The 208,795-nt window shown below is 37.6% G+C and overlaps 7 protein-coding genes across 15 annotated transcripts in view; 4 read left to right on the top strand and 3 right to left on the bottom strand.

Annotated features, from left to right (window-relative positions):
- Positions 1-1,294: 1,294 nt before the first annotated feature.
- LOC127416449 (DBH-like monooxygenase protein 2 homolog) lies at positions 1,295-28,708 on the bottom strand. The gene is made up of 13 exons (XM_051655821.1): positions 28,390-28,708; positions 22,933-23,079; positions 20,898-21,053; positions 19,147-19,230; positions 18,907-19,059; positions 17,131-17,233; positions 16,849-17,015; positions 16,674-16,765; positions 14,287-14,383; positions 14,053-14,112; positions 9,736-9,866; positions 9,532-9,640; positions 1,295-2,224 (listed from the first exon to the last, which is right to left on the bottom strand). The coding sequence occupies exons 1-13, from the start codon at positions 28,660-28,662 to the stop codon at positions 2,084-2,086; spliced, it is 1,713 nt and encodes a 570-aa protein (XP_051511781.1). The 5' UTR covers positions 28,663-28,708; the 3' UTR covers positions 1,295-2,083.
- Positions 28,709-31,230: 2,522 nt separating this feature from the next.
- Positions 31,231-66,280, top strand: LOC127416139 (sorting nexin-9-like). 2 transcript variants are annotated; one of them, XM_051655301.1, is made up of 19 exons: positions 31,231-31,552; positions 35,032-35,118; positions 37,988-38,062; positions 41,372-41,470; positions 42,736-42,807; positions 46,048-46,210; positions 56,207-56,345; positions 56,467-56,548; positions 56,684-56,809; positions 56,898-57,015; positions 57,136-57,266; positions 57,601-57,707; positions 59,151-59,254; positions 59,669-59,746; positions 60,352-60,428; positions 62,695-62,784; positions 62,964-63,078; positions 63,550-63,641; positions 65,012-66,280. In XM_051655301.1, exons 1-19 carry the CDS (start codon positions 31,541-31,543, stop codon positions 65,057-65,059), a joined length of 1,815 nt encoding a protein of 604 aa, XP_051511261.1. In that variant the 5' UTR covers positions 31,231-31,540; the 3' UTR covers positions 65,060-66,280. The 2 variants fall into 2 exon arrangements, with proteins under 2 accessions (XP_051511261.1, XP_051511262.1); XM_051655302.1 differs by lacking the exon at positions 42,736-42,807.
- Positions 66,281-67,064: 784 nt separating this feature from the next.
- Positions 67,065-83,920, bottom strand: si:ch211-203k16.3 (fibrinogen-like protein 1). The gene is made up of 9 exons (XM_051654483.1): positions 83,856-83,920; positions 79,106-79,261; positions 78,643-78,733; positions 75,821-76,329; positions 73,559-73,793; positions 72,812-72,949; positions 71,910-72,126; positions 69,795-69,990; positions 67,065-68,427 (listed from the first exon to the last, which is right to left on the bottom strand). Exons 4-9 carry the CDS (start codon positions 76,163-76,165, stop codon positions 68,281-68,283), a joined length of 1,278 nt encoding a protein of 425 aa, XP_051510443.1. The 5' UTR covers positions 76,166-76,329; positions 78,643-78,733; positions 79,106-79,261; positions 83,856-83,920; the 3' UTR covers positions 67,065-68,280.
- Positions 83,921-85,187: 1,267 nt separating this feature from the next.
- pomcb (proopiomelanocortin b) lies at positions 85,188-89,128 on the top strand. The gene is made up of 2 exons (XM_051654516.1): positions 85,188-86,087; positions 88,555-89,128. Exons 1-2 carry the CDS (start codon positions 85,968-85,970, stop codon positions 89,080-89,082), a joined length of 648 nt encoding a protein of 215 aa, XP_051510476.1. The 5' UTR covers positions 85,188-85,967; the 3' UTR covers positions 89,083-89,128.
- Positions 89,129-90,096: 968 nt separating this feature from the next.
- Positions 90,097-143,271, bottom strand: efr3bb (EFR3 homolog Bb (S. cerevisiae)). Of its 5 annotated transcripts, XM_051654421.1 has the most exons (26): positions 142,840-143,271; positions 142,185-142,338; positions 140,945-141,061; positions 114,388-114,464; positions 112,980-113,107; positions 112,726-112,876; positions 109,469-109,590; positions 108,981-109,130; positions 104,740-104,874; positions 104,367-104,445; positions 103,181-103,316; positions 102,510-102,668; positions 102,293-102,404; positions 101,102-101,153; positions 100,788-100,960; positions 100,278-100,353; positions 99,955-100,116; positions 97,345-97,476; positions 95,797-95,864; positions 95,570-95,697; positions 94,454-94,545; positions 93,559-93,607; positions 93,301-93,407; positions 93,020-93,069; positions 92,795-92,915; positions 90,097-92,674 (listed from the first exon to the last, which is right to left on the bottom strand). In XM_051654421.1, exons 2-25 carry the CDS (start codon positions 142,189-142,191, stop codon positions 92,810-92,812), a joined length of 2,568 nt encoding a protein of 855 aa, XP_051510381.1. In that variant the 5' UTR covers positions 142,192-142,338; positions 142,840-143,271; the 3' UTR covers positions 90,097-92,674; positions 92,795-92,809. The 5 variants fall into 5 exon arrangements, with proteins under 5 accessions (XP_051510381.1, XP_051510385.1, XP_051510386.1 ...); XM_051654425.1 differs by lacking the exon at positions 140,945-141,061 and adding an exon at positions 138,834-139,366 and having other exon boundaries at positions 90,097-92,915; positions 142,840-143,267; XM_051654426.1 differs by lacking the exon at positions 140,945-141,061 and adding an exon at positions 138,844-139,366 and having other exon boundaries at positions 90,097-92,915; positions 142,840-143,267.
- On the top strand, positions 142,335-180,364 carry LOC127415639 (adenylate cyclase type 8-like). Of its 4 annotated transcripts, XM_051654413.1 has the most exons (23): positions 142,335-142,390; positions 155,368-155,431; positions 156,425-156,550; positions 157,918-158,022; positions 159,235-159,348; positions 160,953-161,945; positions 162,423-162,572; positions 163,559-163,689; positions 164,068-164,179; positions 164,327-164,454; positions 165,792-165,950; positions 166,250-166,484; positions 166,581-166,760; positions 166,934-167,034; positions 167,159-167,363; positions 172,385-172,477; positions 174,179-174,351; positions 174,450-174,531; positions 174,648-174,806; positions 175,749-175,895; positions 176,011-176,103; positions 176,256-176,373; positions 176,857-180,364. In XM_051654413.1, the coding sequence occupies exons 6-23, from the start codon at positions 161,055-161,057 to the stop codon at positions 177,282-177,284; spliced, it is 3,585 nt and encodes a 1,194-aa protein (XP_051510373.1). In that variant the 5' UTR covers positions 142,335-142,390; positions 155,368-155,431; positions 156,425-156,550; positions 157,918-158,022; positions 159,235-159,348; positions 160,953-161,054; the 3' UTR covers positions 177,285-180,364. The 4 variants fall into 4 exon arrangements, with proteins under 4 accessions (XP_051510373.1, XP_051510374.1, XP_051510371.1 ...); XM_051654414.1 differs by lacking the exons at positions 142,335-142,390; positions 155,368-155,431 and adding an exon at positions 146,811-148,195; XM_051654411.1 differs by lacking the exon at positions 142,335-142,390 and having other exon boundaries at positions 150,519-156,239.
- A 2,688-nt stretch (positions 180,365-183,052) lies between these two features.
- LOC127415588 (poly [ADP-ribose] polymerase 1-like) overlaps positions 183,053-208,795 on the top strand; it is a 32,117-nt gene continuing 6,374 nt past the window's right edge. The window contains 19 exon segments of the mRNA XM_051654358.1: positions 183,053-183,504; positions 184,277-184,439; positions 184,560-184,675; positions 185,440-185,444; positions 185,747-185,956; positions 192,107-192,191; positions 192,486-192,602; positions 199,828-200,004; positions 200,127-200,298; positions 204,078-204,218; positions 204,489-204,731; positions 206,112-206,125; positions 206,222-206,305; positions 207,466-207,544; positions 207,547-207,587; positions 207,672-207,800; positions 207,917-208,015; positions 208,166-208,322; positions 208,666-208,789. Coding sequence (XP_051510318.1) covers positions 183,382-183,504; positions 184,277-184,439; positions 184,560-184,675; positions 185,440-185,444; positions 185,747-185,956; positions 192,107-192,191; positions 192,486-192,602; positions 199,828-200,004; positions 200,127-200,298; positions 204,078-204,218; positions 204,489-204,731; positions 206,112-206,125; positions 206,222-206,305; positions 207,466-207,544; positions 207,547-207,587; positions 207,672-207,800; positions 207,917-208,015; positions 208,166-208,322; positions 208,666-208,789 — 2,279 coding nt within the window. The 5' untranslated portion in view covers positions 183,053-183,381.

The following is a 208,795-nucleotide window of genomic DNA, read 5'->3' as shown; positions in this document are numbered from 1 at the left end:
CTCTAGGACCTTGGTTTCCAAATGAAATACAAAACTTGCTCTCATCTGAAAAGAGGACTTTGGACCACTGGGCAACAGTCCAGTTCTTCTTCTCCTTAGCCCAGGTAAGACGCCTCTGACGTTGTCTGTGGTTCAGGAGTGGCTTAACAAGAGGAATACGACAACTGTAGCCAAATTCCTTGACATGTCTGTGTGTGGTGGCTCTTGATGTCTTGACCCCAGCCTCAGTCCATTCCTTGTGAAGTTCACCCAAATTCTTGAATCGATTTTGCTTGACAATCATAAGGCTGCGGTTCTCTCGGTTGGTTGTGCATCTTTTTCTTCCACACTTTTTCCTTCCACTCAACTTTCTGTTAACATGCTTGGATACAGCACTCTGTGAACAGCCAGCTTCTTTGGCAATGAATGTTTGTGGTTTACCCTCCTTGTGAAGGGTGTCAATTATTGATCTGTCAGATCAGCAGTCTTCCCCATGATTGTGTAGCCTAGTGAACTAAACTGAGAGACCATTTTGAAGGCTCAGGAAACCTTTGCAGGTGTTTTGAGTTGATTAGCTGATTGGCATGTCACCATATTCTAATTTTTTGAGATAGTGAATTGGTGGGTTTTTGTTAAATGTGAGCCAAAATCATCACAATTAAAAGAACCAAAGACTTAAACTACTTCAGTCTGTGTGCATTGAATTTATTTAATACACAAGTATTTCCATACTATTTATTTAATACACGAGTGGAAACTTTTCCACGACATTCTAATTTATTGAGATGCACCTGTATATATTAAATACAATTTCAATAACTGTCCAGTAAGTGAAAGGATATTATTTAAGGGTAAAAAGACCCCTGTTGCAGGGGCTAAAGACCCCTGTTAAACTCATTGTTTTTTTAAGTGGGGGAATAGATTTGTTAGGAAGAATGTTCAAAGTGGGCTCACATTGACTGATCCGATAACAACGGAGATTCACTTGCTTATAAAATACTTGAGATGTTATGAAATGTCAAATGTGATTGATTCACCCTTTTCTGAAGTGGTTATTTTGAATAAGCATTATCTTAATTTGTTACTCAAAAATGCATCTTGCTCTCTCAAAAGTACTTGCATAAGTTGGCAAATTGTGCACTATAACTATTGCCCCGGTACGTACACTATATAAATATAACCCAGTTCATATTTCAATATAATACGGTTCATTAAAAAAAAGGTGGCAAGGGAGCCTGGGGTAAAAGTCCCCATAGCCACCTTTTTTAAAAACATTTATTGTATTCAAAACAACCTTCTGTTGTTATTTCTTTTAACACAAATTATGTTGCTCCATCAATATTCAATAAATATAAAATGTATTTCTTGAATTTTGAGACACTTTGTGACCAGATAAAAAGCTAATTTTTGTTTAGGTGTGCCTTTAGCCCCATTGTACCCTATAATATGTATGTGTACACGCATACGGGATACTGATAACTCACCATCGCAGTATACGCAGAATAACAACATGGCATACAGCAGTAGTCATTTGTATGAATATAGTGCTCATTTGTCTTGTAATAAACAAAGAAATGGATATCCTGTGAGATTCAGCTTATACAGATATGAAATAATGCTAAAAATATGATTTCTGGAAGCGCAAATATATTTTGCAACACTGTTACATATCTCAGGTCAATAACAACCATGTTTAGCTGTGGAAATTAAGCAATTAGATTTTGTATTTTTATTTGGCATTTTATTATTGTTACACTGTTCATTAGAGAACATTTTAGGAATAATAAAGAGGTGAGGGCACAACTTCAAAAAATAAGGTATGCATGGTGAGGTAAAGGTGTTGGAATTAAGTCCCGGGTCACTATGCAAAAATCTGCCATTGCAGTAAGACAAAATATACTTATATTATAGATACACTCTCTGAAAACAAGTCTAAATATATATTATGCCGTATTGCTTCTCATGTAACTTTATCTTGTTTCAAGGATTTTTAGAAATTTGTACTGGAAAACAAGACAAAAATATGTTAAGAATTTTTAACATATTACATTTTTTTTTAATAGTATTAAAACAATTTAACAGTATTTTGCTCATGATAGTTTTATTAGTAAGCCAATTGCAAAGCTAAACAGAGGAGCAGTGATATCCAAGCAAGACATTTGGTGGCACAACCACTCATGCAGGTTGCAGGCATGATGACTTTAAGATCAGGAATCACCCCTATGTTAATTGCTGTCTGGTTTTTCTGGAAAAACATATGGAAAAGGCAGTCAGGTACAGTTGTCAAGGATCCATTTAAAAAAATCACAGCCAATGTGGCCAGAAATAGTGATGCCACATGCTCACTTTCCCTCCATTATACTGTACAAGTACAGTTGTTTTTATAATCTTTCATCAAAATGTTTAAATTGAAACAGCTTCCTTTTGCAAACTGGTCTCATAGAATCACATTGCTGTACCTAAATTTGAATCAAAATGTGTTTTATTGTTGTATATCGCAGCAACAACAATAGGTGCCTCCCAAACCGCCCACATCTGCACTATTCTACGGCATTTTGTAGTGCAAGTAGTGCGAGTAGTATTTTTAACACTGAAAATGCAACAAAAATAAGTGTACTTAAAGTACCCTGATGATGCACTTTTTCAACCATCAAAACAGAGTGTGGAATGTTGGACACTTTATGCACTTAGCGCACATGGCTTGCCGTACATAACGGAAGGGGTGGTGTTATATGGCTGCACTGCTGGTCTGACAAAACAGTTGGAAATAATGAAGAATGTAGCAGCTAGCAAAACTTCAGTGGATACAGCTCCTTACAAATGTGAGTTGAATGCTTTACCATCAACTCACGCTGTGTGAATATGTATGTTGTTTAACATATAAGTGTTGAACTGAGTTTGGCTAACACGCTAATGCTAGCAGCAACAAATCACGTGCACATGAAACATCACTTCCACCACCTGTTAAACGGCGAATGCTAGTAAAAAACCCGTTAAGTGTTCCATTTGGGATGATGCTACTTTGAAAAGTCATACTCTACATGGCTGAGTGCATAGTATATTTTGTAAGTGCAACAATGCTATCTTACATCAAAACACTTTTACTATTGCTATGTTTACAAGCTTATTTGAACACAGTCAAGTTGCGCTGTAGTTCAGCTGATAGCATTGCACTTGCAATGCAAAGGAATGGAGTATGAGTCCGAAAGAGCACGCGAGTCGACACGTGAGTTGAAAGTGTCATAGAAGCACCAAAAGTGACGTGGTTGCTACAGTAGTTGCGTTTTTCATGGTCACATTTGCTTTTTATGACACTATCGGTTAGGTTCCGGTTTAAGGTTTAGGGTAGGGATGTAGGATTTGTTGATTTAAACTCGATAAAGCATTAACCTTAAAGGGATGTTCTGGGTTCAATACAAGTTAAGCTCAACCTACAGCATTTGTGGCATAATGTTGAGTACCACAAAAATTTATTTTAAGCAAAAATCTTGTTTACAGTCAGGCACTTACAATGGAAGTGAATGGGGCCAATTTTTTAACATTAAAATACTCACTTTTTCAAAAGTATAGCCACAAGTCATAAACAGTATGCATGTAAACATGATTTTAGTGTGATAAAATCGCTTACTAACCTTTGATGTGTAAAGTTATGGCCAATTTTAAAACTTTGTTAACATGATGATGTCAACAAACCCTAAAACGACTGTAAAAATGACTATTTAAACAACTCTACAGCTCAAATAATACACAAGTTTTAACAGAAGATTTAATAATAGTGCATTTATAAAATTATAAACTTCACATTTCCTTTTAAACCCTCCAAAAATTTGCCACATTCACTTTTATTGAAAGTGCCTCACTGTAACCTTGATTTTTGCTTTTTTTTTTTTTTAAGCAAAAGAGGGATGAGGCGAAATTCATTTTGTGGAAATCAACATCATGCCACAAATGCTGTCGATTGAGCTTAACTTGTTTTGAACGCAGAACATTCTTTTAAAAACTTCATCTCCCTTACAAAAAAATCTAAACTAGCTGCAAATTTGCAGCAAATTTGCCGCTTGTTATTTTCACATGCAAATTAACATTTGATTCGCCGCAAATGTTTGCCAGAAGTGTAGCATCTGGACCAATCAGACACACAATTATTCATTATTTAATGAATAATCCAACAGACGTCTCAAGACCGTAACAAGCAAAGGTCCAAGTAGGCTCAAGCAGACTCGGAGATGTCTGCTCTCCCACTAATCTTTATCAACTCTTACTCCCCCTTTGCTGACACTGGTCCAGCAACTAGTGGACCTCGGAGACATTCCAGGTGGGGGAAGGTAGCCACATGGTAAAGCAAAGGAATGCTGAGAAGAAACTCACTCCATTCCCCATAGGAAAGACACATAAAGCCCATAAAACAGACTTTTCTTCATTAATTTATAGACAAACTGTTCTATAAATGAACATGCATATCCTCAGGACATTGTGTGTATGATTATTACTGTCTCGTATAGTGTCTTTTGTACTGTATACCGTTTTGTGCATGCTTTATGACAGAGCCACTAGATAATGTAAAATTATTGGTATCATGCTTCCTATCAAATTAATCCTTGTGAGATGCCCTAAACATTGGAGTATAGCACCCCCTTATAGCATGCATTATATGCTTGTTATATTAATCAGAGCATTAAGGGGCACAAACTGCTAGCTTACTCCAATCATGCAAATGAGTCAGCTTCCAAACAAAGGAACTTTTCCCGCTGGAAAATTGCATCTTTCTCATTGGTTAAGCCAAACTCGAGAGGAGTGACCACCCTCAGGAGTTAAAGGGCACTGTTGGAGTGAGCTCTCTCTCTCTCTTCCCTCTTTCTTTCTCTTTCTTCCTCCCTTCTGCTCATGGTTGCTGTTCGTGTGGGACCGGAAACACCCGGTCCGACCGCGAGGTTGCAGGCCGGCAGGCCTCAAACACGTCAAGCCATGTGTAACTTCCTCGACCATAACAGAGTCATACTAACACCGCAAGTTCATAATTTCTTCATTCAACGTGGAAGAAATTCAAATCAAATCAAATCAAATCACTTTATTGTCACACAGCCATATACACAAGTGCAATGGTGTGTGAAATTCTTGGGTGCAGTTCCAATCAACACAGCAGTCGTGACAGTGAGGAGACATATACCAATTTACAATAACATCAAATTAACACAGCACAGTTTAAACATCTGATATACACATAATTACACTCAACAATATACAAATAATAACATACACTGTACAGTATACAATACGCAGTATATAGATACACATTATTCAATAAAAATAAAAAATAAAAATATATAAAAAAAGTATATATATATAGAATGTACAGTATTGTACTGTATTGACATTCAGGCTGTCGGATGATAGTCAGTTGTTAAGAGAGAATATAATATAATAATAATATAATTTATGACAGTCCGGTGTGAGATATAAGAGTAAGGGTAATAAAGTGCAGTGCTGATGTATTTGATCGTGGGAGATCAAGAGTTCAGAAGTCTGATTGCTTGGGGGAAGAAGCTGTCATGGAGACGGCTGGTGCGGGTCCTGATGCTGCGATACCGCCTACCTGATGGTAGCAGTGAGAACAGCCCATGGCTCGGGTGGCTGGAGTCTCTGATGATCCTCCGAGCTTTTTTTCACACACCGCCTTGTATATATTTCCTGGAGGGAGGGAAGCTCTCCTCCGATGATGTGTCTGGCAGTTCGCACCACCCTTTGCAGTGCTTTGCGGTTGTGGGCAGTGCTATTGCCGTACCAGGCGGAGATGCAGCCAGTCAGGATGCTCTCTACAGTGCAGGTGTAGAACCGTGTGAGGATGTGGCGATGGGTCTGTGTTCTCTGTCTTTTCTTCTGAAGTCCACCACAAGCTCCTTTGTCTTACTGACGTTGAGGGAGAGGTTGTGCTCCTGACACCAGTGTGTCAGATTGTGCACCTCCTCTCTGTAGGCTGTTTCATCATTGTCAGTGATCAGACCTACCACCGTCGTGTCGTCAGCAAACTTAATGATGGCATTGGAGCTATGTGTTGCCACACAGTCATGTGTGTACAGGGAATACAGGAGTGGGCTGAGAACACAGCCCTGTGGGGCTCCAGTGTTGAGGGTCAGTGAGGAGGAGATGTTGCTGCCTATTCTAACCACCTGGCGTCTGCTTGACAGGAAGTCCAGGATCCAGCTGCACAGCGAGCTGTTTAAGTCCAGAGCCCGGAATTTCTCATCTAGCTTGGAGGGCACTATGGTGTTGAATGCTGAGCTGTAGTCTACAAACAGCATTCTCACATAAGTGTTCTTTTTTTCCAGGTGGGAGAGAGCAGTGTGTATTGTAGATGCAATGGCATCATCAGTGGAGCGGTTGTTGCGGTAAGCAAACTGCAGCGGGTCAAGAGAGAGAGGCAATACAGAGCAGATGTAATCTCTGATTAGTCTCTCAAAGCATTTGCTGATGATGGGGGTCAGAGCAACAGGATGCCAGTCATTTAAGCAAGTTATTTTTGATTGTTTTGGAACAGGCACAATGGTGGATGTTTTAAAGCATGTGGGGACTACAGACAAAGAGAGGGAAAGGTTGAAAATATCCGTAAAAACACCAGCCAGCTGGTTCGCGCACGCTCTGATGACGCAGCCCGGAATGCCGTCTGGGCCCGCGGATTTGCGGATATTCACCCGTCGGAAGGATCGGGTTACATCCGCTACAGAGACGGAGAGTGAACTAACCTCTGTAGCTTCAGCTGCGAGACCTCTCTTCGCGAGGGCGGTGTTATTTCCCTCAAAACGAGCATAAAAAGTATTTAGCTCATCCGGGAGAGAGGCAGCGGTGTTCATGGCGGAGTTTTTATTCCCTTTAAAGTCCGTGATGATGTTAATTCCCTGCCACGTGCTTCTAGAGTTGGTGGTGTTAAACTGTCCTTCAATCTTGCTCCTGTACTGGCGTTTTGCGGTCCTGATAACTGGCTTGTTTATGCTCCTCCGCGTTCCCGGAATTAAAAGCGGAGGTCCGTACATTAAGTGCCGAGCGAACATCGCTATTAATCCAAGGTTTCTGATTCAGATAGATCCGTATTGTTCTGGTCGGAACCACGTCCTCTACGCACGTTCTGATGAAACACATTACGCTATCAGCGTAAAGCTCAATGTCGTCATCAGAGGCGGACCGGAACATCTCCCAGTCTGTGTGATCAAAACAGTCTTGTAGCGTAGAATCTGATTGGTCCGACCAGCACTGGATCGTTCTGAGGGTGGGTGCTTCCTGTTTCAATTTCTGCCTGTAAGCGGGCAGAAGCAGAATGGAAGAGTGGTCCGATTTGCCAAATGGTGGGCGGGGGAGAGATTTGTAGCCATCCCGGAAGGGAGAGTAGCAATGGTCCAAAACCCGGTCCCCTCGTGTGTTGAAACTAATGTGCTGGTGGTATTTTGGTGCGACTGATTTTAAACTGGCTTTATTAAAGTCCCCGGTCACAATGAACGCAGCCTCAGGGTGCGTGGTTTCCTGCTCACTTATACTCCCATACAGTTGCTTGAGTGCCCAGTCTGTATCAGCTTGTGGCGGGATGTACACAGCTGTGATAATGACCGCTGTGAATTCCCTCGGTAGCCAGAATGGTCGACACAGAAGCATAAGAAATTCCAGATCAGGAGAGCAGAAAGACTTGATATAATGTACGTTCCTCTGATCACACCAGGATTTGTTGATCATAAAACATACACCACCTCCTCTACTTTTACCTGAGAGGTCTTTCGCTCTGTCAGCTCGGTGCACGGAGAACCCCGCAGGTTCAATGGCTGAGTCTGGAATCTCCGCATACATCCAAGTTTCCGTAAGGCAGATAATGCAGCAGTCCCTTGTATCTCGTTGGAAAGAGATCCGGGCTTTCAGCTCGCAGAGGTTGTTATCCAGAGACTGAACATTTGCCAGTAGAATAGTGGGTAGCGGGGGACGATTTGCGTGGTGTCTTACTCTGATGAGAACGCCGGCTCTGTTTCCCCTTTTCCTTTTGCGTTTCCGCGGCCGTGCTGCCCAGACAAAGGGCTCCGCTGGCGTATTTGTAAACAGCGGGTCGGCATTGAGGAATGTGAAGTCCGGTTTACGGTGTGAAATTGCTGAACCAATGTCCAAAAGTGTTTGTCTGTCATAGACAATAAGGCAGACAACATCCAAGACAAAAAAACATAAGAATTGTGAACAAAACAAACAAAACACTACTATGTTGTGTCGGAGCTCGCAACGCAGCAGCCATACTTGGCGCCATTTTGAGTCCAAGTCCAAATTGATTGCAACTTCAACACCATCGACTCAAGGAACCATCAAGTCTTTCTCCTGAGACTGCATTTGGGCTCTCTCTCAACAGCCAAGGCATTGCAAGTATCATACAATTAACTAACTAAACAGGTTTAGTATAAGCTGTGAACCCCTTTGTTAACAAAGGTGCTTTGAAGTAAGAAACTGATGGTTCTTTCAGATGGTTAAATGACTCTTTTCATAGCTTCATTCCACTGTTCTGTTCCGGTTTCATTCACTTTCACTTTTCCATTTCCCATGTATGCGTGATTTGTGTGTATGTGTTTGTTTAGATTAGTTATGTGTTCGTGATTTAGTTAAATAAAGCTTTTGTGTACATTCTTGCGAAGTATGCAGCTCTTCGCCAGTAGTGGTGAACTTCCGGAAAACCTTTAGCAACAATGGACAATTTGCTGCAAGTTTGCCACAAAGGTTGCTGCAAATTTGCCATGAACTCTCGATTTTCGTAAGGGCTGGAAATGTAAGCGCAGAGTAGTTCTAGTAGTTCTTTTAAGTCTGCTCACAATCTATCACATTGGTGTTTCAGTGTGCTAACACGGCAACCTCTTCCACCCCACCACCACTAGTTGAGTCCCATCCTGCATGGGGGTAGGCTCCTCGCCCCTGCCTCCTATCTCCGGCAGGATATGATGGTTCCGAGTACAAATTCTTCGGACCGCCAGACGGGGCTTACGCCAAAGAGAGACATTAAATTTCTGTTTTATATTCATCAAATAAATGTCATCTTAAATTTCACTCAAGTCTGCGAGTCTTCCTGAAAGAACTGCCGCAATGCATGTTATAATTTTGCAAAAAAGTCACGCCAGTCACATAATGTGGAGTGGTGGTGGCATAGTGGACTAAAGCACTGAACTGGTAAACAAAATGTTGTTGGTTCAATCCCCACAGCCACCACCATTGTGTCCTTGAGCAAGGCACTTAACTCCAGGTTGCTCCAGGGGAATTGTCCCTGTAATAAGTCGCTTTGGAAAAAAGCATCTGCCAAATGCATAAATGTAAAATGTAATGTTCATGAGATCATGTCCTTTTTGTCTGACATCACTTAGGCTGCAGGGGTGGGCTAAAAAAAATATGTTTATAAAAAGCCCAGTATTGTTTTAGGGTATTGTTGTAGGTACAGTAATGCAGCCTTTCTAACTATCTTGCCAATAATTAACATAGTTATTTGTACAGGTCTTTTATGTTAATGTAATAAGGTTACAGCAATATTGCTGAGATGTGGATACTTACATAGGAGTCAGCAACTTTGACAAATTGGTTGATTCTTTTCAATGTTTGTTGGTACTGATTGATGGTTGTGTCATTCCAAGTCTTTGTGTACATCATAAAGACCCAGTCACTGCAAAGTTATCAAATAAAAGCCACAGTCATTGTTAAGGCAACACTCAAGACCTGTAAATGCATAAAATCATCTAGAGTTTGTAATAGGATTACTTATTATTTGTTGTCATCATCTCAGCTTTTAAGGCATCGTGATCAGGGAAGCTCTCACAAATGCTCAAACTCATAGCTGGATAGTAATAGAGGAACGCCAAGCACATCTCATCCAAAGTTGAGAGCCCCCCCTGCAGGCATAAAAAAATATCAAAGTGTCAGAGCATGCTAATGCTGTGTTTTATTCGAAGTCGGATGCGAGATAGACTTCCGACCATAAAGGCATTCCGGTGCAAGACGCTCGGAAGATGACATAAAGAAACAAATGACAATGCTAGCATTTGTTTTGCATTTGGTTGATTGTCAACAAAGAAGTCTCCCAGTGACTGAACAAGATAAACATTGCAATGCAATGATAGCATTTGTTTTGCTGTTGTTCGATTGTCCACAAAGAAGTCTCCTGGCGAATGAGGGCGATAAATGTTGCTATGCAATGCTTGCATTTGTTTTGCAGTTCTTCGATTTTCAGATTAACATTTTTTATTGATTGATTCTCAAACACAATACAGAATAAAGCAAAATATACATGCACAAAGTCAACCATTATCCCCCTTTAAACCCCATTAATTCCCTATCCCCCTCCCAGTCCCCAACCCCCCTGTTTATATGACATCTTTTCAAATGCCACCACCCTGCCCAATTAGGTTAATCATTCTTGAAATGAGGGAGCGCCAATTGACTTCCATCCTCTTAAGAATTATCTGTCTGCCAATCATTACACTAGTTTGGACCCAGCTTTTAGTATATTTTTCACCTACTTTAATAACCGTCCCATCACCCAATATACATAGTCTGGGGCAGAATGAAACTTGAATATCTAAAACTTCACAGATAAAATTCTGGACTCATAACCAGAATTCTTCAATCTTAGCACAGAACCACACAGCATGGGCTATATCTCCATCCTCCAACTGACATCGGCAGCAGGTAGGTATGTCTTTTAAATCAAGCTTAAACAATCTAGAGGTAGTCCAGTGGAAACTATGCAAAATCTTAAACTAAATAATGCGTATCCTAGCATCCCTAGACATAGTTTTAACAGTTTTTAAAATACTTTCACACTCCCCATCCTCCAATACCAAGTTCAATCACTTTCCCAAAAACCTCTTTAGAGCTGTTAATCACCAAGACTCTGAATCAATGAAGAATAATACACTGACACTTCATGACCCTTTCCAAAGTCTGTGAGCACAATACAAAGAGTATCTGCAGCTTTAGGGAGCTGTGTAGTACCACCAAAAATAGTACAAAGTAAATAAGTCAACTGTAAATACCTGAAAAATTGAGACCTAAAAATCCCAAATTGCTATTTTCAAATTATCTCAAAGCTCAGTTTTCATAAAGGTCACCAAGTGTGGCAACACCCCTCTCTATCCATTCTTTCCTGCAAAAGAGGACTTGTTAATACTTAATTTGGGGTTCAACAATATACTTGAGGAAAAACTTAGGTAAGTATCAAAATTGAACATACAGGAAACCTTTGTCCATACTGAATGTAAGTGTGAAATAATAGGATGCATTTTTACTTCTCTAGGCAATTTAATAGAAAGACTTTGCAATGGTGAAATTGGGGCAAAGACCACTTGTTTAATGTTGTACCAGGGAGGGGCTCTTTCTGGTAGAAGACACCAATGGGCCAAGTGTCTAAGATTAAAAGCATAGTAATAAAACTACATTTTAGGGAGGCCTAAACCGCCTTTGTCAGTTAGTCTATGTGGCTTACTGAAATGTAACCGAGGTTGTTTACTGTTCCAAATAAAAAACTTTTTTAAAATAAGAAAGAGGAATTTCAAGAGGGAGAGACTGCAGTAAATAATTGAATTTGGGGATACAATTCATTTTTATTACATTGACCTTCCCAGCCATAGACAAATGTAGTGAAGCCAACCTATCAAAATCAAATGAGAACTTTTTTAATAATGGGTCAAAATTAGCTCTAACTAAATCTCTCAAATTTTCTGGAAAAAAAATGCCTAAATACCTAATGCCTTGCTTGGGCCATTGAAAGGCGCCAGGTTGGAAAGCTGTGGTAGGGAGATGTGCTTTCTGATTTAGACCAGTTCACTCTGTATCCTGAAAATTTGGAGAATGAATTAATAATTCTTTGGAGGCTAGGCATAGATCTTCTAGGGTCATAATATATCATCTGCATAGAGTACAAGTTTATGCACCACACCTCCTGCTACAATACCAGGAAAATCATCCTCTTTTTTTATTGCGGCTGCTAATGTTTCCAGGGCAAGACAGAACAGCAAAGAGGAGAAAGGACAGCCTTTCCGGGTTCCCCTCCCAAGACCAAAAAAATCGTAAATTAATCCATTAGTTTGCACTGCCGCTGACGGATGTTTATAAAGTAACTTAATCCACCCAATAAAAGTGTTCCCAAACCCGTAAATTTCCAATTTCCACCCTATCAAACGCCTACTCAGCATCAAGTGAGATGGCAGCAGTTGGGGTTTGATCATTCACTACTGACCACATAATATTTGTAAAACATCTAATTTTATCAGAAGAACTATGATCACAAATAAACCCCACTTAATCTATATGTATAAGAGATGTAATTACTCCACTTAATAGCCAGAATTTTTGACAATATTTTAACATCTAACTGGATCAGGGAAATTGAACGATAACTTTTACATTCATTTGGGTGGTTATCTTTTCTAAGAATGAGACTGATCAGGGCTTGCACCATGGTTGGCGGTAGCTCACCTTTCTGTAATGACTCTGTGTAAACTTCTAACATAAGTGGAGCCAGTTCTGTGACATAAGATCTAAAATATTCTGCAGCAAAACCATCTGGCCCTGGTACCTTTCCTGTTTACAAGACTTTAATTACCTCAACAAGCTCCTCCAAAGTAATATCTTAGTCAAGAAAGTCTTTTTGATCATTCGTCAATTTAGGAAGTTCTAATGGCTCTACGAAGTTGCTAATATCCTTATCGGTAGATGAAGACATGGAATTATAAAGACTGAAATAGAATTCTTTAAAGGCCTTATTAATATCAGTAGCTAAGGTAAATATATTCCTCCAGAAGACTTCACTAAAGGGATGGTGGAAAAAAAACTCTCTGTTTTATGTATCTGGCAAGGAGTTTCCCTGCCTTGTCTTCCGACTGTCTGTCTTGCCCTGAATAAGCAAAACTCTACCTTCTGTGACAAAATAGTATTGTACCTATATTTTAGCTGAGTCAACTCTCTAAGACCATTGGATGACATTCGCCGCTTCAGCTCTGTTTCAGCACTTTTAATACTCTTTTCCAATTCCATGAATTCCTGTGCTTTGATCTTTTTAATGAATGAGGCATATTGTGATCCACCTCCTAAGAACTGCCTTAAGCGCCTCCCATGCCACTCCCACAATGGACACTGAGGACCAATTGGTTTCTACATAAACATTAACTTCTGTCTTTAACATTTGTTGAAATGCTGGGTCCTGTAGAAGGGATGTATTAAAGCGCCATCTATGTGATTTTCTTTTCTTTATATGCACCAACATCTCTAAACACACCAAAGCATGATCTGAAACTAAAATGTTCTCAGTTGAGCTATCAGTGGCAAATGGAATAAGTGACTGTGGAGATGTGATGGCCGAGCAACATCTGTGGAGAGTGAGGCCGGGAGACGAAAAACAGTAAGGATTGACACCTGTGGGAAATCACCTCTAACAGCTGTTTTGTGTTGCAGTGAGAGCTGGAGAGGTATAAAAGGGCAATCCAAACCGCCAGAGGAGAGAGATACGCACGCTGCTGAGTTGAGCTGTGTGTTTAACAAAAGACTGTTAAAGATAAACAGCTGCTATGCAATGCTAGTTTTGTAAGGGTTGCTATGCAATGCTAATATTGTTCTGCAGTTGTTCGATTGTCAAAAAAAGAAGTCTTCTAGCGACTGCAGAAGATAAACTTTGCTATGCAATGCTAGCATTTGTTTTGCAGTGTTTCGATTGTAAACAAAGAAGTTTCCTAGCAATTGCAGAAGATAAACAATGCAAGGCAATTCTAGCATTTGTTTTGCAGGTGTCATATTATCAAAAGAAAAAATAATTTATTGTTTTTTATTGCACACCTTTATCTGCAAATAGGTTTTATCATGATGTAATTGAATTTGAACTGATTTATTTGTTTTAGCTTAAAAGTGAATGTTTAGCATTAACTGTGTTAATGGTGTGCTGCTATGGTTATGTGACTTCATACACCTGCATCTCAGTGAAATTGGAGTACTAGAATACCACAAGTAAAGCAGGAAAGAAGTGGAAGGGAACACAGCCACCATGCCAAGAAATTTAATTGTAGGTTTATATGTAAATGAACTAACCCATGTTAGTGTGGATCGACTTTCAGTATTATAGGTACACTCCACCAGCAATTTGTCACCCTGTAAGAGAAAAATACATTACTTATTTTGCTTTCCTGGTTAAACAATACCACTTTTTTTTGGCTTGGCTAATATATAAATGCAGTGCAATATACATATTTGAGATTTATGCCTGAAATCCCTGTAAACTAAACAGTATGGAAAGTTGTACAACTTTTCAAACATAACACTTACCAACTTCACTGTCTTAGTTTTACCCAAGTTTACCACTTCCTGGAATTCAAAATCGTAGTGTTCATCCGCAGCTAGGAAATCAATCTGTTTTCCCTCTCTGAAGAAGTTAAGAGATTACAAAAAAGAGGCAAAAAAAAAAAAAAAAAAAAAAGAATACTTCATTACAGTAACTGGTTCTTTCAGGGTGACATCTCAATCATATAAACTGGTCTTTTCAGCAAAGATGGGTAAGTTTAACTCTTAAGTTCATTTCCATACAAGTATCTTTAATTTCACTTTAGTATGACAATTAGGTGCTTTATACAACATTGTTGATTGGTCACACACAAACATTCCCTCACACATTAAACAAAGCAGAGTTGTTCCACACAAGTTCACCATTTGTCTAATGATAAACCCTTTGGTCAGACCCTGACATTTCTCTCATTTCACCCGTAGGAGAAAATATCATGAAGCATTTATAGCACGGTCTGAAGACCCATCAATTGCTTTGTTAGTCTTTGTTAACATAAAATTCTATTTTTAAAGGAATATCCGGATTCAATAGAGGTTAAGCTCAATTGACAGCATTTGTTGCATAATGTTGATTACCACAAAACATAATTTTGACTCGTCCCTCTTTTAAAAAATAAACAAATCAAAAATCAAGGTTACAGTGAGACACTTAGAATGGAAGTGAATGGGACCAGTTTCTTAAGGGTTTAAAGGCAGAAATGTGAAACTTATAATTTTAAAGAGCACTTAAATTAATCATAGGTGTGGGAGAGAAACAGATCAATATTTAAGACCTTTTTTGCTATAAATTCTCCTCCCTGCCCAGTAGGTGGTGATATGCATGAAGAATGCAAACCAAAAGAAAAAAAGAAAAGAAGAAAGTGAAAGTGGAGATTTATATTAAAAAAATGACTTAAATATTGATCTGTTTCTCACCCAAACCTATCATATTGCTTCTGAAGGCTTACTAAAGAAGTACTTTTATGCTGCCTTTATGTACTTTTGGAGCTTTAAAATGTTGGTTTCCATTCACTTGCATTATAAGGACCTACAGAGCTGAAATATTCTTCTAAAAATCTTCAAGAAAGAAAGTCATACACATCTGGAATGGCATGAGGGTGCGTAAATGATGAGAGAATACAAAGTTTTGGGTGAACTTTCCCTTTAAGTGACATTTGCAGCTAAACTTTTTTTTCTTTTCTTTTAGCAAAATTGTTACCTGCAGAACTGACAGTCATTGCCCTGCTAAAAAAAAAAAAAACGTAAACCTAACCTGGGCCTTTTTTCCCAATAATGATAGACCTTAGCAGTTAAGAGCGTTTTCTACGAGAGATTTTACGAATGTTCGTAATTCTTTTTATGTGGATTTGCCAAAACTGTACTTAACATGAACGTGTGAGGACTTGCTTTAAGTGCTACTTAAGAGAGATGCTGTCCATAAATGGGAAGTGCTGAAATGTGGCCGTATAGTGCTGCTCGTCATTGCAACTTCATTATATTTGTGCGTAACTTTAAAAACGTTTGTAATTTAGCTCGCTGGAAATATTGAAAAATATTTTCTTAAATGTACAACTTAATTCACCACATAATTGTGTTTTGTTTTGTAATTGTTTTATGCCGAATAATACATTTATTTTACACAATTACTGCTTCGTTCATCAGATGTGCATTTTAATATTTCGTTTTCAAATTTTGCTCTGTTGGTCGAGATTAAAGCTTCCAGGATCAGTGAAGACAGCGGATGCCCTGTGTATGGTCCTGCTAATGACAACAAGCATTAATTGAATATAACGAGGTTCACCGTGTTATTGCGGAGCGCAAAATAAGGAGACGCGTGGAAGCTGCGACATTCACCAATCAAAGGGAGATCTGCTCTTTACTCCCAAACAGTAACAGCAATGCTACACAACATGTGCGGAACTACACAACACGTGGTAAATAAAAAAATTAAAACATACCTATACTGATGTTAAATGAGCATAAAGTGTAGCTATAGGTATTTAAATTGTATTAGGTGTAATTTTGCGATTGTCCTGCAGGTGTCTGCATAATTCTGTGTCCTTACGATGTTTATAGCGCTGTACGAGTACTCCAGAGCACTCGTTAATCTACGAGCATTTTCAAGTACTACTTAAATGCTTTTGGGAAATGGGACGCAAAACTATGAGGAATCGTAAGATGGATTCTACAATCTATTTAGGCTTACAATGCTTTTGGAAAACAAGGCCCTGGTTTGCTGGTTTGGCTGGTCTTCCAGCCTCATCAGCAGACAAGTGACCAAAACCCCTCTAAAACCAACAAAAGAAACGAGCCTTACCACCAACTGATATAAGCTGTTTCATACAGTGGTCAATACTGTCATTATTGCTGAGCTGTCATACTGAGATGTTTACCTGAAGTGTCCGACTCGCACCTTCCGTCCAGCTAAGTGTGTATGCAGCATTACAGAGAACACCTGAAGATCCTGTGGAGTCTCAGATAGAACCTGTAGAAGACAGAACAAGACTTGATTGTCCAATCATCTGCTAACTCTGTCTCTTGAAAGGATGTGAGAAGCTTAACATGTACCCTTGGAATATAAGCAGTGTCACACAGGCCATACGTGAGAAAAGACTTGGCGTTGGGTGGGATGGCGTACCCAGGGTACACCCCAAGTCCTGTCATGAGAACAGCTGCATCATGCTGACGGAGTTCAGATGTATAATAGAATCGTAGACCTGAGTTATCAACTCGACCTGTGTAGAGAAAAGACTAAGTAGTGTCCACTTGCATTGTAAGCCTCATACTGTTTATTTAGTGCCATGTGATGGTTTTGTATCATAAATCACACATGATTTACATTGTAAGTACCTGCAGTTTTACTTGGATTGTTGTAATGCACTTCAAGCCTATAGAGAAAATCACTAGCATTTGCTTCAATTGGAAGTCCTGCCACCTCAGGGAATTCAAAAGCCTGAGAGAAATGAATGAAAAGCTGAAATATATTCTGCACATTTTAACAGTCAATTATAGGACATGCAAAACCTCAAAGTTATATTAGTCTGCATAGTCTGGAGTTAACATCTACTATTGTGTTCCACAGAACAAAGATGGCTAAATGGTTTTGGGAGAACATGAGGGTGAGTGGCCTAAATGATCATGATTTTTCATTTATGGGTGAACTATCCCTTTAATTAGTGAAGATATCACAATAAGCCACAATTTAGGGTTCTTTAAATTCCACACTGGTGGAACCCTCTGAAGAACTTTTAATCTAATCATTTTTACCTTGCAACGTTAATAAATAGTATAAGTATATATACAGTAAATAGAGGTGGATATGGGAAGAATTGTCTATAACCAACACTGATCAGTAGCGTGACAGTAGTTTAGCTACCCTGATAGCACACGTAGGCCACATCACCTAAATGTCTATTTGATGTGTTTGTTTACATCTGGAATACATATTTTTTAGGTTGTTTGCTCATTTGCAATATGTCTATAAGACGTTTTCTCTCGGATGTCAATAAAACATTCAGCAGATGTCCTTGAGATGATCTGATGTTTTTAAGATGTTTATCAGATGTTTATTATAATGTGATGCTTTCCACATTTCCAGAACAAACAGACATCTCGGAGATGTACAGTGCATGTGCTATCTGGATATTTTCATATCAGTGTAGCTTTTCCAGTAACAAGCTACATTTTCCAAGTGGTGTAAGCATCACTAAATGCTAAATAAGCCAGAACAAGCCAACAGTAATCAATATGTGTTCAACAAACTGTTCTCACCCTCATACTTTATGTAGCATTCTAAATATTTTTGAGGATCGGTTCGTTCAGAAAGGTTCAAGTAAATGAACGGGTTAAAATTAGCGATTCACCGATTCACTGACATGTAGCACTGGAAAGTCCATTTACTTGAGTGAACTGGTTCCTTCAGATGATTCAATATAAATTAATCCGTTCAAAGAAACGGTTCACTGATTCAAATGCCAACCTGCGCAGAAAGCTCTTGTCATCTTTTTTGAAGCAAATTATTTTGTTAATTGGTAATGTTTATCACAATGTTTTCAACTATTTATATGCAATAGAGTGTTCTCTAAATGTATTAGTTGAATTTAATGTAAATGTTGTATCTATGTTCAATTTAAATGTTAATTGTTCACTGTTAAATCTTCATTGTTTTTGTGCCAGATAAAAGTTGTTGTAATAGCAGAATTAATTAATATCATCTTGTAGTTGTATTATCAAAAAGATTATCTTTCCTAAAAAGCTTCAATGTAGCTACCTTTTGTCAGTAGCTATTGTAGCTACTTTAAAAGGGTAGCTTGAATATTTCCTTTAAACCTCTTATACCCGGAGCGACCCGGGACCGGGAAAAAATATTACAGTTTTACTCAACAACCACTAGGTTGATCTGCACAAATTATGTGTTGTTTTAAAGCTTAGACTCTTATCTTTACAATGAATATAGCTGATCTGACAAATTCTAAAATACTGCTTTTAAATTTGCTGATAAATTATAACTATTCCGTTTAAAAAAAAAAAAATAGCAAATTTGCGATAACAACAGTCAATCAAAAACAACCAGTAAAAAAGATGGCAATGGCAATGCTTGAATCGCAATTCAAAACGGAGACTGACCCCTCCTCCAACTCCCCACACAGCAATGACCTCTATACACTGTTCATTCCCCGTTGTGTAACATTCGGCTTCAGATGGCTCCTTCACACTTGGGGGGCAGCGGTACAGCAGCAGGTGATGCACTAGGTCAAAGTTTTCAATAAGCGGCTCAATCTGGAAATAACGAGAGGTCAGAGAAGGAGAAGCTGAGCGATGGGTTAGTGAATAGATCATCATAATAAAGGTCATAGACTCACTCACCCGATAAATGTGCTGTTTCTGATTAAAGGTTGGGGCTTTCATGATCTTGCAGTGATAGTAGGTCTGGTTAGCTGGTACTGTGAACTGAAATGATTAAACATTTTAAGGAATAATTCACACAAACATGCAAATTCTGTCATTATTTTCTCACTCTCATGGCATTCCAAACCCGCATGAATTTCTCTCTTCTGGATATTTTGAAGAATCTTCATATAGAACTTTTCCATACAATGACAGCTCATAATGACCATTCATTAAAAGTAGTCCATACGACGTGCTTTATATTCAAGTCTTCTGAAGCCATACGATACCTTTGTGTGTGGAACCTGCTCAATACAGTGAATAATTTATTGATCTGATTCTTAAGTTTTGGTTATCCTCTGTTTAATCAGGGAAAGTTAACAACAGTTATGGATAGTGTTAACAATATAATATTCTTTATTTTAATCATAAAAAAAAAGACATTTATTTTATTAGTTTTTATTCTTATTTCATGTTCTTAATTGGGTTTTTTTTGTGTTTTTTTTTTTTTTTTATGTATCTTGTATTTTCTTTACAATTTATATGTAAAGCACTTTGAATTGCCATTGTGCATGAAATGTGTTATATATATAAACTTGCCTTGCCTTAAGTTCTCACAATAATCCGGTTGCCAGTGTTTCCTCTATATGCATTCAGCAGCAGCTGCTAAATTACAAGCGAAATTTCAGGCCTCCAAAGGTGAATGTAATGATAATCTCGAGTTACGTGCTTTATAAGCGCTGAATATGCTTCTCATCTACAACACAATATTTTCTTGGTGCGATTGAAGCCTGGTTTTCATGCAAGCACTCACAGAACCTAACTTTTGTTTATTTGTTATTAGAATCAACAACAATAATGGCACTTGATACATGCCCTTGAAAACATTCTTGAAAACCATGAACAAAACTATGCAAGACAAAAGAAAATGCCACCCAGGCTACATTAAATGCAGGTTACATTTTTTATGTGTTGGATCACGACTTGACGTCCAATGTAAAATCTGGGTCCCGAAGCACCAACCAGTTGAGAACCACTGGTGTAGTGATTCAGTAGTGTTTATAGTTTTTATATGTGTATGTTCTGTTAAATTGGTTCATATTATCTTGTATTTATGTTTAGTAAAAATAGTGCAAGTAATTTTCTGCGTTGAGACATTTCATTGTTTGATAGTTATTAATCTAGCTATCTGGGCTTCCAGAGCCCTTCAATTCTCAAAAGCTCACAGTAAATAAAGACACACATGACAAGGCAAACATGAATAACCATCTATAATGATTTGAAGCTCGATTATAAACAATTCCTCCACTGACACACAGAAATACGGGTCCGGCTTTGCTGGTTGCAGCTGTTCTCAGCAGCTCACTGGATGGGAAAAATTATCATTGAATAAGGAATTGAAATTTCAGTTTGTTCCTCACACAAAACTATTATATGGCTTCAGAAGACTTAAATATATCACACAAGTCATATGGACTACTTTTGTGTTGATTTTTTGGTGTTTTTGGTGTAATTTCTGGAACTTAAAAGACATGGTCGCTATATGATTATCAATGCATGAAAAATAGCTGAAAAATAGCTGAGTAAAGATTCTTAAAAAATGCCACAGCGTATGAGTTTGGAACAACACTGATTAAAAGAAAACTGCAGAAACAGAAAATTGTGTATGGCAATTTCACTGGTAGCATCAGGTAAAATAAATGAGAAAAAAAAACAAAAATCTATCTTACATTGACCATGGTCATGTTGAAAAACTTGCTGTTTGGAGGGGAAACCCGAGGCATGTACCTCAACAGGTTCACCTCCTTCGTGCCTCTTTGGGTGGTACCATGGTATGTGATGTCATCTGTCTGTCCGTACGCATAGATCAGCTTGATGGGAAGAGTCTTTTTATGGGATAAAACAAAAATAGTGTAAAACCCTTTTCAATCGTAGCCTTTCACTGATTCCTGATCCACTGATACCAGTTCTCTTGCCACCTACACACTGCAACAATGTGTTTGTCACTCCCAAAACTTTGCAGTGTGCACGTGGCCATTGACAACTCTTAAAGAAAGCATTCATCCAAAAATGAACATTCTATCATTTACTCACCCTCATGTCAATCCAAACCCATATGACTTATTCTGTGGAGCACAAACGGAGGAGTTCTGAAGAATCTGCTGGTCACTCTTTGCCACAGAAGAAAGTCATGTTGGAACAACACGAGTGTGAGTAAATAATGACAGAATTTTCATTTTTGGCTAAACTGTTCCTTTAAGCCTAAGCTGGGAGTGCTGCTCCAGAATTTCAGTGTTTCTATGTTCAGTCAGACAATACATCTTCTCAGGGTGGTTTTTGAAGTACAGATGAGAGCCCTTTGACAAACCAGTAGGATCAGCACTTAGTACAGAGAGAGATCGGGAGCAGTTCATAGAAACATCCTGGTCCCTAGGGCCAGTGTGTCTAACATTGCATGGATACCTTTACATTGTGGTTTTTGTCCTGCTATGCCATAGAAACACTGTCTTTGTTTACTGGATACAACTGCAGAGAAAAGCTTACTCATTATAAAGGGGGAGGGTTAAACTGATGGTGTTATGCTCTTTGTATCCTCGTCATTAGGAATATACAGTTGAACTCAGAAGTTTACAGTACATATACTTAGGTTGAAGTAATTAAACCTAATTTTTTAACCACTCCACAGATTTTATATTAGCAAACTATAGTTTTGGCAAGTCGTTTAGGACATCTACTTTGTGCATGACACAAGTAATTTTTCCAACAATTGTTTACAGACAGATTGTTTCACTTTTAATTGACTATATCACAATTCCAGTGGGTCAGAAGTTTACATACACTAAGTTAATTGTGCCTTTAAGCAGCTTGGAAAATTCCAAAAAATTATGACAAGCCATTAGGCAATTAGCCAATTAGCTTCTGATAGGCTAATTGGAGTCAATCGTAGGTGTACCTGTGGATGTATTTTAAGGCCTACCTTCAAACTCTGTGCTTCTTTGCTTGACATCATGGGAAAAACTAAGAAATCTGCCAAGACCTCAGAAAAAAAATAAAAAAAAAAAATAAAAAAAAACTGTGGACCTCCACAAGTCTGGTTCATCCTTGGGAGCAACTTCCAAACCTAGATGTACCACGTTCATCTGTACAAACAATAGTATACAAGTATAAAAACCATGGGACCACACAGCTATCATACCACTCAGGAAGGAGACTCATTCTGTCTCCTAGGGATTAACGTAGTTTAGTGCGAAAAGTGCAAATCAATCCCCGAACAACAGCAAAGGACCTTGTGAAGATGCTGGAGAAAATAGGTAGGCAAGTATCTATATCCACAGTAAAATGAGTCCTATATCGAAATAACCTGAAAGGCTGCTCAGCAAGGAAGAAGCCACTGCTCCAAAACCACCATAAAAAAAAGCAAGACTATAGTTTGCAAGTGCACATGAGGACAAAGATCTTACTACTTGGAGAAATGTCCTCCAAAGGCAATGCTACCAAATACTAACAAAGTGCATGTAAACTTCTGACCCACTGGGAATGTGATGAAAGAAATAAAAGCTGAAATAAATCATTCTCTCTACTATTATTCTGACATTTTACATTCTTAAAATAAAGTAGTGATCCTAACTGACCTAAGACAGGGAATGTTTTCTACGAATAAGTGTCAGGAATTGTGAAAAACTGAGTTTAAATGTATTTGGCTAAGGTGTATGTAAACTTCTGACTTCAACTTTAAAAACGTATTTAATTATTAAGCATGCTCACTGTGATGGGAAGATCATTTTCATCACAGGCCTCAATGGACCTCTGAAACTTCATGACTGTTGTCCCGTTGGACTCGGTTAGAGACAGGAGTTTGTAGTTCTGTTGCTGGTCCACCACAGGCATGGAGTTCCCCTCAGCATGCCCATCCTTAACGTGAAAAGCAAATGTGTTTTTATGCTAGGTTGTTGTAACCACAGTTTTCTCTTTGAATGTAAGTCTAATAAGGGTCAATGAAGTGATTTTTTTTTTCCAGAACTATTCAATTATTCAAAAATACTTTTAAAATGTAATTCACACAAAACAATTACTTTAATAAGCCTCTCTATGATACTTTTTGAGTTTAAAGTTACTTTAATGTTGGGGGGGCCTTAAAGTAAAAAAAAAAAAAATTCATATGGTGTAACCATCTGGAGACAGTAAAAGAACTCAAAGTCTCATTAAAATCTAAAATTCTTGAAAAAGAAGTATTAGCATGAGAAGTGCAGAATATTTTAAATAGGATTCATATTTAAAAAAAAATAAATAAAAAAACCTTGGCCACCAAATTAAGTAATGAACCAACATGCATGTAGCATTTCTAAATAAAACAAATAAATAAAACAGAGGACCCATTTAGACCTCCAAGACTGTTTATGAAGTTTAAAAAAAAAAATTCTTATCATTAAATATCAATTGATTTCGATAAATTATTGTCATTTTTGACTCAAATGTATGATATTTCAAAATAAATATCTATTTATCTATCTGTATATACACTGGCGGCCAAAAGTTTGGAATAATGTACAGATTTTGCTCTTATGGAAAGAAATTGGTACTTTTATTCACCAAAGTGGCATTCAACTGATCACAATGTATAGTCAGGTCATTTTTTAATGTGAAAAATTACTAGTACAATTTGAAAAAAACTACTTCAAAGAGTTCTCATCAAAAAAATCTTCCTCGTGCAGCAATGAAAGTTTTACAGATCCTTGACATTCCAGCTGTCAGTTTGTCCAGATACTCAGGTGACATCACCCCACACTTCCTGTAGCACATTCCATAGATGTGGCTGTCTTGTCGGGCACTTCTCACGCACCTTACAGTCTAGCTGATCCCACAAAAGCTCAATGGTTTTAAGATCAATAACACTCTTTTCCAATTATCTGTTGTCCAATGTCTGAGTTTCTTTGCCCACTCTAACCTTTTCTTTTTGTTTTTCGGTTTCAAAAGTGGCTTTTTTTTTTTTTGCAATTCTTCCCATAAGGCCTGCAACCCCGAGTCTTCTCTTTACTGTTGTACATGAAACTGGTGTTGAGCAGGTAGAATTCAATGAAGCTGTCAGCTGAGGACATGTGAGGTGTCTATTTCTCAAACTAGAGACTCTGATGTACTTATCCTCTTGTTTAGTTGTACATCTGGCCTTCCACATCTCTTTCTGTCCTTGTTAGAGCCAGTTGTCCTGTGTCTTTGAAGACTGTAGTGTACACCTTTGTATGAAATCTTCAGTTTTTTGGCAATTTCAAGCATTGCATAGCCTTCATTCCTCAAAACAATGATTGACTGATGAGTTTCTAGAGAAAGCTGTTTCTTTTTTGCCATTTTTGCCCTGATATTGACCTTAAGACATGCCAGTCTATTGCATACTGTGGCAACTCAAAAACAAACACAAAAGACAATGTTAAGCTTCATTTAAAGAACCAAATAGCTTTCAACTGTGTTTGATATAATGGCAAGTGATTTGAACAAGCAAGCAAACTTAACATGTGTAAATATTTGTATGAACATAAAAAGATTCAACAACTAAGACATAAACCGAACAAGTTTCACAGACATGTGACTAACAGAAATGGAATAATGTGTCCCTGAACAAAAGTAACAGTCAGTATCTGGTGTGGCCACCAGCTGCATTAAGTACTGCAGTGCATCTCCTCCTCATGGACTGCACCAGATTTGCCAGTTCTTGCTGTGAGATGTTACCCCACTCTTCCACCAAGGCACTTGCAAGTTCCCGGACATTTCTGGGGGGAATGGCCCTAGCCCTCACCCTCCGATCCAACAGGTCCCAGACGTGCTCAATGGGATTGAGATCCGGGCTCTTCACTGGCCATGGCAGAACACTGATATTCCTGTCTTGCAGGAAATCACGGACAGAACGAGCAGTATGGCTGGTGGCATTGTCATGCTGGAGGGTCATGTCAGGATGAGCCTGCAGTGACAACAAGATCAGTCTGATGATGCTGTGACACACCGCCCCAGACCATGACGGACTCTCCACCTCCAAATCGATCCTGCTCCACAGTACAGGCCTCGGTGTAACGTTCATTCCATCGACGATAATCGTGAGTCTGACCATCACCCCTGGTGAGACAAAACTGCGACTCGTCAGTGAAGAGCACTTTTTGCCAGTCATGTCTGGTCCAGCAAAGATGGGTTTGTGCCCATAGGCATTGTTGTTGCCAGTGATGTCTGGTAAGGACCTGCCTTACAACAGGCATACAAGCCTTCAGTCCAGCCTCTCTCTGCCTATTGCAGACAGTCTGATCACTGATGGAGGGATTGTGCTTTCTTGGTGTAACTCGGGCAGTTGTTGTTGCCATCCTGTACCTATCCTGCAAGTGTGATGTCCTGTGCATGTGTTGAAAACGTGGTCTGCCACTGCGAGGACGATCAGCTGTCCTTCCTGTCTCTCTGTAGCGCTGTCTTAGGCATCTCACAGTACGGACATTGCAATTTATTGCCCTGGCCACATCTGCAGTCCTCATGCGTCCATGCAGCATGCCTAAGGCACATTCACGCAAATGAGCAGGGACCCTGGGCATCTTTCTTTTGGTGTTTTTCAGAGTCAGTAGAAAGGTCTCTTTAGTGTCCTAAGTTTTTATGACTGTGACCTCAACTGCCTACCGTCTGTAAGCTGTTAGTGTCTTAACAACCGTTCCACAGGTGCATGTTCATTAATTGTTTATGGTTCTTTGAACAAGCATGGAAAACATTGTTTAAACCCTTTACAATAAAGATCTGTAAAGTTATTTGGTTATTTGGAAAAAAATAATCTTTAAAATACAGTGTCCTTTAAAAGGGACATTTCTTTTTTGTTTAGTTTTTATATATATATACACTGCCAGTCCGCTGTGAACAAAGCTGACTTCATTCCAGCCTTCACCACACAGTCCACAGTCAGCATCCTCGCACTGACAGAACATGGATACGTCCAGAGGATACAGCAACACCCACTGCTCTCTCCAACAACTTCTCTCACACCCCTCAACACACTGGTAGGAGTGGGGGAACAGGTTTGCTCATTCAAAACAACTGGACATTTTCACCACTCCTCTCTATGTAACAATACTTCTTTTGGGGGGCCTGGGTAGCTCAGTGGTAAAAGACGCTGGCTACCACCCTTGGAGTTCGCTAGTTCGAATCCCAGGGCATGCTGAGTGACTCCAGCCAGGTCTCCTAAGCAACCAAATTGGCCTGGTTGCTAGGGAGGGTAGAGTCACATGGGGTAACCTCCTAGTGGTCACTATAATGTGGTTCATTCTCAGTGGGGCGCATGGTGAGTTGAGCGCGGATGCTGGAGTGGATGGCATGAAGCCTCCACACACGCTATGTCTCCGTGGCAATGCGCTCAACAAGCCACATGATAAGATGTGCTGGTTGATGGTCTCAGACATGGAGGCAACTGGGATTCATCCTCCACCACCCGAATTGTGGCGAATCACTACGCAACCACGAGGACTTAAAAGTGCACTGGGAATTGGGCATACCAAATTGGGTGAAAAAGGGGAAAAATCTAAAAAAACAAAAACAACAATACTTCTTTTGAATTCCATGCTATTACTACAATGCAACCCACAAAGATCCATGTTGTTGTCATCTATCGCCCTCCAGGTCTGCTGGCAAACTTTCTCGAGGAGTTGGATGTCCTGCTGCCCTCTTTCCCGCAGGCCACTGAACTTCATGCTCTTCTGGCCTCGTTTGACATGGAAAAGCTAATAACTACAGCAACTCACAGATCGGGCAACCAGCTGGACCTCATTTTTACACGTAACTGTACCAACTCAAATATTCTTGTTACTCCTTTACATGTCTCTTATCACTGCTTTGTTCAGTTCAACATGAAATTCAGGGGCAAAGGTTGATTTTGGCTAATATTTACGCACCTAACATTGATGATCAGGTGGGCTTCATTACATTTATCTATGATTGGGAAAGTTAATGTTATTCAAATGAATTGTATTCCAAAAATTCAACTACCTGCTACAGTCTCTCCCTGTAGATGTCCCCCTCTCTTATTTCAAGCAATTTGATAGCATAGCAAAGTCGTTCATTTGGAATGGTAAGCGTCCCAGATTACATTTCAGTAAGTTACACAGGCCAACTGACAAAGGTGGGCTAGGCTTACCCAAGATTTTGTTTTATTATTATGCACTCAGTCTCAGACATTTGGCTCATTGGTCGCTTCCACCTGAGAGAGCCCCTCCCTGGTTCTGTATTGAACAGGAAGTTCTTGCCCCTATTTTGCCATTGCAAAGGTGGGGGGGGGGGGGTTAATGTTTGTAAATAATATAATGTGATTCCAAATATTCTGTTATTTATATATATGGAATCAATAAAATTGTTAATAACAAAACAACAACAAAAAGTGTAGCGAATTGGTTTTTATCAAAGGACAAAAGGAGTGTGTCTTAGCTTTTCCTGGGTTTCCAGAGAGTGTGTTCTCTGGACAAGTCTCTTAGTTGTATGTATATATATAATAATGTTTAATATATTTTTTTACCTTGAAAAATATGTTTGAAAACATTAAATTAAATTAATGAATAAGAGTGTATACACTCATGTATACAAGATGCAATAAAAATTATTTTAATAACATTTACTTGATAATTACACCACACAACATTTTTAAAGTCATTAAATAATTTTTTTTTTTGTTTTCAAAAATGTGTGAAACCAACATGGGGACAAAGATTACATTTCTACAAACTTGACATGTTTTAAATGTGATTTTTTTTGTTTTTTTAAACATTTCTCATTTTTTACCTTGGACAACCTTATTTGTCAATGACCCTTGGACTATTTCAACAGGACAAAACACTTATATTTCTATAAGGCTGATTTTGTCTAAATTTGCATCTGTTACAGAATATCCGGTCTGTACCAGATATGAATAAATGTAATGTCTAGTTTAATACAAATTGCATGAAGCACGTTTCTAGACTTCGACTTTTGTCATAACTAGGAATTATCCTTCATAAGAGCTTAAAGCTATTAGAAAAACCAAATTAAAGAATTTATATAAGGTATACTCTACTGAATACATTTGAAAGATGTGAGGAAAAAATAGTTAGCAAAATCAGGAATATAAATAAAATATAAACAAAATGAAAAATAATTTTTGAGGCTGGAATTAATTTCATTGAAAGTTATCAGTCTTCATCTTAAATTTGATGAGAAACACTTTCCAGACTTTGAGTTTACCGTGAAATAAGTGCCTTCTGGCCCAACTCCTCCAATGACAACATCAGCTCCAGTCATTCCTCCTTTGGGGCTGAAGCCAAAACCGATCCAGCCGCTGGTGGTGACGCTGAGCTCGAATAAGATGGTGCCCTGGATCTCATCAAATCCCCACTTCAGACGCACTTTGTGGTCAGGGTCCAGGACTTCTGAGAAAGGGAGAAGAGGGTCTTCCTGAGCCCAGGACAACTGAACTGAGAGCAAGGCCAGGGGCACGACAAGAAATATTATGCCCATGTTACCTTTTCAAATAGCTGAAAAACAATCTCTAAGTTGTTTCAGAAAGCTGTGCGATTGAGTCTGCTCTAGATTGTTCCGTAGCAGCAGTCTTTGTAAACTGTCTATAACCCCTCCCCCCTTCTCCTCCTCTTTCTTTGTGACAGTAAGGTTTTAGTTCACCTGCTCATTACATATTACTGTAAAGCCCTTGATAATAGATAATGCGAGAGGAAGTTTGTAATGATCACTCAAAAGGCAATGAAAAGTTTTCACTTTCAGACTTTCAGGTTTAATAAAAACAAAAAGCATTACTTAAGTGAACAAATATATATTAGTATATGCACTCACCAACCACTTTATTAGGTACACCTGTAGACCTTATTCATCCGATTATCTAATTAGCCAGTCATGTGGCAGCAGTGTAATGTATAAAATCATGCAGATACGGGTCAGGAGCTTCAGTTAATGTTCACATCAACCACCAGAATGGGGAAAAAATTGTGATCGCAGTGATTTTGACCATGGCATGATTGTTGGTGCCAGATGGGCAGGTTTGAGTATTTCTGTAACTGCTGATCTCCTGGATTTTCACACACAACAGTATCTAGAATTTACTCCGAATGGTGCCAGAAACAAAAAACATCCGGTGTGCAGCAGTTCTGCATATGGAAATGCCTTGTTGATAAGAGAGGTCAACAAAGAATGGCCAGACAGGCCAGAATGCTATTCTGAGACGCAGGTTGGAGCTGTTTTGGCGGCACAAGGGGGACCTACACAATATTAGGCAGGTGGTTTTAATGTCGTGGCTGATCTGTGTGTGTGTGTGCATTATATATATATATATATATACACACACATACATACATGCATACATACACTGTATACACACACACACATAACGTGAAAAAATACTATTACAATTTCCAAAAAATAAACTGCTTCAAAGAGTTAAAAAATCCTCCATGTGCAGCAATGACAGCTTTGCAGATCCTTGGCATTCTAGCTGTCAGTTTGTCCAGATACTCAAGTGACATTTCACCCCACACTTCCTGTAGCACTTGCCATAGATGTGGCTGTCTTGTCGGGCACTTCTCACGCACTTTACAGTCTAGCTGATCCCACAAATGCTCAATGGGGTTAAGATCCATAACACTCTTTTCCAATTATCTGTTTCCAATGTCTGTGTTTCTTTGCCCACTGTAACCTTTTCTTTTGGGATTTCTGTTTCAAAAGTGGCTTTTTCTTTGCAGTTCTTCCCATAAGGCCTGCATCCCTGAGTCTTCTCTTTACTGTTGTACATGAAACTGGTGTTGAGCGGGTAGAATTCAATGAAGCTGTCAGCTGAGGACATGTGAGGCGTCTATTTCTCAAACTAGAGACTCTGATGTACTTATCCTCTTGTTTAGTTGTATCTGGGCCTTCCACATCTCTTTCTGTCCTTGTTAGAGCCAGTTGTCCTTTGCCTTTGAAGACCATAGTGTACACCTTTGTATGAAATCTTCAGTTTTATGGCAATTTCAAGCATTGCATAGCCTTCATTTCTCAAATCAATGACTGACTGATGAGTTTCTAGAGAAAGCTATTTCTTTTTTGCCATTTTTGACCTAATATTGACCTTAAGACATGCCAGTCTATTGCATACTGTGGCAACTCAAAAACAAACACAAAGACAATGTTAAGCTTCATTTAACGAACCAAATTGCTTTCAGCTGTGTTTGATATAATGGCAAGTGATTTTCTAATACCAAATTAGCAATTTAGCATGATTACTCAAGGATAAGGTGTTGGAGTGATGGCTGCTAGAAATGAGGCCTGTCTAGATTTGATCAAAAAAATGACTTTTTTGGAGAAAAAAAATAAATAAAAAAATGTATCATGCAAACATCATTAAAAAAAACATGAATGGAAATTTAAATATACAGTAAAGATTTAAAACAAGAACATTATTATTATTTTGATTACTACCCGAGTACCTTTACTAGAACCACCGCTCTTTGAACACGTCTGTCATTTGATTACGAAGAACTTCTTATTATTTCCACTAGAGGCCGCTCTATGTACACCCATCTGTCATTTCAGCACTCCCCTTTCAGTTTAAATTTGACAAATGTTCAAAAATCTGACACAACTACAACGCTATATAAAACTAGCTACTAGCTATATAAAAAGTTTTATTTTGTATTTTGTGTTTATGTATTTTTTTAAAAGATTCCTTTCTTTTCTTTAAATAATAGCATGTGTATTTAATTATTTTGTGCGTATTACGTTTATAAAAAAAAATTAAAAATAAAATTTGAAATATATGTGTCTTTTAACACCCTGTTCTAGATAGTCACATTATAAAAATAATGTTTTTATAAATTGTGTACATATATAGTAAACATTAAACATTACATAATGAACTGTATAAAAATTAAAGTCGTATTAGTAATGATAACACTAATCCATTAATATTTATCTATTATATGTATTGCAGTGAGTATGTATTATTAACAATAATAATACATGTGTTGCCCCTACACACATACACCAGCTGTGTTCAGTATTATTTTTTTATTTTATTTTTTTCAGGTCACATCCAGAGCGAGTTTGTTTCCGGTTGTGTCTCATATGTGAAACACTCAGCTGCACTAAAGTTGATTAGCTCATAACTGGCGAAAACAACGAGTTTGGGTGTTTACACATTTCTGAGGCGCTTCTTTTGGGTCCGTTGGGTTCAAAGCCAGATGATAAACAGTTTCTAGTCTTAAAATGAACTAGTTTAAGAAGGATCGTTTTCGCACCAGAGAAATGTCTGGATGAAGGAGAGACACACACACACACACAGAGGGAGAAAGAGAGAGTTTCTCGCCTTAAAGCTACAGGTTTTTTGTAATGACTGGTTAATGCGCGCATAATGGAATCGAAGGTAAGGATTCATGTGCCATATGATGGGTTAAAGTTTGTGATTGATATGTTTTAATCTCTTTGCACTGAGATCAGACAGTTTGGGCTGGCTAAATATTTCCAAACACACGCCGATATATTTGCTCTTTGTGTGTTATTAAGCTTCATTAGTTTCTTAGCTGACCTGTTGAACTCTCTCAAATCCATCTTAAATTTTAGCAAATTGAGCTTTTTCATTTTTAAACGCTGTTTAGGGGCTTTTCAGTAAACAGGAAAATGTGGCTCATTTCAAGTCTTGTGACATTTTTAGTGCGCCGCGTGACGTCATCTCGCAAAGCCTGTTGGGATATGTAGTGTTAATCATTGCCCAAGATTAGTTAATCATGGAGCCAACAAACTAACTAATTACCCATATCACTGGCACTCACTGCTTTCTGAATGCAGATCCTTTCTGAAATAATGTGTAAAGTCTCAAGAGACCCAGTGATGACTGTCTATTAAATGACTTTATATTGCATTGCATTATTTTATATTGTACAATTTTTGTGTTCAATTTACATTCACCACTGTGGTTTTTGGACATGTACCATTGTATTCTTCAAATTACTTTTGTGTACCATATAAACACCAAATGGTACAATATGTTAATAATTGTACTACTGTAATAATTTTGTTCCATTCATCCATCGGATTCGATAGATCGATAGCTGTGACATTTGGACATTATTCAAATTTTCTGAACACTTCAACTTTCACTTTGAATTTAATTTTAATTTAGTTTTTACTTGTAATTTAGTAAGCCTGCTTTATTGCTTAATTTTGTCTGCTCTCTTCACTTTCTAAAGTGAATATGTTTCTAATGATGGAGAACAAACTCTGTGATGAGCTCATCCTGGCTGTTCGTCAGTCTGCTTTAATGAATTCCTCCGTCGTCTCTGTTTCTGTTGTTATATCCTGATTTTGGATCAATCCATCTGAAGTGGTCCAATAATTGTAAAGTTGGTTGCTTGACCATTTTTAATTTTCCTAATTTCTTTGGAGTGATTACCTCTATGTATTGGTATTGCAAAACCACCAGTTTTTTTATTTTTATTTTACTTGGTTTAACCACTACGGCCAACTTTGTGTCATGGCACACGACATATTTTGGTTATACAGATGTTTACAGAAACCTCACTATCTCAGCTCAGGATGGTCCTAGCTCCTTGGACAAAAATTGATCTCTAGAGCACATTACAAGGTACATGTACATTTACAAACATTTAGCACATTCTTGTTCTTTAGACTTAGAACTTAAGTCCTAATGTAATAATCAAGATTGCTGAAAGTTCCACTTTTAGGGTAAACTTATAATGGGAAGGTTCGAGTCTCTGTCCTAAATTCTTTTTAGGGGGTACCTAGGTAAGTATATTGTGCATGCAGAACATTTCAGGTTTGAGACTTCTCTTTTTTTTTTTTTTATGGGGGCGAGATAAAATTCCCCTCACTTTCGGGTTGATTATCTCTGGTGGGGGACCAGATAGAAACCTGACGTTTTTACAGGAATAAGTCCTCTATAGTAGCATTCTGCTGTAAATTTTGAGTTTGAGATTCCACTGGTTACAGAGCTAGGGCTAGTAGAAATCTGGGGAAAAACCTACTTAATTTATGCATTTTGAGAAATTAACAGATGTAATATAAGTATAACAAAAATGAACATTATTTTATGTGTTTTCATGTTTTATTAGAAGCTGTTAGATTTCCTCACTCAGTCTCTCTGAAATGTTGTGGGAGTGTCCAGTGGCAGTAGTCAATTTGGCAGGTGTCAGTTTTCTGAGAACATTGTTCATGGGAACCAGCACTTTGACCTCAGCAGACATTTTTAATGATGTTTTTGGTCCAGGTGGGTGGAGGAATTTTACAAAAACGTAACAGTTTTCCACGCTGATGTCCTCAACCAATGGTGTGTCTTTAGTTTCTCAGTCAGAGAAACAGAGAATTCATTCCTAGGGAGAACGACAGTGATCATATCTGCTCTGTCAGTCATAACCCACTGCTTAAAGGTGATCTTTTATCCCCTAGATTCCATAACTTATGGGTGAAGAATTCTCATTACTGAGAAGCAAAAAAAATCTCATTCACATTACTTCTATACAGTGATACATTTTCCTGTCCGTGGACACAATGATTAAATTTTTTATTAAAATCAGCTTCTACTAAAAATCAACTAATCGGGGATTAATATGTTATCGGCAATGTCCTGTCCGGTGCATTTTCGATAAGCATTTTTCACCCAAACAAGTGTCATTCAGACTTCCCTCGGACCTACTTCATTCATTTAAGCTTCACTGCTTTGAGAACGCGCGAGACGGAGGCTCCTGATTTTCGGCATCAGGTCTTCATTCAAGTAAGACAGGTTTATTTTAATTCATCAAGAGAAATAAAATGGTTTGATATATAAGGGTTTGAACCATTGCCACTGTTGCTGACAGGTTAAAAATCACTAGCTTCAATTCTAGCGTTACTGACGTGATATTTGCAGTGAAATCGTGAATCTTTCATATATGAAGTGTTCATTGCAGTATATTGAACCGTTTTTATGTATAATCATAAAGCCCTGCATGTGTAGTCCAGACATTTGAAAATGTTCAGTGTAGACTAATTTGTCCGCCATTTAGATCGGGAAATGAACTTGGGTTACGGATGTAATGAGTTTTTGGGAGGCCGCTCTCTGTAAAACTGTTCATTTAAATGCAATCCGCAAATAATACTAGCAACACAACGAAGAAGTCGGCACTCCTGAGAACATGTGATATTAAATATTTATTCATTGTCATTTTCACATTAATGTGGAAAAATCAGCATGACAATTGTAAAATCAGCACTTGCAGTAAGTACATGTTGAGGGAAAACACTTTCAAATCTGTAAACTTTGACCTCTGAGACATTGGTATGATATCTGTTAATGGACCATTATGGATTTAATTAAGATTGAATCGCGATATGGCCTTGCATGATTAGTAATCAAAGATTACTAAACAGTGTTTAAAACAGTCCCCATTGTCTGCTTCAGTCAGCAATGCACGAGCTAGAAGTAGAAGTAGTTTTAATTGTTAGTTCATGTAAATAACTTATTACAATGTTGATAACTGATGATGACAATGTTGATAACTGCTCGGTACATTTTCCTGCTTTTTTGTGCTTAGCCGATCACATGCCTCATCTTGTTCTAAAGTCAGTTGTGGGGGCATTTCTTGACAGATTTTGTGAGATTCACCCTTATAATTTGCAGAGGTGACATTTGTTCATGTAAAATGGCCTCAACTTATTTATTATACAAAAAAATAAAATATCCATATACCGTGCGAGTTAACTGTTAAACACATTAATGTTGAGGACATGTGATTTCAAGGGTTCCATTGGAAAAAATCCTTCCGAACAAGTTGGGCTAGTTTTACTCCATAAACAAATTAACCATTCCTGACACGTCTCAACACATTTGTTGTCTGTATATCCATACAGGCACAGGTTTTGTATGACTTCACGGCAGAGCCTGGTAATAATGAGCTGTCGGTTCAAGAGGGTGAGACCATCACAATTACAAATCAGGTGAGTCTTACATTTGCAAAAAGGCCCCGGCATACTCATACGAAATTGAAGAACGAACGGGTGTGATGTCATTTCGAATCAAATCTGGCCAAATTGAAGGTGTTTTTGAGTTTGTTTCTGTGGTTTGGAACAGCTCGCCAATACAAACTTTCAGGAAAAACTTTGTACCAGCTACCTAAACACCTTTTATTGATTGGTCCACGTCATCGGTGACCTGGAGCTACACCTACTTTGAGGTCATTGACTTATTCCCATTCAGTCAGATCAGATCACTCAGCAGGAACATACCAGCATGCAGAGTTACAGTTGAAGTCAGAAGTTTACATACACTTAGGTTGAAGTCATTAAAACAAATTTTTTTGTAATTAAAATTGTTATTGATTCAAAAGTACACAACAGAGAAAAACACAACACATACACATCAAATCAGCATTTATCCCCCACTAATATCCCTCCCCAATACACCAACCCCACCCTAAACCCCATCGAACACCCCTGTGGTCACATATAATACACACACACACAAAAAAAATAATATAATAAACATACATAATTAAACTAAACTTCTCTCTCCCCATCCCCTCATCGAGAGTCCCCCAAAAACGCTAAATAATTACCCCATTTCCTGACAAACATGCCCCCAAACCCCAGCCTTCTATTTGCCATCTCCTCGAACGCTGCCACCCTCCCCATCTCCGCACACCACTCCGGAAATGATGCTGCTCCATCTGACTTCATACCCCTTAAAATAATTTGTCTGCCTATCATGATACTGGTCAGAACCCAATTTTGTATATGTTTATCCCCCAAATTTATGACCGCTCCATCGCCCAAAATACAAAGTCTGAGGCAAAGTCAAATTTGAGTGCCCAAAACGTCACACAAACAACTCTGAACCTTTAACCAAAATTCTTGGATCTTAACACACCCCCAAAAAACTTTGTGTCTCCAACTTCTGATTGGCATTGCCAGCAGGTGGGTGTGTCTTTAAGACCAAGCCTATACAATCTAGAGGGGTTCCAATAGAATCTATGTAAAATCTTGAATTGCATAAGGCGCATCCTTGCATCTCTAGATGCAGACTTTTTTAGAATCCTAGCCCACACTCCCTCCAGTACCAAATTTAAATCTTTCTCCCATAATCTCTTGAGAAAAGTTGAAGCTCCGTCCCCCGGACTCTGAATTAGCAGGGAGTAACACACTGACGCTTTCTGTCTCCTGGAGATGAACGTAGTTTGGTATGAAAAGTGCAAATCAATCCCAGAACAACAGCATAGGACCAGATGCTGGAGGAAACAGGTAGACAAGTATCTATATCCATAGTAAAACAAGTCCTATATCGACATATCTCAAAACCACCATAAAAAAGCCAGACTACAGTTTGCAAGTGCACATGGGGACAAAGATCTTACTTTTTGGAGAAATGTCCTCTGGTCTTATGAAACAAATTGAACTGTTTGGCCATAATAACCATCATTATGTTTGGAGGAAAAAGGGTGAGGCTTGCAAGCCGAAGAACACCATCCCAACCGTGAAGCATGGGGGTGGCAGCATCATGTTGTGGGGGTGCTTTGCTGCAGGAGAGACTGGTGCACTTCACAAAATAGATGGCATCATGAGGAAGGAAAATTATATGGATATATTGAAGCAACATCTCAAGATATCAGCCAGGAAGTTCAAGTTCGGTCGAAAATGGGTCTTCCAAATTAACAATGACCCCAAGCATACCTCCAAAGTTGTGGCAAAATGGCTTAAGGACAACAAAGTCAAGGTATTGGAGAAGCCCTGACCTCAGTCCGATAGAAAATTTGTGGGCAGAACTGAAAAAGCGTGTGCGAGCAAGGAGGCTTACAAACCTGACTCAGTTACACCAGTTCTGTCTGGAGGAATGGGCCAAAATTCCAGCAACTTATTGTGAGAAGCTTGTGGAAGACTACCCAAAACGTTTGACCCAAGTTAAACAATTTAAAGGCAATGCAACCAAATACTAACAAAGTGTATGTAAACTTCTGACCCACTGGGAATGTGATGAAAGAAATAAAAGCTGAAATAAATCGTTCTCTCTACTACTATTCTGACATTTCACATTCTTAAAATAAAGTAGTGATCCTAACTGACCTAAGACAGAGAATGTTTTCTACGATTAAATGTCAGAAATTGTGAAAAACTGAGTTTAAATGTATTTGGCTAAGATGTATGTAAACTTCTGACTTCAACTCTGTTAGCGAGCAAGCTGGTGCAAACTTACCTACATCTCTACGATCGTTTGCGTAAAGACATTTTCCAAGACCATGCCACGTGGGGGGGGGTTGTTTAATTAGTCTGCAGAAGGAATCACATCTACTCAAAACTGCCTATTGACTCTGTTGTTTGACATGCTGCTTATATCATGTGCCATCTGCAGCCGAAAGCTATTCACACTTCTACCCAAAGTGAGAGGTGCCTATTTTTATCATTCTTTTGTCTACATTCTGCTGAAGTACTGCTAATTCTAAGAGTACTAAGAGTGGGTAAAACAGCTTCTTTTTCTGATCTTGTGTGAATCATGCTTTGTAAGACATGAAGGCATTGATAATGCATTTTAATTTCACAGTAATTAGGGATTTACATGTTGTCTTGTGCGTCCTCATTTTTAAATGTTCCTCTAAACGCCTCCCCCAGTGGCGTGGCCGGTGTCTGAATGTTCGCAAACATTATGTCGTAGCTCAGCAGTAACTTTTTGGCTCTGAGTGAAAGAACTAAGAAGCACTTCGCCGTGAGTATGCCAGGTACTTAATGTTGCATAACACCTGATTCTGCATGTATGCTCTGAGAGATAACATGTTTATGAGTTTGTGTGGATGATTGATTCTTTCCCTTCTGTTCCCAGAACATTGGTGGAGGATGGATCGAGGCACGGAACTCCAGAGGAGAGGTCGGATTGGTACCAGAGGACTATGTAGAGGTAAGTAGCCATCCAATATGGATTTTTTCCATTGAAATAAAATATCTGGAGAGAAGGGTGGCCAAATGCCGAAATATCTGTATACTGTACATCAAATATTATTAGTGGCCTACCGATATGGGTTTTTTTAAATGCTGTTACATTTATTTAATTGCTGATATACCATATATGTACAAACTAAGTTTAATCTTTACTTTATCACTTTATAAAGACAGGGCAAGTCCTGAGAAATTAATGCACATGGAGGGCTGGTAAACCATTTACTCTCTGTATAAATAGTCAGGAGAGGTTCAGGCTGTAGCTGGCCATGCACACACATCTCTCTCTCCCCTCTTGACCTCTTAGAACTCACAGCTGCACAATCATACCAACACACACACACTTCCTTCATTTTATTCCGTAGAGAACCAAACAAATGAGCACAAACACTTCTCAAAACCTACATTATGTGGAAACATTATATTGGCACTATATTCATGCTGTTTAGCCAGGGGGGAACTGGCCCCCACAGTGAGCTTGGTTTCTCCCAAGGTTATTTTGCTCCATTAAACAACATCTTATGGAGTTTTGTGTTCCTTGTCACATCGCCTTCGGCTTGTTCACTGGGGTTCTAAATACAATTATTATTATTTAGCTATTTAATTATTAATTTTTATACACAATTTGTATGTATGTATGTATATACTGCATGTATTTATGTACACTGGTGGCCAAAAGTTTGGAATAATGTACAGATTTTGCTCTAATGGAAAGATTTTATTCACCAAAGTGGCATTCAACTGATCACAATGTATAGTCAGGGCATTAATAACGTGAGAAATTACTATTACAATTAAAAAAAAAAAAAAAAATCAGAACTACTTAAACTACTTCAAAGAGTTCTCATCAAAAAATCCTCCATGTGCAGCAATGACAACTTTGCGGATCCTTGGCATTCTAGCTGTCAGTTTGTCCAGATACTCAGGTGACATTTCACCCCACACTTCCTGTAGCACTTGCCATAGATGTGGCTGTCTTGTCGGGCACTTCTCACGCACCTTACAGTCTAGCTGATCCCACAAAAGCTCAATGGGGTTAAGATCCATAACACTCTTTTCCAATTATCTGTTGTCCAATGTCTGTTTCTTTTCCCACTCTAACCTTTTCTTTTTGTTCAAAAAACTGAAAAACTGAGTTTAAATGTATTTGGTCTATGTAAACTTATGACTTCAACTGTATACAGGGATGCAATTTAATGATAGCATATGAGACATACCCAAAACTGCTGAATTAAAAGACTGTTTATGGTACACAATAATTACTCCCAAATTACATTCCAATTACCCTCAAAAAGTCTTTCACTGTATATGATATATACAGTAATCAAATTTTAGGTTGGCATATGAGACATACCCAAAACATTTTTAAATTCAAATAACGTTTACACAATTTTTGCTCAAAACAGTCAATGCCAATAATATCAAATTGGCAAAATATCAGTCAATTTGTCTGGCCGTTAAATCACTTTGAATAATATATAAAAGGTTTATTATTAATTAAATGTTCACTCAAAATATTTGAAAATGCACACTTTGAAGTTTAGACTGATGTTAAATGGACAAACGGGTGCTGAAAATAATCTGAAAATGGCTAATTATTAGCCAATTAATCAGCTTTACCGATATAAAAGTCTGTTACTTGGGGTAATGCCGGCTAAATACTTTACAGGCATGCAGAGACTCTCACTCTCTCTGTTTATCTTTTCTCTAGTTCTATTTGTCTCTCATGCTTTAACACACATTCGTAGAAACACGTGCACACACAGGGTTTTCAGTGGTTGATTTATATCTAAAGGAGCTGGAAACTCGCTGCTGGAATGTGTCCTGTTTGATCAACAGGAAGTGTTTTCTTTTCCTGTGGCACGCTAAAGTTGGAAGTGTGTGGCTGTGTGTTTGGGGCATATATAAGCTAATATTTACATTTGTTAGTGTGTGTGCCAGAACTTTGGAAATGTTAGATACTATATTGTCATGTCTTCTGTAAAGGAGACGCAAAATGAAAAACAGAATCTTTTGTTCTTTTGAAATAAGAGCACTCGCTATGTTAACATTCTCCAATGCTCACAAATCAAAGCTCCTCCCTAGTGCACCCAAACCATTTATGAAAAGTAAGGTGCAAAATTGGGTCGTTTCAAAAAGCTTGTGACTTCACAACTAGGAGCACATTAACTGCCCACATATCAACGTAGATTTGTGTATTAAACACAGCCTGTTTAATTCAGAGAGAAGTTAAAAAGGTGTAATTTAAAACCGAATTGCTGCTGTTTGTGGTTCAAGAGACCTTGACTAACATTTTAAGTGCACTTTAGGTAAATCAGTGCTTTAAACGTGTAGAGTATGGCCTCTTTAATGAGGACATTAAGCTTTCAGATGTTCAGATGTTGAGAAAGCTACAGCTGTAACTTTGTGTTCAGTCCAATACTCTGTGTTTAATCTTTACTTTATCACTTTATAAAGACAGGGCAAGTCCTGAGAAATTAACACACATGGAGGACTGGTAAACCATTTACTCTCTGTATAAATTGTCAGGAGAGGTTCAGGCCGTAGCTGGCCATGCACACACATCTCTCTCTCCCTCTTGACCTCTTAGAACTCACAGCTGCACAATCATACCAACACACACACACTTCCTTCATTTTATTCCATAGAGAACCAAACAAATGAGCACAAACACTTCTCAAAACCTACATTATGTGGAAACATTATATTGGCATTATATTCATGCTGTTTAGCCGGGGGGAACTGGCCCCCACAGTGAGCTTGGTTTCTCCCAAGGTTATTTTGCTCCATTAACCAACATCTTATGGAGTTTTGTGTTCCTTGTCACATCGCCTTCGGCTTGTTCACTGGGGTTCAAAATACAATTATTATTATTTAGCTATTTAATTATTTATTTTTATACACAATTTACAATTACACAATGATGACTCTAAGACTTTATCGATATTACAGTTTAATTTTCTGTTAATGCATGATTTTCTGTAAAGCTGCTTTGAAACGATGTGTGTTGTAAAAAGTGCTATACAAATAAAAATGACCTCCTCAAATTTCCTAAACTTGAAATTCTGTCATTGAAGGAGTAGTTAACCCAAACCAGAAAATTCTGTCATCATTTGCTCACCTTCATGTTGTTTTAAAACCATATGAGTTTATTTCTTCTATGGAGTGCATTACGGAAGTAAAGTGGATTATGAGCAGCATTTCATGTTGAATAATAATTATATGAGTTGTATTTTCCCCAATGTGAATGTGTCTCTCCCTGTTCTCATAGATCAACCAGGCTCAGCCTTTTACCTCTGGAGGAAATGCAGCCCCCCTCGACTTCTCAATCTTCGACAGTCACATGCCAACTTCAGCCAGCACCCCACAGGTAAGACACTGTGAGATTTCATGCGTGAAATGATTGTCCTTTGATTAATGCTAGACCACAACAGGTTATTTTTTACAATGTTTAGAGAGTCAACTTTATTTATAATTTCCAAAATGTGTTCGATCTGTTCATTCTCCGTGTAACACTCCTTCTCTGTTCATTTCTCCAACTGTTCAACTTCCTGAGAGGAAGTGAGTAGGAAGGAAGATTCCAGTTCTGAAGCATAAAACCACTTACTCAGAATGTAGAAATGCGTATGCAAGCAAACTTGCATAAGACTGGTGACTGGAGTCACTCAGCACGCCCTGGATTTGAACTTGCGACTCCAGGTGTGGTAGTCAGCGTCTTGCTGAGCTACCCAGAGTTGTTATTTCTTGTTGTGCTGCTCAAACAGATTGCAGTTCGGTTTGGTGTCATAGAAATTACACTCGTTAGCTTCAAATTTAAAAAACTTGTCTTTTTGGGGCGGTTGGTAATGATTATGATACATCGGAATGGATCACATACAACTGGGCTATCAACTGAAGATTAGACATGATGGTGTTATCACAAAGCCTGAACCTGATTGAACAGTTAAGGATAGACTTCAACCTAATGGCTTCCTATCCTAACCGAATTCATGTTCTTTTCTGAAAACTGATAAAAGATATGACAGCAGCAGCAATGTAAGATATTTATGGATCATTGTATATATGCGGTACAGTTAACCACAAAAGTCAGGTCCTACATTATTAGTTATTAACCAAGTGACATTTATTTGTAGGTGGGTCATCTTTAGCAATGCTTTGTCAAAGTGTTTTCAAAAGTCTGAGACCATTAGTGAAAATGCTTGTATTTTGCATTACAAATTAGATGGCATGGACTCCACAAGTTTGTGCAAAAACTCATTGTATGTAAACTTCTGACCCACTGGGAATGTGATGAAAGAAATAAAAGCTGAAATAAATCCTTCTCTCTACTATTATTCTGACATTTCACATTCTTAAAATAAAGTAGTGATCCTAACTGACCTAAGACAGGGAACATTTTCTATGATTAAATGTCAGGAATTGTGAGAAATAGTGTTTAAATGTATTTGGCCAAGGTGTATGTAAACTTCTGACTTCAATTGTAGGTGTTGTTTGCAAAAACAGCAATGTCTCTGCTATTGAGAAAACAGTGGTTTGAGTGGTTACTGTGTAAGGTCTTTTGTTTAGGGCTCTGTTGTCAGGGTAACCCTTCCCTTTCAGACGCTTTATGATGATGTCACACCTCTTTCCCCCAAGGTGGATGTAACTCAGCCGGAAACCCCAGTAACCCCAGTTACCCCGGTCTTCTCCTCCACCTCCCCTGATGAGGTACCCAAAATGCCAGACAGCATGATGGACTCATCCTGGAGCCCTCCCTTACTTTCACTAACATGAGCATAACTTAAACTCACTGTTCTTGGGGTCTGACTGTGTTCGGCTGAATTGGTCCCCGTTGTTCACACTAAACAACTACTGTATAAATCACACCAAATGATCAGTCACACATTGATCAATCTGATTAGCACTTTTCAAAATCGTGGTCACATCACAGTTTATCTGCTGATTATCTGACCGTATAAAACTTGCAAAAATGCAATGATTCAATCACTGTGAAACTGAATAAATCAGTTTCAATAGCTGCTCCTGATTTGCTTGACAGTTTATGTGGCAGTATGCAAATTTAGATTTTAAATTCAGAGGCTTTTTTTCATGTTTATTTTATTTATTTATTTATTTCATATTTTTATGTTTGTTGTTGTTGGATGGAAAGTATCAGTATTAGACTGTTATTAATTAAATGGTTAAGAGTGAGCTCTAGGTTTTTGGGCAGTTATTTATCAATTCAACACTATCAGTAATCAGTCACAAGCAGGTCATATGCATGAAAAGGCCTGTATTAAATTATTATTTAATATTATTTAATTATAATTTAGCATTATTCACCTACTGTTTATTTTGATTTATTGTTAATTTAATTATTATTAATTATTTAATTAAATATTAACATTATATTTATTAATTAATTTGAATTATTTTTATATGAATTAATACAAGTGATATAATTATTGATGTTGCTATTATCAGAAATCTATTATAAGCATGTAAAGGCCCATATTAAAAATGCATAGTTTATAAATGCATCATTATTATTTAATTATAATTTTCTATTATTCAACTCTTGTTTATTTTAATAATAATTTAGTTTATTTATTTGTTAACGTTATTTAATAATTTGTTAATTATTTGAATATAGATTAATATTAATTTTCTAATTATTAAAATGTTAATATCAGCTTTTTAGTAACTTAATATAATTAGTAAATACCTACCAAAATGTAATCTGGAAAATGTAAAGCTTGTTGGATGCATTGCACACGTGTGAAATGCTTGCGTTTTGTATTTACGGTGGCTTTAAAAAAAGATTCAGCTTTCAACAATTAGATTAAGGTTGCCAATTTAACATGTTAATTTAGTACAATTATAAAAAATAAAAAAAATAAAAAAAAAAATATGCAATTAGAAAATGAAGGCATTTAATCATACTTCCTGTCTGAATTATCTTCATTTGGGGTTTTTTCACAGCAAATATTAATATGGGATTTGTTTTTGTGATTAATGTTATGAATCAGCATATCAGGTCGTTAATTGTAGTTTTTTAAATTGACAGCCCTAGATCTGTCGCATTCTATTGCACTTACTTTCTGTAGTTGTTTTGAACCCAAGAACGTGTCTTGCACAGACAGTGAACAAACTCGTGACAAATAAAAATACAGATATATAATATGAATGAAAGAAACAGACTGAGCTGTGAGAAAACAGAAAGCTTTTTTTTTTTTTATTCCCCTTTTTAAAATAAGGGTGACCTATTTATTTTATTTATGTATTTATTTGACCTATTATTATTATTATAAATTTTTTTTTTTAATGCTTCATCTGTATAAGCCAAAAATTTCCAGACACACTAGCACAAAAACACACCTAAATCTCTTCCATCATGCAAACTCTTTCGCCGCATGGTGCTCCTGTCTCAATGCATGATATGCAGTTTTTGCATGAGTACACAAGTAGAATCCAAACAGACAGTAACTTGCCTGACTCACTTTTTGACTTTGACTGATGCATGTCTATCGTTAACTACGGAAAATAAACGGAATGATATTTGCAGAGCACGAGGTCAGAGGTCATCATGCTATTGAATGCGACTGGATGGTGACTTGAATGACGCGTGTATGTGGGTGGCCAGATGGTGACTGGGAAACAACACTTACAGTCTCTGTCACCGTGGCTTTGTGCGTCTGTCATCAAGGCCAAAGGACCATTGATCTTACACAAACATAGACAAATGAAAGCTTCCATTAGCCTCTGTCTATTCAACATTTCCATCTTTGTACGTATATTCTACTGGTTTTCTTAAGTCCTCGAGTCAATCAGCATCCTAAATTAGTCTTTCATGACAATATAATAATAACTAAAAGTTATTATGGTGCTTGTCATTGGATGTGAGTGGGTTGTTGTGTCTTTTGAAAGTTTTTCAGGAATTACCATTTTGCTGATGGGGAGAGAAGGCTTGTATGTCACAAGCCAAAATGACTTGTGTTATAGAAATTGTGGGCATATGTACTCCCAATACATGCACACAATAGAAAGATTGTGGCTGACCTCCATCAGTCAAACATGAATTGAATGTTTAGAACAGAAATACTTTTGAAAGATGATTTTTCTTATATTCAAGAAAGACAGACATGTGCTATGGTGTGAAAAGGAATTTATTAAGAACACACAGCATATACATTTTCAACAGCAGTACTGGTATATAAACCCAATGGATGGCAGGGTCAGAAATTAACTCGGGCTAAGGGCAGAAATGGCATCAAATGTCAAAGACGCCCCAGAAACTTAACATTTGGGAGTCAAAAATTTGCTCAGTTTGTTTGTTTTTGCTTTCTTTTTTTTCCTCCCCTTTTCTCCCCAGTTTGGAATGCCCAATTCCCAATGCGCTCTAAGTCCTCATGGTGGCGTAGTGACTCGCCTCAATCCGGGTGGTGGAGGACGAATCTCAGTTGCCTCCGCGTCTGAGACCGTCAATCCGCGCATCATATCACGTGGCTTGTTGAGCGCGTTACCGCGGAGACATGGCACATGTGGAGGCCCACGCTATTCTCTGCGGCATCAACGCACAACTCACCACGTGACCCACGGAGAGCGAGAACCACACATTATAGCGACCATGAGGAGGTTACCCCATGTGACTCTACCCTCCCTAGCAACCGGGCCAATTTGGTTGCTTAGGAGACCTGGCTGGAGTCACTCAGCACGCCCTGGATTCGAACTCGTTACTCCAGGGGTGGAAGTCAGCGTCAATACTCGCTGAGCTGCCCAGACCCCATTGTATTTTTTTTTTTAACATGTTATATTTTTAATAAAAGTTTATTCTTGGCCTTGGGTGAAATATTCTTTTAATTTTAAAGTTAATTTCTGACACTGCAGGGCGACCATTGTACCACAGGGTTGTATTCTGCATGATATTGTTACACAATCTCATTCTCTCTCCTGTTTTCTTCTTTTCAGACAAGTAACGGTAATGACCCGTGGGCAGCTTTTGATAATAATCCCTCTGGCGGGTTTTCGAGTAACTGGGCAGCTCAGCCCGAGGGCACAGAGACAGGCAAAAGCACCAACAATGCATGGCAATCTGGGGGACACGGGCACCCACAGGCCTACCAGGGTCCAGGTAAATTCACCATTAAATGTGAAATATGTCATTTCTGCACCACTAGCGTTCATCAAATAAAATTTGCTAAAGTCATTACTGTTGTCAAACAGGTTTCCCAAACACTCTCCCCAATCTTATATTGATCAGTCAAATAGATAATTTGGTGTTCTGGGATAAAGTATTTAGCACGGTGTGCACTGTTGCATACTGTATACTACAGAATAGAAAAAGTATGGTATTTTGCTATTCTGAACATACTGTAGCCTAAAAATATGGAGGCAGTTTCCTGTTCATAGTGCTAAAGACAAAACTGAAATACTAAGACTAACCTAGACCAGAAAAGTCCAGGAAAAATACTAGTAAATTTGCAGTGTTGCTTACAAAAATGAAAAGTTGGTGAGTCAAGTGTTCAGGTGTAATTTAAACCATATAACCATACAACCACATTTAAAAAATGCAGATAGTGCTAAAGAAGAAGCTGTCATCAGTTATTCGATTTGGAATGGTAAAGGGAGAATATTGTTAAACCTTATTTTATGACGTGTTGTGAAAAATGTGGGCATAAGCATTCTTCTCTGTGACTGTGAATCATATGATAGGATAAAGTTCGCCAACAAAGATGATGTCATCCCTGGAAGGTGCGCAGTTTTTGTTTCTGGGTTTCGTAGAGGCTGGAATTCACCATGTGTTGTGAAAAAGCAGCTTCATTTGACCCTCTTCTAGTTTGCCAGTTTGTGGCCTTCAAAAACTAGAAAGAAGTACGGTGAAACTTTATCACCAACTGACTCGTTCACATTGTAATAATAGCAGAGGATTTAAATATGGCTTTCATTTTTTTTATTATTATTATTGTGGCATTTCCATCATGTACAATCATATTACGCAACCATTTCAGTTTGCATACAATTATTACAATACAATCACATCTTTTTGAAACAAAAAATCGAAGCTAATTATCAGATGTGCTTAGTATATTAATTGTACCCCATATTTGGATGCCACTTTTTCCAGAAGAACTATATACATCCAGGGAAGTAACATGTAACCTATTTAAAATCCATATAAAATAGATTCACTGACAAACTTTCCTTAAAATCGAAATTCTTTGAGAACAAAAGCAATCTCCTTCTGTATACTTATAGCAGCAAAGTCAGACCTTATTTGTGTTTCGTAGTTTACCCATTTTTCCATCTTTCCAGGAATACATCTTTTTGTAAGTTGACAGAGAAAGTGATCTTTTCCATCATGTAAATTTTTATGGTTACATCTATCCAATTGTCTAATGTTGGTCTCCTTTTTTTAACCATTTACACGTTAATGCTTTCTTACTGGCTGCCAAGAGTATACCCATCAAATACGTATCTACTGATATTAAGTCAGGACATATACAACCAAGATAGAGTAACTTGCTTTGCAAAGGAATTTCTGTTCTAAAAATATGTTCAAGGGCCTCCTGTATTTCTTTCTAGTATTCTTGAATATATGGACATTCCCAGAAAATATGATAATGATTTGCTTCTCTACATCCACAATTCCGCCAACAATTTGGAGGATTATTACTGTACTTTGCTGTTTATATTTTTCCAACTATATTCCTTCCAATGAAGTGATCTAGTAGATTTCCATTGGAATTTCCATATAGCTGACCATTCATCATCCATAATGGTCATTGCACATTTTTTTGCCAATTGATCCCTAAACTATATTGTAGAGTGTGTTTTCATATTCATTAGACTATTGTATTTTTGAGAGACAATCTTATATTTAACTCCAGAAGTATATGCCTTTATGAATAATTCCAACAATGTATTTAAATGGTCCTTAAGTGCTCCTTTTACTTCTTGATCGTAAGTCCATTTTTTGCCCACATTTTAAATCGATTATCAAGTAGATTCTGAAAGAATTTCAAAATCTTAATGCATTTAAATAAGGAAACTTTTTTATCATTGCTGTCCAACACTTAAAGTAAGTTTGGTCCATGGATTATCTAAATCGTCTGTATATTGTTGTAATTTATTGTCTCCCAGTACTGCTTGTATAGGGATATTCTTTAAAATATGGCTTTCCATAGGGCTTAATAATGTTGGTTGCACCAGTATACCACAGCTCTAATTTGTGCTGCCATGTAATAATCTTTCAATGAAGGAAGGGGCCAAACTCCTTTATATTTTGGAAGCTGTAATGTTTAAAAATGCACTCTAGATTTTTTCCCCTGCCATATGAACCGTGAAAGCATCTTGTCCCATTTTGTGAATACTGGGTTATGTCTGCTGGGAGGGATTGAAATAAATAAATCTCAGTAACACATTCATGTTAAATTCTTAAACTCCTACTAAGCAAAGGAACTAAATTCCATCTATTTAAATCTTCTTTGTTCCTTACAGATAGAGGCTCAAAATTCTTCCTTTGAATTCTGTTACATCCTTTGTCAAATGAATTCCTAAGTATTTAAATGATTGTGTTTGCCATTTTAATGAATAACTATTTTTAAATTAAAATTATATGCTAATTATATGCTAAATGTTCTGTTTTATCAATATTCAATCTATATCCAGAGAGAGGGCCAGAGTTGGGTCACTTAAATCAATATGTCATCTGCATAACAGGCTATTTTGTGCTCAACCCCTTTTATGATAATACCTTTTAATTGTTTTATCCTCTCTGATGCTTTGTGCTAAAGGTTCCAAATAAAGAGCAAAGAGCAGGGGGGACCAGGGGCATCCCTGCCTAGTACCTCTCTCCAAAATAAATGGTTTTGATAGATAACCATTAATCTTTATTCTTGCAGTTGGTGTATCATAGAGTGCCTGGATGCTACTAATTGTGGTCTTGTGGAAGCCGAATTTGTGTAAAACCTTATAAGACCAAGTAACTGAACTCTTTCTCAGTGTCCAATTTTTAAACTATTTCTCTGAATGTAATTCATAATGTGCAGTGTGTGTCTGATATTATCCTGTGTCTAACGATGATGAATAAAACCTGTTTGATCATGGAGTATTAAATTAGGAAGAAACCCTTCCATCCTTCAGGCCATTATTGACCTATATATCCTATAGTCTACATTAAGTATTGATAAAGGTCTATATGATCCACATTCTAATTTTTGCCGCCTTTTGGTATAATTGATATTACAGCCTCCTTCCAAGATGGAGGAAGAGTTGCATTCTTTTTTTTTTTTTTTTTTTTTTTTTTTTTTTCCACCCAATTTGGAATGCCCAATTCCCAATGAGCTTTTAAGTCCTCGTGGTCACATAGTGACTTGCCTCAATCCGGGTGGCAGAGGACGAGTCCCAGTTGCCTCCACGTCTGAGACCGCCAACCCACCCATCTTATTGTCTTCCGGCAATTTAGAATATAATATATGATAAAACCTTTCAAAAACATCTTGTATATTGTCTTTAGTTTGTATTGTATTAGTTCTAGGGTCCCTGATTTTATAAACTGTATAATCTGCCAGTTGTTTTCTTAGTTTCCAAGCCAATATCTTCATAAATTTAGATCCACTTTCATAATATCTTTGCCTGGTAAACATGACCTTTTTCTCTGTTTCTTGAGTGTAGAGCACATTTATTTTGTTTCTCATTTTCTTAATTTGCTGTAATGCTTCTGGGTTCTGACAATCTTTATGTTCTCTGTCCAACAATTTTAACTAATGCTGTAAATTAAGTTACTTCTGTTGTCTAATTTTCTTTTTAAGCAAAGTCATTGCCATAATTTGACTTCTTAAGACTGCTTAAGCATCCCACAATATTACAGGCGAGACATCTTCATTAGCATTATTTTCTAAGTAAGAATGAATTTAGTTTCTCATATGTTTTGAATGAAGGATCATTAAATAAATTACATTTCCATAAAATATCCTTAGGTTTATTATCTAGTTTTAATGTAAGGTAAATTGGGGAGTGGTCACTAATATCAATTGTTCCAATGTCACAACTATTAACCCTGATTCTGTCTCTATTGAACATGAGGAATAGGGCTGAAGCGATTAGTCGACGTTATCGACAGCATCGACAACAATAAAAAAAATTGTAGACCGAATTTTTTGTTGTCGAATAGTCGTTTGATCTCATTTAACGTAACATGAGATCATATGAAACTCTATTGATGGCTCGCGAAAGCAGCACTGAGGAGAGGAAGAATTACACAGCTCACAGTCCAGATGCACTCTAAACTTTCCAAACAGCTTCAGGTGATGTAGAATGCAAAGTATGAGGGAATTATAATGCAAAAATGCAAAATAAGTAAATACAGAAGCACTCTCGTTGTGGAATAAGCGGAGCCGGAGCTCTTTAAAGGAAACACTCCAGCATTACATCTTAAATGCAGTTATATTTAATGCATTATAGCTTTATTAGAGTTAAAATAATACAGAAGCAGATCATGTAAATAACTACAAACTCCAAAACTGGCATATCTCTGTGCGGTCAGAGTCTTCTATGAGTTGCATGAATGTCCCGATCTAAGGGGGAGAGATTGAAACTGCATCCGGCTGAGGCACACTCTGTCACGGGGACGCTCATCCCTCGAGCGTGCACACTTGCTGCAGCTAGATTATAACGTGATGGCTCGAGACTTATTGAATCATAATATATGTGTCACTGTGCATTTCTTATCGTAAAGAAAATTGGCAATACACAGCTTTTTTAATAAGAGAGAGGTTTTTTTTTTTTTTTAGTGAGTTAAAGATGGATTGAAATGAACTGAAAGGTAAGGTAGTCTTCGCCCCATTATACAATGCAACAAAATACGTTTTTGATTTGTTTTAATTTTGGTTTGTTTTCCAATATAAATATCTAGAACTCCTTTAAAACAACATACATTTTCTTTAGCAGCTATACTGCAGAAGAAAAATGTGTTATCTGAGAATGTTGAATATAATATTAAAAATACAAATATTTAAAAATATCTAAAAATCCTTTAAAAAAAAAAAAAGATGCATTCACCTGAGAAGCAGCATATAAGATATTTAGACTTGTTTTTAGAGAATAGATCTTGATATAAGAATATTCTGTCTTTACTGCACTCACAGAAGTATAACCATGTGAAAAAATACACTTATATACAAAATACACTTATATTTAAGATACATTCTCTTAAAGCAAATCTAAATATCTTATATGTTACTTCAAGTAAATGTATCTTGTTTTAAGGATTTTTAGACAATTTTAATGGAAAACAAGACAAAAACACTTGATAACAAGAGGATTTTTTGCAGTGAATTTCTGTACTGAATTAAACTTAATAATAAAAAATTCCCCTGTAATTCAGTGAATGTCATTTAGAGGTATTTTTAAAAGATGATTTTGTCTTCTTTATTGTTAATGAGCATGTTTAATACAACCTTTTATGTTGGGGCACAAGCTTAATAATCGGTTAAGAGCTAATGATTAATCGTCGCAATAATCTCTGAATAGTCGAATACATTAATCGATTATCAAAATAATCAGTAGTTGCAGCCTTAATGAGGAAATAGTCAATCCTTGTGTAAACAGAATGCGGGGGAGAAAATGTGTATAATCTTTATTATTGATTTTACTTTTAGTTTAGGAGCTCAAAATGTCTAGAGAAGAGGAATTGGTTGTGGATAAAGAAGTGTAAAAAACAAAAACTATTTATAATGACATTATCTTTTCCCTTTTTTTATTTTTCCAAAGACATTTACCCTTACCCATGTCTTATTGATCTCTCAGGTAAACCACAAATTCAATGCAAGGACTTTTTGATGTGGATTTACAGTAATAACAAATTGCATGAGCCAGAAACTAACAAGAATGTGTGTTAGTGTGTTTGTTTGGGATTTCTTTGCTTTGAATTTAAATTTCATTTAAAGCTGAAGTGTGTAGTTTTTCTGCCACTAGCGTCACCAAACAGAATTCCAAAATTATTGTTTTTAAACAGTTCTCTTGAACACACTGCCCATCTTCCATTGGTTAGATAAACAGATAATCCCGCCCCAAACTCACCAGAGTGTTTACACTTTTCAGGGAAATTAAAGGTGCTGTAAGTGTTTTTTTTCATGGAAAAGTATGCAAAACATTTTCCTACTCCCATAAAGATATTAATTAAATGTCCTGAGATATCTTACCGATCTCTGTGACAGCTGTAGACTTTGTAAACAGCAAACAAAAATGTGTCTGTGGACCGCGGACATTGACGCTTTTCACCTGCCAATCATTTTGCTCGTTCTCATAGTGTTGTTGTATTTGAAGCCAATCGCTGAGGCTATGATTCATAATGTTTGTCAGTTGAGGGCACTATTGTGCCACTGTTGAATTTATCAGCCACAGGAACAAACAGTGCTGTTCTTTTGCTCGGTTTTGGTCTCAACATTATATTTGGAGGGTGGAGTTTTCGAATGATGGGAGCTTAAGAACGTTAAAATCGCTTACAGCACCTTTGACTTAATTTATAGTAGGGATGTACCAATTTTATGTAAAAACTACAGGCCAATACCAATGTTTTGTCGCTTTATTTTGTCAGCAGATCACTGTTTTTTTTTTTTAGGAATTATGCTTTAACAAATGTACAGTGGTACAAAAGCTTTTTTATTGATCTAACAAAAAATAATTTCCATTAAACATGGATAGGATCTAGGGCTATGCAATATATAGAATGTTCACAATATGTTCACAGTGATTTTGCTGACAATATAAAATTCAGCAATTTTGTGAATATTGCGATTTGATTTTAATGTGCTATTTATTTGGCCATTAAGTTTCATAAAGAGCGCATCAGTAGACTAACTTCACGATCCTTCATGGCTGCACAGTTAATCAAAATAACGTTAAAATGGATACATTATTAAACTATAAAGGGCTACGATTAAAGACACTTCTCTGCGCTTAAGAATAAACTGGTGATGTGCTAATCTGTATGCACGTGCAGGGCTAATGATGTTTTCAGCACTTTCAGAGTAATACATGAGCAGTTCCAAACATTAGTAACTGCTACAAGTTATTATACAAATTTACAAACGTGGTACAGAATAACAGAAAAGGAGATGACAGAGTTTCTTCAGATGTAGAACATTGCAAATGGTCAAAAACACACTGACACTTTCAATTTCAAAATAAAAGCTCCAGGTAAAGTAAATAGGACAGAAATACTGTATAATACTATAGTTTAAAACAAATCTAGCGTAATCCTCAAAATAATATTGATAATTTAGTATTAAATTGTAACAACAAACTTGACTGGGTCCCACAGTAATAATATTGTAATATTCAACTGGGTTCCAAAAATAAATGAGTGAATTAGTTTTTGCACACCTTGTTAATTAAATTTATGAAGGTAAATATTTGCTTTTTATTAAGCTACTATGTATCATTGTATATGGAATATGAATATAAAAGTGCATATCAATGAAAATTATTAAATCACATTCTCCCTTGTTTATCTTGTGAAAAACTGAGTAGCATGCCTTCATTATTTTTAAATAGATTTTTATTTAATGCATTTCAAATATTGAGTCAACTTTGCTACAACGGCTGTTTAGAGGAAATGATGGTTCACTTTTAAGCCATTACAGAGCAAATACATAATTATCGAGATATATATTAATATTGTCAATAGGCTGAAAAATATTGAGATATAATTTTTGTAGCCATATCGCCCCAGTCTAATAGGATCTGCTGAACACATTTTTAACCTAAAATGCTAAAAAAAAAAAAAAAAAAATGATAGACATAGGAAGCTACATTTGTGCCAAGTTCCACACAAACAGGTTTTCTCTCTGAGAAGTTTCGCCTCTATGTTTAGTCCTTTAATGCACTGCTGCTACAGCCATTAAAGTGCTGCATGTTTACTGTTGGACAGATATAATGTCAATATGTCCCTATGAAACATGTCTGTTTGCCGGGTCTTATTACACATGGGTTCCTTAACACCAACTAGTCGACTAAAAGCTCAGACTACGCACCAGTTAGTCGATTATGAAAAATGGTGGTTTTACACCAGAGTGAAACAAATGTCATGTCAGACACAACTGTTCTTTAATAAACGTCTCTTTCTAAGAAAAAAGGGGTTAACAAAGCTACTGTTGAAGGCAGAAGTTTACATACACTTAGGTTGAACTCATTAAAACTCATTTTTTAACCACTCCACAGATTTAATATTAGTAATATTTAGGACATCTACTCTGTGCATGATGCAAGTAATTTTTCCAACAATTGTTTACAGACAGATTGTTTCACTTTTAATTGATTATATCACAATTTCAGGGGGTCAGAAGTTTACATACACTAAGTTAACTGTGCCTTTAAGCAGCTTGGAAAATTCCAGAAAATTATGTCAGGCCTTTAGACAATTAGCCAATTAGCTTCTGATAGGATGTATACCTGTGGGTGTATTTTAAGGCCTACCTTAAATCTTGGTGCCTCTTTGCTTGACATCATGGGAAAATCAAAAGAAAAAATACTATGGACCTCCACAAGTCTAGTTCATCCTTGGGAGCAATTTCCAAACACCTGAAGGTACCACGTTCGTCTGTACAAACAATAATACACAATTATAAACACCATGGGACCACGCAGCCATCATACCACTCAGGAAGGAGATGCATTCTGTCTCCTAGAGATGAACATAGTTTGATGCGAAAAGGGCAAATCAATCCCAGAACAACAGCAAAGGACCTTGTGAAGATGCTGGAGGAAACAGATAGAGAAGTATCTATATCCACAGTAAAACGAGTCCTGTATCGATATAACCTGAAAGGCTGCTCCACAAGGAAGAAGCCACTGCTCCAAAACCGACTATAAAAAAGCCAGACTACAGTTTGCAAGTGCACATGGGGACAAAGATCTTACTTTTTGGAGAAATGTCTTCTGGTCTGATGAAACAAATATTGAACTGTTTGGCCATAATGACCATTGCTATGTTTGGAGGAAAAAGGGTAAGGCTTGCAAGCCAAAGAACACCATCCCAACCATGAAGCATGGGGGTGGCAGCATCATGTTGTGGGGGTGCTTTGCTGCAGGAGGGACTGGTGCACTTCACAAAATAGATGGCATCATGAGTAAGGAAAATTATGTGGATATATTGAAGCAACATCTCAAGACATCAGCCAGGAAGTTAAAGCTCGGTCACAAATGGGTCTTCCAAATGGACAATGACCCCAAGCATACCTCCAAAGTTGTGGAAAAATGGCTTAAGGACAACAAAGTCAAAGTAGTGGAGAGGCCATCACAAAGCCCTGACCTCAATCCGATAGAACATTTGCGGGCAGAACTGAAAAAGCGTGTGTGAGTAAGGAGGCCAACAAAACTTACACCAGTTCTGTCTGGAGGAATGGGCCAAAATTCCAGCAACTTATTGTGAGAAGCTTGTGGAAGGCTACCCAAAACATTTGACCCAAGTTAAACAATTTAAAGGCAATGCTACCGAATACTAACAAATTATATGTAAACTTCTGACCCACTGGGAATGTGATGAAAGAAATAAAAGCTGAAATAAATCATTCTCTTTACTATTATTCTGACATTTCACATTCTTAAAATAAAGTAGTGATCCTAACTGACCTAAGACAGGGAAAGTTTTCTGTGATTAAGTGTCAGGAATTGTGAAAAACTGAGTTTAAATGTATTTGGCTAAGGTGTATGTAAACTTCTGACTACAACTGTAAATACAATATGTCAGATCATAAAAATAATAAAAAAAAGTCACAACACATATCGAATCGTCATCTAAATATTGTTGTTAGATTGAATCAGGAGGTCTGTGGCAATTCCCACACCTAGAGCATCCCAACCTTATAATCATTTCTGCATATTAAGCTGGGAAAGCAGAAAGTGTTTTAACATAGAAAAAAATGACACACTTCAGTTGTATAATACAAGTTCTATAGTGACATTAATTAGTAAGACATCAACAAGATCAGAATCTCATTGAAATTTTACATCCAAACCATATCAGATTTGTGCAGAGTGTGTTTGGCAAACTAACACATGGCTCTAGCTTTCATATCGCTGTGTTTTGTATGAAGGGAAGTAATGAGTGCATGACAACTGTTTGTAGGTGCAGAAGATGACGAGTGGGACGAGGAATGGGATGACGTGAAGTCATCGGGAGGCTACGCTGAATCTGAGGCTGGAGAGGGTGGGGCTATCAACAGAGGCGGAGCTCATGGCTCATCTATGAAAATTGCCCTCAATAAGTAAGACGTGGCTCAAACTGTTTCCCCAGTGCACACAGACACCGATTGGACACCTCTTGTATCAGTCACAGCTTTAATAATGGTTTGATTGTGTACCTTGTGCGTTGTGTACTCTATGTAGATTCCCTGGCTTTTCGAAATCAGGTCCTGAGTTGTACCTCCTGTCCAAACAGACCACCAAAGGAACCAAGTTGCCTGTTTATGTAAGCCACTCACTCACTTTATTGTATTAAGAATTGCCATATACAGGAATGGGATCCGTGACTCCCTCAAAGGTTGTAATTCTTCTATTTGGAATTTAATTGTATTTTTTAATATGATTATGTGCTGTATTTCAGAGAGGAGAAGTTGGGCCAGTGTGGGCGTATCCAGAAGTTCAGCTGGACTGTGTTGTCGCTGACCCTAAAAAGGGCTCAAAAATGTACGGCCTCAAGAGTTACATTGAATACCAAGTCACCCCCACCGTAAGTACAGGCACAGTCAGGTCCAAATACCAAAGAGCTTGTTATTAGTCAATTCCAGCTGCTTTTATGGTGTAAAATGCTTTCGCAGACCACAAACAAGCCCGTCAATCACAGATACAAGCACTTCGATTGGTTGTATGAAAGGCTTTTGGATAAATTTGGCTCGGCGATCCCAATTCCTTCCTTACCTGACAAGCAGGTGACTGGTAAGCACTTTTTTATTAATTGATTTGCTGTGATGCACTGACACGTGTAGTTGCTATTGAGACATTTAAAACTAAAATAGGTTGTAGTTAATTAAACCCTTCCTTCTTTTTGCCTTTTAGGGCGATTTGAGGAGGAGTTTATTAAAATGCGTATGGAGAGACTTCAGGGCTGGATGACACGAATGTGTCGGCATCCGGTTGTCTCCTGCAGTGAGGTCTTCCAGCTCTTTCTCACCTATAGAGATGAGAAGGTAAAGATGACTGAAATGTCAATGCTGAACCACTTATTATTTTATTTCACTTTATTTATTTTTTTTTTCAAATGAACCTTTATATTTGTTTGATTATCAACCATTTGAGAGCTTTCTCATGTGCAAAAAAGTAATACCATGTTTTTTTGAAAGTGTACAATGGGAATACTATGGTATTCTTTCAAGTACCTTGGAATGCCATGTAAATACCATGGTATGTGGATATGGGAATCATTCAGGTAAATGTGAAAGTACCTTAGTTTAGTGTACTGTAGTGGACTGCACATCTGTTTTGTTTTTTTAAATTAAATTAATTGCTGATTTATCATTTCAGGATTGGAAAATGGGTAAGAGAAAAGCAGAAAAAGATGAGAATGTTGGTGTTATGATCTTCTCTTCGATAGAGTCTGAGGGATTACCAGACCTGGACCTGATTGAAGTGTGAGTCCTACAGCCCATTTTCAGATCTCTTTGGCCCTGTTTCCACCTGGTATTAAGATGCGTTTTTGGATATCCGATCAAATGTGGTTTGCCGAGACACATTCCTGTTTCCATGTGGTATTACCATGTGTCTCAATGCATCTCCAGTGAAGGGGTCTATGAAAAACGACGACATACATCAGTCATGTCAGTGTGAAAAAAGTAATAAAAGACAAAGAAAGTGCGAAAAAATGGTGCGCTTCTCTCAGATGCATATGAAATTTAATCTAAGCACAAACGCAACATTTCGAGCAGAATTATCAGTTATTTTAATGTGGTATCTGTATCAAAGGAGCTTCAGATGTGTGAGCTTGTCATAAGTGTCCGTGCATGTTGATATCAGACACACTGAAAAAGATCTGTTAAGTTCTCGTACTTGTGTATGTATTCACTTTTTCAAATGTTATTTCTTTTTAAAGCCGCTGGTAACCGGCTAGTTTAAACTCTTGTTTTAGCGCAGTGGTTCATTGGTAGATCAAGGGTGGCGCTTTGCTGCTCTCCGGGTTGCATTCAGGACGGATTAGCGTTCACACCTCAAATGTGATGTGGACACATGCGTTTTTGACTACCTTCGTATGTGGTTTTTGTGATCTGATCACAAAAAGTTTTTGACCTCTTTTCCACCTGTATTTAAAGGAATAGTTCATCCAAAAATGAAAATTCTCTCATCATTTACTCATCCTCATGCCATCCCAGATGTGTATGATTTTCTTTCTTATCACAAACAAAGATTTTTAGAAGAATATCTCAGCTCTGTAGGTCCATACAATGTAAGTGAAGGGGTGCCAACATTTGAAAGCTCCGAAAGCACATAAAGGCAGCATAACTAGTAATCCATAAGACTCCAGTGGTTAAATCCATGTCTTCTGAAGCTATATAATAGGTGTGGGTTTGTTTTTTTTACTTAAATCTCCACTTTCACTTTCACTTCTACATTCTTCTTTGGTTTTTGGCAATTCACATTCTGTGTGCATATCGCCACCTACTGGGCAGGGAGGACAATTTATAGTAAAGAAGGACTTAATTTTGATCTGTTTCTCACCTACACACATCATATCGCTTCTACCACTGGAGTTTTATGGATTACTTTTATCGTTTACTTATGTTTACTTTGGAGCTTCAAAATTTTGGTACCCATTCACTTGCATTGTGAGGACCTGAACAGAGCTGAAATATTCTTCTACAAATCTTCATTTGCATTCAGTAGAAGAAAGTCATACACATCTGGGATGGCATGATGGTGCGTAAATGATTTGAGAATTTTCATTTTTGGGTAAACTATCCCTTCAACGCTGACCACTTGTGATCGGATCATTTGAAACGAATCTTAATACCAGGTGGAAGCAGAGCCTTTGACTTCGATTTTGGAAGGTCACCCAGTGATGTGTTTTCTCTTATCTTCAGAGAGCAGAAGTGTGAGATGTTCAGCCGTTTCACCAAGGCGATGGATGACGGTGTCAAAGACTTACTGACAATAGGAAACGAACACTGGAAACGCTGTACAGGCCGTGAGTATCACTCGTTACGGCCCTTGATAACAAGTCTGTAGGGCTGTGCACTACAATAATGATTAGTTTGTTATTTTTCATGTAGTAAGCCATTTAATGCAAAATAAGTTACAGTACCCTTATGACTGGGACAGTCCCCTGGTTATAACAGTTCTCCATTTAGAATGGTTTGCAAAAGTGTTAAAAATAATTGCAGATCCCAGTTAACAAAAGCATTCATTGTACCAAAAAAAGAAGTGAGCTGTTCATAGTTTTACCACAAAGTAAATAAAATTCAGACTTATAATTTAATATTAAAGTCTGAGTGTATTGTGATTTTCTGTGGTTTATGAAACATGTCTGCAAATTAAATTTCATAGTTTCAAGTTTCTCCGAGTGGTTAGTACTTTTTTCCATTACTTCTGTGTTTCTCAGCCCTGCCAAAGGAATATCAGCGGATAGGCAAAGCATTTCAGAACCTTTCTTCAGTGTTCATCAGCAGTGGATATGAAGGTATCAGAAACTATGTGCTTCCTCTTACTAAAGAAATCAATGAAGATAAATATTCATAGTTTCTTCTCTTTTTAGCATCTGCTCTAGTACTTGTTCTTTGTTAATGTTATACAGCATATTCTTTTTATTCAAAGGGACTTTTAGCGTATTATTTGCCGATACTGACACCCTGAATGATTCTGGGCTTAAAGCTGAAGTGTGTAATTTCTGTGCATAGGCGTCACCGATTGGAATAGCAAAACCATTACTATTTCCAAACAGGTTCCCTGAACACTCCCCCCCGGATAGCCAGAAAACAGACAGCCCTGCCCTAAATTCAGGGCCATTGGTTGAAGCAATGTTGCTATGTCTGGCTGGTTGGGATGCTTAAACAACAATACCAATGTTTTGAAAGCACCACAGAGCCAGTGTTTAAATTTTTTCAGGGGAATCAACCTACAATAACTGCCTTATAGTTGTCTCTGCATGTGAAGCTGGGATAGGTGAAACTATGGTGTTAAAGCAGGATTGTGACCTTACAACTTACTCAAGAGACTTTGTCCTTAATAGTCGACCACTTGTCTTCCACAGTTATTCTGAATGCGTGGTTCTGTTTTGGCCCACAGGGGAGGCTACACTCACCGATGCGTTGACAGCAGCAGGAAAGACCTATGAGGAGATCGCTCAGATGGTAGCAGAACAGGTACAGAAAGCCTTGGATAAAATACTTTAAACATACATTTCTCTTTAATGTCAGGAGGTTGTTTTTTATCACCCCTAATGTAATAAGAGAAATGCAACTGTTTAATAGGCATTAAAACCTCCAGAACAACTATGATTGATATTAGAATCTTATATATTATGTAAGGGATAATGTCTTCTCTCCTGGTCATAATTGCAAAATAAATGTAGGTCTTGCGTCACCCTTTACACCCAATGCACTCAATAATGACCGGCTTACTGTACATTATCCTGCTCATTATTACTATATTATACTGCTACTTTTAAGTAAATAAATGGCCATGGAGTGTTGATTAGAGGTTAAATTATTTTATTATGTGAGAAGGAAGATAGACAAGGAAATAGATTAGCTTTGAAAGCCATCATTTGTACAGTTTAGTGTTCATTATGCAAAGTTATCTGACTGCAGAATGCTGCAATTGACCTATTCCAATCATGAATTCCAGAAAGATGTGTAATCAACAGCAAAAACTTTGCAGCGTTTAGCAGCTCATCTCTTTAGCTATATTTGTAGTTCATCTTTGCTTGGGTTTTATTTCACACATGGCAGGATTCCCAACTCAGTGCCCCAGTTATAATTATAATTTCATTTATTTATCACACATAAATAATACATTTGCACATATACAGTGAAATTCTTTTTTTTCACATATCCCAGCTAAGCTTGGGTCAGAGCGCAGGGTCAGCCATGATACGGCGCCCCTGGAGCAGATGGGGTAAAGGGCCTTGCTCAAGGGCCCAACGGTGGCATCGTGACGGTGTTGGGGCTTGAACCCCTGACCATCTAGTCAGTAACCCGGAGCCTTAACCACCAAGCCACCACTGCCCCTATAATCCATTCGCATTCTATGTGCATATTGCCACCTACTGGGCAGGGAAGACAATTTATAGTAAAAAAGGACTTAATTTTGATCTGTTTCTCACCTACAGATGAGTTTATGTCTGTCCCTGATTCTTAATTGGGTATATCTGTCCCGTGGTGACTCTACCCTGTATATCTGCACTCATACTGCATCTGTAACTGCTGAACACTTAGACTTTGTACTGGACTTTTTGTACTGTAATGAGAAGGAAGTCATAAGTCTTTGGAAAATCAACAACTTTCTGATCTTTCGGTCGTTTTGTTTATTTCCCTGAATTTCAGATCATGAGAAATAAAAATGTATTTGTTATTGAATTAACTTTACTACACCTCGATGAAAGTACACCTTTTAGTTGTGACTTCTATCATAGTGACCTTTTTTGTTTTTCTGATTTCGTTTTTCTTTTTTTGCTAGATGTTCATTTATTTTCGCATTTCGTATTGCGTCGCCCTTAAGTTAAAGTGCACTCCTTTAAGTTAACTACTCTGGAAAAAAGATTGTGTTGGAATACTTAAATAGATTTAGCATTGTGCATCATGCTTTTTAAGTAAATTCAATTTACAGTCATGTCAGCATAACTGGAAAACCTTGTTAGATATACACAAATGTATCAGTTCATTCAACTATATTTACATAAAAAGATATGTATCACGAATAAGATTTAACAACTAATAGCACGTTGTTTCAAATGAACATTTATATTATTGTCTCTACTTAATTGAATTGGCTCAGAAGAAAAAACTTAAATGTTAAACTTAATTCCCAAAAGATACGTTCCTTTTTGACCAAACAAACATACTTAAAGGAATATTCCAGGTTCAATCAACAGCATTTGTGACGATGTTGATTACCACAAAATTTTATTTATTTTTTAAATAAAAGCAAAAATCTGGGATGTATTGAGACTTTATTTAAGGGTATTTCCCACAACATCATTTATGTACTTGATCTTTTGGGTTAGTAGTACTTCAAATCTTAATTTTGTGGATTTTTAAGCCAAATTAAATTATTATTTTTTAATTTGTTAACCATATAATTAATACACATTTTTGCAAATTAAGTAAAGCTAAAAATATGTATAAAAATTTATTTTTCAGAGTAAAAGCTATTTAGTTTCATATGTTATGGTTGAGCCAACTAGTTTTTTTTTTTTAGTTTTTTTTTTCAGTGTGTTTTTTCCTACAGTTAATGGTTGTTTCTGTCTAATTTCATTCTAATTCTTGTCTGTATGCTTGCGCATGTGTAAGAGTTTATGAACATATGAGAGTAACAAACTTTTTGTGTGTGTTTGAATGAAGTTACCCTGGGTGAGTTTGTGCCCTGCCTGGTCTAATCACTCTCTTTTGTCTTTCTTTCTTTCTCTAGCCAAAGAAAGACCTTCACTTCCTCATGGAAACCAACAACGAGTACAAAGGTCTACTCGGATGCTTTCCTGACACCATTGGAGTTCACAAGGTAAACACGAGAGGGAAAACCACTATTCACTGTATTCAAACTGACTAGTCTGCCAACAGACTAGCTTAATAGAGTCCTTATAAAAAGAGACCAAGGAAATGATATACAGGATGGGAGCACAGAAAAAATAATGGCCAATATGGATTACTGACTTTTGAACATTCTGTTCATCTTTACAGGCTGCCATAGAGAAAGTAAAAGAAGGAGATAAACTAGTGGCCACCAGTAAAATCACCACTTCAGATAAAGTCACCATGGCTAAACGCGCCAGCACGATGTCATACGCATTGCAAGGTATTATAACATGAAAAAGGATTTGGATGCTTAAGTCACATAAAAATCTCTGAATGTCATTGCATTAGATAATAATAATTAGTCTGCAAACAAAAGATGCCTTTTTTTTTTTTTTTTTTGTCAGAACTAACTTTTCCAGTTACTTTAAAATGGCTAGTTCCAAGCATTTTTAGTGAATGTATGAAGTCAGTTCTCATCAAGTTCACACAGGTGTCCTAGCAGAGTAACCACATGTGTAGTTCATCTCTGTTAATTATGGACATGTTCCACTGATGTCTGACAATTAAATAGAGTGGCTTAAGGGTCCAAATACTTTTTGGGCTCACTGTAAAAGTGATCAACATTTGTATTGTCAAAATAGCATCATTGTCTGTGAACTTTTGTGCCACAAAAGAGAACGTTTTATCAACTTTATACACTGAGCTGGAAACTTTAATGGGATCAATTTGACATATTTGTACTCTTCTGCAGCGGAGATGAACCACTTCCATAGCAACCGCATCTATGACTACAACAGGGTGATGCAGCAGTACTTGGAGCAACAAGTGAAATTCTATGAGATGGTAAATTGTATTAAACAATTGTAAAAACCTCCTAGTTTTAAGATAGTTCATCCTAAAATAAAAATTCTGTCGTTCTAAACCCTATGGTTTTCTTTCTTCCATGGAGCTCAAGAGGAGATATTTTGCACAATGTCCTGGCTACTCTTTTCCACACAATGAAAGTAGCTCTCAAGCTCCTAAAAAGACAAAGAAACATTCTAAAACTAGGCAATTGATTTTTGCATATCTTGTCCAGTTGGGACGTGCCAGGTTTGAATGTGCACAAAAGTGAATGAAGAGAGCTATATGGCGGAGGGGAAGCTTTTCAATGGGTAATGACTTATATTTCAGAAAAATATTAAATGGCATCAGAATACTTGGACAAGTTTTATGGACTACTTTTATGGTGCTTTTTGGAGCTTGACAGCTACTGGTCACTGTCTATTTTCATGTGGAAAAGAGTAGCATGGACATTCTCCTAAATATCTGATCGTTTAAAGAAACTTAAATAAAAGCATTCAGGGTTTTCACGGTCATAAAAATCCTGCAAATGTCAGTGAATTTTTGAATTTGTGATTTCCAGGCATAGGAATTTCATGCAAATTAACACAATTTTAATAAATAAAATGTTATACATTTCTTTTGTGAATATATATATATATATAATATACATTTTCTAGTTCTGCTCAGTTCAAAAATATTTAATAGGCTAGAAATTGCATCTTGCCAGGGCAATCTTAATACAATGTGTTTAAAATCTTTGAATGACTAGAAAAGTCATGGAAATTCATAGATCAAATGGTGTGGGAACCCTGTAAAGGGGTCATGACATGAGGAATAAAATTTTTCTTAACATTTCGACATATAAGATGTCATTGTACTATAAAAACACACTGTAAGTTTCAGAACTCAAAACTTCCTCCTCACTGCAAAAAGAGCATTTACTTAAACCAAGCTGCCAAAACGACTCTGTCTACTTCCTCCACATTATGATGTCACACTGTAGTAGACATTTGCATCTGACCACCTCCACAACAACACATCAACGCCTAATATACCTTTATAACTTCCGTAGCCCCGCCCAGTAGTGGTGAGCAGTGAGATGGCAATGAGAGAGCCAATCAGAACAGTGGGCGTTTACTGTCAAGTCTTAAAGGAGAAGCAGCACCAAAACCAAGCGTTTCTGACAGAGGGTCAGAATGAGGGTGGAAAACGATCATGTTTTATAAATATATGATTTTTTTTTTTTTTTGTGCAAAAAATCTTTACTAATAAGTGAACGTCAAAGAACATTTTAAAATAATTAGAAAATTGCATGTCATGACCCCTTTAACATTCAAGGTGATTTTGGTAAAAAGTCATTAAAACGTCTGTTTGTTTGTTTTTCACAGATCGCAGAGAAACTACGACACGCTCACAGTCGGTTCACTACAATGTAAATGAGGAGTGACTGTGCCCACAAACTGCCTCACACTCTCTTCAATTCTCTATTCCTCTTACATTATTTCTGTCGCTCTTTTTCTATTCCTGTTATCTGTGTCATAATGTCACATGTGCCATATAAAGATCCTGTCAATGTCAGGCCAAAGAGATCGTCTTAGAGAAAGCTCGAAAAACGTCTTCTGCGAGACCCGGCCAGCAAAAGCTCAGTGTTTTTTACAAAAGCAGTTACAAATTCTCTTTAAAGAATAAGATAATGTCAGGGGCTTTAATTATAATAATTATATGGGGTTGATTTACAAATTAATTTTCTTGAATGGATGTTCCACAGTCTCTTCCATTAGTCAATTATGTGTCTGTCTGTTGTTGCGGTGTAAGATAAATATGAGCGATTAATTATCATGAGTTGTAACAGTACAAAAGATTAATTGCCTTTTTTTGTTCAAGCCTTTGCTCTGCAATTTTATTTTTCTTGTATTCCATTTAAAAACATTTAAGCATCCTTTAAACAAGATACATTTACTTGAGAAACAAAATTGCATAAGACTTTATTTTACATCATTTTCAAATAGTTTTCTTCCTGTTTTAAGCATAAACCCTTATTTTGTTTTATTTATTTGCCAATAGGATAGAAAAAGAAACTTTTTTTCAAGAAATATTCTCTGAAAACAAATTTTAATATCTTTAAATATTAAATATTCTGCTTCTCAAGTAAATTGTCTTGTTTCAAGAATGTTTAGATATTTTTACTGGAAAACAAGACAAAAATTCTGGTTAAGAAAATTATATTTTGCAGCACGAACTATGAGGCTAAGCCTAGTTTCACTGTGCCTTAATTTGTATGTTTGCAAGGACCTGCAACAAAAACATTTTACTCACTGCACTTTACTATAGCCTTTCAAATGCATTATCCTGTTTGTAGTTTGTTAGTGACAGAACAACACATTGGAGATGACACAGGAGGGCTGGTCCTTTTTCCACATTGCAGGTGTAATGTACATTACACAGTCTTCCCAAAGTCAAATTACAAACAGATCTTGCTTTGCATTGTCACAAAACCTGATGCTTACACCTCAGTGCCATTATCACATTTATGTTCATGTAAGAATGAAATTATACTCTAATGCATGTTCTCCAATGTCTGTATATTTTTATGTATAGCAGTGTTTGCAAAAATTTTTCGAAATTGTGATTTAATAAATTCTGATTTGTACTCTTTATGACTCTTTTATGTATGAATTTTAGAATAAGCATGTGGCGTGGGTGTATTCTGCACAGCAGTATTAAGAAAGTACATGGGGTTCATTTTGATATCATGCTGACTTCAGGGATAGTTCACCCAAAAAATGAAAATTCTCATTATTTACTCACCCTCATACCATCCCAGATGTGTGTTCAAAGTCAGAGATTTTTTCTCTGTTGGTCCAGTCAATGGAAGTGAATAGTGACCAAAAATGTGAAGCTCCAAAAAGCACATAAAGGCAGCATTAAAGTAATCCATATGACTCCAGTAATTAAATTCATATCTTCAGAAGTGATATGATAGGTGTGGTTGAGAAACACAGAGATCAATATTTAAGTCCTTTTATACTGTAAAATGCCAAAAACAAAAGAAGAAAGTGAAAGTGGAGATTTTTAGTAAAAAAGGACTTAAATATTGATCTGTATCTCACCCACCCTCATTATTGTCATTATGTGCTTTTTGGACCTTTACATTTATTTTCATCATTCACTTGTATTGAATGGACTAACAGAGCTGATATATTCTTCTAAAAATTGGCAGAAGTCGACAAGAAAGTCATACACATCTAGGATGGCATAAGGGTGAGTAAATGATGAGAGAATTTTCGTTTTTGGGTGAACTATCCCTTTAATGTAAACAGCAGATGTCAATGCACCAGGTTTTAAAACACAGACCCTGTCATGTGTGAGTTTATTGACAATATGAATGTGGCTGCCTCAAAGATGTTGTTTTATGTATAAATGGTTTATTATTTTTGGTTTCTTTTTTTAATCTCATGTTGAAACAGATCATTTCACAAAGTAAAATATACAGAAATGAAACGTATAGGAAATAAATCGGTAACACTTCACAATAAGTTTCCATTTGTTAACATTAGTTAACATGAACTAACACTGAACAATGCTCTTACAGCATTTATTAATCTTAGTTAAAGTTAATTATACTAATACATTTTTAAAATCAAAAGTTGTATTCGTTAACATTTGTTAATGCGCTATGAACTAACAATGAACAATTGTATTTTTATTACTTGCTGTAAAAAATATATAAGTTTTGAAACACTTATTCTTTATTATATTTTTTTTTTCTTCACATTTTAGAATAATAGTAAAGTCATCACAACTATGGGAATTATGTTCAATCCAAAATAAATAAAAACTGTGTTATATTTTAGCATCTTCAAAGTAGTCACCCTTTACCTAGAATTTTCAGACATGTACTCTTGACATTTTCTCAACCAACTTCTTGAGGTATCACCCTGGGATGCTTTTCAAACAGTACTGAAGGAGTTCCCATCTATGTTGGGCACTTATTGGCTGATTTTCTTGATTATTTGGTCCAAGTCATCAATTTCAAAAACTTTTTTTTTTTTTATTATTACATTTTAGTTTTATAATGAAATAAATTAATATGGTGGCACAATTATATTTTTGTCTACAAAATTAATTTCAAACATTTAAACATACGCCTTCAGATCAAAAGATTTTTAAGATCATGAGAAACATTTCAGTCAAGTGTTTCAAAACTTTTGACCGGTAGTGTATATATATTAATAATTTGCATTAAGTAATGTTAACAAATGGAACATTATTGTAAAGGGTTACCAGTAAATCTAATTTTATTGTTTAATACACATTTATAGAATAAGTCAACAACATTTTTCTTTTAAAGCTTAATTAATCATAGGTATAGAAAATATAGGCATGTAACTTATACAAATTAGGCTTAATGAATGGCAAAGACTGGCTTTCAAGGATTGAAGTGATTAGATTTACAGGAGTCATTTTCTGTTCTTTGGTGTAAACATAAAAAAAAAAAAAAAATCACTCAAAGGTGCCTTGTTTCATTGAATAATACATTCAGGACTGAGTCCATACACACTATTCCCTCTATTCTACAATGGAGGAATCCATCCAATCATCCTGCATCACTGTAGCTCTGAGAACTCTGATTGGCTAGTCATTCATTCACTCTGATTCAGGGTGACAGATGTGGTCGAAAGGTTCTGGGTCGGATCATCATGCTCACCTTCCTCAGAGAATAGTAATCAGAATCTTTCCAGGTGTACCACACAATACCATCTGGGCCAAGTGGGTTCTTCCCCTTCAGAGAGTAGCGGCCCCCCTATCAACCAAGATAGCAGAATATCATTTTGAGATAATTGTCTTTAAGCTTTAAATTTGAGGGACAGGTCACTGATTTCAATTAATCCCCCCCCCCCCCACCTAATTTCTTAAATACCATGGTACTAGAGGTAATACATGGAACTGATAGTTGAAATATGTGATATAATCAGCAGGCAGAAAGCCATTTTGCTGTCATGTGACAATAAAACCGAAAAAAGAATGTCAAATACATTTTGCCTTGAAATAATTTTTTGTATTTATTTTTCGAAAATCATGTATGTTCAAGGTGCTGGAAAATGTGTTATCTTGATATTTTAGGCTAATTCAATGTAAACTTTTGTTGAACATACTATTCGTTTATCAAAAATGTTTGAAACCAACATGGAAAAAAATGACATTTCATTTTTGACACCGCTAAACTGAATATTCACAATGGACAAGAATATCATTTAAGTGGCGAGTTTCTTTTTAAAGGAATAGTTCACCCAAAATATGAAAATTCTCTCATCATTTACTCACCCTCATGCCATCCCAGATTGATACCCATTCACTTGCATTGTGAGGACCTACAGAGCTGAAATATTCTTCTAAAAATCTTTGTTTGTGTTCAGCAGGAGAAAGAAACTCATACATCTGGGATGGCATGAGGGTGAGAAAATTATGAGAGAATTTTCAGTTTTGGGTGAACTATCCCTTAAACTTTACTCTGACAGAGATTGAAGGGCAGCATTAAAATGAGGCTGCTTGGGGGCCTGGGTAGCTCAGCGAGTATCGATACTGACTACCACCCCTGGAGTCGCTAGTTCAAATCCCAGGGCGTGCTGAGTGACTCCAGCCAGGACTCCTAAGCAACCAAATTGGCCCGGTTGCTAGGGAGGGTAGAGTCACATGGGGTAACCTCCTCGTGGTCACTATAATGTGGTTCACTCTCGGTGGGGCGCGTGGTGAGTTGTGCGTGGATGCTGCGGAGAACAGCGTGAAGCCTCCACATGCTCTATGTCTCCACGGTAACGCACTCAACAAGCCATGTGATAAGATGCACGGATTGACGGTCTCAGACGCGGAGGAAACTGAGATTCGTCCTCCGCCACCCAGATTGAGGCGAGTAACATTGTGCATTGGGAATTGGGCATTCCAAATTGGGAAGAAGAAAAAAAAAAAAAAAAAAAAAAGAGGCTGCTTGGCAATTAGTTTTTTGCTGGTTTTGCTCAACACCCACCCACACCTTCTTTGCATGTGGAATTTCGCCATGCAAAGGTAAATATGACCGCACCTCATGAATCAACCCTTCTGAGGCTTCAACTTATAAACTTTACGTAACCTTACTGACCCAATGCGTAACCTTTAAGCCCCACTACATCATACCTTGTAGTAGATGCCATTGAGATTTGCGTAGAAACACTGGTTATACCACCAGCCTGCATGGGAGATCTCAGCACAGATGTTGCCAGTATCAGGTGTACTGAATCCCTTCTTGTCATGGTACCAGCTGAAGGAGTCCTCCACTGTCCCACTAAACCCAGACACATGCAGTCGGTATTGAGTGGCCTCATCTTCCACGCTGCAATCGCACAGAGAAATAAGGGAAAGTGTACTGTACAGTAGTTAAATAGGGGCCAACATGAGGTTAAGTGCTTGAAGGTTTAGAACCTACAAACATTTTGGTTACAAAGCCAGAAATTTTTAATTGATTATTTAAATTTGACAATTTTATCAATACTTTTCAGTTCTGAAAAAAAGAAAAAAATATTTATCAACTCTTTCTTAGTTCACCATTTTGGGTGGTTGTGTCTAGAGGGGAACCCTCAATCTTGGAAACGTTGCATGCAACTTTCATACACTGTTTATATGGATGCCCATAGAAAACCCTCCAACCACAACCCTAACCTTACCCCTGCATCCTATCTCTGCAACCCAACCCGGGTCCGACGGGACCAGAGAAACCAAGTCAGTCAATTCAGTTTTTTTCAGGTCAGTTTTTCAAGTATGACGGGTTTGTAATTAAAGCTACACTATGTAACTGTTGGCCCTCTAGCGGTTAAAAAATAAAACTGCAAGCATCTTGCGGAAGAACATTGTTTTGGTTGTGGTTCGGCTCTGCTCCTCTGCACAGATCAATGTGGTTTGAGGCACCGGTGTACACATGAATACAGGACATCTTATCAGAATGAATGGACAAATAAACAATGAAAGAAAGGAAAAGACGGATATCCGAAAACATGTCATCTGAGCCGATAAGTGCCATATCTTATGCTGCTGTTTTGACTTATTGGAAACACTGATGTTATGAAATAAATGACAGTTAGGCAACGTTCGTTAACATTAGACATTATGATTGCAAGTCTGATAAGGCCAAATGTTGTAAAGTTTTTGTTGTGACAACAAAGTTCAGCTTTAGTTACTCCCACATGTGCGCTACAGTAGCCTGATCTTATTTTCTCTGTGTATGGCGGGCGAATGACGTACATGTGCAATTTCCCGCGAAATCCGTCCCCAACAGCTCTAAAATATTCATAATATCATTATTATAGGTTTATCAAAGTGTATCTGGGTAAAGTTAATACATGATTTGTAATATGGATTTTTGTTGCACTCTCTCATTAATAACATTGTTATTTTTTAACAAAAAAAAAAAAAAAAAAAAAAAAAAAAACAGTCGTACCTAACTTGTTTTGCGCACGCGCTCACAGACACGCAAATGGATGAGTAAAGAGCCGTTCACACCAAATATGTGTCTGCTCTGTTTTTTCATTGTTTTCCTGTGTAAACACATGCTGGATTGGCGTCTTTGTTGCACCGTGCGACGCTGTTTCTTCAGCGTCTTCTGCAGGACAGGCAAATTTTTTAGACACCGCGTCAAGTTTAAAGGAACTTTAAGTTTCAAAAACGCATGTCAAGACACCCGTTTCATTCGTTGCGCTGCGTCAAGCTTGTTTTTAGCGCAGGTGTCACAAAGATTCAGCGTTCTGAACAAGTTCAGTCTGCATAGAGGACTTTATGTGAATATTACACTGTTTCACAATATTCCAAATTGTTCCGCACCAAGCAAAGTTTCAGCGTAGTATAAACAGTAAGCCAATAGTTTTTTCCTTCTGCTCTGGTGTGCTGAGGGGCAGCCATACTTTATATGCTTCCTGTTACAAATATTGTCTACGACACTTGCATAAAATACAGCCTATTGTAACAATACTGGCTAGGAGAATGCAGGGCCCATGCAGACCTCTACCCTAACCTTAGTAGCAGCAAATGCGACTCTCTCGAGACTTTCCCAGATCAAGGGTTCTCTTTAGACATGACTATCTAGGATGGATTTTTTTCACTGGGCTTGCAATGCAAATAGGATTGCCTTCTCCATGAAGATACATGTGATGCTGCCTTAGATTCTGGCCAAAAGAAGGTGTCTCAGAAGGCAGCGTAATTAATATCTTTCATATATTATTTTGGAGTAACCTTTTTCAGTCAGTGATTGATGTGCTTCACCTAAAAGTCTGATAAACAGCATGCTTGTGTTTGCCACTCCAGTCCTCCATGTCGATACGGAGCGTGTAGTCTCCCTGACTGCTCAGGTCATGGATGTGTTCATTTCCCAGCCAGTATTCCGTGTGTAGGTCCCCAAATCCCTCTTTATACTCCTTCCAGCTCCGGTCAAAGTTTACAGAGCCATCTTGCCTGCGTTGGATCACAGTCCAACCGCCACCTGCAAAAAAGTGAAGCAGACATTAAGCATGTGCTCTGAGGTCCATTAGTGTGTTTTTTTTTTATTATTATTTATTTATTAGAGAAAATGTTGTAGCATTCAACAATCAAATCTCTTTTTATTAGTTTAATGGACATGCTAACTCAACAGGTTTTCATATTACGACTGTCACAATTATACTTCTGGTCAGAACGAGTTTTGCAGGTGATCAAAAACATTTGTGCATCCTATTTTCAGCCTCAAAAAGTTCCTCATATGTCCCACTGGTGCAATTTCAGTAAAAACTGAAATCTCATAAGAAATATAATAGAAGTCATTTGGAAGTTCATTATAAGAGGTTTTGATTTTTTGCTAGGTTACTCAATAAATTCCCATAAACAGTGCAAAAATAAAACATGATTCATTCACAATAGGTTTCTGCAGTTTTCTGGGTCTAGTTAACCCTAGAATGAAAATTCTGTCATTATTTACTCACCCTCATGTTATTCCAAACCTCTTTGACTTACTTTCGTCCATGGAACATAACAGGAGAAATTCTGAAAAACGCTGTTCCACAGAAGATAAAAAGTCAAGTGGGTTTGTAAACAACATGAGGGTGAGAAAATGATGAATATGTCCAATTTTGGGTGAACTATCACTTTAAATATAATGGGCTCCAATTGCTTGGCATTCTGTGGTTCCTTACCATCTGTATCCATATCACAGTAGACTTCCACTGGCATGGCTCCCAGTGAGGGCACCACGGTATAGATCCCAGACCGACGCACTCCGTTGTAGTAGATAGATGCACAGTCGATAGGACAGTTTCTGACACGCTGCACCTCTGGAGTGGCAAACATGTTTTAATAATATACAAAAAGTATTGCCTAAGGTGTGAGCAATTTCAGATATCATTAAAAACCTATGAGCTGTGTCAAACTTCTGGATGTCTGATGAACAGTGCAATGATTTGTCACCCTCTGTTGGTTAATGCCAGTAACTGACTAAGGATCTACATTGGCTAAAAACATGGAGACTTAAAGATGACGTGTGTAATTTCTGCGGCACTAGCGTCACCAAATTCACAAAATGATTTCTTAATCATCGCCTAATATGCAGATTCAACTTTTAGTAAGTCTTTTTTAGGTTGATTTCACCTAAAAGTGTAACACTGTGGCACTATCAAAACATTCCTGTTTGTTTGAGCGGCCCATCCACCCTGACACAGCAACATGAACTCGACCAATAGAGTGAGTTTGGGGCGGAACTATCTGTTTGTCAATGGTAGACAGGGCATTTTCTTGAATCTGTTTGAAAACAGTGATTATATTTGAAATTCCGTTTTCTGACGCTAGGTGCAGAAGCCACACACTTCAGCTTTAAAACAGGGACACCAGCTATAGTATGAAACTGTTGCATATTAAAGTTTTCCAAATTCCCAGAAGTAGCCTACCAGGATGCAGGGCTTCCTGTGAACTGAGCAGGGGGCTGGTGCGAACTATGTTGATCATGCAGCCAGGGTTACGTCTGACTTTTTCCACCAACAGGGAGAGGTTATGGATCTGAGCCTGGAGATCGTAGATTAAGGAGCCCTGAATATGCAGCAGGGCTGTGGCCTCAGCGTAATGCTCTTCCAACTCGTGCAAACGCTGCTCCAGAGACGAATTATTGCGGTTTTTCTCTTCACTCTGTGAAAAGCCATATAGACAAACATCACGACTCCCATACATTACATGCAGTAAGACAATAACAATCCAGGTTAGCTTTACAGAAAGAGACATTTTCAAGAGGCTGAGACAAGAGCTTTAGTGTATTGTGTGTGTGTGTGTTTTTTTTTTTTTGTTTGTTTTTTTCTTTTTGTTAAATGAGAGGAAATGAGAAACAGAGCAGATCTAGACGTGTGGGTGTGAGCTGTGAATTATCCCATCGTTTAACACTGCTTAAGGGTGTATACTAATGAAGGCACGTGGAGAGAGGTAAGGACTCCTGTGATAATCTAATTAGCTCTCGAGGTCAAGGAGATTTCAGACAGAAAACTGTCAAGCCGTGTTGGATGAAGCCACAAGAAATGATCGCAAGCACTCAGCACTTGCAAAGAAGTAGTGTGGCGTACCATGGTATAGTATTGGTATTAGATGGTACTTTGATATATAACGTGGTACTGAATGATTATAATATATATATGTATCACAGTATTTCTAAGGTACTCTATGTTACTTTAAATAATACTATGGTTCTACTGTGGTACATGTCTAAGAAACAGGATAAAAACATGGTACTACCTTGATAAAGGTCCAAAAACCATGGTATTTCCATGGGAAATGTCTAAACACCATGGTTCTACCATGTCAAAAAACATGGTAATACCATGGTAAATTGCCATGGTACTGTGTCCAAAAATCATGATATTACAATGGTAGATGTCCAAAAACATGGTACTAGTATCATGGAACCATATCTAAAAAAACCATGGTATTATCTTGGTAAATGTTCAAAAACCATGGTACTACCATATTACATGTATACATGTCTAAACATCATGGTACTACCCTGACAAAGAAAAAAAAAGAAACATGGTATTACCATAGTAAATGTCCAAAAACATGGTACTACCATAGTACCATGTCTAAAAACCATGGTATTACCATGGTAAATGCACAAAATTATTGTGCTACTGTAACCGGTCCTGCTTGACACGCTCCGAGCGGGTTTCGAACCGGTGTCAGCCAGCATGGGAGGTGGGCGCACTAATGAGGAGGCTAAAGGCTACAGCCCCTAGCATCGGTCGCTAGTGCACTTCTTGATGCCAGGGGACTGAGGTTTACACATACCATACAGCTATCACGTGCCAGCTGGCTCCCGTGACACTACCATGGTACCATGTTTAAAATGAATGGTTTTACCTTGGTGCATGTCTAAACACCGTAGTACTAGCATGTCAAAAACATGATACTATCATTGTACCATGTCTACATACAGTAGAAGCTATTGTATTACCTGATTAAATATGCCACCTTATCTCAAGCATTTGGACACATTTGTCCTGACCTATTCTTGTGCATCCAGACTGCCCACTGAGACAAGAAGCTCTATTTTAGTATGAAGTTTGGGGACAGGTAAATCTAAATATCAACAACACCACTATTACACACCAGTTTGCAACAAAGTTGTAGATCATTCAAATAAAGGCGCAGCAGTCTCCACAAACGGTTGTACAAAAATTGTTGGTTGACTTTGTTGTCAGAATTTATATCCATTTAAGTTGCCTCTGCGGATATTCTCAGCTGTGCTCAAAGACATATCATTGTTAGGTACAAATCACTTCACAAGCTTTTAATAAAGATTCAATGCCACAAACCGTGCAAGCTTTGCCTAATTCAGCAACTAATTCTTCCTCAGAAGTCTCATTGTAGTACCGTTGCATTGTGGACTGATAAAAACATGTACACTTCCAGAAAATGTCTAGAGGCAGCCAATCAGTTTGGAACTTGTGATTTTAGAAAACTCTTTTTGCAAAATGATTTTCTCTCAATATGGATCATACAGTCCATGAACAGTCCCATGGCATACAAATTAAGGCTGGGACTATGCAAGGACAAATACAGTATGACATCTATCACTTTGCTAATGTTAAAATAGTGAGCAAAGTTGAGCCAACTATCATAAAAACAAGGCAATTAAAATCCACTAAATCCTCCCACATTCTTTGACTCACCTGTAGTTCCAACAATTTGACTCGATGGCGGTGGTTGCGAAGCTCCTCCTGAAGTTCAGACACCGTCTCCTTCAAGGCCAGAATCTGTTGTTTGCGTTCTTCATTCTCATGAAGCCAGTAGGAAACCTCATCCGTACAGCGGAACATATCCGGGCAGCGCTGGTCATCCAGTTGAGGCAATGTGGCCATTAGTCGACACATCCCATCCTCCAAGACCTGATTGCTGTACTCCCCACATTGAGAGGTACTGACCCGGTGTGTGTGCAGTGAGTTGTCATCATCACTCGCACCTGTTACCAAAAACAGTACGGCCAGCGAGAAGGGCAAGAGAGGCCTGCCCTCCATGTGTTCCAATCGGCTGACCCCCCTTCCCACCTTGTTGGAAGGACCCTGGGGGAGTAGGCCAGGGTACGAGCTCTCTGACCTCCAGTCTCAAGGTTTGGGGACTCACTTGTCACAGAAGAACACTCTTTAGGACTTAGTTGTCACTACTCCCATTGGAAATTCACCTAAAACAACAACAACAACAACCACCAGTGTGCCCTGTAACTCTGAAAATGTCTCAGGGTTGAATGTTACAGGGTTAAAGATCAGTGCAAAAATGGCTACTACCTAAAACAACAACAACAACCACTCCACCCTGTTACTTTCCAAATGTATAAGGGTTAAATGTTACGGGGTTGAAGATCAGTGCAAAAATGGACCTAAAAACTAAGACCTAAAACAACAAAAACCAGTGAACCCAGTCACATCAGCAATGTATACAGATGAATGTAACTGGGTTAAAGTTCAGTGTAAAAAGGCTAATACCTAAAAAAAAACAAAAATGTAAGTGCACCCTGTGACATTCACAATGTTTCATGTTGAATGTTACAAGGAGGAAGATCAGTGCAAAAATGACTAATTCCTAAAACAATAACCAGTGCACCCTGTTACATTTACAATGTTTCGGGTTGACTATTACAGGGGTTGGAGGTCAGTGCAAAAATGGCTACTACCTAAAACAACAACAACCAGTTCACCCTGCTACTTTCAAAATGTTTTGTGGTTGAATGTTACAGTGTTGAAGATTAGTGTAAAAATGGCTAATACTTATCAAAAATAAATAAAAAAAATAAAAAAACAGTGCACCTTGTTACATTCACAATGCTTCAGGTTGAATGTTACAGGGTTTGAAGATCAGTGCAAAAATTGCTAATACCTACAACAACCAGTCCACCCTGCTACTTTCAAAACGTTTTGTGGTTGAATGTTACAAGGCTGAAAATCTGTGTAAAATGGCTAATACTTAAAACAGCAACAACCAGTGCACCTTGTTAAAGGAATATTCTGGGTTCAATACAAGATAAGCTCAGTCGACAGCATCTGTGGCAAAGTGTTGATTACCACAAATATAAATTTTGACTTGCCCCTTCTTTTCTTTAAAAAAAAGCTAAAATCTGGATTATAGTGAGGCACTTAAAATGTAAGTGAATTGGGGCCAATTTTTTGAACGTTAAAATATGAACTTTTTCAGTATAAAAAGTAGCCACAAGACAAACAATATGTGTCAACATGATTTTAGTGTGATAAACTCGCTTACTAACCTTTTCTGTGTAAAGCCAATTTTACAACTTTGTTGCCATGACGATGTAATGTCAACAAACCCTAAAACCCATAAATGACTGTAAAAATTAAGCTATAAGCTTCAAATTTCTGCCTTTAAACACTTCAAAAATTTGCCCCATACACTTGTATTATAAGTGCCTCACTATCTCAGAAGGATAGTGGGGGGGGGGGGGTGGTGATGCAGAATCAAAGCATGATATTTAAATATCAGTTAAAGCAAAATGTAGCTATAATTTATTTTGTTTTTTTAATTATATAATCCATCAAAATGTAAGGTGATGGACATGCAAAATGTTGATATTCCAATGACAAACGAGAAATAGAATTATAGCTATAAGCCCATATTTTTAACCACAGATCAACACCACCTACACACAGTTATGACATCACTGAAAGAAGTTGTAAAACAAAGTCTGGACTGATGGTGCATGGTCTATGATGACATCAGTTGGTCATTTATTTAAAGTATTCTAAGGTGTGACATTTCAATTCACACTACATGTCAGAGAGCTATAGGTCAGCTGTCAAAAATTACACTGTATTGAAGACCGTCTTTTGGGTTTAAGCTTAATGGAAAAAATGACACGATCTGTCATAAAAATCTCTTTTTATCTCAATGTGATATTTCAAATAAATCCCACACAAATGTCTTAATCCACGTCCCTGCTCTTATCAGAGGTCAGTCTAGTTGTCCCGATTAAGGAACAGGTTAAAGTGCTTTGGTGACCTGTGCACTTTTCTGTGCTTACGTGGAGAGAACACAGTCTTTGTGAAAGTATTTAACCTCAAAGAGGATGGGTGATGGCCTAAGGCTGGCCTAAGAATAGGTGAAGTAGTGTTTGGAGATAACAGTCTTGGCACTGTGCACATTTACTCACGTGTGTTAAAGGAATGCATTGATATCTCAATGAAATGGTTGAGCTTGACCATATACAGTGGCCCCAAATAGTATTTGGACATTTAACATGTCGCTATCCTTGCCAATTAAAGTTCGAAAAGTGGTCTGCAATAGGGGTAGTGCTGGTGGGCCCTCAAAAGACATGATCTCAGGGGCCTTACAGCATCAGACCCTGTACCTGCCGCTGCCGCTGCCTTCCTCCTACTTTGCCAACATCTGGAGCGGACTTGTTAATACTTAAGTTTCACACCATCACTTTAACAAAAAAATAAAAATAAAATAAATAAATATTAAAAAAAAACCTTGTGGTTCTTACCTAAGGCAAATGCACTAGATCTAGCAGGGGAGATGCTGAATCAGTCAAGCCACATTAGAGAGCACTGCCCGAGTCTCTCTATATTCATATCCTGCAGTATGAACAAAAGAATAATACTGAGAATTAAACATAATGATAAAGCACTAACATCCTATGCCTTAAAGTGACATTTTGATTAGACAAGGACGAACATGTCTACAACCTGATTGTTTGGAGGCCGTTTCATTTACCCATAACACTACACTTGCATCATTTAATCTCACCCGAGTGACCTCTCAAACTGTTTTGAAGCTGCTGACGCACAGATGAAACACAGCGTTACGATCAACCAACACGCCACAGTGGTAACAGTCAACATTTTCCACCAAGAGAGGTCAGCAGAGATTTGATGAAAGACTTGCAATTATACTCTATATGGAAACAGTTCATGCTATTACAGATCTATAAAAAGCTTTATCTTTACCTGTTTCAATGTTGTAAAACCTCCTCTTTGTCTTCCGACGACAGCAAGGAAATATTGATGTGTGTTGCCATTCTACCTCTCTTTCTACACCCTATGTGTCGCAGGGTGGCTGATACAGTGGGCATCTTATCCTTGTAATCCTGTGTAATTGGATTCCTGACAAGGAGATAGAAAGGAGAGACGATCCAGCCACTGTATTACAGCCGCCAGACTAACCTCCTCTAAACACAGAATTCTGGTCAATCAAATCAAATGGACAAACAATCAATACATATGTAGATTTAGAGTTTTGCTGTTTGTAATCAGTAACCAGTAATCAGTAATCAGGGGGAAAATAGTGTCTGTAGAGTTGTTGATTGCTTATACTATGCATATTAATGATATAAAATGCTTAAAACTACACTTTTGTATTACATCAAGTGCATAATTAAATTAGGATAATGCAGTAGGATCATTTAATATTGTAAGAAGCATTACACATTTTACAGCTAATGTAGATTATCCTAATAATAATAAATGATTATAATGTAATAATGTATAGTAACTCTTAAAACAATATGCTTTGTACAGCTGCATATTGAATGCTAAAAGTACTATAAAAACACAGATATGCAAAACAGACTGTATACACTCTACAGGGTACAATGGGGCTAAAGGCACACCTTAAAGGAATGTTCCAGGTTCAGTACAAGTTGATCTCAATGACAGCATTTGTGGCATAATGTTGATTACCACAAATAAAATAAAAAAAAGAAAAGAAAAAGAAAAAATCTAGTGAATGGGGACCAATTTTGAACATTAAAATACTCACTGTTTCAAAAGTTTAGCCACAAGACATAAAGGATATGTAAGCATGATTTTAGTGTGATAAAATCACTAACAAACCTTTTCTGTGTAAAGTTATTACCAATTTTACAACTTCTTTACCATGACGATGTAATCTCAACAAACCCTAAAAAAATAAAATAAAACGACTGAAAAAATTTCCATTTAAACAACTTTACAGCTCAAATAATACACAAGTTTAAACAGAAGAATTAAACATTTCTGTTTAAACCCTCCAAAAACTGTCCACATTCTCTTCCATTGTAAATGCCTCACTGTAACCTCGATTTTTGCTTTATTTAAAGAAAAGGAAGAATGAGTTGAAATACATTTTTGTGGTAATCAACATTATGCCACAAATGCTGTCAATTGAGCTTAACTTGAACTGAACCCAGACATTCCTTCAAAGAAAATTCGATTTTTTTTTTCTGGTCACATGGTGTATCAAGAAAAAAACATTTCTTTATATTGAATATTGATTAGGCAACATAATTTGTGTGTGAATTTATGTTGTATGAAGTGTTAATTGAAATATAATGGAAGGTTGTTTTGAATGGAATTTAATGTGGTGTGGGAGCCTTTTAACCCACACTTGGGGTAATACTTCTATAGTGTAGTTATAAGGGTAATTTGATTTCTCAATTAAGGGTAACAAGATGCTTTTTTTTTCTTTTCTTTTTTTTTTTTAAGATAATGCAATCCTTTCACTTACTGCACAGTTGTTGAAAACATTCGATTTAATCACCTTGAACAAAAACTGAAAATGACAAGTATTTTGACTAAAAATACATTATTTTCAGGGATTCTCATTAGCTACATACATATGCTATATTTGAACATTTCTATCAGATCACCTCAGAATCAAACTTTAGACATTGTGCACGATGCCCTTATGGATCAGGAACATTTTGCAGTGTATAGTGACAAACAGTGGTTAAGGGAGGTTTTGTTGCTATTTAGTGTTTTGGGATAAAATCAAATCAAAATGCCTTAAAAACAGGCGGGCCTTTAGCCCCGTTGTACTCTATTACATACACAGTGGATATAAAAAGACTACACAACCCTGTTAAAACAGCAGGTTTTTGTGATGTAAAAAATGAAACAAAGATAAATCATATTAGACTTTTTGCACCTTTAATGTAAAAATTGCAACCTATGCAATGCCACTGAAAATCAAAGTGACAAATACCATTTTTTAATTGGGTATATGGCTGTGTTCAGAATCAACCAATCATCAAGCTCATGTGAAATAATACACACCTGTCTTCACCTGAAGTGACTCTGATTAACTCCAAATAAATCTCAGCTGTTCTTGTAGGATTTTTCTGACATCTTCTTGGTTGCATGCTACTACAAGAGCCATGGGCCACAAAGAGCTTACAAAGCATCAACGGGATCTCATTGTTGAAGGGTATCGCTCAGGTGAGGGCTACAAAAAAATGTCCAAGGCATTAGATATACCATGGAACACAGTGAAGACAGTCATCAACAAGTGGAGAAAGTATGGCACAACAGTGACATTATCAAGAACAGGACGTCCCTCCAAAATTAATGAGAAGACAAAGAGAAAACAGGTCAGGGAGGCCTACAGCAACATTAAAGGAGCTGCAGCTCTTTCTGGCAAGTACTGGTTGCTCCCTACATGTGACAACTATCTCCCATATTCTTCATCTGTTTGGGATATGGGGCAGGGTGGCAAGACACAAACCTTTTATGATGAAAAAAAAAATTATCCAAGCCCAGAAAATCCTATATCCTGTCTCCCAAAACCATGTGGAAAAATGTGTTATGGTCTGATGAGACCAAGATAGACATTTTTGCCCAAAATTATAAAGGGTATGTTTGGCACAAAAACACAGCACATCAGCCAAAGAACACCATACCCACGGTGAAGCATGGTGGTGGCAGCATCATGCTTTGGGGCTGCTTTTCTTCAGCTGGAACTGGGGCTTTAGTGAAGGTGGAGGGAATCATGAATAGCCCCAAGTACCAGTCAATTTTGGCACAAAACCTTCTGCCGTCTGCTAGAAAGCTGAAAATGACTTTTCATCATGACAATGATCCAAAACACACATCCAAATCAACAAAAGAATGGCTTCAGCAAAAAAAGATTAATGTTTTGGAATGGCCCAGCCAGAGCCCAGACCTGAATCCTATAGAAAATCTGTGGGGGGACATGAAGAGGGCCGTACACAGGAGATGCCCTCGCAATTTGACAGAGCTGGAACGTTTTTGCAAAGAAGAGTGGGAAAATATTCCCAAGTCAAGATGTGCCAAGCTAATAGACTCTTATCCAAACAGACTGAGTGCTGTAATAAAATCAAAGGGTGCTTCAACTAAGTATTAGTTCAGGGATGTGCACACTTATGCAGTTAGGTTATTTTAAGATTTTATTTTTTTCTCTGAAATGTCACTGAAAAAAAAATAAGTGGCATTGCATAGGTTGTAATTTTTACATTTAAAGGTGCAAAAATTCTGATATGATTTATCTTTGTTAAATTTTTTACACCACAAAAACCTGCTGTTTTAACAGTGGTGTATAGACTTTTTATATCCACTGTATATATAGTATATGCTACTAAAGATTCACAACTATTGAGTAAAACTGATCTAGAAATGTTTTGTGAGCACACAAGGGTAAAAACTTTTAGGGTGATTGTACAGCCCTCTATAGCCTATGCTTTCCAAAGAGAGAGGAGTCTTTAAATCCTGTTAACTAATTATTCTGATCTTGTAATGGCCTGAGGTAATCAACTAATCTCTACAAGAACTTGAACATTATAGCTGCAATGTCAGCACATTTGATTGAACATTCTTTTTAAAGCCACAGTTCACCCAAACTTGACAATTCTTGTTCCAAACCCATATGATTCACAAACATGATATTTCAAACTTGACAGCCCCCGTCCTCATTCACTGTCAATGTATGACATGAGCGTGAGTTAATGAAGAATTTTCATTTTTGTGTGAACTATTTCCTTAAACTTTCATAAATGAGTATAAAATAGTATCATAGGCAAAGAACATTCTCTATATGCAAACCATTGTCTTTACTACTTTGGACCCTGTAGCTACATTTGTATAGAAATGCCCTTTATACTGTACAGGTAAGCGCATCATCAAACCTGGAAAAAAATATTTTTTAATTACTCTAAAGTTCTGTTTTATTTTTCTGAATGACCCTGAGTAAGAAAAGTCACTATCTCTTCTTCTGATTTCTCTTCTTTCAGTGTGATGAGTGCATGAGCGCTGGTTACCACGACAACACAAGTCTTCCTCCAGTAGTAATTACATTTGCTGTTGATGAACATAAATGGGCTTTGGTGTATTAAAAGAAACATACAAATAAAGAGGGGAAATGTCTTTAAAAGTTTAAAATTATATTTGTTCGACTTGAGCTTTATGGCAAACATCCAAAGAGTCCTTGTTACAGGGTGTAAAAAGCACATCTGGTCAGCCTAATTGTTTTCCATGCTGCTTATATTCTGTTGCGTAAAACAAGGATACTGTGATGTGTAATCATGATGTGCAAAATTCCTCTTCAATTTCCTGTCAAATCCAAGAGTTAGATTTCACCCAAAACAGCTTACAGGTGTCTCAGATTGCAGATATCAAGAGATCCCCAGCATGTGATTGATAAAACACTTGTCACTACTGTGGGCATCTTCATATGTCAAAAAACGAAGAGGATCAATTATTTTATTAGTTATTTCCCTGGTGTATCCCCCCTCTCAACCTCAGCAGACCAAAACAAACACAAAAAATAAATACATATTTTTATTTATAAAATATTTATTAATAACTTATACATTTTGACATGTCAAAGAAAAGAGAGAAATGGTGAGGACTAATAAGTATGAATGTTTAAGTAATTTCCTTTGTGGATAATACCCCCCCGTCTAACCCCACCTCAGCAGAGACCCACCTGATCATCTTCTTTCAGCCATGAGAGGTTGCCAGGCACCTTTGAGTATATAAGAGACCAGACCTTATTGAGAAAAAATAAGAGAGAGATCAATTCACAGACGTCAGAATAGTGATCAGAGATAGAGAGAAAAAAAGAGAACTGTGGAGTTGAGCTTGACTTAGACAAGGGCTTGAGATCCAAAGATTGAAGACAGACTTAGAATTCCAACTCATCTGCAAATTAAGAAAGGTAAGAAAATGGAATTTGTTTTTTTATTTTTAAAAACTTTTGTGTATTTGCTATGCATGCATTGCTTGATGGTAATAACTGCATCTGCTTATAAGGCTTATGAATAGTGTCACAAAATATAAGTTATCTGTTTTATTTCTAATGTTCAATAAAATAAAAAATAAAAACATTTTTTTGTAAAAAAAACAACCATAATCTATATTAAGAATGAATATATATATATATATATATATATTATAAAGGTAATGCACATTAAATTTGATTCATACAGTATGCATTAGGGGGTTTAAGTAAGATGAAAAACTACTGATCATTTTTGAAAACAACTTTTATCTTTTATATTATATATCATGGCTCTCTTTAGACTTTCCTTATTAAATCTCAATAATAAAATCAATAATTCTCTTCTTTGAAGAGAAAATCAAATAGCAGCAATAGAAAAAATAATAAGAGACTTACCTATGGTTATCTATAAAATGACGAAATTACAAATGTGGGGACAAAAAATGCTATCATAATAAATTTTGTTTTTGTATCTGTACATTTTAATATAGTTCTTAATGTTCTACTATAGTCCTAGTTATACATATTATGGCATAAAATAAGAGTTGATGTTGATTGCATTTTTAGGGTAAAAGGTAATTAATTCTCAATCTTGAGAAATTATATTAATGAATTTATTAAACTGAGGTCAATGGATGAGACAGTTTGTTTAAATTGGTTAGAAAAAAATATGCGATCATTAAGGAAAAAATGCCCCTGAAAATCAAATCCAGGGACAAATATTGCCTCTTAATAAAAAAAGTTAATTTCTGACACTGGAGAGCACTGTCTAAGACATATTAAGACAATTAGTAAATACTGCTTGCATTTATTACACAGTACTTTTATGGATACATTTTTATATTTTACTTACTGGCATTCAAAACTTTTTAAATACATTTAACATTTTGTTCAGAATTGAAACTAATATATATATATATATATATATATATATATATTTTTTTTTTTTTTTTCATGATTCTTCCAATAGTAAGTATTAAAAAGGCACAACTTGTATTATTAGGGGGAAATTAGCATAAACGTTTTGAATATCTGTGAATCTGGTGTAAATCCCTAAATGAGTGACGTGCGAAGCCAGGATGAATCATCAAACTATGTCTAATTATGGTAATTACAAAAACAGGGAATTCTTTTTAAATTCAATTACTAAATCAACTTTGTCTGGTTTATGGAGAACATTCTTAGATCTTGCTTTGTCACTGTGAAATGCTGTAATACATCAAAGGATCAAGAGAGAAAACGGCTCATTTGGCTCAACTAAATCAGAAGTGTTTATTTCAAAGCTTTATTTCCATCCCTGACTCAACAGTGCAGTTGACGTCTGGGAAAGATATAAATGGATCACTGCAACACTTAAGCTCACAAATAAGTGTGGCATGACGTCACCATAAAAACTTGTAGGTTAGCCATTAAGGCCAGGTACAAATAAATCAATAGGTGTTGGTGAAAATCTATAAGTTCAGTTTCCTTCATTCTTTTAAGCAACATAAATAGTCAACTTCAATGTCACCAATTACAGCACATTTTGCTTCAAATATAAAGTAGAGGACTGAAAGCATGTTGAAAAGACATCTGCTTCTCATAAGCATCTACGACCTGCCCACATGGTGCAGAAATTAATGAAACCAAAAGTGATTCAAGATATCTGAATAATGAAATAAATTGTCCTTGACTGCTCAGTAAATAAATTTCAGTATCATCCCTTTTCTTTACAGCATTCCACTCTGCGTCACTTAAATGTTACCGGAGGAATGGAAGCAACTGACAATATAGATCTTTTCTTGTCTTGTTTCTTCAGTTCTCAGTCACTTAGTAGAGATGCAGTGTCCTGCCTGGCTTTTGGCCACAGTCGTCTTGTGTTTTCACAGCCCATATGTAGATGGACACTGCTCGGATTTGTCCAATTGCATGGGCTTTACATCTTATGAGCAAATATTGGTAAGATGCATTTAATGACATTAATAACATGATTGAACAGATAGAATATAAATTACTAGTGGCATTATTACAAATTATCAAAATGAGAAATCAAATAGACCATAAGCATAGTTATAAGAAACTGTCAACACTAAGGGGTAGTTCACCCAAAAATGAAAATCCTCTCATGATTTACTCACCCCCTGGCATCCATGTGTATGATTTACTTTCTTCTGCAGAACAGAAATTAAGATTTTTAGTTGGTCCTCACAATGCAAGTGAATGGGTGCCAACATTTTTAAGCTCCAAAATCCACATAAAGGGATCATAAAAGTAATCCATAGGACTCCAGTGGTTAAATCCATGTGTTCAGACACAATATGATAGGTGTGGGTGAGAAACAGATCATTTCTTATTTATTACAAGAATTTATCACAGATTTTTCCTCCCTACAATACAGAAGAAGGAGAATAGGAAAGTGAGTGGAGATTGACTAAGCATGGAGGAGAATTTATAGTAAAAAAGGACTTAAATATTGATCTGTTTCCCACCCACACTTATCATATAGCTTCTGAAGATATATATTTAACCACAACAGTTGTCTGGAGTACCTTTATGTTGCCCTTATGTGGATTTTGGAGCTTCAAAATGTTGGCACCCATTCACTTGCATTGTCAGTGCAGAACTGAGAAAGTCCTCTAAAAATCTTCATTTGTGTTCTGCTGAAGAAAGAAAGTCATACACATTCGGGATGGCATGAGGGTGAGTAAATGATGAAATAATTGTTATTTTTGGGTGAACTATCCCAAGTAATAACTGGGTGAATCTCATGAAAAGATGCCCTGGTCATATTTCACCCTAAAATCAAGGGAGCAAGTAAGTAATTATACTGAGCATAAAGAAAATTAACCTTATGATTATTTGCAGTGACACAAATCACATTTCCCCTAAATTCCCATTACAGCAATGCACCCGGATGTATTACTTTTGAGTTTTTCATAATTCCCATTATTCTCAAATGTGATTCTCATTACTGTAATATAGTATTTTTCACTGTATTACAGTAAAATTACAGTAATAGTTTTTATTAATATCAGCATAAAACAACACATTTCCATTATACTCAATAGCAATTCTCAATACTGTAATATAGTATCTTTCACCGTATTACAATTAGTGTAGCAGTCTTTATTTATATCAGCATGAAGTGCAACAAATTCCCTCAAAATGTGTGATTCATATTAGATTCTCATTGCTGTAATATATTTGTCACTTTTACAGTAGAATTACTGTAATAGTTTTTATTTATACAAGCATAAAAACAGCAAAATTCCCAATATTCTCAATTGTGATTCACATTAGATTCTCATTACTGTAATGTTTTTCACTTTATTACAGTAAAATTAACAGTTAAGTATCAGCTTAAATTACAAATTCTACCATAATTTACAGTATAAATACTCTAAATAGATATTTTTAGATATACATATATACGTTGCATTACAATAATGAAATTTGTGCATGTTCTTCATGCAAAATATAATTTCTAAATAATTTCTTATGATTTTGAGGTGAAATATGACCCAGATATGTTCTAGACAGGTTTTGTATCAAGAATATTTCTTAAAAGATTATGTATCTACAAACATGAATACATATAAAAATTAAAATGAAAAAAAATTCTCAGTGCACAATAACTAATGATCTATTAGTGTTCTGTAATGTGATAATGTTTGATAATGACTTAATTATTAAAAACTGTGGGGGCCTGGGTAGCTCAGCGAGTATTGATGCTGACTACCACCACTGGAGTTGCGAGTTCGAATCCAGGATGTGCTGAGTGACTCCAGCCAGGTCTCCTAAGCAATCAAATTGGCCCGGTTGCTAGGGAGGGTAGAGTCACATGGGGTAACCTCCTTGTGGTCGCGATTAGTGGTTCTCGCTCTCAGTGGGGGTTGTGGTATGTTGCTCGTGGATTGCGGAGTGTAGCATGAGCCTCCACATGCTGGGAGTCTCCGCGGTGTCATGCACAGCGAGCTACGTGATAAGATGCGCGGACTGACGGTCTCAGAAGCGGAGGCAACTGAGACTTGTCCTCCACTACCCGGATTGAGGTGAGTAACCACACCACCATGAGGACCTACTAAGTAGTGGGAATTGGGCATTCCAAATTGGGGAGAAAAAGGGATAATACAAAAAAAAAAAATATATATATATATATATTGTATTTTTTTTTTTTTAAACTGTTATAAAGTATTTGTGTGGAACACAGAATAAGGTATTTAGCAGAACGCCCATTCACTTTTACTGTGAGCAGCTTGGATGTTATGCTAGAAAACTCTTAAGCATACTTGAAACATTTATGTTCTATACATGAAAGAAAGTCATATGGATATTAAGGAGTAAATAATGACAAATTCTCATTTTTTGGGTAGATTAACCCTTTAACATTATTTATGTCATCTTGTTGTTTGTCCTGACTTTGCAGCAGTGTATTAGGCAATGCGGATCTAAGCAGGACGTTTCCAACTATGGAACAGTTGCTTCCTCTGAACAGCAAAACAATGAGGAAGAGGTTGAAGAACAGAGCCTGAGTTTGGGTTTGCTCTTATCTGCTCTGGCTCCTGGTTCAACCGAGGCCCAAATCTTCACTGGAGAACCTTCCCACAGCGAGGAGAGGAGATCTTACTCAATGGAGCACTTCCGCTGGGGGAAACCCATTGGCCGCAAACGCAGACCCATCAAATTGTTCAACAACAACGCCATTGAAGAGGAGCCAGAGGAGTCCACGGAAACCTTCCGCGTGGAGCGAGGGCAGGGTGCCGTCCTGGACATTCAACAGAGGAACAATGTGAAGACCAATGGAAAATATCGCATGACACATTTCCGATGGAATGCTCCTCCTGACAAACGCTACAGTGGGTTCATGAGGCCCTATACAGAGCAATCCCACACGCCTCTGCTCTCGCTGATACGAAATGTCATCGTTAAAGACGGACAGCAGTTCAAAAATTAAGAGAGGACAGAGAATGGACAGAATATTAGTGGGGGGGGGCAGTCAAATGTTATTATTAACATTTAATCTTCATGTAAAAACCACAATTTCAGGACACTGAAATTAATCTTCTGAAAAACTAAAACAAAAACAAAAAAAAGGGGGGAAATGTCAGGGTATTTCACATTATGCAAAACAGGCATCATTCAGACAATGAATGCTCATTGCTCGACATTCACGATTCATTTACACGCACCTGCACTGTACTTGAACACATCTCTGGGATTTTCAGAAATGATGGGTATTAGTCTAGTTTAGTTAGTTCTGTTGTAATATACTGTACATGAAATACATTAAAACGAATTTGCAATGTTGCAAGCTGTGGATTTATGAGTATTTGCATGATCAGTTTATCCTGGAGTATACACAAAGAATGCAGAACTGCACACTATATTGGTGAGAATATCGGTATCAGGCAATACTGGTGTTTGATGATCAGGATCAACACAAACTGCAAACTTTTTTCTATACCAGGTTACAAAAGTTATCCATCTCTGGTACTGTATATCTTGAAGCCTCATATAAAATGTAAATTCTAAAATATTTATTTATAGTATGAATTTATGATTGTTTAAATTTATATTAAATAAAATGTTAAATAATATATTGCATTTTTTTTAATACTACATTTTGTTTATTGTTACTATGGTTTATTGTTTTATATATATACACACAAATTCACAATAAATAATTTTACAATATACATATTCTTATAATTATAAATGCAAATTTAATATAATATTATATTGTATTATGGTACTATATTATCTTGTTATAGTATAATATTACATAATTGTGTTATATTAAATTATATAAAACATTTTGAATTCTTAAATATTTAAATTGTATTATAATTAAAATGTATATACATATATACAGTATATACTGTATGTATACACACACACACACACACACACACACAGAGAAATTCTAAAACAACACAGTCTTATATATAGAACTGTGCACACCACACTGTACTGAAAATGTTTTATTGTCTATTTGCAGTTTTTAACACAAAAAAACATCATTGCCATGTTTTATTGATGGGGAGAATGCTCATCCAGATTCCAGACAGACCATTACTTGAAAAAAAGAAATAGACACTGTGACATAATTTAGTAAACTTCAATACCATTCCATAACTTCATTAACGCTAGATTATACCACTTAAATTGCAGAGTCGTTATAATAAATGACCAACCCTGACATGTCGCAGCCCAGAAATTACTCTTCACACAAAACTGAACTACACTGCTGAAGTAATGTGACAGGTACTCACACTACTGAACTAATGAGCACTTACAGGACTTCTGTATTTATTGATATAATCAGGGCAAGTGCTTTAAATCAGATTAAAAAGGGAATAATCATATAGCAAATGCATTTAGCAATACTTCATCTACTTCTGTTGGGGTAAAGGTACTACTGACAGCTACATGCATCATATCATTTACTTTTTAGGTATCTCTGGTTATTTTTGTTGGATATTTAAAATATCTATTGCTCTGCTTATGTAATCTAAATGAATAATGAATTCATGGCAAAAATTTAAAAATTAAAAAAATAATCTGTTTATATATATATATTAAAAATTCCAAATTAAATGCTGAAACTGCTTTTTACACTAGACCTCGTTTTATGCTTTAAAAAAAACTTTATTATTTTTTCCTCAAAAGTCACACTTAAAACATTTACATCAACTAGCCGATGACAAAAATAATAGCAAATTGACAAAACCTTCAACAAAAAGCTCAGCAGTTCAGACTATGGCACTGTATAAATCCACATGCATACAAAAATAGCCCTCCCACATACTGTAACAGGACCTAAACATACAGTACACAACCACTAAACAAATTTCTGCTAGAGGACCATAAAAGCCTCATATAATAAGTCTGACAAGGGGCCTGATGTATGGTGATGCTGCCTCTCCTGATGGATTGCAAGACTTGTGTCTAGCTAAATATGGTAAAACTGCTGGGTGTTTTTCTTTATTTGTGTCTGACCCCTCAAGATAGCAAAAAACACAACTGCCACAGGTCAACTTAAAATGAAGGTATAATTATGTGGAAATACACACACAAAATGCTCATTCAGACAATTACCTAACCAATAAACAAGCCTAAATCAGAATTGGTATTTACATAAATTCATAAAGTTCTTTTATGTAACTTTATATACACATTGAGAATGCTTGCATAAAAAAAAAAATACTGTTCGGAAGCACATAAAAACAAGCACAGCATCACAGGTTACAGATGCTAAGCAAATGAGTACAATTTGATAATAGTAAAAAGTGCTAATTAAATACTTCCTTCAGCATGGGAGCTCCTTTACTCCAGTCAGTTACAACAGTGTTTAGCATGTAAACAAGAGCACAGAGCAGACATCGCCTACAGCTATCTGGAGCTAGAGATGAATATTCTCAATACAATGAACTACAGATATCTACACAGATTGCACTGGGTGACAAAAAAAAAAAAAAAAAGCAATCAATGATTAAAAAAAACAATAAAAAGTACATTTACCAAAAACTCAACCTAATAGAAACCAAAATTAGCCCCAAAAAGTACAAATTATTTATGGAGAGAAGGGTTTGTGCAATTCACTGGACAATCTGTCCACTTATACTAATGTATTTAAATTTGTAAAAATTATATGCTTTGATTGATTTGTCCAAATTTATCATAGGACGCAAAGGTATTTTTTTTTTTCATGTGGTACTATAAAACTTTAAAAAGTATGAGGATGATTCTTATGTAAACATGTCCAGGCCACATTTCACTTTAAAATCAAAGAAAAACAAAGAATTGCTTTAGCGTTATTTTAGGACCATTTATTTTAAAATTATGACATTATTTTCATGACATTTAAGAGAAATGACCCCCCAAATTCTCATTATCACAGTGTGTCTGGACATTTTACTTTTGAGTAAACTCTTTCAGTGGTGATTCTCATTCCTGTAATACGGTCATTTTTTAATTTTTTTACTGTATTACATTATAAATTGACTGTAATAACATGCTTGTTTTAATTGAAACCAGCATAAATTAACAGCATTACTACAGATACTACCGTGAATGTAGAAACTTTGCATTACAGTAATGAGAATGAGATTTTTTCTCCATTACAGTAATGAGAATTTGGAGTGGAAATTTGAAAATATGATGAAACATTTATGAAAATCATGGCACAATGGAAAGTATTTTAATGGTCCATAAACAAGGGTTCATTTTCTAATTTTTCAAAGTATAATTTCTTTATTCTTTCTGTTGGTATTGAAGTGAAATATGACAAGTGTATGTTCATGAAAGGTTTGGTGTTGAGCTAGGATTTTTCTGCAATACTTGCTCAAATACATGTCTTTGAGGTGGTATTATTATGGAGGACCAGAATATCATAAAGAATATCCTGATTAAATCTGTAAATAGGGAAAACACACTGTAAAGGAATTAGAAATGAACCCAACTGAATTAACCCAAATTAGGTATTAAAAGTTATACAAATTTCTCACGTTAGATGAGGTGTCTACAGCAGTCACAGTGTAGACATACTGTAGGAAAACAAGGAAATGACTGCAGTGATGCACACGCCATAGAAGAGGGGTGAGATCTGTCAGTTTTCTTGCATTAAAAACATTAAAACATGGTTCTACTGCTTCTCTGTTTGTTACCTGAGTTGAGCTGCACTAGTAAACACACAAGTCTGGGAACTTCATCTCATAAACAGGCACAGAGCGACTCTGGGTTTGGCCGTAACTTGATGTGATAGTCCCAGATGGACTGGGAGGAGGCCTGGGAGCAAGAAAGACAGAAAAGATAAGGTTTATCAGCGCAAGTAGATCTTTACGAGAGATGGATAATAGTGCCATGCTGATTTAAAAAGAGCTACAACCTACCTGATTGTGATTTCAAAGATTTGATTAAGTTTGCTCTGCAGCATTGTCGCCTGGGAGGAAACATAAAGAACCAGTATTAGCCATCAATTGCACCACTGAGCTGATCAGTGTGGGGAAAAGACATGAGGCTTTCATTTTCTCAGATACAAACAGTGAGGTCAAACTGTGCAAATGCTTCTATTTTGCATTCCTATTTTTCCGGAAAAAATCCTAAATGTGCATTTAGACTTTTGAACCCCTCTGTATAAAATAAAAGAGAATATTGCTGTGATTTAACTCACTCTGGCACCGCAGTGAGCAGCTATCTCCTCAAAGGGGGCCTTCTGGAACTTCTCAACTACCTGTCTCCTGCGCTCCTTCTCCTGTTCCTCCACACCTACACTGTCCACTGGACAATAAACACACACACACACACACACAGATCAGCTTAGAGTAGTAGAGTTAAGCAAGCAATAATGATCAGCACCATTACATGAATGTTTTTCAAATATCTGCAGGGGAAATTTAGTGAAAGTTTAACTCTCAATAAATCAACCCACCGATGGCGTTTTTTAGTGTTTCAAATGTGATTTCTTCAGCTGGTGTTCTCTGTGGGGAAAGACAATGACATCAGAACAAAATAACATAATGAGCAAGGATAAATAAAGAAAATGTGTGTACTTAGCACTTAACTATACTTTGGGGACTAATTATCCCCAGTAGTATCTGACAAAATATCCTTTTGAAGCCATCCTCAAAGAAAAGCAGGAGATGACAGCATTTCACCAGAGGCGGAATATTGTAAAACTACACACTGCACTTTCAGTGTCAAAATAAATGCTTCAGGTGAAGGTAAAGTAAATAGGACAGAAATATATTACTTGTATATAAAACAAATCTAATCCTCAAAGTAATGATGAAAATACAGTATTATATTATAGTAATAAACCTGACTGGGTCCCACAGTAATAAATTAGCATTAGTAATATTCAACTGATTTCCAAAAAATAAGTGGAGTAGTTTTTGCATGCCTTGTTCATTCACAAAAATGTTTTTGGGTAAAAATATGTGCTACAGTTGTTAGTACAGCATGTATTCAGCCGTTTTGCTTCACTGGTGCAGGTCATGCATCCATTTGTGGTTGTTATAATAGAGAGCATCCAGCCACCGAACAACATGGTCCATATTTTTATAGTGACATTTTATGACAATCATGTTCACGTTAGTAATGTTAATCACGTTAAAGTTATTACGAACAAAGCGCCTCCCGCTGTTTTTTGAATGAGTATGACAACTAGCAGGAAATATTCAAGGAACAAAAATGGCCTATAAAAACAATGGAAGTCTATGGTATGTACACATTTAGAGGCAAATGTGTGTGGAGAACAACAGAAGAACAATAGAAGTCTGCATAAGTATATGTTTACAAATCTGCGTGTGAGTGCTTAAATTTACCTCCTCTTTCTCTGGACTGTTTCTGGACTCTACTTCCACTTGAAGAGATATTGTTTCTCCAATACTCTTTCTCTTTGACAGCCGGTCCTCGTCTAAGAAGAGAGAGGGTGGAATAACTGAACAGTTCATATAATCAATCTCTTTCAGTCGGCTAATAAGCAAAAACAACTTTAGAAAGACTAAAGCTAATCAGTTAATCTGCAATGCAAATGCTCTGATTTCTTTGCTACAGCCCAAGGAGCTGCTTATTCACAATGAGAAATAGATTGTTGAAGACAACATGAAAGGCATACGCAGCACATATAACTTCTGTAATGCAGGGCAGGACTTGATTTTAATGAATCAGGATTTGATTAGATCATGACAAGTGAAACATGTTAGGCTATTATATTTTTGGTTAATATTAATTTTCCCTGCCCACGTGACCTTGATTTCCATGTCAGTGGAAAAGTTGTTTCAGAGGTGGAAAAGGTTATTACATTTCTTAATCAAAGACTACGAAAGCAAACTTTTTTCCTCTATAGAATAACATGCAGTGATGAGTTAAAAAATGGTTCTCGCTCTCGGTGGGGCGCATGGTGAGTTGTGCGTGGATGCCGTGGAGAATAGTGTAAAGCCTCCACATGCGCTATGTCTCCGCAGTAGCGTGCTCAACAAGCCACGTGATAAGATGCGCGGATTGACTGTCTCAGATGCGGAGGCAACTGAGATTCGTCCACCGCCACCCGGATTGAGTCACTATGCCACCACGAGGACTTAGACCGCATTGGGAATTGGGCATTCCAAATTGGGGAGGAAAAAAAAAAAAAAGAATGAAAATGTATATTTCATGTTGATTAAAAGTCTCCTCAAACGTACATTTGAAACGCTTCAATGATGTTACATGGTGTATGTGTAACGGGAGCCATCTGGTATGTGATAGCAGAACAGTATGAGTAAATCTCACTCCCCTGGCCTCAAGAGGCAAACTAGCGACTGACGTTAGGGTCTGTAGCCTTTAGCCTCCTCATTAGCGTGCCCGCCTCCCATGCTGGCTGACGCCGGTTCGAATCCCACTCGGAGTGGGTCTAGGAGGACCGGTTACATATGATGTGGTAAAAAAGTTTCTATATGTACCAGTGAACTGTGGGACATAAGGTGTGGCCAGTCGTTCAGTGTTGTAGCCACTTCCTCCCAGAACCTCTGTGATCTTAACCTGCTGGAACAAAACATCCCCCTCCAGCTTCTCCAGTGTCTTAGGAATCCTTGGAAATCAATAGAGAGCATGCAAATCGTCAGTCCAGACATTCCTTACTAACACAAAAATATGACAAAAAGGCAACTCAGTTGACTTATAGTCTTACTTTGGGTTTTCAATGAAGACATCCTCTGGCAACAAGTAATGAATGTCTTTTTGTCTCATTTCAATCACCTGCATAAAAGTTGAAACAATTTTATTCATCCATTTCAACGCAATACAATTTGTAAAAACAAACATGTAGGGATGTCAAAAAATATTGACATATTTATTATTGATCGAAACGTTACTTATAGATATATTTTTGAGGCATCGATATTAAAATTAGACGACATTTAAATTAGAAGCCCAATTTGCATGCTTTACAATTCACTCAGTTGGCCTTCTGTTTAAAATACTGGTGTAATAGCATTGAGAGTCCAAAAGAGGGTGATATAATATTTACTAAAGCCGGTCGCAGGTAGGAAAGTCACAGGTATCGCGTGCACGAGCTGATGTGGCACAGCAGATGGCAGTCCAAAGTTACGAAGGTTTTTGTACTTCAAGAATGAACAAAGTGACGTTGATGAGTTTGCAGATCAGTGTATGAAACTGGTGTAACTGTACAAACTGTATGATTTGAAATGGCAGTGTTTATTATGCAATTTCTCTGTATGTAGTCTTGAATGAGTCTTTCATTCAAGCTGTCAAACCACAAAACGACATACCTGTAACTGAATATACATTGTGTAGGCTATATGAAAGATACATGTACACAATATATCATCCAGTGATGGATAGAGTAAATAATCTTTGTCCTTTAACACTGATTTGGATTGAATTTTATGGAAAATTATACGAGTTGCATTCCGTGGCACAGCAGAACTTCAAGCAACGGCGCCGGTGTCCATACCTTCGTAGAAAATAATTGCTTCTAATTTTAGAAGGCGCCATGTCATCCACCAGACGTGTCCGGTGTGTGACCCCCTTTAATTTACCCAGCCGCTCACACTTTACCAAAGTTGTGTTGAGAAATTCACTCACTGAGCACTTTATTAGGAACACTATGGTCCTAATAAAGTGCCCGACGTGGTCTTCTACTGTTGTAGCCTATCTGCCTCAAGGTTTGATGAGGTTTGATTCTGTTCACCACAATTATACAGGAGGTATTATCCAAGTTACCGTTGCCTTTGTCAGCTCAAACCAGTCTGGCCATTTTTAGTTGACCTCTCTCATCAACAAGGCGTTTCTGTCCGCAGAACTGCCGCTCACTGGATGTTTTTTGTTTTTTTCCCCACACTATTCAGAGTAAACTCTAGAGACTGTTGTGTGTGAAAATCCCAGGAGATCAGCAGTTACAGAAATACTCAAACCAGCCCATCTGGCACCAACAATCATGCCACAGTCGAAATCACTGAGATCACATTTTTTCCCAGTTCTGATGGTTGATGTGAATATTAACTGAAGCTCCTGACCAGATACAGGTGATTTTATGCATTGCACTGCTGCCACACAGCTGGCTGATTAGATAAATCGCATGAATATGTAGGTATACAGGTGTCCCTAATAAAGTGCTCAGTGAGTATATGTTTGAAAAGATAATGACTATTGTGCAGCGAGCAGCCCTATTTATATTCGATCCCAAGCCTATTGACAAGGTGTGTGTGGTACTGACCTCATGGACATGCTGGCAGAAAGCTGGTACAGTGGTGAGTTGGCTGATGAGATTGAGGTAAGCAGCGGACAAGGCATGGACAGCACAGCGGTTATACACAGGCAACGTCTCCTCACTGCTCAGGGCCAAGTCCTGGACACAGATTGACATGGTATAAAAAGTTTAAAAAGCATCTGAGGATGCACCTCATGAAGTTGGTTGAGGTAATGCCCAGCCCAGTGTGTGCAGAGCTGTATTCAGGTAAAATATATCTAAAATATACAATAAGCTAAAATATAAGATAGTTTTGGTTTGTTTAACATGATTTGGCCACTACATATTTTCTATACTTCGATTTGAGTTATTTTGCAGTTTTGATGATTTTACTGTTATTCTAAAATGTGGAAAATTGTAGTAATAAAGAATAAGTAGGTGTTTCCAGACTGGTAGCATTTTTCCACAAAGTACTTGTAAAGGCCTTTTCATTCCATGTACGATGCAACCAAAAAACATAAAAGTATAAACTATTCTAAAACAAAATTGCACACCTAAATTAATCTGATGCCAAATTCCTGTCATTTGTTGGGGAAAAAAATAATTATACCTAAATGAACAGTTCATCATCTGAACAATTAAAAACAAATTAACATAGCCTTCTAATTGGAAAGAAAAGTACATTATATTAGGGGTTAAACAGTTTGAGATAAAAAAAAAAAATACACTGTATTATGCTATTGCATTCCATCCTGCAATTTAATTGTATGCAATACTATCAAATATAATTTTGGAATTAATACTTTAAAATAAAATAAAAATCTAATTTAGCAAAATCAAAAAACTAATACTTTGTAATGATTACTGCCCAGGTTAACAGTTAAGTTACTGATTTGATTTAGTAATTGATTGCTTTTGTAATTTAGTTCGATTCTAAACAATACCTCCCGAAAAATAAATTATTATTCAAAATAACTTAATCACATCAAGTTTATATGATGCAGTGTAAATGTAGCCAATTCTGTCTGTCTTTGTAGCCGATTCTGGATTTTAGAAAAGTTCAGAAAAAAACGGACTTTACATTCATACAATACCGTGAATGAGATGTCAACGGTATGGAAACCATTTGTTTTAAAACCGAGGTATCCCGCGAAACCGTTACATCTCTACAATAAATTCAGACTCGGTTATTTTGCACGTTTTCCATGCCAGAAACTCAGACTTGTTGCAAATAGGCCTTAAAGGTTTAGTTCACCCAAAAATGGAAATTCTCTTATAAATTACCCTCATGCCATCCCTGGTGTGTATGACTTTCTTTCTTCAGCAGAACACATTTGAAGAAAAATTGAAATATATCTTAGCTCAGTAGGTCCTTATAATGCAAGTGGATGGTGATCAGACTTTTGAAGCTCAAACAAGAACAGACAGTTTGCATAAACGTCATCCATACGACTCCAGTGGTTTAATTAATGTCTTCTAAAGTAAAAAACACTTTTGGTGTGAAAAAGATCTATAGTCAAGTACTTTTTAACTATAAACCATCGCTTCTGGTCAGCAGCAGTATGCGCGTGTGACGTAATCGTGTTGGCATGTTTCAAATCAAAATCAAATCACTTTCAAATCAAATCACTTTTATTGTCACACAACCATATGCACAAGTGCAACAGTGGGTGAAAGTCTTGGGTGCAGTTCCGAGCAAAATAGCAGCCATGACAGTGATGAGACATATACCAATTTACAATAAACATCAGATTTACACAACACAATTTACATATCTAATATACACATAATTACATTCAGGCTGTCGGTTGATAGTCAGTTGCCAATGTGTTGTTAAGAGAGAATATAATTTATGACAGTCCAGTGTGAGATATAAAATTAATAAAGTGCAGTGCTGATGTATGTTGATTGTGAGAGATCAAGAGTTCAAAAGTCTGATTGCTTGGGGGAAGAAGCTGTCATGCAGTCGGCTGGTGCGGGTCCTGATGCTGTGATACCGCCTGCCTGATGTTAGCATTGTTCACCTGAGAACTGAGGCATGTGCGACACACGGAAGAGCAGCGCTGTTTACAACTGAGGAGGAATGCTGTACAGAACCTTAGTTGGTTTTGGTTTAGATCTGTATTTGTATCCGTTTGTTTACTCACAATGGTGCATTTGTGTGCTTATCCTGGATGCCTCAACCGAGAGAAAAATGTGAGATTACGTCCGTAACATGCCAACGCGAATACGTCATACGAGAGACCGCGTGAACTCAGCGCTCTCATGACGTGAACGCCAATACAGCTGCTGACTGGAGGCGATGGTTTATAGTTAAAAATTACTTACATATTGATCTTTTTCACAGCAAAAGCAATTGTATCGCTTTAGAAGACATTCATTTAACCGCTGGAGTTGTAAGGATGACGTTTATGCTGACTGTCTCTTCTTCTTGGAGCTTCAAAAGTCGTATCACCATCCACTTGCATTTGAAGGACCCACTGAGCTGACATATTTTTCTATTTTTCTTCAAATGTGTTCTGCTGAAGACAGAAAGTCATACACACCTGGGATGACATGAGAGTGAGTAAATGATGAGAAAATGTTCATTTTTGTGTGAACTAACCCTTTAAGAGAGCAAACACAATAAGGGCTCACCTGCAGAGCAAGAGCTACACGGATCATGTCCACCACCACCTCTTCATTGGCCAGCTCCATACTAATGAGAGCCAGGAGTGAGTAGAGCTTCTCAAAGTGAGGCTGCACACTGCTCTGCTCCTTACAGCACAGGTAGATGTGTCTGTACAGGTGCTGAGCATGCTGAAACCGTGAGAGATAAAAGTCAAAACACTTAAAAACTCATCCCAGAGTGAGCCCTACCAACAAGTACAAGCATTCTCTCAAGGAGATCCAACAGAGCCACTGACTCTAGTGATGGATAGAATGATAGCGGAATGAGTGTGTCAGAGAGGGATGAGTACCTTCTTCATGAAGAGGTTGTCTTGACGTGAGCACTTGTCCACTTTGAGTTTAAGCACAGAGATATCAGAGATTATACTGCATGGGGAAAGCAACACATGACACAACATTAAAACTCTTTGTTTGTCATGTAAGGTTGAATTGTAGTTCTTTAGCAGTAGTGTTTCATTTCACACAATAACTAATGAAACGAATAAAGACTTCAGACACATTTATGAGTGAATCAGAATTTTCAGTGGGAAACTTGACTTATTCATAAGGATTTGATTGGATGATGGAAAATCTGTTATGACATATAAAAAACAGTTTCAGAGAAAATTACTACATATTGATGAAACATGAAAACAAACACTTTCTTTTTTTCTTTGAAGAAATCGTACACAATAATACCAGGGACATGTATTAAATAAATAAGATGAATTTTGATTTCATGTTCTCTTAGTGTTTAGGATTTTCTTTCTCTCGTCACTTACATTTCATTTTTAAATCCAACTGTACTTATGCACACTAACCTGATGGTGGAGAACTTGGGGAGGTTGTCATGACGATCGATGAGGCTGACCAGAATTTCCAGCACCAGCAGGCGAATTTCAGCATCCTCCAGCAGAGCAAACGACAGCAGTGGGTCCAGGAAGGAATTGGGCAGAGCCGTCAGCATGTTAGTGGTCTGGAAACCACATGTGACCTGGCCAGTGAAGAAAGAAAAGACAGACAGATTATCATTAGAGCATCAAATCTGACCTTTGGGATTTATTCTGTCTTTGCCTTGCTGTAAGACTCTTTCATGAGGCAGAGAGAGGAATCAATCCGGTACTGTACACTTTACCTGTCTCAAGGACTTTAGCAGCATGACTTGGATCATGCGATTTCCCTCAGTCCTGCAAACACAGACAGAGGTTAAATGTACACAATTTACTGCCCTTTACCTCAGAATTTTCAGTTGAAGGCATTTTAGAAGCTTTAAAGGGATAGTTCACCCAAAATTGATAATTCTCTTACCATTTACTCACCCTCATGCCATCCCAGATGTGTATGACTTTCTTTCTTCAGCAGAACATAAACAAAGATATTTGGAAGAAAATGTCAGCCCTGTTGGTCCATACAATGCAAGTGAATTGTGATCAGACCTTTGTAGCTCCAAATGTCACATAAAAGTAACATAAAAGTAATCCATAAGACTCCAGTGTTTAAATCCATACCTTCAGAAGCCAAATGATAGATGTGGTGAGAAACAGATCAATACTTAAATCCTTTTTTTACTCTAAATCTCCACTTTCACTTTTACATCTGAAAGTCACATGTGGTGCCTAATTAGTTTCACTTTCACATCTAAAAATGAAAGTTAAAGTTGAGATTTAAAAAAGTTGAGTAAAAAACATCTTAAATATTGATCTGTTTCTCACCCACACCAATTATATTGCTTCTGAAGATATGGATTTAAACGCTGAATCATAGGGATCACGTTCATGTTTAGGTTTGATCACCATTCACTTGCATTGTATGGACCTACAGAGCTGAAATATTCTTCTCAAAATCTTAATTTGTGTTCTGCTGAAGAAAGTCAGTCATACACATCTGTGATGGTATGAGGGTGAGTAAATGATGAGAGAATTTTCATTTTTGGGTGAACTATTCCTTTAAGATAAAACAGTGATGTTCTTTCTAGCCTAACAAACCAAAGCATTTGCAAATCACTGGACTGTATGGACTGGATTTGCTGTATCTGAGGCTGAAACAATATAATGTATTAGGTTAAATAAAGGTACAGGTAGATGTGCCAAAACTTTTAACTGGTAGTGTAAATTAACATACAACTAAAACAACCTAGTTAATTGCTAATAATGTTCAATATGAGTATTTAAATATATATTTAATTACAAAAGCAAACAAATTAAATTGTGCATGGGACTTCTGAACATACTACACACTAATGAACAAATTTGCTAAAATGAATCTTTCCAGCCCTATGATAAATGGTATAAACATTTAGGAACACAGTAATGGCTGCAGTACTCACCCTGAGCCTGTAGAAGGCAGTGTGGGATGCAGGCCTGGAATAGGGATCTTCCCCATGATGAAAAGCATCACCTCAGAGCACTGGTATGTGGGTAAGGTATTCGCAAATGAGCCTGATTTTATTAGAGTAAAAAAAGACAGACCAACATGTCAGTGATCAACAAAAATGTAAGAACAAGTACGTGTAACGGAAACTCACACACACACACAAAACACACCGATAGTCCTGATGACGGCCTCCTGCAGCTGCCTCTCCTCATGCTCCTTGATGATCTTATTACCGATGTTGTTGCAGTCGTAGGATCCCGTCAGCTCATAGTCCACACTGAGTCTCAGATGCCTCAGCAGTGTGTTGAACACCTCCAGCACTGTGGGGCCTAAAATAAGCAAAAAACATTAATAAAACATGCAGCCACTATATTAATATCAGCTGCCTGCAGCTGAGCTGATGAAATCAGCACACTTGAACTTTATGGGAATACTGGGTGCTTGCAGTACAGATGGCTAATTCTTTAGAGATCTGTAAAGCAGCAGTATTGCAAGTCCAGGTGTGAGGGGGCTTTCACACAGGACAACAGGTGTGATAGCTGACTTGACGTCAGAGAGAAGAGTCGGCCTGTGAAATGTGTATTTTTGGCTGAAATCTAGATTGGGTCAGATGCAATGTCACAGCTCTGTACTCCCATGGGAGAGGATCAATATCTGGGGGAGAGTGACCCAGATACCGAGCACGGGAGTGAAATAAGCCTGTATGTTACAGCATGAGCATACAGATATATAAGACACTAGTCTATTTATGTGCAATGAGCCGTACAGTATATTGGCTACATTGCTTAATGTTTTGTATTATTAACAGAGATTCATATAGGGGTTGTAAATCCACACTCACCAACAGAGCCACTGGCAGCAATGGCAGCCGCCTCCAGAAGGACCTCCACTATTCCAGCACGCACTGTGGCTGAGCTCTTACTGTTGGCATCTAAATGGCCCAAGAGCTGCTGGATGACCAGATGAGAATGCTGGGACTAGAGAAAGGAAAAGACAGAGAGAATAATTAAGGTATATGCAGGAATAAAAAAATAAGTAGTGTTGTCAATTGATTTTTTTAAATTATTTTTTTTTATTAATTACATGATGTGACAGATAATCGCAAATAATCGCATATATCAATATTTGCAGAGAAAGGCCCCAAAATAAAGAATTTAATTTGTTATAATTTAAATAATTATAAATAATATATAATAAATCGAATATTCAGATTATTAAAATATATTACATTATTGTGGCTGACAATTAAAATATTGATCAGAATATACATAATGTGGTTTTAGAATATATTACTTGCTTTATTTCCATATCTTTGACATCTTTTACATTTATTTAGGCATATTTCCATAAGGCTATTTTTGGCCTACTCTACTGTACAGTACTCCATTTTATTTAAGTTTGTCAATCTCTCACAGGATGCGCTCTATCAGCGCAATTTAAAATGTTTGTCTGCAGGTATGTATATGTGCGTCAGCTAGACGCACTTGGAGTGCCTCGCTTTGGTTGCGTAGCATTTCAGCATCTCACACCATAATAAACATGCATGTGTTGAGTTAAAAGTAGACTGAAACTCAAGGTCCTTACATTCTATTGTGCACTGCCCACCTGTCAAAAGCACATCATCTGTGAAAGGCTCCATATTCTTTGCCTGCTGGTTTGACGCAAAAACATCAAGGCTAACTACAGAAAATAAGTATTTGTAAACAGCCTTTCATTATTGTTCGAAAAATATTCAGATACCTGATTTGTTTCATTTTAAAATGTTTTGGGTCTTAAAACTAGAAAGTTAGAACAAGGCGAAAATAGGCCTTAAATGAAGTGTTTTCCTGCACTACTAGTGTCCACAAACAGAATTGCAAAAATAATAATGACTGTTTTCAAACAGGTTTCCTGAACACTCCCCATCTGCCATTGGTGGTATTTTATGTAAACTGATATGTAACACAACACTTTCTCTTTCATTTCTTATTTTTGTTAGTTGAGATGAGGCAGTCTAGACTGTTTTCTAAACTAGGACGTGAACTCACCTGAATGGAGTACATGATAATCTTAAAGCAACGCACTGCAAATGTTTTGCCTTCCCACAGTGAGTGATTATCAAGATGCCTGCGGTGGAAGAAGATAGAGAGCTTGAGTTTGAGAAATGAAACCAAAAGTGACAGACAAATGAGAGTCACTCCAACCACAGTGAGATTAATTATTTTATTAACTTTCCTGGACTGGAGATGATTGCTGAATATTCTGAGATACACTTAATAAGTATAGCAATATAAAGTGCATGGAATTACACTGGAAAGAAAAATAGGAATACAGAGTTGTGCCTTGACTTAACTGCAACCAAAAAACTGATGCTAATGCTTAACTTAATCTGGCAGGTGTTATATGCACTGGGTCTCTTACATAAGCACAGGGGTGACAGCGTTCTTGATGTTGCCATAGGCAGCTCGTCCCAGCAGTTCCCGAAAGCAGCGTTCAGTCAGCTCGGCAGGGCTTTCCTTCTCCTTCTCACTGGCCTGCAGCGGGGAAGGAGAGCGACTGCAGCAGAGAAAGAAAGAGGCTTTTAGCTTTCAGCTCTTCTGGACTGAGGAGAGAAATTTACAACTTGGGTTTTCTTAAAGCTGAAGAAATACTGACATTTCAACTAATCAAATAAGTATTTAAATGTAAAATCACTACCCTTAAAACAAAACAAGACACAGCAGGTCGAAAGAGTAAAGAAGCCAATTTCCACACTTTAATATTTTATATTTAAAATGTCATAATTTTGCTTTACAGCACCATTTTTTGTCCTCTCTCTGATTCTCAGAATTGAACCGGTGATTTTGCTACTATACCTTAAAGAATTCTGTATATAAACGTATAACTTTTGTATATTGGTGTGGTTCACACTGTCATTTACCAAAGCTGGCCAAGTTGCTGAATAATTAAAAGGCGTCGGTATGTAAACATTGGCAATCACATGTTAATGTGCTAATGGTTGGAACAAATAAAGGCTTTTCGAATGTCCCATTTTTGCAGCTTATTTTCAATAAATGGTCTGGGTGGACTTCAAATGGACTCTAGGTGCGATGTCAACATCAGAGTATGTCTACATTCAAGACTGAATCCCCCTTTTTTTCAGAAGAGAACATACAGTTTTGCATTTACTTGACCATGATATGGCCTCTTTAAAGTCTAAATGAAACTGTGTTTGCAACTCATTTTACATCCATGTCACATATATCAGATAATCTTTTGATTAAAGACTACGAAGACAAACAACTGTTTTTCTTTAGAATAACATAAGAAGACCAGAAATGTGTATTAAGATAGAAGAGGAAGATGATGTCTATGCTGACTTCAAAGCAGAGATGGACTGGCCATCAGGAGAAATGTGACTTTTCTCAGAGGGCTGGTCGAGTAGTGGGCTGACTGCGACCATTTGTTTCCCCACCTGTGCAACTACAAAATTGTCCCACTATTATTTATTAAGCACTGCCATTTACTGCTGCACATGGAAAACACAAAATACTCCAAAAGTGTGGCGGAACGGTTCTTCCCGATGAAACCGTGCAGCACATCCGCTGGCCGCAGCGTGAGAGTAGAGTGGGACTGGCCCACCCACGCAGCGCTTATTCATAACTGTAATTACAGGCTTTTCAATCCACACATCACCATTACACTGTAGTTAGTAACACTATCTGTAGAAGCTAGTGTTTTGGCATAAGTATTGTACTTATAACAAATATAACTATTATTCTTATTATATTACATATTGTATAGTAGGGGAATATAAGCCACTTTTATGGCATAGTTTCTACATGGATATTGTTTTTCCATTACAAATAGAGCAATGGAAATAAATAAGGTGTTAATTAACAGATTTTATTTTCATTAAAATTGTTAACTGCATTTGCAATTCAGTAACAATAATAATGGTCCTCCTCCCATCAGACAGCAAGACGATCATGGGGGAACGCGTGGGTGGGCTGGGCTGAACATTTCCAGGGCTGATTTTTTTTTTTTTTTGTCCCAGTCCAGCCCTGCTTTAAAGGCATAAAAAAATCTGTCCTCTCAGGCACTGGAGAAGTCCACCTATACTTTCCCTGAGGAAAGTGAAGCAAACCTTTGTATTACTGGTGTTTAGCCACTCAAATCAAAAAGACTAAAGCAGAAGTGTGCTCATGAATAATACATGTACTCATGTAAAACTTCCTGTTTATACTTCACAGTGTATGTGTGTGTCTGTGTGTGTGTGTTTGTCAGAAACAGAACCGAGGGTCTCATGTGGTTCTGTCTCATCATTAATTAAACACAGTGTTCCTCTGCCCTCGCACACTCTGCTGTCAGTCAGCTTGCTGCTCCTCTCACGGTTCCTCTGTTATATAACAGCATAACAGCATAAATACAGTCCAAATCTGCAGAAACTCTCCTCACATCAGCTAAAAGCCTCTTGGACTGTGTAGTTTACTGGAAACAAAAGCGCATCATGTTTTAGCCCACTGCTGTGGCAGCTTTAAAACAGCCTTGCTGTTCTGCCCATCTGAAATGTGCACAACTGACAGGAAGAGTTAATTATCAGCTGCCCTTTACATCAAACAGCAATTAGCAAATACTAAACAGCAGAAAGGGGTAATTAATGTCTTTTCCTGTGGAGCAATTATGGTCGTGTAAGGGGCGCATCAGCAGGGAGCCACAGCAAGAGAGGAGAGCCATTCTGGGCCACATTAGTGTACACAAAAATATTGATGTTAAAGTATCGTGATATTTTTCCTCAGGCTATTGTATACGCCAAATATCGATATTATTATTTACATTTTTCCACATTAATATTGTACTGATTTTTTTTGTCTTTGCCAAATCGATCTAGGAATTCAACAACAGTCCCTTGCTTTACACATAATCACCCTCCCTTACTAAAATTTATTACGATTTTACTGTAGTAACATTAAATAACAAAGGTATTTTGACAAAAATGTTAGCATCATATAAAATATGATAACCTTTTAACCTTTTAATAATTATTCTATTTTAACTTTGCAATTCAATTGATATCAAAGTTTCTCAGTGTCATTACTCAGGTGTAAATTACTGTGCAGACCGCTGTTGAAACTGCACATAGACGACACTGTCATGTGGTACCTATTATTTTTCTCTGTGCTAGTAAGGATGAACCAATAACAGTAACTTTATTAGAGTTTATTAAATTGCATTTCAATTTGTATGTCACCAGCCCTTGAAATGTATAGACTTTTTTTTTTCTAATTTGGAATGCTCAATTCCCAATGTGCTTTTAAGTCCTTGTGGTCACGTAGTGAATCGCCTCAATCCGGGTGGCGGAGGACGAATCCCAGTTGCCTCCGCGTCTGAGACCGCCAACCCGCGCATCTTATCACGTGGCTTGTTGAGCGCGTTGCCACGGAGACATAGCGCGTGTGGAGGCTTCACGCCATCCACCGCGGCATCCACGCTCAACTCACCACGCGCCCCACCGAGAACGAACCACATTATAGCGACCACGAGGAGGTTACCCCATGTGACTCTACCCTCCCTAGCAACCGGGCCAATTTGGTTGCTTAGGAAGCCTGGCTGGAGAAATGTATAGACTTTAACAATTATACATTTTAGTGTTCAACAGTGTTAGGGAAATTACTCCAAGAAATTATCCACTACAAATTACTTAGATTAACATAAATAATTATTAACATAAATAATATTTATCATAGAAATATTGAATGTACTTAAAAAAGTCAGTAGCTGTAATCTGATTACAATGATTTATGTCAAGCTACTTTTTGACTAAAAAGTAGGGCAATTTTTTTTATCAAATTAATTACATGACATGCCATTTAATAAATCGAATAAATTGCAATTAATTGCATACATCATTATTTGCTGAGAAAGGCCCCCAAATAAAGAAAATTCATATAAATAATGCATAATAATTCAAATATTTATAAATATAATACATAAGGCAACGTTGCTTGTGAAGCGTGTTGCCACCTATTGACACGGCTCGTAAAAACAGGAAAATACGTACTTTTATTAAGGAATTTACGTACTAGTCTGAAGGGCGTGATTAACTGCATTTTTTTAACGCATTATTTTTTTAATAAATAATCACGACAGCACTACTAAAAAGTAATTTGATAAAGTAACTAATTACTCTGTAATCAGCTTACACTCAACACTGGTGTTCAAATTTCCCCACTAAAACCAAAACATCCTCAGATTTGAATGCGGCTCAATGGAGGATTTGACTTTCTGATCATCCACCATGCAGCCCCTGAAGGAAAACCTTCTTTTGTCTCACAGACAATGTTATTAGTTAGAAACATTTGTCACTTAAAGGAATAGTTCACCCAAAAATGAAAATTTGGAGTATAATTAAACGAATAATTAATCATCTGCGTTCAGAAGAACTTTATTTGTGGACTGGAGTCATGTGGATTATTTTGATGCACCCTAAATATGCATTTTGGACCGTCAAAAAATGGAGGACATTCACTTGCATTGTTTAGAGGAGGAGGCCTGAAATGAAATCCTAAAAGTCTTAAATTCTGTTTTGATGAAGAAACTCAGATACATCTTGGATGGCCTGAGGGTGAGTAAATTATCAGCAAATGTTCATTTTGGGTGAACTATTCCTTTAATGTACTCACCTTTCTGTGCCTTCTCCAGACTGCAGATTGAAGAGCAGGGAGGGAACAATCTTGTCCATGTGCTGAGGTTCCCAGATGTTTGCTTGCAACTCATCATTCACGGTCTTCCTCACTACTCCCTGAAGACCTTTGATGCCAGCCATTCGGATTCTGAAATGAAGTATTTGATTAGATGAGAGGTTTACAGAGGCCTTAAAATGAAACCCGAACCGAACCTGACCCATACCGGAGACCGTGTGGCCCAAACATTACTCGGCCCGAAAGGTTCTTTCATATATTAAGCCCGAACCCGACATCACTCACTCTCTTTATACATTTTTTTATAAAGCAAGTTTTGGTGGGTTCTCGGGTCCCGTTGGGCCTGGGTCGGGTTGCAGACCTCTAGTGTGTTGACAGCATATAGTGAATATTCTTGTTGCAATGGATGTGATCTGTCTATCTATCTATTTATCCATCACACTGTCAGGTGTATGAAGGGGTTAGCTCACTTGGTGCGGATGTCAGGGTCTTCATAGCTGGAATGGCACATCTCACTAAAGCGTGACACAAAGAAATCGTAACTGCGATGATATGAGGGGGTGTCCTCCTCGATGTTGGCAAACTTCACAAACTGGAAAACAAGAGCATTTATACAGGCATGAATAAATGACATAAGACAAACCAAATCAGTTTAAAACAGGTCAATTCAAGTTAAAAACCTATTTCCTTGAAATGATGGCACGCTCATCTTCCCCGGAGTATGTAGTTATTATGGGTTGTTATGAGAAGGTATTATCTATTATGGTATTACATTTTAATGTGATGTCTTTTTGTTTCGCATTAACCTCAATGAGCAGCACAGGCCCCATCAGATTCATTACTACAAAGCTTTTCTGACACCTACAAACAAGAATAATGAATGTCCATCTAGAGGAAAAAAACAAGTTTCGAGCTGTCACCTGAATGCAAGTATTTACAAGCAAGTTAAAGATTTGCATATTAAAATAAAACAAACTCAATTTTATTTTCTTCAAAGTGGAAGTACCGGTATATGTAAGCATGTCATATTTTTGGGTATTTGGGTTTCATACTGTAGAATTTTCTCCAATAACATTATTAATAACATGAACATTATTTATAATTAATTATAACCATTAACAAATGGCTCACTTAAACTAGTCTCTGAATATTAGACTGGGATAAGAGAAGGTATTTTAATATAACTCCAATAGTGTGACAGCACTAATATTTTCATTTGCATTTGAATGTACATGAACTACTGATCTGTTAAGCATTATACTGTATAATGGTGGGTAATGGCATACTAAATTTATTACAAAGTCTTACCAGTATTTGTTTCAGACTAAAAAAGGACTCTAATCTCTAGCAGTATTTTATCATTTGACAGGCTTTAGGTTATTTATAGAATTTAGCTATTTTTAAGTCAAGATCAGGCCATGAATAAATCAAACGTCTTGATATAGAAATGCTACAAAACTGATGGATGAGACCCTGTCATCTAGATGATTTAATGACTCATTTTAAGCTTGTGCCTGTAAATCAAATTTGTAATTTCTAAATAATTACATAAACTCTGGACCTACATTTCCTTCCCATTATCTGATGTAGTTTTTTCACCCGATGAACCTTTAGAGGACAGATGTGGGTGCACCAGTCCAAAAATGTTCAGACTAAAGCAAAATCTATGTCTTAAAGCATTTGCAGGTAAACAGGGTCATTGCAAAATGCCACAGAGAAATAAATCAGTTTAAAAGGTTTTTATTTTATAGCTGGCTTTTATCTGTAGTATAATAGCAGGCAGTAACTAAGGTGGTTCAGGCCAATACAGAATAAAAGGTCAGTCACTATGAGTTGATGCACTGCATGTTATATGCTATATATGTGGGTGCATGCGTGATGTCCGAGATTACTGATTTTGACCTATAATTGAATCTGATTTTATTTCCATGTCCTGATTGCATTTAGATGGAGGCACTGCCGTGTGTTTGTGTGTGTGCCTGGTTGTTTCTGGCTCATCTGCAAACATATTTCATATAGCTGTTCAAATTTATTAATGTAAAACTGAACAAACCCTCACTGTTTGTGGGGTCCTAAATACAGAACAAGCTATAAAAATAATTCTACTTTTATAGTAACTCATTTAATGGGCCAAATTCTTCATACAGCATTTTAGGAGGGAGTTTTGCTTTGTTTGTTGTGAATGTTAAAGTCAGATGTTGAGTTAACAGGACATTTTCTGTAATTTTCCAAAAGAATGCAGTTTTGAACATGTTTCTGAATGCCTTTTTTAACCCTGTAAAGCCTGACATATGAAAGAATGGTCAGAAATTATTATTTATTTTTTTTTTTTTTGACATGACACTGTTTTTAGTACAACTAGACAAACTATAAAAAATAATAATAATAAAAATAAATAAATAAATAAATAAATTATATATATACACATTTAATTTTTTATTTTTTTGTATCATATTTGATACATTAGGCTTCAAAGGTCATTATCCTCCTGAGGCCCAGCAATTCATTTTTGTGTAGGATATTTGTTTTGTCCTAATGTCTTAAGTTTTTCTTAGCCCATACATGCTACAGTGGTAAATCTTGGGGTATTATCAGAGGACTCCCTGGGCTTTTCAGAGACACCAAATGTTCGAGAGTTTGGCCATGAGAACTTCCTCTCCTTGGTCTATAATTATGGATTGAAATGTATCACCGTTCAATTTAGCACATCAAATAAAATATGAATTTTTCAAAAAATAATTTTTTTATCATATGTATTTTATGCACCAAACACTACTGACATTTAAAAAAGGGAAATTGTACAACATTTTTTAGCTGGGTCTCAGGAACTTAAGGTAAAATGACATCATCATAGCTTGTACTGTAAAATAATGGGATCTTTATAGTGACAGAGCAGGCTGCATATATGAAAATACACAGAAATATTAGTTCATACTTTAAATATATCTTATAAAAGGTATACGTCAGAATTTTCAAAGCTCTTTGAATTTTTTTATAGATTTTTTTATAGTGGGCATGAATGGAATGTAATGGTGATTAAGAGATACCTCAAAAGCCTGTTGTGTCATATTTGATACATTTAATTTCAGCTGGCTTTTTCAATAAAATAATATACAAATTTTTAACCAAGCACAAGTTGCTTATATTCAGCAAGTACTCATTTTTAAATATCAGTAACAATATAATAATTTCTGTTACTTCTACTTTATTAAAATAAGCTGTCATTTATCCCAACATAAGAGTCACTTCTCGTGCAAGTCTGCCACCATTTTAAATGGATCGATATAAACATTGAAAACATGTTTTTTCTCACAAATAACCAATAGATGGTGTCATAAACATGTGAAACTTACATACCATACATTCTTTGGCTTGACAGCTTGAACAGAGAGTGAAAGTGGAGCCGTCAAACATTGTGTATAATATTTGATACACACAGCATTATAGGGATAAACATACATTTTTAATGTACTGGCTCAATAATGGTATTTTGTTCATTTCTAATGAAATATTAAACAAGAAATCCTCCATAGTGTTAGTGTACCTTTTGAAATACCAAGTGTGCCAATGTGGATTTAAATAGACCATGACAGAGTTACAGATAATAATTATTTGCAATGCTACCACCAGTTAGAGTGTCTAAATAGCACATTGAATTATTTTATTTCAAAAGATATTCAGTGCATTACTCTGCCAGTGAATGATCCAGATAACAGTGTATACGTACCGAGTTGGTTCCCAGGATTTGCAAATTGGGTTTATCAGCCTCCAGGAGTTTTCGCACCATCTTGAGGAAACTCTCCACGAACAGGTTGATGCTCTGACAGTGGCACGCCATTAACAGCTGGTCGAGGGCTTCCATCGCAATACACACATACCTGAAGAGATAAACACACACTCTGAATACAGGCAGAAGGAAAATAGATATGTTACAGAACACAGGAAGAGACATCTCAGATCAGGCTTGTTGTGAATCTCTACCCATATCTGTGTCTAGCCACATCACGTGACAGTCTCTCAGACAGGTACGCCCCGATCCGATCCAACTTTTCTGGAGCCGACAGGGCGTAGAATGTCAGCTTCTCCATGTTAGCCTTCACCAATCCATCCTACGCACACACATACAAAGAGCATCAATATCATTACCATCAAACAATGGTCCAATAAAGCAAAGAGCTGACTTAGGCAAGCCAGACAAAGCACTGCAGGTCTTCTCACCTCTTCTGCACTGAATTTGTCCTAGTCCGAATAGATCTCTAGTAGTTTCACTCTCTCGCTAACCTACTTTGAGTCCAGAGAGGGTTCAGGTGGACAAAGGTAAATAGGACAAACTGACCATGTCTAGCATTAAAGGTAAGCTATTTATATCAGAAGTTGAGGTGGGCTACGTTCAGTGTCTAAATTGTAATAATAATTTTGTAAGTGGAAATTGTGTGGCGTACCCATTTCTAAGGATAAAGAGTTTTCTGAAGGTATAGTTAAATGTTATCATAAAATTAGTTGTCCAGTAGCTGGGGGGATTATTAAAGATATGTTTAGTAGAAATGAGTCAGGATGGTCATCCAACAATGAGCTAAACGATTTGTGAGGTTGAATAGTTTGTTCGGATTTTTTGTCCGTAGTTCTCCATTTTTTTGTGAGGACTGTGATAGTTTTGTGTAAAAAAAGGTTATAGATATTTAGCCGATTTATTTATCTATTTGAATTGACTATCTGTGAATTACAGTATGATATTTAAGGGAGTGTTCATTTATTGCCAAGAAACACGTCTTGTACTGTTGTCTGGTACACATGATCCTAAACCAGCCAGTTTAGTAAGTTAAGCTCAATCAATAACATATGTGGGATTATATTGATTACCACAAAAATTAATTTTGACTTGCCTCTCCTTTTCTTTAAAAAAGCAAAAATCTAGATCACAGCGAGGCACTTACAATGGAAGCGTGGTAATCAGCGTGTAAAATTTGATTGAGCTTAACTTGTATTGAACCCGGAATATTCCTTTAAATCCCACCTATTAGTCGATTTCAAAAATGTATGTAGTTTTGCGGTACCGCTGCACAGGGACTCAGGTAGACAGTTTCTAGGTATAATGGACAGTTTCCAAATAACATAAAATGGTGTTGATCCCTGGCTGAGCAAAGACAGTGAGCCGTTCCATTTCTGGCTTGTATCCTCGGCCACCTGCTTGGGAAAATGCCACTTACACACTAAATGCACTTTCGTTTAAGTGGATTCAGAAAGCAAGCAACCACCAAGAATATAAATGCAACTGTAAATAAGCAGTTTGAATGGGGAATGAAAGCTGTTTGACTAGAAAAAGACTATGAAATGGTCCTGGGTGTGAGCTCTGAAGGATGTAGGAAGCAGGGAGAGGGAATGTTCTCACCTCTGGGTCTTCTGGAAAGATATTGTCCACAAGCCTCTTGTAGCGTGGCCTCAACGCTCCACAACAACCACACACCCCTGAAAAGAAAGAGATGGAGAGAAACAGAGAGGTAATGTGGTTACGAAAACATTTCTGTAAGCGAAGTGCCATCAATTTCCATGTGGTTTAGGAAAACAACATCTGATTTCCACCCACAAATGGCATCATAAAATGGTTTTAGGGCTGTAATCAACACCACAGAAAGTGATCTAAAAAAATAATAATATTAAAAGAGAGAAACTGAAAAAGTTGTATATTCCTCAATAGCACAGACATTTTTTTTTAAGTTGAAATGATAAACTGGTAGAAATCTGTCAACCTGTATAAACCTGTATACACTTTAATAGCATTTCTATCTCGTAGTACAACACGTCTCAAGCTTTTCTTCTATTGCTTCTTCCACTGGTAAAAATGGCAATCACTGATCAGATTGGGCTAATAATCTCAGGAATTACTGAATAAAATTTGGATTAACTGTGTATTTATATTTGAAAAATTTGTCACAAAAAGATCGACAATATTCCAAGGAAGGTTACATTTAAGCTTTTTGTGTTTAACTGAAATTAGCGACGCCACATTTTGTGTTTGAATAAAAATAAAAATGAAAAGAGTAGATGGAATTGCATTTAATTATGTCAAATAAAATTACATTTCCTCAAATGTGTCTAAAGCCTACCATTACAGTGGGCATTGGTGTAAGTCAAAAGGACCTTTCTTTATATTTTTCCAGTATTTTATAATTACTTCACCATAAAAATCTGCAAAAATATTGTGATATATTTGGTTTTCAACCAAGATTTTTGAGAATATTGTGATACAAGTTTTTGCTTTCCAGAAATACAGGATCATTAGCCTTAAGTGACATGTATTACAAGTACAAAAGAAGTATGTAGTTTTAAATAAATAATGTGATTTTACCCCAACAACACAGAAAATCAAGAGAACGTCTATCTATTTGTAGAACAGGGATGCAAACTTCAATTACATGGCATGGCCGTGTGGGTTTGTCCTTCATTAAAAACGTAAGAAATGGTACCTGAGCAAAGCTGCATCTCTGTCATACACAGACTACCTTGTTTCACATGATTAACTGTCTGAAACTGACTGCCGATATGCAGTAAGAAATCTGCAATCTGATTGGCCCACGCATCTCAGCACTGATGGGTCACACGTGTCCCACTGAACAGCTTGATGGCAAAACAATGAACTTCTGAAGGTATGCAGAATTTCTTCTACAGAAAGAAATCTCTTTAAATGAAAGCCATGGCCATAGAAAATCTCTTAAAAATAACAAAACACACATATTTCATGGAGATCTGGTTCATGTTGAAAAAATAAAGACCTTAATCTCTGAATGACGTCACTGGGGGGCGGTGGGGGTATGGGTCTTCAGATGTGGGGAATGGATGCTGTTTTTCTGGTCTGTGACGCTTAGATGAATGTTTGAGGAAAAAGAGCAAAGCCACATCTATATTTAGCTTCTGTTCCATTTTAACTTCAAAGACAAGATTTCCCCTCATCGTGCAACCCGTCTATTCCTCTCAGTATCCCCATATATTTTATATCCATTTACATACAGGACTGCTCAAACCCCTGTTCAAACCTGAGCTTCACAAACTATCTTTTCCTCTCTCTCAGTTATATCCCTTGCTCAAGAAATAGTTCACCTAAACATAAAAATTCTGCCATCTTCTACTCACCCTCGTATCATGCATGAAACTCGCATGACATCTGTGTGGAACACAAAAGGAAATCGAAAGCAGAATGTCCAGGCTGATCCTTTCCATAAAATGAAAATGAATGGGTATTGAGCCTGTCATGCTTAAAAAAAAGGACATAAAAGTACCATGAAAGCCTACATATGACCCATTCTCAACATTCAGAGTTTCCTGAACCTATATGATATATATGGATCTGTTTCATACAAAAAGCTAAGTCGTTATTCAATGAAAATCTACCCCTATGCCATTACTCTCATCTCACATTTATGATTCAGCATATAAAAATCTGTCACGACACAATCATTTATATCAACATTATTTTTGCCACCCTGCTTTCTAGATATCAGTTTTGACATAAGCCGTTAAAAAAACATATTGGTTGACCACTACTTTAGATGACTTGGAATATAGCACACAAGTCATACGGACTATTTTAAGAGTACTTTATGGTGCATTTTTGTCATTTTTTGAGCTTGACAACATCCCATTCGCATTCATTGTATGGAAAAGAGCACTTTGAAGAATCTGGTAAACTTCTACTTTTGTATTCCAAAGAAGAAAGTCATATGAGTTTGGAACGGCATGAGGGTGAGTAAATACAGCCTGGTCTCATGAAATTTATGTGAACATTGCAACATTTTTGCAAAACTGAAATTACGTGCTTCATTACACTTTTGGCTGCAGTTTTGAAGTGAAATGTCCAGTGGGGGGCGCCAAAACCGAGTGAAATGAGGTGTATTCATACAAGGTTTTTAAGGGGAATTTTAGATGGAGGTTTCAAGTAAAATGTACCTCTGAAACCTAAAACTGTACACTAAACCTAACCAAGTGTCCGAAAAGATAAATGAGAGCTGAACAAAACAGACATCCTTACCCTAACCAACACCTAACTCTAACCGAGTGTTTTAAAATGCAAAAAAAAAAAAAAAAAAACACATTCACTGAAGCAACCCAGTCTTTTTATGTTACTTCTATGCCACTTTCACTTTCGTGCATCTTTGGCTGGACTTGATCCACGGTCAGCGAGCCCAAAGTCCAACACTCTATCAGGTGAGCTACCAAGCAAGCTAATAACATAGGAATAAGTGTTTATATGTAGGTGGGTCTGTAATACAAGTGTTAAAATGTATTATTTTTCAAATCATGCGTTAAAGTAAAAGTGTTTTGATATCATAATATAGCGGTGGGTGAGTAGAGCGAAAAATAAGTTTTTATCAAATCAAATTCAGCAATTCTAATTGTGATTTATGTGACAATGATTAAACCACACAGTTGTTGTAGCTCTTTTAGTGTTCATTTCACCAGGAATCTGCAGTCAGTTTGCAAAAAAATTTATTTAGAGTAACATTCATTCTATGAGACCAGGTTGAGTAAATGATGACAGTTTTATTTTTTGGGTGAACTATTCCTTTAAAGGGGTTTGTGGGGTTTATAATAATAGGTTTGGGGGGTGGATAGCTGCTGATGCGTGACAGAAGGTGAGCTGCTGCACTGTGCCATGACTCTATACCCACATGAACAGACAGAGATGGCACCATTCTGACAGCCAGGGCTGCCACCCCCTCATTAACAAACAGCTGGGTTTCTATCCTACTCATTAAACGTTCCATCTAGTAGAAAAAGACAGAGAGATATTACGTTTTTTTTTTTTTCTTTTAGATTATAACAATATTAGTGGAACAGGGACACACCTTTAACCTTTATCCTGAAAGCAAGCTCTGGCCCCATGCTTGGCTAGTCAAGAAGGCTGCTCTGCTTTCATTGAAACTAGGTCACATACTGATCAGCTATGAGTCCCAGCTCAAAACAACACTGCCACATTCTCCATATGAGAAATGGAGCATTTTGAAGTACACATGAAAACACAACTGGCTCTACTCTTGGTACAATATATCACTAGCCACATACTGTAAATCCTATAGACCATTTCAAGGACTATTCGTCGGTTTAAAGGGTTAATTCACCCAAAAATAAATTTTTTCTCATCATGTACTCACCCTCATGCCATCCCAGATGTGTATGACTTACTTTCTTCAGCAGAACACAAACAAAGATTTTTAGAAGAATATTTCAGCACTGTAGGTCCATACAGTGCAAGTGAATGGGTGCCAAAAGTTTGAAGCTCCAAAATCCACATAAGGGCAACATAAAAGTACTCCAGATGACTCGGGTGGTTAAAACCATATCTTCTGAAGCAATATGATAGGTGTGGGTGAGAAACAGATAAATATTTAAGTCCTTTTTCCTTCATTTTCTCCTTCTGTTTTTGGTGATTCACATTCTAAGTGCATAAAGCCCCCTAATGGACAGGGAGGAGAATTTATGACATAAAAATGACTTAAATATTGATCTGTTTCTCACCCACACCCATCATATCATGTCTGAACAAATGAATTTAACCACTGGAGTCATATGGATTACTTTTACGCTCCCTTTGTGTGGATTTTGTAGCTTCAAAATGTTGGCACCCATTCACTTGCATTGTATGGATTTACAGAGCTGAAATATTCTTCTAAAAATCTGCATTTGTGTTTTGCAGAAGAAAGAAAGTCATACACATCTGGGATGCCAGGAGGGTGAGTAAATCATGAGAATTTTCATTTTTGGGTGAACTATCCCTTTAAAGAAGTGACGTGTTTGTCCCTTGAACATTTCTGCTAGTTGTCATATTCAGAACAACAGCGGGAGGTGCTTTATTCATAGTGACTTCAACATGATTAACATTACTAACATTAACACGATTGTCATTAAATGTCATTATTAAAAAGTGTACCATGTTATGCGGTGGCTGGATGATCTCTGGATGCCTACACTGTAAAAATGCTACAGTAAAAAAACTGTAATTAGGTAAACGGGCAGTTACCTTAAAATATACGGTAAAAAAAATTATAATATATTTAAAAAGACAACACATGTAATTTTACAGTACAAAGTTGTAAAAATTAAATTTTTATATGTAAAATGTATGATTTTACCATATAATTAACAGTAAAATTGTATATTATGTTTAAAAAGAGAGTACATGTACTTTTTACGGTAAATTACGGTTAAAATAAACAATAATCGGGCAAACTACATTCATCTCTAGAAGACAGAATGCATCTCCTTCCTGAGCGGTATGATGGCTGTGTGGTCCCATGGTGTTTATACTAGCGTACAATTGTTTGTACATGTGAACATGGTACCTTCAGGCATTTGGAAATTGCTCCCAAGGATGAACCAGACTTGTGGAGGTCCACAATTTTTTTCTGAGGTCTTGGCTGATTTCTTTTGATTTTCCCATGATGTCAAGAAAAGAGGCACTGAATTTGAAGGTAGGCTTTAAAATATATCCACAGGTAAACCTCCAATTCAGTACACCTCCTATCAGAAGCTAACTGGCTAATTGTCTAAAGGCTTGACATCATTTTCTGGAATTTTCCAAGCTGCTTAAAGGCACAGTTAACTTAGTGTATGTAAACTTCTGACCCACTGGAATTGTGATCTAGTCAATTAAAAGTGAAACAATTTGTCTATAAACAATTGTTGGAAAAATTACTCATGTCATGCTCAAAGTAGATGTCCCAAAAAACTTAAATCTGTGGAGTGGCTAAAAAATTTAGTTTTATGTAAACTTCTGACTTCAACCGTACATCCAGGAAACCTCCGACACCGTGTCCTAACCAGACGCGACGCCGTGATAAAAGGTATATTTTCCATGTTAATCAGAGTCTGTCTTAACCAGCCGGGACACACGATGAGCGTCAGGGCTTTCTAGTTTTGAAATGGTTTCTATTTCTGCGAAATCGTGCTGGCTAGAACAATAAACAAATGCAGTGGCGGTTCTAGCTTGTATGGCACCCTGTGCGAAACCCGCTTCAACACGCCTCCAAAGTTGTTGTTGGGGGGGGGCTGTGTGGGTGCCTCATGCTGCCCCCCTGCAAGATGCCGCCCTGGGCGACTGCACGTCGCCCACGCCTAAATCCGCTACTGACCAAATGGGTCTAAAATTATTCTTATTGCAGTACATTAAAGTCAGCATCTCACTAGCCAGTTCACAACAACTTGATTTTGGCCGAGGGTGTCACACACCTACCGAATGTTGTGCTTGAGGTCTCATTCTCTTCAGCCAGAGCTCTGTCACTGTGACAACTGGCTCTGCGTGACATCATCACAGCCGCACTATACAGAGCGAGCCAGCTATCTAGACTGTCTATATTTACCCATACATCACGTTTTCATATACTGTTTATGTTCTCTTTTACCCGGTCTATTTACTGCTCATTCATGTCAGTTTGGTCCAAGTTCCCCTCAAAAAATTCTGTTATATCAAGGTACTCTCATTTCACTGGACATAGTTGTTGTTTGTGTATGCTCATTAATAGGTGCACATACATCCCATTCATTCATGCAATAGTTCACAATTCCCCATTAATTACACAGAGACATGTCTGTTTACATATACTTTAACATTTATTCATTTAACTCAACATTAAACCACCATTTATTCAGTTGCAATGTGTTTCTCTCACCTTTTCCTGCTTCCAGTGACTCCTCCTAGGAGGGGGCGTTTCCTAGGGAACCCCTTTTTCTAGGCTAAGAGGGAGTCCATTTTACCAGTGTGGGGATGCATTGCTTCTGTTGTTTGCTTTTGAGTTTTGAGATGTATTTTAAATGTATGTGTATTTGCTTGGGTATTGCTTTTTGATTTCCTCTCATTGTGATAATGTTTATTAATTTTATTAATTTGTCCCTGTTATGTATGCTTTGCATATTTAAGGGTTTCGTTTACCTTCTCTCCACATTGAATGGTTTAGACCCTCATTTGAGGCGGGAAAATGTGCCTATTTAAGCCAGTCTATATTAGACTATGGGGAAGAGAGGAGCGGAAAACACTGCAAGTGTCTTATGTGAGGTTTTGCTGATCTGAGCATTTTTCTTTGTTGTAGGGAGTCAACAAAGTAAAACACTGAATCTTAGTGTTTGTATATAGCAATTTTTGTATATACTTTTTAAAAAAATTATTTTCACTTTATGTATATATGAGCACCCTTTACCACTGATCACAATAAACACACATTTTTGGATTATTCCTGCATATCCTGTGCCTTCCTATAAACTCCACTTGACCCTGTCTGGGACACACTACAACAGTCTCACACACACACACACATATATACACACATATACACACACCAGTTCAGAATTTCAGTGGGGAGACATACCGGCTCATTCTGACTTTCTCTCTGCTTCCCTGTCACGTGGAGATTGGCAAAATTACAACAGGAGTACCACGTGAACATAAAACAATCATAACACACTGAATAAGGATGCGATTCATAAAGTATCTTTGCCCTGTGTATGTGTGTGATTGTGTATGTATCCCCTCGGGGCTTGCCGTAGAAAGCGTTACGGCGCATATGTGAGAAAATAAGTTGTGTTCAATAAAAATACTGTTCCGTCTGTGATTGCATTTTTCTACATTTTCTTGTAAATTATCCTCATTTTAGTGTATAAATATTGTGGTGTCGAGTCGCGCCTGGTGTGGACAGACAGATCGCTTGTCGCTGGAATCTTATCGCATCACGTCTAGTTAGGACAAGTTGTTATGAGTCGGTTCTTCTAAATCTACATTGCAAAATATACAGCTCTACCTCCTGAACCAATGACTCTTATGAGTCATTCTTTTTAATCTACACTGCAAACCATAAAACCATTATTTTAATAAATACGTCCATGTAAACACACCTTTTGCAAGAATGTATTCTGTTAAAATATGAAATAATCATCTCATCATGGGGCCTGGGTAGCTCGGCGAGTAAAGATGCTGACTACCACCCCTGGAGTCGTGAGTTCGAATCCAGGTCATGCTGAGTGACTCCAGCCAGGTCTCCTAAGCAACCAAATTGGCCCGGTTGCTAGGGAGGGTAGAGTCACATGGGGTAACCTCCTCGTGGTCCCTATAATGTGGTTCGCTCTTGGTGGGGCGTGTGGGGAGTTGTGCGTGGATGCCGCGGAGAATAGCGTGAAGCCTCCACACGCGCTATGTCTCCGTGGTAACACGCTCAACAAGCCATGTGATAAGATGCGAGGGTTGACCGTCTCAGACGCGGAGGCAACTGAGATTCGTCCTCCACCACCCGGATTGAGGCGAGTCACTACGCCACCACGAGGACCTAGAGCACATTGGGAATTGGGCATTCCAAATTGGGGAGAAAAAGGGAGAAAATCCAAAAAAAATAACAAAAATAAAAAATAATCATCTCTTCATTTGGTAACAGGCTGCTGAAGACAGTAAATCCAATAAGAATGTTTTTTCCAAATATTTCTTCCTCAATAGTACTAAAAGAATCATTAATGGAATGCTGGCAGGTCCACAAGGGGGCGCTATATCACGAAAAAAGATTACACTTAAAAACTCTGTTTACATAGGTCAGGCATATGAGGTATCTTTTGAAAGCATAGAATCTGAACTTTTCAGGAAATACCATCACTTTTGCATTTACATTACACAAAATAACAAAATAAGGCCTGACAACATTTGCGTTGCAAATTAGTGCCCCCCTAGAGGTAATGAGGTAGAAATAATAATATGAATACAAAAGTCTTTCACATGGCACTTAAATGGACAAGTCATATATCAAATGAAAGTGTGAAGTAGTACTGTTTATTTTGTTGCCCTAATACCAGTTTGAAATATTTTCAAAAGAATCACAAAATCAAATATGATTTCTGTTTCTTTTATGCACCGATCATTGCTGCTGTAAGCCCCAAATAGCTAAAAACTTTATATCTGCTTTTAACCTTAGGCAGCCATCTAAAATTTTTTTACTTCTTGGCTGAATAATCCAATGTTATATCTTAGATGTCCAGAACAAAATATGCCATCCAGCAGGAAAAGCATGTTAAACAAATCATCATAAAAATGTTTTCAACTATTGATAAAATGTTATATATCGTCGCAAAGGTCTAATCTTTCTAATGGCACCTAGATTGAGCTCCTCGTCTACTCAGAGGCCAAGATATTCAATGAAACAATGAGGGTGGTGTATAAACTGAAAGTTAGACAGAATGTATATGGACGAGCACATCTGTGAGGGCTAAAAAGCGTTTAAAATAGCGCTACCTACATTTCAGATCTGTATATTGTGATGGAATGTGATAGAGAAAAGAAAAGTGCTTGGTGCCATCTACTGGAATGAAATAAGACTTTTCAAAGTGAGATAGAGTGAACAGAACCAGAATTACATGCTTACAAATTTGAGACAAAAAAAAAAAAAAAAAAAAAAGATTTCTGTTTATCATAAGACAATCAATATATATATAATTATATAATTATAAACACATACAATACTATTTATAAAAGGAGATAAGGAACCAGAATCATTAAGATGAATCAGAATTGTTAAATTCTTCACAATTCCCATCCCTTTTCTTAATAGCCAAAACAATGCAGTTGAGGGTTTAAAAATCCCAGGTAAGATCTTACTGTAAATTTACCCAAAATAAATCATGAGGACTCGCTACTGTGATCACGGCACATGCAAGGGCACAAAAACACCATTTGGCACTCTCCATCTCTCCAAGGAGATCCATCCTTATACAATAAATACTAGGAAGACAAAAGTGAGTCCACAGACTAATAATAATGAAATTAGGAAGTTATGAGGACAAATGCAGCTTTGGTCACTGCAAGGAGCTCGGCAGATACGTAACGGCTATGTTTCAAAACCTAATGAGCTGCCTTATGAGAGCACAAACATTCTGTCTAGGTAGGCAGTTTAACAGATATTGAGACAGCCATAAAGTTAAAAAAAGACTTAGCTGTAAAGACAAAGATTTGCTTATCACTTCATTTAGCAGCTTAGGTTCCCTTGGTTTCCCCACTTCTGTCTGGCAAGTCTTTTTCACACTGACAAATGATGCATATCACACATACTCTCAGACGGAAGAACAGCTCTTGTTTAGTTATTTATCAAGTGGTTATTCCTTTGTAGCATACAAGAACACAAAGACCTAGATATCACAGGAGTTTAGTCACAGATGGGAAGGGTGAATTCTCTGCATCTTCTTCTAGTCCCAGAATTGGCAATGATGTTGACAGAATTGTCACCATCGATTAATCTGTCAAGTCAACAGGCCAACCAAACTGTATCATAAGGGCAAAGCTCTTTGGGGAAATCAATATATTCGAACATATACTCTATAGACTGATACTGAGAGAGGAAAATGGCCAGTAAAAACAGACAGAAGGAAAGAGATTAGAGAGGGGAGGGAAGGAAGGAGAAACAGTGCTAATGACGGTCACTTAAACAGCAGGGAGCATCTCCAACTCTTTCCTCCTGAAACAAATCTGCTTTTCTCTCTAATACCGCATGCCTTTGGGTGAGAGTATGTATAAATGCACCATCATTTAAATAGACAGGCTTTTAGCATAAAACAATGATGTAGATCTAGCACCTTTAAAAGCATCGCATTTTCCTTCTATGATTTATTTTGTTGGCTAAACCCAATGGATTTTAACTGTGAAAGTGGAATTGGGTCCTGCTGGTATGTCCAGGCTTCACGCTTCACTTAAATCATCACACTGTCAGTAACACTGACACAATTTTCTACATTTATCATCATGTCATGTGTATGTAAGTCTATTTTTACTCCATCATTCAAAAAAATTTAATGTTTTGCCACACCTGCCAATGGTGACCAGTGGTATACAATGGTGACATACAGGTTGTTGTTTTGTTTTTTTGCTGGAAAAAATGGTTTAATAAATAATCATATGGTAATGCCAAGTCTCAAATTTAATTTACTTAATCTTATTTGATTATTTTCTTTTTTAGAATCTTAAAGTACGCAAACCAGTCTGGTATCAGTGCAAAAATACCTTTTTTCTAAAGGCCGAAGATTCATAACAAGAAGCCTGTTTTCGTTTTTTGGTCTCCAGTGTTTTAACTCACATCGTAATCCACACTAGAATAGGTAATGTGATGTTTAGTGTACTAAATGTGTAAAAAGTGTGGCTCCATAATGGCGTTAGTTTATGGAATTGTGATGACTGCCTTTAGGTTAGTTACGCTGATATACATAAACTACTACAAGTTATTGTGACAGCCAACAACAGCGCAAGTGGAGCCTGAACTCATTTTTACTCCAGCTGACATTAGTTGTTAATTATAACTAAAAATAGTTGTCATTCCTTGTTTGGATTGCTCGTTTTGGTAGTTTTTTTTAAATTGCATATAATGGAGACTGGAACCAGAAAACAGTCCAGCAGCAATCAGTATCATCATGGCGCCACCCAGTAGTTGGTCAGGGAAACTATGGATAAAATGGATAGTTCCATCTATACATTCTGACTGGATTAGCCCAGACTAATATGTTTTTATTTGAAACTTTTGCTAAGTTTACACCTTTAATCCATACTAGAAGAGTTTTCCATCACCAAAAACAGAGCACTTCAATAATGCTTTCCATAACCGCATACTTTAGAAAACGATGACGTTAGGAAACTGAAAACAGAGTTTTTAAACGAAAACGGATTAGTGAGTATGTGGTCTTAGCCAAGTTTGAAGGCGCTGTAAAATAGTCCATTATAGCACATCAGTTGAATTAAATAATGTGACAAGTTGCAACGCTGCTTTGGAAACATAAGCAATGCTATAACGCAGTAGCGGTTCTAGCTTGTATGGCGCCCTTGGCAAAACCCCCCCACAAGATGCCGCCCTGGCCATGTCATCCATGCCTAAATCCACCACTGCTATAACGCTCTATGTTTTTATTGTGCCAAACAGCACCTTTTAATAACAAGTTCCTCGTCATTTAGAAAAAAACCCAGGTCTCACAAAAAAACATGCTACACGAAGTGATTTTGTTTATTCATTTTCGTTTAGGAATGCCAGGAATGTATATTACATATTTCTCTCCCTCATTATGGTCCCTTTCCATTCTTTCCTATCAACAGTCAGTTCATGACAGATAAGGTTAAGTCAGGACAAAGGATATTCAGGACACAGTGAAAGACATGATAACGCAAAGCAACTGAAAGCCATTGAGATCATAGACACTGATGGCACATGAGGATTAAATGGATTCATACAAGCACACTTTGTCAGTTATCTCAAATCAGTGCTGCTCACGAGGCGTTTGAAAAGATCATTACAGCTGAGCCCAAAAACTGTCTCCTGTCTCTCCCAGGTGCCTGTTTAGATTCACAATCAGCATAGCATTCTCACCAAGAATAGAGCCTTGGTTATGTAGAAAATGTTCTTTGATTACAGTGGAAGAATATTTTTATTAAGAAAATTTCAGTCTATCTCTATTTTTCTATTTTATGGAATTCACCAGATAAGCAGATAAAATCTGTTGTTGTGAGAGTCATTCAAATCCTAATACAAATCAGATTTCCATAGAAAATAAAAGTTTCATAAAAGTTAAACACAACTACTGATAGCATGTCTGGTTTTTGGAATAATCAGATAATGCTTTCAGCAATCACTTAGAGTGAAGCACTCTCAGCTCAGTTTTTCTACATTATATGCAGTGTCTCAAGGATCCTTTTGGGTACTATTTCAAAGTTTGTGAAACATTAAACTGTCATTACACTTGTTCTTTTGACAACGTGCACTTAAAAGATATACATTTGCAACAAAAAAAATTATATAAAAACAAATAAAATTGTAAACAATTAAAATGTTACCAAAATTAAAATGTAACTAGTGCTTTTAGTCAATTCAAATTTAATCACGTTTAATCACATGATTTTTCATAGTTAATCGCAGATTTTGAAATTGCTGAAATTTTACTCTATATACATTTTTCTTGTCAAAATGCATTTATTTCCTTCTTATGAAAGAAAACAAAACAATATGTAACAATAATGCTTTATTAACATTTTTCAAACCAGGTTCTCAGCAGTATAAAGATAGAAATTCACTAAAATAGCACAAATTCAAGTAACAACGTTTCCTAAAGTCTAAGTGAGAGGATGACTAATTAAAATAACTAGTCCCCATAGGTTGAGTATTCATTACAATGGGCATTAAATGTCTTAAACTCACATCCTTCAAAATATTAAACAGCCGGCAGACTGTGGCTATCCGTAGGGATGTGCCACGCTGGTCGACAAATCGACTAGTAGTCCAAAAACTGGCCAGTCGATTAGTGGGGTCTGCTACTTACATTAATATTTTTAGTGGTGGTGGTTCTAATGGAAGATGTAATTCTCAAATTAATTGAGATTTGCAACTTCTTGGGGAGCGTTTTTGCGTGATTAAAGCTTGTTGTCTCAAAAGTGAATAATAGTCAGCACAGTAAAACCTTCTGCAAGAACTTTTGTCTCTTTAATGCTTCAAGTTTAGTCCATTTGTGCACCGCTGCTGTTTCAGCCATCAAAGCGCTGCATCAACAATACATTACACGATGATCACTGTCAGATGTTAAATCCTCTGCTGTGAGTAATGTTCCAGTATTTGTGAGGTGTTTTGGAGAGATTAAAATCCTTTGCCGATACTATCTGTCACTGCTTAAATAAAAAGTTGCTGTAAAAAAGGTTTAAACTGCTTGATGTCATGAATTAGGTGTGTAACCATATCATTATCATTTTTGAGTTAGCAGCTAGGATCACCCTGAGACTCTGGTTACATTGAAGCACGTTATTCTGTGCTCAGGATGTGCACAAGTGGTTTTGTGCCACTCTGTATTGAAGCCTTCCTTATTTCTTACTTCTCTTACCCTGATAGTTTTGTGCAATAAGATGTTATAGTTATTTAGCCTATATTTTAGTTACCATGTTGAAGTACTGCACATAGCAGCCGTATATCCCTCTAAATAGTGTCTGATCGGGGTCACGTGACCAACTGAGCCTACAGTAATTATACATCATCCTTAACAAGACTAGTCGATTAGTCATTCAGACAACCACCCAACCTGTTTTGCACATCTTAATTTGCTACACCAATCGTGAAGCCGCATTCACGATTTGCGTAAGGGCGTCAAGCGCAGCTTTGAACTCCACGTGAAAAGTGCTTCGCAGACATCTCTTTCTGCATAAGGAAGGAAGGACGTCACCCGAGGAACTGTTAAATTCATGTAGCGCATCACTGCTGTCATTCAGAGCATGCGCAAAATCCAGAAGCCAACTGATGTCTGAATAACATGCATACATGATGGACACATTTTTGAGTGGCTGTCAATTAAGAAACAAGCTTTCTGCATGCATAATAGTGTAGTTATGGCATATACCAGCAGGGGCTAACTGCCAAGCTAACCAATCAAACCTTGACCCCCTGGAGCACACACACACAATCAGCAGTCTGAACACAACTGCTCAGTGGGTCAGCATTAGGAGATGCTGTGTTGCCCTTCAGTCATGTTACATAATAAACAGCGACAGCCCACATTCTTCTATTTTTACACGTGAGAGGATATGGGCTGTTTCAGCAGATATTTGCAGCACATAGTTACTTATGATATGCTAACCATCAGCTACCCATAATGGACAATAGCATGATTTCAATTTCTAAACAGCATGGCTATTATCTCAGTCCGACAACACAATAGAGTGATGATGTCCAAATTTTATACACTGATTATCATGATGATGTACTATTATACGAGTGTTTACTGTATTCTACACTTTTGTACCTTTTCATATTTTTCTTAAAGTCCACTAATGATAGTCAAGGTTTGTTGCATCATTATATTGTTTTTAGGTTTTTATCCAGTTTCCCATGATACATCCCATTTGAAAGGCTGAAGGCCAAATGCATATGCAGTTAAAAGTGATTATAGGTGTTGAGGAACAGAGAGAGAAACTATAACAAAAAAAAAAAAAAAAAAAAACACAGCAGAGAAGATAAATACAAAGAGAGGTTGTGTAGAAATGTCAAGTTCTATGTTTACAGCATTAGTTCTTCAAAACCCTGAGAAGACATGCAAAGAAAACAAAGCAACTTCACTTCTTCTTTTGTTCAAATCCCTCTGTAAAATAGTACTGGTGATTTTTGCTTTAGCAAACACCAATAATTAAACTAGAAATACACAGTCATATCGGTCAAACATCGGTATCGGCCGATAAAAGCAATCATCTGGACATCGGCAGGTTTAAAAACAGCAGATAATCAGGGCAGATTATTTTCTGTTAAAGGTGGTGGAAAAACGCAACACATAGCTTACAACTCTAGTTAGTTAAGCTCAATCGACAGCATTTGTGGCATAATGTTGATGACCACAAAAATTAATTTGCTTTTTTTTTTTTTTTTTAAGAAAAGGAGGGATGAGTCAAATTTATTTTTAAATTATCAACATTATACCACAAATGCTATCGACTGAGCTTGTATTGAACCCGGAAAATGTCTTTGATGTGTGTTAATTATGCAATTTGTGCTTTATATCCGAGACCAGATACTTTGAAACATGGAAGACAAGTAGAGATAGAGAATTAAGATTATTTAACTTTCTTTTAGTGTAATTAATTATCAGTGATTTGAAATAAGGTTGCATTAAAAAAGCAAAGCCACCAAACTATCAGTATCTGTTTCAGTAGATGTTGTTTTACATAATCAGATATCGTATCAACACACAAATTTTGTATCGGAGCATCCCTAAATAAACTAGCATCTTCTAAACTACGTAAATGCAACCTCTATAGTAAAATAAAATCTTAATAAAGTAGACTTAACAGAATATAGAATAAATCAGTTAAATTCTATAATTTAAATAAAGCAGAGTGAATTGAAAATTACAGTTTAAAGAACTGCCTGACAGCAATAGTGTTATCTATGATTGCATTAGTCAGTTCTACTGTGACATGATTAGCTAGCATGCCAAGTCCATTTGTCAGCAGGAGGTGAATTGTGTCCTGACACCAAGACTATACACTGGCTCAAATCAATAAATAAACAATAAATATCCACTCATAATGTGATCCATGTTAACACCACAACTGACAAATTGCAGCATTCACCACACTGTAGAGTCATCAAATGTACACAATGTGCCTGAAGTGTCAGTGACATATCAACTAAAATCTCAAAGAATTAAGCATATCCAGAAAACTAGTCCACGAACTGGCAGGGTCAATGTTAATGTGTGACACTTTTTCAAACACAACTGAAGTCTAGGGCTGAAATGATTAGTCGACATTATCGACAACGTCGACAATAAAAATGTGTCAATAAAAATTTTTGTTGTCAAATAGTCATTCAATCTCATTTAACGTAACATGAGATCATATTAAACTCTAATGATGGCACGTGAGATGAGCACCGCAGCTCGCGCCAGACTGAGGAGAGTAAGAAAACACAACTCACAGTCCAGATGCACTCCAAACTGTTTAAGGTGATGTAGATTGCAAAGTATGAGGAAATCATACAAAAATACAAAATAAGTAAACACAGAAGCACTCTCGTTGTGAAATAAAATGGAGCAGGAGTTGCAGTTCAACTGAAGCAAAACTTGCATGTCAGAGCACCTTTAAAGAAAACACCTGGCCTTATATCTTTAATACATCCTTTATTAAAGTTCAAATAATAAGGAAGCAGGTCATGTAAATAAGGACAAACTCTGAAACTGGCATTTCTCTTTGCGGTCAGCGCTGCTTCTATGAGTCACGTGAAGAGACCCGATCTAAGGGGGAGAGGGACTGAAACTGCACCAGGCTAAAGCACACTATGGGGACGCTCCTCCCTCGTGCACGCTTGCTGCAGCTAGATCATAACATGATGGCTCGCGACATAGTGCATCACAGAGCATGTGAGTGGAGCTCGCTCAAGCTGCTCGCTCAACCCAGAATGCGCTTCGTGATATGCTGGTTTGGGAATCTGCGAAATAAGCAATAGACCTGATGTTATGGAGCTCTAACATTGTTTTAGTGAATTTGCAAACCTTATAACCTAGCCAGCTAGATGCAAGCCCAGTTCTGTGGGGGTGCGAACGTTAGAGCACCCTCAATTGAATATGTAAGCTTAATAACACTGCATATTGGCAAAATATTTTTCCTTGAATCCCGGCGAACACACACAAAAAATCCCTGCATCAAAACCAATGTGTCCTAATTTGCAGGCCTCTATTGTACAACTGAGCATATGATTGGTAAAGATTTCCGCTCTCGCATAGAGAATTTCATAGCGGAATTACCTCACTTAATCGACCGCCTGTTGCTTTCAGTTTCTGCTTCGGGATAAAGTGGCACATAACTGCTGGTCAGTTTCCCAATGCCAAATCCACACCTTAACGAGAAGTGAAACGTAAAAAAAATTATTTTAGATTAGTGGTTTCAGATAACATCTTCGACAGCGCTTGCTGTATTCATGCGCAGAGAAAAAAATCTATTAATGATCGAACATTAGAAAAAAAAACTTTTCTTAAACGAAGGCAGTGTAATTTGTGAATTAAGCAATTTTTAATTATTTTAGGATCATTAAACATGAAAACATTTCATCTAATATATATACAGTATATTGGACAAAATCTCACTTTATGCAGGATGAATATTTTTTATTTGTTAAATCCATGGTTAAACCCTGCTGTAACACATCATCGTTTGACACATATAAAGTCCAGATTCACTTTATGCTGCTTTAAAAATATCAAGAAAAAACAAAGGGGGCACATGCTATCAACTAATATAATAATTATTATATAAATAACCACAGTCCTTTAGATTGCATATGATTCATACATATAAAATTGTAGGGAATATTAATAAAGCAACAACACTGAAAAAGAGAAAAACATTCACTGCTCTTTTCTGGATAACTTAATACACCCTTTAAAACTGAACACAAAATTAGGATGAGAAATTGCTCATTTTAATTTACAGACCCAAAGCCTGATGGCATTAAATCAGAAACATATTAATGTATCATATATATAATCATTCCGTGGAGACAATTGAAGAACAATTATGAATTTCACTTTTACCTGCAATATTTTTCCTGGTACCAGTCCGTGTTTTCATTATTGACATAAACGACTCGAACTAACTTTAAAGTTGAAAAGATTGTGTTTTTCTGGGTCAGTTGTATCACTCGTGTCCAGTTTAAACTGAAAATGCGCAAATTTGCGCGTATGCGAGTTTCCGTGCCAACGCACATATGTTTTATCACTTGTAGAGGCATGTTTGATGACTTGTTTAAAGTAAATAAAGGTAATTTAGAACTGACATTTTTTAAGGTATTATTTGAAGATGTTGATGACATGTGCTAACAGAGAAATATTTGACTGATTACAAATGATAAGGAAGGTCTGGTTCACCCGATTATCTAACAGCCGTTGTAAACCAGTCCAAAATAAACAGTGAGATTTTATATACTAAAACACAACAATACAGTCACATAATTTCAGATGTGTACATTACTAATCATTTGATAATTTAATAAATGTTGGCCTATAGTCTATATTTCACCCAGAGGGGCACCTCAGCCCATGTGGGCAAAGAGGCAGTTGCTTTGGCCACTGTAGCTACCCCCTGTGTACGTGCTTGGAACCAAGTATACTACAGAGAAATTTAATATCGGAGCGGGATTTGAGCGAACGCTTTTTTACCGGAGAGCGTGAGCGGTACTTGAGCGGAGTGTCTGCTTGAGCCGTGAGCAGCTGAGCGGAGTGCACGTGCATGGAGCGGGTTATTATGTGGTGTTACACCGCTCCGCTTTGCTCACATGCTCTGGTGAATCATAATACATAAGTGTTGTGGTGGTTATCTTATCGTGAACAAAATTGGCGACACACAGCTCAATTAAGAAGAGTTAAAGATGGATCGAAGTGAACAAAAATGTGAGAGAGAGTAGTCTTTGCCCATTAAACACTGGCAGAAGTATGAACAAGTGAAAAAATGCACATATACAAAATATACTCATATTAATAAACTCATAAATTACAGATGTACATTCTCTGAAAGCAAGTCTTATAGGTTGCTTCTCAAGTAAATGTATCTTTTTTTAAGGATTTTTGGATATTTTTAAATGGAAAACAAGACAAAACACAGTGAATTTTGCAGTGAAAATTTTTACTGAATTAAACTTAAAAAAAAATAATTTTCCTTTAATTCAATGAATGTCATTTAGAGGTATTTTTAATAGATGATTTTGTCCTCTTTATTGTTAGCAGGCACATTTAATGAAACCTTATAAGTCAGGGCACAAGCTGAATAATCGGTTAAGAGCTAATGATTAATCGTTGCAATAATCGCCGAATAATCGTTCTTATAATCGTTAGATTAGTCGATTATCAAAACAATCATCAGTTGCTGCCCTACTGAAGTCATGTGATCCACGACTAGTTGACATTGTTCCAAAGTGAATTTATCGACTAATCAACGAGTCAAGTAGTCGGTGCAACCAGGAGTAGTAAAACAACTTTGTCCTTCATAAGAACCCCAACACCATTATAGTGATCAAACGAACAGCAAGCAACCTCATGACAGCGTCTTTTCGACAGATTCTGCATGTACAGTTTGGTATTTTCTGAGTTTCAGTTCTGAGTGCTAAAGAGCACAAAGGAGCAGTCATGCACAAGAGCATGAAGAATGCAGTCAGGGAAAATTCCGATATTCTTTTATGCACAAACCCCTGAAAGACATACACACTCAGAGCTTACCATACATTGCTCTTGACGTCAGTGAAGGTGCTCTCTCTTCTCAGTCCTTGCCTGCAGCTTCTTGGATGCAGCTCCAGTGAGATTTTCTGAGACAGTCTACACGCTCACACGTGTGCGGTCAGCCGCTCTGATAGTTTAAAGTGATGCTATAAAAGGCTGGAGTGATCGCACATGCTGAACAGACAGTGTTGGGGAAGCTATGAAGCCTGAGCATGCAGGTCTCCAAAGAATAATGCCCATTTCACATGCACAAGCGCACACCTTCTGCTCGCCAATCACCACGCAAAAGGGGTGGAGCCAGAGAGAGAGAGGAGGGGAGAGTGGGAAGTGCTCATTCATTGTCGGTAGAAGCTCCTTTCACAGATTCTCAACACCTTTGTCTATGTTCTGAATGGAATACTAGTTTACAAATTACTGCATACTATATACTGCCTATTAGTTTTCAAGTAATATGTGAAACAGTATTTCAAATAGGTTTCAAACAGTAATACGCTACATTGTTGTGACAAGCTGTTATTTTTTAAATCGCCATTTGTAACACACTTTGGTAACAAGCGTTTGCTGAATGAACAAATAGAAAATGTAATGGAAAAAAATATTTTGCATTTTTTATCCAATTTTTTGTGTAAAAATGCCTCAGATTTTGTCAGATCAAAATAAGTATATATTAGAATACTTTTAGTTAACTTTCCTACACTGGAAATGTGTGGTCAATTTGAATTTTGTTGTATCGAGGAATACAGCATTCCATACAGTAAGTTCTGTTGTATACATCTCATTTTGGCACATGTAGTAGGTCAAGGTATTCTATGCACAAAGAAAATGTTCATGCAATGCATGGTACACATACTGCAGAGTAGAATGCTATTCCAAACATAATGTAATTATGTTCTGCTATGTTTGGGAAAAAATAATATTCTGGGTTCAATACAAGTTAAGTTCAATTGACAGCATTTGTTGCATAATGTTAATAACCACAAAAATCTATTTTGACTTGTCCCTCCTTTTCTTAAAAAAAAGAAAAATTCGAGGTTACAGTGAGGCACTTACAATGGAAGTGAATGGGGCCAATTTTCAGAGGGTTTAAAGGCAGAAATGTGAAGCTTATAATTTTATAAAGGTACTTACGTTAATCTTTCTGTTACAACTCATGTATTATTTGAGCTGTAAATTTGTTAACAGTTTAGCAGAGATGGACCACTGCTATTAAAATGAATTGGAGAAATTGGAACGGCCAACAGATGGAGAAAAGGAAGTCCCGCCTTTAAGGGAAAAGAGGCAATCACCATTAAGGTACCGTTATCGCCTGTAAGTCAACTTGAGAACGTGCATGCGCATTAGCTGATCCAGCCTGAAAAATAATGTTGTTTAGCGTGATCTGATCTAAAGAAGCACAATTTATGACACCAGTGTTGTCAGATTTTACTTCTGATTTTAAACATGTTCTTTGATTGTAATCTTGACCAACTGTTTTGGAGATTTCGGTCTTTCCCCATTCAAGTCGATAAGAGCTGTACTTTCATGCCACTTGTTTACACCCAAAATAGTTGCCCAGCCCTGCCCGGGAGCATTCCATAGATGGCCGCTGAGTGGACTGACTTGCCTTGAAAAGAACTTTGGTTTAAGGTGTTATGTTGTCATGCAAACGAAGTTGTAAAATTGGACATAACTTTACACAGATAATGTTAGGAAACGAATTTATCACACTAACATCATGCTAACACATATTATTTATGTCGTGGCCATCCTTTTGAAACAGTGAGTATTTTAACATTAACAGATTGGCCCCCAATCACTTATTTTGTAAGTACCTCACTTTAATTCACAATTTTGCTTTTGAAGAAAAAGGATGGAGAAGTCAAAATTAATTTTTGTGGTAATCAACATGATGCCACAAATGCTGTCGATTGAGCTTAACTTGTTTTGAACACAGATTATTCCTTTAAATGGCTTTAATATGTGAAGCTAAGTGTCTGAAGTAACTTATAATGTAGCTAACTATTTTTTTTAAAGGGTAGCTTGATTGTAGTTTAACTACTTTAAATTAGTAAGAAAAGGAGCTCCTCAAACATCGCTTCACATTTTAGAAAATGTAGTAGTAATGTTCTTTTATCTTAGAAAATTTGCAGTCTGTGCACAATATAGCCTGAATACTGCAAAAATAGTATTAGAAGTATGGTAGTATACTATTCCGAACATAGCCTCTCTTTCTCAGACTGCATAGTTTTTCCTCCTCCGATCCAACATTCTTCCTCCTACATTCTTTCTTTCCTCCTCTCACATGTGTGTTTTCTGTAAAACACGCTACACACTAACGGCACAGCTAATGTGTAGGCTTTCACACATGTAAAAAAAAAAAAAATGCTGCTGGGCCCTAGGTTGCTTTTGAGCTATGCAATTACATAAAAAATCACAAAGACAACCATCTTATCAGAACACTTCCTTTTCATTCTCTGTTATGATTGTATCTATATGGAATCATTGCACTGTACAACATGTCAAAAATTAAATAGAAAACTTTGCTAGGCAGTAAAAATAGCCAGCAATGTTTCTGGAATCTGGATGTCAAAACAATCTGACATTGGCAAATGTCAAACAGACAATGCAAGAAAACACAGCTGATAAAGCTGTTACCAGGTACAGAACAGTAGTTCTCCACAGAACAGAAGAGTAATCAGTAACTTGCACATTTTTAGCAGAGTTTTAATATAAAATATGACATCAACCCGTCAGAACTGTCATGAGCAAATTAACTCAAGCAACGATTTGTTTACTGATAGCCATTTGACATTTACACAGGAACTTGCTTTCAGCTAATTAGCTACTAAATTTGCACAATTAAAGTTGTACACAGCGAAGAAGCCAAGTGTCAGTCACAGAAAGGTGTTGCCATGACTACTCATTAAATTACTTTTTCAGGATTGCAGCATCCAGGTACATCTGCATTTGTGTCATTGAGTGTGTTGTTTGCATGCACACCAATACGCTTGTAACCAGTGGTGTGTAGATTACTTCTGAATTGTAATCTGGTACTGTATACAAATTATATGACTCAAATTGTAGTCAGTAATGTAATCTCTCGGATTACATTTTAAATTAATCTAATCTGATCTAATTCTTGTTTATTTGATGGCACATGTATTTGAGTAGGAAAAGCTTGTACCATTTTGACAATGTTGCTTAAATGCATTAAAGAAAACTTAATGGATCAAAATATGAGAATTGATTTTGTTTTTTTTGTTTTTTTTACTTGCTATTTGTCTGTTTCTGAGTGAAATATAAAAGGCACTTAAACTGTTCTTACTCTGGCAATTTTCACATTACACCATCCAAGTGTGGCAACAGATCAGACCTGTTATAAAATTTAAATAAATAAAAAAGTCTCAAGAGCTGTCATAATAGCAAAAGCGCATTCATGTACATTTTTGAAGCGGACTACAAAACCAATTCACAAAACTAAAACTAACTTCACCGCACTAATGCAATCAGTTCTTCAATCCTTGGTTTCTCCCAAGATTATTTTTCTCTGTTAACCAACATCTTATGGAGTTTTGTGTTCCTTGCCACAGTCGCCTTCGGCTTGCTCACTGGGGTTCTAAATACAATTATGGTTTAACTGTTATACACAATTTACAATCATATTTAATCAAACTAAATGATCATTCCAAGACTTTATAGATATTACGGTTTCATTTTCTGTTAATGCACGATTTTCTGAAAAGCTGCTTTGAAACTATGTGTTTTGAAAGGTGCTATACAAATAAAAATGGCTTTACTTGACACACACACACACAAAAAATAATAATAATTTGGAGGTAATAAGACACTCCAATCTAGGGCATAACGCCACTTATGCACATCCCAAGCTCAGTGATGTGCTTAAGTGCTTCAAAAGTGCGTAAATGTAAGATTATTGTGGGTGCGCAACATGTAGTTCACGGCATTTAACAGTTTTTTCTTCTGCATCAGTTTATTAAAGCAATCCATTGTTCTGTCAGACACCCCAACATAAAGAATTGGCAACAGACTCTAAATAGTGTCCACAACACCTTACAAATAAACCTGTGTACTATGCATAATAACGGGAACATTGCTTACAGAAGGCAATTTAAAGTCGGAATGCAGTGAATTTGTACAGAAGCAATGATTTAAATAATAAGGACGATTTAAGACGCAACTTTTCAAATTTACTCGCTGACAGTAACTACACGCAATGCAGTGCATGCTGTCGGCACACTTAAAAATTACAAAAAGTGGCATCTTTAATTCAACACTTTAAAATCAACACAGCTAAAAATATTAAACTTACTAGTTTAGACTAGTGGGAGCATCCTGTCCCATTTGTAGAATGTGTGTCTTCCTAGGACAGGGGTCCTCAACGGGGCGGTACCACCCCCCAAGGGGTAATCAAAGGATGTCAGGGGGAGCTGAGAGCAAATTAGTAGAGAGGAGGGCGTTTATCACTCATAATCAAATCTATTATCAAGTTCCTCTTTGTATTAAAACGCTTATCTAGACTTGGAGTATATCAGTTGGTTCTCAGTTATCTGTGTTGGTACGCATTTGTACCACGGTTCATCTTATTTCGAAATCTAACAACGCATCTTAAGTATATGGTTTAGCAGCATCAAATAATGCACCTGTATGGCTCTGTAGATGGATACAGCATAAGCAGGTGCATTTTTACTCGCAGACCAGTATCGAGCTCTTAAACTTGCAGCTCTGCGTGAATCAGTGAGAAGCACGGCGCGAGTAGCGGAAACCATTTAATTTGGCACAGAATTCTACATCACCATCCTTGAATTTACTATAGTAACACTAACTGTACTTTAGGGAGAAATAGATTGATAATAAATATTATCATATCACTACTTCAGCTCTTTTAAATCTGTCATAGGCTACATTAGGGGAGTGAGGGAATATAATGAATTTTTGTTAGAACTTATAGATATTTATATTTTGTATTTATTTTTTTACGTGTTTAGGGTAGGTCTATTGTTTATAATTTTAAAAAGTCCATAGTTTGATGTATAGAAATCATGTTACTGTAACGGCAGAACAGTCAACATAACTTTAATGACATAAATGAACTTAAAGAAACAAACACACGGGGACACACAGCGGCCACGTGTTTTTCTCTCTCTGTCTCTCTCTCTCAAACTGGTGCCTCCGGCTCATCTTTATCTCCCTCCCGGCTGATTAGGACAATTCAGCACCAGGCGTATGTCCTCACAGCCCGGCCATGCCCTCCTCCTCGTCACACTCCTCCACCACCTGATTCAGGTCGGAGAAACCTCCGGCGTGACGTACTTCCGGCCATCCTTCTGCCGGCAGGTCTTCCCCGCCTCTCTGGAGCCCTGGGAGAAACGAGGGGAGGGAGAGGGGAGAGGGAAAGAGCGAAGGAGAGGGACAGAGAGAGAGGAGAGAGAGAGAAAAACTCGCTCGCCGGTCCCCGGACACACCGTCGCCTGGTCCTCAGCCACTCCTCCGTCCTCTGGCGGACAACAGCCGCTCCTCCCCTGGCAGACGGCAGTGGTTCCTCCAACTCCCAGCGGCCGGCAGCGACGACTCCGTCCGTTGGCGGACGGCAGCGGCGAGGACTCCACGACAGCTCATCCCTACTCCTTCCCAGATTTCGGCACCTTTTTTCGGCATCATGATGGGCAAGGAGGCGGCGGGAACCGGCAGAACGGTCAACATAACTTTAATGACATAAATTAACTTAAAGAAACATAAACACATGGACACACACACACAGCGTGTATCTCTCTCTCTCTCTCTCTCTCTCGAACTGGCGCCTCCGGCTCATCTTTATCCCCCCCGGCTGATTAGGACAATTCAGCTCACGGCCCAGCCACGCCCTCCTCCTCGTGACAGTTACATCTAACCATGGTAGTGAAGAAGATCCATGCTTCCATGTGCTTGCTTGTTACAAATACCTTTGTTAAAACTATAAAAAATAAATAATTAATGAATAAAATAAAATGTTCAAAAGGGCAAATGCAAAATACACTACTTTTTTTTTTAAGATGAAATAGAAATGTGTAAATCCTAAAAAATAGGCACAAATATTTTTGTGTAAGAAAAAAATAACTGGTTTCGAGCAAATTAAGCAAATAACACAAATATTTAATTTTGTGTTTTATGTTTATACCGCGTTCAAATGATGTCACATGGGGGGGGGGGGGGGGGTGTTGGGCAGGAGGGCGTTCATCAAAAAAAGGTTGAGAACCACTGTTCTAGGACTTCTGCCAAACAGCTGATTTAAGTTGCTTTTTTGATGGAAATGAGTCTGGTATATCGAATTCCTCTGTTATATTTTGGAATTCATGTGTTTAAGCTTCAGTTTCACATGAATTGAAAGTTCATGTTCAGTTCGTGACACCTGGCCATTAAAGCACCACGCGGCCACCATCCGTAACCACAGCAACAGCTCCAGTACCCACATTTAGGCTTACAAAATCTTACGAAAAATTATTTTATATTATATATTTATACATTAAATATAATATTTTTGCCATGTGCAAATAAAGCATTTCACGGTTAAATTAACCGTGATATTTTATTCGTGGTTAATAGTAAAACCGTATAATCGCGTCATCCCTAATCAAGATTACATGTAATCCGTTACTACCCAGGGCTGCATTTCCCAAAAGCATCGCAAACTTAAGTTGCTTACAATATTTTTGGGAAAAGCAGCCCAGTACTGCTGATAAAAAAATAAATAAAAAAAACATATTCCAAAAATCTGACAATGCAAGAAAACCACGTTTACATGACATTTGTAGTCATTGGGCTATTCTCTGTTTTTGACATCAAAACATAAACTTAAACCTAAAATAAACTTAAAACTTAACTCGATAAAGGAATGACTGTACACATTGTCGGCTTACTAAGCATAATCGCTGTAATATCGTGCATGTAAACGTGCTCATTGAGTTCTTCAGAAAATACGAACATTTAATTAACTACATTTTGCCCTTCATTTCTCACCTAAAAACATGCAAAATTAACTTTCAAAGTCACATTTCACCTTTGCAAACCTTAACTGTACATATAACATCAATCAAGTTCAAGCAATTACATATATACTTGAAAATGTGAAACCGTGAAATGACATCACTCAAGAGCGCCTTATCAGCACAATGGCATTATATTGAATGCATCCAACTCTGTGAGAATAAAAACATCAGTATCCTGACAGAGACAGGACATCTTACCACGGCTCGGGCGGTGATCCAGCAGGGTACGGCAGTCCAGTGCCAGCCTCCGGGGTGCAACAGGTTCAAGGACAGCCATTGGCATAAGAATACCAGCTTTCACACTCACAAACAACTCTTAAATTCACAAAAATATCACGACTTAGGCTATCTAGCTAAAGCCACAGAATATAATTACTACTGAACTGATGAATATATTTAAAGAGCAGCCTGATCTTTTGTAACTCACATAATCCGCCAATTTGCTAAACTGTGAAATACAGACTTCAAAAACAGAATAAAATAAAAAAAAAAAAAATAAAACAGTAAACTGACTGGTTGCAATCCAATACAATATTGAGACCTGAAATTTTCAGAACCAATACCGAATATACAGTATGCTTCAGAAAGCCAAATGAAACAAATGAGAAATAAAAATCCTCTGTAAAGCCCTCTCACTCTTGATTTGTCTTTCAGGTTTGAATTCCTCTCCTTTTAAAGTTAATCCCAGGTCTTTTGCAGTGTTCTGAATGTTCAGATCAGTTCATGGCATCCCTTCAGCTCTGGGTAAATTCCTGTGTCCTGTCTCACACTGTCACTGACATTCCCTCCTCAAGCCAAACTCCCACACTCTCTTTCTCTCTGGAGTTACCGAGACAATGACGGAGAAGGAATAGTGGAACTCATTGTGTTAGTTAGTGAGATGTTTATAAATGAGAGAGAGCGAGAGAGAGAGAAAGAGCGAGCGAGAAGCAAGATGACCAAATGCAAGAGCTGTCCTTATCCGTACAAACAGGACTATAAGTAACAGGGCCTAAAAGCTCTACTAAAACTTTGAAGGCCAGTTTCTTGGACACAGATAAACCCATGTGGTGTTTTACCATTGAAAATCCTTCTCATTCTGGGAAACTGGCCATTAAGACTTCCATCAGCTCAAAGACACTGATGTAGAATATTAAACACAAATTCATAACCTACTCTGCATGCCAACCAGCTAATGGGGAAAAAAACTCAACTGAATAAAGCTGCAGATTTTTTTTTCGTGCAGAACCTCTCCAACAGCACAGCCAAACCAGTGTTAACTGTAGTAACTCACAACGGTGGAATTGGCTACCGTTTACAAGGGCAGCATACATTCATTTATATAATACTTTTATTATGGGATTCAAAAATGTATATTCAAGGACATTTCAAGCATAAGTAGGCCTATATTGTTTCTACTTCACAATGCACTGGAATCCATGATCACTGCAGCTCCTACCTGTCATGATGTATTCCACCGCCAGATGTTGCTCTTGCACTTAACCGGCTACTCAGCAGTACCGCCGTCTAGCGGTCCAAAGCTGGACTTCAGTCCAACAAGGACGCTCTTTTCCTGTCACTCAAAGCAGGAAATCCGCAGGATGATGTGAGGCCTACCGCCAGAACGCAGTTGTGAGATGCAAAACACACAAACAGCAACACTAGGTCAATGCTAACATTTATATTTAAAATGAAACAAATGCGTGTGCTTTTTCTGTATTTTATGATATCAGTCAGGTTTTTAACAGAGAAATGTAGTTTTTCTTGACGTTTTCCTGTCAGGTTATTCGAGTTGCTGTGAACGATGTCCAACCAAAGCCACTCATGTAAACATTTTAGTAAATAATTCTGCATTAACAGCGTTTTTTTTGTTTTGTTTTGTTTTGTTTGTTTTTTCGGGGTTTTTTTTTTTTCGTTTTGTTAATTTCGAGACTTACTGACTCATTTTTAAATAAATAGAAGAACATCTTGAGAAATAAACTATCAACAATAATGTCTAGACAGGGTGTGTAATATTTACAGAAAACACCCTTCTTTTTGGAAAATGCTCGTCTGACATATAAACACTATCAAAACTATATTGAACATTTAATTGATCGTTATTATTCCCTCACCTCTTGTTTTCAGCTGCATAGTCTGATAAGAAATAAAGCTCCTCTTCTGTGAGTGAGCTAAAATATAAACATGATAACTCTTCACTCACTGCTGTTCATGTGAATGATTACACACATTCACTCACACACACTCACATTTTCACTCGCGCACGCACACACACACACACTCACATTCTCACTCGCGCGCGCACACACACACACTCACATTCTCACTCGCGCACACACACACACACTCACATTCTCACTCGCTCTCACGCACGCGCACTCACACTCACACACACAATCAAGACACACTCACTTATTTCCTCTGAAATCTGAACTTTACAGCACAGAGGCAGATGAATTCGTCATGCAGTGAAGTGTTGAAGTGTTTTTATATAATGTATAAAATATAATAAGAAGATGAATAAAATCAAAATACAGTATATATTTCTACAAACAATAACGAAACAACAATATATTATTTTGTATTAATATATTTATTATTATTATTATTATCATCATCATCATCATCATCATTAGTAGTAGTAGTAATATGAATATTAATATGATTTAATGTCATTTATGTTAACTTCTAAATTATTGTGTGAAATAATCATCATCATCATCATCATCATCATTTTTTAATTAATCCACTTAACATTTTGCTTTGAACATCAGTTTTAAAGACCTGGACAACAATTTGAGGAATCAGAATCATTTTAATAATAATAATAATATTAATCATCATAATCTCTCACACACACGCACGCACACACTCTCACATTCACGCACTCTCACACACTGATGAAACCATCAGACGACATTTGTCGCTTCAGCTCTTCCTCTGCACTTTTAATATTCTCTTCCAACTCCACGAGTTCACGTGCTTTGGATTATTTTGGAAAATTAGGAATATTGTATGATCCAGCCCCTAAGAACCGCCTTAAGTGCCTCCCTTAGCCACGCCCACAGAGGATACTGAGGACCAGTTGGTCTCCATATAAACATTGATTTCAGTCTTTAACATTTGTTGGAAATCAGGATTTTGCAAAAGGGATACATTAAAGTGGCAACTATATGATTTATTTTTCTCTGTATGTGGCATCACCTCTAAACTCACCAGGGCATGAACTGAGACTAAGATATTTCCAATTAAGCAGTCGACAACAGATGAAATGAGGGATTTAGATATAATAAAAAAAATCTATTCTAGAATAAATCTTATGAACTGATGAAAAAAAATGTATAGTCCCTACCAGATGGGTTCAAAAGTCAGCAAATATCTGCAAGACCAAGATTTTTCACATTCTGTGAAGCGTCAATGTTGCTCTAGGGGGCTTACACACTTTTGCTTCACTATGATCAAGGACTGAGTCCATCAAAAGATTAAAGTCTCCTCCCAATATTATATCATGAGGGGTGCCAGCGGTTTGCAACATCCCTTCAAGATCTATAAAAAAGCCCTGATCATCAGCATTAGGTGCGTAAATATTAGCCAAAATCAACCTTTGCCCCGAATGTCTGCTTAAACAATAATGACTCTTCCTATTTTATCTTTAATCTGTTTGAGAAATTTGAAATGTAGATGTTTATTTATTAGTATAATGACTCCCCTGCTCTTACTTGAGCCAGCACTAAAAAAAACATGCCCACCCCATATCTTCCCAAATTTTTCAGCTTCCTGCGAGGAGAGATGTGTTTCTTGAAGAAACACTATATCATATTGTTTACACTTAAGAAAAGAAATAAACTTTCTTCTTTTTATGGGGTGCCCCAACCCATTCACATTCCATGTGGAGAGAGATAATCCACTCATATTAACAACTGACATATTGATATAATAAAAATTTAATAATTGTGTGTCAAAAGCAAGATTATACAGACCACATTCCCCATTAATGCAACAATCAAACCCCGAACTTCCCCATGAACAAAACAAACAGAAAAAAGAAAAACATGCGCATTAACCCCACGCACGACAGCGCCAACCACCGTCAATCCCTTTAAACTCAAAAGGTCCATGTACGCATGCGAGAACCCCCACGACAAATTTGCTGTCGGATTGTTCAAGTCTGCACAAATGCATAAGTCTGCACAAGTCTGCATCTGCGCAAATTTTGTGAGGCAAAATTACAAATCAGAAAATACTTTGTAAAACATACCCCAGCCAACAGGCAGAATAAACACAAAGAACATGTAGATTCATTCACAGAACTGTCTTGAAGGTGTGTTCCTCCACAAAACAAACTCCAGCTGATATACAGTGCATCCGGAAAGTATTCACAGCGCTTCACTTTTTCCACATTTTGTTATGTTACAGCCTTATTCCAAAATGGATTAATTTAATTATTTTCCTCAAAATTCTACAAACAATACCCCATAATGACAACATGAAAGAAGTTTGTTTGAAATCTTTGCAAATTTATTAAAAATAAAAAACGAAAAAAATCACATGTACATAAGTATTCACAGCCTTTGCCATGACACTCAAAATTGAGCTCAGGTGCATCCTGTTTCCACTGATCATCTTTGAGATGTTTCTACAACTTGATTGGAGCCCACCTGTGGTAAATTCAGTTGATTGGACATGATTTGGAAAGGCACACACCTGTCTATATAAGGTCCCACAGTTAACAGTGCATGTCAGAGCACAAACCAAGCCATGAAGTCCAAGGAATTGTCTGTAGACCTCCGAGACAGGATTGTATCGAGGCACAGATCTGGGGAAGGGTACAGAAAAATTTCTGCAGTATTGAAGGTCCCAATGAGCATAGTGGCCTCCATCATCCATAAATGGAAGAAGTTTGGAACCACCAGGACTCTTCCTAGAGCTGGCCGCCTGGCCAAACTGAGTGATCGGGGGAGAAGGGCCTTAGTCAGGGAGGTGACCAAGAACCCGATGGTCACTCTGACAGAGCTCCAGTGTTTCTCTGTGGAAAGAGGAGAACCTTCCAGAAGAACAACCATCTCTGCAGCACTCCACCAATCAGGCCTGTATGGTAGAGTGGCCAGACGGAAACCACTCCTCAGTAAAAGGCACATGACAGCCCACCAAAAGGCACCTGAAGGACTCTCAGACCATGAGAAACAAAGATTGAACTCTTTGGCCTGAATAGCAAGCGTCATGTCTGGAGGAAACCAGGCACCGCTCATCACCTGGCCAATACCATCCCTACAGCGAAGCATGGTGGTGGCAGCATCATGCTGTGGGGATGTTTTTCAGTGGCAGGAACTGGTAGACTAGTCAGGATCGAGGGAAAGATGAATGCAGCAATGTACAGAGACATCCTTGATGAAAACCTGCTCCAGAGCGCTCTGGACCTCAGACTGGGGCGAAGGTTCATCTTCCAACAGGACAACGACCCTAAGCACACAGCCAAGATAACAAAGGAGTGGCTCTGGGACAACTCTGTGAATGTCCTTGAGTGGCCCAGCCAGAGCCCAGACTTGAACCCGATTGAACATCTCTGGAGAGATCTGAAAATGGCTGTGGACCGACGCTCCCCATCCAACCTGATGGAGCTTGAGAGGTCCTGCAAAAAAGAATGGGAGAAACTGCCCAAAAATAGGTGTGCCAAGCTTGTAGCATCATACTCAAAAAGACTTGAGGCTGTAATTGATGCCAAAGGTGCTTCAACAAAGTATTGAGCAAAGGCTGTGAATACTTATGTACATGCTCCAATCAAGTTGCAGAAACATCTCAAAGATGATCAGTGGAAACAGGATGCACCTGAGCTCAATTTTGAGTGTCATGGCAAAGGCTGTGAATACTTATGTACATGTGATTTTTTTCGTTTTTTATTTTTTATAAATTTGCAAAGATTTCAAACAAACGTATTTCATGTTGTCAATATGGGGTATTGCTTGTAGAATTTTGAGGAAAATAATGAATTTAATCCATTTTAGAATAAGGCTGTATCATAACAAAATATGGAAAAAGTGAAGCGCTGTGAATACTTTCCGGATGCACTGTAAAGCCGTTCAGTTTCCTCGGACAGACAGACAAGTGTTCAGTGAGCCAGCTGTTCTGAGTGCAGCAGATGACGTAATCATTCTAATGTCCCTTAAAAATACTCCACAAAAACAAACTCCAGCCAACAGGAGGCGTAAGCACAAAGAACGATCAGATTCATCCACAGCTGACCCAAAGTAGTATTATTCAACAAAACAAACTCCAGCCGCTAGGCGGAGACAGCACATAAAGAAACAAAACAGGCATCCCGGTTCCTCGGATGATCAAGTGTGTATTGAGCGAGTCAAATTCACTCGGAGGCTGCTTAAAAAAAAAAACACCATGACTTACTCAGTCCGTCAACTTTATAAAAGACGTCCTTGATGTGAGCATGGAGATATTTTGTGGTCATCCATAGCGTCCACTCTCAATCTATCCAGGAACTTCAGTGTAAAAGCGATCTTCCATCAATGCAAAAGTTTCTTGGAGTGTCATGCCACAAAACAAACTCCAGCTACCAGGCGGAGCCAACGCAAAAAGAAACAAAAAATGGCACCCAACTTCCCCAGACCGCCGAGACACTGAACAGCAAGTCAGTCCACTCACATAAGACATTCCCAATGGTTTACTCACCCATAGTTGAGTTGTATGAAGGCCAGTGCCTTTTTGGGGCATAAAAATACTTTGCTGCCGTCCTTGGTGTCTATTCTCAGTTTGGCCGGAAACATCAGTGCAAAAGCGATCTTCCGTTGATGTAAGAGTTTCTTACATTCCTTGAACCGATCGCGTTTCTCTATTGTCAAATTCGCAAAATCCGGTAACAAGAAAATATTGTGGTTCTTCCAAGAAAGATTTCCTTTGCTCCTCGCCTGGCACAACACAAGATCTTTATCAGATGATCTCAGAAATTTGCCCAGAATTGATCGGCCCAGTTTCTCTCAGCAGATCTGTGAGCAGGGACTCTGTGAGCTTGCTCGATTTCCAGTTTATGGCCTGTTATGTTGAGCAGACTCGGGAAGAGCTCGTCCAGGAATTTCACCATATCTCTGCCCTCTTCATGCTCAGGAATTCCAACAATTCGAATATTGTTCCTTCGATTCCTATTTTCAAGATCTTCCAGGTTTTCCAAAATAAATTCCAAGTCTGTTTCGGACACGGGCGGATTAGCGGATAATTCCCTTTCTGATGATTCCATATAATCGATTAATCTCTCAACATCTGTCACTCTTGTGACCAGCTCAGAGAATTTTGTCTCCATCGCTGTAATCGATCGACGTATTACAGCGAGATCCTCCAAGTCAGCAACAACCTTCGTCAGCATCACCAAGATGTTGGACAGTTGACACTGGATTTCATCTCCCTACGTGCTGTCCAAATCGAGTCCCCGGCTTGCAGGGCTGCCAGAGGCCTCAGCTTGAACACGTAAGTGTCTTTTAATGTCTCCAAAGTCTGAGGATTTTGACTTCTTTGCCATGTTTACCTCAAAGAGCAAATATGTAACTGGGTGTATCAAATCTCACCAGTTATAACATGAAATTAATCAAAAAACCAGCAAAGTGCGCAGAGCTAGCCGCTCACATGTCTGCTTCTCAAATGGAGTCACGTGACCGTCAAGTACAAGTGATCTTAACCAAACTTGTGATAATTCTCTACACATCCATTAAATAAATAAACTAATTATATTAAATAGGCAAAACTACCATAGCCAGCTATAACTTAAACTGACTTTTTGCTGCTGAGAGACATAAGGTTTCCAAAGAATTTGCCCTGGCAGGGAGCCAGTTTAAGGATGATACATAGAGCTAATACTCCCCTTTACCTTAAATCCCCCTCACCCTGTTAAACTGCACTGCTGCCTGTCTGTCAGTCTGTCTTCTTTCTACTGTATATGTCCATAGCAAACCACACTTGCTTTAAGTCTGTATAACATTTTTGTCATTTTAATGTTTTTCCATTAAAATTACAAAAATGTTATACAGACTTAAAGCAAGTGGAGTGTATTCACACTTGTAGTTCAGTTCTCTTGGTCCTCTTGGTCCGGACCAAAAAAGTGTGTTCACACTTGGTAGGTTTGGTTCAATTAAAACGAACTCTGGTGCGATTGCTCTGTTAGTGCGGTTCATTTGAACAAGTGTGAACGCTGTCATCCGAACCTTGGTGCGCACCAAACAAGCAGACCGAGACCGCCTGAATAGTGGGTCTCGGTCCGCTTCCAAACGAACTCCGGTGCAGTTCGATTGATATATGAATGCAACATGGACCAAAGACATCTAAACAGACCGAAAACAGGAAGTAATTTGCCTAATACTAACCTCAATCATACCTGGTTCTTCTCATCATAGGAGCTATGTTGCCCATTACAGTTTGGTACAGGCATTGGAACCGCCTTCAGCCATCCTTGCAGCATATCTTTGTTTGTGTGTGCAACTGAGGAATTCCTGGTGCTGTTTTGACTCCTTTACACATTTTATTAGCTCTTTGTTTGTTCTCAGCTGGTAAAAATACCGCCATATATACATATATAAATATAACAAGCGCATTTAGCCCAGCAGCCAGCATTTTGGATGTTCAGCAAGTTCCGTCACAAAATATATGTCATAAAAGCTGTCCAATCAGGTTGTGACTTTTTCCTGAAGCCTCTTGTTTTGTATCGTTAGGTTCGGTGTTAAAAATGCCACGTGTGAACGCTAAGCGAACCAGGACTAAATGTATCATTTTCTTTTTTGGTCCGGACCAAGAGGACGAAGAGAACCGAACTACAAGTGTGAACACACCCTAAGTGTATGCTATTTATTATATTTAACAAAGCAATACATGTGAATTATCTGTAAAATCTTGTAAAATTTATTTTTTGTAAGAAAAGTTTATGAATCACATTATAATTTACAGTCAAAAGTGGTAAAAAGGCGTTCCCAGTAGTTCCTGTGTAACACACAATCACATTACGTTTAATTACATTTTATTTAAATAGTTATGTTTCTTCTTATTTTTGTTATGCACATTGGGGTGTTTTACTGTAAGTTACACTTTATGTTGTTTAGTTCATGTTTATTGTATTATTTTAGTGTCACGTGTGCTGGTGTTTTGTCTTTGTATTGTTAACACTGTCTATATTGTATGTAGGGTCCCTCTGATAGTCGACCAAAGGTTAGTGGATGAGAAGAGTCTTGGTTGACAAAGTTTTGATTGGTCGGTTGGTCAGGAAAAAAAAAAAAAAAAACTCTGCAGGAAACCCACGAACACCGGTATTAGCGCTGGTTGGACGCTAGGTGGCAATATCTAATTACATCAGCAACCCCTAGGCTGAGGGATCGGTGAATATTCTTGCTTTAGTGATTTTGCATTGAAAATTAAATTAATTTATTTAAAAAATGAAAAACTGAAATCAAATACATTTCTAAATTCAAATTGCACTCCAAACGAAACAAAAAACCAATTAAAATAATGAAGTGATAAAAGAATCATATATATATATATATATATATATATATATATATATATATATATATATATATATATATATACACCTTTCAATTTACCGTAATGCAAGTATCTGTCTTAACATCATGGCAGAAAATTACTTGCAAAATGAAGACATAAAAACAATTATAAATGTACAAATAATAATTATAATGATGATAATAATCACTGAAATATAAATCATGGTTCAAGGTGAACATGTTTTTGTATTATTTTATATTTTAATCACAGATGTATAGGCTGCAGAGTTGCGCTCACAGTGAACTGCTCTGTGGAGATAAAGCAAACTCAAAGCACCTCCTGAGCTGAGATGTCTGAGGTCATTTGCAGCACTTATAGATGATACTGTTCTTGCAAAAAGACAGAAACAAAGAGTGAGAACCTTTTAGATGCATGTGTTCCACGAGACTGCACGCCTCCATTTCAGCGTGTTCATAGATGGTTTTTCTGTCATCTGGTCTTAATAATATAATAAAGTGTGTTTCTTCAAGTGCGTGTCTGTGTGTCTACGGGCAACTTATTTGTAGTATTAATTTGATAATAATAATAATTGAATACATTAATGGGAAAATAAGCCAAATGTTGTCTTGACATCGTCAAAGGCATCAGTTATTGGCGATCACTCACCATCGTCGATCCCCGAGATCATCGTCTGTCGGCACAACCCTAATGTGCATTTCTCCCTATAAATTAACAAAATGTTCAGATAGTCTCCTTGCTGGTTTTTCCGACACATTCAGAATCATTACCGCTTTTGCCGGTGTTACTGCAGCTCGCTGCGTGCATGCGTGCACTTGTAAAATTTATATTTTAAAGGCTCATTATTACAGTTTAGTATTTCTCTGTAATGTAGAACAGTGTTAGCAATGTTACTTATTTTCTTTCTCAGCCCTGGAACTCAAACCATTTTCTGATGCCCCCCCCAGTATATTCAAGTAATTCAATTAATATCGTAAACGTGCGACTAGTCAACTAATGGCTTAAATTAACTCCTACTAGTCGACTAGGAAAATCTTTGTTTCGGGGGCAGCCCTGATTGTATGTGTTCTTTGGACATGGTTCCTAGAAAGGTCACTTTTTATCAACTTTACATCATAATGTGGCCTCTTTATTTCACCACAATTTGTTTTATTTTAGTAATCGGTATTTAAAAATAGAAAGCAGATTGTTTTTGTTTTTTTCAAGTTGGGACAGTATTTACCATTACATCATTTAACAATATGGTTATGAACAGTTAAACGATCATAACAAATAGCCAACCAAGGACAAGTGTTCCAAAATTCCATTACATACCTTGAAAAAAATGACGTAGTTTTTCTAAGTTTTCTAAATTTTAAATGGTATAAACGTACGTAAAATTTACATCATGACATAATATTGATTAAAGCGAGTGAGTAAATTTAACTTAAACACTTCAGTTAATGTAGTTACTTTTACTTACAAATCTGATGTGCATGGCATTCCACAGAAAGGCTTGATGCATACTATGTAGTCTATTAGACAACATCACCTTAAATTACTAGCAATAGAAACAAGATACAGAGCTACGCACACAGACCTCAACACTCGGTGCACAAAACACAATGACAACATGAACGGGTAATTTTTGAGTAGAAAATTAACTTTTGACTTCACAAAACAAGAAGTTACCAAACAAATTCAACAATAAAAATGGTATAAATAAACTGGAAAACAGTGAAACCATGCAAGCTCATTCATTATTCAAGCCGGTGCATGCTGGGAACACCAGCTTCGAAAAGTTACGTAAAATGTACTTATTCTATTCGCCTGTGAAATGTACTTAAATTAGCAAATAAATTTGATAGTGTTTTCTACTTTAGGATTGATACATGATGGTGCATTGTTAAGATAACAAACAATCATAAACAGTATTTACTTTGAAGTTTGGCAAGGATCAGAAATAGCAGCATGTTGAAGCTTTAGTCAGGTGCCTGGCTGCACGTATAGGACTCAGGATAGATCTGTTGCTGTTCAAGGAGGGCTGGACTGAATTGTGTGTGTATATTAACTGATTAGTGAGCACTGGGAATCCCATTAGAGCCAAGCTACAGTTGCTAATGCTGATTTAGTCCCTTTAGAGCCCACCACCGACCACAGCAGTGCAAATTCTCATCCTCTCTCAATGTTACCTGCCAACATCGGATTGTGAAAAATATGCGAGGAACGGCAGCCAGTGGAGTTTTTGGTGCCCCCCTAGGGTAAGACGGTGCCCCTGTAGGGAGTAGGTGCACCACGCAGACTTCGTAGTATACGTACAGTTTGCGACAATACCGGTCAGTAATACTACACTGAAGTTGAATAGTACCAAGAAATTATAATTCAGATGGTCCCTTGCCACATCCTTCACAGTTTTAGCAATAAATGCTTTTTTTAATTAATTAATTCAATTTTTAGAATGCCCAATTCCAACTACTTAGTAGGTCCTCGTGGTGGCGCGGTTACTCACCTCAATCCGGGTGGCGGAGGACAAGTCTCAGTTGCCTCCACTTCTGAGTCTGTCAGTCCGTGCTTCTTATCACGTGGCTCGTGGTGCATGACACCGCGGAGACTCACAGCATGTGGAGGCTCATGCTACTCTCCACGATCCATGCACAACTTACCACGTGCCACATTGAGAGCGAGAACCACTTAATTGCGACCACAAGGAGGTTACCCCATGTGACTCTACCCTCCCTAGCAACTGGGCCAATTTGGTTGCTTAGGAGACCTGGCTGGAGTCACTCAGCACACCCTGGATTCAAACTCGCGACTCCAGGGGTGGTAGTCAGTGTCAATTCTCACTGAGCTACCCAGGCCCCTTGCAATAAATGCTTTTTGAGTTATTAATAATAAAAAGTGCATATCCTTCCTTAAATGCTGAGAACTTTTCTGAATCATGACTTATAAAAAAATATTTTCTTTGATTATTTATCTTCTTAAGTTTTTTTTTTATTTACTTTATTTTATTTATTTATTTTTATTTGTCCTTCACCTTTACTTCTTGTCTTTATGACTCAGTGATTATATTTATAAATTGCTGGATCTTATTGAACATTTACACTACCGTTCAAAAGTTTAGGGTCACTTACTCATTCTTTATTTTTTTATATTTTTTTTTCACATTTTAGAATAATAGTAAAGTCATCAAAACTATGGAATAACATGAATGGAACTATGGGAATTATGTTGTGACTAAAAAAATCCAAAATAAATCAAAACTGTGTTATATTTTAGAATCCTCCACAGTATTAGCACATTTCAGCACAATGTGCAGACTTTTCAGATGACCCCTTACCCACCGTATAAAAATGCCCAACTTATATCAATGTTAAATTAACGATCTGGAACGATTTCGCCGTGACACCATCTGACCAGCTTACGGGACAAATCGTGTCCCATATTGATTGATACGGGATGCATCATTTCATATTTAAATAAGGGATGATCCCGTATGAATGAAGTGTGGATGCAGAAAATCGTGAGTTTATCAGGAGAAATTGTAAATCAGGAGTACAGCAGGAAGAGGATGGAAAGAAAACCCGGTAAAATCGGGAGTGTTGGCAGGTATGCTCTCAATAATGAAGCTGCTTGGCCGTGTAGCATCAAATATACTCCTCACTTTTCATAACTATTTCACTATCACTTCCATGGATTTATTTTCAAAGATTTAAACCATGGCTTTGTAACTGTAATAACAATGACAGTTCTCTTACCCATAGTGTCCATATGTTCAACATTTTAAATAGGTCTTAAACAAAACACTATTTATCCGTCTGACGGCTGCGAAACATACAGCATGTCTTAATTTCCTCTTCTGGGGCTTCATTAAGGCCTCGATATACTTCCTACGAAATCGAAGAACAAACGGGTGTAACGTAATTTAGAACAAAATCTAGCTAAAAAGAAGGTGTTTTTGCGTTAGTTTTGGTGGTTCGTAACAGCTCGCTGGGGCGAACTTTTAGGAAAAATTCTTATTGGCTGCTAAACACCTTACTGCCATTGGTCCACGTTATCGGTAGGTGTGACCTTGAGCTCCGCCTACCTTGAGGCCGATGGCTAATTTTGTTTACGTTATTTAGTGAGTCAAAATCAGTCAACATGAACACATTGATGTGCAGAGTTATTAGCGAGCTGGTGCAGATGAATCTGTACGATCGTTCGCTTAGAGACATTTTCCAAGATCAAGTCATGTGATTTTATTTTTTTATTTTTTAGTCTACTAAAGGAATTAAATCTTCTCAAATACTATCAAATGCTCATTCACTCATGTGCCATCTGCAGCAAAAGCCATTCACAAATCTGTCTAAAGTAAGATATGCCTCTATCATCGTTTTATCAGAATGTAACCGGTGCATATTACGGCCTCGTGTAGCATGTGAGCGCAATAGCGTCATGAATTCATAATGTAAACAAGGCAAATGAAACAGTTTATACTGCAGATATATTACTTTAATCGCTGAGTGGTTAAAACAGCTTCTTTTACTGACCTCATGTGAATTCTACTCAGAATGAGGCATGAAGTCATTGATAACACATTGGTTAAGGTTTTACATGTAGCGTCCTTATATTTAAATGTACTTCTAAATGCCTCCCACAGCGGTGTGGCGGGTGACTGAATGTTCGGAAACAGTATACAGTTGCTTGGCTGTTTAGAACTTCTTTTTAGCCCTGAACGAAGAAGAACTTCTACGGAAGTATATCGAGACCACTCATGTTGCTTGCGTGGTTTGTTATGGACTGCAACCTCAAATCAGACAAATCTGGATGCATAATCCTTGTGGACAAGTAAATGTGCAAAAAATAAATAAATCCCATAGTCTTACATTCAAGTATAGGGACTCAATCCATAGTGTCCAGAATATCATAAATACTTGGGGTTGGGCTATTTTAAGTCAGTAAGCAACCACCCCGAACATCCTAGCCTAGCAAATGCATAGCAATTTGCAATAAGCTAAAAACACTCAGAAAACTTCTGCAACCACTAACAACACCATAGCATTCTGGTGGCAGTTTTTGCACACTTAAATAATGAAAGGTTCAGGATTATTGCTACAGCCAGCCTCTTCATTTATGCATGAATTGTAATTATATATTTTTTTTTCACATTTCTTTAGGAATCAACAAGAAAACCAAAGAGCATGTACCTTTGCTGTACCATGTTTTTTGGACACATACCATGTAAATACATGAACGTGGTATATACTGAATGTACTATTTATATTTCGGAATATGCTGAACTGGTAGATTATGCACTGTAAAAATTTGTAAATGCCATGGTATTATCATACGAAATCATCACTGTACAATTTATTGTAATGATTACGCTAGTTGGCTTTGGATTTTAGTTTGCATTGATTGGTATTGGCTGATTTTGTATTAGGGTATCTAAGGACTTTTCTCTCATCAGGTCACTGTCTAAGGTCTTGCGCATTGTGCACAATTAGTAAATTCAGTCTCAAGCACTTTATCCAGCTTATAGTCAACATTACCTCATCCTACTGACCTGCCCAGCTCAGTTCAGTCAATCCCTTACTTTTTTTTGGGGGGGGGGGCTCCTTTGCCCAGCTTCTATTTAATTTTTTCTAAATATAAATTTAATGCCAGTGATCATTACTTTTTATAGTTTTCATATATACATTTTTATGGGAGATTGCAAGAAGTAAATGTCTCCTGACAGAAATCTCTCAGGAGAGTTGTTCAGGTAATACGGAAGTACTGTATATCGAGGCCACTCATGTTGCTTGCGTGGTCTCACACCGTTTGTTACGGACATGAATGCAACCTCAAATCAGACAAATCTAGATGCACATTCCTTCATGTGTACAATAAAATGTGCAAAAAGAAAAACCCATAAATGTCTCCTGACAGAAATCTCTCAGGAGAGTTGTTCAGGTAATACGGGGCCATGGAGAGCTCAAATCATCTATAGTCTGCATCATGTGACATCAGTGATGGATACTTTGAGTAGCCAGGGCATCAGTGCTGAGTAAGTAATCCTATTTGGGCAACTTGAGCTTCCATCTCCCTGCCGAGCAATCTGTTGATCGCTTCTCGGCTCAGTGAATCAGAAAAACACATTCTTCTCACTCATGAAATGAATGTACTTTTACCAAGGTGGAATCTAGATTGCTGATATATTTGTTTTCCTCTTTTTTCTTGCAATTTGAGAAGAGTGCTGTGATCACATTATGTAGGATGCAGAGAATCAAGAGAAAGACTCCTTGATGGAACTGAACTGGATTTCTCTAAGAGCAGCAGAATGTGCACAAACGTGCTGGGAATTTTGTTATCTTACAGGTAAGCTGATTATATATATGTTTAATTCTATTATGTTATAGTGCTAAGTATGTGAAATGCTCCTCTTCAAAAAAAAAAAAAAAAAAAAAAAAAAATATATATATATATATATATATATATATATATATATATATATATATATATATATAAATCTTTTTAGTTTATTCACAGCAGACAACAATGTTCCTAATGTGTATGTTTCAATATTTTACAGATAGTAGTTTATTAATGTAAATATAATGACTGCATAAAAATGTATTCAAGTATTTTCGTAGTATTTCCAAATTGATTGTGTCGTTTTTGAGATCACACATCAGACAGTATAGTTATTTATCACACTGTACTGTATGGTAATGATTGGATAAAAGATCTATTACATTGACAGACTATGTTTACTGTTGCTAATGCAATCTGTAAACTCATCTACGCCTTCTGCGGAAGAGCTGGTTTATATTGGTATTGTAGGTGTGGGTTGGGTTTTGTACGGTGGGAAAAAGCCACACAGAACTGGATTGTTTATAGCAGCTAAAAGTATTATGGAACTCAGTGCTAAATCTGGCAGCCTGTTTCAGGGCACATAATGACACCACAGGTCAACTTAAACAGATCTGTCTTATGGTGTCAACAATGCAATGAAATGTCCCATTATAGGCATTATAAATAACATGTTAGCATATAGAAAGTAAAAGAGTAAATAAATAAAAAAACTACAGTAAATTTTAAAAGACTGGGCAAATTCAGTATAGCATGTACAGATTCTTTCTTATATATATATATATATATATATATATATATATATATATATATATATATATAAAGTAAATTACTATATATAAATTGATATATATATATATATATATATATATATATATATATATATATATATATATATATATATATATATATACACACACACACAGTATATATAGTAGTAATTTACTTATACACAGTATATATATAGTAGTAATTTACTTAGTATCTATCTATTTATATTTATGTATATATATATAAGTAAATTACTCCATTGTAAAATACAGACCACAAAAATACAGAAAAAATAAGCATTTACATGGAAATAGATTTACGAACTAAGATTTATACAATAAAAATTATCTGTTCTTGTACAGCAATTTATAGTGGCCCCAGATTTGTAAGGCATAATTGACTATGGACCGTTGAATTGTTGAAAAATAATGCACACCCGAGGTGCATTATATTTTAATAATTCAACGGGCCGAAGTCATTTATTCCGCTTATACCACGGTTACCACACCTTAAGACATCGTTCAGGGTTTTATCTCAAGACATTTTCTGTTTTTTCGTCCCTAAAACGCTCTTATGAGTAGAACTACTTTCTTTCACCACAGATTCAGCGTCCAACTTCAATACAGCTCAAGCCATCGTTGCTAATTCGAAAATGAGAACTAGCAACTGAAGCTTGCGCTGCTTTACATGAGGACTGGAGTAATAAGGTAGTGTGTTTGCGCATGTGTGTGTGAGTTTCTATTTGAGGGATCGAAAGAGAGAAACTCAGAAAATGAGAGAGATCACTTCTGGGATTACCTTTTTTGTTGCAGCTCTCGTCAGAAGTAACATCGCTTCAAAATGCCAAGATGTGTGTCGCTATATTCCCGTTATAAACCTTAACAACTTTTTTTTCATCCCCACTGAGATGCAGGAGTGCGCTGACATGACGACTCTGTTTTTCTCTCACGAGTATGTTTGGTTTTAAGTGTGTGCGTTACGCATATAATGTGTGTCCACGAGTGTGGGAGTGTGTGTGTGAGAGGGGGAGCATGAGGGTTTTTCACACAGATATTTCAGATAATATAGAAACTGTTGATTAAGTGTATCTAGCTTTGATACAGGTCAAGCCTTCGTTGCTAATTCTAAAACGTCATTTTAGAACTAGCAACAAAGGTTGTGCTGATTTTCTCTCTCTCTGTGTGAGTGTGTGTGTCAGAATCAAGCATTCAACAGACCCGTGTTATGTACCACGGGTCTGTTAAATGCTTGATTCTGATTGGTTGATGGATGTTCTAAGGTGTGTAATTATTTTTCCAGTAAACGCATGGCTATGAAGTAGTTCCAGGTCTTGACCGCATAACGGTTCCATATCACCTCGCCAAATTATTTCAGTTATTTCAAAGAGCCCTACAGGCTACCACAACAAAATAACCAGTTAAAGCAAAGACATTGCTTAAAGTAAATTGGTTAAGAACGTCAAACAATGTCTGAAATATCCTACATTTATTTCAATTTCGGTTAAAAAACTGTCGCTCTCACTCGTCTCCTCTGCACTTACACACGCTCACACACACACACATACGCACATACACACGCACACACACACACACACACACACACCGAGACTCGAGTCTTGACCAACAAATAGAGCCGCACCCCCGTGACTTGATCAATACAACAATTTCTATTATCCGAAATAACTTTTAATGTATCAATGTATTTCGCCCAAATCAGCCTCCAGGGTTGGGAAGTAATAGTATACATGTAACGGGATTACGTATTTAAAATACAAAATATAAGTAACTGTATTCCACTACAGTTACAATTTAAATAATTGGTAATTAGAATACAGTTACATTCAAAAAGTATTTTGATTACTGAGGAGATTACTTTGCATTTTATTGTCATTTGTTTCATTTAATATTTTTTCCTTTCAGATGGAAAACATTTCTACATATAAATGATGTGATCCAAAGTGCATTTGAACAGCGGTGAAACACTTTCTAATGATGTGTTACATTCATACGAGCAGACAGAGAAGTACATTTGAAGTAAGTTTGGAGCAGAAGAAATAGAAATAAACCTTGTGTAAATTGTCAGCTTTACGCTAAGATAAAATGCTATTTCTAGCCATTTTACATGCACATTACCAGGCACGATCATATTTTTTTATCAAGAAAATTCACGTTGGATCATAATTTATTTTTTCTAATAAGACCTTTGATATTAGGGCAAAAATCGTATTCTTGATAATAATTATTTTATTGTTTTCCTGTAAAAATATCTTTAAATACTTAAAACAAGATCAATTTGATTGATCTTGTTTTAGAAACAACACTGCATAAGATATTTAGGTTTTTCAGAGAATGTATTTTTAACATGTGTATTTTGTCTTACTGTACTGGCAGAGTTTTTATAGTCAAAACAAGTGAAAAAATCTACCAGTGCTGAAGAAGTAATCCAAAGTATTTAGAATACGTTACTGACCTTGAGTAATCTAATGGAATATGTTACAAATTACATTTTACAGCATGTATTCTGTAATCTGTTGTGGAATACATTTCAAAAGTAACCCTCCCAACCCTGTCAGCCTCACATAGCTATAGTGGGAAGCTCCGCGCTAGTGTCAGTATCAGTAAATATTCTTTTTGCACAAGATATTAAAACTTGTTTTCAGTGAATATAACTTGAATTAAATGTATTTTTCTTCTTTTTTGTATTAAGCATAAATGTTATTTTGATTCTTGAATGTATGATTCACTCTTATGGACTTATGAGTCCTCAGGACGACTTCTAAGTTGTTGTGGATTTAGGAGCTACCTTAAAGGGATAGTTCACCTAAAAATTTAAATTCTCTCATCATTTACTCACCCTCATGATGTCCCAGGTGTGTATGAATTTCTTTCTTCAGCAGAACACATTTGAAGAAAATTAGAAAAATATCTTAGCTCAGTTGGTCCTTAAAATGCAAGTGAATGGTGATCAGATTTTAAGCTCCAAAAATCACAGTCAGCATAAACGTCATCCATACGGCTCCAGCGGTTAAAATAATGTCTTCTAAAGCGATACGATCACTTTTGGTGTGGAAAAAAAAGGCATACACACCTGGGATATCATGAGGGTGAGTAAATGATGAGAGAATTTTCATTTTTGGGTGAACTAACCCTGTAACTCAAATATTTATGGCAGTTTTTTTTGCTTTTTTTTGCAGTGTAATGTGATGAATTAGACATGTGGTTACTCTGCTGGAAGAACTATGTCAACTTAAGGCTGAAGCTTATTGTATTAGCAAACTATTTTTAATATTTCTGCAGTTCATAGATACTGCAGAAAGAGGAAGAGGATGTGGTAGAATGCTGTTCTGAAAAATAGCCTAATAAACTTTATACGTTCACAAAAAGTTGGTTATAAGTAATTGCAGAAATGGTTAAGAAAAATACATATATCGTTTAATGCCACATGAAACTACCACTTGGTTTTATATTTTGTTTATATTTTTCTAATTCAATAATACCCATACATATTATGTGTAGCTGGAGTGTCCAAATACAGTACTTTCTGGGGCCATTGGCCATATTCATGAGCACAATGCTTTAGGATATCAGTTGCCGAGTAATAGCATACATACAAAGATGTGTAATTTCTCTGCTTTCAGATGGAGATGACCCTTATGGCCCATCTAAACTCCTCACCAGAAGGGAGATTCACTGAGTCCCTATTTCATAGATGATAGTGACAAGACAAGTCTCTGGCTAGCATGGTAACGTTCAGTGATGTGACTGACATCCACAAGATGCAGCCTCCAACCTGCATTCCTACTCCAATGTCACCAGGCTTGCGGCGCAAGCAGCTGCTGTGGCAGAACGCTGTCAAACACATCATCAGCCAGCGAGAGCTGAGGGAGCAAGTCGGCGTGGAGCCAGCCCGGAAGATTTATGTCACTGATGACTATATCGAGGAAATCAACCAACAGATACGCAGCAAAGCATCACGAGGCATGACCAAACGCCGTTCCTCAGCAGCGAGAGTTCATCCATCCTTTTTTGGAGAACGTAGCAGCTCCTCGACTTTGCAGAACGGAACAGCTACACACTATATTAGTGATGCCGACTTTTTTGCTCACTGGGGCCACACCATCCATGGGGTGTATGTGCCAACATTGAGACACACCTTTAAATCGCGAGACCTTGAGAAACTCTACCAGCGCCATTCCTCACACACTAGAAGAACCTCTTTAGTTGTCACTAACATCATAGATGCAGCTTCCAAACTGCACCTACTTTTGCTCTACCTGGCCTTGGCTCCAGAGGGTTCAGACACACTGTTGGGCTGGTTCACAGGGTTCTTCATGGCCTGTGCAGTTGCCCTGTGTGTTTTGGTACTCACCTGTAAACGCTCACATTCACCAAAATGGTTGCGTTATGCTGGCATGGCTAGCTGGCTGTCACAGACTGCTCAGGTATTGGGTGGACTGGCATACGGGTTGGAGAGAGACCAATCCTGGTATGTTCTGTTTACTTTATTTGCCACATACACTCTGCTGCCACTGCCACTGCTCTGGGCCATTGGAGCTGGCACACTAACCTCCACACTGCACCTAATTGCAGAGACTATACGCCACTTCAGTGAAGTGGGACTACTGAGAAAGGTAGAGATGATATGAATGGTTGGATGGAAGAATGGATGGGTCAATGATGGAGTGCATGGTAATGGATGGATTGATGGATGAACGAGTACATGATGATGATTGGATGGATAAATGGGTAGATTTGTCTTTCACCTGTTTTCACCTCATGTTGGCTGAAAACACTGAGCAAGGCCCATTACATCTATTTGTTTTTTGGGCTCCTATATACATATATGTAACATAATTTCTCAAACACTTTGACTTCACAGCCTTCCATACCATTCCAAATGTATCACCCAATTGTAGTTTTCTCAGCCTTCAAGTAAACCCCCTTCAGTATGTCTCAGCTCACCCAAGAGGATATAATGTCTGTTTGGTTATAGTCCTTCCAGTTACATCTATTGCCTTTACTTCTTGTATCAGTCCCAGTGTCATGTAAATTCATAGAGACTTTTCTTAGAGACTTGTACTAAAAGGACCTGTTGTTTCCATCCTTAGATTCTTTCCAAGGCTTTATTGTACATAAGCATGAATGTGGCGGGTCTGTTTGTCCATTACCTGACCGACCGATCCCAGAGACAAGCCTTTCTGGAGACACGCCGCTGCATTGAAGGCCGCATGAAACTGGAAACAGAAAACCAGAGACAGGCAAGGAAGCTTGATGTCTGTATGTTCTACTGAAAATCCCATTTCTCCTACACAGAACTGGAAGAACAGTGCCTATATTCACAAAAAATCTTAAGGCTAAAAGTAGCTCCTAACTCAGAAATTTAGGAGCAATTCTTAAAAATTATGGCCACGTTACTCCTAATTTTAGGACTACTAATTTTTATGGTGTCCCCAATAATGAAAGTCATACACATCTGGGATGTTATGAGGGTGAGTAAATGATGAGAGAATTTTCATTTTTAGGTGAACTATCCCTTTAAGGTAGCTCCTAAATCCACAACAACTTAGAAGTCATCCTGAGGACTCATAAGTCCATAAGAGTGAATCACAAATGATCTGAAGCATGGCTGCTGTTTACAATCAGTGAAAATTATATTGTGAGGGCGTTTTCATTATTGTTAACTTAGTTAGGAATGTAACAACCCAGTTACACCAAAGATAAAGCACCCTGCCTACTATTTGGGGTGAAGTATCGTGAAACTAATGTGAGATAAATCTAAATTCACTTTGTATAAATAGGCTACATCGAACGATAGTGAAAAATATTAATTTGCTGTGGATGATTACAATTACACAGAATGAATGCACACAATTTCCTGTGGCAGATATTTGTCACTTAAAGTCTGCAATCTCTGCACTTGACTGAGACTGAAGAGAGTCCCAGTTTCTCACACTTCTTGATATTTCACGAAATCAGAGGAAATGCCACATTGATGTGGAAACATACAGTATTAGTTCCCATGCCTCCTTTTTTATTTTAACGGTGATACCGCCTCCAAATTTTCCTTTAATTATGTTTTTCCGTATAAACTCTTAGCTAGGAACTCTTTGGAGAACTCCTAGTGGTAAGAAAAAAATCTTTGTGAATACAGTCCTAGATCTGGAATGCAGAAGAAATGAGAGTGGTACAACAATTGTGTTTGTTTACACAGTATCTCTAAGGTCAGCTTTTGTTCCCTCTTCAGGAGCGTTTGGTACTGTCTATCCTTCCTCGCTTTGTTGCCTTGGAGATGATTGCTGATATGACTTCTATGGATGATGAGCTTGTTCCACAGCAATTTCACAAAATATACATCCATCAGTACAAAGATGTCAGGTATCTTATAGCCTCTAACAGGGCATGTCTCAGTTATTTAGCAAGAGATAGATTAAATCTGCCAAATTAGAAGTCCTGATGAAACGCTTTCTAGAAGAGGTCTTTTGGTTCTCAAAAGCAAAATCAAAAGAACCAAAAGACCTCTCCTAAGAATATAATATTTATGGTGTCCCCAACACCTAATGCCACTGGAAATGCAGAGTGCATTTTGGTCCATATGGAAAAATCTGTAATTCATAGATGATTGGTGTGGTTGTAGATAGTAAAATCTGTTAGAAATAATAACCCTTTAATTTCAATATTGTGATGAATTTTCAAATCTTACTCGTGTCACTTCCCTACCTTTATTATGATTTTCTCAACATCTTTCCTTCTCAGTATCCTCTTTGCTGACATAAAGGGCTTCACACTGTTATCCATGAACATGTCCGCTCAGGAGTTAGTGCGCTTGCTTAATGAGTTTTTTGGACGTTTTGACCGGCTAGCTGAGGTGAGCTTACTTTAAAGATTAAAGCATTTTGTTTCAATTCAGGCTTTTATAGCTACCATATATAATTTCTAATCATTGTTAAACACCACAGAGGATAATGAACTCATCCATGACTTGTTCAACTTATCTCTGTGTATGTCTTTGAAGGAGCATCACTGCATGAGAATAAAGATCTTAGGGGACTGTTACTACTGTGTGTCTGGAGTACCAGAGCCCCAGAGGGCACATGCCCGCTACTGTGTGGAAATGGGACTAGCCATGATCAGCACCATACGGTATAATGCTGTGTCATTCCCTGTGTGTGCTCTGTTTTTTAATCCAGTGTAAACCTAGATACAGAGGGTTCAGTCAAAACAAGTTGAAGCAGCATTTAGCTATTATGCCACCCGCAGCTGGAACTGTGCATTTATTCACTGAGCACTGTGCTGCACTAACTGATTGCACTGCATAATTTTATTTATGTATTCTTTTTCTGTTTTATTCATTTTCAGTCATTTTTACTTTTTCATTTTTTTTCTTTTTATTCTTGTTCTTAACTGGTTTAAAATTTTATTTTTTATATATCTTGTATTTTCTTTATCCTTTTTGTAAAGCACTTTGAATTGCCATTGAGTATGAAATGTGCTATAAATAAACTTGCATTGCCTTGCCTTGCCTAAATATTCTCAACATTACTTGAAGTTGGCTGATTCTTGAGTTAAGGGATAAAACAAGTTTTTATTTTTTAATACTAAATTAATCTGAAATGGATATATTTGTAGACAAATGTCTCTGCTTACGAACCATGTAAGGAAACAAGTTTTTATAAAAACACTTTTTTTTCTGAAAATGTACATTTATTCACTTCATAACTTACATCTCAGTGTAATTTGTGTCAGCTCCATCAGACACACTTAAAGCATGCTATTTGAATTTGATCCATCCAACAAGAGTGTGAAGTCTTTAATTATCTAATAATGGTGTTCAGTGGGGGCCTGGGTAGCTCAGCGAGTATTGACGCTGACTACCACCCCTAGAGTCGTGAGTTCGAATTCAGGGTGTGCTGAGTGAATCCAGCCAGGTCTCCTAAGCAACTAAATTGGCCCGGTTGCTAGGGAGGGTAGAGTCACATGGGGTAACCTCCTTGTAGTCGCGATTAGTGGTTCTCGCTCTCAATGGGGTGCGTGGTAAGTTGTGAGTGGTTCGCAGAGAGTAGCATGAGCCTCCAAATTCTGTGAGTCTCCGCGGTGTCATGCACATCAAGCCACTGTTTTTTTACTTAAATATTATAAGTAATGAATGCCCTGACTATACACATTTCTTTTAGATTTCACTTTTCAAGAGGACTTTGGTACAGTATGTAGAATATGTTTTGTCCCTTATCTCAAGAATACAAGTTTGACAAATATTCCTGTTTTAGAAACTAGAAGTGCATGTCATTTGAACAATTGCAACACTGCATCTAGTGGACATAATTTTTGGTTACCTAGTTGGAAAAGCTGATTTATTGGATTTGCATATATATGTTGCTTAAGCTAATATTAGTTTAGTAATATTATTAATATTAGTTTAGTATCCCTATGAGCTTGATTATACAGTCAGTGATCACAGGTTTCTATATGTATATTTTTAGATCTGTAAGAAAGCAACTACACTTAGATATGGACATGCGGATTGGGATCCACTCTGGCACTGTTTTGTGTGGTGTTCTGGGCCTACAGAAATGGCAGTTTGACGTTTGGTCCTGGGATGTCGGCATTGCCAACATGCTTGAAGCAGGGGGTATTCCTGGGTGAGTAATCAAGGCTAAAGAAAGAGAGCCATTTTACCACAGTTGAATCAAAACATAAAGAGTGAAATAATTACATTAATATAAGGTTGTGTTCACACGTAAGATTCTATAGAGAGGCTGACTGAAGATTTAGCAGTGAATTGACCGATAATACAGAAACACCCCAATGCTACATTACCTCAATTTTTGCTCCAGACTAGTTACCAGTGATTAAAAAGTGGATTTGATTTTTACAGGGAACTGCATTTGTACTGTTCTCTTGTGTAGCACATTCTCCTGACTGTCTACTTCGTCTACAGACGCATCCATATTTCACGCGCTACCCTAGACTTCCTAGAGGGGAACTACGAGACAGAAGATGGGCGTGGATATGAACGCAATGAGTTTCTACGAAAACACAACATTGACACTTTCCTTATCTGCCACAAGGAAGAGGACCTAGATGATGTGGAAACTGAACCTCAGAAAACCCAGCAAAACAGCCACCCTTGGAACACTGAGTTTCCATTTGGCAACATCACTGATATTAACTGTGTATGGCCCTTTCCGGTCAATATTAAAAATATTGTCATAATGGTTTCTAATTCTTACAGTTAGTCTGACACCCTTTGGTAAACATTAACCTTGCAGATCTTGGCCTCCTTCACCAATGGCTCTTACGCACAGCTTCCTAATTCATTAGCACACAGATCCAAGGAGATAAATAAACGCATCGACCATGCCATTGATCTACGCAGCAGCGAGCGAATGCGTCAGGAACACATCACTCCAGCTACACTGGTCTTTAAGGACATGAACATTGAAGAGAAGGTAATGATAGAGTTGATGATATGGAGACGGTTGATGTTCGCTGTAGGGATAAAAATCTGAGTTAACAGATTCTCTCCCCATTATTTAAACACCACATCTAAGAGTTTAAGAGTTATCAAATCATGCTTTAGGGCTTGTTGCAAAAACTCACTGTTGCTTTGATCTTTGCTTAGTTCTCACAGATGAGGGATGAGATGTTTAAGACCAATTTGGTCTGCTCCTTCATCATGCTCCTCCTGCTTATGGCAGTCCAGTCCCTCATCCCTGCACCTAGGTAAAGTGTCTAGCCAGTCAATGTTCAGCACCTGAAAAAAGTAGTATTCCTGCTTCAAAGCTTTTGTTTTAATCTTCACTTTAATGTCTTCTTCATCTTCACTGCCTATATTTTCTATCTGTAGGTTATATTATTGGACAGCAGTCCAGTTCAGTCTATTCTTGCTGGGCTATCTGTTACTTCTGGTGATGGTCCTGGCTGAGGAGTTCAAATGTTCTCCCATTGTTCTTCAGCAGTTCTGCTGCTGGATTCATGAGAACAATACTATGCGCAACTTGCTCACCATCACAGCCATAGCCATCAACTTTGGAATGGCCCCCTGTGACATGGTGAGACGTCTTTAATATGTGTTTTTGCTTTTCTCTGCCAAATCTGGTTCAGTGTTGACATTAGAGTACTTGTAATTAGTAATTAGTAATTAGTACTTTAATTGGTAATTAGTTATTTTAGTTTAAATGTTATCAATATCAGGGCTGTTTTATGGGACAGGCCAGTTGCGCCAGTACCCCTCAGACTGCCATGGGGCCTCCAAAATCTCAGGCTGCATGTCCCATGACTGCCAAATGAAGCTTTTACTGTGCAAGATGACTTCTAGGGCCCCCAGTCAGTTTTCAGCTTTGACTGGTTTTCAATGAGCATCTACTATTCTGGTACTTTTCCACAATATTGCCTTATTTCTTGACTCCAAATATGTGTACATAGGAGCATCATGGGATAATGATCCCTCATCAATATGCCCTTAGTGTATATGTTTAATATTTGGAATGGTTTGGCATGGTGGATAAAGGTCAGGGCTCCTAACTGTAAGGGTTCTAATTTGATCCCCACAAGAAGTGAGTCATGAGTTAACAGCATTGTGCCCTCGAGCAAGACATTTAACCTCAGGTTGCTCTAGTCTAAGTAGTAATGTTCTGCAAGAAGCTTTGGATGAAAGTGTGTGATGAAAACCACAGCTGAATGTGACCCAAATCAGATTTTCAGCTCAAATGTGATTTTTTTGTAAGGTTATTCACATGACATTTTAAATGTAGCCCATATCAGATACTAGTCAGAACAGCCAACGCTCCTAAACTGACCCTCATGCATTTAACACTCCATGAACATGTGTAATAGAAATAAAGAATTAAATTGCATTAAAAAATGTAATTAGCTGTTTTAAAGCAGATTGGACACTTAATGCCTATCTAATAATATGCCAGCAAGTGATGGAGAAAGAACTATGGAGAAAGTATTTTTTTAATAGAGTAATTCGCCTTTGTATGGTGCAATTTAATTATCATTAAAGCTCAAGAGTGTAATATTACTTAAAGTGATAGTTCACCCTGTAGCGAATTTATATGTAAATAATTAATTTGTTTTACGAATCTTGGCCGCATTCGACCACCAAAAGATTTAGGAAATTTGGTAGTATAAATGTACACGGGATGGGTTAAAGTGCCCGCGTACCCCCACCATATGTGAAAACAGTATGTGTATGTGGAATTAATTTAAACTGTCCTTAATCTACATTATTATGTAAGGAAATTTATAATGGAATTAGTCGCGTTCAACAACCATTATCAGAAAGATAAATGACAAATAACAAGACTATTTGTCTGAATAAAATTCTCCACCATTAAAATCGTAATACAACGTCTTGTTGTATCCGCTCACAATTTCTATTGTAAGGAATTAGCTTTAATAAGGGAATTATGATTAACTCTCTTATTGGAGTAATATTATTCTCATGGCTTATTAAAAATAATATTACACATATTTAGGTACAGCTTTGAAGCTAAATCTTTTAAAAACAGGGATGAGATTATTTATGAAAATATACCACAGTCAAATTATTTTTGAATACCAACAAACTTTATTGCTATTCTAAACATAAACTAATCTAACACATAAAACATGAAACAGGTTGGTGAGTAGTGACAGAATGTGAAATAAACGATCAATACAGAGAAAATGAAATTTATGGAGTCTGGTGACAATGCCTTATGAATCATTTATCCTTCTTTGAGTCTACATCGATTTGCAATCGGATTATCCAAAGTATTTAACTAATACACCAGCGCTTTGAGCAAAAGTCAGGAGATGTACTTGCGTGTCATTGCGTTTCCTTGTGTTGCATTCTTTGTGTTGCTTGGTTCTATGGCTCTTTGTAGAAAGTTCGTTCCGTCGATGTTTTGGACTTCTGTTATGATCGAATAGTTATTGTCTGGATGAAGCAAGGCCTTCTGCAAGAAGGACTCGTGACTCCCGTTGGATGTCTGAATCGTAGAACAGAGAGTGAGAGGCTTCCTCTGGACTTTTGTGTCCCGAGTTTTCCTTGGACTCTACATGGCACGGAGGATTAGGAAGAAGCAAGAGAGCCGAAGAGAGGAGACCAAGCGACGGTTCCAAGAGAGGATTCCAAGAGAGCAGAAGCAAGAGAGAAGAACGTTCTTCCTGTTTTGGAAACATTTGAACTGAAATTGGCCGCACCCCAAAAGGTGTCCTGAGCCAATCAGAAATGACTTTTCAGAGTCACATGGTCGACTGGTCTGTACTTTTCAGAGTTGATTTACAATCCTTTGTGTGCAAAATTCCCGCTCAATAATGAATGTTTAATCATGAACTTTTATAACTTGAAAGAGTTGCAAGAGACATGACATTCATTGTCATCAACATTCTCTACATAAGCAAGCATTTACATACTAAATGTGACATACTTTCATAAATATTACACGTGTAAGTAACAAAACATGAAAATCCCTGATTACCAATCATACTGATTAATTCATTGGTTTTACAACATGGATAATACATTACACGTTATGAGAAACCTGATTGTCGGGGTATTTTAACAGGTAAAGCCTTGAATAGTACAAGATATAAAGATTATAATCATCGATTTGTTAGTTAGAAGTGATTACAAATTACTACACATTTTAAAAGGTACATTGGCTATAATCATTAATTTGTCAGTTATAAAAGTAATCACAGGTCAAAGTAATTTTCAGAATTATCTAGCAAGGCTAGGTATTGTGTACATTGTGGATCTAAATGCATTCTGTACATTTTACAGGGTTGACTCAGTGAAAGCACAACGTTCATGGATTCCTTCACGAGTCTCTGTTTCCTGATATGGCCGCAGATTTATGCAATTAAGGTCACAAGGTCTTACTTGGCCATTTGGTCTTACAGAGGGTTTAAGTTTGTGGAACAAAGAAGGGTTGTCCATATGGGTTAGCTCTGTCATTACAAACCCTAGTTTGAGATTAAGCAGGAATGGTAGAGACGGTCTCCTTCAACAATTTAGGTGCCATGGATTCGTTTTTATGACTCTCTAATGGCTTGGTGGGGGCTCTCTCTGATCTGTGGAATTTGGCGTTGTGTTCATTTGATGGCTTCGTTCGTGGATAATCCTACAACCCAAAAATTAATATCCTCTCATCATTTACTCCCCTTCATGCCATGTGTATGACTTTCTTTCATCTGCAGAACACAAACGAAGATTTTTTGAAGAATATTTCAACTCTGCAGGTCCATACAATACAAGTGAATGGGTGCCAAAATTTTAAAGCTCCAAAATGCACATAAAGTGTGCATAAAAGTAATCCATGTGACTCCAGTTGTTCAATCGATATCTTCTGAAGTGATATGATAGGTGTGGGTGTGAAATTATCCTCCCTGCCCAGTAGGGGGTGATATGCACAAAGAATGTGAATCACCAAAAACAAAAGAAGAATGAATTAAATATTGAACTGTTTCTCACCCACACCTATTATATTGCTTTAGAAGACATGGATTTACAGTAATCACTTAGGGTGCTTTCACACTAGCACTTTTGGTGCGCACCTGAGTTCGAATGACGTCAAAGTTCGGTTCGTTTGGGTGGTGTGAACACTGTTTTCCGAACTTGGGTGCGCACCTGCGAACTGCACCCAAGTCTGCTTGAAAAAGGTGGTCTGGGGTACAGTTCATATGAACTCTGGTGCGGTGCGCTGCTAATATAAACGCAATCGTACCAAATCTCGGAAGTGAACCGCTGTTGATGACGTATAATTTGCATCTTTGCAGGCTCCCGATCGCAATTATTATGGTTTAATTAATTTCTCATACCTGCTTGTGTCCAGATGAATCACCTTCAGAGAGCAAATCACATTCTTCACATCTCTTGAAACGCATCCGCTGGCTCGTGGCAGACAAACGCTAATATTCTTCACATCATTGCACATTCAATGCATCCGTGGGAGACTAACATAATTAAAGTTTTGTGCATGTAAAATTTTGGTGGTAAATCCAAAGAGATGAATACTTTAATAAAACAGCATAGCTGATGTCTTTTTGAGTTGTTGCCTAGTTATATTGGTAAACAGCTGCCGCTTGTACTCACATTGATGATGTAATTGGACCGAGGTTTGGACCCAAAAAATATGATGTGAACAGAGACCAGCGAGGAAAGGGGGAGGGGCGAGGAAACAAACTCAGGTTCGGTCCAAGCAATTGAACCAAATGTGAAAACACCCTTAAAGCACCCTTACACTTTGCATTGTATGGACCTACATAGCTGAGATATTCGTCTAAAAAATCTTCGTTTGTGTTCTGCAGAAGACAGAAAGTCATACACATCTGGGATGGCATGAGGGTGAGTAAATGATGAGAGAATTCTCATTTTTGGACAGCAGGAAAAACTGCATAACATACATGTAATGTAAGAAGAGTTGTTATCAAAATTATTTCAGATTTCCATTGACTTCCTTGTATTTGCGTTTTGATACTGTTTGAGAAACTGCACAAACAGAGTATTTCCAGTACATAAATCTATCTGTATCTTTTTACGTGCATATTTTATTACGTGTAGTCCAAAGAATCGATGAGCCACTTGAACTGTTTTTTTTTCCTAAGAACTGAATGCATTAACTAGAAAAGATATGGCTTGCAATTCAAAGTTTTAAACAATAACACATCTATATATGCCAGAAATCAAGTGCGCAAATAACAAATGTTGAGTTCGATTGATTAAAAAAAATCACATTAAATCTGACCTGGCTGTTCACACTGAAGGCACATTGTAAAAACTTAGATACAGATCTGTATCTATTTTATTTCCACTTATGTAAGTAGCCCAGATCAGATTTGAAAATGTCAGATTCAGTGCACTTGTGGCTGTTCACATTGTCTTCAAATTAACAGATCTGTGTTACATGCACTGTAAGTGAAAAAATCAGATTTGGGCCACATTCCGCTGTGGCGTGATAATAGCCAGACTCATTCCAAATGGTTTCATTGGTGGTGGGTACAAATATACAATATGAAATGCTACAACACACCATTTTAATTTTTCCATCCATTGTAATTCCTTCATCTTGTGCTTATCCAGATATGGTGTAACACTGAGACAGGAGAAACAAGCACCAATGAGACAGAGGAAGGGACCAGCCAGAAGCTACTGACTGTCTGTTCCTATCCAGAGGTATGACTTCTATTAGAACAGTTCTGATATGATGACTCTGAAACACTCCACCTAGCTGTCATTATACAGTGCATCCGGAAAGTATTCACAGCGCTTCACTTTTTCCACATTTTGTTATGTTACAGCCTTATTCCAAAATGGATTCAATTCATTATTTTCCTCAAAATTCTACAAACAATACGCCATAATGACAATGTGAAAAAAGTTTGTTTGAAATCTTTGCAAATGTATTACAAATAAAAAACGAAAAAAATCACATGTACATAAGTACTCACAGCCTTTGCCATGACACTCAAAATTGAGCTCAGGTGCATCCTGTTTCCACTGATCATCCTTGAGATGTTTCTACAACTTGATTGGAGTCCGCCTGTGGTAAATTCAGTTGATTGGACATGATTTGGAAAGGCACACACCTGTCTATATAAGGTCCCACAGTTAACAGTGCATGTCAGAGCACAAACCAAGCCATGAAGTCCAAGGAATTGTCTGTAGACCTCCGAGACAGGATTGTATCGAGGCACAGATCTGGGGAAGGGTACAGAAAAATGTCTGCAGCATTGAAGGTCCCAATGAGCATAGTGGCCTCCATCATCCATAAATGGAATAAGTTTGGAACCACCAGGACTCTTCCTAGAGCTGGCCGCCCGGCCAAACTGAGCGATCGGGGGAGAAGGGCCTTAGACAGGGAGGTGACCAAGAATCCGATGGTCACTCTGACAGAGCTCCAGCATTTCTCTGTGGAGAGAGGAGAACCTTCCAGAAGAACAACCATCTCTGCAGCACTCCACCAATCAGGCCTGTATGGTAGAGTGGTCAGACGGAAGCCACTCCTCAGTAAAAGGCACATGACAGCCCGCCTGGAGTTTGCCAAAAGGCACCTGAAGGACTCTCAGACCATGAGAAACAAAGATTGAACTCTTTGGCCTCAATGGCAAGCATCATGCCTGGAAGAAACCAGGCATCGCTCATCACCTGGCCAATATCATCCCTACAGTGAAGCATGGTGGTGTCAGCATTCAGCGGCAGGAACTGGGAGACTAGTCAGGATCGAGGGAAAGATGAATGCAGCAATGTACAGAGACATCCTTAACGAAAACCTGCTCCAGAGCGCTCTGGACCTCAGACTGGGGCGAAGGTTCATCTTCCAACAGGACAACGACCCTAAGCACACAGCCAAGATAACAAAGGAGTGGCTACGGGACAACTCTGAATGTCCTTGAGTGGCCCAGCCAGAGCCCAGACTTGAACCCGATTGAACATCTCTGGAGAGATCTGAAAATGGCTGTGCACCGACGCTCCCCATCCAACCTGATGGAGCTTGAGAGGTCCTGCAAAGAAGAATGGGAGAAACTGCCCAAAAATAGGTGTGTCAAGCTTGTAGCATCATACTCAAAAAGACTTGAGGCTGTAATTGGTGCCAAAGGTGCTTCAACAAAGTATTGAGCAAAGGCTGTGAATACTTATGTACATGTGATTTTTTTTTTTTTTCCGTTTTTTTATTTTTCATAAATTTGCAAAGATTTCAAACAAACTTCTTTCACGTTGTCATTATGGGGTGTTGTTTGTAGAATTTTGAGGAAAATAATGAATTGAATCCATTTTGGAATAAGGCTGTAACATAACAAAATGTGGAAAAAGTGAAGCGCTGTGAATACTTTCCGGATGCACTGTATTTCATGCCTATTACATTAATGTATACAGTTCTTCGTACTAAATGGGGTGGTTTCGATGGTGACCTGTGCTGTGTTCTTGAGGCTGAGCTCACTGTTGAAGTTGACTATTCTGTTGCTGGTGGTGATGATCTATGCATACTTTATCGAAGTGTCCTTCCACATTCTGTACATAAACCAGTCAGGGCAGGAACAGTTAAGTAGGTGAGTGTCTATGTCATATCTCTTATAAGCTCTCCTCAAAAATGCATTTAAAAAACTATTTTCATACATAAGGTTTATTTGCATCTTATACTCACCAGGGCTCACTACCTCAGAAGGAAGGGAGTCTCAATTTTGTTGATGGCAATGTTTGTCATAGCTGTGTTCTACAATGGTCGAAGGGTAGGAGTTTTCATGAGTACTCTGAAGCATCAAATTCTCTATAGCATGCAGTTAATGGGAAACCTTGGTAAAGTCTGGAATCTTTCCTTATTCTGTACCATCTCACTCTGATTAAGTGGGAAGCAACAACCAGGCTGGACTTCCTGTGGCGTCTGCAGGCTCAGCAGGAAGTTCAAGAGATGAGAGAATTGAGGGAACATAATGAGTGTCTGCTGCATAACATCTTGCCTGCACATGTCGCTCGTCACTTCCTAGAGAGGAACAGAAATAATGAGGTACATCACGATCATGTGCCACTATCACTGATTTTGCTAATAATGAACTATATTTTATTATAAAGATCAGAAATAAACTGTAAGGACTAAACTAGATTTGTAAATTTTCTGAAGAAAAATGTGGTACTTGCCTGTGTAAAATGTGCCGCCACAATGCCAGGGTATTGCTATGGTGTTCTGGTGGTTGCTAACTGGCCCAATTCAAATGAGCCTACCACAAAGGATTTTTTTTCCCATTTTATTGTCTGCCAGGTGTAAATTGTACATCCGATTGCTTAGAAAAGTAATTGCACACCTATCCTCAATAAGCTGCATGATTTCAGGTATCATTCATGTCTGTGGCACTTATGGTGCAGGACAAGTGACACACCAAATTTAGGATTAAGGATTTGCTCAAATCCCTAACCCTAAGAATGATTGTAACGGTAGCCAGCTGATACATGATAGCTGTGCAGTGTGTAAACCTCACTCACCTGGCCTTAAGAGATGCACTAGCGACCGAGGCTAGAGGCCATGGCTTTTCTAGACTCCTTGCTAGCGCATCCGACTCTCATGCCGGGGATCACTGGTTCAAATCCCGCTCGGGGTGGGTCAAGTAGCTCTGGTGACACTGGTGCCGTGACCTGGATGGGAGTGAGGTTTAGAGGGGTGAGTGTAACGGTAGCCAGCTGGTACGTGATAGCTGTGCAGTGTGTAAACGTCACTTTCCTGGCCTTAAGAGACGCACTAGCAACTGAGGCTAGAGGCAATGGCTTTTCTAGCCTCCTTGCTAGCACATCCAACTCCCATGCCGGGGATCGCTGGTTCGAATCCTGCTTGGGGTGGGTTGAGTAGGACAGGTAACATGAGCAATAGTAATATTGATGCTTGCCTTATGAGTCACCACTGAAAAAGTTGAAAGACTAAAATAGGTTAAACGGTTTTATGTTGTTTTTTTCCCAGGAGCTGTATTCGCAGTCCTATGATGAGGTGGGGGTGATGTTTGCCTCCATCGCTGGCTTTAATGACTACTATGAACAGAAAGAGATCAAACATGAGGGGGTTGAGTGTCTCAAACTGCTCAACGAGATCATTTCAGACTTTGATGAGGTAGGACTGTCCACAGAACTATTCTTGGTCTTGTCTGATATAAAAGATCGTACCTTTTCATGTTTCAAATCTGTTCATCATAAAAGCTCTCATTGTTTCTGGCTCTATGCAAAAGCTGTTGGAGGAGTCATATTTTTTGGACATTGAGAAAATCAAAACCATTGGCAGTTGCTACATGGCAGCGTCTGGCCTATCTCCTGATAAACAGGTAAGCCAAACTGTCAAAAACAGAAGTGCATATACTGTATATTAAAATCATATCCCACTTATTCATTTGATTGTACTTCTAAATTGTTCCTAATTCAGAATTTACAGTTATTTAGCTAACATTTTGCTCTGTGTTTCATCTTGACCTCACAGTCTCGTGTTGTAAATGACTGGCATCATCTCAGTGAGCTGGTTCTGTTTGCTCTGGCTATGCAGGAGACCCTGAGAGAGATCAACAAACATTCCTCTAACAATTTCCAGCTCCGTGTTGGTAAGACCTCTTGGACCTAGACCTCAGTGAGAGTAGATGCCATATTTTGATTCATGTGAACAAGGCTGTTGAGGAAAGAAGTACAGTCCATTCAGTACTGTACTGTTGTGTGCCTGAGTGTCAATTATTCAATCGACAAAACTGAAAACGCGTCTTTCCTACGCTTGGCTTCACTTCAAAACGTTGGGTTACTACACTTGACCTGTGTGCAGTGCAGCACTGGGGGTAGCACTGTGATTTGATGCTTGGCTCCATAAAGTTCAGTGCATTAGAGAACAATGTTTCAAGTCATATGAAATAGCCTTAAGACAGTACAATATCTTGAACTGATTTACTTATTTTCTCACAGCCTCATTTTTATGTGTCATATAAAATATAAAATGTACTGTGTATATATACAATATATAATGTAGATACTGTGAGTATAATTTATGACAGTCAATCACTGACTTTTTTTCTTTTTGTCTGCAATGTACCCCCAAGGAATTGCCCACGGTCCTGTTGTTGCCGGGGTTATAGGTGCAACCAAACCCCAATATGATATCTGGGGCATGACAGTGAACTTGGCAAGTCGGATGGACAGCACTGGGGTCAGTGGAAGGATTCAGGTTCCTGAGGCCACGCGCAATATTCTGGCAGATTGGGGCTTTGTGCTAGAGTTGCGAGGAGAGATATTCATAAAGGGTGTCAGTGAGAGGAAGGGGCGTGTCCGAACGTACTTCATCAGCACCAAAAGGCGTCAGATGGCAAGCAATGGGATTTCCAACAGAGAAAAAAATGGACGCAATGGGAGGACTACTCTGGCTTCTGTGGTCTTCAGCCTTGTGCAGGCCATTCAGAGAGAGAAACGGAGAGGCACCAATGGAGGTTTACCACTGCCAAACAGCAACTTTAGCAGTTTAAGATTATGATGTGAAACATCAAGCCTGAGTTCATCGTGACCTGATGGGCGTTCAGTTGAGACAACAACACTGCCTTCTTCAAAATTATACCTCAAATTTAATTACAATGATGTCTTTATAGAATCCTCATATGGACTTGTTTATAGAGTACAAACTGAATCCCCATATGGACTTGTCTATAGAATCCAAACAAAAGAGTTATATTTTTTCTTTTTACTTTTATGTGTTTAACTTGAGACTTGTCTCCGATAATAAAACTATATCTAACTTGCCACACGTTCAGTAAGGAAACATAGTTTACTGCGGTACAGCCAATGTAAATGTCCAGATAATTATGTTAAAAATGCATTTACTTTTCACTTGTGCAGAACTGCACCTAATCCATGCCGAGACAGCATAAAAATACCTCGTATGTACTGTATAAACAAATCGTATATATGACTTTTTACAGTATGTCCTGTGATCAATAACTAAAATAACTTTTTGTACATTTTACAATTATTAATATAGATTAAGAAAATGTAAAATATTTTTAAAACCTAAAATAATGTTTTTTTTTTTATTGTAAAAACATATATTTACAGTTGAATCAGAAGTTTACATACGCTGAAGTCATTAAAACTTGTTTTTTAACCACTCCACATATTTAATATTAGCAAACTACAGTTTTGGCAAGTCGTTTAGGACATCTACTTTGTGCATGACACGAGTAATTTTTCCAACAATTGTTTACAGACAGATTGTTTCACTTTTAATTGACTATATCACAATTCCAGTGGGTCAGAAGTTTACATACACTTTAAGTTTAAGTTAACTGTGCCTTTAAGTAGCTTGGAAAATTCCAGAAAATGATGTCAAGCCTTTAGACAGTTAGCCAGTTAGCTTCTGATAGGAGGTGTACTGAATTGGAGGTTGATGTATTTTAAGGCCTACCTTCAAACCCAGTGCCTCTTTGCTTGACATCATGGGAAAATCAAAAGAAATCAGCCTGGACCTCCACAAGTCTGGTTCATCCTTGGCAGCAATTTCCAAATGCCTGAAGGTACCACTTTCATCTGAACAAACAATAGTACGAAAGTATAAACACCATGGGATCACGCTGCCATCATACCGCTCAGGTAGGAGACGCATTCTGTCTCCTAGAGATGAACGTAGTTTGGTGCGAAAAGTGCAAATCAATCCCAGAACAACAGCAAAAGATCTTGTGAAGATGCTGGAGGAAACAGGTAGACAAGTATCTATATCCACAGTAAAATGAGTCCTATATCGACATAACATGAAAGGTTGCTCAGCAAGGAAGAAGCCACTGCTCCAAAACTGCCATAAAAAAGCCAGATTACAGTTTGCAAAGTGCACATGGGGACAATGATCTTTCCTCTAGTCTGATGAAACAAAAATTGAACTTTTTGGCCATAAGGACCATCGTTACGTTTGGAGGAAAAAGGGTGAGGCTTGCAAGCCCAAGAACACCATCCCAATCATGAAGCATGGGGGTGGCAGCATCCTGTTGTGGGGGTGCTTTGCTGCAGGAGGGACTGATGCACTTCACAAAATAGATGGCACCATGAGGAAGGAAAATGATGTGGCTATATTGAAGCAACGTCTCAAGACATCAGCCATGAAGTTAAAGCTCAGTCGCAAATGGGTCTTCCAAATGGACAATGACACCAAGCATACCTCCAAAGTTGTGGCAAAATGGCTTAAGGACAACAAAGTCAAGGTATTGGAATGGCCATCACAAAGCCCTGACCTCAATCCGATAGAAAATTTGTGGGCAGAACTGAAAAGCATGTGCGAGCAAGGAGGTCTACAACCTGACTCAGTTACAGCAGTTCTGTCTGGAGGAATGGGCCAATATTCCAGCAACTTACTGTGAGAAGCTTGTGGAAGGCTACCCAAAACATTTGACCCAAGTTAAACAATTTAAAGGCAATGCTACCAAATACTAACAAAGTGTATGTAAACTTCTGACCCACTGGGAATGTGATGAAAGAAATAAAAGCTGAAATAAATAATTCTCTCTACTACTATTCTGACATTTCACATTCTTAAAATAAAGTAGTGATCCTAACTGACCTAAGACAGGGAAAGTTTTTTACTATTAAATGTCAGGACTTGTGAAAAACTGAGTTTAAATGTATTTGGCTAAAGTGTATGTAAACTTCTGACTTCAACTGTATATATTATTATTATTATATATTTGTGGAAACTTTTATGCATTTAGGGCAGCGGTTTGTTTCTGATTTTCATTGTGATGGTAATATCATTTAAATGCCATTTAAATGTAAATATTCATGTTTAACAGCCATTTCATGTTGCCTTGGGATAGAACTTCAGCTGGTGATGTGTGCTAAAGAACATATTTACATAAAACTACCTTTATTTACCAAGTAATACTTTCATATCATTAATGTTTAATGGTCAAACTAACTTACTGAAAATGGAAACATAATATTTACACTCTCAACACAGAGCATGTTATCTGATATTTGTCTAATATTCTGAATTGTTTAATCTTCTTTTACTAACAACAACCAAAAAAAAAAAGAACAAAAAAAAATCTGTTCATGGTACATGTTCCTGGTAACCATTCAATACCGTGGTATATGGTAAATGAATATGGAAATCATTAAATACCATGGTATGTAATACAATACCATTGTGTTCCTCCTATCTGATAACCATGACTGTACCATAAAACTGCAACAGTATTTTTGTAAGTGTTATAATACTGCACATCCAATTATTTGTTTGTATAATAGACACATTTGCATAAGCTATAAAAATAAATGTATTTATCTCCTTGCAATACTATATGTTGTTCATAAGACTAAAATAACTGATCCATGTAGTAGTCAGTAGTAGTAAGTAGCCCACTCACATAGAAGTTGTCAAGTGGACCATTCCTTACAAAAATGTACCACAACTATAGTTTACACCAAAATACCATAGTTACTACACTTAAAGGGGTCATGCAATGCCTTTTTTAATATGTTCCTTGAGGTTCACTTATAATATTAGTAAAGTTATTTTGCGTGCACACACACACACAAAAACAATCATATACAGGTGCATCTCAATAAATTAGAATGTCGTGGAATAGTTCATTTATTTCAGTAATTCAACTCAAATTGTGAAACTCGTGTATTAAATAAATTCAATGCACACAGACTGAAGTAATTTAAGTCTTTGGTTCTTTTAATTGTGATGATTTTGGCTCACATTTAACAAAAACCCACCAATTCACTCTCTCAAAAAATTAGAATATGGTGACATGCCAATCAGCTAATCAACTCAAAACACCTGCAAAGGTTTCCTGAGCCTTCAAAATGGTCTCTCAGTTTGGTTCACTAGGCTACACAATCATGGGGAAGACTGCTGATCTGACAGTTGTCCAGAAGACAATCATTGACACCCTTCACAAGGAGGGTAAGCCACAACATTCATTGCCAAAGAAGCTGGCTGTTCACAGAGTGCTGTATCCAAGCATGTTAACAGAAAGTTGAGTGGAAGGAAAAAGTGTGGAAGAAAAAGATGCACAACCAACCGAGAGAACCGCAGCCTTATGATTGTCCAGCAAAATCGATTCAAGAATTTGGGTGAACTTCACAAGGAATGGACTGAGGCTGGGGTCAAGGCATCGAGAGCCACCACACACAGACATGTCAAGGAATTTGGCTACAGTTGTCGTATTCCTCTTGTTAAGCCACTCCTGAACCACAGACAATGTCAGAGGCGTCTTACCTGGGCTAAGGAGAAGAAGAACTGGACTGTTGCCCAGTGGTCCAAAGTCCTCTTTTCAGATGAGAGCAAGTTTTGTATTTCATTTGGAAACCAAGGTCCTAGAGTCTGGAGGAAGGGTGGAGAAGCTCATAGCCCAAGTTGCTTGAAGTCCAGTGTTAAGTTTCCACAGTCTGTGATGATTTGGGGTGCAATGTCATCTGCTGGTGTTGGTCCATTGTGTTTTTTGAAAACCAAAGTCACTGCACCCGTTTACCAAGAAATTTTGGAGCACTTCATGCTTCCTTCTGCTGACCAGCTTTTTAAAGATGCTGATTTCACTTTCCAGCAGGATTTGGCACCTGCCCACACTGCCAAAAGCACCAAAAGTTGGTTAAATGACCATGGTGTTGGTGTGCTTGACTGGCCAGCAAACTCACCAGACCTGAACCCCATAGAGAATCTATAGGGTATTGTCAAGAGGAAAATGAGAAACAAGAGACCAAAAAATGCAGATGAGCTGAAGGCCACTGTCAAAGAAACCTGGGCTTCCATACCACCTCAGCAGTGCCACAAACTGATCACCTCCATGCCATGCCGAATTGAGGCAGTAATTAAAGCAAAAGGAGCCCCTACCAAGTATTGAGTACACATACAGTAAATGAACATACTTTCCAGAAGGCCAACAATTCACTAAAAATGTTTTCTTTATTGGTCTTATGATGTATTCTAATTTTTTGAGATAGTGAATTGGTGGGTTTTTGTTAAATGTGAGCCAAAATCATCACAATTAAAAGAACCAAAGACTTAAACTACTTCAGTCTGTGTGCATTGAATTTATTTAATACACGAGTTTCACAATTTGAGTTGAATTACTGAAATAAATGAACTTTTCCACGACATTCTAATTTATTGAGATGCACCTGTAGTATTTGTAAAACATGATAATTTTCCACCCTCATTCTGATCCTCTGTCAGAAACACTAGGTTTTGGTGTTACTTCTCGCAGGGCTACGGAAGTAAAAAGGTAAAGTTGGTGTTGATGTGTTGTTGTTGATGTGCCGGTCAGATGCAAATGTTTACCACAGTGTGACATCACAATGTGGAGGAAGTAGACAACCTGTTGTTTTGGCAGCTTGGTTTCAACAAATGCTCTTTCTGCAATGACGAGATAGTGAGTTCTGAAACTTACAGTGCGTTTTTATAGTACAATGACCTCTTACATGTGAAAAGATCGAGGAAAATTTAATTTCTGATGTGATTGTGGTACTGAGCGCCACTGAAAAAAAATAATATGAGAAATGAAAAAAAATATATTCTGAGAGAGATCTCATATTAATGTAATTTATTAATTTATTATGTATTTTATTTTACAGTAGTGCCAATAAGTTTAGTTACTATGGTATGTTTGGAAGAAACGATGTTACCATACTTCATTTTCGTAAAGAACATCTAAAATGACAAACAACTTATCACCAACAATCTAACACCACTGTTTCTTACCAAAGTCGACTTATGTGTCTTAAAATTCGAAATATTAAACTAGAATTGTTCATTCAGTTCGTCTGTTTAAACTTCAAAGTATCAAGGATGGATAGGACCTCGATTAACTATGGCTGTGTCTCGTTTCGAATGCTGCGTGCTAGGTAGGATGCGTCCTTTGAAGGCTGCAGTATACCGAGTGTCCTCCATTAAACAAGCCTCATTTAAACGAGACGGCCTTCCTAGGACAAACGGAAACGAAACGTAACATGGTTGCTATGACAGCACGCCATTCTTTAACAAGCGCGAGCGCTTTGAGTGAGAAGGGAACAAAGTCCTTCTGGAAGGGAATATGAGGTACATTTTAGGAGAGTTATAATGATGTAAAGAGAAAAGAAAATAGATTTTACAGGTGTACTTTTAGTCTAATACTTTATTTTAATTATATTTTAATGTAATTATACATATTATATACTCTGCACCTATCTACTGAGGTACTTCAACTTGGGAATTAACGTTCCTTGCTTCCGTTGAAGCAAATAATTGTGGGTTGTGAGTGCCCACGAAGGATATAGCTCATGCATCCTCCGAATCCTCGTGAAAGAAGGTCGCATTCGAAGTGTCCTACTCGCTTTTCTGAAACGAGACAGCCTCGATGACGTATGCATCCGACAAATGAGACCTCCAGAGGACGCATCCTTCCAAACGAGACACAGCCTATGTCTGCACAGATTCTCTCCTGCTCTAGAGGAATGCGGATTCTATTACTTTGGTCTGGTATTCTGCGCGGGTGCCTCTGTACGCTGGCTGAGCGCTGTCACGTATTGTATTGTATTGTAGTTGTTTGCCATTCTGACCAGAATTAAACCGCAAACTTTACACTTTTCACTGTATAACCACAGAAATGGCTGATTCACAAGACGACAAGCTCTACAAAGCCGAGTATGCAAAAAGTGGACGCGCCTCTTGCAAGAAATGCAAAGAAAACATTGCTAAGGACTCGCTGAGAATGGCCATCATGGTACAGGTGAGGAATCATGTGCAAATCTGTCCCAATACTGCCTTTATAAAAATCTTTATTTGGAATGATTGGGCTTATTTTGCAGATGTGCACGAGAATACTCATTGCAATCAATGCAGTTGTGTGCATGCATGAATGTGTCTAAGGCCTAGGAGGAGTTTAAATGGTTTCACTGCAATGAAATGAATCAAAAGTCAATTTAACATTTACTTTTAGCTGTGCATGTTGCACATTTAGCAAGGGAGAATGAAATATAAAAGCTTTAATTGCTCTTATGGTGAAGAAACCATAGCAACGAGGCTGTTATAGAACTGTATTGAAAACTATAAAGGCCAATGGGCAAATAAACTGTTTAAAATGGTCATATGATGTCTGTGTTTTGGTTAGAAGTCCAAGCACACAGAATTCTCATAGTTGGATTCATGACTTAAACACTGGGAAATGTTTGTCACACCGTTATACCATACAGTTGACTATAAGAAAGTTATCAACACGACACATAATAAATATATGCTTAGATATGTTCAGTTTAGTGTAAATGATCAGCTGTTATGACCCAAAATGACCAGTTTGCTGTCTGCTGTGACTCTTTTGTCACAGACTTTTTTATTTGAAAACAAAAGCTATGATCAGCTTACAGATTCCTTGAGTAGTGGTTATAATGTGTTGTGTTTGGGTTGCATCTGTTTCGTTGTCACATATATTTGTAATCATCCATAAAGATACTGAACATTGCAACAAGATATCAGTCTTAATGTTTTTTGGTTTCTTTTTCCAGTCTCCAATGTTTGATGGAAAAGTGCCTCATTGGCACCATTTTTCCTGCTTTTGGCTCCGGGCTGCAGTACAGTCAACTGCCTACATATCTGGATTTACTGACCTCCGCTGGGATGACCAGGAGAAAGTCAAGAAGGCCATTGAGACTGGCGGTGCCACCGGAGGTGACTATTGTTTCTCAGATAAAGTAATTTTCTTTCATCACCCAAGCACTTTTGCTTTGACTTTGCCACATGGGCAGCAAAGCAATGAGTCTTAATTCAGTAAGCCTTGTTGCTTTTCAGGGAAAGGAGAGCAGAAGGAAGCAGCTAAAGGTGAGAAGACACTGAATGACTTTGCAGTGGAGTACGCCAAATCAAACAGAAGCACCTGCAAGGGGTGTGATCAGAAAATCAAAAAGGTACGAGTTGCATTAGGCCTGTTTCACACCGCACTACATTGAGTATTTCCTTTTAATAACGGCCATAAATGATAAAATGGTTATTGAGACAGCCATTAAGAACTCTTATAAGCATCATAAAAAGTAATTAAAGGAATAGTTCACCCAAAAATGAAAATCCTCTCAACATTTACTTATATTTAAATAACATTTGCCATCTTAGATGTACATGACTTTCTTCTGCTGAACACAATTTAAGATTTGTTTGAAAAATATCTCAGCCCTGTTGGTCCATTCAAAGCCAGTGAATGGTGATCAGAATTCTGAAGGTCCAAAAAGCACATAAAGGAAACATGGAAATAATCTATAAGACTCCAGTGTTTAAATCCATGTCTTCTGAAGCGAAATGAAAGGTGTGGGTGAGAAACAGAACAATAGTTAAGTCCTTTTTTACTATTAATCTCCACTTTCACATTCTTCTTCTTTTTGTTTTTGGCGATTCACATTTAGTGCACATCGCCACCTACTGGGTAGGGAGGAGAATTTATAGTAACAAAGGATTTAAATATTAATCTGTTTCTCGCCCGCATCTATCATATCACTTCTGAAGACATGAATTTAACCACTGGAGTTGGATGGGTTACTTTTATGCTGTTTTTATGTGCTTTTTGGAGCTTAAAAATGTTGGTATCCATTCACTTGCATTGTTAGGACCTACAGAGCTGAAATTCTTTGTTTGTATTCAGCAGAAGAAAGAAAGTTATACACATCTGGGATGGCATGAGGGTGAGTAAATGATGAGAGAATTTAAATTTTTGGGTGAACTATCCCTTTAATAAGAGGAGGAGGATCACATTTACATTGAATGCAAACCCTAAAGTATAGATTTAAACAGCTTAAATTGTCTGGATTTGGTTAGTTTTGTTAACAGACATTCTCTTCACTCGCACATGCGGTGTGAAACAGGCCTTGCCTTTCATTATTCAAATAATTTTTTTAAACACAGCAGTTTAGTTACCAAGATGCAGATTTTCTTGTCTGCTCCACTGAGGCAAGCTTTTTTAAAATGTGTTCTTTCCTGCTGATCTTCAGGACCAAAGTGTCAAAGAAGACAGTAGATCCCGAGAAGCCTCAGCTAGGTCTGATAGATCGCTGGTACCATATGGGCTGCTTTGTGAGCCGCCGTGACAAACTGGTGTTTAAGCCAGAGTACAGTGCTGCCCAGCTTAAAGGTTTTGCTGCTTTACGAGAAGAAGACAAGGAGAAGCTGAAGAAGAGACTCCCTACAGTGAAGAATGAAGGGTGAGCACAGGATATTTACATTTCTTATACAGTTTATGACCTGAAACTAGTGATTGTTTTCCTCTCCATTGTGTATTTGATACATGGTTCATCTGTCTAAGACCCCATTCACATTGTCGCTGGATGTCACTAGGCTCTGCACTCTGTGATGCTAGTGGGCGTTCCTACAGCTGGTCACTCTAACGTTTTGGTCGGCTGCACAACTGGCCATAGCTTTAGAAAATCTGATCACAGATGAGATATATTGTCGGTAAAGCTAATATATCATACTTATTCGACAAGGAATCATTTGATCTGCCTCTAAAGATGAACATTCTTATGGGGATTTTTTATATAAACTGCAGCAGTGCTTAATGCATATCTTGAACAATAAAAACTATCTTTTAATACATTAATAATATATGAATCAAACTCAGTGCAGACAATTTCTTGTATGTCTTTCAAATGATAAGAAATCAGTTAACAGGCAACTTTGTCACGTCTCTTGACGCCCACATTCTGTCACTCCTGTCGCCGGACGTCACCTTCTCTTATTGAAATCGAAGGTCTCCTGTTGCTTTGTGGCTTTGATTTACTAGCACAGGTAAAGATTTTCACATTTAAAGCTTTATCTACATTTACAAGTCAATATAACCTGTTTGTGTTAGCAAAATTGGTAACTGTGATTCACTCTATTTGAATATACATTTTTGCATGGTTTAAATGTAATCGTCTTGAAATTGCTTTTGGCAAAACAACCTTTTTAAAGATTATTTTTAAAAATAGATATTTGGGCTGAACAGTTCATTGGAACAATTTGAAATCGCGAAATGACGTAATGTGATTTAACTAAATAAATAGTTAATGCTGAAATATGTATCTTTTTCAGTGTTAAATGTGCACTAAATTTTTTTCACTATTAAAACGTTTGACTCTTAAATTAATTGTAGTTTTGAAACATATGTATAAAATCATGAGCACTCGCATGAGATGAGGGCTCTAGTCATATCAGTAACCTTATAAAAGCTGTTTTATTAAACATGGGGGCTGCCATTTTAGGATCACATGACCAGCTGAATACTACTCCCTTAATGTCACTAACCATATTGTTATTGGACACTTGCACTGTTGGATTAATTTAATCATGGCTGATTGTGAAAAGTGAATTTATACAATGGCATCTGCAATGGATTTTGAATGATGCTCCATCCACACCACTAGGTGTCACTGTAAGTCCGAAATGACATTAGCAAAAAGTCACTGACCCTGCATCTCAATGTGCGTTCTATCCGCCCTAAATAGTATATGAGATAAGAATTAGTATGTCTCAAATGTTAGTATGTTTAGAAAAGGGCTTCAAAGTAGCCCGGATGGTCTACTATTTCCGGTAGATTTGCGAAGTGTGTTGCTAATATTGCCCACAATACCTCGCTCGACGAAGAGGAGTTTGATGGTTTGCTTTAGAACTACAACTGTGAAACGTGAAAAAATACAAACATGGTGGCGACAATGGCGCTTCATCAGTTCTTAAATGTTTCCACATCTTAAGCGTCACGTAAGTTTAATGGTTAAACGCTGTGAAAAGAAACTTTGTTCACACGGTAGGAACAGAAGAATGAATCAAATTAACACAATTGTATGTTCTCACTTTATTTTTGCCATTTATTGTATCACACTGAAATATAGCAGAGATTCCTTTTCAATGGACTGGTGAATGATGTAATCATATGTGATGCTTGAAAAGACAAAAACAATAAATAGTGATCCAGCACAGTGTCATGCAATTGTTCTGTCTTTCTGAATTGGTTATAACATTTAAGATAGATAAAACTACATTTTATACTCTATGATTGTGAATCATAAGCTCATATTAACTTGTTAAAAAAAATTACGTCATGTTTTACATATTAGATTAGATTTGTGAACTTCACACATTCAATGGCGATAATGATAGCTAAATATATCATTTTGGCTTGCATTGAATACTGCATACATCATTGGATCTCCGCACAAAAGACCAGCGATCTTCATCAGCACTTATGGGGTAGCATAAATTAAATAATGAATGAACAATAGTAAAAATTAAATGAGGAACGTGTATGTCATGATAACTGTAACAGGATGATTGACAGGTCGTTGTGGTTGCAGGGTACATGTGACTATGTGACCAAGCGGTCTGTGGTTTTAAGGCACAATTTTATGACATGATAGTACGTCTCAGTACGTGCACACTCTTTAGCTACACACTCAAAAGTGTGCACTTTTCCAGAAAAAAAGTAGATACTCTAAGGGCGTTGTATAAGTGGGCCAATTGAGACGCAGGGTGAGTGCACCTTTAAAATACCTTCTCCTACCCCAGCTTAATATGCAGAGACAACTATTAGTAAGCCATTCATAAGTTAATTTTCTCAAAAACTGTAAGCACTGTCTTTCTGACACTTTGAAAATTGCTCTGTTTTGAGTGACTCGCCTAGACCCGCCCCAGCAACGTTACTCAACCAATGGCATAAGCTGGGGGTTGAACTATCTCTTTGTTTGACCCATGGCAGACTGAGGCGTATTCAGAAAGCTGTTTTGAAAAAAAGTTTAATTTTGCAATTCTGTTTGGTGCCACCAGTGGTGCGGAAATTACATACTTCAGATTTAAGGTTAAGAAAATTTACGTAAATATGGTACTGTATAATAATTATTATTATTATTGTTGTAAATATTATGTAAATATATAGTTCCATTAAAATTTCTTACTAATAATACAAACTTAACTTCTTATTGGGTTCCAAAAAATGATGATGAAAGTGGACTGAGACCACTGAGATCATAATGTGTCCAAAAGCAGATACACTGTGAACAGATACAGTGAAGATGGTGTGAACCTCTATGTTTCACTGTATTTGTTATTTATTTAGTCTGGTTCTTTTTAAGAGGACTCAATTGTGAATACCCTTTCTTGAACACTATTTCTATTGGCAGTAGAGCATGTTTGCCCACAGTGTAATTTTGATCAAAAGGAATAATTTGTTTTTTGTTAATGATATTACAGTACAAATTTGAATAGCAATATTTTTTAAAATAATTGCAATTAGATTTTTGTTTTGTCCAAATCGTTCAGCCCTAAGAGAAATATTGTCCAATAATGTGTGTATATATATATATATAATATATATTATTATTATTTTTATTTTTTTTTCTCTCTCAAATTAAAGACTTTTGTTTTGGAAATATAAAGATACGAGTAGCATATACAAATAGATTTAAACTCAGATTAAACTTTTTATTTTTTTTTTTTTCCTGTATCAATTTGAGTCTTTACTCTAGGAATAGACACGGTTTGTTTCTGGGCAACCAGTCCTAAGAGTTAGTGTTCATGGTCTTTGTGTGTTGGTGCCGCCTCCGTCATGTTGCTCCTCTCCAACACCGATGCCTTTGCAGCGCAGGAAGATTGACTTGAAGGCGTTCCTGAAGGTTTTCACCTTGTAGACATAGAGGAAAGGGTTAACAGCAGAGTTTGCATGGGAAAGTATAATGGCTGATAATAGCAGTTTATCAGCAGTTTAGGACATGATGGACAGAGTAGCAGGAAGCAGTTTATAATATGTAGCAGAATCCAGCAGGATGTAAAAAGGAAGAGAACATGGAAAAGCGAAGTAGCCATCTTCATTTCTTTCTTCATCTTCGCTGCTTCTGTATTTGTCGCACTGGCCTGTTCTGCCGTGATCCTTCTCATTTGACGTTTAACCCTTTCGAAGATCTGCACGTAGATGAGGAACCTCACCACCAGCGGTGTCAGCACATAGGTGAAGAAGATAAAGTAGACCGTGTAGGTCATATCAACAACCAACATCAAGAAACAGAAGCCTGATTCAGGCGGAGGATTGTGCCAGCCTATCAATGGCACCAGACCGTTCAGAAACGCCAGCATCCAGGTGATGCACAACATGAGAATTGCATTGCGAGGTGTCATGAGTTGGTGGTACTGGAAGGGCATAAAGATGTCCACGTAATGCTCCACTGCGACTGCCAGCAGACTAAAAATGGAGCTCTGGGTTAGCATGATATGCACTGACAATATGAGCAAACAGAGTATGCCGTGGTATGCCAAGATCCGTCATAAAGGCGCAGGGAATTGTGAACCCACACAGATTTCCGCGACTGCTAATGACACCAAGAAATAGTTGGTAAGAGTTTTCTGTTGAGTCCCACCGCAACACAAACCAGCAAGTTGCCCACTGTGGACAGAAGGGCAATTTTGAGCTCGGCTATCATGTAAGGAAGGTTTATAGATGCCAGAATGTTTGACGATGCTGTTGTTGGAGTGATGGCTTGGGTGAGTTTAACTTGCATTTGGGTCGGAGTAGCGGCCACGCCAATTGTTAGGCCGGGGGTGAACTGTGCAAAGGTGCTGTTTTCATAATAGGTGGCATTCATAAAGGTTGTGTTGATGTAGAGTTGGAAAGAAAGTGAAGTTGGCGATGGACTTGTTAATTTTGAGCTGAAGACGTGAAACCAAGGAAGAACAGGAAATGATTATTTAATACAAGGTTTAAAGCTTTGCAAATCATTTAAAGTGATTTCTCTTTTTTGCCTTTGCTAAGTCTTGACTTTCAGTTTGATCTCAAAATAAGGTAAAACATTTATTAAAATAATGTATTAAAGGTGCACTCAGTAATTTTTTCTTCAGTAAGAAAGATTAACTCCTAAAGACATGAATTGTAATTTTGCAATGTATGTAGGAAATAATGACCTCTCACATTAAAATGATGACTCCAGTCATATCTGTAACCTTATAAAAGCTGTTTTATTCTACATGGAGAGGGTCCGCACATGGGGACCAGCCGAATACTACTTGCTTAATATTAGTAACCGTCCTGTTATTTGACAATTTCACTCATTTCTACAATGGCATCTGTAACTGAAAACTATAGATTTGAAACTATGCTGCTTCCAAGCCTCTAAATGTCAATGTAAGTCCAAGATGACACAAAGACAAAAGTTACTGAGTGCATCTTTAAGTCATTGAACAGCAGTGTGAAAATCCCAGGAGATCAGCAGTTACAGAAATACTCAAACCAGCCCATCTGGCACCAACAATCATGCCACACTCCAAATTTTGTAAGATGTCACCAGTTGTTTGGTGTCTGCCTCTGTGTTCTGCCAGTGCGTTTGTCTTCTTTAAATGTGTTAAAAAAAGACCAATTTCTCTGTCTGTTCTGATGTCTTTTAATGTAGGCTGTTGCATCTTACATATTCAGTTAGTCCCGCTCTCCCTCCTCTCACTTTTTACCTTTATCTGTGACAGGGACTTTTATAAGCCTTTCATTCTAATGGGAAGAATGTTCTTGTTTGTGTTTCCCCACTATGGATCATTGATTTGTCATCTGGTGTCCATTACTGGCACCCTAATGAACATTAATTAGATTCTAGAGGGGAATATGGGCAGCGCAGGGAAAGAAGTGGCACAGTGATGATGTGATCAGCTTAAGTGTCTCATCTGTCATGAGATGATTAACCTTCTGTATTATGACAACCGCTGGATGGAGGAGTGTATCCAGACATGACTGTGCCTCAGAGAACTGGTGATCTTCTAATGAGGTCCACTGATAGATGGACCACAGGGTTTATAACATAGGCTCAGATGTGACCACATGATGGTTTTTTATTTTTATTTTTTTCACATTTTGCATCAAAATATAGAATCATGGATCAGGGTGTTTGTTTTATTTACAGTGAAAATGTACTATCACCTAATATAATAATCGAATTTGAGATTAAATACTAATTAGTCCAGTTTGTTGCAGCATTTAAGTAATTATTGTTCTGACGTGTATGTAATTTCAATCTAGAAAGAAATAACTGTGAAGTACGATGTTGCCTCTTAATAGTCGTTGATTTTAGGCCCATGCATACAGCCATTGATTACTGTACTAACAAAGTATTTTTTGTTTACATTGTTCCATGGTAGTAAGACATGTTCTATGATAATACCATGGATTTTTTTTGGTAATGGTAAAACCATGTTACATTTTGTATCTTGGTAATATCATACTATTCATTAAAGTACCTTGGAGTATCATGGTATTACCATCTGAAACCATCACTGTGCCTTGGTACCACCATAGTATTTTTGAAGTGTATTTTCTCTTGTTTCTTAATTTCTCTGTGTTTCTTTCTCAGGAAAAGAAAGGCAGATGATGTAGACGGTGAAGCAGCCTCTAAGAAACAGAAGAAAGAAGATGACCAACTCGAGATAAAACTTAAGGTCTTAGATTTTTTTCTTTAGGCTTGTGGATTATAGATGACTTTGATTGGCATACAAATTTATAAAGGACCAGTTAACGTAAACTTACGTCTTTTGTCATTTACAGTTTAAGGCCTGATGATTGGATTTCATTAGATCAGATGTGCCTGAGATTTCAGTAGGATTTAAATTGTAGCGTGTGCTCTCAATTTTTGGCTGTTTGCTTTGTTAGTTAATGATTACCGTATATGGTTTGAAAATGTATTAGTCTGAAAATGCTTGCTTTTTAAAAAAAAAAATATTGTTGGATTCTAGGAACAAAGTCAGCTGATCTGGGGAATTAAGGACAAACTGAAGAAATATTGCTCTGTCAATGACATGAAGGAACTGCTTATTGCTAACAACCAGGAAGTGCCCTCTGGGGAGTCAAATGTAAGGATAGTATTCAGAAAAACGGCACTCATTGTGTCTGACTAGGATCTATCTATCTGTCTATCTGTCTGTCTGTCTATCTATCTATCTAGAGGTTAAGGTTATATCAAGTGTAATCTTTGACTTAAAGGAATATTCTGGGTTAAGCTCAATCGACGCATTTGTGGCATAATATTGATATCCACACAATTTATTTTGACTGGCACCTCTTAAAAAATCAAGGTTACAGTGAGGCACTTACAATGGAAGTAAGGGATGGGACGATATATTGAATTTCGATATATCGCGAACCAAATAAAATGACAAACCATATAGAGGCAAAACTCAATATTTCGAAATTTGAAACATTGTTTTCTGTCCATGTGATCATAAATAAAATGACCCGTCAAACATCATAATCTCTCTATTGCTTGATTTTACCCCGACTGCGCTTTTTTTCTACACTGTTTACAGAGTTCACACAAGGTCCTTGAAGTGCTTAAAGTGCCTGACTTTAGCCCTTAAAAATGTCAGTACACAAAAAAACCCGCCTTTTTTGTTGAAAAGTGCTTGAGATTCAAACGGACCATTTCTTTTGTGTTATATGTGTGCAAAGATGAGATCCCGCACTACAATTTCATTGAATAATGTGTGTTTTAATACCCTCTCTGTTCTTTACAGTCAGTTAAAAAGGTAAAAAGAAATATTCATTTGAATCACAAATAGCGCGGATGCGCTAAAAAACTGAGACTTCTCTCTCATCTCAAATGAACCGCAACATCTGTGTCAGTCTGTTAAATTCTTAAAGTGACAGTATCATTATAGCGCTTGTTATCCATATAAATGTAAATTTAATGTAATTGTAAATTGTACACATTATTTCAAACATTGACTGCTCATATCATTAATATATATACAATTTCAAGAAATAATATTAATTGATAGAATGTAGAATTTTTATATTTTTAAAAAGTTAAAATGTGATTATAATAATAAAGAAAAAAATAATTTAAAAATTAAACATTTTCACATACTTTTTCGGGACAGGTTCTGTTCAGCTCTATTGCTTGTTCTGCACCTGATCAGCCTGAATTTAGCCCACTAATTTTGAAGGCTCATTTGTTTGTGATCTTATATTGAAAGGTATATGAGAAACACTTATTTAAACTTTGAGCATTTATATTGTGTATTAAAGAACTTTATTTTGATGAGAAATTATGTGCATTTTGCGCAAGCATTTAAAAAACAAAAAAATTCTGCCATATTGTGTCATTTAAGTGTTATCATATCGAATCGAGATAATATCGAATCGTGAACCTCATATCAAATATTGAACCGAATTGTGAGAGAACCATATTGTCCCATCCTTAATGGAAGTGAATGGGGGCCAATTTTTGAACGTTAAAGTACTCACTGTTTCAAAAGTATAGACACAAGACATAAACAATATGTTAACATGATTTTAGTGTGATAAAATCACTTACTAACATTTTCTGGATAAAGTTATGGCCAATACAGGGGGGCGCATGCACGCAGATCATGGAGTAGTCGCTTCTTTCTGAGCTCCTCTCTGCTGATGCTAGATTTTGAATGTCTTTGTAATTAAAGTACCATCAGTCCACTTTACAGTTGATAATGACTTTTTGAGAGTTACCCTTTGTCAGTTGTTTTGAGTACTTCGTGAAATTTAAGTGTGTTGAACGTGATTTTCGTCATTTCGCAGACTCATTCTGTGTCCGCAAAATTTCGTCTAAGAAATCTTCAAAAACCGTTGCAGCTATTAAGGAGGATGCCAACCCAGGTGATTCTATCTCACAGGGAAATGTGAACGTAATACTTGCCGCAATCGGTGCCCAAGGAGATAGAGGACAAGCTTTAAGTGCTCGCTTGGATGTGTTGGATGCCACGCTGCTGAACTTGCAGTCAGAACAGGCCGGCGTTAAACAAAAAATGGTGGAGATAGAAGGTGCAATGAACAGTATGGATTTACGCCTCGGAGAAGTTTAAAAGGTGTGTGAAGATTTGTGTGCGGAAAAGATATCTCTCTAGGCTAAACTGAATGTCTTGGAAGGATGCTCTCGTAGGCTGAATCTCAAATTTGTGGGAATAAGCGAAGGAGAGGAGCGGGGGCGCCCCTCAGTGTTCATTTCGGACTTGATTACTGAGCTCTTCGGCCGAGACAACTACCCCAAACCTGTGAAAATTGACCGAGCTCATCGGGCACTGTTACCCAAACCGTCTGAAGGCCAGAGACCTCACACCACTATCGCACAGATCCATAATGATCGGTATAAAGATTTAATCCTTCATCTGAGCCGAGAAAAGTTTCCTCTGGAATATAAAGGAAAGCAGATTCACATCTTCCCTGACTATACATCGGAGGTGGCCGTGTGGCGACGTGCCTTCAGCTCAGTCATGAAAGCTCTACGGGAGGCTGGGTTGAAGTGGTCCCTGCGTTTTCCAGCGAAACTGATGCTGCATTATAACGGTTGGGAGCTCTCTTTTGAATCGCCAGAAGAGGCTAAGAAGTTTGTGGATGTTCTCGGCTTCTATGTATGACTTTACTCAGCTTGGCCTGAGTATGGACCTCGACTAACAGAAGTGGACTATTTTTGGAACATTTTGTTAATTTTCATTGTGGTACGTGATTCAGACGACTGGTTATTTGCGTGGTGGAGAGCAGAAGTTTTTTTTTTTTTTTTTTTGGTCAATCCTTGTGTGTCTTTTGGGGCTAAGGTAAGCTAAGTTAGCCTCACTTTGCACTCTTGTTGTCTACGAGACGATGGGGAATATTTGCTGCTTCGGTTCCTGGGGCAGCTGTGGGGAGTTCGTGAGTTGTTTGTTTTTTGATTCTTGCTACAATTATTATTGATTTTGTGTTTGGTATGTTTTTGAAGATGTCGTATGAGTGGCACTATTACTAATAGTAATAACGATGCTGGAGTGAATATTACATTTGTCAGTTGGAATGTAAGAGGAATGGGGCACCTGATTAAGAGGGGAAAAGTGTTTGCACATTTGAAGTCATTGTTGGCTGACATTATTTTTCTTCAGGAAACCCACATTAGACCCGGCGAACAGATGCGGCTTAGGGCAAATTGGATCTCACAAGTTTATCAAGCCACTTTTTCCTCTAAAGCTAGAGGTGTGGCTATACTTCTTAGGAAATCAATTCCTTTTCGAATGCACTCTGTGTTGTCGGTCCCTGCGGGAAGATATATTATTGCATCCGGATTCATTAATAATTTCCCGATTACGTGTTAACATGTATGGGCCAAACATAGATGATCCTGTTTTTTTTTTTTTTTTTTTTTAGGAAATTATTCTGGCTTATTCCAGATACTAACTCGACTAATTTGATAATTGCTGGAGATTTTAATTATTATTTGGATTCTCATCTCGATCATCATTCTTCACAAGTTCCTCCTCCTTTCAGTCCGTAGGTGTTTTAAATAATTTGATCAAATCTATGAGTCTTGTGGATATATGGAGATTACTTAACCCGACTGCTCGTGATTTATTCGTTTTTTTCCCCATGTTCATAAATCCTATACACGTATTGATTACTTTATTATTGACTCCAAACTCATTCAGGGGGTGACTCAGTCCAAATATCATAATAATCTAATTTCAGATCATAGCCCTATTTCTATGGGTCTGAAAATTTCACTACCAAGAGCGCAGTATTGTTGGCGTTTCAATCCTCAATTATTAATGGATATACAGTTTCAATCTTATATGTCTGAGTGTTTAAGCCAATTTTTGGAGACCAACGACAAGGGGGATGTTTCAGATTCTTGTCTGTGGGAAAACTGTAAAGTAGTGTTAAGAGGTCATATTATTGCATATGAATCTTCACTGAGGAGGGAGACGCGTAGGCGTCTGTCTGAGATAGAATCCATACTTCCGTCTTTAGAACAAACATTTCGTTCATCTAAAGCTCAGAGTGACCTTAATGCTATTCTTAAGTTGAAATATGAATATAACGCTATTTTGAGCGGTCAGGTTTCTAATTTATTAATTAAACAAAAACAGTTTGAGTTGGGAGATAAGGCAGATAAGCTTCTTGCCTGGCAACTAAGGGGTGCGCAGGCTAGTAGGGCCATTCATCAAATAAAATCTCAGAATGGTACTTTATTAACACATCCTAAAGAAATCAATAATCGTTTTGTTGAATTTTATAAGCATCTTTATTCTTCCACCTGTTCTGAGCTGAATGTTACAGGGTGCTAATTTATTGATGCAGTGGACTGTCCAAAACTTAATGAATGTGCCAGAGAGGAATTAGAGGAACCGTTCACTCTCTGTGAAATTTTAGAGGCAATTAACAACTCTAATGGGAAAGCCACAGTCCCTGATGTGTTCGGTGTGGAATTCTATAAGGCTAATGCAAATGCAATCGCTTCTTTGTTGTTTAGAATGGTAAATCATTCGATTGAGAAGAAAATATTTCCCGACTCTTTGTATGAGGCACATATATGCCTTTTGAAGAAAAAAGACAGATGTTACAGAGCCCTCTATTTACAGGCCAATAAGTCTCCTCAATTGTGATCAAAAAGTGATTGTCAAGATTTTTGCCACCCATTTGAATAAACATGTGGCCTTGTTAATTCACCCAGATCAAACTGTCTTTGTCCCAGGAAGATTTTATTTTTTAATTCACGTCGCTTGCTAAATATTTTGTATTGTAATCGGAGTAAGAGTTCTAAGGCAGTGGTTCTTTCTTTAGATGCTGAAAAGGCCTTCGACCGAATTGAATGGCGTTATATGTTTTCTGTGCTTGATCGGTTTGGCTTTGGTGACAGTTTTAAACTATTCATAAAAATGCTTTATTCTTCCCCTAAATCTGCAATTCTTACTAATTCAGATAGGTCTGTTTTCTTTCTTCTTCAGCATGGTACACGACAGGCTGTTGTCTAAGCCCACTGTTATTTGATCTAGCTTTAGAACCCCTGGCCATCCATCTTCGTAATCATTTTGAGATTCGGGGTATATCGTGGTCATTCTGAGGTTAAGCTGTCCTTATATGCGGACGATCTGCTTTTATATTTGAGTGATCCTACTTCTGCTTTGCCATTTTTAATGGAATCATTTGAGGTTTTTGGCTCTTTTTCTGCTTATTCTGTTAATTGGGAGAAGAGTGTATTCATGCCCTTGGGTGAAGGGCTGGATGCTCAGTTTCTGAGGTCATTAACTTTTCTGAGGTCATTACAGAATCGCAGAGGATCACTTTACTTATTTAGGGTTAGTTATTCCTAAAAATTTTAAACACATTTTCAGTCTAAATTTCACAGAAGCCATAAATAAGTTAAAAATATCTGTTGATAAATGGAGGGTTCTTCCATTATCTTTAATTGGTCAGGTCAATGCTATTAAAATGGTCTCTCTGTCTCGCTTTGTTTATCTTTTTCAGAACCTGCCTATATATTTGCCACAGTCTTTTTTTTAAACTATTAGATTCTGTCATTTTGTGCATAGAATTTCTAAGGCCCATTTGCAGAAGCCGAAAGAGTTGGGTGGTCTAGCGCTACCTGTTTTCCATCATTATTATTGGGCTGCTAATGCCAGGGCTATGATGTTCTGGCAGATTAGCGATCAAGCTGCCGATAACTTGACAGGCATGCATCCCAAGTGGCTGTACTTGGAGCTCGGTCAGTTGTTGGTAGCTCCCTAGCTGCTATTCTTTTTTCCAACCCTGTATCTTTAAGGACATCACAATGTAAAAATTTTGTTGTGCTCAATTCCATTAGAATTTTGAATCAATTTAAGACCGCGTTGAATATTACGTGTCCTTCAGGGCTCCTGCCCATTTGTGATAATCATAATTTTTTGCCTGGTCAGTCGGATAAGGTATTTTAAACTGTGGAGAGGCAAAGGACTGACCATGGTTAAGGACTTTTATATAGATGGAAAATTTGCCACTTTTGAACACTTGTATAAAACCTTTGATCTTTCCCAATCACAAATTTTCCGATATCTACAGGTGCGCCACTACATAAAACATTCTTTTACTGAGTTTCAGGATTTGCCTCAGGATCATTATATGTATGACCTTTTGGGTCAACCTCCTATGGACAAACATTTGGTGACACGGTTTGTTTCTTTGTTTGATTCTCATTTTGCGGTGTCTTCAGATCACCTCAAAGTAGTATGGGAAAATGATACTGGAATTAATATCTCAAACGAGATTTAGGAAGAAGGACTGAAGCGAATTCATACCTGCTCTATTAATGCAAGATTACAACTTATGCAACACTTTAAACTGTATAAGTTACACTATACCAAAACTAAACTCAATAAAAATTTACCCTTCAGTTTCCCCGTTATGCGATAGATGCAAGAGCTCAGATGGGACGTATGCTCATACTTTTTGGTTTTGCCCTGAGATTTCTGAGTTTTGGATGAATATTTTTCAGTGGTACTCGAATGTTTTTGGAGAAGATATCAGTCCAGATCTTGAATTAGCTTTGCTTGGATGTTCTGACCCTATATTAGCATTGACACATTCTCAGCAATTGTCTCTTATGTTTGGTATGGTGGTGGCTAAAAGGGTGATCTTGATGGAGTTGGAAGTCCACTTTACCACCCAGTTTTCATAAATGGCTGGCCGAAATGGTTGCTGCCCTCAAGCTTGAAAGGATTCGTTTTTCTAAGGTCGATGCTTCTAAAAAAAATTTGATAAAATCTGGGGCCCCTTCCTTAGGTGTCTTTTTAAGAGTTGAAATTTGCTTGGGCACTTATGTGGGGGTGGGGGGGTTATTTTTTCCTTTGTGTGTTTATTTTATGTATAGCATACTTTTTGTATACATTTTGTGAGACTTTGATCTGTTTTATGTTTGTATAAAAACTGTGATAAATAAAATATATATAAAAAATGACAAAATGTAACAACTTTACAACTCAGATAATACAAGTTTTAACAGAAGACTTAATGTAAGTGCTTTTTTTTTAAATTATACGTTTCACATTTCTGCCTTTTAAACCCTCCAAAATGTGTCCACATTCACTTCCATTGTAAGTGCCTCACTATAACCTCGATCTTTGCTTCTTTTTTTTTTTTTTTTTTAAGAAAACAAGGGACCTCAATGAGTCAAAATTCATTTTTGTGTTAATCAGCATTGTATTGAACCTGGTACATTCCTTTAAACTTTATTGCATTGACTTGAGTGTATCATTTCCGTATGTTTATATTTGTTCATGTAGATTCCTGTCAGGTTTTATTTTCATACCGATATCTGATTGACAGATTGTAGACTGTCTGTCAGATTGCATGGCCTTTGGGTCCCTGAAGCCTTGTGAGACATGCAAAGGGCAGCTTGTGTTTAAGAGTTCTGCGTACTACTGCACTGGAGACATCTCCACATGGACCAAGTGTGTATTCAAGACCCAGACTCCTGATCGCAAGGACTGGGTCACTCCTAAGGTATGTAGATCAATGGATATGGTACGGTCACTCCTGTAAACTGGTGAATTAACTGTGACAAGCTCTGATTTACTCCGATTTAAGTAGTCGTAAAATGTCCTGTCAAATTTAATCTTCCACAGGAGTTCAGTGAGATTCCATTTCTGAAGATGTTTAAGTTTAAACGGGAGGACCGTGTCTTCCCCAAAGAGACCCCCTCTGCAGCCCCCGTCCCCTCATCTGCTGCTACTGCGACCTCAGCCGCCCCCAGCATGCGTACCGCCACCAGTAATAACCTCGCTGAGGGGCCTGTAGGTCAGTGATTCGAGAAACAGATGTTATTTAGTGTTCTTTCAAGTTAATCATTTGCTGAGCATGCCGCTTGAGTATTCTTGGTTAAATTGACTTAAATTAATAGTTTACACATAAATAAAAGTTTTTTCGTTTACTCCAGCTGTGTTTGAACACAATCATGCATTTTTATCTTTTATTTACCATATTTGATGTTTTGTTGTAACACATCACTAATTATTAAGCAATTACGTTAAAACACGGTGCCATTATTGAGGGTTAAAATGTTATTAGTGGTACTGTGATAAACATATGTCATATTTAAATCGGGGTTCTAACTAAATTTTGCTGGGTGAGTGGATGATGAGAGATTGAGAGCTCCCGGAGAACGCGCATGTTTGATTGACACTGAGCGCGCAAACTGTCTCAGGCCCTGTCCCAAATGGCACCCTAAGCCCTTGTCTTCCTCCGAATCCAGACTTTGGTGATGTAAGCGAGTGCAGACAGATCGGACACTAGTCAGCAAGTCCATGAGGGTGCATGAGTTGCAAACTAGTCGCCTTTCGGCAAAAGGCGTGCACACCACCGCCTCTGTGTTTAACAGACGCGGCACGTTTCTCTGAAGTGCGAACATTCCAAACCAGGTGTAAAGTATTCTTACTGTTGCAGTGTATGGCACAAAACTGATTTTTTTTCCTGTATATTAACTGTATTTGTCGCTTTATATTCTTCACAGAATTCGTTAATACAGAGCCTGACTTAAAAATGTTGTGAAATGGGGCCTGGGTAGCTCAGTGGTAAAATACGCTGGCTACCACCCCTGGAGTTCGCTAGCTCGCTAGTTCAAATCCCAGGGCGTGCTGAGTGACTCCAGCCAGGTCTCCTAAGCAACCAAATTGGCCCAGTTGCTAGGGAGGGTAGAGTCACATTTCCACTACTTTGTAGGTTCTTGTAGTGGCGCTGTTACTCACCTCAATCCGGGTGGCAGAGGACAAGTCTCAGTTGCCTCCTCTTCTGAGACCTTCAGTCTGTGCATCTTATCACGTGGCTCGTTGTGCATGACACCGTGGAGACTCCGCATTTGGAGGCTCATGCAACTCTCCGCGATCCACACACAAATTACCACACGCCCCATTGAGAGCGAGAACCACTAATCGCGACCACGAGGAGGTTACCCCATGTGACTCTATCCTCCCTAGCAACCGGGCCAATTTGGTTGCTTAGGAGACCTGGCTGGAGTCACTCAGCACACCCTGGATTCGAACTCGCGACTCCAGGGGTGGTAGTCGGTGTCAATAGTGCTGAGCTAACCAGGCCCCCCTGAAAATGTTGCCCCTTAATAGAAATGGTAATTTCTTACAATAGTCTAAATATCCTCTTTTAGAAATGCTTCAGCCAATAGTTACATAAATGCTATACATACTAAATAAAATAATAAGAATAAGAATGTTTTTATTCTTCTCACAAAGTCACCCGAATTTAATGCTTTGGTGTTGTTATGCCAAAACAAAAAAGTCTCTACAATAAGGGTACACTTAAAATATGTTTCTAAATATAATAGAATAACAATACATATGTTGATAGATGCATGTAACAAAAATGACATTTGCATGTTTTTACGTGTTACTTTTTGCACTTTAACAAGACCCCCCTTTTTTCAACTGTACAGTTTTTCAACTGTACTGTGTTTGCAGATACGTATAAAAGTGTGCTTTTTAATAAAGCATTAGACATATTAATCAAGAACCTCTGAAAAACAAAGTGCACATTTAACAACAACAAAATCCCATCATTTTAAATACTTAGAGAACAAATAAACATGATTCAGACTTATGGTAAAACACAGTCAAATGTGTAGAAAGAACATACGTCTCACACACCGCCACAGATTGCAAAAATAATTATAAAATGCACACAGCCACACTTCTTCAGGTATAAACAGTATCCCACTGGTAGATCGAACATTGCTATATCAATAAATATAGCGGAGTGGAGTGGTGGTGTAGTGGACTAAAGCGCATAACTTGTAATCAGTAGGTTGCCGGCTTGATCCCCACAGCCACCACCATTGTGTCCTTGAGCAAGGCACTTAACTCCAGGTTGCTCCGGGGGGATTGTCCCTGTAATAAGTGCAAAATGCCAAATGCAAAAATGTAAAATAAATATAAGCAATCTTACAAGCTACAGCTATGTGCAGGGACATTCTGTCGTGATATGTTTGATACTCATAATAATTTTAAAATGCTCTTTGAAACAACAATAATAAAGGTTTGGTGTTTGGTTTCTTACTTTTATGAACGTAAAACTTCCCCAAGAAAAACTATTAAATAAAAACTGAATAGAAGTAATTCCATATCTCTGAAAAGTTGATTAAAACAAAGTTTTGAACCAGTTATACACAGACTCTAATATAATATATTAATATAAACACAAGAAAAGCAGTTGAAACGATTATTGTAATCAATATTGAATCCGTATTTGACATTGCCTCGTCCTTCATGATTTTTCCTCCAGCACAGAAATTCCAGTCCGATGTGACTGGTCGAGAGGATCAGCATTGGCAACTGTTGGGTAGTAGTATGGTGTGGAGCTCATGCTGATGCGGGCTCAGCTGACAGCCATAATGAGGGTGCAATAAGGGAGCTAGTGAGCATCCCTCTGAGCACTAAAATGTCAAATGGGACACCCTACGGTCTCGTGGACTTCACGGGAACGCGCAAATGAAGGCCACGAGACCACAAGCCCACATCAAGTGTGCCATTTGGGACAGACTATCAATCCACACACCATCTGACCATTGACTCAAGCAACATCACGTATACTCAGATGTGTAATCGCATCTTTATTTGTAGTTTAATTCATTTTTACATCTGTTTGAATTCTCTTTGTCCTCTCCGTGTCGAACTGTACAGAGTCAGAATTACTGCCGCAATGACTCTTGAAAATGGGCACCTTAACATTCATGCACATGTAATTCATACACATTTTTAAAACAAATCGGCATATTCATCTAATTACAGCATGTCTGAAAGTGTAAATTCATGAATTCTCGGTTATTTGCTAATAACTCACCCTTCAGTGGCCGCAGTGTCATGCTTCGAGGGCTGAGCAAGCACTAATTCATTAGAGTAGCAGTGTATGTGTGATGTCGTGCGTGCAACAATAAAAAAAAACATCGGCACTGAATCTAGGCACGATCACAGATTTGAGAGGAAGATCGGCCGATTTAGATTGCTGGCCAATCGATCGGTGAACCCCTAGTTTGTTTTCTATATGGCTGCACGTTGCACATACAGCTGGAGTTTCGCTTACCACCCCCTGCTATAAAACAGGTGGTACCTTTTTAAGGTCTGGGGACATGATTAATTGCGTACATTTTTTTGAACGTGTTTTTATATATATATATATATATATATATATATATATATATATATAATATAATATAATATAATTTTTTTTTTTTTTTTTTTTTTTTTTAATCGCACTGAATTATCACGTTAAATTGACAGCCCCAATATACTCACATACATATACAGTATGTTTGGTGTAAGAAACAGTGATAGTTATTACATGCAAGTTGATATGCAAGTTTGTTCATTTTTTACTGAGGGATTATTTGAAATTTTCTGTAGCATCTTCAACAAAGACAAAGAAGTTGTAAATAACCGAAAATATTTCTTTTTAAGGGCCACAAGGTGCTAAATTAGTCTAAGAACAAATACAATTTTGCAAAGCCCAAGTAAGTGATCCTTGGTTATTTTTATTACTTTAAAAGGATGTTTTGGTCTAAATGTTTTCTGCAGATAAGCCTCTGACGAGACTTAAGCTTTTGGCTGTGGGGAAACTCCGTAAGAACAAAGATGAGCTGAAAGCTGCCGTGGAAGAGCTGGGTGGAAAAATCACAGGCACTGCCAATAAAGCTGCTCTCTGCCTCAGCAGCAAGAGTGAGTGATACTGGGGAGTGGTTTTTATGCATTTGTGTATCTGCATTCCAATAATTTATGAGCATTACTTTTGTTGACATTATTTTGATCTATATAATATAAATTAGCCATCACTTGTCATCATATATGGACACATTCTCCAGGTTCTGCTTGGACTTGTGGGTTCATGTTATTGTCCCTTTTGTTTTTTTGCCATCTTTTTTTTGTTGTTGTTGGCACGTGTCAATTTGAAACTTATTAATAATCCACTCTGTTCCTCTTGTGTCTCAGAGGAGATTGAGAAAATGAGTAAGAAAATGGAGGAGGTGAGGGATGCAGGTGTGCGTGTGGTGGCAGATGACTTCCTCACTGACATCAAGGAGTCCAGCAAGGCCTTTCAGGAGCTCATCTCCCTGCATGCAATCTCTCCCTGGGGCGCTGAGGTTAAAGTCTAGTCCCAAGCTGCAGCTGCGGCCTCCAAGTCCAGTGGAGCTCATTCCTCAAAGAGCACAGGCAGAGTCAAAGAGGAAGAAGGTTAGAAATTCAGATGCATTTACATTTTTGTTTTAATTTTTCAAAAATTCAAAGCGAGATTTTAACTGAATACTAAACAGATTTTCAACTCCTGAGACAAGCAAAAGCTTTAAAATATATTTTTATTTCAAGACAAAAACAAAACATCACTATCAGCATGTTTAACTCCCATAATGTGATGTATTTCTGAGTTAAACCGAGAAAATTTGCCAAGAAATAGGATATGTAGAATGGGACTTGATTTTAATAGGGTGTAACATGTTTGGCTATGATATTATTGGTTAATATTATTTTGCCCTCAGTTACAATGACAGAAAAGTCTAATAACTCAGCCACGAAGTGGTAGGCCACGTAAAATGACAGAGCGGGGTCAGCGGATGCTGAGGCGCATAGTGCGCAGAGGTCGCCAACTTTCTTCAGAGTCAATCACTACAGACCTCCAAAGTTCAGATTAGCTCAAGAACAGTGCGTAGAGAGCTTCATGGAATGGGTTTCCATGGCCGAGCAGCTGCATCCAAGCCATACATCACCAAGTGCAATGCAAAGCGTCGGATGCAGTGGTGTAAAGCACGCCGCCACTGGACTCTAGAGCAGTGGAGACGCGTTCTCTGGAGTGACGGATCACGCTTCTCCATCTGGCAATCTGATGGACGAGTCTGGGTTTGGCGGTTGCCAGGAGAACGGTACTTGCCTGACTGCATTGTGCCAACTGTGAAGTTTGGTGGAGGGGGGATTATGGTGTGGGGTTGTTTTCAGGAGCTGGGCTTGGCCCCTTAGTTCCAGTGAAAGGAACTCTGAATGCTTCAGCATACCAAGAGATTTTGGACAATTCCATGCTCCCAACTTTGTGGGAACAGTTTGGGGATGCCCCCTTCCTGTTCCAACATGACTGCGCACCAGTGCACAAAGCAAGGTCCATAAAGACATGGATGAGCGAGTTTGGTGTGGAAGAACTTGACTGGCCTGCACAGAGTCCTGACATCAACCCGATAGAGCACCTTTGGGATGAATTAGAGCGAAGACTGCGAGCCAGGCCTTCTCGTCCAACATCAGTGTCTGACCTCACAAATGCGCTTCTGGAAGAATGGTCAAAAATTCCCATAAACACACTCCTAAACCTTGTGGAAAGCCTTCCCAGAAGAGTTGAAGCTGTTATAGCTGCAAAGGCTGGGCCGACGTCATATTAAACCCTATGGATTAAGAATGGGATGTCACTTAAATTCATATGCGTCTAAAGGCAGATGAGCGAATACTTTTGGCTATATATATATATATATATATAAGCCATGGTGGAGTTTGAGGTGTTTTCACTATTCTATTTCAGACTAATGAGCTGCACATCTGATTCCATTGTGGAAATGGTTTGGTGCTTTTATATAGCTCATATTTCTCATGTTAAATCATAGTTTGTGAAAAGAGGAGAATTTTGGAGCGGCATTAAAGATATTGAATGTGATGTGATTGTAACTAGATGTAATTTCCTTTTACAGATTGACCTGCTGAAGATGCCTTTGGGAAAACTCAGTAAACGACAGATCCAGAGTGCCTATTCCCTCCTGAGTGAGGTCCAGCAGGTTGGTCTTCTCCATGGTTCCTGAAGCTGGATCTTAAAGGGATAGTTCACCCAAAAATGGCCACTAGTGCATTTTTCTAATTTAATAATTCTAAAATTCTAAATTTCATAGTATTTGGTATGTTGTATTTTTTTTTTTTTTTTTTGTCATAATATTTCTTTGTAAAAATAAATAAATAAATACAATTCTTTGTTTAAAATTTTTATTTTAATGCCCAGATTTTCAACGTGGTCTTAGACATTTGGACCACACTGCACTGGTAGTTCACCCAAATGAAAATTCTCCCATCATTTACTCAGCCTCATGCCATCCTATTGTATAACTAACTAACTTCGGCAAATAGAAACTAAGATTTATTGGAGAATATCTCAGCTTTGTTTGTCCATAGAATGCAAGCGAATGGTGATCAAAACTTTGAAGCTCCAAAAAAGCACATAAATGCTGCATAAGTAATCCATAAGACTCCAGTGGTTTAATCAATGTCTTCTGAAGCGATCTAATTGATTTTGGGTGAGAACAAACTAAAATGTGACTGCTTTTTCAGTATAAATCTTAACAAGCAGTCTCCTTGGTGATCATGTTTTCAAGCTTATACTTCCTAGTGCTTGGAATGATTTTCATGATTGCTAAGGAGACTGCTGATGTTTAGATTTATAGTAATACAGGAGGTATATTTTGGTCTGTTCTCACTCAAAATCGATTTGATTGCATCAGAAGAAATGGATTAAACCTAAAAATCTTCATTTGTGTTCTGCAGAAGAAAGAAAGTCATACACATCTGGGATGGCATGAGGGTGAGTAAATGATGAGAGAATTTTTCATTTGGGTGAACTACCAGTGCAGTGTGGTCCAAATGTCTAAGATCACATTGAAAATTTTTTTTTTTTGATAAACATGACTTTAAAAGAATACAGCATACCAAATACTAAGACATTTTTAGTTTGCGAATTTTTAAATGAGAAAAATGCACTAGTTGTCTCAGACTGGAGTCAAACAGCACTGGTTACTCATTAAAGGTCCAGTTCTTCTTAACTGAAACCATTGTTGCTATATACACCTATAATTATTCACTCAGTCTATCTATAAATAACAGTTCAAGTTCAGATATGGTCTCCATTTTCCTAACAAACAAAACTTTCTGTTCGCTTTCATTTCTGTAGGCTGTGGCAGATAACGCTTCACAACCACTGATCTTAGACTTGTCCAATCGTTTCTACACACTGATACCCCATGACTTCGGATGAAGAAACCACCACTGTTGAGTAACCTGGACTACGTACAGGTATGGCTTAGACACAACCCATCAAAGCATTGTCATGGCAACAATTCCATTGCGATACTCAAACCTGTTGCATCTCCATTATAGCAAAAAGTGCAAATGCTGGACAACCTGTTGGACATTGAGGTGGCCTACAGCCTGCTACGGGGCGGAGTAGAGGACAATAAGAAAGATCCTATTGACATCAACTATGAGAAACTCAAAACCAAAATTGAGGTAAAATGCATTTGTGTTTCATCTCGTACAGTGACTGAAAAAAGAAAATATTTTTGATCTTTGAACTCTTTAAGCACCATAAACTATTACATGATTGCTATTGATTGTGCTTCTAGGTGGTGGACAAATCGTCAGACGAGGCTCAGCTTATCGTACAATATGTGAAGAACACACACGCTGCCACTCACAACACCTACACACTCGATGTTGAGGAGGTAAGATTTTGCTGCCATAGTTTCAACAGAATAAATAGTTTCTTTCAAAATACATACTGTAGGATTTTTGAATGTCTGAACACAGTTATACCTGATCATTATTTTTGTCCTGATCTTTTTTTTTTTCTTCTTTTTTTCCCTCTCTGTTAGATCTTTAAAATCGACAGGGAGGGCGAGTATCAGCATTACTGCCCTTTCAAAGAATTACCAAATCGACAGCTGTTGTGGCACGGCTCCCGCACCACCAACTACGCAGGTATCCTGTCTCAAGGTCTTCGTATCGCTCCTCCCGAGGCTCCTGTGATAAGTTTCTGGGCCTTCCAGCGCTATTAGCTGCTCCTGGTTTGAAAACCTTCTCAGTGATTAATTACTGGATTATAAGAGGAAGTAGCACATTTGCTTTTATAATGCATACAGATAGATCCAGGGTTCCACACGGTTATGGAAAAACCTGGAAATATCAGGGCATTTGAAAAAAAATATATATTTTTTTTTCATGCCTAAGAAAAGTAATGAACATTTATATTTGAGAATATATATTTTTCTAGTTTTCTCTAAAATATTTCATGAGCAAGATATTGATTATGTGTAGAGTAAATGTTTCTGTTTTCATTCATGATATTCATATATGTTATCTTCAATACAGACAGGTTACATGTTTGGCAAAGGCGTTTACTTTGCTGACATGGTGTCAAAGGGCGCCAGCTACTGTCACACTTCCCAGGCTGATCCAGTTGGTCTCATTCTGTTAGGAGAGGTTGCCCTTGGAAATATGTGAGA

This window comes from Myxocyprinus asiaticus, chromosome 25 (genome assembly GCF_019703515.2).
Source record: "Myxocyprinus asiaticus isolate MX2 ecotype Aquarium Trade chromosome 25, UBuf_Myxa_2, whole genome shotgun sequence".
NCBI lineage: Eukaryota > Metazoa > Chordata > Actinopteri > Cypriniformes > Catostomidae > Myxocyprinus > Myxocyprinus asiaticus.
Note: the sequence above shows the minus strand (reverse complement) of the source record. Positions and strands in the feature narration are given on the sequence as shown.

Bases quoted from the DNA above. Each gene is read 5' to 3' on its own strand.
- efr3bb (XM_051654421.1), bottom strand. The intron at 114,465-140,944 runs GTAAGATGTCCT...CTTTCTTTTCAG, and splicing joins GGATCACCGCCCGAGCCGTG to GGGTGTGTGGTTGTTGTGGA. The intron at 100,354-100,787 runs GTTAGTGTGCAT...TTCCCCATGCAG, and splicing joins CCCAAGTTCTCCACCATCAG to TATAATCTCTGATATCTCTG.
- pomcb (XM_051654516.1), top strand. From the start codon at position 85,968: ATGCAGTGTCCTGCCTGGCTTTTGGCCACAGTCGTCTTGTGTTTTCAC. The intron at 86,088-88,554 runs GTAAGATGCATT...CTGACTTTGCAG, and splicing joins CATCTTATGAGCAAATATTG to CAGTGTATTAGGCAATGCGG.
- LOC127416449 (XM_051655821.1), bottom strand. From the start codon at position 28,662: ATGGGCATAATATTTCTTGTCGTGCCCCTGGCCTTGCTCTCAGTTCAG. The intron at 23,080-28,389 runs GTAAACTCAAAG...TTTCACGTTAAG, and splicing joins CAGAAGGCACTTATTTCACG to GATGGGCATGCTGAGGGGAA. The intron at 14,113-14,286 runs GTAAGTGTTATG...TTTCTCTTACAG, and splicing joins AAACTAAGACAGTGAAGTTG to GGTGACAAATTGCTGGTGGA.
- LOC127415639 (XM_051654413.1), top strand. From the start codon at position 161,055: ATGGTAACGTTCAGTGATGTGACTGACATCCACAAGATGCAGCCTCCA. The intron at 174,532-174,647 runs GTAGGAGTTTTC...ACTCTGATTAAG, and splicing joins TGTTCTACAATGGTCGAAGG to TGGGAAGCAACAACCAGGCT. The intron at 175,896-176,010 runs GTAGGACTGTCC...TCTATGCAAAAG, and splicing joins TCATTTCAGACTTTGATGAG to CTGTTGGAGGAGTCATATTT.
- si:ch211-203k16.3 (XM_051654483.1), bottom strand. From the start codon at position 76,165: ATGGAGGGCAGGCCTCTCTTGCCCTTCTCGCTGGCCGTACTGTTTTTG. The intron at 72,950-73,558 runs GTAGGCTACTTC...TTGCCACTCCAG, and splicing joins ACAGGAAGCCCTGCATCCTG to AGGTGCAGCGTGTCAGAAAC. The intron at 68,428-69,794 runs GTATGATGTAGT...CTTGGTTGATAG, and splicing joins TCAATGGCATCTACTACAAG to GGGGGCCGCTACTCTCTGAA.
- LOC127416139 (XM_051655301.1), top strand. The intron at 57,708-59,150 runs GTGAGTCCTACA...TCTTATCTTCAG, and splicing joins GACCTGGACCTGATTGAAGT to AGAGCAGAAGTGTGAGATGT. The intron at 59,255-59,668 runs GTGAGTATCACT...TGTGTTTCTCAG, and splicing joins CTGGAAACGCTGTACAGGCC to CCCTGCCAAAGGAATATCAG.